This window comes from Sphaerodactylus townsendi, linkage group LG06, assembly GCF_021028975.2.
Source record: "Sphaerodactylus townsendi isolate TG3544 linkage group LG06, MPM_Stown_v2.3, whole genome shotgun sequence".
Lineage (NCBI taxonomy): Eukaryota > Metazoa > Chordata > Lepidosauria > Squamata > Sphaerodactylidae > Sphaerodactylus > Sphaerodactylus townsendi.
Window position 1 is genome coordinate 5,897,325 of NC_059430.1, and position 257,736 is coordinate 6,155,060.

At 52.0% G+C, this 257,736-nt stretch overlaps 4 protein-coding genes across 5 annotated transcripts; 3 read left to right on the forward strand and 1 right to left on the reverse strand.

Annotated features, from left to right (window-relative positions):
* Positions 1-9,168: 9,168 nt before the first annotated feature.
* On the forward strand, positions 9,169-68,700 carry IRF5 (interferon regulatory factor 5). Its single transcript, XM_048500322.1, is given in 10 exon segments — positions 9,169-9,212; positions 45,819-46,022; positions 50,028-50,069; positions 50,071-50,221; positions 52,324-52,373; positions 54,950-54,983; positions 57,324-57,653; positions 59,564-59,953; positions 62,927-63,045; positions 67,548-68,700. Coding segments are annotated over 9 exon segments (1,530 nt in total). The 5' UTR covers positions 9,169-9,212; positions 45,819-45,848; the 3' UTR covers positions 67,788-68,700.
* Positions 68,701-74,253: 5,553 nt separating this feature from the next.
* On the reverse strand, positions 74,254-149,899 carry TNPO3 (transportin 3). Its single transcript, XM_048501465.1, is given in 23 exon segments — positions 74,254-75,394; positions 77,616-77,708; positions 82,264-82,376; positions 94,396-94,600; positions 99,262-99,356; positions 100,095-100,211; positions 102,282-102,422; positions 103,898-103,958; positions 106,511-106,587; positions 107,112-107,203; positions 107,364-107,555; positions 108,904-109,043; positions 110,902-110,993; positions 112,582-112,689; positions 114,873-115,019; positions 115,172-115,310; positions 117,741-117,916; positions 119,529-119,672; positions 120,774-120,793; positions 122,779-122,927; positions 124,629-124,705; positions 127,137-127,337; positions 149,606-149,899. Coding segments are annotated over 22 exon segments (2,709 nt in total). The 5' UTR covers positions 149,768-149,899; the 3' UTR covers positions 74,254-75,394; positions 77,616-77,647.
* A 22,676-nt stretch (positions 149,900-172,575) lies between these two features.
* Positions 172,576-207,394, forward strand: TSPAN33 (tetraspanin 33). Of its 2 annotated transcripts, XM_048499168.1 has the most exons (9): positions 172,576-172,708; positions 188,121-188,178; positions 194,566-194,693; positions 196,096-196,170; positions 198,849-198,944; positions 200,412-200,540; positions 201,838-201,947; positions 205,345-205,389; positions 205,663-207,394. In XM_048499168.1, the coding sequence occupies exons 1-9, from the start codon at positions 172,598-172,600 to the stop codon at positions 205,769-205,771; spliced, it is 861 nt and encodes a 286-aa protein (XP_048355125.1). In that variant the 5' UTR covers positions 172,576-172,597; the 3' UTR covers positions 205,772-207,394. The 2 variants fall into 2 exon arrangements, with proteins under 2 accessions (XP_048355125.1, XP_048355124.1); XM_048499167.1 differs by lacking the exons at positions 201,838-201,947; positions 205,345-205,389 and having other exon boundaries at positions 205,670-207,394.
* Positions 207,395-221,394: 14,000 nt separating this feature from the next.
* SMO (smoothened, frizzled class receptor) lies at positions 221,395-257,442 on the forward strand. Its single transcript, XM_048502392.1, is given in 13 exon segments — positions 221,395-222,078; positions 229,360-229,565; positions 230,860-231,069; positions 232,084-232,256; positions 235,240-235,459; positions 236,663-236,786; positions 242,892-242,984; positions 246,954-247,062; positions 248,120-248,305; positions 249,811-249,959; positions 251,884-251,957; positions 251,960-252,029; positions 256,118-257,442. Coding segments are annotated over 13 exon segments (2,487 nt in total). The 5' UTR covers positions 221,395-221,840; the 3' UTR covers positions 256,753-257,442.
* Positions 257,443-257,736: the final 294 nt, after the last annotated feature.

Here is a 257,736-nt window from a genome sequence, read left to right on the forward strand (position 1 = left end):
TACAAACGGTGAGTCCTGGTCATGCCACTTGGAACAGGGAAGGTAATTCATGCCCCCTCAACGACCACCTTACTTCTGGCACAGATGCAACCAGCGCCAACCAGTCCCTGGTGGTGAAATTGGTCGGCCACAAATGCTCAAAGGCGGCCTGTGAGGTCCCTTTCACCTGTCACCTCTTTCGGTTCCTCTTCGTGTTGCCCTTCAGAGCCGAGGAGCTACTTCCTCTCCGTCTCGCCCACCACTGGAGGAGAGTTCCTCTTCTGGGGTGGGAGAAGATTGGTCTGTTTGACTAGGCAGAGGTTGCCGCAAAGAGGCACATTAGTGTCCAGATGGCAAGGCAGATGGGCAGGGGCAGTGGTGAGATACAACAATTTTAGTAACAGGTTCCCTCGCCAGCCCCACCCCCTCAGCAAAGGGGGCAGAGGCGTACCTAGGCAAACCTGAGCCCCGGGCAAAACCTGAGTTGGACCCCCACCCCCATGGGCAGCCACCCCCCACGACCCCCCCCCCAATTTTTTTTGCACCAGGTCATTTCTAAATCATCATTACATTATAGAAAATGCCCCAACTCACAAATCTGAACCCAGCAATGGTGAAACACGCAGGTTCTTTGATAGAGATGGGTGAGATAAAAGGTACGAAAGGCTGAGAATCCATGAATTGCAGTACCTGAAAGGGATTAACCCAGTTCAGGGAGTGACATTATTGGTCACAGTTGCTATGTGGAACCTTCACGTTCAAAGGCAGGAGGCCTCTCGGGGAGGCGAGGGCGTGGAGGCGGAAAAGCGGACCCAGTTAGTAACCCCCTCTCGGCACACACAAATGATTAGTAACCCACTCTCGGGAACTGGTGAGAACCTGCTGGATCCCACCTCTGGGCATGGGGCACTGGGGCCATACCCAATAGTGGGGGGTGCCCAGCCTCACCTTCCCCTCTCTTCCCCAAGCAAACTCTGCCACCAGCACTGTTTCCCCCCGGCAGCTTCTCAGAGAGGTTCCACTGCCACCTCTACCACTGAACTGGTTGGGGCTGGGTGGAGCAGCAGTGTGGCATAGTGGTTAAAGAGCAGGTGCGTTCTAAGCCGGAGAACCGGGTTCGATTCCCCGCTCTGCCGCTTGAGCTGTGGAGGCTTATCTGGGGAACTAGATTAGCCTGTGCACTCCAACACATGCCAGTGGGTGGCCTTGGGCTAGTCACAGCGTCTCGGAGCTCTCTCAGCCCCACCTACCTCACAGGGTGTTTGTTGTGAGGGGGGAAGGGCAAGGAGATTGTCAGCCCCTTTGAGTCTCATGCAGGAGAGAAAGGGGGGACATAAATCCAAACTCCTCCTCCTCCTCCTCCTCCTCCTCCTCCTCTTCTTCTTCTTCTTCTTCTTCTTCTTCTTCTTCTTCATTTAGTCTTCCATAAAAGGGATGGGAATGAATACAAGGAAAAGAACAGTCCTTAAATAATCAAAAAGACAGGTTCTTTGATAATCGCCCGTTTTGCGGTGGCTTTTCCACACTGACACATTATTCTTGCTTGCCCATTGCTGAGTCCAGCAAGCCACCACGCAGTAGGTTTGCAGGATTTCTGTAGAATGTCTCTGAAGATGACAGCCACAGATGCGGGAAAATATTAGGAACAAAAACTACCAGACCACGGCCACCCAGCCCAGAAAATCCACAACAGCCAGTCAAGGCTGACCTTGATAGTTCAGTGGTCTGATTCCATTTAAGGCCGTTTCAAAGAATCATAGAAGGATAGAGTTGGGAGAGATCCCAAGGGCCATCCAGTCCAACCCCCTGCCATGCAGGAACACACAATCAAAGCACTCCTGACAGATGGCCATCCAAACTCTGTTTACAAACCTCCAAAGAAGGAGACTCCACCACACTGAGGCAGTGAGTTCCACTGTCCAATAGCCCTGACTGTCAGGAAGGTTTTCCTGATGTTTAGGTGGAATCTCTTTTCCTGCACCTTGAATCCATGACTCCTGGCTCTGGTCTTTGGAGCAGCAGGAAACAAGCTAGCTCCCTCGCCAACTTGACATCCTTTCATATATCTAAACATGGCTATCGTGTCACCTCTTAACTTCTCTTCGCCAAACTAAACATCCCCAGCTTCCTCACTCTCTCTTCGAAAGGCATGGACTCCAGATCTTTTACCATTTTGGTTGCCCTCTTCTGAACACGTTCCGGTTTGTCAATATCCTTCTTGAATTGCGGTGCCCAGAACTGTACACAATATTCCAGATTCTGCCTTGGTTAGACCTCCAGAATAGAGAGGTTCAATTACATCCCTCGATCTAGATCAGTGGTGGTGAACCTATGGCACGGGTGCCAGAGGTGGCTCTCAGAGCCCTCTCTGTGGGCACACATGCACAGAGTTTGTCATGGTGGGGGGTGGAAAATCCCCCCCCCAAAACATCTAGGCTGACCTGGGCCACTGGGCATGACGTGTAGGTAACCCTGTTAAGTGCTGTTAAACCCCGTTAAGTGCTGGTAAACCCCACTGATTTTCATGGGAAGAACTAAAGCACAATCCTTTACCTGGGAGTAAGCTCAGTTGCTGACAATGGGGCTTGCTTCTAAACCCTCCTAGGGTCGTGATTCACCTGTTCGAAGCGTTGCACAGTTGCTTCAAAGCAAAGCCACCGACTACCACCAAGCTTACTCCCGAGTAATGCGCACCTTGGAGCCAACTGATTTTTCTAAACCAAAACCTCAGTATTCAGGTTAAATTGTCGTGTTGGCACTTTGCGATAAATAAGTGGATTTTGGGTTGCAGTTTGGGCACTCGGTCTCGAAAAGGTTCACCATCACTGATCTAGACACTATACTCCTATTGATACAGCCCAGAATCGCATTGGCTTTCTTGGCTGCCGCATCACGCTGCTGACTCATGTTCAGTTTGTGGTCTACTAAGACTCCCAGATCCCTTCCACATGTAGCCAGGTGTTGCCTATGCTATATCTGTGCATTTCATTTTTTTTCTCATGCATTTGTTGCCACCGCGAAGGCCTCTGCATTTGCCACCGAATCAGCAATGTGAATCATCTACGTGTGGAAGCCACAGAGTGTGTCCCTTTTCCGTGGCAAGTCCTGTAACTTCTGCTAACAAATTTGTTGCATGTCTTTGACGTGCACACGCATACAACTTGAATTAATTCCGATGCTTTTCACACCAGGCAACAGTGGAAACCAAGATGGGAAACAGCTTGTGCAATTCCTGGACTCTCTCAGATTTTTTTTCCTCCAATCAGTTGTGGGGAGTGACCTTTTTTAGTTGTCAGAGGAATGTCTTTTGGCTGTGTCAGGAAGGGGAAATGCAATCGGTTGCACACGGCGCCGAGCTTCCTTATTTCTCATCTTATCTATTGAGCCAGCTCAGACAGATACTGTCACTGATTGAATCCATTTATCAAAGAGAAAACCCAAAACTTTCCCCAGTTTTATCAGTCTTATCCAACCCGCCCCACCTCAAGATCCTGGAGGGCAAGAAAGGGCCTGCGTTTGAAGATCCCAAGGAAGTGTTGATGAAAAATGTCCTCCCCATCCCCCACCCCACCCAAAAGGACTTAAGGTTTTGGGAACTTGCCTAGCTCCTGCTACTCATTTTTGATACCTTCAGAGCAGTGGATACCTTCAGAGCAGTGGTGGGATCCAAAAATTTTAGTAGCAGGTTCCCATGGTGGTGGGATTCAAACAGTGGCGTAGCACCAATGGGGCTGGGCGGGGCTGAGAGGAGGAGCGTAACTAAGGCAAAAATCACGAGGCAAAATCACCAATTCTTCTTCTTCTTTTTCTTCTTCTTCTTCTTCTTCTTCTTCTTCTTCTTCTTCTTCTTCTTCTTCTTCTTCTTCTTCTTCTTCTTCTTCTTCCTCTTCCTCTTCCTCTTCCTCTTCTTACTCCCAGCTTACTCCCAGGTAAAGGATCGCGCTTTAGTTCTTCACACAAAAATCAGTGGGGTTTAACAGCGCTTAACAGGGTTACCTACACTGCTTCCCCAAAAGTAGGCATTAGGTTTAATGCTAATCGAGCCCAGCGGCCCAGGCCAGCCTAGATGTGTGTGGGGTGGGGGTGAGGAGGGTATAGTCTTCTGGGGTGGGGGGCAACTCTGTTTGCGCGTGCCCACAGAGAGGACTCTGAGTGCCACCTCTGGCACCCGTGCGCCACCACTGCTCTAGGATATTGATCCATGTCACCTGGAGATCAGTTGTAATTCCAGGAGACCTGGAGACAGGCAGTCCTAGTCATGCTTCCAGTTCTCCATTTCTTCCCAAGGGAAGGGAAAATCCCAAGGTGGAGAAAGACTCCCGTGAACTGATGAGCCGCATCCATGATGCACTCACCCTTATGCAAGCTGTGCAGCCTGGCATAGAAACTCTGAGTCAAGGCGACAATCGGGGCAGGTGGAGAGGGAAATCCCCCACCGATCTTAGGTAGCGCTCGGCCAGGTAGCGCTCTGGGGTACGCCAAGGATTCCTGAGCAACTTTTGCCGAATAGAACCCGCCTTGCCGGCGGAAGAACCCCTCCCCGGGGTGGGAGGAACTCACCTGGCTGAACTTGCCCCAGGCCGGGGCAGGGTTCATGGGAATTTGGCAGCAGCGAAATTTCTCTGGCAAGAGGAAAACAAAACAGCTACCCGCAGCCCGGGCTCCTGACAGGCAGGAATTCAACCCAGATGTCGGGTGTTTGTTCAGTTCTGAGCATGCTGAAGGTGAGCTGGTGGTGAGCTGCCTCTAGCCTCACTTCCCCCATCTGAAAAATGGACACAAAACTAGCCTGCTTCACGGGGTTTCGTTGCTCTTCATTCACACACGAGCCAGTTCTCGTTTAAATTATTATTATTATTCATTAGAACATAAGAACATAAGAACTAGCCTGCTGGATCAGACCAGAGTCCATCTAGTCCAGCATTCTGCTACTCGCAGTGGCCCACCAGGTGCCTTTGGGAGCTCACGTGCAGGAGGTGAAAGCAATGGCCTTCTGCTGCTGCTGCTGCCGAAAGACCTGGTCTGCTAAGGCATTTGCGCAATCGTCACAGATCAAGGAGGATCAAGATTGGGAGCCATAGATCGAAGCTTCTCCTCCATAAATCTGTCCAAGCTCCCTTTTAAAACTATCCAGGTGAGTGGCCATCACCACCTCCTGTGGCAGCATATTCCAAACACCAGTCACACGTTGCGTGAAGAAGTGTTTCCTTTGATTAGTCCTAATTCTTCCCCCCAGCATTTTCAATGAATGCCCCCTGGTTCTAGTATTGGGAGAAAGAGAGAAAAATTTCTCTCCGTCAACGTTTTCTACCCCATGCATAATTTTATAGACTTCAATCCTATCTCCCCTCAGACGTCTCCTCTCCAAACTAAAGAGTCCCAAACAGCTGCAGCCTGCGCCTCATATGGAAGGTGCTCCAGTCCTCAATCATCCTTTTGTTGCTCCTTCTCTGCACTTCTTTTTTCTATCTCTTCAATATCGCTTTTTGAGATGTGGCGACCAGGGAATTGAACGATAGTAACTCCAAGTCTTGCGGCTACCGCATCTTCGCACGGGTTTTATATAAGGGGGCATGACAATCCTTGCAGTTTTATTATCAACTCCTTTCTGGCCAACGATCCCCAGCATAGAGTTTGCCTTTTTCACAGCTGCCATGCATTGAGTTGACATTCCCATGGCACTATCAACTAAGAACGCCCAAATCCCTTTCCTGGTCTGTGACTGATAGCACTGACCCCTGTAGCGTGTATGTGAAGTTTGGATTTTTTGCCCCTATGTGCATCACTTTGCATTTTGCTACATTGAACTGCATTTGCCATTTCTTAGCCCACTCACCTAATTTATCAAGGTCCGCTTGGAGCTCTTCGCTCCAAGATTTAATTAGATTGAATAGACCGCCCTATTAGATTTAATAGACTGCCCTACCCCCGAAGGGCTCAAGGCAGTGTACAATAAAATCAACATCAACAGTGATAAAACACAATACAACAAAATAATCAATAAAGAGGGACAAGGAAAGTCGTCATAATTCTGGGCCAACCTAGCAAGAAGGAGAGTTGGATTTATATCCCCCCTTTCTCTCCTGGCTTCCTGCCCCACAAGGAGACTCAAAGGGGCTGACAATCTCCTTTCCCTTCCCCCCTCCTCAACAACCACCCTGTGAGGTGGGTGGGGCTGAGAGAGCTCCAAAGAACTGTGACTAGCCCAAGGTCACCCAGTTGACATATGTTGGAGTGCACAAGCTAATCTAGTTCACCAGATAAGCCTCCACAGCTCAAGTGTCGAGCAGGGAATCAAACCCGGTTCTCCAGATTAGAGTTAAGTTTCCCAGGGCAGCTGGGCACATGAAACTCATTATGACTCTTCCCACAAGAAAGTCAGGGTGGTGTAGCAGTTAAAGCAGCCTGAGTAGACCTGAATTAGGATCCCCTCTCACCATCAAAAGCAAACTTTGAATCCAGTAACACCTTAAAGGCCAACAAGATTTCCAGGGTACTAAGCTTTCAAGAATCAAAGCGCCCTTCGTCACATACCCCAAACTCTTGTTGGTCTTTAAAGTGATGCGGACTTGAATCTCCTACTGAGGACAAATACGGCTGCCCACCGCTGAAAAACTCACCGTGAAACTCCCCAAGTGCCCTTCAGCCAGCCGAACGGGGGTCTCACAGGTAAAGGTGCAAGCCCCAGGTCATTACTGACCCATGGAGTGATGTCACAACATGATGTATTGTCGAAGGCTTTCACGGCCGGAATCACTGGGATGCTGTGTGGTTTCCGGGCCATTGGCCGTGTTCTAGCAGCATTTCCTCCTGACGTTTCGCCTGCATCTGTGGCTGGCATCTTCAGAGGATCTGATGGTAGGAATGGAAAGCAAGTGGAGTATATATACTGTGAGGTCAAAAGGTGAGGCCCCTGAATAGAGTAGCCTGGCATGTGAGTCACAATGAAGTCTGTAGCCTGGGAGTAACAATGAGGATACAGACTTCTTTGTGACTCACATACCAGTGCACCCTACAGTGGTCGAGGGGCTGGGTCTTAAGCTGTTTCGCCTCAAGCAGACCCTCCCCTTGAATTGAGGAATTGAGAATAAAACTGCAAAGATTGTCATGCCCTTATATAAAGCCGTGGTGCGACCGCACTTGGAGTACTGTGTTCAGTTCTGGTCGCCACATCTCAAAAAGGATATCGAAGAGATAGAAAAAGTGCAGAGAAGGGCAACGAGGATGATTGAAGGATTAGGGAAGCACCTTCCTTAAGGAGGAAGAGCTGCAGCGTTTGGGACTCTTCAGTTTGGAGAGGAGACGCCTGAGGGGATATGATTGAAGTCCTATAAAATTATGCAAAATAGGGTAGAAAATGCCTTGACAGAGAGAAATTCTTCTCTCTTTCTCACAACATTACTAGAATTTCCAAGGGGCATTCATTAACTGAAAATGCTGGGGGGAAGAACTCCAGGATCAATAAAGAGAGAAACACTTCTTCACGCAACGTGTGATTGGTGTTTGGAATATGTCTGCCACAGCAGGCGGTGATGGCCAATATGACCCGATAGCTTTAAAAGGGCTTGGACAGATTTATGGAGGAGAAGCCGAATCTATAACTGCTACCAATCTTTGGATCACTCCTTGGATCTAACGAGATAACGGGCACGGAATGCCTTAGCAGACCAGGTGCTTGCTTTGCAGCAGCGCTTTAACAGCAGCAGAAGGCCATTGCTTTCACATCCTGCATGTGAGCTCCCAAAGGCACCTGGTGGGCCACTGCGAGTAGCAGAATGCTGGACTAGATGGACTCTGGTCTGATCCAGCAGGCTAGTTCTTATGTTCTTATGTTCTTAACAGGTGGGCAGCCTCGTAATCCCCCGCGCGGTTTACAGGACTGAACCAGTACTTAAGGCCATTGTTCTTAAGGCCATTGCTTTCACCTCCTGCCCCGTGAGCTCCCAAAGGCACCTGGTGGGCCACTGTGAGTAGCAGAGAGCTGGACTAGATGGGGGCCCGACAGTAGGAGCAGGGCAGCAGCAGGCAAAAGGTTACAGTACGAGGGCTAGAGGACCAAGTAGGGTTGCCAACTCCAGGCTGGCAAATGCCTGGAGGTTTGAGGGGGCAGCCTGGGGAACACAGGGCTTGCGGGGGGGGGGCGGACGATGTAATGTCAGGGAGCCCCCCCTTGCAAAGCAACACTAAAGGGAGCAGCAGTGGCGTAGGAGGTTAAGAGCTCGTGTATCTAATCCGGAGGTACCGGGTTTGATTCCCTGCTTGCCCCTTGAGCTGTGGAGGCTTATCTGGTGAACTAGATTAGCTTGTGCACTCCAACACATGTCAACTGGGCGACCTTGGGCTAGTCGCAGTTCTTCGGAGCTCTCTCAGCCCCACCCACCTCACAGGGTGTTTGTTGTGAGGGGGGAAGGGCAAGGAGATTGTCAGCCCCTTTGAGTCTCCTACAGGAGAGAAAGGGGGGACATAAATCCAAACTCCTCCTCCTCCTCCTCCTCCTCCTCCTTCTTCTTCTTCTTCTTCCCCATCTCAGCAGTGGCGTAGGAGGTTAAGAGCTCGTGTATCTAATCTGGAGGAACCGGGTTGGATTCCCCGCTCTGCCGCCTGAGCTGTGGAGGCTTATCTGGGGAATTCAGATTAGCCTGTGCACCCTTCCACACACGCTGCATAGCTGGGTGACCTTTAAGCTAGTCAACATGAAGTTCTTCTTGAGCTCCTCTCCTTGTCCCCACACCAAATTCACAGGGCAGGTGTTTCTGTTGTGGAGGGGGGAAGGGCAAGGAGATTGTCAGCCCCTTTGAGTCTCCTGCAGGAGAGAAAGGGGGGGATATAAATCCAAACTCTTCTTCTTCTTCCACCAGCGGACATGGACGTTTGGAGCTCCGTCTTGATTCCAGGAAATTCTCCCCGGCCCCACCTGGAGGTCGGCAAGCCCAGGACCAGGGAGATCTCGCCCAGGGCCGGCCCGTGGGCAGGTGGAGGGCTGGCGCAGGTAGGCATCGCCAGGTAAGGAGCTGGCGGCTCGGGACCAGGTCAGGGGCGGTGCGTGCCGCAGGTAAGGGTGGGGCCAGGTGCGAGGAGCCCCCCCCCCCGGCTGGGAGCAGGAGCAGCCCGGAAGGGAGGCACCTGCCCGCCCGCAGCCCGTCGGGGGCGGGCCGGCTCCGCCCCGCGGAAGCCTCAGTCGGACGCCGAGGCCGGAGACAGCGGCGGCAGAGGCTGCGACGGGGAGACGGCAGGTAAGGGCGGCCGGGGGGGAGGGTCGCCAGCCGCAACCTGGGCAGACCGCACCTGCCGCCCGCTGGCACCTGGTCTGGTGGGGGGCACCTGGCAGGGCATTTGTGGGGGGGGGGGGAGGAGAGTTCTGGGGCTTTTGGCCAACTTCACCCCCACCCCCGGCAGCCCTCTGCCAGCCTCTTCCCTTCAACCTCCCCCCCCCCCCCAATTTTGGCAGGGCTTTGCCAGGGTCGCAATGCCGGCGTGGGGGGGGGGGGGTCCACACAGGCAGCCCCCTTTAACAGACGGATAACTTGACGGGCAGAAGGCTCTGGGCAGGTCTGTCCTCTCCCCCGTTGGCACCGTCCTCCCCCCGCCCCCAGCTTTGTAGTTGCTTTTGCTCTGCAAAGGGAAATGGGGTGGCTCAGGTCCGTGTGTGTGTGTGTCAGAGAGATCAGTATCACAGGTTGATATATGGTTTATAGCAGTGATGGCGAACCTTTTCGAGACCGAGTGCCCAAACTGCAACCCCAAACCCACTTATTTATGGCAAAGTGCCAATATGGCAATTTAACCTGAACACTGAGGTTTTAGTTTAGAAAAAACGGTTGGCTCCGAGGCGTGTGTTACTCGGGAGTAAGCTTGGGGGTAGTTGGTGGCTTTGCTTTGAAGCAACCGTGCAACTCTCCCAACGGGTGAATCACAACCCTAGGAGGGTTTACTCAGAAGCAAGCCCCATTGCCAGCAACCGAGCTTACTCCCAGATAAAGGATCGCGCTTTAGTTCTTCACATGAAAATCAGTGGGGTTTAACAGCGCTTAACAGGGTTACCTGCACTGCTTCCCCAAAACTAGGTCTTAGGTTTAATGCTAATAATCGAGCCCAGCAGCCCAGACCAGCCTAGATGTGGGGGGGGGGGGGACACACTCTGTCTGCGCGTGCCCACAGAGAGGGCTCTGAGTGCCACCTCTGGCACCCGTGCCATAGGTTCGCCACCACTGGTTTATAGGTATACGTTTATTTATAGGTATAAATTTATAGGTATAAATGCTGGTGTTTATTTTACGAGCCCCAAACCAGCCAGCATGGGGGGAGGGGAGGGGGGGCAGAACTGAACATAAAATTGTAGAGTTTGTTCCGGGCATGATGGGAGGGGGGAAAAGTAGAGAAGAGGTCCACTCAAATGATGGGGTGGGCGAGGAACTTTCCCATCTAGATAAGAGGCAACTCCGAGGGGACAGCATGCCGGGGTGGCCAACCGATGGCACTCCAGATGGTCGTGGACTACAATTCCCATCAGCCCCTGCCAGCATGGCCAATTGGGGCTGATGGTCATTGTAGTCCGTGAACATCTGGAGCGCCATCGGTTGGCCTCCCCAGGCATAGAGGTTTATAAAATTATTGGCCATGCTGGCAGGGACGGATGGGAATTGTAGTCCATGAACATCTGGAGCGCCATAGGTTGGCCTCCCCGGGCATAGAGGTTTATAAAATTATTGGCCATGCTGGCAGGGACTGATGGGAATTGTTGTTCATGAACATCTGGAGCGCCGTAGGTTGGCCTCGCCTGGCATAGAGGTTTATAAAATTATTGGCCATGCTGGCAGGGACGGATGGGAATTGTAGTCCATGAACATCTGGAGCACCATAGGTTGGCCTCCCCGGGCATAGAGGTTTATAAAATTATTGGTCATGCTGGCAGGGACTGATGGGAATTGTTGGTCATGAACATCTGGAGCGCCGTAGGTTGGCCTCGCCTGGCATAGAGGTTTATAAAATTACTGGCCATGCTGGCAGGGACTGATGGGAATTGTAGTCCACAAACATCTGGAGCGCCATAGGTTGGCCTACCCTGGAATAGAGGTTTATAAAATTATTGGTCATGCTGGCGGGGACGGATGGGAATTGTAGTCCATGAACATCTGGAGCGCCATAGGTTGGCCTCGCCTGGCATAGAGGTTTATAAAATTATACACCAGGTAGAGTGAGATGCCCAAGAACTTTTTATCTCGCTTCCAAAATACCGGAACTCACGAAGATCCAACAGCCCTGATAGGTGGTATATTTAGGACAGACAAAAACAAATCCTTTTTTTTACACAAGCGACTAATGTGGAATTTGCTGCCGGAGAATGTACTGACGGCCGCAAACTCCAAAAGAGATTAGATTCGTGGAGGAGAGATCTGTGAATGGTCACCAGCATCGGCGACTAAATGGAACCTCCCTATTCAGACGCAGTCAACCTCTGAATCCCAGCACCAGCGAGCAACCTCTGCTGTGGGCTTGCTGCCTGCCCTTTTGATACAAAAATGTTCTGCTTGTAACAGTGGAAGCGAAAACGGCTGTGGCCGCTTTGCAACGAGCCGCATCCTCTTCTGTAATCGTGAAGGATGATCGGAGGCGTCCGCTTTCAGTTCGTAGCCGTCTTAAACTTCCGAGAAGTTGCCGTCTCCCAGCTAGGCCCAGAGATCACCTGGACTTACTACTGGATCTCCAGGCGACAGAATCTGGGGGAAAACAGCATCTTCAGAGTGCCTGGCCTGGCATTCCCGCTGGACTCCCCCCACCAGTGGTGGGATCCAACAATTTTAGTAACAGGTTCCCATGGTGGTGGGATTCAAACAGTGGCGTAGCGCCAATGGGGCTGGGCGGGGCACGGCGGGGGCATGGCCGGGCATTCCGGGGGCGGGGCATTAATAATTTCTCTGTTACTGTAAAAAACTCTTACTGTAAACAAAAAAGTTCCTAATTTCCAGCTGGTATCTTTTTGTCCATAATTTAAACTCCAGAGTTGGTGACTCTCGTTGCCAATAGCGACCCTCCTTGGCGACTGTTCACCACCATTCCCATTTTGCATCTGAAGCTGGAAGAGAACATGGTCAGTCCAGACCGCCCCACAAGGGGAATTTGAATCCCCTCTGCAAACCAATCGTTTATCTACTGTGCCTGATAACGGGGTTTCCTCTGGACCTAAGGATCTGGTCAGAGACCCCAACCCCTTCCTTCCTGGCCCCTCCCCCAAGCTCCAACGCCGCCTTTGATCTTGTGCGTCCATGTTAATAATTACGGAATCGGTGATTCAACATATCTGGCTTTCATCTGGAGTCAAAGGCAGGCTCAAGGGAATCTTATCTCTCAAGCGCTAGAAAGGCAAACGTTGGGATCGTTTGTGGTTTCATTATACCGTTTTGATAATGCAGGCTAAGTAAATAGGCTAATGGGAGCGATTTCTTCCTGCCCAAATGCAGCTACGTCTCTTCTGGGATTCGCTGCTCCAAGATGTAGAAGAGAAGAAGTAGAGTTTGGATTTATATCCCCCCCTTTCTCTCCTGCAGGAGACTCAAAGGGGCTGACAATCTCCTTGCCCTTCCCCCCTCACAACAAACACCCTGCGAGGTAGGTGGGGCTGAGAGAGCTCCGAGAAGCTGTGACTAGCCCAAGGTCCCCCAGCTGGTGTGTGTGGGAGTGCCCAGGCTAATCTGAATTCCCCAGAGAAGCCTCCACAGCTCAGGCGGCAGAGCTGGGAATCAAACCCGGTTCCTCCAGATTAGATACACGAGCTCTTAACCTCGTACGCCGCTGCTGTAGTGAGGGTCATTGGCTTAGAAGCCTTTATAAGGGCATTAGGTAACTTTATGCATACATTTGTTGGCGGTTACTTGGACCCTCCATGCTCCAAAGCAGTATACCTCTGAGTAGCACTTGCTGGCCACAAGGGAAGAACTTTCATGCTTTGCTTGTGGGTCCTGGACTGAGATGAATCCTTCTTTGCTTTCTTAGGTCAGCAAGACGTGTGCACGGATGGTTTTTGCAAACGGTCTCTCGAGAATTGCCTAGATTGCAGAGAGAGGAAGGAAGGGGAAGCCAGGATCTTCGTGCGGCGGCTCTCGTGAGATCTAGAAGGGAGGGGCCCTTTGAAATAGCAGAAGAGAAACTTTCTCAGAGTTAGCAGGGAAGCAGACGGAAGCACCCCCCGATGCTTTGGGAGGTGGAGGAAAATCTTTCATTTGCTCCAGGAGCAGCAGTGGCGTAGCGGTTAAGAGCAGGTGCATTCTAATCTGGAGGAACCGGGTTTGATTCCCCGCTCTGCCGCCTGAGCTGTGGAGGCTTATCTGGGGAATTCAGATTAGCCTATGTACACTCCCACACATGCCAGTTGGGTGACCTTGGGCTAGTCACAGATCTTCGGAGCTCTCTCAGCCCCACCCACCTCACAGGGTGTTTGTTGTGGAGGGAGAAGGGAAAGGAACTTGTAAGCAGCCTTGAGTCTCCTTACAGGAGAGAAAGGGGGGATATAAATCCAAACTCTTCCTCTTCATTGCAAAACAGGGATCCCCAACCTTTTTGAGGCGGTGGGAACCTTTGGAATTCTGGCACAGGGTGGTGGGCGGAGCCACAAAATGGCCGCTGCAAAAGGCGGGGCTAACCACGAAATAGCTGTGGCAGCTTCCCCTCAGTTTCACAGGGAAGATTCTTGAGCTGTAGTAGTGCTACTGCTAAAGCAACATTTTAAAGAAATCTGCACAGCCAATCAAAAGCTTTGCTGGGCAGGAGCCCCACCTGGCCCCTCCCACTCTCCAAAAACCCTTAGGGGGTGACAGCAAAGGTGTAGTAGTGCATGCCTTGCTCCCCATGGGTACAATATTGGGGGACTCTGTTGTATAACATGGGGAGGTAATCCCGTTAAAGGTCCAAACCCAGAGGTGGGATCCAACCAGTTCTCACCACTTCTCTAGAAGTGGTTACTAATTTTTTCTGAGTGCCGAGAAGGGGTTACTAAAGCAACCTCCCTGCCCTATAGGGACTGGAGGGGCGTGTGTGCGGCGGCGCCACTGTTTGAATCCCACCACCGTCGGAACCTGTTATTAAAATTTTTGGGTCCCATCACTGTCCGAGCCCCTGAGATGAAGTGCGAATTAAACCGGAGGGCATGTTGTGTTTTGTTTTTAAGGCGGTGGCATGGCACTCTGTATACAGTTCTAAGATTATTCATTTCCACGCACGCGCCCGGAACATTTACTTGCAACCAAAATGGAGTCATGCAATTGGAAGGGGGACTTTATCCCGTTCTTCCCCCAAAACTGCTGACCCGAATACTGCTTTTGCTGTTGCTACAGGAAGAAATGCAGGTACCTGGAGGTTTTCCCAGGAATGATGGAAACAAGTCCTAGAAGTGACAGTTCGGGACAGGAAGTTTGCCGAAGGAGAAGGGGTTAAATATCTCCTCTCTCCATTTACATTTACACTGTAGTGTCCACTGTAGTATCCAAAATCCAAAACTTTTAGTAACCAGTTCCCATAGTGGTGGGATTCAAACTGTGGCATAGCGCCAATGGGGCTGGGCGGGGCACGACGGGGCGTGACCGGGCATTCCGGGGGCGGGGCATTCCGGGGCGGGGCTGTGGCAAGGATGCAGCATGCGCATACGGTCGCTTGGGTGGTGAAACGAATGCCTGCGCATGGCGCGGGCTGCCACGCACGCCAGTGCACCTCCTGCTAGACTGCTTCAAGTTCTGCGCGCTACTGCTGAGAGGAGGGGCGTAACTAAGGCCAAAATCACGGGGCAAAATCACCCATTAGCAACCCCCTCTCGGCACACACAAATAATCAGTAACCTACTCTCGGGAACCTGTGAGAACCTGCTGGATCCCACCTCTGCCTCTGCCCCACCCTGCCAGGCGCCCCTTGGCCCCCGACAGGCTCCCGCCGGCTAAGATAACTGGGGCATGAGATGGGGGGGCGGCCGCAGCCGGTGTTGCCTTGGGGGTCCATTCCCCCCCCCCCCCATGTCTCTGCATTCAGCCGAAAACACTATCTGGTCAACAATAACAACCAGGTCTGCGGGATAAAATGGCTGCTTTGGTTCTGTGGCCCTATAGCCTGCAGAGATCCTTTCCCCAAACCTCACCCTCTCCAGGATGCACTGCCAGATCTCCTGGAATGTCCTCATTCCCGAGTTGGCAACTCTCCCCACCCCTCACTTCCTCCTAAAGAGGTTTAGGAACTGCCGCTGTCAGGGGTGGGGTTCGAGGTTAGAAGATCAACTTGTACTGTCGAAGGCTTTCACAGCCAGGTTCAACTGGTTGTGGTGGGTTTTCCGGGCTGTGTGGCCGTGGTCTGGTGGATCTTGTTCCTAACATTTCGCCCGCATCTGTGGCCGGCATCTTCAGAGGAGTATCACAGAGGGAAGTCTGTTACACACTGTGTCTAGTAGTGTCTAGACACAGTGTGTAACAGACTTCTCCCGGTGATTCCCACAACAACCAATCAACATGTTTGTTGTTCAAATCAAATCATGCTTGTTTTTCAAATCAAACTCAGCAGTTGGATTTCCTGCTGCTCTTGGGGGGGGGGAGGTTTCATTTGAACTTGGAGCAGTCCTGGGATGGAATGGAACCCTGGGACAAGCAGAGCACGGACAGAGTGCCTTTACTACTAACCAAAGTTATTCCTTCATGCACATGCACACTACAAGGGTCAGTGCTATCAGTCACAGTCGCCACATCTCAAAAAGGATATTGAAGAGATAGAAAAAGTGCAGAGAAGGGCAACGAGGATGATTGAGGGACTGGAGCACCTTCCTTATGAGGAGAGGCTGCAGCGTTTGGGACTCTTTAGTTTGGAGAGGAGACGGCTGAGGGGGGATAGGATTGAAGTCTATAAAATTATGCATGGGGTAGAAAATGTGGACAGAGAGAAATTTTTCTCTCTCACAATACTAGAACCAGGGGGCATCCATTGAAAATGCTGGGGGGAAGAATTAGGACTAATCAAAGGAAACACTTCTTCACACAACAGCAACGTGTGATTGGTGTTTGGAATATGCTGCCACAGGAGGTGGTGATGGCCACTAACCTGGATAGCTTTAAAAAGGGCTTGGACAGATTTATGGAGGAGAAGTCGATCTATGGCTCCCAATCTTGATCCTCCTTGATCTGAGATTGCAAACGCCTTAGCAGACCAGGTGCTCAGGAGCAGCAGCAGCAGCAGAAGACCATTGCTTTCACCTCCTGCCTGTGAGCTCCCAAAGGCCCCTGGTGGGCCACTGCGAGTAGCAGAGTGCTGGACTAGATGGACTCTGGTCTGATCCAGCTGGCTTGTTCTTATGTTCTTATGAGACAGAGAGGGCCCCAGACTGGAGGCTGAGACTTCCGGCAAGGTCTGAGCAAACCCCAGCTGTGGCTCAAGGCCCTTGGGGGTCAGGGGTGCAAAACGCAAGCATTTACACCCTCCAGACTGACTTGGGTCAGGACCCATCTGGCAGATCTCCTGCCCTAGCCCCACTGAACTAAATGGGAGCGGTGCCTCGCTTCAACAGGGCTAGCACAGGATAACTCTTTTAATGTATTTTTTCACTTACAATCTGCCTTTTTCCCCCATGGGATACCCCTCACCCCTCCACCCCCACCAACCCCCTGGTGGCGACTGGTTGTTCTTTGGTTCCTAAAATATCCCAAGGGTTTGGTGATGCTCTGATCTCAGCCAATTCTGTGATTCTTTAATCTTACTCAAGCACTTTGACTTTGTCCATCCAAAGCCATTTGAGTTTGTCCATCCAGGATGAGTCTGAAACTGACCATCCAAAGTCGGCCCAGACACTATATGGCCATGGTGGCGAACCTTTGGCACTCCAGATGTTATGGACTACAATTCCCATCGGCCAATTGGCCATGCTGGCAGGGGCTGATGGGAATTGTAGTCCATAACATCTGGAGTGCCAAAGGTTTGCCACCACTGGTATATGGCCACGAGAGCCAGCATGGTGTGGTGGTTAAGAGCAGGTGCACTCTAATCTGGAGAACCGGTTTGATTCCCTGCTCTGCCACTTGAGCTGTGGAGGCTTATCTGGGGAACTAGATTAGCCTGCACACTCCAACACACGCCAGCTGGGTGACCTTGGGCTAGTCACAGTTCTTCGGAGCTCTCTCAGCCCCACCCACCTCACAGGGTGTTTGTTGTGAGGGGGGGAGGGCAAGGAGATTATCAGCCCCTTTGAGTCTCCTTGCAGGAGAGAAAGGAGGTATATAAATCCAAACTCTTCTTCTTATGTGCAATCTTTGATGGGATGTGCATCTGTGTATTTCTCGAGGTCATCTGCGTTTGGAGCAGCCCTCAAAATGAGGCATGAATGTTTACCTAGAGGTGGCATTTCCATACAGGAAAATTTTGCCACCTCCCACTAACTACTGACCTTGTAGCCACAGAGTATTGAAAGCTGCACTCTGTATATGATCACCTCGTCCTTTCTCCAAGGAGCAGGTGAAAGCAGGTGGCCTTCTCCCCTCCCCAGTTTTATCCTCACATCAGCCCTGTGAGGTGGGTCAGTCCACTGGTGGGCTTGGGGGTGGTGATGGTGCCGAACTTGCGTTCGGGTCCCCCAGCCCAATCTTGCTCATGCAGCTGACGGAAAAGCCCATGAATCCAAGGCTGTGCGGCAGCCTTCCAAAAATCAGGACAGTTCAAAAAACCCGCGGGACGCAGGACAAATTGTTTTAAGGCGGGACTGTCCCGCCAAAAGCAGGACGTCTGGTAACTGTAGTATTGGTGGAGGGGGAAGGAGGCACCTCTGCGGAGGATAATACCATAGAGTCTGCCCTCCAAAGTACCCTTTTTCTCCAGGGGACTGATCTCAGTTATAATTCCAAGCAAGGTAAAGATTTGGGGTTAAGGGGGAAAAGGGAGCGGCCCGACGAACAGCACGTAAACTATATTAATGAGGTTGTGCAAAAATTGGAGTGCATTTCAACAGTCAATTATTATTCATCAGAGCTTGTTTGTTCATTTAGTAAAGTTACCAAAGCAAAGAACACGTCTTCGCATTGTTGTCAGAGTCAGCATTAAGTCTGAACATAAATTTAAGTACACTGTGTGTTAGCAGACCAGGTGCTCGGAAGCAGCAGCAGCAGCAGGCCCTTGCTTTCACCTCCTGCCTGTGAGCTCCCAAAGGCACCTGGTGGGCCACTGCAAGTAGCAGAGAGCTGGACTAGATGGACTCTGGTCTGATCCAGCAGGCTAGTTCTTATGTTCTTAAGGCCATTGCTTTCACCTCCTGCCTGTGAGCTCCCAAAGGCACCTGGTGGGCCACTGCGAGTAGCAGAGTGCTGGACTAGATGGACTCTGGTCTGATCCAGCAGGCTCTTTCCTATGTTCTTATGTCTCTTTAAATTCTGTTTCTTCCTGCTTATTTCTCCAGTTTCTCCTTGTTTCGCCCAATGACTTGTTCAAGGGGCTTGTAATCTCTGCTTATTTTTCTCTGACTTATAAATTCCGTGTGAAGATCACAGATGAACTTGTTTGTAAGCAATGCTTGTAATTATCTGATATTGAGATTGGTATTTCCATACATTGATAACATGTAGACTTATCTGGGAACTGGCTGTCTAGAGATACAGTAGTCTTGTGCTCTTGTGTTTGAGGCAGGTGGTGGTTTGCTTTGCATAAAGTCATCCAGTCGAAGGGTTTCACAGCCAGAATCAGCTGATTGTTTTGGGTTTTCTGGGCTGTGGGGTCTTTGGTAGTCTTTGCTCCTAACGTTTTGTGGCATCTTTGGAAACAAGTCACAGTAAGATGTGTCTCTCTCTGCACGGTGTGGAGTGATTGTCCAAAGTTATGGACTCCCAAAAGGGGTGCCCCCATCCTCCATTGTTTCCAATGGGAGCTAATAGAAGATGGGGGCTACACCTTTGAGGGTCCATAACTTTGGACACCCTGAACTAAGGGGTTCTGTTCTCTGTCACGTTAATGGACCTTACTTTACTTTCTATTTCCCACTGGCCCTATGCTTTGTAACATGTAGTGATTTAGGGCATCAAGTGCTGGCTCTTCCTGCTTCCTCTTCATACGGGAACTTGACATTAAGCCAGTTCTCAGAACTGACTTTCTTTTGGCCTTGCCGTTGTCTGTCCATAAAGGCTTCTGATTGAAATAACTGAGTCCGACATTGGTTGCAGATCCAGGCTTGACAGGTATATATTTTGTCCCCTTTACAGTTAGGAAGGGCGTGAGGCCCATTTGCATGTGTCTGGGTGAAGTTCAGTTGTGTTATTGTGAACTGGCTGTGAAGATGCCGGCCGTAGATGCAGGCGAAACGTCAGGACAGAGGTGTCCAACTCTGGCACTTCAGATGTTCATGGGCTACAATTCCCATCAGCCCCTGCTGGCATGGCCAATTGGTGGGCTCATGGGAATTGTAGTCCATGAACACCTGAAGCGCCAGAGTTGGACACACCCGTGTTAGGAGCAAAAACTACCAGACCACGGCTGCACAATCCAGAAAGCCCACAACAGCCAGACATCCTGCCAATGCCATTCTCCTGGGCGGTGCGGATAACCGGCAGAGTATTTCCCAACAGTGGGGTGCTGTCTGGTTTCCGGGCTGCATGGCCGTGTTCTAGCAGCATTCTCTCCTGACGATTCGCCTGCATCTGCGGCTGGCATCTTCAGAGGATCTGATGGTAGGAATGGAAAGCAAGTGGAGTATATATACTGTGAGGTCAAAAGGTGAGGCCCTCTGAATAGAGTAGCCTGGCATGTGAGTCACAATGAAGTCTGTAGCCTGGGAGTAACAATGAAGATAGCCTTTCATTCCTACTATCAGATCCTCTGAAGATGCCAGCCACAGATGCAGGCGAGACGTCAGGAGAGAATGCTGCTAGAACACGGCCATACAGCCCGGAAACCACACAGTTCTGAAGATGCCAGCCACAGATGCAGGCGAAACGTCAGGAGAGAATGCTGCTGGAACACGGCCATACAGCCCGGAAACCACACAGCTCCCCGGTGATTCCGGCCGTGAAAGCCTTCGACAATACATATTTCCCAACAGTTTCCATGGCTCATGTTTATCTAGCTTTTTAGGATGCTCAGAAGGAAACCCAGGGGCCGGAGAGTCGATGTGGGAAGGAAACGTGGTCAGTGGAGAAGAAGACAGCCGCACAAGATCTGATAGCTGTTGGCTTAAGGCTATAGCATAACGATCCCTCCAAGTGATGAATGGGCTTTGCCCGCAGCTTAAAGACTAGCTGTTTGCATCGGAGAATTTGCAGGCCATTAACTAAGAAAGATAGGCAAAGCCACCAGCAGTTCCAAGTATTTTGTCACCCGGGGAACTGGGTTATGACAGTGACTCCTTCAATATGCTAACCTTCACTGAAACTTTTGCCCTCATTAAAGAGAGGCTGTTAGCAATGGACTATCAACAACTGCAGAGCTTGGCAAATAAATCTTGTTCACCAACAAATATGTCAATTCCTTTCACGCAGGGATACCCAGCCTATTATGTTACAGTGCTCACAAATCCCATACACAGGAGAGCCTATATGCTGGCTAGATTTAACATCATGCTATCTCCGCTACATGAAGGAGGAAGACTTAGAGGTCTCCCAAGCGATAAGAGGTTCTGTGCCTGTAGCATAGGACAGCTGGATTCCATCCCACACATTCTCCTGAACTGCGTATTATACCAAGAACTCCGATCCAGCCTGCTCTCCCAAGCTATAGACCCTATGATTGATTATACTGAATCAGATAAAGTAGTTACGCTTTTAAATTGTCAGGATTTTCATTGTTGCCTGATAGTGGCAAAGTTTTTGTCAGAAGTTTGTAAACTGAATGTATGACGAACGCGAAGTTTACTATTCACTTTTTAACTGGAACCGTATTTTTATGCTATCGTGTATATGCCAATAAAGGCTTGTTGAACTTGATTTTGTCACCTGAAACGAGGCGGGCCTTGTCCACTCTCACCATATGCTCCTGCCAGCCAGATCCAAGCAACATCTCAGGTGCTTGGCTTGGCCCAGGCTGGCAGCTGCATATTTCTAGAAGGGGATGCCAATCATCCAGCTTGCCTCCGGTGGCTGGAAACCAGCTGTGCTCTTGAATATTCAACAGCTGGGACAGGAAGGGGGGGAGGAGATAGAAAAGACCAGACTCAGCTTTTTCTCTATTTCCTTCTACTTTTCTTCTTACTTTTATTTCCTTCTTACTCTTTAGTTTGGAGAGGAGACATCTTGAGGGGGGATATGATTGAAGTCTATAAAATTATGCATGGGGTAGAAAATGTGGACAGAGAGAAATTTTTCTCTCTTTGTCACAATACTAGAACCAGGGGGCATCCATTGAAAATGCTGGGGGGAAGAATTAGGACTAATCAAAGGAAACACTTCTTCACACAACGTGTGATTGGTGTTTGGAATATGCTGCCACAGGAGGTGGTGATGGCCACTAACCTGGATAGCTTTAAAAGGGGCTTGGACAGATTGATGGAGGAGAAGTCGATCTCTGGCTCCCAATCTTGATCCTCCTTGATCTGAGATTGCAAATGCCTTAACAGTCCAGGTGCTCGGGAGCAACAGCCATGCAGAAAGGCCCCACTTGCTTTCACCTCATCTGTACGTGAGCTCCCAAAGGCACCTGGTGGGCCACTGCGAGTAGCAGAGTGCTGGACTAGATGGACTCTGGTCTGATCCAGCAGGCTAGTTCTTATGTTCTTACTTTCTCATCTGTTTGTTTTTTAAGAAAGAACTCGATTCCTCACACACAAGAACATAGTTAAGAACATAAGAACACAAGAACAAGCCAGCTGGATCAGACCAGAGTCCATCTAGTCCAGCTCTCTGCTACTTGCAGTGGCCTCAAACTGAGCTCAGGCATGCAGGATGTGAAGAGAATGGCCTTCTGGCGGCTGTTGCCGTCTTGTTACACCTGGACTGTTACTAATTTAAGGCAATCCTTTGCAGATCAGTCCAAGATTGGTAGCCATAAAGTTTCCTGCCACTCCGTTTTGTATCGTCCACCACACAAGGTATATCCAGCTGGTCCTTAGAATTAGCTCTGGCAGATTTGGGTCTATCATGATGGGTAAATGGAACTTCCATGTTCAGGGGCAGTGCACTGCTAAATACCGGTTGCTGGTGTGGGCACCACCCGGAAGAGGCTTTGGCTCCCGTGTCCCTTCTCAAGGACTTTCTGGGAAACAGGATCCCAGACAAGATCTGAGTGATTCACTCGTTTTACGCTCTTATCTGTTCTGGGCAAAAGGGAATTGTTGATAACATCGCAGACGACTTTCGACTGGCAGAACTATTTTTTCTTCCTCCAGAGGTTGATGCTGGAGAGGTATATTTTGGTCGGGTTGCTCCCCAAACAACTCTGTTTTCTAAAAAAAAAATTAACATCGGATTCTGTTGGATTTATATTTCGTAGAATCGTAGCTGCGCTGAGGCCTAGAGAAAGAGGCTGCTGAAATACAGGAGAAAAATGGTAGTGTATTCTATCCTAGCTGGCAGAGATTGGGACTTGGGTTCAAATTCCATGTTTCCTTACATGTAGGGTTAGGCTGAGAATGTGTGTCTGCTCCACAGTCACCTGGCGAGCTTCTGCAATAGATGAAAACAAGCCAAATTGTGTGTAACGTAAATGACAGAGGAACAAAACAGCGCGTCACACACTGAAGACGGAGAATCAATATATTCAATGAATGTGTTTATGTATATTTTATAATTGTCCAGTTACTGAATCCAATATTTGTACACCCAGTTTTTTTCAATTCAATTTCAATTCCATATAGAAAGTACTTCCCAAACGACTCGCGTGTTTATAAGTACGTTTTCACTGTAGTCTTCCTCAGGAGAAGCAATTCTTTCAGGAAAATTATTCATTCATTTGCCATGCACAGGTCTTTTTGTCTCTCAACAGACCTGACACACAAACCCAAATGGCTGAATTGAAAAAACTGGATGTACAAATATTGGATTCAGTAACTGGACAATTATAAAATATACATAAATACATTCATTGAATATATTGATTCTCCGTCTTCAGTGTGTGACGCGCTGTTTTGTTCCCAAGCTTCTGCAATAGACCACAAACAGAATATGAGTCAGCAGTGTGATGCAGCAGCTAAGAAAGCCAATGCAATTCTGGGATGCATCAATAAAAGTATAGTGTCTAGATCGAGGGAAGTAATTGTATTACTCTACTTGGCATTGGTGAGACCTCACCTGGAATATTGTGTACAGTTCTGGGTGCCGCAATTTAAGGATATTGACGAGCTGGAACGAGTCCAGAGGAGGGTAACCAAAATGGTCAAAGGTGTGAAATCCAGGCCCTTACGAAGAGAGGCTTAGGGAGCTGGGGATGTTTAGTCTGGAGAAGCGAAGGTTAAGGGGGGGTGGGCATGATATCTGTATTTAAATATTTGAAGGGATGTCATGTTGGTGAGGGAGCAAGCTTGTTTTCTGCGGCTCCAGAGACTGGGACCAGGAGTCATGGGTTCAAGGTGAAGGAAAAGAGATTCCACCTAAACATCAGGAAAAACTTCCTGATGGTCAGGGTTGTTGGGCAGTGGAATTCACTGCCTCGGAATGGTGGAGTCTCCTTCTTTGGAGGTTTTTAAACAGAGGCTGGATTAACATATTCCTGGAGTGCTTTGATTGTATATTCCTGCATGGCAGGGGGTTGGACTGGATGGCCCTTGGGGTCTCTAACAACTCTACGATTCTATGATGCAGCAGAATGTGCTTGTCCAAATCCTAGTCCAACCTTCTGACTACTACCCTGTTTCCCCGAATATAAGGCATCCCCTGGAAATAAGACATAGTAGAGGTTTTGCTGAAGTGCGAAATATAAGGCATCCCCCGAAAGTAAGACGTAGCAAAGTTTTTGATTGGAAGCATGCCCGATGAACAGAACACAGAAAAATAAGACATCCCCTGAAAATAAGACACAGAAGAGTTTTTTTGGATTTCTATCCCCCCTTTCTCTCCTGCAGGAGACTCAAAGGGGCTTACAATCTCCTTGCCCTTCCCCCCTCACAACAAACACCCTGTGAGGTGGGTGGGGCTGAGAGAGCTCCGAGAAGCTGTGACTAGCCCAAGGTCACCCAGCTGGCGTGTGGGGGAGTGCCCAGGCTAATCCGAATTCCCCAGAGAAGCCTCCACAGCTCAGGCGGCAGAGCGGGGAATCGAACCCGGTTCCTCCAGATTAGATACACGAGCTCTTCACCTCCTACGCCACTGCTGCTCCTAGCGCATCTTTGGGCGCAAAAATTAATATAAGACACTGTCTTATTTTCGGGGAAACACGGTAGATACCATGCTGCCTCTTGTAACAGGGGAGACTGTAACGCACTTTGCAGATTAAAAATATTGCAAAAACAATTTACGGATGATGCAGCAAACAGCCTTTTGGAGGGGATTATTAGGGGATAGAATAGAATAGAATAGAATCTTTATTGGCCAAGTGTGATTGGACACACAAGGAATTTGTCTCCGGTGCATATGCTCTCAGTGTACATAAAAGAAAATACATTTGTCAAGAATCATAAGGTACAGCACTTAATGATTGTCATATAGGTCTAGTAAGCAATCAGGAAACAATCAATAGTAATGAAAACATAAAATGTAAAATCATAAAATAAAATGAAATGTCAGCACAGGCTATAGTCATACAGTCATAATTGGGAGGAGATGGGTAATAGGAATGATGAAAAAAGTAGTGCAGTAATTATATAGTAAATATATAATAAATAGTTTGACATTATCGAGGGAATTATTTGTTTAACAGAGTGATGGCATTCGGAAAACCACCCTTATGTCTAGTTGTCTTGGTGTGCAGTGCTCTGTAGCGACGTTTAGTGGGTAAGTAAGAGCGGTGTTGAAGTAGTTTATGTCCAGGATGCGAGGGGTCAGTAAATACTTTCACAGCCCTTACTTTTGACCTCGTCACCCGGTATACAGGTCCTCAATGGAAAGGCAGGTTAGCAGCAATTGTTTTTTTCTGCAGTTTCGCTCATTATTCTTCTGAAGTCTGTGTTCGATCTTGTTGCCAGGTTGCCAGGAACCAAACCACACACAGTTATAGAGGTGCAGATGACAGACTCAATGATTCCTCTGTAGAACTGTATCAGCAGCTCCTTGGGCAGTTTGAGAACTTCCTGAGTTGGCAGAAAAGAACATTCTTTGTTGTGCTTTTTTGATTATTAATATTTTGATATTAGGTGTCCATTTTAGGTCATGAGATATGAAAGTGGAGCCTAGAAATTTAAAGGTCTCTACTTGCTTGATACTGTGTTGTCTAGTGTATGTGAGAGGAGGTAGGATGGGAGGGTTTCTCCTGAAATCTACCACCATTTCTACGGTTTTAAGTGTGTTCAGTTCTAGATTGTTCCAGTGGCACCACGAGGCTAGTTGTTCAACCTCCCACGTCTTCGTATCTTGCGCGCGTTTCCTCTCATCGTTATTATTCCTAATATCCATTAGACAGACGGTGGAACAAATGGTCTGCTCGTAGCAGGGAATCTCCTTCCTTCACGGTCGAAGGAAAGGGACGTGGCTGTCCACAAAACCACAACGTCCAGGTATTTGGGGGACTCCAAACTTGAAGTCAAGCCAGCCGAACTGGTTTCGGGCGATCGCCCTCGAGGGCTGCTGTAAAGTTAAGCATCCAGAATGCCGTGGATCCGAGAGGCTGCGGTTTGGAGGGATGACAGGAATGCAACGAGGTCATTTTGGGAAGGTCATTCCAGCCCCTGGCTGCATTCGGTGGCAGTTTGAAAGATGGCATATCTGGCAGAAGCCGCTTGGCCTGGCCTGTGAAAGAGCTGGGAATGGTACCAGGCTAGTCTGGGCCACTCGGGTCAAGACAAGGACAGTTCTGGTCGCCACATCTCAAAAAGGATATCGAAGAGATAGAAAAAGTGCAGAGAAGGGCAACGAGGATGATTGAGGGACTGGAGCACCTTCCTTATGAGGAGAGGCTGCAGCGTTTGGGACTCTTTAGTTTGGAGAGGAGACGCGGCTACGAGGGGGGGGATAGGATTGAAGTCTATAAAATTATGCCTGGGGTAGAAAATGTCGACAGAGAGAAATTGTTCTCTCTTTCTCCCAATACTAGAACCAGGGGGCATCCATTGAAAATGCTGGGGTGGTGAAGAATTAGGACTAATAAAAGGAAACAACTTCTTCACTAACGTGTGATTGGTGTTTCTGGAAGATGCTGCCACATAGGAAATACGCCACGAATTTGGTGATGGCCACTAACCTGGATAGCTTTAAAAGCGGGGCTTGGACAGATTTTATGGAGGAGGAGTCGACCCGGCTACCAATCTTGATCCTCCTTGGATCTGGAGATTGTGCAAACGCGCTTAGCAGACCAGGTGCTCCAGGAGCAGCAGCAGCTTAGCCGAGCAGAAAAGCCATTGCTTTCACCTCCTGCACGTGAGCTCCCAAAGGCACCTGGTGGGCCACTGCGAGTAGCAGAGAGCTGGACTAGATGGACTCTGGTCTGATCCAGCTGGCTTGTTCTTATGTTCTTATGTTCTTAAGGAATGAGCAGAGGTAGTTTGCCACCCCCGGCCGCTGTGTAGCTACTGTGGACTGCCTCGCCCTCTCTCCAAGGAGCTTGCGAGAGCACACGTCTTTGGGATACACGTTATATTTAACGAGCGAAGGAGTGGATGTAAACTTGTTAACGTATACAGTTCGTCAAGACAGAAGTCTCATGTTCAAGCGCATGGTGACGTTGTGAAAAAGTGTCTTTAAGTTAGGGTGTTGTGGGTTTTTCCGGGTTGTATGGCCGTGTTCCAGCAGCATTTTTTCCTCCACAGATGCAGGCGAAACGTCAGGAGAAAAGGCTACCGGAACACGGCCACGCAACCCGGACAACCCCACAACACCCTAATGGTTCCAGCTGTGAAAGCCTTCGACAATACATACCTTTAAGCCGTTTGGAAGAAGTTGAAAAATCAACACAGTATTTAAATACTGCGGAACTGTCTAGTGCAAAGTGGTTTATGGTATCAACCATTGTTGCACGACCTTTATTTTAGCATAAGATGGTGGGCCGCCGGGAAGTTGGCCACCCTAATCCTTCCCCAGGATATCCCAATGGAAGAGATTCATGGCTTTAGGAGCAGCAGTGGCGTAGGAGGTTAAGAGCTCGTGTATCTAATCTGGAGGAACCGGGTTTGATTCCCAGCTCTGCCGCCTGAGCTGTGGAGGCTTATCTGGGGAATTCAGATTAGCCTGTGCACTCCCCCACATGCCAGCTGGGTGACCTTGGGCTAGTCACAGCTTCTCGGAGCTCTCTCAGCCCCACCCACCTCACAGGGTGTTTGTTGAGGGGGGAAGGGCAAGGAGATTGTCAGCCCCTTTGAGTCTCCTGCAGGAGAGAAAGGGGGGATATGAATCCAAAAGTCCAAAACTCTTAGCTGCTGGCCCTCCCATGTCGTTCAGGAAAGCGCATTTCCTCTTTGGCAAAACCAAGCCCAAGGATCTGCTTCAGACATAAGAACATAAGAGCAAGCCAGCTGGATCAGACCAGAGTCCATCTAGTCCAGCACTCTGCTACTCGCAGTGGCCCACCAGGTGCCTTTGGGAGCTCACATGCAGGAGGTGAAAGCAAGGGCCTTCTGCTGCTGCTGCTGCTCCTGAGCACCTGGTCTGTTAAGGCATTTGCAATCTGAGATCACGGAGGATCCAGATTGGGAGCCATAGATCAACTTCTCCTCCATAGATCGACATCTCCAGGGATTCACTCGGCCCAGCTCCCACATCTGTAGCAGGAGAAGCGTTGGCCTGGGGGTCACATCTGGATTTCTATCTACTTGAAACTGCTGTCCTGGACACCACATCTGGATTTCTGCATGGATCACTACCCACTTGACCACGCTCCTCAAGAGCCCACGTGGTAAGAACAGGTGGATTCTAATCTGAAGAACCGGGTTTGATTCCCCACTCCTCCACCTGAGTGGCAGAGGCTTATCTGGTGGACCAGATGTGTTTATGCACTCCTACCTTCCTGCTGGGTGACCTTGGGCCAGTCACAGTTCTCTCTGATCTCTCTCAGCCCCACCTGCCTCACAAGGTGTCTGTTGTGGGGAGAGGAAGGGAAAGGAGCTTGTAAGCCCCCTTGAGTCTCCTTACGGGAGAGAAAGGTGGGGTATAAATCCAACTCCTCTTCTTCCTGCTCTCTGGGATTCTAGGCCATGTTTAGGGCTACCTACAGGGTGGACTGCCCTGTCTCTAACCCTACATTCAGAGGTGGGATCCAGCAGGTTCTCACAGGTTCCCGAGAGTCGGTTACTAATTATTGGTGTGTGCTGAGAGGGGGTTACTAATGGGTGATTTTGCCACGTGATTTTTGCCTTAGTTATGCCCCTCCTCTCAGCAGTAGCGCGCAGAACTTGAAGCAGTCTAGCAGGAGGTGCACCGGCATGCGTGGCAGCCTGCGCCTGCGTGCATTCGTTTCCCGCCCAAGGACCGGCGCAGCGGCTGCGTCCTTGCCACAGCCCTGCCCAGGAATGCCCTCGCCACTCCTGAAATGTGTCTTCGACCACTGCCCGTAAATAAATAAAAGGTGCCCCATTGGTGCTACGCCACTGTTTGAATCCCACCACCATGGGAACCTGTTACTAAAATTGTTGGATCCCACCACTGCCTACATTATGTCCAAAAGTTGGGAAAGGAATTCAACCCTCACGTTTACAAAAAAAAGACATTTGGAACTTCGAGCAGTGGATGTAATTTTATGGTGTTCGGTGCTTCGGTTTCAAGTTTAAAAGATGGGCCTGAATTTTGCCCAGAGATAAACCGGTACCCCATGGCAGCCTTCCAGCGTTAGTGCCCCTTGCTCTGGGTGGTAAGGGCTGGGGGGCACCGCTGGTCTGTCCTTCTCTGTTCTAGTTGAGGGTTCTGGGCTGCCTTCCCCACGCAATGCCTTTTTGCACAGCCCCAAGCGGGCAGTGTGATTTCCACGTGCTGCTCCCTCGGTGTTTTTGGAGAGCCGGGTTTCGTTTCTTCACCCGTCGGCCTCTTTGCTCATTTCAAAAATGAGCCGTCAGGTTTCCGGGGGGCGGGGGGGGGACTGAGCCCTGCAAACGTGCAGGCAAACTTTCGGTTCCTGCAGCTTTCAGTTCTCTCTTTCTCACAATACTAGAACCAAGGGTGATACATTGAAAATGCTGGGGGGAAGAATTAGGACTAATCAAAGGAAACACTTCTTCTCGCAACGCAACGTGGGATTGGTGTTTGGAATATGCTGCCACAGGAGGTGGTGATGGTCACTAAGAAGAAGAAGAGTTTGGATTTATATCCCCCTTTATCTCCTGCAGGAGACTCAAAGGGGCTGACAACCTCCTTGCCCTTCCCCCCTTCACAACAAACACCCTGTGAGGTAGGTGGGGCTGAGAGAGCTCCGAGAAGCTGTGACTAGCCCCAGATCACCCAGCTGGTGTGTGTGGGAGTGCTCAGGCTAATCTGTATTCCCCAGAGAAGCCTGCACAACTCAAGCGGCAGAGTTGGGAATCAAACCCGGTTCCTCCGGATTAGATACATCAGAGTGCACCTGCTCTTAGCCACTGTTCTTAGCCACTACACCACTGCTGCTCCTGGATAGCTTTAACCTGGATAGCTTTAAAAGGGGCTTGGACAGATTTGTGGAGGAGAAGTCGATTTATGGCTACCAATCTTGGGCCTCTTTGATCTGAGATTGCAAATGCCTTAGCATACCAGGTGCTCAGGAGCAGCAGCAGCAGCAGCAGGCCCTTGCTTTCACCTCCTGCATGTGAGCTCCCAAAGGCACCTGGTGGGCCACTGCGAGTAGCAGAGAGCTGGACTAGATGGACTCTGGTCTGATCCAGCTGGCTTGTTCTTATGTTCTTATGAGAGGAGAAACGTCAGAGGGTGCATTGGAAGCCTCGGCCTTTTCATTAAGCCTCCAGGCATGGGCTTTTCCCACGGCTGGCTCTACAGGGAGTCGAGTTGCCAACCTCCAGGTGGTGCCTGGAGTTCTCCTGTGGTTACAACCAGTGGTGAGATTCAAATAATTTAACAACTGGTTCCGGTGGTGGGATTCAAATAACTTAACTTAACTACTGGTTAAGTTCAAATAACTTAACCACTGCAAACTCTATGCTGGGGATAATGAGGAAAGGAGTTGAGAATAAAACTGCAAGGATTGTCATGCCCTTATATAAAGCCGTGGTGCGACCGCACTTGGAGTACTGTGTCCAGTTCTGGTTGCCGCATCTCAAAAAGGATATTGAAGAGATAGAAAAAGTGCAGAGAAAGGTAACAAGGACGATTGAGGGACTGGAGCACCTTCCTTATGAGGAGAGACTGCAGCGTTTGGGACTCTTTAGTTTGGAGAGGAGACGTCTGAGTGGGGATATGACTGAAGTCTATAAAATGATGCCTGGGGTAGAAAATGTTGACAGAGAGAAATTTTTCTCTCTTTCTCACAATACTAGAACCAGGGGGCATCCATTGAAAATGCTGGGGGGAAGAATTTGGACTAATCAAAGGAAACACTTCTTCGCGCAACGTGTGATTGGTGTTTGGAATATGCTGCCACAGGAGGTGGTGATGGCCACTCACCTGGATAGCTTTAAAAAGGGCCGGGCAAATTTTATGGAGGAGAAGTCTATCTATGGCTACCAATCTTGATCCTCCTTGATCTGAGGTTGCAAATGCCTTAGCAGACCAGGTGCTCAGGAGCAGCAGCAGCAGAAGGCCCTTGCTTTCACCTCCTGCACGTGAGCTCCCAAAGGCACCTGGTGGGCCACTGCGAGTAGCAGAGAGCTGGACTAGATGGACTCTGGTCTGATCCAGCAGGCTCGCTCTTATGTTCTTATGTTTACAAGCTCTGTTTAAACAACTGGTTCTTCCGAAGTGGTGCGAACCTGCTGACTCCCACCACTGGTTACAACCCATCGCCAGTTGCCAGAAATCATTTCCCCTGGAGAGGGGACTCTGCAGCATTTGTACTCCATTGAAGCCCCTCCCGAAAACCCATACTGTTTGGGCTTCACCCCCCCCCCCCAAATCTCCATGTATTCCCCAATACAGAGCTGGTAACAAGAGACCAAGAGACCCGCGAGCATCGCCAGAGCCGCAGATTGTACAGCTGGGTCTCCCAAATCCTTGATTATACGGGCTTAACTTGCAAGGACGCACCTGGGAGAAAGGTGCGGGTTTGGAGGGAAGATCAGCCGCTGGGGGTCTACCTTGTCAGTATGTCAGGAGGGTGGTCTACCTTGTCAGGATGTCAGGAGGAAAGATTTTTCAGGTCTGGCAGAGAACAGGTTTCTACATCGCTTTCGAAGCACCGATGCTCTTCTTAGAGCCAGCAAGGTGTGGCGATTAAGAGCAGGTGGATTCTAATCTGGAGAACCGGGTTTGATTCCCCACTCCTCTGCCTGAGTGGCAGAGGCTCCTCTGGTGAACCAGATGTGGTTCCGCGGTCCTACATTCCCGCTGGGTGACCTTGGGCTAGTCACAGTTCTTTGTACCTCTCTCAGCCCCACCTACCTCACAAGGGATCCGTTGTGGGGAGTGGGAAGGGAAAGGAGCTTGGAAGCCCCCTTGAGTCTCCTTAAAGGAGAGAAAGGTGGGGCATGAATCCAAACTCCTCCTCTTCTTTGGAATATCAGATGGTGGTGTCTTTCTCGGATAGGGATGCCAACTTCCAGGTGGGACCTGGGGATGCCCTGCAATTACAGAGCAATCTCCAAACTGCAGAGACGAGTTCCGCCAGGAGAAAAAATGGAGGGTAGACTCTGTGTCTTGGCACCCCACCGGGGCCCTTCTCCTCCCCCAGATCTCTAGGAGTTCCCCAGCTCGGATCTGGAAGCCCCCACACCCCCCACCGATGCTGGGGGTGCCTCGCTGCCTTAGTCCCCCCCCCCACTTTGTCCTATACAGCTGGGCTGTGATGCACTCACTGTGATGCACTTTCTTCCCCTGAGTTTGTGTGTTCTTTTTGTTACCGCCAGGGAAATGAACAAAATATTTTCAGGTTGCCTGGCTACACTGGCTCCATGCCCGGACACGGAGACTTGTGTGGTTTAGAAGCCTCCATAAGGTTCACAGAGAACGTATATGTGTGTTTGTGCCAATGCTGTATGGTTTCCCTCTTGTTTATGTCATTCTAGAACAGTGATGGCGAACCTTTTCGAGCCCAAGTGCCCAAATTGCAACCCAAAACCCACTTATTTATCACAAAGTGCCAACACGGCAATTTAACCTGAATACGGAGGTTTTAGTTTAGAAAAAATGGTTGGCTCTGAGGCGTGTGTTACTTGGGAGTAAACTCGGTAGTAGTCAGTGGCTTTGCTTTGAAGCAACTGTGCAGCTCTTCCAACGGGTGAATCACGACCCTAGGAGGGTTTACTCAGAAGCAAGCCTCATAGACAGCAACCAAGCTTACTCCCAGGTAAAGAATTGCACATTAGTACTTTGCATGAAAATCAGTGGGGTTTAACAGCGTTTAACAGGGTTACCTACACTGCTTCCCCAAAACCAGGTCTTAGGTTTAATGCTAATAATCGAGCCCAGCGGCCCAGGCCAGCCTAGATGTGTGTGTGTGGGGCAACTCTGTTTGCGCGTGCCCACAGAGAGGGCTCTGAGTGCCACCTCTGGCACCCGTGCCATAGGTTCGCCACCACTGTTCTAGGATGTAGTAAAAGCTCCAGTGAAAACATACTTAAAACCACGCGAGTCGTTTGGGAAGTACTTTCTATACAGAATATAATCATCCTAAAGATATTGGAAAAAATGAACTATTTTCGTTCAGTCGATATTGAAGATATGGATTATATATCTCAAAACTGAACTTCTGTTGTGGAAAAAAATACTTTACTTGTTTTTCAAAAAAACTGGATGTACAATCATTGGATTCAGTAGCCGGACAATTATAATAATATACATAAATACATTTATTGAATATATCGATCCTCCGTCTTCAGCGTGTGACGCGCTGTCTTGTTCCTCTGTCACATACGTTACACACAGTTTGGCTTTTTTGCATACTTTTTGCCATTCAGCCACGCTCCCGAGCCATTTCTTGGCACCTCCGGTGAGAGCAGGGACCCCCTCTGGCAGCTGTGACTTCTTTCTGGTCCCGTGCTGCTCCCCATTTAATAAGAGGCCGGCCTTCCGCTCCTGCCACCTGTGCCGAGGCGGGAGAGGTGAGTGGAAGGGCCGGGCGTTTGCCACTCCCTGGGAAGCAGCAATGGTGCACTTTGAATAAAGAGGCAGGCCGAATTCCAGCTGAGCTCCAGACTACACAGATTGGTTCCCCTGGGGGGGGGGGGGGGGGCTGCTTTGGGGGGTGGGTTTTGTGTTATATTTTGCTAAGGGGTTTCCGGTCCCAGATCCCAAGCAGAGGTGGGATCCAGCAGGTTCTCACAGGTTCCCGAGAGTAGGTTACTCATTATTTGTGTGTGCCGAGAGGGGATTACTAATTGGTGATTTTGCCACGTGGTTTTTGCCTTAGTTACGCCCCTCCTCTCAGCAGTAGCGCGCAGAACTTGGAGCAGTCTAGCAGGAGGTGCACCGGTGTGCGTGGCAGCCTGCGCCTGCAAGCATCCGTCCTTGCCACAGCCCCGCCCAGGAATGCCCCGCCCCCGGAATGCCTGGCCCCGCCCAGCCCCATTGGCGTTACGCCACAGTTTGAATCCCACCACCATGGGAACCTGTTACTAAAATTTCTGGATCCCACCACTGATCCCAAGAGCCAGCGCAGTGTAGTAAGAGCTGGTGTAGTGTAGAGGCTAAGAGCGGTGGATCCTAATCTGTAGAACCGGGTTTGATTCCCCACTCATCCACACGAGCAGCAGACTCTGATCCCAGATTCGATTCCCCACTCCTCCATGTGAAGCCTGTTGGGTGACCTCGGGCCAGTCACAGTTCTCTCAGGACTCTCTCAGCCCCACCTATCTCGCAAGGGGTCTGTTGTGGGGAGAGGAAGGGAAAGGAGCTTATAAGTGGCCTTGAGACTCCTTGTGGTAGGGAAAGGAGGGGTGAAAATCCAACTCTTCTGCACAACATCCACATATTTCCCGATCTGGAGGTGGCACCTCATAGCTGGGGCTTTATTGGGCGGCACAGGGGCTCCAGAAGTAACACTGCGGGGCTTATGTGAGGTTGGCTGAAAGTTGTGGGGTGGGGGATACGAACAAGGTGACTTCTCCTTGTGGGTCTCTCCCCCCCTCCCCCCATGCATGCCCTTTCCTTCTGGGCAGTGCAAGATCTCCCGTTGTTGTTTTTGTTGTTGTTGTTGTTGTTGTTGTTGTTGTTGTTGTTGTTGTTGTTGTTGTTGTTGTTGATACAAAAACAGTTATACACAGCAAACAAGATCAATATGCTGGATTTTGTATTACATCACACGTCGGACACTTCCCAAGCATCTAGGACTGTGTGATGTATCGACGAATAATGCGTGCAGAGCCGAGTAGGGTGGCCTTCTGCATCTGACATATGGTGATCTTGTCAGCGCCGATTGTTTTTAAGTGCCGTCCAAGGTCTTTAGGCACTGCACCCAGTGTGCCGATCACCACTGGGACCACACTCCTTACTGGTTTTCAGTGCCAGAGCCTTTGTAGTTCAATCCTTAAATCCTCGTTATCGTGAAAGTTTTTCCAGTTGCTTCTCATCAATTCTGCTGTCACCAGGAATTGCAACATCAACTATCCACACTTTCTTTTTTTTCCACAATCGTGAGGTCAGGAGTATTGTTTTCCAAAACTTTGTCAGTCTGAATTCGGAAGTCCCAGAGTAGTTTTACGTGCTCATTTTCAGTGACCTTTTCAGGTTTGTGATTCCACCAGTTCTTTGTCACAGGCAGATGGTAGTTGTGGCACAAGATGATGATGATGATGATGATGATTATCATTATTATTAATTCAATTTAATAGACCGCCCTACCCCTGAAGGGCTCAGGGCCTTTCACAAAACAATCAAACACTTAAATACATCAAATAGTTTCAATTAAAACAATAAATAAATTAAACATTAAAACACTGCCCTCTTTGTGATGGGGAGGGGGAAAGTACTCTGGGTTCAGGGCTCTGGGGCGGGGGAGTCTTCTGTGGAACTGGGGGCTGCCCGGCCACATCTTCCGGGCGGAAAAACTGCAGAGAATTAGTCCTGACGAGACTCAAAACCCAAACTGTGTTTTGACTATATCCGTCCTCCTCTAGTGTTCCCCGATAGGGATGCCGCCCACTGATGTGCACGCCTTTCTGTTGTTGTTTCACTGAACGTCTGCCGGCTCCTGCCACACCTGGTGGCGGTGAGTTCCGCAGCCTAATTACACCTTGTAAGGCAAAGGGAATTTTCTTTGACTCACCGGGAATTCACCCCTTTGACTCATGCCTTGGGAGAAGCAGAAAAGCACGGCCGAGCTGGTCACGGGAAGAGAAGGAAGCAGAGCTGGGAGCTCTTTGTAAGTTGCCCGTTTCTTTCTCCCCCATCTTGGCTAAGGGAGGTCTGCGACCTGCGGCTCTCCAGATGTTCATGGACTACAATTCCCATCAGCTCCTGCCAGCATAAACAATTGGGGCTGATGGGAATCGTAGTCCACGAACATCTGGAGAGCCACAGGTTGCAGGCCCCTGGATTAAACCCAGGGCCCAATCCGCGGGAAAGCTTTTTGTGCACAAACCTTGCTCCAAAAGTTGCTAACCTCTTAGTGCCCCTCAATAGCTCATTCCCTGCTCCTTTGTTAATTCAGTCTATTTTTTTTTTAGTTCTTGGCGTCCTGATTGCAGGAATCAAGTCAACCTGCAGTCCCGCAAAGTTGGTGGTGCCGGAGGGGCACGGACGTGAGAGCCAGCGTGGCGTAGTGGTTAAGAGCAGGTGCACTCTAATCGGGAGAACTGGGTTGGATTCCCCGCTCTGCCACTTGAGCTGGAGAGGCTTATCTGGGAAACTAGATTAGCTTGTGCGCTCCAACACCTGCCAGCTGGGTGACCTTGGGCTAGTCACAGTTCTTCAGACCCCTCTCAGCCCCACCTACCTTACAGGGTGTTTGTTGTGGGGGAGAAGGGAAAGGAGCTTGTAAGCCCCTCTTCCTTACAGGAGAGAAAGGGGGGATACAAATCCAAATTACTCCTCCTCCTCCTCTTCTTCTTCTCCTTCTTCTTCTCCTTCTTTTTCTTCTTTTTCTTTTTCTTCTTTTTCTTCTTCTCCTTTTTCTTTTTCTTTTTCTTTTTCTTTTTCTTCTCCTTTTTCTTTTCTTCTTCTTCTTCTTCTTCTTCTTCTTCTTCTTCTTCTCCTCCTCCTTCTCCTCCTTCTCCTCCCCCTTCCCCTTCCCCTTCTTCTTCTTCTCCTTCTTCTCCTTCTCCTTCTTCTCCTTCTTCTCCTTCTTCTTCTTCTTCTTCTTCTTCTTCTTCTTCTTCTCCTTCTTCTTCTTCTTCTTCTTCTTCTTCTTCTTCTTCTTCTTCCATGAGTCCCTCAAGTGGTTTGTGACTGAGATTTAATCTGGGGACCTGGTGGCCACGCTGTAGCTTTGGTTGCCCGCCTGTCGTTGGGGCCTGATGCTCTCCTGGAATTGCACCAGGTCTCCAGCGATCAGTTGCCGTGGAGTAAATGGATGCTTTGGAGGGGAGACTCTAAGCCATTATGCCCCACTGAAGTCCCCCCCCAAAAAAACCCCATTCCTTCCTCAAACACCACCCCCAAATCTGCAGAAGTTTCCTGAGTCACTCACCTTGGTCACTCCTCACACCAGTGGCGTAGCAAGGGAGTACAGGGGGGCTGCAGCCCCAGGTGTCTCTTCCTTGGGGGCTCATTGCAGGGCCATGCTCCCCCCACACACATAACTTTGTGGAGAGTTGGGGGCAGGGGCAGCTGTGGGGGAGGGAGGGGGCGCAGCTCGCAGGGTGAGCCCCAGGTGCCGTTTTATAAATCTATGAGGGGTTGAACCAGGCCTGGTCGCCTATCTGGGTGCCCTGGACATTCCGTGCCACAGTTGCTAGCCCGCAGGAGAGCCGTTTTGGTGCAGTGGTTAGACTAGAACAGTGATGGCGAACCAATGGCACGGGTGCCAGAGGTGGCACTCAGAGCCCTCTCTGTGGCCACGTGCAAACAGAGTCACCCCCACCAACCCCACACACATCTAGGCTGGCCTGGGCTGCTGAGCTCGATTATTAGCATGAAACCTAAGACCTAGTTTTGGGGAAGCAGTGTAGGTAACCCTGTTAAGCGCTGTTAAACCCCACTGATTTTCATGCAAAGAACTAAAGTGCGATCCTTTACCTAGGAGTAAGCTCGGTTGCTGGTGATGGGGCTTGCTTCTGAGTAAACCCTCCTAGGGTCGTGATTCACTCGTTGGAAGAGTTGCACGGTTGCTTCAAAGCAAAGCCACCAACAACCACCAAGCTTACTCCTGAGTAACGCACGCCTCCATTCCAACCGTTTTTTCTGAACTGAAACCTCAGTATTCAGGTTAAATTGCCGTGTTGACACTTTGCAATAAATAAGTGGGTTTTGGGTTGCAGTTTGGGCACTCGGCCTCGAAAAGGTTCGCCATCACTGGACTAGAATCTGAGAGACCAGGTTCGAATCCCCACTCTGCCATTGAAGCTTGCTGGGGGGGGGGGTCCTTGGGCCCCTCATACTCTCTCAGGCTAGCCCACCTTGCAGGTTTGTTGTGAGGATAAAACAGAGGAGAAGAGAATGATGTAATCCACCGTGGGTCCCCCTCGAGGCAAAAGATGGAGGTGTAAATAAAGGGAATAAAGAAGAGGTGGAAAAGGAGGACCGGATCACCAACTGTCAAATCTGAGGAAGGCATCAGAGATACGTGGGTGGCAACTAAATACGGGGACCCGTGCTAAATTTGCCCTGGCGTGTGTGACGGAGCAGCCGAGTCTCGGGGACTGCCCAGTGCCAGCTCGAAGGGTGCAGTCGCACCTGTGGAACCGGAACCGGGAGGTTTTGAGTCATCCCTGCAGATTAGAGAAGGCAGCCGCTGAAACACACAAAAATGTGAGATACGCGAGAAACCTGCCGGCAGACCCAGGCAGACAGGAAAGGGAACCATTTTTGGCTGTGCAAACCAAAGGTCTGGGCTGGAATCGCAGGGCTCCCCGTGACTTCTCGTATTCTGGGCGCAGGGAGATCTAGAACCCGAGGTTCTCGAACGGCTGAGAACAGACTGCGGCTGCAAATCTAAAGGTGGGTCCCTACAAGACAAGGGGCTGGGCTTCTGCTTGGGATGCCAACTCTGGCTTGGGAAACTCCTGCTTCCTGTCCGTTGCTCGGAGAGCCAGCAGAATCGTGGGAGATTTCCAAGCTCTGCCTGGGGATCGGTCGGTCGAATTTCCGCAACACTTTCGGTGCCGGTTCAATAGATTCCAATCTAGTCCAATTGGTTCCAATCGCAGAATTTTCCGCTTCTTGGCTGCACGGTTCTGAAGTGTTTTTAGGGTTAGGACAGTAAAGGGGCTAAACTAATCTGTGGGAGTCACGCTGGAATCATGGTGCAATCACGAAAAAGGCCTTGTCCCTGGTCGCTGCTCGCTTAACTGTGTGCGGCGTTCTCAGAACGGGAGGGGCCGATTCTGCAAAAGTCTAGAAAAGTTTTGTCTAGAGGTGACGGCTCTCGGGTTCGAGGGGAGATGGAATTAGAGAGCAGAGCAGCCTGCCCAGACGCAGCAGGTCAAACGAGTAGCATTTTGGATTAGAGTCCTCAGTCTCCAGGTAGGGCTTGAAGATCTCGCAGAATTAAAGCTGGTCTCTGGACTGTAGAGCAGTGATGGCGAACCTTTTCGAGACCGAGTGCCCAGATTGCAACCCCAAACCCACATATTCATCGCAAAGCGCCAACACGGCGATTTAACCTGAATATTGAGGTTTTCGTTTAGAAACGCGTTACTCGGGAGTAAGCTTGGTGAAGCAACCGGGCAACGCGTCGAATGGGTGAATCACGACCCTAAGAGGGTTTACTCGGAAGCAAGTCTCATTGCCAGCAACCGAGCTTACTCCCAGGTAAACGATTGTGCCCAGGCCAGCCTAGATGTGTGTGGGGGACTCTGTGCACACGTGCCCACAGAAAGGGCTCTGAGTGCCACCTCTGGCACCCGTGCCATAGGTTCGCCACCACTGCTGTAGAGATTACCTCTCCTGGAGAAAATGGCTGCTTTGAATGAGGGGGCGCTATGGCTGGACTCTGCTGAGCCCCCTCCCCAAGCCCGGCCCTCCCAAGATTCCACTCTAGGGTTGCCGGGGTGCCAACCTCCTGGGGCTGCCTGGGGATCATCTGAAATTAGGTCATAGTTATTGGATTTTTTTTTGGTAAATGATGGTATTATTATTATTATGCTGTCATGCGACATTCAGTGATATTCTTTGCCATGCGCACTGTTATGATTCTTGTTACCTTGTTTATACTGTCACATTTCATGCTATTGTGTTATGTTTATTGACGTTTCCCATTTCGTGATGTTATGCTTATATTTTTTACCATGGGTGATATTACGATTATTGTTATTTACGGCTTATATTGCTTAGGCTTATAGTCCTTGCTATTTCATAATGTTAATCTAATTGCTGTTTTGTTGATTGACTATGACCCATGATGTTTGCTGTTTATATTATTGTTGTTTGCTACCCTGAGCCCTACTGGTGAGGGGGCACGACGGGGGCGTGGCCAGGCATTCTGGGGACGGGGCATTCCTGGGCGGGGCTGTGGCAAGGATGTAGCCGCTGCGCCGGTCCTTGGGCGGGAAACGAATGCACGCAGGCGCAGGCTGCCACGCACGCCGGTGCACCTTCTGCTAGACTGCTTCAAGTTCTGCGCGCTACTGCTGAGAGGAGGGGGGCAACTAAGGCAAAAATCACGGGGCAAAATCACCCATTAGTAACCCCCTCTCGGCACACACAAATAATTAGTAGCCTACTCTCGGGAACCTGTGAGAACCTGCTGGATCCCACCTCTGGTTATAAATCGAATTAATCAATCAATCAATCAACTACTACGGCAGGGGCTGATGGGAATTGTAGTCCACAAACATCTGGAGAGCCGCAGGTTGCAGACCCCTGCTCTAACTCCTTTGATGCTATGCAACACTTTTCAGAGAGCGAGAAAGACCAAGGGTGAAATGTAAAATCCCAGGGACTCCGTCTGGGAAGAAGGCAACGGTGACGTGTCGCGCTCTGACGCCGGCAACAGGATCCAGTCCTTCCTGGGCCCACAGCCAGGCAAGTCGCCTTCTTCTACCTCTCGCCGGCTGGCAGGGCTGGCGTCCCTCCCTCCCACCTTCTCTAAGGCACAAACCTGCCCAGCCGGAGCCTTGCCCAAGATCCCCGAGTGGGCGTGAGCGGCAGGCCAGCCACGAGCCTCTCCCAGCGGAGCGGAAGGAAGCGCCGGCAGCGTGTCCCGGCCCACGCTTGGGTGCCGGACGGAGGCCCCTCCGATGCCAGAGGTCTTGTGTAGGCATGCTATCTTAGAGATGGCGTGGGATGCCGCTTGAGCCAGGAGCCGGCAAAAGGAACTCCTTCAACCTGTAGCACTGTAGCAGATGCCGTCCGTTTTATGTAGAACTAGCGTCCCAGTGGTGCTCGTGGGCACCATGATGCCACCAACACCTTTCCTGGAGTCCAAGTGTTTTTAGAAAGCAAGTGAGGCTTTCGTCCAGCAAAGCTTTGATTAGATGTGCAATTTTTTAAAATAAGCATAAGCATAAGCATTTTATTGTCATTGTGCACGCACAACGAAATTTACAGCAGCATTCCCCGATGCACACAATGTCAGACTCATACCCCATCCTCCCTTTCCCCTTCCTCCACTCATCCCTACACAGCCCCAAACACATCAACACGAAGCCACGGAGTTCAGCATAGCCACAGCTCTAGAGTAGAAGCTGTCTCTAAGCCTCTTGGTCGTAGTTTTGATAGATCTGTATCATCTGCCCGATGGTAACAGTTCAAAAAGAGCGTGTGCTGGATGAGACGGGTCTCTCGGAATATTTTGGGCTTTTTTTAGGCTTCGGGAATTATAGAGTTCTTCCAAGGAGGGGAGAGGGCAGCCGATAATCCTCTGCGCAGGAGTGATCGCCTTTTGGAGCGCCTTCCTATCCGCCACTGTGCAACTGGAGAACCACAGGTTAAGACACTCTCTATAGCACAGTGGTAAAAGGACACCAGGAGTTTTCCATCCAGTTGTTGTTTCCTTAAAAGTCTCAGATAGTACAGTCTTTGCTGGGCCTTCTTATCCACCGCGGCAGTCTGAACGCCCCAGGTCAGGTCCTCTTTAATCATGACGCCCAGAAATTTAAAATGTTGCTTTAGCAGCAGCTGACACCCCGATGTACGAATCGGCGCTGCATGACTGAGGGTGAGCTGTCGCAAACATTGAGTGGCTGGCTCCGCCTCATCTGGCGGCCATTTTGTGGCTTCGCCCACCACACCATGTAAGAAGTCCAAAGACGTCCACAGGCTCCTAAAAGCGGGTTCTGTCAGATATATTTTTTTTTGAGAAGCAAGCCCTTATTGGCATAGACAACAGTACAACAGTAATAAAAAACAGATTAAAAAGCATATACAATGCAGGTCGAAGGAAATCTGCTGGCGTCTAGTAATTTCCAGGAGAAAGTCTGCCACTATCGTACAGAGAGAAGGATCAGGGTTGTCCAACAGGAAGTGTCATCTAATTAAATTGGGGAGATGGGGTAAATGTAAAGGAGTAAGATTCACATACTTGGATCTGATTTCCTTGAATCTGAGACAGTGTAGTAATTGGTGGGCCAGAGATTCAACTGAGCCATCGTTACATGGGCACAATCTTTTAGCCTTTTCTTGCTTATTAAATTGGCCATGTAACAAGGCAGAAGGCATAACATTAAACCTGGCGAGCATTATGGCTCTCCTTTGAGCAGGGTTTATTAAGCAATACAGGTAATGTGCCAAGTGGCCCCGTTCAAATGGGAGAGAAAAATACAGGGGGGAACACGTTTTCTTGGCTGCGGTGATTAGGGTAGAGAACTCTCTATCCAATAGTTGTTCTGTCAGATATTAAAGATCACAGAGAGCAGGGCTAGCAAATGTCTTAGACAGCCATTTCAGCACTCGTTACAAGGCAATTGCATTTCTAATCAGATTTATTTTCGGGACTTATTATTTACTTTTTTTATACCCTGCCTTTTTACCCCCAATGGCGACCCAAAGTGGCTCACAGCCATCTGCTCTCCTCCATTTTATCCTCACACTAACGCTGTGAGGTAGGTGAGGCCCAAGGTCACCATGTGAGCGGCCATGGCAGAAGTGGGGATTCAAACCTTCATCCTCCAGATTGTAGTCCAGTACCTTAACTGTGACACCCCACTGACTCCCTTGGTTTTTAGAATCGGTTGGTGACATCTTCGGAGGTGTGATAACATCCGGCATGAGTTTCGGCTTCTTGGCGTGCAAAGCTTTTTTTTGGCTTTTGAGTAAGGTGACCAGATGGTCACCTTTGTGAACCGGGACAAGTGGGCGGCCGTGCGCGCGCACAGCTGCAGGAGCACGGCCTTCTGGGGCGCTCCCGTTTACTCAGAAGGGCGGGAAACGGCAGTGCCCCAGAAGGCCGTGCTCCTGCGGCCGCGGGAGGCTGCCGCACTGCCTTGCGCCGCAGAAGGCAGTGCGGCAGCCTTCAAAAAAATCGGGAGAATTGAAATAACCCGCGGGACGCGGGACAAATTGTTTGAAGGCGGGACTGTCCCGCCAAAAGCGGGACGTCTGGTCAGCCTACTTTTGAGAATTGTTTTTCCTTTGAGCTTTTGGGAAGGGTGGGATAAAAAAATATTTGGAAGATAAATAAAAGGGTCTGGGGAAAAACTGTGGGCTTGGATCCAAAAACCATTCCTGCGGAACTTCATTCATTTATTTAGGACAGGGTTCGGCAACCTTTACCACCTGAAGAGCCATTTGGACCCATTTTCCATGGCCCCTTGTCTCTACAATGGTGATAACTCTGGTCAGCCATCCTGGATCACAGGCACATGGGGGGAAATGGCGCCTAAGCAGCAGTGGCGTAGGAGGTGAAGAGCTCGTGTATCTAATCTGGAGGAACCGGGTTTGATTCCCAGCTCTGCCGCCTGAGCTGTGGAGGCTTATCTGGAGAATTCAGATTAGCCTGTGCACTCCCACACACGCCAGCTGGGTGACCTTGGGCTAGTCACAGCTTCTCGGAGCTCTCTCAGCCCCACCCACCTCCCAGGGTGTTTGTTGTGAGGGGGGAAGGGCAAGGAGATTGTCAGCCCCTTTGAGTCTCCTGCAGGAGAGAAAGGGGGGATATAAATCCAAACTCCTCCTCCTCCTCCTCCTCCTCCTCCTCTTCTTCTTCTCCTTCTCCTTCTCCTTCTTCTCCTTCTCCTTCTAAGGCAGAGGTCTTCAAACTATGGCCCTCCAGATGTTCAGGAACTACAATTCCCATCAGCCTCTGCCAGCATGGCCAAGTAGCAGGGCTGATGGGAATTGTAGTTCCTGAACATCTGGAGGGCCATAGTTTGAAGACCCCTGTTCTAAGGTAACATCTGCTCTGGACGCCCCCCACCCCACCCCACCCTGCCACCCCCGCCCCCATTCTTACGTTTGGAAGCCAGCCTGCAGGGAAACGGGGGCGGGGGGCGGCAGTGGGGGGGTGGGGGGCGTGGCGGAAGCTGGCCTTCAGCCGTGGCAAACAACTCACACCCCAGCACAGGGGGAGCTGCCAGGCGCCGGCCAGGTCGCCGCACCGCAGGGACTTGGCTGGTGCCCGGTGCCCCCCACGGCATGCGCCCGGGGATGTGGGTTACCCCATATTCCCATTAGTGGTACGCCACTGTCCTATAATTGGCCATCCTGGAATACCTATAATTGAATGTGCACCACATCGCCGTGTGCAAGATACATTTGATGATTGAGGGACTGGAGCCCCTTCCTTATGTGGAGAGGCTGCAGCGTTTGGGACTCTTTAGTTTGGAGAGGAGACGTCTGAGGGGGGATATGATTGAAGTCTATAAAATTATGCATGGGGTAGAAAGTGTTGACAGAGAGAATTTTTTCTCTCTTTCTCACAATACTAGAACCAGGGGGCATCCATTGAAAATGCTGGGGGGGAGAATTAGGACTAATCAAAGGAAACACTTCTGCACGCAAGGTGTGATTGGTGTTTGGAATATGCTGCCACAGGAGGTGGTGATGGCCACTCACCTGGATAGCTTTAAAAGGGGCTTGGACAGATTTATGGAGAAGTCGATCTATGGCTACCAATCTTGATCCTCCTTGATCTGAGATTGCAAATGCCTTAGCAGACCAGGTGCTCGGAAGCAGCAGCAGCAGAAGGCCATTGCTTTCACCTCCTGCACGTGAGCTCCCAAAGGCACCTGGTGGGCCACTGCAAGTAGCAGAGAGCTGGACTAGATGGACTCGGGTCTGATCCAGCTGGCCTGTTCTTATGTTCTTATGACCACCTGTGGCATTATAATGTGAGAATTCCTGTCCACTGGGGCTTTGCAGTCCAAATCTAAAGAGCTGGCCAAGGTTCCCGTCTTTATTTCGGCAGAATGATGACATTTACTAGGCTGAGATCAGATGCCGTGGGATCTGGGCTACTAACGGAGGGCCTCTTTATACCTCAAGGGAAGGACTCTTCCGTCAGCACGAGAGGCAGCGGCGGGCTTTATTTTGGTCAAGGGAAGAAAGATTCTTTGTTAGCGGGACAACAAGAACCATCGTGGGATCTGATCCCGGCAGCTTCTATCCGTTTCGCTCCCGAGTGCAAGAAATGTTTGAATGGTTGTGTTTGGTGGCCGAGAGAGCTTGGAGGAAGAGAGATTCTTGCACTGGAACACATTTTATTTTTTAAAAAAATAAATCTTGTGTGTGAATATAGTTGAGATGCCAAGTGGGCATTGTTACCGCCGCAGGGAAATAAATATTTTCCTGAAGTCAGGTTGCCTGGCTACACTGGCTCCATGCCCGGACACAGAGACTTGTGTGGTTCAGAAGCCTCCATAAGGTTCACAAAGAACGTATATGTATGTTTGTGCCAATGCTATAGGGTTTCCCTTGTATTTGTGCCATTCTAGGATGTAATAAAAGCCCCTCTTAGTTGAGTTTATGCCTGCAGTTTAGGATTTTAGTTTAAGAAGGTTCTTCAGTTAGGTTAAGGTTCTATACACCATTATAGCTCATCTTCAGACAACAGAGAGGCTGCTATAGAAGGTGGGCCCTATGTTGTTACAATTCCCATCCCAATCTATGGCACTCCAGATGTTCATGGACTACAATTCCCATCCCAATCTATGGCACTCCAGATGTTCATGGACTACAATTCCCATCCCAATCTATGGCACTCCAGATGTTCATGGACTACAATTCCCATCCCAATCTATGGCACTCCAGATGTTCATGGACTACAATTCCCATCCCAATCTATGGCACTCCAGATGTTCATGGACTACAATTCCCAATTGGCCATGCTGGCAGGGGCTGATGGGAATTGTAGTCTATGAACATCTGGAGTGCCATAGATTTGCCACCGCTGCCCCAGGCCTAGACAGACACTTTAGCCACGACCAGCTGTCAATCAGTGCCTAACCCTGGCAGATCTTGGCTTTCATCTAGTCAGGCACTCACAGAACAAGCCACACCATAGTATGCAAAAAGGAATGCACTTTGCAAAAGCATAGGTGTCAAACTCGCGCCCCTCCAGGTGTTATGGACTACAGTTCCCATCATCCCCTGGCAGCATGATGGGAACTGTAGTCCATAACATCTGGAAGGCGCGTGTTTGACACCTGTGGCATCGAGGTTGCACAGGACTTCTTATCCTCTTCGGTTTAGGTGTCTGTTCTGACGGTCCCTCCCTCCTTCTCCTTGCAGGTTGGGGTCCCGGCAGCCTGCCACGCCGCCATGAGCTCCCAGCCCCGCCGCATCCGCCTGAAGCCCTGGCTGGTGGCCCAGGTGAACAGCGGCCAGTACCCAGGTCTCTGCTGGGTGGAAACGGAGCGCAAGCAGTTCTGCATCCCCTGGCGCCACGCCACGCGGCACACGCCCAACCAGGAAGACGAGAACACCATTTTCAAGGTCTGTGAGCTCCAGAGGGGGAAGCCTGGGCACCAATGCCCGTCCAACGTCTGCCCCCAAACGCGCACCTTGCGACATTCAAACAGCTGCAGAATGGGGAGGGTTGCCACACAGGGTGGGCGAGCTAGGGCATGAGTCCCGGTCGTTACTTGCTTAGGGGTGCTCAGGATGCCCCTTTGCAAAGCAGGAAGCCGTTGTCTCTCGGAGGGCTGATCTACCTGCCATTAAGCAGTATAGTGTCTAGACCATGGGTGGGCAATTATTTTTTCCATGGGGCTGCGTAAGAAACAGAAAATATTGTGGAGGGCCGGGGCAAAAGGCGGGGGGGGGGGGGCGAGGCACTTTGGAAAGCCCCACAGAAGCCGGCAGCCAAGGCAACCAGCTTCTGCTGGGCTTTCAAAGACGCCGAGCTCCCCAGCACGGCAGGGGGGACAGTCAGGGTCATCCGGCGGGCCGTATAATGCCCAGGTCTGGTCTAGACCATAGGTGTCGAACTCGCAGCCCTCCAGATGTTATGGACTATAGTTCCCATCATCCCCTGCCAGCATCGTGCTGGTAGGGGATGATGGGAACTGTAGTCCATAACATCTGGAGGGCCGCAAGTTCGACACCTATGGTCTAGACTGAGGGATGTAATTGCACCTCTCTACTCTGCATAGGTTTGACCTCACCTGGAATATTGTGTACAGTTGTGGGCACCGCAATTCAAGAAGGATATTGACAAGCTGGAACGGGTCCAGAGGAGGGCAACCAAAATGGTCAAAGGTCTGGAATCCAGGCCCTACGAGGAGAGACTTAGGGAGCTGGGGATGTTTGGAGAAGAGAAGGTTAAGGGATTTCATGATAGCCCTGTTTAGATATTTGAAGGGATGTCATGTTTGTGAGGGAGCAAGCTTGTTTTCTGCTGCTCCAGAGACTAGGACCAGGAGGAATGGGTTCAAGGTGCAGGAAAAGAGATTCCACCTCAACATCAGGAAGAACTTCCTGACGGTCAGGGCTGTTGGACAGTGGAATGCATTACCTCGGAGGGTTGTGGAGTCTCCTTCTTTGGAGGTTTTCAAAGAGAGGCTGGATGGCCATCTATCAGGAGTGCTTTGATTGTGTTTTACTGCATTGCAGGGGGTTGGACTGGATGGCCCTTGAGGCCTCTTCCAACTCTATGGCTGTTTCTGCACGCCCACGCTGCGGGGGTGCGCCGGCGTAAACGATGCCGAAGCACCCCCCGGGGCCGTTCGCACGGACAGTCCCGGTAGGGGTGGAGAAGACAACGCAGCCTGCACAGAGGCTGCACTGTCCCCCAAACGCCTTACCGTCCCTCCAGCCTTCCGGCGCGTTGCACAGGCCAGGGGACACGCCCCCCTGCCCTGCGTGACAGCTCTGGAGTCACGTCCCCGGCTTCCAGCGACGCTACCGGGAAGGCTGGAGGGATGGAAAGGCGCTCGGGAAAGGAGGGGGAGGGAAATGGCGCCTTCCAGCCGTTGCTTCGAAAAAAAACCCCAGAGCAAGGTTCGAAATAGCGCAGCTTCGCGTTGCTCGGAGGCTGCAGGTCCGCTGCTGCAATGCCGGCCATGTGAACGGTCTCCCAGGGACGCTGTTTTTAGCGTCCCTGGGACGCTGTATTTGACCCATGCGGAAAGGGCCTATGATTGTCATGCCCTTATATAAAGCCGTGGTGCGACCGCACTTGGAGTACTGTGTTCAGTTCTGGTCGCCACATCTCAAAAAGGATGTCGAAGAGATAGAAAAAGTGCAGAGAAGGGCAACGAGGATGATTGAAGGATTGGAGCACCTTCCTTATGAGGAGAGGCTGCAGCGTTTGGGACTCTTTATTTTGGAGAGGAGACGTCTGAGGGGGGATAGGATTGAAGTCTACAAAATTATGCATGGGGTAGAAAATGTTGACAGAGAGAAATTTTTCTCTCTTTCTCACAATACGAGAACCAGGGGGCATTCATTGAAAATGCTGGGGGGAAGAATTAGGACTAATCAAAGGAAACACTTCTTTACACAACGTGTGATCGGTGTTTGGAATATGCTGGCTGTGGAGGTGCAGGATGGCCACTCTCACCTGATAGCTTTAAAAGGGCTTGGACAGATTTATGGAGGAGAAGTCGATTTATGGCTACCAATCTTGATCCTCCTTGATCTCAGATTGCAAATGCCTTAGCAGACCAGGTGCTTGGGAGCAGCAGCAGCAACAGAAGGCCATTGCTTTCACCTCCTGCAGGTGAGCTCCCAAAGGCACCTGGTGGACCACTGCGAGTAGCAGAGAGCTGGACTAGATGGACTCGGGTCTGATCCAGCTGGCTTGTTCTTATGTTCTTATGATTCTAGGATTCCAAGCAGCAGTGGGTAGAAAAGGTCCAGTCTACCAATTCTTCTTAATGGTGGCTGGACCAGCCCTCCGGAGAGCTGGTGACCCATGAGTGAAAGTATTGGTAGACCTGGCCACTAGACAGATGGTTCCAAGGGGTGGGGGGAGACAAGTTGGCTCTGTGGAGGGGGGGGGCAATTTCAGTGCTTGCCTTGGACGTCATTTTCTGTAGATATGACCCTTATTGCAAAACTCCAGCTTCCATCTAGCGCTGGAGATCTCCTGAGATCTGAGATTACAACTGATCATTTTTCAGTTTTCAGCTCTCTTTTTTTTTTGCTCGTTGTAGGGGGGTTTTTTGGTCATAGGGCATGGAATCCAGAATTTCCTCTGGACATGCTCCAGCTTGTCAATATTCAGCGTGGGGCGGTGGTTAAGAGCAGGTGCACTCCAATCTGGGGGACTGGGTTTGATTCCCCGCTCTACCAAATGAACTGTGGAGGCTAATCTGGGGAACCAGGTTAGCTTGTGCATTCCTCACATGTCAGCTGGGTGACCTTGGGCTAGTCACGGTTCTTCAGAGCTCCCTCAGCCCCACCCACCTCTCAGGGTGTTTGTTGTAAGGGGGAGAGGGAAAGGAGATTGTAAGCCCCTTTGAGTCTCCTACAGCAAAGGGGGGATATAAATCCAAACTCTTCTTCTTCTCGAATTGCGGTGCTCAGAACTGGACACAGGGGAGGTCTGACCAATGCAGGATAGAGAGATACCATTACATCCCTTGATCTGGACACTATACTCCTATTGATGCAGCCCAGAATTGCATGGACTTTCTTGACTGCCATATCACACTGCTGACCCATGTTCAGTTTGTAGTCTATTGAGACTCCGAGATTTCTTTCATATATACTGTTGTCAAGTCAGGTGTCACCAGTGGTGGGATCCAAAAATTTTAGTAACAGGTTCCCATGGTGGTGGGATTCAAACTGTATGAGCCAGTGGGGCTGGGTAAGTACAACGGGCGTGGCCGGGCATTCCAGAGGCGGGTATTCTGCGGGGTGGCAAGGACGCAGCCGGCCACCGTCCTTAGGCTGGAAACGCACGCACTAAGCAGGCTGCCACGCGACCGGGTGCACCTCCTGCTAGATCAAGGCCAGTTCTTGCACGCCACCGCTTCGAGAGGGGCGTAACTAAGGCAAAGACCACGTGGCAAAATCACCAATTAGTAACCTCCTCTCGGCACACACAAATAATTTGTAACCTATTCTCGGGAACCTGTGAGAACCTGCTGGATCCCACCTCTGGGTGTCACCCATCCTGTATTAGTGCATTTCGTTTCTTCTGCCTAACTGTAGTATCTTGCATTTATCTCTGTTTAGATTCATGTTGTTAGTTTTGGCCCAACTCTCTAATCTGTCCAGGTCCTTTTGAATCCTGACTCTGTCCTCTGGGGTGTGAACTATCCCTCCTAATTTGGTATTATCTGCAAATTTGATTAACCCGCCCTCTATTTCATTATCCAAGTCATTGATAAAAATATTGAATAGCACTGGGCCCAGGACAGAACCCTGTGGCATTTCACTAGTCACTTCTTACAGATGTAATTGTAGGCGATACTATAGTAATTGTAGGGGGTTGGGAGCCTTGATGGGCGGTGAAGGTGGCCCATAAACAGGACTGGCATAAATTTGCAGGCCTGGGCGAAAGAGACGGGCAAGTACAATCCATAAGTGGACGGAAATCGACTCTCCCGCCAAGTGGAAAGCCAACTTGCGCTGCGCCCTCAACAAGAGCCGGGAGTTCAACCTCATTTACGACGGGACCAAAGACACCCCCATGCAGCCGTACAAGATCTACGAGGTCTGCGATGTGCCACAGCCGAACGGAGGTATCAGCCGGCCCGAGTAGCCTCAACTCTCCCCTCTCTCCTTTCTGAAACTCCCTTTCCGGCGGTTTCTCTTCTTTGATGCTGTGTAGGAAGCCAAATACAAAGCCCGTGCCTGGTTTGATAACAGCTTTCCACCTGATCCCATTTCCTCCTTGTGAGAATTGTGATGGCAGTAGGTTTAGATTCCTGGGGTTGCGATCCTATGGATCTGTTCATCTTGCGCTTAAAAGGTTTCCTCACGTCATAAAAGATTGTCAGGAACAAACCCGTTACTTCATATGGTTCACATGCCATTCAGTGTCTTTTCTTTCCACGGACAAACAGGTGCGGCAGGTTTTGAAACACTAGGGAATCCTGCTTTGCCAACAATAACAGCAGGCCAAAAACGGCTGAGCCAGCTGGTGTAGTGAGTAGAGTGTTGACCTGGGAAGACCCAGAATCGGATTCTTCTTAGCTGTAAAACTCATTGGAATAATGGGACAGTTGCATTCTCTAGCCTACCACGCAAGGTGGTTGTTAAGGTGAAATGGAGGCAGGGAGAATGGGGAACTCCTCTGAAGAAAGGTGGAGTAAAAATGTGACAGGCTGTGTCTCCTTCAACTCTTTGGGGGGAAAGTATCTGGATTGTATTTAGGGAATCTCACATTCTCCTTGCTGATCTTTTCTATCTTCTTTCTCTCCATCCCTCTCTCCTCTCCGCCGGGCTGGCCAAGGACCCAAACGCCCCAAGCACTCTCAGTGCCGTCCTCAGTGAAATCAGTGTGGCGCAGTATTTAGAATGTTGGACCAGGCTTGCGGAGTCCTGGGTTCGAATTTTCACTCAGTCACAGTGGTCCTTGGGCTGCGTGTGGGCTCTCTCTCTCTCGTCTCTCTGTCAGCCAAATCCACCTTACAAGGCTGTTGTGAGGTTAGAATAGAGGAAAGGGAGCCAAATGCAAATGAGTTCTGGGAGGCCCGCCCCTGGATTATTTGCCAATCCACAAAGGATTTGAACTCGCATCTCTCACCTCTTCTGTCACATAAACCCACCTGCTGAAATTTCGGGGGCAGCTCACGCTGCTAGTCCGGGGTTCCCCAACTTTCTGAGCCTGCTGGCACCTTTGGGATTCTGACTCATGACGGGGAGTGCAGCCACAAAATGGCTGGCACAGGGGGCGGAATCAGCCACAAAATGGCTGCCGGGGGGGCAGAGCCAGGCACAAAATGGCTGCCACAGGGGGTGGAGCCAGCCACAAAATGGCTGCTGAGGGGCAGAGCCAGCCACAAAATAGCTGCCACAGGGGGTGGAGTCAGCCACAAAATGGCTGCCACAGGGGGTAGAGTCAGCCACAAAATGGCTAGCGGGGAGCAGAGCCAGCCACAAAATGGCTGCCACAGGGGATGGAGTCAGCCACAAAATGGCTGCCACAGATTACCTTCAGCCACACGATGAAGATCCTTATACTGTGGTGGGCCAGTTGTTGTCAAAGCAACCGAATCAGCACTGCCAATCAAATGCCCAGTGGCCTTGCAGGGCAAAACCTTCACCTGACCACACCCAGTGTTTACAAATACTTGGGGGGCACCCTGGTGGAGACCCCCTGCTCTAGTCCCTGGTTTTTAAGCCTTCCATCCAGGATTCAAATAATTTAACAACCGGTTCCGAAAGGACTCAGTGGTGGGATGACAACCATCCTCTGAACTAGGCAAAAAGTTAGCTGCCGGTTCTACCAAATAAGTACGAATAGGCTCAACCACTGCTTCCATCCCTCTACGCCATCGCAGTCGACCATCGCTCTCCGATAGATTATTACAGTCTCATCAGCCCCTGCCAGCATCATGCTGGCAGGGGCTGATGGGAACTGCAGTCCATAACATCTGGAGGGCCGCAAGTTCAGCACCTATGCTTTACGCTCATCCTGGGCCTCCCCAATGCCTGAGTGCCCGTCCGTCATCCTGCAAATGTAAACGTGCGGCTGGTGGTCCCCTGGAAAAGGTGATCCTTTCCCCCCTACCCAGAGCATCCTGCTAATAGTGGGTGGGAAGGGGTTGCGTGGACGCCACCAGCAGCAGCTCCTTTTGTCCGTGCTTTTTCCATACCATAAAAGCTGTCTATCCTACAGAATCCTTTGCTGGAGAGGAGCACGCTGGAGGTGAAGAGGAGGAAGAGGAGGTAAGGATCGGTGGATAATTAGTTGCTAAGGTAGTTTGCCTGCTAGAGCAGTGGTGGCGAACCTATGGCACGGGTGCCAGAGGTGGCACTCAGAGCCCTCTCTGTGGGCACACGCAAACAGAGTGCCCCCCACACACACACATCTAGGCTGGCCTGGGCCGCTGGGCTCGATTATTAGCATGAAACCTAAGACCTGGTTTTGGGGAAGCAGTGTAGGTCACCCTGTCAAGCGCTGTTAAACCCCACTGATTTTCATGCGAAGAACTAAAGAGCGATGCTTTACCTGGGAGTAAGCTCGGTTGCGGGCAATGGGGCTTGCTTCTGAGTCAACCCTCCTAGGGTCGTGATTCACCCGTTGGAAGAGTTGTACGGTTGCTTCAAAGCAAATCCACCGACTACCACCAAGCTTACTCCCGAGTAACGCACGCCTCAGAGCCAACCATTTTTTCTAAACGAAAACCTCAGCATTCGGGTTAAATTGCCGTGTTGGCACTTTGCAATAAATCAGCGGGTTTTGGGTTGCAATTTGGGCACTCGGTCTCGGTCTCGAAAAGGTTCGCCATCACTGTGCTAGAGGCAATCGTGGGGTTCCCAGGGCTGCGGGGTAGCAGTGCAAAACGGCGCCCGGAGCTCACCTGATTCCTGCCTCCCCCTAGCTGCCCCCTGCCCCCAAACTCCACAAGGAGCTCAGGAGTGGGACCAGCCAGGCCCACCCCACCCCCAAACTCCATGTGGTGTTCGGTAGCAGCGCGAGGGCCCGTCTTATGCCTGCCTCACCTTGGCCTGGTCTAGCTTTAAACTGCTTTAAAGCTCAAAACTTTCAGTTCAAAGTTTGCTGATTAGCTCTAGCTTTATACCATTGGCTCCGCCCCCCAGAGTTCCACCTCCAAAGGTTAGGGGCGGGGCGAGCACCACTGGTTGTCATTCAACTGCATCTCTGCCCTAAACTTCACAGGGAGTTTGGGAGTGGGGCACAGTTGCGAGGGGGGTGACCCACAGTGTGCCCCCCCACATGACGGTGGGACGTAGTGCCCGGGGCTCTATCCCCTTGTCCCAACCCTGCTACACCAGTGTCCCTGTGATTGTGCGAATGCAGTGACTCCGACTGGTGTGACGATTCAGCAGAACATTCGAGTCCACGCTTTGCAAAGAGTCCCACGGCTCGCCTTTTGTAAACAGGATCACAGTATCAAATAGTAAAGCCAGTGGCATGTGTCAAGAAGGACAGCCTCCCCACCCAGAACAACCTCAGCTGCACCTATCAAGCAAAATCCACCCCCCGCACCAACAGCACTGGCTGAATCCATTGAGCTGTGGTGGAGTCATGAATGTCTGGAGCAAAAATGAAGCTGTGGCCGGACAGAAGGCAGGGGGTTGGTTGAGGTCCCAGTGAAGACGGGGGCAGCACAAAGAGGAAACTGCGAAGCAGAATGCTGGTGCTTTTGCCCCGATTCTCTGCTTAAAAACAGAAGGAGCAACCGAGGGCAGTTCTGGATGGCCATAGCAAGCCTTTATTGGCATAGACAACAGTACAACAATAATTAAAAAACAGATTAAAAAGCATATACAATACAGGAAATAAATGTTAGGTCGAAGGAAATCTATTGGCGTTTAGTAATTTCCAGGAGAAAGTCTGCCACTATCATACAGAGGGAAGGATCAGGATTGGCCAACAAGTAGTGTAATCGAATTAAATCGGGGAGATGGGGTAAATGTAAAGGAGTAAGATTCACATACTTGGATCTTGATTTCCCTCTTGAATCTGAGACAGTGTAGTAATTGGTGGGCCAGAGATTCAACTGGAGCCATCGTTATTTGGCACAATCTTTTAGCCTTTTCTTGCTTGTTGAATCTGCCATGTAACAAGGCAGAAGGCATAACATTAAACCTGGCAAGCATTATGGCTCTCCTTTGAGCAGGGTTTATTAAGCAATACAGGTAGTGCCATGTGGCCCCGTTCAAATGGGGAGAGAAAAATACAAGGGGGAGCACGCTTTCTTGGCTGCGGGGATTAGGGTAGAGAACTCTGTCCAATAGTTGACCTTTTAATTTCTATAAGCTTCTGAATAGGAAAAAGGGCCAAGTGAATCCACCGACAGTCCAATAGAGCCCATTTTTTTCTTCTTCAATTATGGAAAACCAGGGGTTGGAATGGGTGTCAGAGAGCAGACGGTGGACCAGGGAATTACAGTCCAAGAGAAAATGAATTCGCAGCCCAGTTCTGGATGGAAGGGCTGGTAGAGAAGCACTGAAAGACTTTGGGAGCCAGCGCGATGTAGCAGTTAAGAGCAGGTGGATTCTAATCTGTAGAACCGATTTGATGCCCCACTCCTAAGTGGCAGAGGCTTATCCAGATGTGTTTCCGCACTCCTACATTCCTGCTGGGTGACCTTGGGCCAGTCACAGTTCTCTCTGAACTCTCTCGGCCCCACCCACCTCACAAGGGGTCTTGTTGTGGGGAGAGGAAGGGAAAGGAGCTTATAATATAAGCCACCTTGAGTCTCCTTGCAGGAGAGAAAGGGGAGATATAAATCTTGTCGTCTGTCGATCGCTAATATCAGTTGCTTGATTTGCAGTTGCAGAAGATGATGCCGACGTTGAAGATTGCAGGTGGGTGTTGGGACTGCCGGGGGGGGGGAGTGGAAGAGTGGAAGAGAGGGCAACTCTGGGGGAGGAGATGTCGGGTGGAACGGGGGGCGGGGGTGCTGACTATTTGTGCAGGGAGATTCATAGAAAAGGATTATAGAGCTGGAAGGGGCCATACAGGCTATCTAGTCCAGCCCCCTGCTCAATGCAGAATCAGCCCAGACTGCGACTCTCCAGATGTTGGCAGGGACTGATGGGAATTGTAGTCCATGAACATCTGGAGAGCCGCAGGTTGCAGACCGCTGGCCCAGAGCATCCTGGGCGAGTGTTTGTCTAGCCCAGTGGTGGCGAACCTTCGGCACTCCAGATGTTATGGACTACAATTCCCATCAGCCCCTACTCTCTCCTCCCTTCCAAAAAATTGCCAGCAGAGGCGTATTGACAGAAAATGGCGCCCGGGGCAAGACATTATTGCAAGCCCCTCTCCGCTGCGCTTAATCTCTATTTATGGTCTCCGTGTTTCCACCTCTATCGGAGGACGCACCCAGAGGTGGGATCCAGCAGGTTCTCACCAGTTCTCGAGAGTGGGTTACTAATTATTTGTGTGTGCCGAGAGGGGGTTACTAATTGGGTCTGCTTTTCCGTTAGAAATCCCATTAGGTCCAAAAATCATAAAGTCCTGTTGTTTCCTATGTGGCTGGTTAGCGAAGGTAGAAAACGGGATAATTCTCCCTGTTGGGCTGTTTTAAACACATGTTTTAGAAATATGGTCAAGTTCCTTGTTTCAGGAAAGTCTCCTTCTTTTGATTTCTAGAAACAAAATTAAGTATTTGAAAGTATTAAGTATTTGACAGGCAGTCAATTAGAGGAGAAGTAGTTGTTTCTGTTGGCAGTAGACGATAGGACTTACTAGAATGAGTTTAAATTATGGACAGAAAGATACCAGCTGGAATTTAGGAACTTTTTTGTTTACAGTAAGAGTTTTTTACAGTCACAGAGAAATGATTAATGCCCCGCCCCCAGGAATGCCCGGCCACGCCCCCCGTCGTGCCCCGCCCAGCCCCATTGGCGCTACGCCACTGTTTGAATCCCACCACCATGGGAACCTGTCACTAAAGTTTTTGGATCCCACCACTGGTACAAGGTCTTTCTTTGCCAACTTAGGTTTCATTCTGTATTTGCAAAATAATAGGCAGAGAATGTCTCTGCTTTGCACTTTGTTTGTTTCCATTGCCCGGCAAAAACCAACCTGGCTGTGATTCCTTTTCCTAAGTCTTAAAGAAACCGGAGTCAGCAGACAGCGGGGCGGGGGGGGGGGGGGGGGGGATACCAGTATGTTTGAAAGGTGAACCAAACCTCGACACAAGAGGCGTCCTTCTTAACAAACGGAGCCAATTATGTAAAGGGTTAAGCACGGTGTTTCTCGCACGCCCTGACCTGGATGATCTGGACTAGCCTGATCTTGTTGGGTCTCAGGAGCCAAACCTCTACGAGGCCTACAGCTTAGTGCCTTAAAGCCCGTTCAGGTGTCGATTCCTGCTTAGGGAGACTTCCGGTTTGAGGCTTGTGATCATAGCCAGCCACCCACCCAGCCAGCACCTTTTTAAGCATAAGCATTTTATTGTCATTGTGCACGCACAACGAAATTTGCAGCAGCATTCCTCGATGCACACAATTCCAGACTCATACCCCACCCTCACTTTCCCCTTCCTCCACCCATCCCTACACAGCCCCAAACACATCAACACGAAGTTTAGCATCGCCACAGCTCTAGAGTAGAAGCTGTCTCTAAGCCTCTTTGTCCTAGTTTTGATAGACCTGTATCGTCTGCCGGATGGTCACAGTTCAAAAAGAGAGTGTGCTGGATGAGACGGGTCTCTCAGAATATTTTGGGCTTTCTTTAGGCTTCGAATCATAGAGTTCTTCCCAGGAGGAGAGGGCAGCCGATAATCCTCTGTGCAGGAGCTGATCACCCTTTGAGCTTCTTCCTATCTGCCACTGTGCAACTGGAGAACCATACACAGATGCAGTAGGTTAAAATTTCTATAGTAGTGGTGGCGGTCTTGTTTCTCCAGATGGACTATATGACACCCCCTGCCAGCATTGCCAATTGGCCATGCTGGCAGGGGCTGATGGGAATTGTAGTCCATACCATCTGGAGTGCCAAAGGTTCACCACCATGGCTCTATAGCAATTCCAGCTGCTGCACGGATGTGCGCCAACTGTGTTTGTGTGCGGCAACAACTCGATCAGGCTCCGGTGCCCTCTCCTTTTGCCTGTTGTGGAGGAGGTTGTGTTGTGGGGGGAGAGGGGAGTTTGGCTTTCTGATCTGCAGCTGTGTGTGGCTGGCTCTTCTCTTTGCAGATCCTGGCCGCGGGGTGGAGCCGCTGCCCCCGTACCCGTGGCTGAAGCAAGAGGTCCCGTACCGCAGCTCGTGCGGCAACGGGCATTTCCCGCATTTGGGGCCCCGGGATGTACCCGGCGTATCTCCTTCGCCTCCTCAAGTCGGGCCTCCCTCGGCCTTCGTGGTCGGAGGGGAACACCCGGCGCCGAACTTTGCCGAAAGCCCCAACAGGATGCCGTTGGCTCCTCTTGTCCCCGAGCCCATGGAGCCCTTGCCTCAAGCGGTCTGTCCCATCGTCCCGGTGGAGCAATGCTTCCCCAATCTGCTGATCAGCCCCCACATGCTACCATGTAAGGCTTCTCGGAAGGAGGCTCGGGTGGTGGTCTTGGGGTGGGCAGAAACGTGGAGAAGGAAATGTCACTAACCTGGAGAGCTTTAAAAAGGGCTTGGACAGATTTATGGAGGAGAAGTCAATCTACGGCTACCAATCTTGATCCTCCTTGATCTGAGGTTGCAAATGCCTTAGCAGACCAGGTGCTCGGGAGCAGCAGCAGCAGCAGAAGGCCCTTGCTTTCACCTCCTGCCTGTGAGCTCCCAAAGGCACCTGGTGGGCCACTGCGAGTAGCAGAGTGCTGGACTAGATGGACTCTGGTCTGATCCAGCAGGCTTGTTCTTATGTTCTTATGGAGGAGAAGTCGATCTATGGCTCCCAATCTTGATCCTCCTTGATCTGAGATTGCCAATGCCTTAGCAGACCAGGTGCTCGGGAGCAGCAGCAGCAGAAGGCCATTGCTTTCACCTCCTGCACGTGAGCTCCCAAAGGCACCTGGTGGGCCACTGCAAGTAGCAGAGAGCTGGACTAGATGGACTCTGGTCTGATCCAGCTGGCTCGTTCTTATATTCTTATGGAGGAGAAGTCGATCTATGGCTCCCAATCTTGATCCTCCTTGATCTCAGGTTGCAAATGCCTTAGCAGACCAGGTGATCGGGAGCAACAGCCACAGAAGGCCATTGCTTTCACATCCTGCACGTGAGCTCCCAAAGGCACCTGGTGGGCCAGAAACAAAATGGCTGCCACAAGAGGTGGAGCCAGACCCAAAATTCCCTGATGGTCAGCCGGCCTAACATCTATTTTTTGGCCTCCATGGGGTGGGGGGTGGGGGAGATAGATATATTTCTGTAAGTTGCCATCCGAAGTTCAGGTTTTTTTAGTAATGATTGTTTAAACTGTTTTTAAATATTTATAAGATTTGATTGTGTTGTTTTAAAATGTTGCCACCCTGAGCCCCTCGGGGAAGGGCTGGGTAAAAATAAAAAAATATATAAAAATGGCTGCCATGAGAGGTGGAACCAGAAACAAAATGGCTGCCATGAGAGGCGGAACCAGAAACAAAATGGCTGCCATGAGAGGCAGAGCCAGACACAAAATGGCTGCCACAGGAGGTAGGGACAGCTTTTGCTTTCCCGTTTTTGTCGTCCAACTCTATCATATTGTTCGTTGGATGTCCCACCTTGTTGACCGTATGTGGCTTACACTATATAATTGGCCATGTTTCCTGGCTCTGTCGAGTGTTTTAGAAAGTGGGAGGAGCCAGGTGGCATTATTGCCTGCGAGAGAGATGATTGGCTGAAGATAAACAATGGCGGCCATTTTGTGGCTGCACCCACTATGCCCAAATATAAGGTGACCAGATTGTCGCCTTTTTAAACCGGGACGGGCGGCATGCGTGCAGTCAAGAAGAGCTGCCTTTTGCGCTCCCGCTTTCCACTCTGCCTGTGATGGCAGTGGAACGGAGCTCCAGAAGGCAGTGTGGCAACGCCGAGGTTAGCCAAGACTGCCTTCTGAGGCGCCTTCGTTTCCGCCCCTGTCACAGGGCGGGAAAAGGGGAGCGTCCCAGAAGGCAAACTTGGGACAATTTAAAAAACCCGCTGGATGCGGGACAGACTGGTTTAAGGCGGGACTGTCCCGCCAAAAGTGGGACGTCTGGTCACCTTACCCAAATACCAAAGGGGCACCCAGGCTCAGAAGGGTTGGGGACTCTGGGGCTATCTCCGTCTTGTTGGGAGGCCTTGACAGTAAGGCTTAAAACGAGGGTCTTGCCAAAGGCTGCTGAGAGGCGAGATTCGAACCTGTGACTCCCCCCATGTAGCCACTTTGCCAGCTCTCGAGGTGGCCCCGCAATGGGGGCCTGGAAGGCCAAGGGGCGTGTTGAGGGTCACGGGCCCGACGTAACCCCTTTCTGCTGCTCTCCTCCCCCAGTGACCGACCTGGACATCAAGTTCCACTACCGCGGCCGCTCGGTGGGCAACCTGACCATCAGCAACCCCCAGGGCTGCCGCCTCTTCTACAGCAACCTGGAGCCTACTCAAGAGCAAGTGGAGCTCTTTGGGCCAGTGACACTGGAGCAGGTGCGCTTCCCCAGCGCGGAGGCCGTGCCCAACGAGAAACAGCGCTTCTACACCCACCAGCTGCTGGACGTCTTGGATCGGGGTCTCATCCTGGAGCTGCAGGGCCAGGACATCTACGCCATCCGGCTGTGCCAATGCAAAGTGTTCTGGACGGGGCCCTGCGCGGGGGAGCTGGCCGGCCCCAACCCCATCGAGCGCGAGAAGAAGATCAAGCTCTTCAGCTTGGAGAACTTCCTCAACGGTGAGAGTGGGACGTCGCCCCGCGCGGCCCCCGGGCCCGCTCTCGGAAGCCCCGCTAGCACAGGGAGGTCAAAATGCGGTCAGTTGCAGGCAAGATGGGGGTGCTCTGCACGTACTCAGAGGAACGGCCCTTCGGTGCTCCCACAGGGAATCCCATTGGCTTCCGAAAGCGGCACTGGAGCTGGCCGGAACCGGCAGCCACAACTTTGAGCGGGTCGTGGCGGCAAATTTGGTGGTGTTGTGTGTTTATTGCGTTGCAGCTGGGTTGTGTGTGTGTGTGTGTGTGTGTGTGTGTGTGTGTTTCACTTATGTTTCCTAATCAAAAGCCACCCATTAAGAGGAACAAAGTAATCACATGGGGAGTATTGTTACTGAGAAAATGGTTTATTCAGAAAGAATGGAACAGCTGTGTTCCCCTCTCCAACCAAACTACCATGTTTCCCCGAAAATAAGACAGGGTCTTATATTAATTTTTGCTCCAAAGGATGCATTAGGGCAGTGTTGGCGAACCTTTTTGAGACCGAGTGCCCAAACTGCAACCCAAAACCCACTTATTTATCGCAAAGTGCCAACACGGCAATTTAACCTGAATACTGAGGTTTTAGTGCAGGAAAAACGGTTGGCTCTGAGGCGTGCATTACTCAGGAGTAAGCTTGGTGGTAGTCAGTGGCTTTGCTTTGAAGCAACCGTGCAACTCTTCGAACGGGTGAATCACGACCCTAGGAGGGTTTACTCAGAAGCAAGCCCCACTGCCAGCAACTGAGCTTACACCCAGGTGAAAATCAGTGGGGTTTAACAGCGCTTAACAGGGTTACCTACATTGCTTCCCCAAAACTAGGTCTTAGGTTTAATGCTAATTATTGAGCCCAGCCAGCCAGCCTAGATATAGACCACACGAGTAGGCTCTGAGTACACCTCCTCTACACCTGTACATACAGGTCTCACCACCGCCATTAGGGCTTATTTTCAGGGGATGTCTTATTTTTCTCCATGATTTTGTGCCCCCCAAGTGACCAGGTCAGCTGCGCCGGGGAATCTGTAACTAGGGCTTATATATGGAGCAGGGCTTCTATTTCAAGCATCCTCCAAAAATCCCAAAAAAATCAGGCTTATTTTCAGGGCAGGTCTTATTTTCAGGGAAACAGGGTATTTAATTAAAAACCAAAAAAATTCTAAGGGGCCCTCCACACACCATTCAGTCTGGTCCTAAGTGACCATTACAACCACCCCTATAAGGTAGGACAGTGTTTTCAACCCTGCATTTCCTATGAAGGGGTGAGTGAGAGAGAGAGGTCTGCCAAGTCAGTGCATACTTGAAGTGACGTTTGAACCTGGGACTTTGTGGATTCCAGACAGAACTTTTTAAAATTGCAAAGCATGTCCTTTGGTTCTGCTGTTCCCCTCACCCCGCCTACCCGCTCCGTCCCCCATCAAAACTGATGAGCCCCCCAGTGGTGGGATCCAAAAATTTTAGTAACAGGTTCCCATGGTGGTGGGATTCAAACTATGGCGTGGCGCCAATGGGGCTGGGCGCAGCGACGAGGCGCGGGTCGGCATCTCTGGGGCAGGGCATTGCTGGCGGGCTGTGGCAGACGCGAGCCGCTGCGCCGTCCTTGGGCAGGAAACGAAGGCACGCAGGCGCAGGCTGCCACGCACGCCGGTGCACCTCCTGCTAGACTGCTTCAAGTTCTGTGCGCTACTGCTGAGAGGAGGGGCGTAACTAAGGCCAAAATCAAGTGGCAAAATCACCCATTAGTCACCCCCTCTCGGCACACGCAAATAATTAGTAATCTACTCTCGGGAACCTGTGAGAACCGGCTGGATCCCACCTCTGGAGCCCCCCTGAATAGCCCCTCCCAGCACCAGCAATTTTTCAGCTGGTTGGCCAACAAGACTTTCAATCCCATCCTCCTATAAAGCTCTACGGGACACAGATCTAGATGTCTGCAGGCGCTTCTTGCAAACAGGAGACCCCATATGTTTATTAATGCTTCTCTGTATGCTGTCCTTATAGTGCCAAATTGAGGAGATTCTTTTCCATCCACTTGTGGTCCTGCCCGGGCGTTTATCTCCTGCCCCGCCCACCGTTTCCTTTTTAAAAACGAGGACAAATAATCATATCTTGACCAAGCACAACAAATGAGCCTCAAAATCCTGCCTCCTTCATGTGTCTCTTACATTATTCCATAAACTCCTGGTATTAAATGTTGCAAGCCAGCGTGGTGTAGCGCTTAAGAACAGTGGACTCTGATCTGAAGAATTGGGTTTGATTCCCCATTCCTTCACATGACCAGCTGACTCTTATCCAGTGGACCGGATTTGTTTCCCTGCTCCTCCACATGAAGCCTGCAGGGTGACCTGGGGCCAGTCACAGTCCTCTCAGAACTCTCTCGGCCCCACCAGCCTCACAAAGTGTTTGCTGTGGGGAGAGGAGGGGAAGGAATTTGTAAGCCTTTTTGAGACTCCTTGTGGAGAAAGGAAAACAGGATATAAATCCAAACGCAGTGGCGTAGGAGGTGAAGAGCTCGTGTCTCTAATCTGGAGGGACCGGGTTTGATTCTCTGCTCTGCCGCCTGAGCTGTGGGGCTTCTGGGGAATCTGTGAATCAGCCTGGGCACTCCCACACGCCAGCTGGGTGACCTGGGGCTAGTCACAGCTTCTCGGAGCTCTCTCAGCCCCGCCCACCTCACAGGGTGTTTGTTGTGAGGGGGGAAGGGCAAGGAGATTGTCAGCCCCTTTGAGTCTCCTGCAGGAGAGAAAGGGGGGATATAAACCCAAACTCTCTTCTTCTTCTCAGTTTTAGTGGGTTTCCAGGGTTAAAAGGCCTTACTGCTATTTATAAAAATCGATGACTGATGTATGTGCTTAAGTTCTTCCTTCCTTTTTGTGAATAACTTTAGTCCACCGTCGCCCTTGCCTCATTTCTGTCCTCATTCGCTCCTCCGCCTTTCCCCCACCCACCCGATCCTTTTAGGACTCATCATGTTCCAAAAGGGTCAGAGCACGGTGCCCCCGCCTTACGAGATTTTTTTCTGCTTTGGAGAAGAATGGCCGGACCACAAACCCAAGGAGAAGAAGCTGATCACAGTCCAGGTATGTGGTGGTGGGGGAGCATTGCCCTCTTTCCCTTACAGCAGTGTGGCGTAGGAGCAGCAGTGGCGTAGGAGGTCAAGAGCTCGTGTATCTAATCTGGAGGAACCGGGTTTGATTCCCCGCTCTGCCGCCTGAGCTGTGGAGGCTGATCTGGGGAATTCAGATTAGCCTGCACACTCCCACACATGCCAGCTGGGTGACCTTGGGCTAGTCACAGCTTCTCGGAGCTCTCTCAGCCCCACCTACCTCACAAGCTGTTTGTTGTGAGGGGGAAGGGCAAGGAGATTGTCAGCCCCTTTGAGTCTCCTGCAGGAGAGAAAGGGGGGATATAAGTCCAAACTCCTCCTCCTCCTTCTCCTCTTCTTCTTCTTCTTCCTCTTCTTCCTCTTCTTCCTCTTCTTCTTCTTCTTCTTACTTCAGAGGTCTACCACCTTCTCTCTTTGGAGCAACTGCTGCCACAACAAAGCTGAAAGGCTACTTCCGGTTTAGAGGACCTATATCTCCAGAGGCTAGTGGACTACTGGTTTCTACCAGCCCCTTCCAATTGGCCATGCTGGAAGGGGCTGATGGGAATTGTAGTCCATAACATCTGGAGTGCCAAAGGTTCGCCACCACTAGGCCGGGACAAATTTATACTGTCCATCTGCTTTGACCCACTTATTTATCGCAAAGTGCCAACACGGCAATTTAACCTGAATGCCGAGGTTTTAGTTTAGAAAAAACGGTTGGCTCCGAGGCGCACGTTACTTGGGAGTAAGCTTGGTGAAGCAACCGTGCAACGCTTCGAATGGGTGAATCACGACCCTAGGAGGGTTTACTCAGAAGCAAGCCCCATTGCCAGCAACCGAGCTTGCTCCCAGGTAAAGGATCGTGCCCAGGCTAGCCTAGATGTGTGTGTGTGGGGTGATTTTCTGCCCCCCCCATGATGAACTCTGTGCATGCGTGCCCACAGAAAGGGCTCTGAGTGCCACCTCTGGCACCCGTGCCATAGGTTCGCCACCGCTGTTCCAACTTGTACTCTTCCACGTAAATATCAAAGTAGAATTGTAACTTAGTTTGCCACATGCTGTTCTAGAATGCTCTCCTTGGGTCCTAGTCAGAGGTGGGATCCAACCAGTTCTCACCACTTCTCTAGAAGTGGTTACTAATTTTTTCTGAGTGCCAAGAAGGGGCCCCTTCTATTCTATTCCTCCGGTTTCGGAGTCCCCGTCATCTCGGGGACCCACTTTTTGTTCTGTTCCCCCCTCCTTGGAAGGGTTTAATTGGGGTTATTGCTGACGCCATTTTTATTGAATTTACCGCTGTGTTTTAAAATTTTAAATTTAAATTCTAATTTAATGGGGTTTTTGTTTGTATATATTATATGTAGAATCTGTGTTGTGCACCGCCCAGAGCCCTTCGGGGGTTGGGCGGTATAAAAATCCCATGAATGAATGAATGAATGAATGAATGAATGAATGAATGAATGAATGAATGAATGAATGAATGAATGAATGAATGAATGAAAAAAAATACTAAAGCAGCCTCCCTGCCCAATAGGGACTGGAGGTGCGTGTGTGTGGCGGCGCCACTGTTTGAATCCCACCACCATCGGAACCTGTTATTAAAATGTTTGGATCCCACCACTGGTCCTAGTGCCATGGCCAATGCAATTCTGGAAAGCGATTCCAAGAAAGCCAATGCAATTTTGGGCTGTATCAATAGAAGTATAGTGTCTAGATCGAGGGATGTGATTGTACTTCTCTATTCTGGAGGTCTAACCAATGCAGAATCTGGCATATTGTGTACAGTTCTGGACACTGCAATTCAAGAAGGATATTGACAAGCTGGAACGTGTTCAGAAGAGGGCAACCAAAATGGTGAAAGGTCTGGAATCCATGCCTTCTATTCTTTAAGCCTGACCTTCTAGCAAGGGTGTTAGATGGTAAACCACTTGTCTGTCTTAGGCTAGTACATTTGTATCTGTATATCTTGACGAGTTCTCTTCTTGGGGTTTAAACAGAGATAATTTTTTCTCTCTTTCTCACAATACTAGAACCAGGGGGCATCCATTGAAAATGCTGGGGGGAGGAATTAGGACTAATAAAAGGAAACACTTCTTCACGCAACGTGGGATTGGTGTTTGGAATATGCTGCCACAGGAGGTGGTGATGGCCACTCACCTGGATAGCTTTAAAAGGGGCTTGGACAAATTTATGGAGAAGTCGATCTCTGGCTCCCAATCTGGATCCTCCTTGATCTGAGGTTGCAAATGCCTTAGCAGACCAGGTGCTTGGGAGCAGCAACAGCAGCAGAAGGCCATTGCTTTCACCTCCTGCCTGTGAGCTCCCAAAGGCACCTGGTGGGCCACTGCGAGTAGCAGAGAGCTGGACTAGATGGACTCTGGTCTGATCCAGCTGGCTTGTTCTTATGTTCTTCTTAATCATTCCCTCCTATCTTCCCTTTCTGCCAGCTAGCAGACGGGCTCTAGAACGTAGCCAGAATGCAGCACCAACTTTTGGAATAGTCCTGTGAATTGTACAGCAGAGGGCACTTCTGCACGTTTTGATCTGGTCTAAAGTTTCCGGCCTTCTCTATCAAAGAGAAACTCCAAAAGAGATACAAACAATTTTAGGGTTTGGTAAATTGGGGAGGGGGCTTATCTAGCGAAGGAGAAGGAGAATTTTCTTCCTGGCCCATCACTCTACTCTCTCCTCCCTTCCAAAAAAATTGCCAGCAGAGGCGTACCGACAGAAAATGGCGCCCGGGGCAAGACATTATTTTTGCAAAAAAAAACCCTCTCCGTGCGACCCTATTTACAGTCTCCCATAAGCCGACCCCCACCTCTATCGGAGGCCGCACCCAGAGGTGGGATCCAGCAGGTTCTCACCAGTTCCCGAGAGTGGGTTACTAATTATTTGCGTGAGCCGAGAGGGGGTTACTAATTGGCTCTGCTTTTCCGTTAGAAATCCCATTAGGTCCAAAAATCATAAAGTCCTGTTGTTTCCTATGTGGCTGTTTAGCGAAGGTAGAAAATGGGATCATTCTCCCTGTTGGGCTGTTTTAAAAACACGTTTTAGAAATATGGTCAAGTTCCCTGTTTAAGGAAAGTATCCGTCTTTTGATTTCTAGAAACAAAATTAAGTATTTGAAAGTATTAAGTATTTGACAGGCAGTCAATTAGAGGAGAAGTAGTTGTTTCTGTTGGCAGCAGACGACAGGACTTGGTCTAATGAGTTTAAATGATGGACAGAAAGATACCAGCTGGAAATTAGGAACTTTTTTGTTTACAGTAAGAGTTTTTTACAGTAATAGAGAAATAATTAATGCCCCGCCCCCGGAATGCCCGGCCACGCCCCCGTCGTGCCCCGCCCAGCCCCATTGGCGCTACGCCACTGTTTGAATCCCACCACCATGGGAACCTGTTACTAAAATTTTTGGATCCCACCACTGACTGCACCTGCCTTGAATTGAGGGGGTTGCCCCATCCATACCTGCCAGAGGGATACATGTAGGCTCCCGGCACTTGACCACAGCTTGATGTGGGGTGCAATTTTACCCCATGTGATCAAACGGGTGGCGCCCAGAGACATGTGACCCTACATGTCCCTCTGGCAGGTACGCCCCTGGTTGCGAGCAAATTTTCAGAGACCCAGGAAGGATCACATGAAGGACAGGACAGCAGCGATGTTTATGTAGGACTGTTTTGGCCCCCTGGTCAGCATTGTGTGGTTCCAAATCCACACCCAGATCCACAGTATTCAAACCTTCGGTCGCCTCCTCGCTGTCTTTATGCAGTTCTTTTAAAAATGGACTTGCTGTGGCAATGAGTTGCACAGGTCATGGAAAACACCAAGCAGAGGGAGCTGTTGGTGTTTTTTTTTCAAGCCGGGAGTTGGAGCAGCAATGGCGTAGGAGGTTAAGAGCTCATGTATCTAATCTGGAGGAACCGGGTTTGATTCCCAGCTCTGCCGCCTGAGCTGTGGAGGCTTCTCTGGGGAATTCGGATTAGCCTGTGCACTTCACACACACCACCAGCTGGGTGACCTTGGCTGAAGCCACAGCTGATTGGCTCCCCACCCACCTCACAGGGTGTTTGTTGTGAGGGGGAAGGGCAAGGAGATTGTCAGCCCCTTTGAGTCTCCTACAGGAGAGAAAGGGGGGATATAAATCCAAACTCCTCCTCCTCCTCCTCTTCTTCTTCAGGAGCAGCAGTGGTGTAGGAGGTTAAGAGCTCGTGTATCTAATCTGGAGGGACCGGGTTTGATTCCCAGCTCTGCCGCCTGAGCTGTGGAGGCTTATCTGGGGAATTCAGATTAGCCTGTACACTCCCACACACGCCAGCAGGGTGACCTTGGGCTAGTCACAGCTTCTCGAGGCTCTCTCAACCCCACCCACCTCGCAGGGTGTTTGTTGTGAGTGGGGAAGGGCAAGGAGAATGTCAGCCCCTTTGAGTCTCCTGCAGGAGAGAAAGGGGGGATATAAATCCAAACTCTTCTTCTTCTTCTTTCTCCCGCTCACAGGTGGTACCCGTGGCCGCCCGCCTCCTCTTGGAGATGTTCTCCGGAGAACTGTCCTGGTCCGCCGACAGCGTCCGCCTCCAGATCTCGCACCCGGATCTCAAGGACAAGATGGTGGAGCAATTCAAGGAACTGCACCAGCTCTGGCAAACGCAGCAAGCAGAACGCCCAGCCTGGGTGCTGGCGACGAGGCCGTGGGAACGGGCCGATGCAGACCAACACGGCCTAACGATGCACCAGTGAGGCATCAGTCTCTGTCACCAGCAATCTGGCTCTGAGCTGTGAACTGTTGGCCTGTTTCTCCCGTTCTGGACGCTGCGCAATGAACCCATTTACTAGAAGCTGTTGACTGAGGCCGGAAGTGCCACTCCTGGCTGTTTCAGAGGAAGTGCCAGCTAGAAGGGGAGAAACATCTGGGTGACGAACAGCAGCCAGCCGTGCCTGCTGTCAGAACTGCCAGGTTGGGACAAGGACGCTGCCTCCAAAAGTCTCTGTGAACCTCCCAAGAAGGCCTTGAAGACCAGACCTCATTCAGGCCACACGGAGGCAGAAAGTTAGAGGCGGGGTGTGACTACACTTGGCTTGGGACCGGAGGTCACAGTTCGCCCTAGACTCACATAAAGATGTTAGTCGGTTGTATATTCTTCCACTACAGAACAAGGCATGCCGGACCTTCTATGTTGTAGAATGCTCCACCTGGATACCTAGTGCCTACCTACCCCTGCTCCCTGCACCCCTTTGAAAGTAAAAAATACATTTTGGCATATATATTATGCTCACGTCTCAAAGGACCATGCTCAATAATGCACAGAATAATGGTCTTGACAAAGACAGTGCGTAAAAACGGACGATAATTCTCCTACTCGTTTGGGACTATATTCTAATGCGGAAGCACGCCATTTTCTCGACGGACCGAACCGATATCTTTCTGTGAAACAGGGTATAGCCATGTTACAAGCGGGGGGAGGGGGGGGGGCAAAATTCACACTGCCTTCTGCCATTTTCTCCGCCACCCCTTTGCTTCCTGCCGTCACGCTTCCCAGACGGGAGCGTCTGTAGATGTGTCTCGGGATGGATGAAAATCTCTGAAGAGGCCGAGTCCCTGCGGAACTTAATGACCCTCCGTTGGCTGAGCTTCTGAATGAAAGTTTGCAAACCCAAACCTCCGTGTTTCTAGTCCTTATGAGGGGAAAGCTGGGTTTGCTTTAGGGCACGGGTGTCCGACTCTGGCGGTTCAGATGTTCATGAACTACAATTCCCATCAGCCCCTGTTGGCATGGCCAACTGGGGGTGCTTTAAGTTTAGGGCAGTGATGGCGAACCTTTTTGAGACTGAGTGCCCAAACTGCAACCCAAAACTCACTTATTTATTGCAAAGTGCCAACATGGCAATTTAACCTGAATACTGAGGTTTTAGTATAGAAAAAACGGTTGGTTCTTCGGTGGCACGCTGCTGTTTCTTGGGAGTGGTAGTCGGTGGCTTTGCTTTGAAGCAACTGTGGAACGTTTTGAACGGGCAAATCATGACCCTAGGAGGGTTTACTCAGAAGCAAGCCCCATGGCCAGCAACCTAGCTTACTCCCAGGTAGCGATCGTATTTTCTTTTAATTCTTCCCATGAAAATCAGTGGGTTTAAAGAGCTTAACAGGGTTACCTACACTGCTTCCCAAACTAGGGTCTCGTGGTTTAATGCTAATAATCTCCTGAAAATAATTACACTATTGTCACATGACGAACTCTGTGCACGCGTGCCCACAGAGAGGGCTCTGAGTGCCACCTCTGGCACCCGTGCCATAGGTTCGCCACCACTGGTTTAGGGGATTCATGCTAGAACCAAATGAGTCATAGAAGTGCCTGAAAGGCATTCAAACACAGCCAGGTGCTGGGAATCGGACCACCCTCATTTTGAGCAGGGGGGGATCTGACCAGTGCCGTCTCCCCCACCCTTGCTTCGATTGGTTTTTAATTAGTTCTGCAATGCTACTGGAAGAGAATGAAGATGCTTTGCGGCAGAGCAATTAGTGGTTACGAGCCGGTGGACTCAAATCTGGGTTCAGTTCTCCGCTCCTTTACATGAAGCCTGCTGGGTGACCTTGGGCCATTCACAGTTCTCTCTGAACTCTCTCAAGCCCCACTTACCTCACAAGGTGCCTGTCGTGGAGAAAGGGAAAGGAGTTTGTCAGTGGCTTTGAGACTCCTTGCGGTTGAGAAAAGCGGGGTATAAATCCAAACGCCTCTTCTTCATATTTGTGAGGAGGTTTTAACCCCTTCACCTGTGTAGATTCTCCATTTTGGAGGCTGAGAACAGACACCCTCCGCCCCAATTTCTGTTGTCTTAGCTCTCATAGCTCCGCTGCCCCTTCCGCCTCTCTCCCTGCATAGCACTCTTAGATTATAATTTAAATTATATTACATTTATAATAATTGTGTAATTTTTTTGGTTTACAGCATAGTATGTGACTTATGGCACTCCATAAATTATGGATATTTATCAGTTCGCCAGCATGGCCAATTGCTGGAGCCAATTGGCCATGCTGGCAGGGGCTGATGGGAATTGTAGTCCATGGACATCTGGAGTGCCAAAGGTTCGCCACCACGGGCATAGGGTCTCCAACCTTTTTTGAGTCCGCGGGTACATTTGGTGTTCCAATGCAGGGCGGTGGCTGCCACCACAAAATATTGGGACACACAAACACACACACACACACACAGAACAGCTGCCGCAACAATATTTTTCACCACCCAACGAAGACTTTTGTGCTGCTGCCAATGCAACTTTTAAAAAATCTCCCCAGCCAATCAAATCTCCACAAGCCAGTCAGAAGCCTGGCTGGGCAAAAGCCCCACTACCATTAAAAAAAAACCACTATGAGGCTTTCCCCACTACAGAAGGGAGCTAAGGTTGACTCGGTTCCCTTCAGTGGAGGGCGATTCCAGGCGGTCCCCACAGCAACTGAGTTGGCCCCCTGGAACCGAGCTAAGTGGGCGGGATCATCTTGGTGCCTGTTTCACTCCTCGATCGTGATTGGCGCTTGTGTTACGGCGGGAAACGGGAGTGTTCTTTTTTTTACAGTGTTTACGGTTTACAGTGACATGCGCTTTCTGCCCGCCACGACTCTCCCGTTCTGCGCATGCCACAAAAGCGGCTCGTGATTGGTTGAACGGATGAGGTGTCGTTTCGATGCTTCCCCACTTCTAAGCGGTGTCGACCTTGTTCCGGCAGAAAAGTGTAGTTCATAACTGCGACAAGGATGTCGCAGTTCTGGGGGGGGGGGGGGGCTGAGACAAAACAATGTTGAGCTTGGTGGCAGTGGGGATTCACTGTATGATGCCCACAGGAACCATGTTGGGGAACGCCTGCCCTGCAGAGCGGGCAGCTTTTATGTCGGTGGGCGGAGAGGCAAAGGCCAGGCTGCCTCTCTCCAAGCCTGGGGGTTGGCGCTACGAAACATCTAATGGCTGGTCCTGACATGGGCTTTAAACTGTCAGGCGCAAGATTCGAGTTCTCCCAGTCTTAAGAGAGATAACCCCTGCAAACCCCTGTTAAAATACACTGTTTTAAAAGATGTGGCTTTGAGAAAAGCCCTCCAAAATGAACACCAGAGCTCACTCTGCTCTTACTGGCCCAGTCTTCTTCTCCACTGCTGCTACTCCTTAACCCGCATTGTTTCCATGGGCTCCAGTTGCTGCCTGCACGGATACATGAGAACACGAAAAGAGTTCTCCCAGTCCTAAAAGCAGCCTTGCCCTTCCCTCCCCTCCGGCCTGGCAGACTAGCTCTAATGGACCTGCTCTCTTTGACTTTCCAAGCCAGGACCAGCCAGAACGGGACACCTTCACCCAGGAAGCCACAAAGCCATGAGTGTCGGCCCATCTTCTCCCGGCAGCGACTCTTGGAGTTGCAGCCAACAGCGAAAAAACTGGAGTTTTGCCTTGGCTCGTCCCAGCAACATCCTGGCTTTATGTCCGAGGGGGAAGGAGGGGGAAGTTTTGATTCCCTTTGCCAGTAGCCAAGCTCCTGTTCCTTGGGGTGGACAATCAAGGTGCCCAGGAGAAAGCCAGCGCAAGCATGTTTTTGGGGGGAAGTAACCACATTGTCCACCCATCCTGCATGAGCCGTCAGGGGAGAGCCAGCGTGGTGTAGAAGAAGAGGAGTTTGGATTTATATCCCCCCTTTCTCTCCTGCAGGAGACTCAAAGGGGCTTACAATCTCCTTGCCCTTCCCTCCCCCACAACAAACACCCTGTGAGGTGGGTGGGGCTGAGAGAGCTCCGAGAAGCTGTGACTAGCCCAAGGTCGCCCAGCTGGCGTGTGTGGGAGTGCACAGGCTAATCTGAATTCCCCAGATAAGCCTCCACAGCTCAGGCGGCAGAACGGGGAATCAAACCCGGTTCCTCCGGATGAGATACATGAGCTCTTAACCTCCTACGCCACTGCTGCCCCTGGTTAAGAGCAATGTAGTGGTTAAGAGCAGGTGGAATCTAATCTGGAGAACCCAGTTTGATTCCCCACTCCTCCACCTAAGTGGCTGAGGCTTATCTGGTGAACCAGATGTGTTTCCGCACTCCTACATTCCCACTGGGTGTCCTTGGGCTAGTCACAGTTCTCTCTGAACTCTCTCAGCCCCACCCACCACACAAGGTGTCTGTTGTGGGGAGAGGAAAGGAAAGGAGCTTGTCAGCCACCTTGAGTCTTTTTACAGGACAGAAAGGTGGGATATAAATCCAAATTATTATTATTCTCTTCTCTGATGCAGGACAGAGGTAATAGGTTGCTTTCAATGGAGTCAGACCAAAATTGCCTACTCTGACTGGCAGCCGCTCGCCAGGGTCTCAGATGGGAATCTTTTCCCACTGTCTGAGTCTACCAGGGGACTGAACATGGAGTCTTCTGGACGCATAGAAAGTGCTCTGCTACTGACCCGCAGCCCCTCCCAAAGTGCCCCCCCCCCCGGTAGTTGCTGCGGCAGCAGCAAAGGAGCAGGATTGGGGGTTCAGCCAGCTGCTCCCATAAGAACGAGCCAGCTGGATCAGACCAGAGTCCATCTAGTCCAGCTCTCTGCTACTCGCAGTGGCCCACCAGGTGCCTTTGGGAGCTCACGTGCAGGAGGTGGAAGCAATGGCCTTCTGCTGCTGCTGCTGCTGCTCCTGAGCACCTGGTCTGCTAAGGCATTTGCAATCTCAGATCAAGGAGGATCAAGATTGGTAGCCAGAGATCGACTTCTCCTCCATAAATCTGTCCAAGCCCTTTTTAAAGCTATCCAGGTGACTGGCCATCACCACCTCCTGCGGCACCTCCCCTGCCCTTTGACCTCCCAAAAGTGTCAAGGTGACCTCCACTAAGTTCCATCCTGGCTTAGTGGTTAAGAGCGGTGGACTGTAATCGGGAGGACCGGGTTCGACTTCAGTTGGGGCCCCCAATCTGACTTGCCTTGTGCATCTCGCGTAAAAAGGATCCGGCCTCGCGAAGTGGGACTCGGATCCACAGATCCTAATCTGAGGGCTACCTGTTTTGTGAACCGGCGTGGCATAGCGGTTAAGAGCAGCGGACTCCAATCCGGAGAACTGGGTTTGAATCCGTGCTTCTCCACATGAGTGGCCGACTCTAACCTGGCGAGCTGGGTTCGATTCCCCATTCTTCCACATGAAGCTTGCCGGGTGACCTGGGGCAAATCACACTTCTCTCGGAACTCTTATCGGTCCCACCTACCTCGCAAGGTGTCTCTTTAGCGGGGTGGGGGGGAAGAGATAATTGTATGCTGCTTTGAGACTCCTCACAGTACAGGCTCGCGGTGTGTAAAAACCACTTATTCTGAAAGGATAGATCCCATACTGCCTTCTCAGCAATCTTATTTATGTATTGTCGAAGGTTTTCATGGCCAGATTCAACTGGTGGTTGTGGGTTTTCCGGGCTCTGTGGCCGTGGTCTGGTAGATCTTGTTCCTAACGTTTCGCCTGCATCTGTGGCTAGCAAAGACGCCGGCCACAGATGCAGGTGAAACGTTGGGAACAAGATCTACCAGACCACAGCCACACAGCCCGGAAAACGTACAACAACCAACCTTATTTATGCTTATTATTATTATTTATATTCTGGTTTTCCTTCTCATCCGGGACCCCAGGTGGCCTTTCACATCATTTCCTTGCTAACAAACTTGTGAGGCTAGGCTGAGAGATAGTAACAAGGCCAAGGTTACTTGGCAAATAGTTGTGGTGGGTTTTCCAGGCTGTGTGGCCGTGGTCTGGTAGATCTTGTTCCTAACCTTTCACCTGCATGTTTCACCTCCTAACGTTTCACCTGTGGCTGGCATCTTCAGAGGTGTATCACAGAGGGAAGTCTCTTACACACTGTGTCCAGTGAGACAGACTTCCCTCTGTGATACACCTCTGAAGATGCCGGCCACAGATGCAGGCGAAACGTTAGGAACAAGACCCACCAGACCACGGCCACGCAGCCCGGAAAACCCACCAGAACCAGTTGAATCCGGCCGCGAAAGCCTTTGACAAAACATTACCTGGCAGACAGCTGAGTCAGGAATTCAAACCCGGCCGCCCGGTTCCTAGTCCAGCACTTCAACCACTCTAGGCTGCAAACACAAGGAAAGGAACACGGATTCCGACGGCCATGGAATACTTGGAGGAAAACGCTGGATGTATCCGGGGATAGTGACAATCAACGAGCCGGAGAGAAGAACGAGACGCGCTCAGATGCCGTTTTTAAAACTTTTTATCGTTTTTTATTTCTTTTTTTTGTGTGTGTGGTTTTATTTTTATTTTTTTCTTCCTTGTTCTCGAGATGGTTACAACACCAGACGGAACAGCACCCCCTCCTGTCTTGACATCTGCGCAGGGCCCGTGACTCTCCCCACCCCACCCGAGTCGCAGCCAGATCGGTTCGGCGAAGTAGCCTGCCCATCCTCGTCCTTTCCAGAGTCCCCCTCCCTCTCCCCTGCCCCAGTTTTTTTTTAAAAAAAAATATCCCAAACAAATTGAAACCAAAATTTCAAAAAATCCAAATCAACTAAAAAAGAAAAAAATATATATAATATAATATATATTATAACAGTTTATCGAAGTCAGCTACGCGGCAAGGGGGGGCCCCAGAGAGGAGCGGCACCCCCCTTTGCAGACCCTCCCTTGGGGACAGAGAGCAAGACTGCCTTCCTCCGGCCCACCCCAAAGATTTCGCGCCCCGTGGCAGTTACCAGTTTCAAGCAATCTTTCCTTTTGGATCTGGGGAGGAGGAGAAGCAGAGCTCTGGAAACTGGGAAGGAGTTTGCAACAAAAACAAAAATACGGACACTCCCCTTTCTTTCGTTCCTTCCCCCCCCCCTGCAGGGCAGACTCAGGGTTTGCTAGACAGATAAGATTTTTAATCCCCATGGATCCTTAAGAAATTATTTTCATTTCACAGAAAGTTTTCTACTTTGCTTTTTTTTTTCTCTCTCTCTCCTTGCTTTGCTGCCAGGCAAATTAGTTTTCTATCGTTTCATGGTTTGCTCTTTTTTTTTAAAACACCTTTATTCCTTTTTTTTTCTTTTTCTTTTTTTGTTTGTTTGTTAAGCGAGTCCATCTGGAAAGCAGCTCCCCTCCCCCCGCGATGCCGTCGGTCGGCTGCAGCCATCTCGTAAGTCGCGGATATGTTGCGCCCCCCTTTTTTATTCCTTTCTCTCTCTTTCTCTCTCTCACTCACAAGCAGGAACTTCACCGACTCGATCTCGCGGCGATGCGTCTCTTCCGGTTTGGCGGGACACCCCAGAGCGAGTCAGAGCCCTCGGCCACAATGAAGTTTGCTGGTTGTGGGACAGAGTCTTGGTTGTGTTTTATTTCCTCTTCTGAAAATAAGACAGTCCTTGGAAAGGGGAAAGAAAAAGAGGTCAGGGAGTCTGTTTCCGCGGGCAAAAGGACGATTTCCTGCCCCCGACAACTTTCACAATCAGTGGGGAGAAGAAGAGTTGGGATTTATATCCCCCCTTTCTCTCCTGCAGGAGACTCAAAGGGGCTTCCAATCTCCTTGCCCTTCCCCCCTCACAACAAACACCCTGTGAGGTGGGTGGGGCTGAGAGAGCTCTGAGAAGCTGTGACTAGCCCAAGGTCACCCAGCTGGCGTGTGTGGGAGTGCCCAGGCTAATCTGAATTCCCCAGAGAAGCCTCCACAGCTCTGGCAGCAGAGCTGGGAATCAAACCCGGTTCCTCCAGATTAGATACACGAGCTGGATCTTATGGACCTGTTCTGCTCACAGGGATGCCTTCCAGTGGCTCTTGGGGGAAGGCCGCAGAGCTGGAGGAAAGTCTACCCCATTAGTAGAACAGGTCTGCAGGATTCCATCTATCCCTGGAGAGAGAAGTTTGACGGAACCAGACAGTAGTTCTGACATTTGAGAGTCTGACAAGAGTTTTGTGATCAAGGGCCGTCAAGTCCAACCCCCTGCCATCAAAGCACCCTTGGCCAATGGCCATGCAGCCTCTGCTTAAAGATCTCCAAAGAAGGAGACTCCACCACACTCTGAGGTAGTGCATTCCACTGTCAAACAGCTCTTACTGATTGGAAGTTTTTCCTGATGTTTAGGTGGAATCTCTTTTCCTGCACCTTGAACCCATGACCCTTGGTCCTAGTCTCTGGAGCAGCAGAAAACAAGCTTGCTCCCTTGCTGACATGATATAAGAACATAAGAACTAGCCTGCTGGATCAGACCAGAGTCCATCTAGTCCAGCACTCTGCTACTCGCAGTGGCCCACCAGGTGCCTTTGGGAGCTCACCTGCAGGATGTGAAAGCAAGGGCCTTCTGCTGCTGCTGCTCCCGAGCACCTGGACTGTTAAGGCATTTGCAATCTCAGATCAAAGAGGATCAAGATTGGTAGCCATAAATCAGTGGCGGCGAACCTATGGCACGGGTGCCAGAGGTGGCACACACAGCCCTCTCTGTGGGCACACACAAACAGAGCCCCCCCCCCCCCCCACACACACACACACACATCTAGGCTGGCCTGGGCTGCTAGGCTCGATTATTAGCATTAAGCCTAAGACCTAATTTTGGAAAAGCAGTGTAGGCAACCCTGTGAAGTGCTGTTAAACCCCACTGATTTTCATGCAAAGAACTAAAGTGCGATCCTTTACCTGGGAGTAAGATCGGTTGCTGGCAATGGGGCTTGCTTCTGAGTAAACCCTCCTAGGGTTGTGATTCACCCGTTGGAAGAGTTGCACAGTTGCTTCAAAGCAAAGCCACCCATTACCACCAAGCTTACTCCCGAGTGACGCACACCTGTTTTTTCTAAACTAAAACCTCAGTATTCAGGTTAAATGGCTGTGTTGGCACTTTGTAATAAATAAGTGAGTTTTGGGTTGCAGTTTGGGCACTCGGTCTCGAAAAGGTTCGCCATCACTGCCATAAATCAACTTCTCCTCCATAAATCTATCCAAGCCCCTTTTAAAGCTATCCAATCAATGACACCCAATCAAATATCTAAACATGGCTATCATGTCACCTCTTAACCTTTACCAAACTAAAGATACCCAGCTCTCTAAATCTGTGATATGCAGCAGCAGTAGACTGCTTAGTAAGGGGGAACAGAAGATGCACCACAAGGTTGAAGACTCCTATATTATACTGCACTGGCCAGTTTTTGTTTTCTATTCTGCCCTGGCACCCGAGGTTTACAAATGAAATCAGGGAGTTAATGCAGCAAAAAAGAAATACTGAACACGCAAGAGCTGGGTTCGAGTCCAATTGACACCGAGAGACCACCACGATTTCAAGGCAGAAACTTCTTGAGAGTCGGAGCTCTCTAACCCGTAGCTGATGAAGGGAGCTTTCGATCTCAAAAGCTCACGGCCGCAAAAATCTCATCAGCCTCTAGGATGCTACAGAACTGGGCCCTCCCTCCCCTGATGCAAACCAATGGGGATACCCGTTGAAACCGTTGAACACGGGGTCGGTAAATGAAGTGGCTCCACATAAGAAAGGGACCTCTCCCCATGTGGAAGTCCTAGCCCCCATCCCAACCTCCAGGGCCCGGACCCCGAGATGGGGGAGGGATGTTTCGCTCACCTGGGCGACAGGCATTTCACTCACCTGGGAGACAGGCAGACAGAAGGCGGCACACGCTACCGGAACAGCCTGGTGAAGTCCCGCAGAGCCCAGCAAACCTGTTTGCACTCCTCGGCGCTAGAGAAAGGAGGAGGGTCTCGTTATTTGCGGGGAAGGAAATGGCCAACGCGCCAGCCCTCTCTTGTGGGACTCTGCACCGGCACCTCCTTGGGGAAGCGGGGACCGATCTTTTCAAGGAACCACCCCGCAGACTCAGTTCTGTTCGCGCTTAAGACTTCCCTTGGTCAGCAACCAGGTCGCATTCAGTCGCAAGGAGTTCGGAACGGATAAGCTACAAGTCCTTTTCCGAGCAGAACATAATGAGTTTGTGGAACTCACAAGATATGGGCTTTCACCTCAAATACGTTTTCTGCTAAATTGAGGCTATGGTCGAATCACGGGAAGATAAGAGTTTATGGAAAAGAAGAAGAATGCTAGGAAAAATAGAAGAAGAAGAAGAAGAAGGAGAAGGAGAAGGAGAAGGAGAGGAAGAAGAGGAGGAGGAGGAGGAGGAGGAGGAAAAGAAGAAGAGGAGGGGGAGAAGGAGGAGGAGGAAGAGGAGGAGAAGAAGAAGAAGGAGAAGGAGAAGGAGGAGAAGAAGAAGGAGAAGAAGAAGAAGAAGAAGAGGAACGAGGAGGAGGAGGAGAAGAAGAAGGAGAAGAAGAGGAAGAAGAGGAGGAGGAGGAGGAGGAATTTGGAATTATATCCCCCCTTTCTCTCCTGTAAGGAGACTCAAGGTGGTTTACAATCTCATTTCCCTTCCCCCCTCACAACAAACACCCTGAGAGAGCTCCGAAGAACTGTGACTAGCCCAAGGTCACTCAGCTGACATGTGTTGGAGTGCACAAGCTAGTCTAGTTCCCCAGATAAGCCTCCACAGCTAATCTAGTTCCCCAGATTAGAGTGCACCTGCTCTTTCACCACTACACCACGCTGGCTCAACGTGAGATGGACTGACTCGACCAAGGGAGCTACAGCCCTCAGGTTGCAAGACCCGAGCAAGGCTGTTATGGATGGGATGTTTTGGAGGACGTTTGTTCAGGGGGTCGCCGTGAGACAGAAGCAACTTGATGGCACTTTAAACGCACAGGTGCACACATGTTTTGTGCTGACAGACATTGCTGCCAGAGGAAAGGAGGGAATACCACGCCCCCTCTACCTCGGCCGCCGTCAGCAAGAAGCAGAGAGGCAGGCCAAGGCTTGCCCGATACCCGCCAGGGAAGAGACTTTCACCCGCAAGAAGCTGGCACAGGCACCGGTACGAAGAGGGCCCCGGCCAGGTGCCGACTTGCCCGAGCCAGCCAGGCTACGCGGGCAAAGGCTGCCAAACAGGCCCCAACGTCCCTTGTGGCTTTCCCCTCCCAAAAGGAGCAGAGCCCCACACGCGGAAGACCAGAAAAACCTGATCGGCAACAGAGAGGAAGAGGGGAAGGCCGGACCCCGGCCGAGAGTGGCCGGACCTGGGAGCCTCCTGGGCTCTTCCCACCTGGTGTGTGTGTGTGTTGTGTGTGTGCGCCCGCTCTGGAAACTGCCTTTTGATCCCCAAGGAGCTTCCTGTGTGTTTCCAGCATGCACAACTCAAGCCTGCACCGAAGGGTGGAACCCGCCGGCCGCCGCGCTCCCTCCTGCACACGCAAGGAGAGACGCCCGCTGGGAACTTCTCCCGCAGAAGTCTCGCGGAAAGAAGAGAGAAGAAGAAGAGTTTGGATTTATATCCCCCCTTTCTCTCCTGCAGGAGACTCAAAGGGGCTTACAATCTCCTTGCCCTTCCTCCCTCACAACAAACACCCTGTGAGGTAGGTGGGGCTGAGAGAGCTCCGAGAAGCTGTGACTAGCCCAAGGTCACCCAGCTGGCATGTGTGGGAGTGTACAGGCTAATCTGAATTCCCCAGAGAAGCCTCCACAGCTCAGGCGGCAGAGCTGGGAATCGAACCCGGTTCCTCCAGATTAGATACACGAGCTCTTAACCTCCTATGCCACTGCTGCTCTCCGAGAACGAGAGCTTTGCTCAAGAAGCGGCCGGCCGTTCCAGCGAGCCGTGTCCAGGAGAATTATTTCCCAGCGGGCATCACCCCCTCTGGGTGGATCTGCTGGCTGGACTTCCTCTCCAGGGCCCAAAATGCAGGAATGGGAGAAGGGGGAGCTGTACCAGGGTGCAGTCAGCACCCGCCGAGGAGGTGGGATGGGGGGGGGGTCTGCTGTCATCCCACCCCCAGTCCACTCCCTGGCCTTGCTGGAGAGCTGGGTCAGACCACAAAGGGCACCACGCTGAGAGCCAGCGGGGTATAGCGGTTAAGAGCAGATGCACTCTAATCTGGAGTACCGGGTTTGATTCCCCGCTCTGCCACTTGAGCTGCGGAGGCTTATCTGGTGAACCGGATTAGCCTGTGCACTCCAACACACGCCAGCTGGGTGACCTTGGGCTAGTTGCAGTTCTTCGGAGCTCTCTCAGCCCCACCCACCTCACAGGGTGTTTGTTGTGGGGGCCGGGGAGGGAAAGGAGATTGTAAGGCCCTTTGAACATAAGAACAAGCCAGCTGGATCAGACCAGAGTCCATCTAGTCCAGCACTCTGCTACTCGCAGTGGCCCACCAGGTGCCATTGGGAGCTCACGTGCAGGAGGTGAAAGCAAGGGCCTTCTGCTGCTGCTGCTCCCGATCACCTGGTCTGCTAAGGCATTTGCAATCTGAGATTAAGGAGGATCAAGATTGGTAGCCATAGATCGACTTCTCCTCCATCAATCTGTCCAAGCCCCTTTTAAAGCTATCCAGGTGAGTGGCCATCACCACCTCCTGTGGCAGCATATTCCAAACACCGATCACACATTGCGTGAAGAAGTGTTTGATTAGTCCTATTTCCTCCCCCCAGCATTTTCAATGAATGCCCCCTGGTTCTAGTATTGTGAGAAAGAGAGAATCTTTGAATCTCCTTACAGGCGAGGAAGGGGGGGATATAAATACAAACCTTCTTTTATCCCCTTGACAGAGGCTGTAAAGGTACTATTCCCACCTTTTCACACACACCCTCCCCCAGGCAAGGGCTGCTGCTCCAACTAGTCTTCCCCTCCCCAACAGTACAACCGGGGCCATTTCCCTTGTGGCTCAGGCAAAGAGCAGGCCTTTTTCCAAGGCTGAAGCAACATAAGGGCTGAGTGACGTTTTCATAGCCTGGAATTCAGATGTCCGCAATTTCCAAGCAGAAAGAATCATAGAGTTGGAAGAGACCCCCAAGGGCCATCAGGTCCAGCCCCCAATCATGCAGGAGCACACATAAGAACATAAGAACAAGCCAGCTGGATCAGACCAGAGTCCATCTAGTCCAGCACTCTGCTACTCGCAGTGGCCCACCAGGTGCCTTTGGGAGCTCACAGGCAGGATGTGAGAGCAATGGCCTTCTGCTGCTGCTGCTGCTCCCGAGCACCTGGTCTTGCAATCTGAGATCAAGGAGGATCCTTGCAATCTGAGATCAAGGAGGATCAAGATTGGTAGCCATAGATCGACTTCTCCTCCATCAATCTGTCCAAGCCCCTTTTAAAGCTATCCAGGTTAGTGGCCATCACCACCTCCTGTGGCAGCATATTCCAAACACCGATCACACACAATCAAAGCACTCCCGACATATGTTCACCCAGCCTCTCTTAAAAAACCTCCAAAGAAGGTGACTCCACCACACTCCGAGGCAGTGAATTCCACTGTCGAACAGCCCTGACGGTCAGAAAGTTCTTCCTGATGTTTAGGTGGCTGGAAAGAGCCCTCTGGCTGCTTTAGGGAGCCAACCACTTAGAGCATAGGCGTCAAACTCGCGGCCCTCCAGATGTGTTATGGACTACAGTTCCCATCATCCCCTGCCAGCATCCCTCCGCCCTGAGTCACCCCTGACAGCCTCACAACAAGAGCCGCTTTCTCCGAGTGTTCGTTTGTCCTGTACACTGAACCGTTTCTCCTCTCTCCTCTCTGAAAGGGGTCAAAAACGTGGGAGGCTGCCCGTGTGGAGGGGAGGACTGTGGGGGAGCTACGTGGGCATGGTTGAAGAGAGGGGAGGGGCCGGGAGTGGGGGCCAGAGGGCCCACGAGAGTAACCAAGGGCCAGATCCCAGCCTGCCACCCCACCGGAGCTTTGCATCGATCCTCCGGCTTCTGATCCAACCGTTGGGAGTAGCTGAGGTCACCAACTTGAGGTAGGGGGGTTCTTGGGGTGGGTGGAGCATGGGGAGGGCGGGGCTGGGAAGGCACCTCAGCAGGGTACAATGTCCAACAGTCTGCCCTCCACAGCAGCCATTTTCTTCCAGAAGAACCGATCTTTGTAGCTGGGAGATGAGATCGAATTCTGGAGGAATTTGCAGCCCAGCGGACCTCAGCAGGCTGATTCTTCCAAACAGATCAGGGGTCTTTAAGAGCACCAGAGAAGGCTGAGGGGCAGGGACCATCCCCAGGTATCCCCCCTGCTTTGAAGAAGAATCTGAGGGGGAAGTTGACTTTTCCTGCACCAGTCCCGGAAGAGGCAGAGACCCAAACCTGGCCCTCAAGACAAAGGGAGTGCCCGCACGCCCGTACCTTTAACCTCCCCCTCCGTCCTGAAACTTTGAAAACTAGCTCCCTCCTCTCCCCGCGTCCCCCAGCGTGGTCGCAACTGACCTTGTGACCTGCTTGTGGAAGTCCGTTAGCTGCTTGTGCGTCACTTGCATGGCTCCCCCCGTGGTTTCCTTTGGTAAGCCCTTCAGCGAGTTCTCCAACCAGCGACAAAAGGTCTAAAGGGGGGGGGGGAGGAGAGAGAGAAAGACCCAAAAAGAATATTTTCAACAAGGAAGAAGCCATTCACAAGAAAGGGATTCTCCAGCTGTCTCCTGGGAGCCTCTCAAGAACGCCAACCCTCCTGTATTGTCGCCCCACCCCCCCCCCCCCCCACCCCCCCCCCCCCCCACCCCCCCCCCCCCCCACCCCCCCCCCCCCCCACCCCCCCCCCCCCCCACCCCCCCCCCCCCCCACCCCCCCCCCCCCCCACCCCCCCCCCCCCCCACCCCCCCCCCCCCCCACCCCCCCCCCCCCCCACCCCCCCCCCCCCCCACCCCCCCCCCCCCCCACCCCCCCCCCCCCCCACCCCCCCCCCCCCCCACCCCCCCCCCCCCCCACCCCCCCCCCCCCCCACCCCCCCCCCCCCCCACCCCCCCCCCCCCCCACCCCCCCCCCCCCCCACCCCCCCCCCCCCCCACCCCCCCCCCCCCCCACCCCCCCCCCCCCCCACCCCCCCCCCCCCCCACCCCCCCCCCCCCCCACCCCCCCCCCCCCCCACCCCCCCCCCCCCCCACCCCCCCCCCCCCCCACCCCCCCCCCCCCCCACCCCCCCCCCCCCCCACCCCCCCCCCCCCCCACCCCCCCCCCCCCCCACCCCCCCCCCCCCCCACCCCCCCCCCCCCCCACCCCCCCCCCCCCCCACCCCCCCCCCCCCCCACCCCCCCCCCCCCCCACCCCCCCCCCCCCCCACCCCCCCCCCCCCCCACCCCCCCCCCCCCCCACCCCCCCCCCCCCCCACCCCCCCCCCCCCCCACCCCCCCCCCCCCCCACCCCCCCCCCCCCCCACCCCCCCCCCCCCCCACCCCCCCCCCCCCCCACCCCCCCCCCCCCCCACCCCCCCCCCCCCCCACCCCCCCCCCCCCCCACCCCCCCCCCCCCCCACCCCCCCCCCCCCCCACCCCCCCCCCCCCCCACCCCCCCCCCCCCCCACCCCCCCCCCCCCCCACCCCCCCCCCCCCCCACCCCCCCCCCCCCCCACCCCCCCCCCCCCCCACCCCCCCCCCCCCCCACCCCCCCCCCCCCCCACCCCCCCCCCCCCCCACCCCCCCCCCCCCCCACCCCCCCCCCCCCCCACCCCCCCCCCCCCCCACCCCCCCCCCCCCCCACCCCCCCCCCCCCCCACCCCCCCCCCCCCCCACCCCCCCCCCCCCCCACCCCCCCCCCCCCCCACCCCCCCCCCCCCCCACCCCCCCCCCCCCCCACCCCCCCCCCCCCCCACCCCCCCCCCCCCCCACCCCCCCCCCCCCCCACCCCCCCCCCCCCCCACCCCCCCCCCCCCCCACCCCCCCCCCCCCCCACCCCCCCCCCCCCCCACCCCCCCCCCCCCCCACCCCCCCCCCCCCCCACCCCCCCCCCCCCCCACCCCCCCCCCCCCCCACCCCCCCCCCCCCCCACCCCCCCCCCCCCCCACCCCCCCCCCCCCCCACCCCCCCCCCCCCCCACCCCCCCCCCCCCCCACCCCCCCCCCCCCCCACCCCCCCCCCCCCCCACCCCCCCCCCCCCCCACCCCCCCCCCCCCCCACCCCCCCCCCCCCCCACCCCCCCCCCCCCCCACCCCCCCCCCCCCCCACCCCCCCCCCCCCCCACCCCCCCCCCCCCCCACCCCCCCCCCCCCCCACCCCCCCCCCCCCCCACCCCCCCCCCCCCCCACCCCCCCCCCCCCCCACCCCCCCCCCCCCCCACCCCCCCCCCCCCCCACCCCCCCCCCCCCCCACCCCCCCCCCCCCCCACCCCCCCCCCCCCCCACCCCCCCCCCCCCCCACCCCCCCCCCCCCCCACCCCCCCCCCCCCCCACCCCCCCCCCCCCCCACCCCCCCCCCCCCCCACCCCCCCCCCCCCCCACCCCCCCCCCCCCCCACCCCCCCCCCCCCCCACCCCCCCCCCCCCCCACCCCCCCCCCCCCCCACCCCCCCCCCCCCCCACCCCCCCCCCCCCCCACCCCCCCCCCCCCCCACCCCCCCCCCCCCCCACCCCCCCCCCCCCCCACCCCCCCCCCCCCCCACCCCCCCCCCCCCCCACCCCCCCCCCCCCCCACCCCCCCCCCCCCCCACCCCCCCCCCCCCCCACCCCCCCCCCCCCCCACCCCCCCCCCCCCCCACCCCCCCCCCCCCCCACCCCCCCCCCCCCCCACCCCCCCCCCCCCCCACCCCCCCCCCCCCCCACCCCCCCCCCCCCCCACCCCCCCCCCCCCCCACCCCCCCCCCCCCCCACCCCCCCCCCCCCCCACCCCCCCCCCCCCCCACCCCCCCCCCCCCCCACCCCCCCCCCCCCCCACCCCCCCCCCCCCCCACCCCCCCCCCCCCCCACCCCCCCCCCCCCCCACCCCCCCCCCCCCCCACCCCCCCCCCCCCCCACCCCCCCCCCCCCCCACCCCCCCCCCCCCCCACCCCCCCCCCCCCCCACCCCCCCCCCCCCCCACCCCCCCCCCCCCCCACCCCCCCCCCCCCCCACCCCCCCCCCCCCCCACCCCCCCCCCCCCCCACCCCCCCCCCCCCCCACCCCCCCCCCCCCCCACCCCCCCCCCCCCCCACCCCCCCCCCCCCCCACCCCCCCCCCCCCCCACCCCCCCCCCCCCCCACCCCCCCCCCCCCCCACCCCCCCCCCCCCCCACCCCCCCCCCCCCCCACCCCCCCCCCCCCCCACCCCCCCCCCCCCCCACCCCCCCCCCCCCCCACCCCCCCCCCCCCCCACCCCCCCCCCCCCCCACCCCCCCCCCCCCCCACCCCCCCCCCCCCCCACCCCCCCCCCCCCCCACCCCCCCCCCCCCCCACCCCCCCCCCCCCCCACCCCCCCCCCCCCCCACCCCCCCCCCCCCCCACCCCCCCCCCCCCCCACCCCCCCCCCCCCCCACCCCCCCCCCCCCCCACCCCCCCCCCCCCCCACCCCCCCCCCCCCCCACCCCCCCCCCCCCCCACCCCCCCCCCCCCCCACCCCCCCCCCCCCCCACCCCCCCCCCCCCCCACCCCCCCCCCCCCCCACCCCCCCCCCCCCCCACCCCCCCCCCCCCCCACCCCCCCCCCCCCCCACCCCCCCCCCCCCCCACCCCCCCCCCCCCCCACCCCCCCCCCCCCCCACCCCCCCCCCCCCCCACCCCCCCCCCCCCCCACCCCCCCCCCCCCCCACCCCCCCCCCCCCCCACCCCCCCCCCCCCCCACCCCCCCCCCCCCCCACCCCCCCCCCCCCCCACCCCCCCCCCCCCCCACCCCCCCCCCCCCCCACCCCCCCCCCCCCCCACCCCCCCCCCCCCCCACCCCCCCCCCCCCCCACCCCCCCCCCCCCCCACCCCCCCCCCCCCCCACCCCCCCCCCCCCCCACCCCCCCCCCCCCCCACCCCCCCCCCCCCCCACCCCCCCCCCCCCCCACCCCCCCCCCCCCCCACCCCCCCCCCCCCCCACCCCCCCCCCCCCCCACCCCCCCCCCCCCCCACCCCCCCCCCCCCCCACCCCCCCCCCCCCCCACCCCCCCCCCCCCCCACCCCCCCCCCCCCCCACCCCCCCCCCCCCCCACCCCCCCCCCCCCCCACCCCCCCCCCCCCCCACCCCCCCCCCCCCCCACCCCCCCCCCCCCCCACCCCCCCCCCCCCCCACCCCCCCCCCCCCCCACCCCCCCCCCCCCCCACCCCCCCCCCCCCCCACCCCCCCCCCCCCCCACCCCCCCCCCCCCCCACCCCCCCCCCCCCCCACCCCCCCCCCCCCCCACCCCCCCCCCCCCCCACCCCCCCCCCCCCCCACCCCCCCCCCCCCCCACCCCCCCCCCCCCCCACCCCCCCCCCCCCCCACCCCCCCCCCCCCCCACCCCCCCCCCCCCCCACCCCCCCCCCCCCCCACCCCCCCCCCCCCCCACCCCCCCCCCCCCCCACCCCCCCCCCCCCCCACCCCCCCCCCCCCCCACCCCCCCCCCCCCCCACCCCCCCCCCCCCCCACCCCCCCCCCCCCCCACCCCCCCCCCCCCCCACCCCCCCCCCCCCCCACCCCCCCCCCCCCCCACCCCCCCCCCCCCCCACCCCCCCCCCCCCCCACCCCCCCCCCCCCCCACCCCCCCCCCCCCCCACCCCCCCCCCCCCCCACCCCCCCCCCCCCCCACCCCCCCCCCCCCCCACCCCCCCCCCCCCCCACCCCCCCCCCCCCCCACCCCCCCCCCCCCCCACCCCCCCCCCCCCCCACCCCCCCCCCCCCCCACCCCCCCCCCCCCCCACCCCCCCCCCCCCCCACCCCCCCCCCCCCCCACCCCCCCCCCCCCCCACCCCCCCCCCCCCCCACCCCCCCCCCCCCCCACCCCCCCCCCCCCCCACCCCCCCCCCCCCCCACCCCCCCCCCCCCCCACCCCCCCCCCCCCCCACCCCCCCCCCCCCCCACCCCCCCCCCCCCCCACCCCCCCCCCCCCCCACCCCCCCCCCCCCCCACCCCCCCCCCCCCCCACCCCCCCCCCCCCCCACCCCCCCCCCCCCCCACCCCCCCCCCCCCCCACCCCCCCCCCCCCCCACCCCCCCCCCCCCCCACCCCCCCCCCCCCCCACCCCCCCCCCCCCCCACCCCCCCCCCCCCCCACCCCCCCCCCCCCCCACCCCCCCCCCCCCCCACCCCCCCCCCCCCCCACCCCCCCCCCCCCCCACCCCCCCCCCCCCCCACCCCCCCCCCCCCCCACCCCCCCCCCCCCCCACCCCCCCCCCCCCCCACCCCCCCCCCCCCCCACCCCCCCCCCCCCCCACCCCCCCCCCCCCCCACCCCCCCCCCCCCCCACCCCCCCCCCCCCCCACCCCCCCCCCCCCCCACCCCCCCCCCCCCCCACCCCCCCCCCCCCCCACCCCCCCCCCCCCCCACCCCCCCCCCCCCCCACCCCCCCCCCCCCCCACCCCCCCCCCCCCCCACCCCCCCCCCCCCCCACCCCCCCCCCCCCCCACCCCCCCCCCCCCCCACCCCCCCCCCCCCCCACCCCCCCCCCCCCCCACCCCCCCCCCCCCCCACCCCCCCCCCCCCCCACCCCCCCCCCCCCCCACCCCCCCCCCCCCCCACCCCCCCCCCCCCCCACCCCCCCCCCCCCCCACCCCCCCCCCCCCCCACCCCCCCCCCCCCCCACCCCCCCCCCCCCCCACCCCCCCCCCCCCCCACCCCCCCCCCCCCCCACCCCCCCCCCCCCCCACCCCCCCCCCCCCCCACCCCCCCCCCCCCCCACCCCCCCCCCCCCCCACCCCCCCCCCCCCCCACCCCCCCCCCCCCCCACCCCCCCCCCCCCCCACCCCCCCCCCCCCCCACCCCCCCCCCCCCCCACCCCCCCCCCCCCCCACCCCCCCCCCCCCCCACCCCCCCCCCCCCCCACCCCCCCCCCCCCCCACCCCCCCCCCCCCCCACCCCCCCCCCCCCCCACCCCCCCCCCCCCCCACCCCCCCCCCCCCCCACCCCCCCCCCCCCCCACCCCCCCCCCCCCCCACCCCCCCCCCCCCCCACCCCCCCCCCCCCCCACCCCCCCCCCCCCCCACCCCCCCCCCCCCCCACCCCCCCCCCCCCCCACCCCCCCCCCCCCCCACCCCCCCCCCCCCCCACCCCCCCCCCCCCCCACCCCCCCCCCCCCCCACCCCCCCCCCCCCCCACCCCCCCCCCCCCCCACCCCCCCCCCCCCCCACCCCCCCCCCCCCCCACCCCCCCCCCCCCCCACCCCCCCCCCCCCCCACCCCCCCCCCCCCCCACCCCCCCCCCCCCCCACCCCCCCCCCCCCCCACCCCCCCCCCCCCCCACCCCCCCCCCCCCCCACCCCCCCCCCCCCCCACCCCCCCCCCCCCCCACCCCCCCCCCCCCCCACCCCCCCCCCCCCCCACCCCCCCCCCCCCCCACCCCCCCCCCCCCCCACCCCCCCCCCCCCCCACCCCCCCCCCCCCCCACCCCCCCCCCCCCCCACCCCCCCCCCCCCCCACCCCCCCCCCCCCCCACCCCCCCCCCCCCCCACCCCCCCCCCCCCCCACCCCCCCCCCCCCCCACCCCCCCCCCCCCCCACCCCCCCCCCCCCCCACCCCCCCCCCCCCCCACCCCCCCCCCCCCCCACCCCCCCCCCCCCCCACCCCCCCCCCCCCCCACCCCCCCCCCCCCCCACCCCCCCCCCCCCCCACCCCCCCCCCCCCCCACCCCCCCCCCCCCCCACCCCCCCCCCCCCCCACCCCCCCCCCCCCCCACCCCCCCCCCCCCCCACCCCCCCCCCCCCCCACCCCCCCCCCCCCCCACCCCCCCCCCCCCCCACCCCCCCCCCCCCCCACCCCCCCCCCCCCCCACCCCCCCCCCCCCCCACCCCCCCCCCCCCCCACCCCCCCCCCCCCCCACCCCCCCCCCCCCCCACCCCCCCCCCCCCCCACCCCCCCCCCCCCCCACCCCCCCCCCCCCCCACCCCCCCCCCCCCCCACCCCCCCCCCCCCCCACCCCCCCCCCCCCCCACCCCCCCCCCCCCCCACCCCCCCCCCCCCCCACCCCCCCCCCCCCCCACCCCCCCCCCCCCCCACCCCCCCCCCCCCCCACCCCCCCCCCCCCCCACCCCCCCCCCCCCCCACCCCCCCCCCCCCCCACCCCCCCCCCCCCCCACCCCCCCCCCCCCCCACCCCCCCCCCCCCCCACCCCCCCCCCCCCCCACCCCCCCCCCCCCCCACCCCCCCCCCCCCCCACCCCCCCCCCCCCCCACCCCCCCCCCCCCCCACCCCCCCCCCCCCCCACCCCCCCCCCCCCCCACCCCCCCCCCCCCCCACCCCCCCCCCCCCCCACCCCCCCCCCCCCCCACCCCCCCCCCCCCCCACCCCCCCCCCCCCCCACCCCCCCCCCCCCCCACCCCCCCCCCCCCCCACCCCCCCCCCCCCCCACCCCCCCCCCCCCCCACCCCCCCCCCCCCCCACCCCCCCCCCCCCCCACCCCCCCCCCCCCCCACCCCCCCCCCCCCCCACCCCCCCCCCCCCCCACCCCCCCCCCCCCCCACCCCCCCCCCCCCCCACCCCCCCCCCCCCCCACCCCCCCCCCCCCCCACCCCCCCCCCCCCCCACCCCCCCCCCCCCCCACCCCCCCCCCCCCCCACCCCCCCCCCCCCCCACCCCCCCCCCCCCCCACCCCCCCCCCCCCCCACCCCCCCCCCCCCCCACCCCCCCCCCCCCCCACCCCCCCCCCCCCCCACCCCCCCCCCCCCCCACCCCCCCCCCCCCCCACCCCCCCCCCCCCCCACCCCCCCCCCCCCCCACCCCCCCCCCCCCCCACCCCCCCCCCCCCCCACCCCCCCCCCCCCCCACCCCCCCCCCCCCCCACCCCCCCCCCCCCCCACCCCCCCCCCCCCCCACCCCCCCCCCCCCCCACCCCCCCCCCCCCCCACCCCCCCCCCCCCCCACCCCCCCCCCCCCCCACCCCCCCCCCCCCCCACCCCCCCCCCCCCCCACCCCCCCCCCCCCCCACCCCCCCCCCCCCCCACCCCCCCCCCCCCCCACCCCCCCCCCCCCCCACCCCCCCCCCCCCCCACCCCCCCCCCCCCCCACCCCCCCCCCCCCCCACCCCCCCCCCCCCCCACCCCCCCCCCCCCCCACCCCCCCCCCCCCCCACCCCCCCCCCCCCCCACCCCCCCCCCCCCCCACCCCCCCCCCCCCCCACCCCCCCCCCCCCCCACCCCCCCCCCCCCCCACCCCCCCCCCCCCCCACCCCCCCCCCCCCCCACCCCCCCCCCCCCCCACCCCCCCCCCCCCCCACCCCCCCCCCCCCCCACCCCCCCCCCCCCCCACCCCCCCCCCCCCCCACCCCCCCCCCCCCCCACCCCCCCCCCCCCCCACCCCCCCCCCCCCCCACCCCCCCCCCCCCCCACCCCCCCCCCCCCCCACCCCCCCCCCCCCCCACCCCCCCCCCCCCCCACCCCCCCCCCCCCCCACCCCCCCCCCCCCCCACCCCCCCCCCCCCCCACCCCCCCCCCCCCCCACCCCCCCCCCCCCCCACCCCCCCCCCCCCCCACCCCCCCCCCCCCCCACCCCCCCCCCCCCCCACCCCCCCCCCCCCCCACCCCCCCCCCCCCCCACCCCCCCCCCCCCCCACCCCCCCCCCCCCCCACCCCCCCCCCCCCCCACCCCCCCCCCCCCCCACCCCCCCCCCCCCCCACCCCCCCCCCCCCCCACCCCCCCCCCCCCCCACCCCCCCCCCCCCCCACCCCCCCCCCCCCCCACCCCCCCCCCCCCCCACCCCCCCCCCCCCCCACCCCCCCCCCCCCCCACCCCCCCCCCCCCCCACCCCCCCCCCCCCCCACCCCCCCCCCCCCCCACCCCCCCCCCCCCCCACCCCCCCCCCCCCCCACCCCCCCCCCCCCCCACCCCCCCCCCCCCCCACCCCCCCCCCCCCCCACCCCCCCCCCCCCCCACCCCCCCCCCCCCCCACCCCCCCCCCCCCCCACCCCCCCCCCCCCCCACCCCCCCCCCCCCCCACCCCCCCCCCCCCCCACCCCCCCCCCCCCCCACCCCCCCCCCCCCCCACCCCCCCCCCCCCCCACCCCCCCCCCCCCCCACCCCCCCCCCCCCCCACCCCCCCCCCCCCCCACCCCCCCCCCCCCCCACCCCCCCCCCCCCCCACCCCCCCCCCCCCCCACCCCCCCCCCCCCCCACCCCCCCCCCCCCCCACCCCCCCCCCCCCCCACCCCCCCCCCCCCCCACCCCCCCCCCCCCCCACCCCCCCCCCCCCCCACCCCCCCCCCCCCCCACCCCCCCCCCCCCCCACCCCCCCCCCCCCCCACCCCCCCCCCCCCCCACCCCCCCCCCCCCCCACCCCCCCCCCCCCCCACCCCCCCCCCCCCCCACCCCCCCCCCCCCCCACCCCCCCCCCCCCCCACCCCCCCCCCCCCCCACCCCCCCCCCCCCCCACCCCCCCCCCCCCCCACCCCCCCCCCCCCCCACCCCCCCCCCCCCCCACCCCCCCCCCCCCCCACCCCCCCCCCCCCCCACCCCCCCCCCCCCCCACCCCCCCCCCCCCCCACCCCCCCCCCCCCCCACCCCCCCCCCCCCCCACCCCCCCCCCCCCCCACCCCCCCCCCCCCCCACCCCCCCCCCCCCCCACCCCCCCCCCCCCCCACCCCCCCCCCCCCCCACCCCCCCCCCCCCCCACCCCCCCCCCCCCCCACCCCCCCCCCCCCCCACCCCCCCCCCCCCCCACCCCCCCCCCCCCCCACCCCCCCCCCCCCCCACCCCCCCCCCCCCCCACCCCCCCCCCCCCCCACCCCCCCCCCCCCCCACCCCCCCCCCCCCCCACCCCCCCCCCCCCCCACCCCCCCCCCCCCCCACCCCCCCCCCCCCCCACCCCCCCCCCCCCCCACCCCCCCCCCCCCCCACCCCCCCCCCCCCCCACCCCCCCCCCCCCCCACCCCCCCCCCCCCCCACCCCCCCCCCCCCCCACCCCCCCCCCCCCCCACCCCCCCCCCCCCCCACCCCCCCCCCCCCCCACCCCCCCCCCCCCCCACCCCCCCCCCCCCCCACCCCCCCCCCCCCCCACCCCCCCCCCCCCCCACCCCCCCCCCCCCCCACCCCCCCCCCCCCCCACCCCCCCCCCCCCCCACCCCCCCCCCCCCCCACCCCCCCCCCCCCCCACCCCCCCCCCCCCCCACCCCCCCCCCCCCCCACCCCCCCCCCCCCCCACCCCCCCCCCCCCCCACCCCCCCCCCCCCCCACCCCCCCCCCCCCCCACCCCCCCCCCCCCCCACCCCCCCCCCCCCCCACCCCCCCCCCCCCCCACCCCCCCCCCCCCCCACCCCCCCCCCCCCCCACCCCCCCCCCCCCCCACCCCCCCCCCCCCCCACCCCCCCCCCCCCCCACCCCCCCCCCCCCCCACCCCCCCCCCCCCCCACCCCCCCCCCCCCCCACCCCCCCCCCCCCCCACCCCCCCCCCCCCCCACCCCCCCCCCCCCCCACCCCCCCCCCCCCCCACCCCCCCCCCCCCCCACCCCCCCCCCCCCCCACCCCCCCCCCCCCCCACCCCCCCCCCCCCCCACCCCCCCCCCCCCCCACCCCCCCCCCCCCCCACCCCCCCCCCCCCCCACCCCCCCCCCCCCCCACCCCCCCCCCCCCCCACCCCCCCCCCCCCCCACCCCCCCCCCCCCCCACCCCCCCCAGCCTGCATCTGTGGCTGGCATCTTCAGAGGATCCTCTGAAGATGCCAGCCACAGATGCAGGCAAAACGTCAGGAGAGAATGCTGCTAGAACACGGCCATACAGCCCGGAAACCACACAGCACCCCAAACAATGGTTTCACAACCTGTAAGACCAGGCTCACCAATGTTTCACGGGATCTTACCACGCGGATTTATGCCTGACTATTTCCCCAATCTCTTATCCCCCTCCTTAAGACGTGCCTTTATGTGGGCCTGTCTCAACATATTCCCTTTGGCAGTCACGCGTGGAAGATACTTCAGCGTTCCATTTCAAGAGAGATGCCGCCAGTGCTTCAAATGCCAAACTGAAACGGCGGGTCACGTACTTCTCTATTGTATTCGCCACTGTCAGTTCCAGAGACTGTATACTGAACCACATTTAAACTCGAGTTGTGTACTGTCTGATCAATCTAAGCTCCCAAATGACCTTTGACCTCAACGCGCTAATCATGTAACAACGTTTTTAGCCTTAATTGCACCGAACAATTAGTCATTCTGTATGTACTGTTCAGTGTGCATTTTTATGAACTTTAATTTAACTTGTGCCTAATAAAGGTAGCTGAACTGAACTAGAAAATTATGTTGCTCTGCCATGATCCACACATTCGTTTTTAAAGGGATGTGTTCCTGCTTGTTGTTATCCATATTCTGAATCAATACTGTCTGCTCAGACTGGCAACAGCTCACCGGGGTCTCAGACAGGTAAAGGGCTTTCTTGTCTTCTATTACCTGATCCTGTAAACTGGAGATGCCAGGAATTGAACCAGGGAACTTTCATAGACTCATAGAGTTGGAAGATACCCCCAAGGGTCATTCAGTCCAACCCCCTGCAATGCAGGAACACACAATCAAAGCACTCCTGACAGACAGGTGGCCATCCAACCTTTGTTTAAAAACCTCCAAAGGATGAGACTCCACCACTCTCCGAGGCAGTGAATTCCACTGTCCAACAGCCCTGACGGTCAGGAAGTTCTTCCTAATGTTTAGGTGGAATCTTTTTTCCTTCACCTTGAACCTATTACTCCTGGTCTTACTCTCTGGAGCAGCAGAAAACAAGCTTGCTCCCTCACCAGCATGGCGTCCCTTCAAATATATTCCTATTATGTCACCTCTTCACCTTCTCTTCATCAAACGAAACGTACCCAGCTCCCGGAGTCTCTTCTTATAGGATGACAGGCTTCACTAACTTGGGGACTTCCCACTCATCCCAGGCCAGTCACAGGCCGGGGCGTAATGCCCATTGGGCAAGGTGGACAGCTGCCCAGGGCGCCACCTTGTGGGGGGGCATCAAAATGCAGGGTTCGTTTGGGGGTATTTTTAGTGGTTTTCCATTTCTGGCCTGCAGGGGGCGCAGTTTTTAGGCTAGCGGCACCAAAATTTCAGCGTATCATCGGGAGACTGTCCTTATGCTACTCCCCAAGTTTCGTGAGGTTTGGTTCAAGGAGTCCAAAGTTATGGACTCCCAAAGGGGGTGCCCCCATCCCCCCTTGTTTCCAATGGGAGCTAATAGGAGATGGGGGCTACAGTTTTGAGGGTCCATAACTTTGGCCCCCCTGAACCAAACCTCACCAAACCTGGGGCGTAGCATAAGGATAGTCTCCTGATGATACGCTGAAATTTTGGTGCTGATATGTCTAAAAATGCAACCCCTGCAGGCACCAATGTCCTGGTGCAAAAAAAAATTGGTCGTGATGGAGTGGCCGCCCATGGGGGGGGGGGGGGGGGGCATCCAACGCAGGTTTTGCCCAGGGCTACAGTTTACCTCGTTATGCCCCTGGTCACAGGCCTTGCTAGAACTGGGTTAAATAGCTCCTAGTACTCAGTCCATCTGGAAGACGACGATGACGTGAGACTCAGACACGCCCCGGCCCCCCTCCCCCTGCCCGCCACTCACATCGTTGGCCACTCCCGTGTGGACGAGATCGCGCAAGAACTTCATGACGCTGCAGTTGGCATCGCGGTGGTCCAGGGTGGTGGCGGCGATGGCCCACTGCAAGATGGGGAGGATGACCTGGCTGCGGAGCAACGTGATCGGGCTGCGCTGGATGAACCTGGGCAGAGAGAGAGAGGGCCAGACAGATTCAGTTTCGAACACAACTCCGAGAGCCTGTGCAAGGGTGGGGGGTAGTGAAAGGAGGACCACGAATTTATTTTGCAGCGGCCACCCTGATCAGCTGTTGGTCCCAATTCGAGTGGCCGGCACTGGTCACCTCGACACCGGAAACTTGCTCTGGCAATATCCCCATCAAGGGCCCGTACCCATTCTCCTAGAGCACAGGTGTCAAACTCACAGCCCTCCAGATGTTATGGACTACAGTTCCCATTATCCCCTGCCAGCATGATGCTGGCAGGGGATGGTGGGAACTGTAGTCCATAACATCTGGAGGGCCGCAAGTTTGACACCTATGTCCTAGAGCAGTGATTGCGAACCTTTTTGAGACCGAGTGCCCAAATTGCAACCCAAAACCCACTTATTTATCACAAAGTGCCAACACGGCAATTTAACCTAAATACTGAGGTTTTAGTTTAGAAAAAACAGTTGGCTCCGAGGCGTGCGTTACTCGGGAGTAAGCTTGGTGGTAGTCGGTGGCTTTGCTTTGAAGCAACCATGGAACTCTTCGAATCACAACCCTAGGAGGGTTTACTCAGAAGCAAGCCCCACTGCCAGCAACTGAGCTTACTCCCACGCTTTAGTTCTTTGCATGAAAATCAGTGGGGTTTAACAGGGTTACTGACACTGCTTCCCCAAAACTAGATCTTCGGTTTGATGCTAATAATCGAGCCCAGCGGCCCAGGTTAGCCTAGATGTGTTTGGAGGCACTCTGTTTGCACGTGCCCACAGAGAGGGCTCTGAGTGCCACCTCTGGCACCCGTGCCATAGGTTCGCCACCACTGTCCTAGAGGAAGCATGCTCCTGGTTCCCTCCCATTTCCAGCCCTGGGCCCAGCCTGGTGGAACTGTCATGATCCGTCACATTTTCAGCCCATTTCTGGTTCGATCCCGCCGTGTCTCCTGCTCGGGACATGGGGTCCTTTCTCTTCTCGTTCCCCCTCCCTCTTAATTATGTAATTATGTATTTAATTATGTAATTAATATTTTATGTAATTATGTAATTAATATTTAATTCGTGTAATTCGTGTAATTATGTAATTAGTGTAACATAGTATTGTCGAAGGCTTTCATCGTTAACATTATATATAATATAATAGAAGTTTTAGTTAGCTTGATGTTAAGTTTAGATTTGTATTGGCATCTTCAGAGACTGAAGATGCTGTTACAGATGCAGGCTAAACGGCCAGGGAGAGAATGCTGCTAGAACACGGCCATACAGCCCGGAAACCACACAGCACCCAAGTGTAACATAGTGTAATTATGTAATTGATATTTAAATTAAGTTTTAATGTATGTTTTAACCTTGTTGTAAACTGCCCTGAGCACTCAGGGGGAGGGCGGTATATAAAATTAATAAATAATAATAATAGCAATAATAGCAATAACAGCAATAATAGTGATAATAGTAATAGTAATAATAGTATTATTATTATTATTATTTATTAAATTTATAGGCCGCCTCATCCCCGAGGGATCGAGTAGTAGTAGTAGTAGTAGTAGTAGTAGTAGTAGTAGTAGTAGTAGTAGTAGTAGTAGTAGTAATAATAATAATAATAATAATAATAATAATAATAATAATAATAATAATAATAGTCCTAGATGCTTGGGAAGTGTCCGACGTGTGATACAATACAAAATCCAGCATATTGATCTTGTTTGCTGTGTATAACTGTTTTGTATCAATATAATAATAATAATAATAATAATAATAATAATAATAATAATAATAATAATAATAATAATAATAATAATAATTGCTGTGGTTGTGTTTTCTCACTCTTTGAACGTTTGCTTCCCGAACAATGCCATCAGCTCATTAGACACTTGCTGTTGTTGTTCTGTCAGTAGTGTGAAATGTGCGTTGTGTTGACCCTGGGGGAGGCTGTATCATCTCTGGAGTGTGGGATTGGAGGGGTGCCATCACCGAGAACTGGTAGGCAGGGGTGCTGTTGTGTGACGTGGAGCATGACGTGGGGTATAGCGGAGGGGGCGCTTTGCTCCTTCTGCTTTAGTTCTGGCAGCAGAAGTCTAAATGCTTATTCCTGATGCTGTTTCATAATAAAGGCATCGTCTGAACACAGAGTCTCGTTTTTGAACAGTGCAGGGGCACAACAGGAACACGCTGTCCAATGAGACCTGGGCCCTGCGGGATTTAATGCACTTTTGCAGGGCCTGCAAGACAGAGCTGCTCCATCAGGAGGTAAAGAGCTCGTGTCTCTAATCTGGAGGAACCGGGTTTGATTCCCAGCTCTGCCGCCTGAGCTGTGGAGGCTTCTCTGGGGAATTCAGATTAGCTTGGGCACTCCCACACACGCCAGCTGGGTGACCTTGGGCTACTCACAGCTTCTCGGAGCTCTCTCAGCCCCACCCACCTCACAGGGTGTTTGTTGTGAGGGGGGAAGGGCAAGGAGATTGTCAGCCCCTTTGAGTCTCCTGCAGGAGAGAAAGCGGGGATATAAATCCAAACTCTTTTTCTTCTTCTTCTAAGATTTAGTGGGGCTCAGTAAAAGTGGATCTTTTCTAGTAGACAGATGTATAGTTTTAAAAATTTTAAACTCATAGTGGATAATTATAGATTTGTATTTATTGCGTATATTTCATGTTGGACACAGCCCCGATCCTGAAAGGGTAGGGGTGGCGTAGGCATTCAATAAAACAAAATAGAATAAAACAAATGAAAGGGGCAGAGCGGGGCCTTCATAGGGGTGGCCTCTATGCTATGGAATACATCCCACCGCCCCAAAGGCCCAGGGGCACCCAATAGGATGCCTTATGGTGCCTGCCAACACTTTTCTCGGCAACTACCAAATATTCTGAGGAAGTAGGCGGGGTTTCTGCCCCACAAGGATTCTGACTGGCTGCGCAGATTGTCAAAAAATGTTGCTTTGGCAGCACTGCTGCTGCTACACCTTCTGGATCTTCACTGTGTGACTGACGCTGAACTGCCACAGCCTCGCATAATCAGCTCATTTCTGGTTCGATCCTTCCACGTCTCCCGGCCAGCATGTGGAATCCTTTTCCTCTCTTCTCCCCCCCCCCCCCCCCCCAAATATTACTGTGGTTGTACTTTCTTGCTCTCTGTTCTTTCGCTTCCCAGGCAAGGCCTGATCAGCTCTTGGGACACCTGCTGTTGTAGTTCTTGCAGTAGTGTGGAATGTAGATTGTTTTGACGCCAGGGGAGGCTGCCTTGCCTCTGGGCCGTGGGACTGGTGGGGCGCCGGCACCCCTCGGGAACTGGTAGGCAGGGGTGGTGTTGTACGACACAGGGCAGTGGTGGCGAACCTTTGGCACTCCAGACGTTATGGACTACAATTCCCATCAGCCCCTGCCAGCACAGCCAATTGGCTGATGGGATTTGTAGTTCATGAACATCTGGAAAGCCGCAGGTTGCAGACCCCTGATCTATAACCATCTGCTGTATTTATTGGCGTTAAATATTTTTGTTGCACTGTCGAAGGCTTTCACGGTTGGAATCACTAACTCGATGACTGCAGCAGGTTTTCTTTTGAGGCTAGGTAACAGAACTTTTTCCTGTTTTAAGTAAAACATTCTAGGATGCTTATCTGAACCAAGCAGAGTTGCCAACTCCAGGTGGGGAAATGCCTGGAGATTTGGGAGAGGATTCTGAGGGGGAGGTTAGGGCAGGGGTCTGCAACCTGCGGCTCTCCAGATGTTCATGAGCTACAATTCCCATCAGCCCCTGCCAGCATGGCCAATTGGCAGGGGCTGATGGGATCTGTGGTCCATGAACATCTGGAGAGCCACAGGTTGCAGACCCTGGGCTAGGGGACGAGAAGGAGCTAGGCAGGGTACAGAGCCAGAGAGTCAACCCTCCAAAGCAGCCAACTTCTCCAGGGGAACCGACTGGTGATCAGCTGTAATTCCAGGAGATCTCCAGGCTCTGCCTGAAAGCTGGCAACTCTACCAACAAGCTACAATTAGGGGGGCCTTTGGGATGCAAAAGGGGTCGGGTGGGGAAATCCAGTATGGTATAAACAGCACAGAGGTCTACATCAGGGGTGTCCAACTCTGGCGCGTCAGATGTTCATGGGCTACAATTCCCATGCACTCAGAGTACAGACATCAATTGGCCATGCCAGCAGGGGCTGGTGGGAATTGTAGTCCATGAACATCTGGAGGGCCAAAGGTTCGCCACCACGGACCTAGGGGCATGACGTGGGGTATAACGGAGGGCGCTTGACTGCTTTAGGTCTGGCAATAGAAGTCTAACTGCTTATTCCTGATGCTGCTTCATAATAAAGGCATCGTCTGAACACAGAGCCTTGGTACTGAACAGTCCAGCAGCACAACACAGCCATTTCTATGGTAGCCATTTTGCAGCTGCACCGCCCCCCTGCCCCCTGCCCCCCCTCAGAATTCCAAAGGTGCCCACAGGTTGAAAGAGGCGGGGATCCCACTCTAGAACAGCGTTGGCAGGGCGGTGGACCAGATCAACGGTCTTCCTTCTTGGCACGGCCGGCAGGTTAACAGAGAGGCTCACGGAAGGGAAGGCAAAGCCATTGGGAGGAGGACTGGCTGTCCTCTGTTGTGCACCAGCCTGGCACGTGCCAAGCCAAGAGCTGGCACAGGGTTTGCGTACCTCGTTGCCAGCCGGAAGAGGTCGTCCACAGTGTCAGGGTGGTTCTGGAGGCCATTCGGTTGCTCGATGAGCCGGAATGTGGGGACGCACAAGGCCTAGGATAAGGGGCAGACGCAGCATTTAGCAACTTGGTACAAAATACAGTCACACCTATATACACTAGGACACGGTTGCCCTGCCAGCAGGGGCTGGTGGGAATTGTAGTCCACGAACATCTGAAGCGCCAGAGTTGGACACCCTTATACGAGGATCTGACCACCTCACCCAGAGCAGCAGTGGTGTAGGAGGATAAGAGCTCGTGTATCTAATCTGGAGGAACCGGGTTTGATTCCCAGCTCTGCCGCCTGAGCTGTGGAGGCTTCTCTGGGGAATTCAGATTAGCCCGGGCACTCCCACACACGCCAGCTGGGTGACCTTGGGCTAGTCACCGTTCTTCGGAGCTCTCTCAGCCCCGCCTACCTCACAGGGTGTTTGTGGTGAGGGGGGAAGGGCAAGGAGATTGTCAGCCCCTTTGAGTCTCCTTACAGGAGAGAAAGGGGGGGATATAAATCCAAACTCTTCTTCTTCTACTTTCCAAACTTAAGAACACAAGAGTGCTGCTAGATCAGCCCATCCAGCCAAGCATCCTGTCTGCCACAGTGGTTAGCTAGTCCTTCAGGAAGGCAAACAGCTGGGCCTAGAGGCCGGAGCAGCAAGGGAGGAACCCTTGCAAACGCCGACTAATAAAGAAGCTACCGCTGGCTTCATCATTTCCCTGGAATGCCCCTCTGGCACGCTCGGAGAAGACCCCTGGAGCAGCAGGTGAGGGGCCAATTCCACCTACTCCTGGAAGCATTGCCTCCAGAAAGCAGCCCCTGCCGACAGCCCTCTTCCATCCCGTATTCATCCACCAGGATACTCCCCAGGTAGAGGAAACAGGAATGCTGGTGCTCCTGGTAGACGCCCACCATCTGCCGAGGAAAGCAGGCGTGAGTCGGAGGAGCGATATCGCGGGGAGTTCCCGCCCTCCCCACCCAGCTGTGCTGCTGCTTCCAAAACCAATGAGTTCCGGCAGACTCATAAGCGCTGGAAATATGCCAATCTAAGAGCCACAGGACAGACTAGGGGTTTCCAACATGGTGCCCATTGGCACCCAGGCTCTCACCAGCAGCAGTGGCGTAGGAGGTTGAGAGCTCGTGTATCAGAGCCCTTCGGGGACGGGGCGGGATAGAAATTTAAAGTATAAATAAATAAATAAATCTAATCTGGAGGAACCGGGTTTGATTCCCCGCTCTGCCGCCTGAGCTGTGGAGGCTTCTCTGGGGAATTCAGATTAGCCTGTGCCCTCCCACACATGCCAGATGGGTGACCTTGGGCTAGTCACAGCTTCTCGGAGCTCTCTCAGCCCCACCCGCCTCACAGGGTGTTTGTTGTGAGGGGGGAAGGGCAAGGAGATTGTCAGCCCCTTTGAGTCTCCTGCAGGAGAGAAAGGGGGGATATAAATCCAAACTCTTCTTCTTCTTCTTCTTCAATACCTTCCCCAGTGCCTGCCAAGTGTTTTTAGAAGTATTGGAGTCAGGTGCTTCTGACTGGACACTGGAGCTGTGATTGGCTATGCAATTTTTTTTTACAAATGTTGCTCTGGCAGCAGCTGCCAACCACAGGTGAAGGCTCTTCACTGTTTGACTGAAGGTCAACCATGGCAGCCATTTCCGTGGTGTGACGAATGCCCTTATAACGCATTCAGTTTCCAGGGTGAGAGTCTGCCCTGAAGGGGTTAAGCCCTAGCCAGCCCTGATTGGTTAGAGAGAAAATGGCAAGAATATAAATAGAGTCAGCCAGAGTGCTGAGGGCTCTTTGCCTTTTTGGCTCTTTTGCCTTTTGGCTCTTTTTGGGTTCTTTGGCTTTTTGTCTTTTGGCTTTTGTGCCTTAGGGTACGTTTTGGCAGAGTGAGCAGATCAAGCCGAGATCTGTCACTGCTGTTGGTCTGACAGGAGTCAGACAGTGTACTCTGTAGCTGAGGAAGCTAATCAGAGACATCAGGAAGCCCTGAGTCTGGTGGAGAGTGAACCGCCACTCAGGTGTTTTGAGGGAAAACCTCTGATGAGACGAAAGTCTGTCCTCCACAATACAACCCCAGTCTTGGGAGGCCCAGTCCAGTGGCAGTGTGGCCAGTTTGGATGGTGGGAGAGGGAGGCTTGTGTGCCAGAATCCCACAGGGCAGAGACTGGGGTGTGTTGGTTTAGTGGCTAGGTACAGTGGACTACTGTCTGACAGAGGAGGGAGTGTGAACCTCTAAAGAAAAATCTTTTACTGAAGAAAAATCTTTCCTAAGTGACACTTGCGAGTGTCTGTGACTGTTTTGCAACTGAAGTGCCAACAACATCTGTGAAACCACCAAGCTTTAAAATCCTCTCAAGTTACCTGAGAAGCCTACATCTAAGCCAGTAATAAACGTTCAAGTTTTGGTCAAGTTACATCTGTTCCAGTTTATTTTGTCTGTGTGTGTGTTCCCAGTAAGACTGGTGTCCAGTTAATCAGTGTATGGGCTTTAGTACGGATTGGTGGCAGCGAAAAAAAACAAATTAATTATTAGGAAGGTTGCTAAAACAACTACCGGGAATCCTTTCCTACACCAGAAGCTAGCGGCCTCCCGTTACATGTGGCTGCCCCCACCCCGACGTCTCAAGATTCTGAAGGCGCCCGCTAGCAGGCCCAGCCATGAAATCTAAGCAGGCCGCCCCTTCCAACAGCAAAATCTATTTCTGAGAGCCGGTGTAGTCGTTATTGGTCTAGGACCCGGGTTCAAACCTTCATGCGCTGGGTAGTCCTGGGCCAGCCACATACACTCAGCCTAGCCTACCTCGCAGGGTTATCATGAGGATAACATGGAGGAGACGAGAACAAGGCGAACCACTGTGACTCCCCGCTGAGGAGGAAGGAGCGGTAGAAACGAAGTTTAAAAAGTTTGTAAATTATGACCACCTCGACGGAGCTGCCCCTTTTTGGCCTCCCCCTGCTCACTGCCCTGCGACGTTTACCTGCGTGACCAGCGGCTGCAGGAGAGCTGCCGAGCCTTTCCCGACGCAGCGGACGGCGAAGCGCAGGCAACGGCAGCAGCGCTCCACGATGCGGTTATCGGCACGGTGTTTGTTCAGGGTCTCTGACAGGACTGGCCAGATCTAGGTAGAAGGATTACGGAGACTGAACGACGGGCGAAGACCAAGGGGCTGCGGGGAACCGTCCCCCAAAAGGGCTCCAAGATGTCCCCACCCACCCCCGATCCGACCCCGGCTGCCCCGCACCACGGGAACGGCCTCTCTGCAGTGCGGCAGAGAACAGGAATCTGCCACTAACCAGACTGCAAAGCCTGACATAGTGAGGCACTGAAATCAGAGCTAGCCTCACAGAAACGCTCCGGAACCAGCATCTGGACCACCCTGCCAGCCAACGGGTCTCAAATGGTGAATCAGGATTGGGGAGAAACAGGCAAGCTGGGTGGGGCAGCTGTGGGAGGCACATTTAGGCGCATAAAGTGTGAAATCACCATGCAATATTGCCTGTCCTTTAGCAGTGTTTCCATATATCCCACCATGAGGATCAAGAAATCCACACAATGGGGCCATGTCATGCTCCGGTAGATGTTTCTGCAAATACAAGGTTTGGAAAAACACCCGATTTTTTTTTTAAGAGAGATTAAGTAAAATAGCAAGATCTAGAGCAGGGGTCTGCAACCTGCGGCTCTCCAGATGTTCATGGACTACAAATCCCATCAATTGGCCATGCTGGCAGGGGCTGATAGGATTTGTAGTCCACGAACATCTGGAGAGCCGCAGGTTGCAGACCCCTGATCTAGAGAGACTAACATGAAACTGGCTATTGTGGGTTTTCCACGCTACGTGGCCGTGATGTGGTCGTTTTTGCAAAATTGACCAGAGTGTGGCCACCCAGTTTGGAATACCCACAACAGCTAGACCGTATTTATGGGGTGGTTTGCCACGGCCTTCCCCAGTCATCTAGACTTTACCCCGCAGCAAATTGGGTACTCGTTTTACCGACTTCAGGAGGATGGCAGAGTCAACCTTCAGCCGGCGACCTTAAACCGACTTCTGTCAGGATCGAACTCCGGTCGTGAGCAGAGTTTGGACTGCAGAGCCAGTGTGGTATAGTGGTTAAGAGAAGGTGCGATCTAATCTGCGGGATTGGGTTTGACTACCCGCTCTGCCGCTTGAGCTGTGGAGGCTTATCTGGGGAACCAGATTAGCTTGTGCACTCCTGCACATGTCAGCTGGGTGACCTTGGGCTAATCACAGTTCTTCAGAGCTCTCTCAGCCCCACCCACCTCACAGCATGTGTGTTGAGGGGGGGGGAAGGGAAAGGAGATTATAAGCCTGTTTGAGTCTCCTACAGGAGAGAAAGGGGGGATATAAATCCAAACTCTTCTTCTTCTTCTTCTCAGAGCTCTCTCAGCCCCACCTACCTCACCTACCTCTACTCCATGCATAATTTTATAGACTTCAATCATATCCCCCCTCTCCAGGGGGAAGCTTCCCAGACAGCAGATGCCAGGGAAGGCGTGTCTCTGCCAGACAGAGACGATGAGGAAGACCTCAGAGGACCTGCAGGGCCAAACCTCCCGCTCGAGTTCCCCCCTCACCTCCTGGATGACTTTTTGGCACGGATGTGTCTGTCCATTCTCTACAATAGGGTTGGTATGCCTGAAAAAAAAAGACAGGGCGGGGGTGGGGGGGAGGGGACAAAAACCAGTTTGCATCCAGTCTGGCATGGAAGAAGGGAACAAGATGCGGCAGTGGGCGCCACGCACCCAGCCTTACGGGACCCTTGCATCCGCCTGGCCTTACCGTGTGTCCAACTTCACCCTGCCAAAGGATAAGGGCAGAGGTATTGCTCCTGCTGCGGAAAAGCAGCCCGGAGTCCTGTTTGGCCAGGGGCCCCGGGTACGCACATCTCTTCTTCAGCTGGAAGGGCTCCCGAGGGTCATCTAGCCCAACCCCCCGCACAACACTGGACATTCGCAACTATTCCCCCCCAACCCCGCCCTGTCCTTAATTCCCCCGGTGACCTCTGCTCCATGCCCAGAGAATCCACCATAATAATCAAGGCAGGTGTACAACAGGGACTGTCACAAATATTACACCCGTGCGTACTCCAACTCACTAGGTGAGTATCCTTTTAACATTATCTTACTATCACAAATATACAAAAAATGTTTAGTAAGTACACCGTCAGGTATGGCTATAAAACCTCTAGATTAGGTTTTTATTTCGGCAGTCCTTTGTCAAGCCAATAATTATTGTACAAAGTATTCTTTTTCTTACTCCTCTAGGAGCACAACTGTTTTTTCTTACACTAGATGGTTTCCAAACTGAATTTCAAGTTTCACTTCAATGGCTCTTCTTTAAATAGTCCTTCTCTCTGGATTTCAGGATCTCAGGTGTACAACAGTTTGTACAACAATTATTGACTTGACAAAGGACTGCCGAAATAAAAACCCAATCTAGAGGTTTTATAGCCATACCTGACGGCGTACTTACGAAACATTTTTTGTATATTTGTGATAGTAAGATAATGTTAAAATGATACTCACCTAGTGAGTTGGAGTACGCATGGGTGTAATGTTTGTGACAGTGCCATGCCCAGAGAAGGCAGAAAACCTTCAGGGTCCCTGGCCCAATCTGGCCCAGAAAAAAAAATCCCTTCCTGACCCTAAAGCGGCAAGTGGCATTGCCCGGCCCCGTCGACCTCACAAAGTGCCTGTTGTAGGGAGAGGAAGGGAAAGGAATTGGTAAGCCCCTTTGAGACTTCTTAAAGGTTGAGAAAAGCGGGGTATAAATCCAAACTCCTCCTCCTCCTCGTCTTCTTTCATTCCACCCCTAATCAACTTAGGCATGCAGAACCGAGAGCAAGAAGCTGAGGTGTGCAGGCGGAGGACATGAGCTACCAGCTGTTTGTGGCTGGATTCCCACCTACTGGTTTCAATTGTTCCCTCTGACCACGGAATCTCAGGGATATTGTGGGGCTGTGGGGCCGTGTTCCAGTAGCATTTTCTCCAGACGTTTCGCCTGCATCTGGGTCCGGCATCTTCAGAGGTGTAAGGCTGAAACCGCTCGGACAAAAGTTTACTTAGAAGGAAAACTTTATTGATTTGGCTTGCCCGAGCTACAGGGTGCTGGAACTGAGGATCCCGTCCTCAGTTACATAAGAACATAAGAACAAGCCAGCTGGATCAGACCAGAGTCCATCTAGTCCAGCTCTCTGCTACTCACAGTGGCCCACCAGGTGCCTTTGGGAGCTCACGTGCAGGAGGTGAAAGCAATGGCCTTCTGCTGCTGCTGCTCCCGAGCACCTGGTCTGCTAAGGCATTTGCAATCTCAGATCAAAGAGGATCAAGATTGGTAGCTATAGATCAACTTCTCCATAAATCTGTCCAAGCCCTTTTTAAAGCTATCCAGGTGAGTGGCCATCACCACCGCCTGTGGCAGCATATTCCAAACACCAATCACACGTTGCGTGAAGAAGTGTTTCCTTTTATTAGTCCTAATTCTTCCCCTCAGCATTTTCAATTAATGCTCCCCTGGTTCTCGTATTGTGAGAAAGAGAGAAAAATTTCTCTCTGTCAACATTTTCTACCCCATGCTTAATTGTATAGACCCGTGGTGGCGAACCTTTGGCACTCCAGATGTTATGGACTACAATGCCCATCAACCCTTGCCAGCATGGTCAATTGGCCATGCTGGCAGGGGCTGATGGGAATTGTAGTCCATAACATCTGGAGTGCCAAAGGTTCACCACCACTGGTATAGACTTCAATCCTATCCCCCCTCAGACGTCTCCTCTCCAAACTAAAGAGTCCCAAACGCTGCAGCCTCTCCTCATAAGGAAGGTGCTCCAAGTTCCAGCATTTATTGCAGGTTCGAAACAGCGGTGGTCAAATCACCTCTCCCCCTTTTCCCCGCCCTTGGCTCTCATTGGCTGTCGCGTTCCCGCTTTGGAACCAGGGTGGCGGGAGCTTGTGCATGATGGGATGCATGATCTTCAAATGCCAGCCGCAGATGCTGGCGAAACGTCAGGAGAAAATGCTACTGGAACACGGCCATACAACCCGGAAAACCCACAAACTCCCCTGAGATTCCGGCCGTGAAAGCCTTCGACAATACATGGAATCTCAGCTTCCGGACAACCCCAGTGCCCTTAGGAAGCAATCTGCTAGCCACTGAGGGCTCACCAAACCATGCCCTCAGCTTCTTACCTAAATATAACAGCAAGGCGATCGAGGGGTACGGTGGGGTCTGAGGAGAGGCCGTTGCTCGGCTCCTGAGAGAGCAGCTGGAGAAAGAGAAGGAACACGGTGGGGCAAGCCGCCAGGACACACAACACAATGCACCCAGGAGTCGGGCTTTTCAATATCTGGGCTTGTCCCTCCTGGATGATGGCAAGTTAAGACAGAACGACAGAGAACACACGTCTGCCACTGAAAACGGAATTTCACGCCACAATCCTCGCTCATCCTATGGAACACTGTGCTCAATTCATCCCAAACTCTGACTGCGTATCCACGTGTACTTCTCTGGCCTGTTTCCACCAGAAGTAACGGAGGAGCCGAGCCATGTTGCGCAGCTGCTATGTTCAGTGGCGGCCTGGAGTTCTCGGGAACGTCCGGTTCTGCTTTTAAAAGCCGTTTGTGGCATTCCCAGAAGTCAGAACACGGAGCTGCATCCCAAATACTGGGATTCATACTTGGAGTCTCCTTCTCACATTTTATGTCCTGAACTTTGTTTTCAATTTCTGAGAAATGCTCCCTCCCTGGGCACAGAAAACTCCCAACCCAGTCACGCAAAGCGCCGGCGTACCTTTTTCAGCGCCACCACCTGAACGGCACAAAGTTCACTGAGACACGCTGAGATCTTCTCCAGCGGAAGCCGGGCCAGCACCAACGCAGTCCCTGGACAGCACCAGAAAAAGGGGGAGAGTTTCAAGAGGCCCATGACAGACTCCCCACCTCAACCAGACTGGTCTCAGCCTGGGTCCTGCCGAGCCAGTGTGGCGGAGTGGTTAAGATCGAGAGGCACTGGGAACCAACTCCCTTGTGGAGGGACGTGTACCTTTAAGGAGCCCGACCGCGGCCTCCGGCGAGAGCATGAAGGAGTCCAGGGACCGGGCGATTTCCAGCAGGCCGCTGAAGTGCTGGGCCATGTGGTCCCGGCACACGGCGCAGATGTTGTGAATGGCTTTGGCAGCAACCGAGGCCAGCGATTTCTCGCAGAGACCCTTCATCAAAAAGCCGAGCACCGGATCTTGGGGGGGGGGGGGGGGGGAGAGAAGCCAGGAAACAGGAAGTTAATTAGGAAGGCTTATTTTCTTCTATGAACAGACTGTTAAAAGAAAAGGGGCTATTATTATTATTATCATTATGGTAGATTTCACAGCTGCCAGATCTTTAGCTGGTTGTTGGCCTTCATTACAATTCGAGCCTCACCCAGAGGCCTAGGAAGTTGTAATGTATCGGCGTACATTTGTGCGGATCCCAGCAGGGCTGCCTTCTGAATCTGACAGATGTTAATTTTGTCAATTTGAAGATGTTTCAAGTGCTGCTCTAGTGTTTTTATTATTATTATTATTATTATTATTATTATTATTATTATTATTATTATTATTATTATTATTATTATTATTGCTATCATTCTATTTAATCTCCCATGGGTCCTGCCAGAGCAGGCTCAAAGCCGCTTACGTAGATAAAATACAACATATGTAAAATCATAAAATACAAATGATAAAACTCATATAAGACAAGTCTAAAACAGTTCAGGGGTAGGTAGGCACTAGGAGCCAGGCAGAGCGTTCTGCAACAAAGAAGGTCCGGCGTGCTTAGTTCTGCGGCGGAAGAATGCACAATCTACTAACGTCTTTTATGTGGAACAGAGTATAAACGGTCTAAGGCACAAAGGCTTCATCTCTTATCTACAATCTGAGGCCACCCTGGACTACCTCACAGGGCTATAATAAGCAGTGGTGGGATCCAAAAATTTTAGTAACAGGTTCCCATGGTGGTGGGATTCAAACTGTGGCGTAGCGCCAATGGGGCTGGGCGGGGCACGACGGGGGCGTGGCCGGGCATTCCTGGGCGGGGCTGTGGCAAGGACGCAGCCGCTGCGCCGGTCCTTAGGCGGGAAACGAATGCACGCCGGCGCAGGCTGCCACGCACGCCGGCGCACCTCCTGCTAGACTGCTTCCAGTTCTGCGCGCTACTGCTGAGAGGAGGGGCGTAACTAAGGCAAAAATCACGTGGCAAAATCACCAATTAGTAACCCCCTCTCAGCACACACAAATAATTAGTAACCTACTCTCGGGAACCTGTGAGAACTTACTGGATCCCACCTCTGATAATAAGGTAGGAGGCTTCTGAAACACCCCCCCCCCCCCACAACTGCCATCTAAATGCTAAGGGTTATCTTTGGAATAACAGCATACTATTTAATATTATGACTGAAGCTTCCATCTAGCCTTGCCGCTGAGAAAACCCCGCATTGCCAACAACTCACAACTGCAAGGACCTTGACAGACCCAGAAGACGGCTGCTTGCCAGTCAGGAAATCAGATGCGGGGAGGAAGGGGGGGAGCACGTTCCCCATAACCACTCACCAAGGAAATGGGGGTTCCTGTCTATCACTTCGCTCATCTCGCCGACCAGCTCGATGCTTGTGTAGCGGACAGCCAAGTGCACCGATTCAGGCAGGCGCACCACCCCGTCCAGCACCTCCACCAGCGTCGGGTTGTTCTCCCTGAGAGCAGGAGGCAGCAGATCAATCCCCAAGGCAACAAACTTAGCCCAAGCCGCAACGCTGACTTTCTCGCTTATTTTACTGCTTTTCTACCACAAGTTTATCGTTCCGTTTACGTATGAAACTGCACTCTTTGGCACACTTTTGGAATGTAGAAGTATAAATGCCTTTCCAGGGCTAACCTAACAAGAAGTATGCTCTTCCAAGTCCACTGAAGTCCAGGGATTTAAGGGTGTAACTTTGTCAGGGATCAAGATTTGAGTTTAGCAGCCCCTTATGGACAAATGAGATTTGAAGGATATGTGCTTCGGAGGATCAAAGGTGCTTTGAAAGTTTACACCCTTGAAATCCTGTTGGTCTCTAAATTACTTCCGGACTGGAATCTTGCTCTTCTATTGCAAACTGGCATGAAATGCGCCCCCCACCCATGCCCCCCGCTCAAAACAGCACTGTTGGTTTTGTATAAGAAAAGACTACAAGTATACTTAATGCTAAAGAGACAGACAGAGAGAGAGACAGACAGACAGACAGACACAGTCAGACAGACAGAGACAGACAGACAGACAGACACAGACAGACAGACAGACAGACACACAGACAGACAGACAGACAGACAGACAGACAGACAGACAGACAGGCAGGCAGGCAGGCAGGCAGGCAGGCAGGCAGGCAGGAAGGCAGACAGACAGACAGACACGCAAAGGGCAGCAGCCAAATCTGCTTTCACACAAGCATAATATAGTTTTTTGCTGACAGAGAGGCAGGGAAAAAAACACAAAACAGACCACCCGATTTTTGCAGTACAAAAAGGAGAAAAGAACGTGTGTGATCAAAGCACACAAACTCTCAGAGGTTCACAACTAGGCTAACAGGCTGTTTGGCGTTTTGAGTTCTAACACTGGAAACACCAAGCTTTCCAAAAGGGTGGTATTATTATTATTATTATTATTATTATTATTATTATTATTATTATTATTATTATTATTATTATTATTATTATTATTATTATTATTATTATTATTCACATCTTCACAGCAGTGCATTCTCTGTGGACGCAACCGGTCAGATAGAATACATGTGCGATTTCACAGCAGTGTGTTTAGCAAATTAACACCAAAAAGAGACAGAAAAAACACACTCGGTGGGAGGGAAAGATCCCACAAACTCCTGGCCGATCCCTCCTTTCCCAAGGCACAGGCAAATGCTCCTTCTGAGTCAGCCAGGGTCTGTGCCCACAGCGTGAATGTCTACGTGTCTATATGTCCCTCAATGATGCGGCTGGCCTCCACTCGGGCCAGGGCCTTCTCAGCCCTGGCCCCCGCCTGGTGGAACACTCTCCCTCCAGCTGTCCGGGCCCTGCGGGATCTTGGTGAATTCCGCAGGGCCTGTAAGACTGAGTTGTTCCACCGGGCTTCTGGAGTGTCCAGCCGCTGATTGAAGTGCCCCTTCTACTCCTCCGGCTCGGAGTTCCCTTTGCCATCTACGGGACCCACTTTTTCGTTCTGCCTCCCCCCTTCTTTGGGAGGGTTTTAATTGGGGTTTATTGCGTGACGCCATCTTGTTCATTTTACCACTGTGTTTTAAATTTAATGGGGTTTTGTTTGTATATGCTGTAAGAGGAAATTATGTTGTGCACCGCCCAGAGCCCAGAAATTATGTTGTGCACCGCCCAGAGCCCAGGGGTCGGGCAGTATACAACACACACACACACACACAAATAGATGACAGACAGACAGACAGACAGACAGACAGACAGACAGACAGACAGACAGACAGACAGACAGACAGACAGACAGACAGACAGACAGACAGACAGACAGACAGACAGACAAATACGTCCCAGCTCCCTGGTACTCACTGGTCAACGCTCTTGGCTATCGAGGCCATGATGAAGAGCACAGCTTCCGTCACTTCCCAAGGAGGGTTTCCTTCTTTTAGGGTAGCATAAAGCTGTGGAGAGAAGGGAAAGAAAGAGGCTGAGTGGAGGACAGAGAAGTGCATCCGGCTAGAAGAGTAGAGAAAGCGAGGCAGACTGGGGGGTCCCAAGACTGCTGGCTGAGCCCTTTCATTCCTACGCACAGAATCTGGCGCTGCTGAGTCAGATTTAGCAACTGGGGCTTTTGTGGCCAAAGGTTTGGGAGTCCGGAGGCAGCCAAGCTGAAACTAAACATAGAATCATAGAGTTGGAAGAGACCACGAGGGCCATCAAATCCAGCCCACTGCAATGCAGGAACACATAATCAAAGCACTCCTGACAGATGGCCATCCAGCCTGTGTTTAAAAACCTCCAAAGAAGGAGGCTCCGTCACACTCCCAGGCAGCGGATTCCACTGTCAAACAGCCTTTCAAGCAGCAGTGGCGTAGGAGGCTAAGAGCTCGTGGATCTAACCGGGTTTGATTCCCCGCTCTGTCGCCTGAGCTGTGGAGGCTTATCTGGGGAATTCAGATTAGCCTGGGCACTCCCACACACGCCAGCCGGGTGACCTTGGGCTAGTCACAGCTTCTCGGAGCTCTCTCAGCCCCACCCACCTCACAGGGTGTTTGTTGTGAGGGGGGAAGGGCAAGGAGATTGTCAGCCCCTTTGAGTCTCCTGCAGGAGAGAAAGGGGAGATATAAATCCAAACTCTTGTTCTTCTTCTTTACTGTCAGGAAGTTTTTCCTGATGTTTAGGTGGAATCTCTTTTCCTGCACCTTGAACCCATCACTGTCCTAGTCTGTCCTAGACTCCTAGACTGTCCTAGTCTCAGGAGCAGCAGAAAACAAGCTTGCTCCCTCACCATAAGAACATAAGAACATAAGAACAAGCCAGCTGGATCAGACCAGAGTCCATCTAGTCCAGCTCTCTGCTACTCGCAGTGGCCCACCAGGTGCCCTTGGGAGCTCACATGCAGGAGGTGAAAGCAATGGCCTTCTGCGGTTGTTGCTCCTGATCACCTGGTCTGCTAAGGCATTTGCAATCTCAGATCAAAGAGGATCAAGATTGGTAGCCATAAATTGACTTCTCCTCCATAAATCTGTCCAAGCCCCTTTTAAAGCTATCCAGGTGAGTGGCCATCACCACCTCCTGGGGCAGCATATTCCAAACACCAATCACACGTTGCGTGAAGAAGTGTTTCCTTTGATTAGTCCTAATTCTTCCCCCCAGCATTTTCAATGGATGTCCCCTGGTTCTAGTATTGTGAGAAAGAGAGAAAAATTTCTTTCACCAACATGACATCCCTTCAAATATCTAAACATGGCTAACATGTCAGTCTTAACCTTCTCTTCACCAAACTAAACATTCCCGGCTCCCTAAGTTTGCAAGGTTGGAAAATGGTAAGGTTTTGCAGCCAAACAGCAAGACAGGAAGGGTACCGGCAGATGCATGTAAGCAACGGCAAAACAGAGAGACAGACGGGGTAAATAATGAGGTCCTTTGGAATCTCTGCTCACTCCCAAACCACAACAAGCCACTGGTGCATTTCAGGCAATCTGAAAAATATTCTGACCGTCAGAGATCGCCCCCCCCCCCATCCCTTTTTCTGCACATTCTGCACACCTGAGCAAAACATTCTACAGAGCCAACAAGGAAGATCAGGTCCTTCACGAGATCAGACACCCTCATCCGGAACTCTCCGAAGTCATCCGTCTCCTCGGGAATTCCTTCCTAGGATAAGAAATCAGGGGGGTAAAGGGATTACGAAACGGAAAGAAATCGAATTCGGAACGGACTCACATAGCTAATAAACTAACACGTCTGGGAATTGGGTTTGGGAACTGGATTTTACCCAAAGCTTGCCACAACAGTTCTCTGGATATACAGACCAGATAACGCTCACTTCTTCGGTAGTTTTGTTGTGTCTTTAAAAAAAAAAACCCAACAACCCTTATGAACAGCTTCTTCAGACGTTCAAAGTAGTAAAGTAGGAGCAGCAGTGGCATAGGAGGTTAAGAGCTCATGTATCTAATCTGGAGGAACCGGGTTTGATTCTCCGCTCTGCCGTCTGAGCTGTGGAGGCTTATCTGGGGAATTCAGATTAGCCTGTGCACTCCCACACACGCCAGCTGGGTGACCTTGGGCTAGTCACAGCTTCTCAGGGCTCTCTCAGCCCCACCCACCTCACAGGGTGTTTGTTGTGAGGGGGGAAGGGCAAGGAGATTGTCAGCCCCTTTGAGTCTCCTGCAGGAGAGAAAGGGGAGATATAAATCCAAACTCTTCTTCTTCTTCTAAATCATCCAAATCAGGAAGTGCAGGGCTTTCTCCCTTCTCGCAGAATTGCAGAGGGTACCCTGAGAAAAATATGCACCTTTCCCGAAGAAGCATTTCTGTGGCACAGGTAGACTTTACAGGGCTGATCTGACCCCACAAAGGTGCAAGTTCCCAATTACTACTCAGGGAAGAAAAGAAGCAGAAGGAACGGTTTCGTTGCAACACTCAGGAAGTTAAAAAAAAAATCCAAACCCAAAACAGGAAGCACGAAATGACTGTTTGGAAGGGAGGCCTCAGCTGTGCTGAAGATCTCAACCACACTAACTCAATGACTGCAGCAGGTTTTCTTTTGAGGCTGGGTAACAGAACTTTTTCCTGTTTCAGTAAAACATTCTAGGATGCTTATCTGAACCAAGCAGAGTTGCCAACTCCAGGTGGGGAAATGCCTGGAGATTTGGGAGTGGATTCTGAGGAGGGGGAGGTTAGCGCAGGGGTCTGCAACCTGCGGCTCTCCAGATGTTCATGCTGGCAGGGGCTGATGGGATTTGTAGTCCATGAACATCTGGAGAGCCGCAGGTTGCAGACCCTGGGCTAGGGGATGAGAAGGAGCTAGGCAGGGTACAGAGCCAGAGAGTCAACCCTCCAAAGCAGCCAACTTCTCCAGGGGAACCGACTGGTGATCAGTGATCCAGGAGATCTCTAGGCTCTGCCTGGAAGCTGGCAACTCTACAAACAAGCTACAATTAGGGGGGGCCTTCAGGATGCAAAAGGGGTCGGGTGGGGAAATCCAGTGTGGTATAAACAGCACAGAGGTCTACATCAGGGGTGTCCAACTCTGCGCTTCAGATGTTCATGCACTCAGAAAACAGATGTTCCCAGAATACAGATGTTCCCATGCACTCAGAATACAGACATCAACTGGCCATGCCAGCAGGGGCTGGTGGGAATTGTAGTCCATGAACATCTGAAGCGCCAGAGTTGGACACCCCCGGTCTACATAATCACACCTTGTCTTCCTCATTCTTTGTTTCCTGCCCAAACCAAACCAGACAGCATTCACAATTGGCATTTGGGGATGGGGGAGAGGAACGGGGACCACCCGGGCATCTGTGCCCGTATGCGGGCAAGAGAAATGCACCTTTTGAACTAGGGAAAAAACCAAAGCAGGGCACCTCGAGTGAGAAAATCTGCCTTTCTCGGGAGAGGCAAACGGTTGCAAGGCCTGGGCCCATAACCAAGAAGCCGCACCATTCGAGCTCACTGCCTTTAGGGCCCAGAGGAAAAGATGTGCCTCAGGAGCAGCAGTGGCGTAGGAGGTTAAGAGCAGGTGCATTCTAATCTGGAGGAACCAGGTTTGATTCCCCGCTCTGCCGCCTGAGCTGTGGAGGCTTATCTGGGGAATTCAGATTAGCCTGTACACTCCCACAAACACCAGCCGGGTGACCTTGGGCTAGTCACAGCTTCTCGGAGCTCTCTCAGCCCCACCTACCTCACAGGGTGTTTGTTGTGAGGGGGGAAGGGCAAGGAGATTGTCAGCCCCTTTGAGTCTCCTGCAGGAGAGAAAGGGGGGGGATATAAATCCAAACCCCTCCTCCTCTGTTTCAAGTCCAGGGGCAGGAAGGGAGACCAGCGACGCTTACGTGGTCCGGATCCAGCTGACAGTGCCGCGCCAGGGCATGGAGCAGTCTCTGAATGTAGGCCTTGAAGATGCTGTGGATGACGGCGTCTTCCGTCTTGTAGAGATGCTCCCCCAGCCGGTACCAGAAGTTGAAGGAAATCTCCACCACCTGTGGAGGTCAGAAGAGGGTTTTGAACTTGCGGACAAACACGCACAATGCTCGGCAACTCTGTTCAACGTTCCCGCACACACCCCCGACGGCCCCCCAGTCACTCGCGAGGGGGCCGCGTTGACACTTCCAACGCCCGGGGGCCTCCCCACCTCATACTGTGGGTGACCCGCGCAGATCAACAGCAGCTCGATAGTCCGCAAATCCCCTAGGCCGTGGCCTGGAGTGCAAACGATTTTGTCCAGAAGCGTCTCGCAGAGTTCAGTAAAGATCCGGCAGTAATTCAGAACCCTGGAAGAGAGAATCGAGCAGGGCGGGTCACTGTGAGACAGCCTTTGCCCACGGGAATCCCCTGGTCACATACAGACACGTCTGGCGCTGGGAGGATCGAAGAGCCTCTCTCGAAAATGTGGCTTTTCAGACTCGCTTTAGATTTAAGTTCCCACCCAGTCCCATTCTGGTTTTGCCCCAATTTCTCTTCCTCTGCAGGGACCCCGGATGGATGCTTTGGAAGGGTTTATGACAGTGATGGCGAACCTTTTCGAGACCGAGTGCCCAAATTGCCACTCAAAACCCACTTATTTATCGCAAAGTGCCAACACGGCAACTTAACCTGAATGCTGAGGTTTTAGTTTAGAAAAAACAGTTGGCTCCGAGGCACGCGTTACTCAGGAGTAAGCTCAGTGAAGCAACCGTGCAACATTTCAAATGGGTGAATCACGATCCTAGGAGGGTTTACTCAGAAGCAAGCCCCATTGACAGCAACTGAACTTACTCCCAGGTAAAGGATCATGTCCAGGCCAGCCTAGATGTGTGTGTGTGTGGGGGGGTGATTTTCCAACCCCCTCCCACATGATGAACTCTGAGCGAGTGCCCACAGAGAGGGGGCTCTGAGTGCCACCTCTGGCACCCATGCCATAGGTTCGCCACCACTGGTTTATGAAGACTCTGGTTGTGTGCTGCCCTCGATGGTGTGAAAAGCTTACTGGGAAAAAGTCCAGAAACACAAGAGGAAGAGGAAGGGAAGCACAAGGGAAGGCGGGTAAGCAGGAAATCCCTGCCTCAGAAGGTCTGTAGGTAAGCAGGCAAGGAAAGAAGAAAGAAATCCCTGCACTCAGAATACAGACATCAGGGAAGAAATGTTTTTGGAACACGAATAAATGTGGAAGTGCCTCAAAGCAGAAGCACTTTGGATCATTTGTTTCTGAGCTAATTGCTGCATTACAGAAAGTTTGGATTTATACCCCGCTTTTCTCAACTGTAAGGAATCTCAAAGCGGCTTATAAACTCCTTCTTTTCCTCTCCCTACTTTTCCTCTCCCCACTACAGACACCTTGCGAGGTAGGTGTCCAGAGCAAATTCCCAGAGAACTGGGACTAGCTCAAGGTCACCTTGCAGGCTACACGAGGTAGAGCAGTGGTGGCGAACCTTTGGCACTCCAGATGTTATGGACTACAATTCCCATCAGCCCCTGCCAGCATGGCCAATTCCCATCAGCCCCTGCCAGCATGGGGCTGATGGGAATTGTAGTCCATAACATCTGGAGTGCCAAAGGTTCACCACCACGGAGGTAGAGTGAGAAATCAAACCCGGTTCACCAGATTAGACGCCACCCTTTTTAACCAACACACCAGGCTGGCTCAGCCTTTTACGCTGAAAGGTAGTTTGCGGGTGCACAATTTTATTTTCCTCCCTCCTTTCTTCCCACAGCTCTAAAACAAACATTTTTTAGATTCAAGCGGGCAGTTGTGTTGGTCTGAAGAAGCAGGAAAAAAGTGTGAACCCAACAGCACCTATAAGACCAGCAAAGTTTTATTTTTGGTATAAGCTTTTGGGTTATCTGAAGAAACATGCATGCACAGGAAAGCTTATGCCAAGAATAATTTTTAGGTAGTTGTTAGTCTTAAAAGAGCCACTGGACTCCAGACCCTTCTTTTTAGACAAGCAGGCAATGTTTGAAGATAGGAGGAGGAGGAGGAGGAGGAGGAGGAGGAGGAGGAGGAGGAGGAGGAGGAGGAGGAGGAGGAGGAGGAGGAGGAGGAGGAGGAGAAGAAGAAGAAGGAGAAGGAGGAGGAGAAGGAGGAGAAGGAGAAGGAGGAGGAGAAGGAGGAGGAGGAGAAGGAGAAGGAGAAGGAGAAGGAGGAGGAGGAGGAGGAGAAGGAGAAGGAGAAGGAGGAGGAGGAGGAGGAGGAGGAGGAGGAGGAGGAGGAGGAGGAGAAGGAGGAGAAGGTGAAGGAGAAGGAGAAGGAGAAGGAGAAGGAGAAGGAGAAGGAGAAGGAGGAGGAGGAGGAGGAGGAGGAGGAGGAGGAGGAGGAGGTGGAGGAGGAGGTGGTGGTGGTGGTGGTGGTGGTCGTGATAGTGGTTTGGATTTATTGGATTTGTACCCAACCTTTCCCTCCTGTAAGGAGACTCAAGGTGGCTTACAAGTTCCTTTCCCTTCCTCTCCCCACAACAAACACCCTGTGAGGCAGGTGGGGCTGAGAGAGTTCGGAGAGAACTGTGACTAGCCCAAAGTCACCCAGCAGGCATGCAGGAGTGCGGAAACGCATCTGGTTCACCGGATAAGCCTCCGCCACTCAGGTGGAGGAGTGGGGAATCAAACCCAGTTTCTCCAGATTAGACCCCACCTGCTCTTAACCGCTACACCCCGCTGGCTCTCCGTTGGATGCTGGACAGGCAACACGCCTGTCCTGCTATAGGCTTTCCAATGCGGCCACTCACTTGTCTAGATCCTCTCGCGCCACGGCCATATGGTAGGCCGTCTCGAGGGTCAGCACGCCCTGGAAGAGCTGCAGCGCCAGGGGGAGGTTGGTCTCCACGTTCTCGATGGCATAGAGCGCCGAACAGACGCAGTCCGAAGCGGCTTCGTGCAGATTCGACGACGTCTTGTCCTGTTGCTGAAAGGTGACAGAGCATAAAGTGGCTCAGGCATCATATGGGGGGGGGGAGATGTCCGGAAGCTAGTCTTTGGCCCTCCCTCCATCGCTTCGTATTCTTGATCAGCCACACCTCCCTTCTACTAGGGCAGTGGTGGCGAACCTATGGCACTCCAGATGTTCATGGACTACAATTCCCATCAGCCCCTGAAAGCATGGGCAATTGGCCCTGCTGGCAGGGGCTGATGGGAATTGTAGTCCATGAATATCTGGAGTGCCATAGGTTCGCCACCACTGTACTAGGGCATTAAAGTCAGCATTGGTTGACTTTAGAATAGCTAAATGCCAGGGTAGACACAAAAGAGACCCAGAAGATGCTCCGTCTGTTAGGGGGCAAGGCTGGGGCAGGGCTGGAAAATGGGGAAAGGGTAGGTGAGCTACAAGTAACACTCCAGGAAGAGAGAAGGGGAAACTTCAGCAGATCAGGGAAGGAAGTTCCCCCGCAGTATTTGTATTTAATAGAAGAAGAAGAGTTTGGATTTATATCCCCCCCTTTCTCTCCTGTAGGAGACTCAAAGGGGCTTACAATCTCCTTGCCCTTCCCCCCTCACAACAAACACCCTGTGAGGTGGGTGGGGCTGAGAGAGCTCCTTAGAGTTGTAACTACCCCAAGGTCACCCAGCTGGCGTGTGTGGGAGTGCACAGGCTAATCTGAATTCCCCAGAGAAGCCTCCACAGCTCAGGCGGCAGAGCGGGGAATCAAACCCAGTTCCTCCAGATTAGAACGCACCTGCTCTTAACCACTACGCCACTGCTGCTCCTGTCTACCTTGTGGGACTCAAGTCACCTTAGTCACCTTTCTACCTTGTGGGACTCAAGTCACCTTAGTCACCTTTCTGCCTTGTGGGACTCAAGTCACCTTAGTCACCTTTCTACCTTGTGGGACTCAAGTCACCTTAGTCACCTGTCTACCTTGTGGGACTCCAGTCACCTTAGTCACCTTTCTACCTTGTGGGACTCAAGTCACTTTAGTCACCTTTCTACCTTGTGGGACTCAAGTCACCTTAGTCACCTTTCTACCTTGTGGGACTCAAGAATATAAATATCAATATCAATAAAATAGAATATCAATATTAGAATATCAATAAAAACCACCATGATAAATGCATAAAAGTCTTCAAAAACTCCCAGTTAGGGCTGCCAATGAATAAAAACTTTATTTATTTATTTATTTATTTGGGCGGTGTCCATCCACACTAAAACAATTTAAAACATCAAATACATAATTTACAATAATATAATATATAAAATACTAACTACAGATGGCTGTACTATACTATAAAAATACTAAACAACCCCATCAGTCTTTTAAAAAACATCCAGGTAAAACCCCAAGCCTTCCACGTGTGCTAGAGGGGATCAGAAAGGATCAACAGCGAAAACAGGAGGGACTAACCAGCAAGCCAAGCCGAGATTTGGGAACACCTCACCTGGGCAACAGCGGCCAAGGTTGGTGGATGCAGGAGCCCCTCCCGGAAACGTGCCCCCCACCCTACCAGCCACGAACCGCCGGCCACTTCATCTGGTGGCCGGCTGCAGAGCCCCTGGAGGCTCAGGAGGCCAGAAGACATACCAGAACCTCGAAGAGGAGCGAGAGCAGCTTGCTGTTGGCCATGAAGGTGCTGTCCAGGACCCCCAGGTTGAACCAGCTTCCCAGGCAGCGGAAGATCTTCATGAGCATCTTCTCGTCGCTGCCGGTCTTCCCCACACAGGTCATCTGCGCAGACAGAGAAAAACGAGTCGGGACCAGTGGCCCTCGTCCCAGGGGAGGAGGCGGAGACTGGAATGGTTGCAGTGCAGTCTGGGAACTCAGGCAGGGAGCCGGGGAACCCAGGAGCGACCCGAAGGGGAAACACGCTGGGTCACGAAGGAATGTCAGCTGCCGGTCATCGCGCAAAGCCACAGGAGATGCCAAAGCTGGCAGAGTAAGGAAGAAGGGGCCAATAGGCCATGCTGGCAGGGGCTGATGGGATTTGTAGTCCACGAACATCCGGAGAGCCGCAGGATGCATGGCCAATTGGCCATGCTGGCAGGGGCTGATGGGATTTGTAATCCACAAACATCTGGAGAGCAGCAGGATGCATGGCCAATTGGCCATGCTGGCAGGGGCTGATGGGATTTGTAGTACACAAACATCTGGAGAGCCGCAGGATGCATGGCCAATTGGCCATGCTGGCAGGGGCTGATGGGATTTGTAGTCCACGAACATCTGGAGAGCCGCAGGTTGCAGACCCCAGGCCTAGCTAAACCCTGAGAGGGGACCACGGCCGCAGGGCACCCCAGGGGAGGAATCGTCCGCATCTGAGGCCCCGAGCTCCCATCCAGATCACCGACGAAGTGCACAGTGTCCCAGGAAGGGCTGGGCTCAGTGACAGAGCCTCTGCTTGGGACGCAGAACGTCCCTGGTTCAATCCCCAACATTTCCAGTTCAAAGGACCCAGACGAGGTACCTCTGCCTGAGGTTTGGAGAGCAGCTGCCAGTCTGAGCAGGCAATGCTGCCCTCAATGGCTTGACTCTGCCTAAGGCAGCTCCACGCGGTCATGTGTAATGTGGCACGGCCACATACAAAGTGCCTTAGTTTCTGTTGATCGCTACTCTGTCTGCCGAAACTGGCAACGGCCCTATGAGAGGCAAACGCCAGGGACTGTGGCTTAGGGGCAGAGTCCTGCTGGGCTTTTTCAGGAGGCAAGGTGGATTAACAGCTGGTATTATTGTCCTCCCGTGAGGCGGGGGGGGGGGGAGAATGGCGTTGAAGTCGCCATCTTTTATCTGTTTTAGAAGAGAAGAAGAGTTTGGATTTATATCCCCTTTTCTCACCTGCAGGAGACTCAAAGGGGCTGACAATCTCCTTGCCCTTCCCCCCTCACAACAAACACCCTGTGAGGTGGGTGGGGCTGAGAGAGCTCCAAAGAACTGTGACTAGCCCAGGGGCACCTAGCTGGCATGTGTTGGGAGTGCACAGGCTAATCTGAATTCCCCAGAGAAGCCTCCACAACTCAAGCGGCAGAGCTGGGAATCAAACCTGGTTCCTCCAGATCAGAGTGCACCTGCTCTTAGCCACTACGCCACTGCTGCTCCTTTACTGGGTTTTACTGTATTTTAGAGTACTATTTATTGTTGGTTTAACTTATTTGTCTTTTCTTGTGTTGTGCGCTGCGCTGAACCCTTTGGGGATGGATGAGTTAGAAATACAAAAATAAAAATAAAGGACCCAGGAATAGACCTCTGCCTCAGGCCCTGGGAGCAGCTGCCAGTCCGAGTGGGCAATTCTGGCCTTGGTAGACCAATGGCCTGACTTAGCAGACAGCAGCTCTCCCCAGGACTTCATACATACAAAGCAGGTGCTCAGTTGCAGCAGAACCGTGGTTTCTCCCCAAAGAACCAGACTTACGGGGCTGAAAATCAGCAGCTTTTAACTGACCAGAAAGCCAACAAACCTGTGACAGGCAGGCAGGTGCGTCCCGCCCCTTCCTCCAAAATGTGGTTTTGCCCTCCTCTTTCTGCCCTGTACAACATCCTTGCCAGGTAGGTGAGGTTAACAGAGGGAAACGGGCCCAGGGTCACCCGGTGAACTCAAGAGTTAAGCAGGAAGTGATCTGAAGGGTCTGACTACGCTGGCTCACGAGTAGCGTCTCCTGAGATCTCCCCTTCAGCACTCAGTTTGGTGGATGTCCGGGCTTGGCTGCAGCGCCCGGACTCACCCCACTGAGTCCCGCACCAGCTGGCACTGCGGGAGATGGGAAGGCTGCAGAGGAGTCTCTTGCAGGGAGGGTGAAGGCCGTAGAGGCCTCAGAAGCCTTGTTCAAAGGGGAAGGCAGGGAAGAGAGGAGGCTGAGGCCCAGCAAGCCCACAGCTGAGGCAGCGGTAGAAGATGGGCTGGAGAAGCAGCTGGGACGAGGGAGAGGAATGAGAGGGCAGAAGGGATATAACAGTGATGGCGAACCTTCACTGGCACTCCAGATGTTGTGGACTACAATTCCCATCAGCCCCTGCCGGCATGGCCAATTGGCCATGCCGGCAGGGGCTGATGGGAATTGTAGTCCATAACATCTGGAGTGTCAAAGGTTCGCCACCACTGGTATATAAGGAAGTGGGAAAGGGCGAGTCTGGAGCTGCCGCAGCAGCAGGGAATGTGGGCGGGGGTGTGAAGAGACAAGGGAAAGGGACAGCTTGATGGTGGGATAGTGGGAAGGAGGGAAGAGGACCCTGAAGCCCAGACCCCCTTTGAGAACCTAGACCCCGGTTCAAGCTGGTCCCCACCCCAGCAGTAACAGGGTGGGAGTCGTTCACACAAGCTGTAAACACCTCTCCCTGTGAGGCCACAGGGGAGAGACAAGGCCCTGGCAACTCCTCTCCCTGTGAAGCAACAAGGGAGAGAAAGAAGGAGGGTGTGAACTCTCAAGCCAGACAGGGGAAGGGAGGCAAGGAGGCCTGCTAGGAGGAGGGTGGCGTGGGCGAGGGCTGCCCCGTACACCCAGTGCTTTGTGGGCGCGGTGGTTTCTCGGCCCTTGGGCCAATTGGGAAAGTCATCGTCTGGGGCAGGGGTCTGCAACCTGCGGCTCTCCAGATGCTCGTGGACTACAAATCCCATCAGCCCCTGCCAGTATGGCCAATTGGCTATGCTGGCAGAGGCTGATGGGAATTGTAGTCCATGAACATCTGGAGAGCCGCAGGTTGCAGACCCCTGGTCTGGGGAGACCAACCCCCAGGTTAGGGGGGAGGAAAGGACACGCCGCCCAAAGGGCCCGGGCGAGGGGGGGGGGGGGAACGCCACAGTGGATTCCGGACTTCTTACCAAAAGCGAGTGAGACTCACCCGTGGCTGGAGTGCAGGAAGGCCAGATCCTCGATGATCTCGGTCACGGCGCGGTTGGGTCTGGCAAGCGATTACGCGAGCGGCTGTGATTCCTCTCCTGGCAGCACCGTCAGGATCTCCAGCAAGAAGGGCAGCGACGTCACGTCGTTATTGTACCTGAGGTTCCGGGGGAGGAACAGGAGGCATGAAAAGGCCCAGAAGTCCAACTCGGTAGGGGCAGGCGCAGCGCAGGGCCATCACAAGAACAGAAGGGGCACCACCTTGGATGAGACGAGGGGGCTTCCACCCAGGCCCCCTCATTCCCACCGACAGGATAACCTTCGGTGTTGCTCCCTTCGCTTTTCTGTCGAGAGCTGAACACTTTCCAAGGGAACCCCTTTCCCTCTTGGGCAGCCTGAGGTCCACAGAACCCAACCCGGCCAGTAAGAACATAAGAACATAAGAACGAGCCTGCTGGATCAGACCAGAGTCCATCTAGTCCAGCACTCTGCTACTCGCAGTGGCCCACCAGGTGCCTTTGGGAGCTCACATGCAGGAGGTGAAAGCAATGGCCTTCTGTGGCTGCTGCTTCCGAGCACCTGGTCTGTTAAGGCATTTGCAATCTGAGATCAAGGAGGGTCAAGATTGGTAGCCATAGATCGACTTCTCCTCCATAAGAACATAAGAACAAGCCTGCTGGATCAGACCAGAGTCCATCTAGTCCAGCTCTCTGCTACTCGCAGTGGCCCACCAGGTGCCTTTGGGAGCTCACATGCAGAAGAAAGCAATGGCCTCTCTCTGTGGCTGCCAAGCCTCGGCACCTTGGTCTGCTAAGGCATTTGCAATCTGAGATCAAGGAGGGTCAAGATTGGTAGCCCATAGATCGACTTCTCCTCCCACTTGCCAGCAAACATAAGAACGTAGAACCTGCTGGATCAGACCAGAGTCCATCTAGTCCAGCTCTCTTCGTTACCGCATAGTGGCCCACCAGGTGCCTTTGGGAGCTCACATGCAGGAGGTGAAAGCAACGGTCTTCTGCTGCTGCTGCTGCTCCCGATCACCTGGTCTGCTAAGGCATTTGCAATCTGAGATTAAGGAGGATCAAGATTGGTAGCCATAGATCGACTTCTCCTCCATCAATCTGTCCAAGCCCCTTTTAAAGCTATCCAGGTGAGTGGAGCCATCACACCACACACCTCCTGTGGTAGCATATTCCAAACTTACCGATCACACACATTGCGTGAAGAAGTGTTTTGATTAGTCCTATTTCCTCCCCAGCATTTTTCAATGGATGCCCCTTGGTTCTAGTATTGTGGAGAAAGAGAGAAAAATTTTCCTCTCTGTCCACATTTTCTACCCCATGCATAATTGTATAGACTTCAATCATATCCCCCCTCAGACGTCTCCTCTCCAAAGAAGCCCAAGCAAAGCCCCTGAGTCTCGAACCCCTTTTTGAAGGGGCCAAAAAGCAGCCCTCCCCTCCCCCCACTCCAACAGCAGCACCTTCGTTCGGTAGCGCGGGAGTTTAGTTTCAAGCTTGCCTGCTTAGATGTAACCTCAGGCTGCATGAGGGTTTCTAGGTCCCCCTCCCCCCGTCACTGGCAGGAATGTGGGGGGAGGGGGCTGGTTTGTCACATCCAGGTTGGGAAACTCTGGGAGATTCAAGGTTGGGGCCTGGGGAGGGCAGGGACCCCGCCGGGGCCAACACCGTACAGTCCAGCCCTGCAAGGTAGCCATTTTCTCCAGGGGAAATTGATCTCTATAGTATGGAGAGGGACTGTAATCCTGGTCCCGCCAGGTCCCACCAGGAGGTTGGCATCCCTATGCCGTGCACCGCGGTAATAACGGTGACGCTGACGCCGACGCTGGGCGCTAAGCTTACTTTCAACCAGTGTGTGTACGCAGCCCTTCCACGAGGCCATCTGCAAGGCGAGGTCTGCTATTGCGAGGGCAAGCTGGAGAGGGGAGAAGAAAAGAAGGGGAGGGGGGGTCAGGCAAGCCCTTCCCCCGCAAGAAGGCCATTTCCCTCGCTGCTGCCCACTCCCCCCCCCAACCCATGACGCGTCTCCTCCCCAATCCGACTGACGTGCTTTCAGAATAGAGCTGGCAAGCACAGCGCTGGCCGGTTAATGTGACCGCATCTCCAGGACCTTCACGGTAGGCTGAGAATGGAAGCGACGCCAGGCCAGCGAGGTTTGGCCCGTGTGTAACCGAGAGAGGGCAGGAGGAGCCACCGGACAAGCAACCCCCAGTAGCTGCTAGACCAGGGGTCTTCCACCTTTATTTCTGGCCAGCCACCTTTGCGCCACATTTGCCCGCCAGTTGCGAACCCGGTCTCCCTGCCGATGCCGGCTGGCCAAGAGAAGAGGGCTGCAACCCTCCCTAATTCAGATGTGATTTGCTGCCCATGAGCAGCTGCCTGATGAACCTAGCCCCTGCAGCGCCAGAGAAGAGGATCTGTCTGTCTGCCCGCCCCGACGACTTTGTTGGCGATTGCGGAATAGCCCAGGGATAGCCCTTTATGGCTGTATTTAAAAAAACAGTGAGGAGAGTTCTCTCAAGAAGAAGAAGAAGAAGAAGAAGAAGAAGAAGAAGAAGAAGAGGAGGAAGAAGAGGAGGAGGAGGAGGAGGAGGAGTTTGGATTTATATCCCCCTTTCTCTCTTCACAGGAGACTCAAAGGGCTTATAACTTCCTTGCCCATCCCCCTCCACAACAAACAATTCCCTGTGAGGCAGGTGGGGCTGAGAGAGCTCCGAGAAGCTGTGACTACTCCAAGGTCACCCAGCTGGCGTGTGTGTGGGAGTGCACAGGCTAATCTGAATTCCCCAGATAAGCCTCCCCACAGCTCAGGCTATATTGTGAGCGGAATCAAACAGGGTTCCTCCAGATTAGATACATGAGCTCTTAACCTCCTACGCCACTGCTGGCAGGGGATGATGGGAACTGTAGTCCATAACATCTGGAGGGCCGCGAGTTTGACACCTGTGATCTACAGCTTCTGAACAGTCTTCAAGGTCAGCTCCATGTAGAGAGCACTGCACTAATCTCATACAGATGCTACCAGGGCATGCGGCGCGTTGGCAAGATTTTTCCTGCCCAGAAAGGACCAAAGCTGGCGAAAGCCACTCCAGACCGCCACTGTCAACTGTTTATCCAACAGGAAGCCCAAATCCAGGAACAGTTAGATGCTTCTGGGAAGCCCACATGGACACAACACCCATCTCTACCCCAGGTCCTCACCCCATGTCAGGAGGGCCTCCTGACATCAAAAGAAGTTCTGTTTTCTGTCATGGTAATAGGTTTCACTGTACTTTCGGTTTCCCGCTGTCTTTGTGCTTCATGACCTGTAGTGATTTATATTACACCCAAATGCCTAGATCGCCCCTCGCCATGAAGAAAGAGTTTGGATTGATATATCCCCGCTCTCTCCTGCTTAGGCTCAAATTGAGCTTAACTTCCCTTTGCCCTTCCTCCTCAGAGGCTGCAGGGCGTAGTGGCTAAGAGCAGCAGCTAAGAGCTGGTGCACTCTGATCTGAAGGAACAGGGTTTGATTCCCAGCTCTGTCGCTTGAGTTGTGGAGGCTTATCTGAGGAATTCAGATTAGCCTGTGAACTCCCACATACGCCAGCTGGGTAGACCTTGGGCCAGTCGGCCAGCCGAGACTCTCTCAGCCCCACCTACCTCACAGGGTGTTTGTTGTGAGGGGGGAAGGGCAAGGAGATTGTCAGCCCCTTTGAGTCTCCTACAGGAGAGAAAGGGGGGATATAAATCCAAACTTCTTCTTCTTCTTCTTCTTCTTCTTCTTCACAACAAGCACCCTGCGAGGTGGGTAGGGCTGAGAGAGTTCCAAAGAACTGTGACTAGCCCAAGGTCACCCAGCTGGGAGTGCACAGGCTAATCTGAATTCCCCAGATAAGCCTCCACAACTCAAGCGGCAGAGCTGGGAATCAAACCTGGTTCCTCCAAATCAGAGTGCACCTGCTTTTTTTAGCCATCGTTTCTAGCTAATTACGCCTACCGTTGCCCCCACGCTGCTCTCTCCTCCAAAGCCCTGAGAGCTGCACCAGCCTTTGTATTCCTGTTCTGTATTGCTTTGCTTTGATATCTCCAGAGGGAGGGAAGAAGGGAGGCATGTTGGTGATCATAAAAGGACGCTTGGGAAAGTCAGTTCCCAGAACTGGCTTCTTCTGTGGCCATGCTGTCGTCTGCCAACAAAGGCTTCTGATTGAAATCCCTGAGTCTGATATCGGCCGCAGATCCAGGGCTTGACAGCTCGGTACAAAGAGATCGTCCGCCTCTGAGCTGAGGGAACCCACTGTGGTGCCCTGGCCAAGAGCTACTTGCTAAGCTGTCCCCTCTGGATGCGCACCTGACCGGCTGCTTACCTGGGTGACAATGACAGGGGACATGTCTTTCAAGTTCTGGATGTGGGACAGCAAAGAGTCCCGCAGAGAGGCGTGCGAGTCCGTCGGGAGCTCGTAGAATGAGGTCTGGATTTTCATCTTCATGGTTTGAGCCGCAAAGTAGCACGACTCCACGTCCTGCCGGATCTGCAGCAGCTGGTCGGAAATCTCCCAGGCGTGGACCTGAGGCGGGGCAACAGGGAACGACAGCGTTAGCCAAAGCAGGTGTATCCGCCCCTTTAAGCTATACAGACTGTTTGATAGGCGAGCTGGACGGGGAAAGGGCCACAAAACCCAGCAAGCCCGCTCAGGCCTCCTGAAAAGCTACAAACAACAAGCTTAAGAATTCCTATGGAATGCAAGACTCGGTTTATTTATTTATATTTATTAATTCGATTTGATAAACCGCCCTACCCCCGGAGAGCTCGGGGCGGTGTACAACAACAAACAACACAATAAAACAAATCAAATGGCCCCAGTTAAAATAATACAAAACCTTAAAACTATACAACTAGAGCAGCAGAATCGTCCAGTAGGTGATTAATAATAAAGAGACGTCTCTGGTATCAGACCCCAGTGAGTCCGCAAACCTCTGGGAGGAGGAGGGGCTGGCAGATGGCTCAAATAGGCAGCCAATGCTTTGGGGAGAGGCAACAAGCAAGAGGCGCGGCTCAGCAGCCGCCCCCCAAAAGCCCAGTGGAACAATAACAGTTTTGCAAGGCCCCTGCGGAACTCTCCAAGGTCCCGCAGGGTCCTAACTGCTGGAGGAAGGGCGTTGCACCAGACAGGGGCCAGGGCAGTAAATGCCCTGACCTGCGTGGAGGCCACAGGTTTCTACCACAGATCCCGGTAGCTATCACCGAAATCCAAATGTAGCTGATTTTATTCAAAAGCAAGTTCCTAGCCCTCAAGATCTGGGAAACTTAGATCTGGGAAAGTTCCTAACCCTCAAGATCTGGGATTTCTGACCTTGCTCCTAGAAATGACTCTTTCCGCCTGGGTGTGGGAAGAGGGCTTTTATATCACAAGGAACTCTTGAGGGCTTCTGTTCAGACTACACACACACAAACAAATGCAGTTCAATGTAGCAAAATGCAAAGTGATGCTCATGGGGCAAAAAATCCAAACTTCACAGACACGCTACAGGGGTCAGTGCTATCAGTCACAGACCAGGAAAGAGATTTGGGTGTCTCAGTTGATAGTTCCATGGGAATGTCAACTCAATGCATGGCAGCTGTGAAAAAGGCAAACTCTATGCTGGGGATAGTTAGGAAAGGAGGAGCTGATAAAATCAAAACTGCAAGGATTGTCAGCGCCCTTATATATAAAGCGTGAATGCGTGCCAACGCAAGCACTTTGGAGTCCTGTGGTTCAGTTCTGAGTCGCATACACATCGCTCAAAAAAGCGATCTCGAAGAGATAGGAAAAAGTGCAGAAGAAGGAGCAACTTGAGGATGATTGAATGAGTTGGAGCACAGCTTCCTATGAGGAGAAGAGCTGCAGCGTTTGGGACTCCTTTAGTTTGGAGAGGAAGACGTCTGAGGGGGGATATGATTGGAAGTCTATAAAATTATGCATGGGGTAGAAAATGTTGACAGAGAGACATTTGTCTCTCTTTCTCCTGGCAATACTAGAACCAGGGGCATCCACTGAAAATGCTGGGGGAAGAATTAGGACTAATCAAAGGAAACACTTCTTCACGCAACGTGTGATTGGTGTTTCTGGAACTAATGCTGCCACAGGGGTGGTGATGGCCACTAACCTGGATAGCTTTAAAAGGGGCTTGGACAGAATTATGGAGAGGGAGAAGCTTCCATTTATGGCTACCTTCAATCTTGATCCTCCCTTGATCTCAGACTGCAAATGCCTTTAGCAGACCAGGTGCTTCCGGGATAAGCAGCAGCTAAGCAGCAGGCCACTTGCTTTCACCCTCCTGCACGTGAGCTCCCCAAAGGCACCTGGTGGGAGCCACTCGCGAAAGCAGCAGAGTGCTGGACTAGATGGACTCTGTGGTCTGATCCAGCAGGCTCAGTTTCTATGTTCTTATGTAAACTATGCCACCCCTCGCGGGAATCCCTCCCAGCAGGAGTAGGCAACCGGCAGGGTTGCCAATTTCCATGGGGGAACTGGAGATCTCCTGCTGTTACCGTTCATCTCCAGACAACAGAGAACTATTCCCCTGGAGAAAACGGCGGCTTTGGAGGGCACATTCTAAAGCATTAATAACCTACTGATTTCCCTCCCTCTGGAAACCCCATCCTGTCCAGGCACCCCACAACGTCCTGGAATTTCGCCACTCGGGGCTGGTAATCCTGGCTACCAGGGTTCATCTCAATTCTGCACCCTGGGCCATAATGAAAGACAGCAACAATTCGTTTACACGGGGCAAAGCAGCGGTATGTAAGTCAGCAACATCATAGGGGCTGAGGAGAGGGGCTACATCTTGCCCCAGAGTTCAAGGGCTACCCCTGTGCCTCTGCATAAGCCCACCTGTTTGCATTATGCCACCCAAGCACACTAGACGCCAAGGGAACACTGGCGTAGTCGGAGCGCTGATGGTTACACCAGTCAGAGCAAAATGGTTCCCCCAAATATCCCCCCACTGCCCCGATAAAACACCAGCCCCTCACTTGCTCCTTCCAACTGACCTCCACCCTTGACCCTTTCCCACAATATCTGACGTTCCCCCGGCCTCTTGCTGCACCCACCTATCCACTGGGCATCCAAGCTGGCTGCGTACAGTGCGTACAGAGCAAGCGTTGTGTACAGTGGTCAGAGTGTCAGGCTAAGACAGTGGTGGCGAATCTTTGGCACTCCAGATGTTATGGACTTCAATTCCCATCAGCCCCTGCCAGCATGGCCAATTGGCAATGCTGGCAGGGGCTGATGGGAATTGTAGTCCATAACATCTGGAGTGCCAAAGGTTCGCCACCACAGGGCTAAGATCTGGGAGATGCAGGTCTGAACATCTGTTCTGCCACAGAAACTCGCTAAAGACAAAAATAATTACACTGATGTTCTTATACTCACAAAATGAGTAACATTTAAACCAATAATAAATTGGAATACGATGGCATCTTTGTTTTCCCAGTAACAACCCAAAATATTGTCAATAGAGTTCGACAGGTAAAGCAGGTAGGCTGTTTGGTGCAGACTGCGACTTGACTTTCCACAGGCGGCAAAACCAGTCATGCCTTTCTTTCTTCCTTGCTCTAAGAAGAGGGCCCACAGCCTTTCCCTGGGGCACAGCCGGCTTACCCCACCCACGCTGAGAACCAAGACCAGCCCTCCCCCCAGGCAAGCAACACCTTCTTGTCACTACGAAGGGATCTGAGTCAGTGGTGGGATCCAAAAATTTTAGTAACAGGTTCCCATGGTGGTGGGATTCAAACTGTATGAAGCGTAAGCGCCAATGGGGCTGGGCTGAGCATGACGGGCGTACCGGGCATTCCATGGATCTAAATTCTGGGCTAAGCGGGGCTATGGGGAGGATGCAGCCGCTGCGCCAGTCCTTGGGTGGGAAACGAAGGCACGCAGGCGCAGGCTGCCACGCACGCCGGTGCACCTCCTGCTAGACTGCTTCCAGTTCTGCGCACTACTGCTGAGAGGAGGGGCGTAACTAAGGCAAAAATCACGGGGCAAAATCACCAATGAGTAACCCCCTCTCGGCACACACAAATAATTAGTCACCTACTCTCGGGAACCTGTGAGAACCTGCTGGATCCCACCTCTGATCTGAGTGCAGCAGCAGACGAGGCAGAAAAATCCCCACGTACAGTGAAATCGGCAGAAAGACCAACGACAAACACAATAGCTGCATCTATCAAGTCTGGGGCATTTTTATTATATGGAATTTGGTGGAAAGGTCAGAGGATGCTTTGAAGGTCAAGGAAGAGCCGGATGCAAAGAGCGACGAAGACCAACCCAGGTTGGCCAGGCTTATCTAAAAGGACTTATCTAAAAGGATACAAAACCAACTCAAAGATGAACAAGTGTCAGCAATTGCACCTAGATCAGTGGTGGTGAACCTTTGGCACACCAGATGTTATGGACTACAATTCCCATCAGCCTGCTGGCATTGCTCGCCAGCATGGCCACTGGCTGCTGGCAGGGGCTGGATGGGATAACTTGGTAGCCAGTCCATAACATCTGGAGTGCCAAAGGTTCGTCACCACGGACCTGGATGATTGAGATGCATTCCTGGCTCAATGTATCTGCCACAAAACAGACTCCCAGTGGTTGTATCTAGTTGATTGCAATCTGTTCCTACCTCAATGTAATCACTACAAGATCTATATAACCAGTCTGCCATATGTTACCACTGCTTTAACAGGACATTCTTTCCTGGATCTCTTCTGTATGGCTTCACATGCTATGTAGATAACTAGGCTTACCCCCGACACTCTCACTCCCATGGGAAACGGGATGTTTCTGTTGTGCTGTGGGGGCAGGAGGCCAGGTGGCTTTATCTCAAACTGTCGCCTAGGCTCCAAAATAACTCTTTCTCACACTCTTTGGGAAAACAGGAGGGGGGGGTTATTTCTGAATAAAGGGGATAGCAAAATCCGGGTTCGCCAGAACTGGCTTTTACAACCTGGGTGCTTCGTTGCCTTCCAATAAACGCTGTTGATCAACAATACCGGGTCAGTTCATTGATTCAAGGATCGAGACCGAACGACAAGTCAATCAAACCCGGTTCCCCAGATTAGAGCGCACTTGCTCTTAACCACTCTGGCTCTCGCTGTGCATACACTGACCCAAACTGTCCATTTGGATTGGCAGCGGTCAGCCAAGGGAGGGGCCTCTCTGTCTCTCATTCAGCCCTGCTCTCTCAATTGGACCAGCGATTGGACACAAGCCCTTCGGCATGTCCAACAGCAGCTCCCCCAGTGAGTTACTGCCCGCCCACTGCCCACCACCACCACCACGGGGCGCTTTCCTGGAGTGGAATGAATCTTACAGGCAGGCTGAAGATGCCCCCCCGGACCTCAGCGAGGGCAAGTCAGAGTAGACTTAACTTCACCCCTTCCCCACATGTTAAAAAAAAAAAACCTCGAATGTCAAGGTAAGACTCAGCCGGAATCTTTTTCCCTTACATGCTACCTTTCTGCACGCAAGGATGTTCTGCCTTTGTGGAAGAGCATCCGGGCATTGAAGCCTCCTGCCTGGAATCGTGGCCCAGCTCACACCAACTGTTACTGCCTGACTGAGAACCGAGACCACGTGTTGTGGAACCGGCTCCCCCCGGGGGGGGGGGAGGAGGAGGAAGAAGAAGAAGAAGAGGATGAAGAGGAGGAGGAAGAGGAAGAAGAGGAAGAAGAGGAAGAAGAGGAAGAGGAAGAGGAAGAAGAAGTAGTAGCAGAAGAAGAAGAAGAAGAAGTAGAAGTAGAAGAAGAAGAGGAGGAGGAGGAGGAGGAGGAGGAGGAGTTTGGATTTATATCCCCCCTTTCTCTCCTGCAGGAGACTCAAAGGGGCTGACAATCTCCTTGCCCTTCCCCCCTCACAACAAACACCCTGTGAAGTGGGTGGGGCTGAGAGAGCCCCGAGAAGCTGTGACTAGCCCAAGGTCACCCAGCTGGCGTGTGTGGGAGTGCCCAGGCCAATCTGAATTCCCCAGATAAGCCTCCACAGCTCAGGCGGCAGAGCTGGGAATCAAACCCGGTTCCTCCAGATTAGATACACGAGCTCATAACCTCCTATGCCACTGATGCTCCTACGCCACCAGGCTCAGACTACATTCCTGTTCTGACAGGACTTGCTGCAATTATTTGCCGCTGATCCCCTCGCCCCCGCCAGCCCCAACAAGGTGGCAGCTGCTGCTGCTCCGCTTCGGGTGGAGTTAAATCTCTTCTTAGCGGATCTGCTTTCTGTGTGACGGGACCTGCTCCCAAGGAGGCGCGTTCCAATCTGCTCCGCCAGAAGCGATGGATCGTTCGTTGCTGTTGTACTGTGGGGTGTTTCAGTGATAGACGATCTGCTTGGCACGCAGAAGGCCTCAGGTTCGATCCCCGGGCCCCCCCAGTTAAGAAGGACCAGACAGAAGGTGATGCAAAAGACCTCCATATTCAACCGTGGAGAGCGGCTGCCAGTCTGAGCAGACGATATTGACCTTGATGCATCAATAATGAAATGCAGAGATACAGGATGGGGGGGGGGGGCAACCTGGCTTGACAACACTACATGCGAAAGGGATCTGGAAGTCTTAGTAGACCACAAGCTGAACATGAGTCAGCAGCGTGATGCGGCAGCCAAGAAAGCCAATGTGATTCTGGGCTGTACCAATAGGAGTACAGTGTCTAGATCAGTGATGGCGAACCTTTTTGAGACCGAGTGCCCAAATTGCAACCCAAAAACCACCTATTTATCGCAAAGTGCCAACCCGGCAATTTAACCTGAATGCTGAGGTTTTAGTTTAGAAAAAAACGGTTGGCTCCCTCTGCCCAATCTCTTTGGACCTCTATCCCTCTAACAGGGCCAGCCTGCTCTAGGCCTCCAGCAAGTCCCACACTGCGACCGGGCTTCTGTGCTCTCTCTAGCATTTTCTAAGCCTCCTCTGTGCCCCCTCCCCTCGGGCAGCAGCCACCCGGAGCACAGGCACCAGGCCCGCCAGCCGAGTCCTCCCTGCTCACCGCGGTGCGCGCATGTTGTGCTCAGTGGCCCAGGCCAGCCTAGATGTGTGTGTGTGTGGGGGGGTGATTTTCCACCCCCCACATGATGAACTCTGTGTGCACGTGCCCACAGAGAGGGCTCCAAGTGCCACCTCTGGCACCCGTGCCATAGGTTCGCCATCACTGGTCTAGATTGAGGGATGTAATTGTACCTCTCTATTCTGCATTGGTTAGATGTCATCTGGAATACTGTGTACAGTTCTGGGCACCGCAATTCAAGAAGGATATTGACAAGCTGGAACGGGTCCAGAAGAGGGCAACCACAATGGTAAAAGGTCTGGAATCCTTGCCCGACGAGGAGAGACTTAGGGAGCTGGGGATGTTTAGTCTGGAGAAGTGAAGGTTAAGAGGTGACATGATAGCCATGTTTAGAGATTTGAAGGGATGTCATGCTGGTGAGGGAGCAACCTTGTTTTCTGCTGCTCCAGAGACTGAGACCAGGAGTCATCGGTTGAAGGTGAAGGAAAAGGGATTCCACCTAAACAACAGGAAAAACTTCCTGACTGTCAGGGCTGTTGGACAGTGGAATTCACTACTTTGGTGGCGGAGTCTCCTTCATTGAAGGTTTTTAAAGTCCTTCGGGGGTAGGGCGGTATACTAAATTTAAATAATAATAATAATAACAACAACAACAACAAAAATAAAAAAGAGAGGCTGGATGGCCATCTGTCAGGAGTGATTTGATTGTGATTTCCTGCATGGCAGGGGGTTGGACTGGATGGCCCTTGGGGGTCTCTTCCAACTCTACGATGCCTGGTCTTTTCAATGGGAGATGCTGGGGATGAGCCCAGGATTTTCAAGCACTGAGCCATGATCCCTTCCCAGTGACGCTGCCTTAGATCAGATCGCTGACCTGTCCACGTCAGTATTGCCTACTCTGATTGGGAGCGGCTCTCCAAATTCCCTGGCGGAAAAGGGTCTTCCACGTGGCTTCTTTTACAGTCTCTTTAACTGGAGATACCGGTGATTGAACCCGGTCCCTTCCGCAGGCCGAACAGATGCTTTGCCACTGAGCCGCCGACGCAGCCTTTCACGCGAGCCACTTCGCAGCCGCAGAAAGCCCAGCGGCGCACGGGTCTTAGTTGAATCCTCTTGAACTGGATAGTGGAGTCAGAAGTGATTTTATTCCATTTCTGGTCTTGTTTTACATAAAGATGGAACAATGTTTTATTTCTGTATTAGATAGGTAGGAACAAACCGTATTAGATAGAGAGTAGGACTCATAGCTATCTGTTGTATTTGCATCTGCATGGAACCTCCTTGGCTCAAGGCAGGAATCCACCCCTGCTCCACCTGGGCACGTCCCTTTCATTTGTAAAACCATGAATGGATCGCTGGATAACAGACCCCGAAGAAGCTACCAATCTGCCTTAATCCCACCGGCAGTAGTGCAGATAAGGGTGTCTCGCTGCCATTAAGTTTCATTTCCTGACCTCCAAGCACCCAAAGGACTCTTCTTCTTGTGTTCTTTTCCCGCCAGTGCCTACGCCATCGCCTCGCCCTGCCTTGGTCGCTAAATTCAAGAAGCGGATCTGTAGCCACTGGACTCTAATTGGTTCTCATGTACCTGTAGATGTATGATTGGTTGTCATGTATTCTGTGAATGAATGGTTGTAGGCCCTTTGGCACTCCAGATGTTATGGACTACAATTCCCATCAGTCCCTGCCAACATCTGGCAGGGGCGGATGGGAATTGTAGTCCATAACATCTGGAGTGCCAAAGGTTCTCCACCACTGTTGTAGGCTGTCCTGTATTCCCCTGGACTCCCGGCGGGAGAAAGGGTATTTAAGATGTTGCAAAGCTGCTAGGCAGCTGCAGTTGCCGTGGTGTGGAGGTGCTGACACGTAGGTCGGCATCTCAATAAACTCATCTTTATTTCTTAATATTCTCGCTGTGTTGGGTCCTGTTTCTGTTCCTCTGCGCTGCTGAGAGCTTGCGGTTCTAGGGAAATAAAGTTACCCAGGCAGCGCGGTAACAAACTCTCCCGCCCTGCTACGGCCCAACCCAGACTTTACTTTCTCCGCTGCTTCTAATTTTTAAACACATCCCTCTTCTCTCAATATTCCCTTCCTGTTGAGACATGTTCCTCCTAAAAAAAAGTATTTCCTGGAAGCAGGAAGCCAGTTTGGACCAGGCTGTCCCAGAGAGTAGCTCCACGGACACATCTGATGCGAGGGCCAACTCTGCAGGATGTGAAGACGCAGTGCTTCTAAGCATATGCAGAGTGCCTCCCCACACAAACACTGCATTTACGCAACCAGAATTCACCGGGGGAAGGAGAGCTCTCCAGTAGGTCATAAGGCCCCACTGAGGTCATAAGGCAGTGGTGGCGAACCTATGGCACGGGTGCCAGAGGTGGCACTCAGAGCCCTCTCTGTGGGCACGTGCAAAGGTCCCCCCCACACACACACACACACATCTAGGCTGGCCTGGGCTCGATTATTAGCATTAAACCTAAGACCTAGTTTTGGGGAAGCAGTGTAGGTAACCCTATTAAGCGCTGTTAAACCCCACTGATTTTCATGCGAAGGACTAAAGCGCGATCCTTTACCTGGGAGTAAGCTCGGTTGCTGGCAATGGGGCTTGCTTCTGAGTAAACCTTCCTAGGGTCGTGATTTACCCGTCGGAAGAGTTGCATGGTTGCTTCAAAGCAAAGCCACCGACTACCACCAAGCTTACTCCCGAGTAACGCGCGCCTCGGAGCCAACCGGTTTTTTCTAAACTAAAACCTTTGTATTCAGGTTAAATTGCCGGGTTGGCACGTTGCGATAAATAAGTGGGTTTTGGGTTGCCATTTGGGCACTCGGTCTCGAAAAGGTTCGCCATCACTGTCATAAGGCCCCACTGAGAAAGGAAAAACACCTCCCCCCCCCTGCTCGGGCAGGAATATTCCGTGCCTCTTCTGTTCTCTGAGTGATTCCTACTGTTTTGCACAATGTTTCGCATCCATCCCTTTACCCGCAAGCCACGAAACAAGATCTCCCCCCTGCACCCCTGAAAAAGATTTAAGAGTAATAAAGATATATATATATTTCGAGAGGCAGAGAAACAGAGCTCGCTCCTGGGAACAGAATGGAATTTCATCCTCCGACGGCGGCGCTCATGTTTGCTTCTAAGCAAATCCATGTCTGGCCTTGAAACAAATCAAGGGAAACGCGCTCTCGAACCAGATTGCTCGAGATTGTTCCTATCCGGTTTATTATTTAATGCTAAATTATTTTTATTAACAAGGCTAAGAAGTATACAAGGTTATAAATACAGATCCATTTAATATAATCGCCCCTAAAATGTATTGCTGTTATTACTATAATTGTTACGTTTGCTCACGTTTGCTCGTTATTCGTTTTCTAACTTTCTTTTCCTGTTCTTGTAACTTTTTGTCGACAAAATAAAAATTGTTTGGGGAAAAAGCGGGGGGGGGGGGACGGGACACGTTCCCACCAGATGAGGCCCCGGAGTGTCGCGTTTCCCTATAAAAGGAAACAGGATCCTTCAAGAACGTCGGCCGCCCTCGCCTGCACCTTGTCAAGAAACCGTATCTTGGGCCTCCCCAGACATAATCTCACAGCTCTGGGAAGGAAAGGTGTCAGAAGGGAGGAGCATACTGGAAGATGGATAAACACAAACCCCCGGGGCCGGTCGGAGAGAAAGCCATCTGTTTCTGCATAACTGATCGTCCCCCCTGGATCTGTGACCGTCTCCACAGCCTCAAAGAGGTCCCCGCGGCTCTTTCAACGGCCCTTTTTTTCATTTCTTAAACTGTGATCCAGGCGTCACCCCCCAGAGACTGAAAACTGATCCAGGCACGCTTGGAAACCAAAGTCAAGTTCACACCGGGCGGGGATGAAAATATTAACTGTTCCCCGAGGTCAACGGCTTCCCAGCAAACCGCCTGGGAGAGGCAGACGTTTCTCGACTAGAGAAGTTAAAGGTGGGAGACGGAATGATGACACGGAAGGAGCAGCACGTGGTTGAAGGATAAGGCTCGTATTCAGACAGGAGGCCACGGGGAACTTTCCTTGGTAACAGGAAAACAGCCCTGCGAGAGCACCGCCAGAGCTAAATGCAAATCGGCATTTCCCAGGAAATCCGAGTGCCCGTGTGGCTGAGCGCAGAGATGGTTGGAGCTGGGAAACCGGGCTCGGCCACGATCTTATACCCCTGGAGATCTGAGTCTCTTCATCCCTAGCTATAAAAATATATATTTGGATGGGAGGCCACCAAGGAAGTCCACAGGCACTATGCAGAGGGAGGAAATGGCAAACCACCTCTGCATGTTTCTTGCTTTAAAAACCCTCCACTGTAATTTGATGGCAATCTGGTGGCAAAAATCTAGGCCAGTGGTGGCGAACCTTTGGCACTCCAGATGTTATGGACTACAATTCCCATCAGCCCTTGCCAAGGCCATGCTGGCAGGGGCTGATGGGAGTTGTAGTTCATAACATCTGGAGTGCCAAAGGTTCGCCACCACGGCGCCCAGGGAGTCTCCTTACCAGGGGGAATAAGAGCTGGGTTTCAGCCTCCTCACTCAGCCATTCTGTGGCCAGCCCCTCCCCACCACAGCTGGAATCTGAGGAACCCTCCCTAGGCTGGGAAGAAAACACTGCCACCAGCAGGGGGCGTCGCAATCAGATTGGATCCGAAGGTCCCACAAGATCCTGACCTTCTCATTTTCCGTGACTTTCTCTGGACGTTGTTCCCAGCAGTTTTTCGCCATCCTGAAGTTGCAATTCCTCCTTATAACATCAAGCGGATCCTACCGCCCCTTCCCTTTGGGTTTTTAAGGGAATTGATAGTAGGAGCCATCTTTTATGTTGATCTTAGTAATGCTGCATTTTAATGGGGTAGGGTCTATATTTATTAGAGCCTGTATTAATTGATATTTAATAGATTTTAATCTGATATATGTGCTCTATTTTACATGTTGTTCACCGCCCTGAGCCCTCCGGGGGAGGGCGGTATATAAACCTAATAAATAATAATAATAACAATAACAATAGTAATAGTAATAATAGTAGTAGTAGTAGTAGTAGTAGTAGTAGTAGTAGTAATAATAATAATAATAATAATAATAATAATAATAATAATAATAATAATAATAATAATATATTCCAGTGCATCCTCCTGGCCTCTGAGTTGTGCCTCTGCACTCAGTCTGGGCAATCTTTCTGCAGCATTATTGTTAGAATTTATTTCCCACAGTTCACAACTGTCTCTGGGCAGGTTCTTCCTGACGTGAAGACATCCGTATCTCTCGCCTCTCCGACAGCTTAAGAATAAATTAACTCAAAAAAGATACCTCCGCATCCCCTCACATGAAAGGCGTTGTTCTTGCTCTTTGACACTAACGGAAACAACTAAACCTGTTCTATTGCACTGCGTCCACCATCTTGATTTACGCAAACGACTTATTGAGCCTCGTATCAATTTAAATTGACAGGGCCAAGACTCAGATACTTCTGCGGTGCGACCGCACTTGGAGTACTGTGTTCAGTTCTGGTCGCCACATCTCAAAAAGGATATTGAAGAGATGGAAAAAGTGCAGAGAAGGGCAATGAGGATGATTGAGGGACTGGAGCCCCTTCCTTATGAGGAGAGGCGGCAGCGTTTGGGACTCTTTAGTTTGGAGAGGAGACGTCTGAGGGGGGATAGGATTGAAGTCTATAAAATTATGCAGGGGGAAGAAAATGTGGACCGAGAGACATTTGTCTCTCTTTCTCACAATACTAGAACCAGGGGGCATCCATTGAAAATGCTGGAGGGAAGAATTAGGACTAATCAAAGGAAACACTTCTTCACGCAACGTGTGATTGGTGTCTGGAATATGCTGCCACAGGAGGTGGTGATGGCCACTAACCTGGATAGATTTAAAAGGGGCTTGGACAGATTTATGGAGGAGAAGTCGATCTATGGCTACCAATCTTGATCCTCCTTGATCTGAGATTGCAAATGCCTTAGCAGACCAGGTGCTCGGGAGCAGCAGCAGCAGAAGGCCCTTGCTTTCACTTCCTACATGTGAGCTCCCAAAGGCAACTGGTGGGCCACTGCGAGTAGCAGAGTGCTGGACTAGATGGACTCTGGTCTGATCCAGCAGGCTAGTTCTTATGTTCTTAATTATCGCTGCCCTAAATGGACTTACGATGTAGCAAAGTTCTTAGTTCTGGTTTTGTTAAAACATTAGTCACTTTGGCTTGGATCTTATTTTGGTTATTCCTGTTTTAACAGGTTAACTCATGCCTAATAAAGTTGACTGATTGATTGACTGACTGATATATCCAGGTCTGTACCCACCATCAAACTGAGTCAACATAGGTTTTATCTATGGGCCCCGAGATGTCCATATACGTCCCCCTTTTTAAAAATTTTCTGAGTGCAAGAGGTTTTAGGTTGTGTTTGGGTTTTTAGAGTGGGGTTTTATTGTGATTTTACTGTTGTTGGATTTTTACTGTTGTGATTTTATTGATGCATGGTTTTTATTGTAACCTTTGTCCATTATGGTTATTGTTTTTATTGAAAGGGGAGGGAATAAATGTAAATAAGTAGAAATAAAAACAGAAACGATCTACCCCCTACTGGGTTTTTTTTTCTTTACAGAAAGAGCCTGTTAACACTATTAGGACTTATTGTCAACGCCGTGGGTCCAAAAAGCCCTTCACACGCCTAACGTGCTTACAAAGTGGACCAGACACAGAACAAAGCACTGAACACGGAACAGACACATGTCCATTTACTGTGGTCAGCGTTTCTCTTTCATCTCGGTCGTCACACCCCAGCCACACTCCTATCAATGCAGACAAGCGCACATTTATTTGGACTCTGCTCAGCCACCAGGAGGGAATGCGCATAGGTGGCCTCTGCTGGCACTCTTCCTCTGACCCTGGAAAGGCCTTACATCTAATCCAACCACAAGATCCACGAGAGCATGTTTAGATTTCCTTCCTGCAGAATCAGGAGGGCTTTAGTCAAACTTCACTGTTCCTTTACCTCGCTTCACATCAGCTTGGTACAGCGGGTATAGGCCCAGAAGTAAGCTCTAGCCCAGGGATCTGCAAGCTGTGGCTCTCCAGATGTTCAATTGGCCATGCTGGCAGAGACTGGTGGGAATTGTAGTTCATGAACATCTGGAGAGCCACAGGTTGCAGACCCCTGCTCTAGCCAGTTATGGTCACTAACCCCTGGGGATGGTAGCGAGAGCTACCAAAATTACAAGTGATCTCCAGACTACAGAAGGAGAAGAGTTTGGATTTATATCCCCCCTACAAGGGGGGATATATCCAACAAGGAGACTCAAAGGGACATACAATCACCTTTCCCTTCCCCCCCCCCCACAACAAACACCCTGTGAGGTGGGTGGGGCTGAGAGAGCTCCAAAGAACTGTGACTAGCCCAAGGTCACCCAGCTGGTGTGTGCTGGCCTCCACAAGCTAACCTGGTTCCCCAGATAAGCCTCCACAGCTCAAGTGGCAGAGCAAGGAATCAAACCCCGTTCTCCAGATTAGAGTGCCCCTGCTCTTAACCACTATGCCACGCTGACTACAGAGGTCAGTTCCTCTGGAGAAAACGTCCGTTTTGGAAGGTGGGCTCTGTGGAATTACATGCAGAGAAGGTCTCTCCTCTCCCCAGCCCCTATCCCAAATTTGCTGGGACTTTCCAAAGTCACATTTGGCAACCGAGTCATGCACGCTTGAGCCACACACACTCGCGGAATAGGACTGAATCTGCAGCTACTGATTATGATGAGGTGAAGATAGGTGATCTTATCAGTCATGCAGAGTTCACCTACTCACGTGGTCAAGGTCAGCCACCATCAATGGAGTCATCCCAAACAGACCTGGGAGAGCCAGGGTTGAGATTGGAATGGCACAGCACAAGATTAGAAAGGCACACCAGTCTGATCCAGGTCAAGAATCATAGAACCGTAGAGTTGGAAAGGACCTCCAAGGGCCATCAAGTCTGACCCCCTGCCATGCAGGAACACACAGTCAAAGAACTCCTGACAGATGGCCATTCAGCCTCTCTTTGCAAACCTCAAAAGAAGGAGACTCCACAACCCTCCGAGGTAGTGAATTCCACTGTCGAACAGCCCTGACTGTCAGGAAGTTTATTTATTTATTTTATTAAACTTCTATACCGCCCTTCCCCAAAGGGCTCAGGGCGGTATCCATCAATTATATAAAACAGTTAAAATCCATTACACACCCAATCCCAGTTAAGAACCATATATAAATTATAAAATTCTTCCTGATGTTTAGGTGGAATCTCTTTTCCTTCACCCGGAACCCATGACTCCTGGTCCTAGTCTCTGGAGCAGCAGAAAACAAGCTTGCTCCCTCACCAACATGACATCCCTTCAAATATCTAAATATGGCTATCATTTCACCCCTTAACCTTCTCTTCACTAAACTACAGAGTTTCTCTACACCAGAACTTCTCGGCCGCTGACACTCTCACTCCCGTGGGAAACGGGGTGTTTCCATTGATCGGTGGAGGTAGTAGGCCAGGTGGCTTTATGTCTATCTGTCGCCAATCTTGGGGCACCTAGGCCAGTGATGGTGAACCTTTTCGAGACCGAGTGCCCAAATTGCAACCCAAAACCCACTTAGTTATCGCAAAGTGCCAACACGGCAATTTAACCTGAATACTGAGGTTTTAGTTTAGAAAAAACGGTTGGCTCCGAGACTCATGTGCGTTACTCAGGAGTAAGCTTGGTGGTAGTCGGTGGCTCTGCTTTGAAGCAACCGTGCAACTCTTCCAATTGGTGAATCACGACCCTAGGAGGGTTTACTCAGAAGCAAGCCCCATTGCCAGCAACCGAGCTTACACCCAGGTAAAGAATCGCGCTTTAGTTCTTTGCATGAAAATCAGTGGGGTTTAACAGCGCTTAACAGGGTTACCTACACTGCTTCCCCAAAACTAGGTCTTAGGTTTAATGCTAATAATTGAGCCCAGTGGCCCAGGCCAGCCTGTATATGGCAGGGCACTCTGTTTGCGCGTGCCCACAGAGAGGGCTCTGAGTGCCACCTCTGGCACCCGTGCCATAGGTTCGCCACCACTGACCTAGGCTCTGGAAGAATCACACTCGTTGGGAAAATGGGGGGGGGGATTATTTCCGGATAAAGGGGGTAGCAAAAGCTTTGTACAAGCTGGGTGTTTCGTTGCCTTCCAATAAACGCTGCTGATCGATAACACAGAGTCCATTTATTGATTCAAGGTCTGAGACCTATCAGCCCCCAACCTCAGCCACAAAAGCAGGACAGTACAAACTCTACACTCTAGTCACAAATCCGGAGCTGGAAAAGTACTTTGGACTGCTGAGATGAAGGCTACAGAAAGCCCAACGGACATTATTTAGATGCTCTTCAGGTCAGCGTTGAGTTTCAAGACCCCGGTAGCCCTCCAAAGCAAGAACCATATCACTTCCAACACCCTGACCATCTATTTTATTTTTATTTATTTATTATTTAAATTTATAAACCGCCCAATCCCCAAGGGGCTCTGGGCGGTGCACAACACTAATCTATATACAATATATAACAAGGGTCACAATAGTGACCGTATACACTAAAATCCATTAAAACCATGTAAACAGCGGTCAAAAACAATAACAATAGTAATGGCGTCCCGTAACCCAATTCCTTTAAAACCACCCCAAAAAGAAGGGAGCGGCCGGACTCCTCCCTGAAAATAACAATAAATATGCAAAAAATAAATTATAAAAGATAGGGAGCAAAAGGGCCAAGGAGCAAAGCGAGGAAGGAAAGGGGGGGGGGCACCTCAGCGACTGGGCCCTCCAAAGGCCCGGTGGAACAACTCAGTCTTGCAGGCCCTGCAGAATTCACCAAGGTCCCGCAGGGCCCGGACAGCTGGAGGTAGAGTGTTCCACCAGGCCGGGGCCGTAAAGGTCCTGGCCCATGTGGAGGCCAGCAGCATCATCTAGCCCCAGGGTGTCCAATTGGCCATGCTGGCAGGGACTGATGGGAATCGTAGTCCATGAACATCTGGGGCGCCAGAGTTGGACACCCCAGATCCAGCCTAAACTTCTGCCAAGGGCAAAAAACTCAACTCTTCTGAGCGGTAGCTAGAGCAGGGGTCCCTAGCCTCTTTTGATCCTGTGGGCGCATCTGGGATTCTGCTTCAACCCCTCGCCCCCAAACCATACAATTCTGCAAGAACCTTAAGGCCACATACGTGCCTGGATCCCAGATACCAGCGGCACCACCCAGCGTCAGTTTCTCCAGGCTTACAGAGAATCGCAGGCAGAAAATCAACCGTCACATCCAGTGGTGGGATCCAAAAATTTTAGTAACAGGTTCCCATGGTGGTGGGATTCAAACTGTGGTGTAGCGCCAATGGGGCTGGGCAGGGCACAACCGGGGCATGGCCGGGCATTCCTGGGCGGGGCTGTGGCAAGGACGCAGCCGCTGCGCCGGTCCTTGGGTGGGAAACGAATGCACGCAGGCACAGACTGCCACGCACACCGGCGCACCTCCTGCTAGACTGCTTCAAGTTCTGCGCGCTACTGCTGAGAGAAGGGCGTAACTAAGGCAAAAATCAAGTGGCAAAATCAATGCAATTAGTAACCCCTCTCACAATAACAATTGTAAATAATTAGCAACCTACTCTCGGGAACCTGTGAGAACCTGCTGGATCCCACCTCTGGTCACATCCACAGGCCACGCCTCAAATCCTGCTATCAGTTGCTTACAGCACACATCTAGACATCTAGACAGAACTGCCCCAGCATAAGCCACCGGAATCAGCAGGTTTAGACAGAAGAAACTTTGCTTAACACGGCCCTGAGAGGACAGTAACCACCTCCCACACGTGGCCTGCAAAGGATTCACCCGTGCAGGCCACTCCAAAGAACTGTTAGGTCTCGATCCTTGAATCTGTATTGTTGATCCGCAGCTATCATGGGAAGGCAACAGAAGCACCCAGCTCACCAAAGACAGTTCTGGCTTTTGCGATTCCTTTCATTCAGAAACAATCCCCTCTCCCGTTTTCCCAAAGAATGTGAGAGAAAAGAGTTACTATGCAGCCTAGGCTCCCCAAGGTCAGCGACAGACAGACAAAAACGACCTGGCCTCCTGCCCCTCACAGACCAACAGAAACATCCAGTTTCCCATGGCAGTGAGAGTGTCAGGGGTAAGCCCAGTTATCTACGTAGAGTGTGGAGCCATAAAAAAAGAGATCGAGGACAGAATGTCCCCTTACAGTAGTGGTAACACGTAGCAGGCTGGTTACACCTATCTTGTAGTGATTACATTGAGGTAGGAATGCATCTCAGTCCACTAGATACAATCGCTGGCCATATATTTTGTAGCAATTACTATGAGCTAGAAATGCATCTCAGTCAACTAAGTGCGGTCCCAAAGGTCTATTCAACAGCGGAATTCGTTGCCTCAGAGAATGGTGGAGTCTCCTTCATTGGAGGTTTTTAAAGAGAGGCTGGATGGCCACCACCAGGAGTGCTTTGATTGTGTCTTCCTGCATGGCAGGGGGTCGGACTTGATGGCCCCTGGGGGTCTCTTCCAACTCTAGGATTCTATGATCCTCTGCTTTCTGCATGCATCCCACCCCTACGTCAGCTCACCTAGCATACAGGGCTCCTTTCCCATTCCCAGCCAGACTAAACATGCCATCTTTCTGCCCAATTCATCTAGCCGCCAAAGCAGCCATTCGTCTAGTCCAGCTCAAGCCGCGATGCCAGTTATCTACGTAGAGTGTGGAGCCATAAAAAAGAGATCAAGGACAGAATGTCCCCCTGCAGTAGTGGTAACATATAGCAGGCCCCAGGTATTCGGCCTAGGTCACTGTGGTGGCGAACCTTTGGCACTCCAGATGTTAAGGACTACAATTCCCATCACCCCTGCCAACATGGCCAATTGTAGGGGCTGATGGGAATTGTAGTCCATAACATCTGGAGTGCCAAAGGTTCGCCACCACTGGCCTAGGATGTAAAGGTGTGGGGGGGGGGGGGTCTGACGCGATAATCCTTCTTTTCATTAAAAAAAAGCACGAACGGTCCTAAATCCCTAGGTCTGCAACCTGCGGCTCTCCAGATGTTCATGGACTACAATTCCCATCAGCCCCTGCCACCGTGGCCAATAGTCCATGAACATCTGGAGAGCCGCAGGTTGCAGACCCCTGCTCCAGCTATTCTCAAATTATGTCGAAAGATAGTCCGGCCAGCCCAAGGTCACCCAGGGAGCTTTCACAAGCAGCAGAGATTTGAACACCACCAGCATGCTCTTAGACGCTGGCTCTTATTTCAGTCCTATTTCAATCCAGCCCTGAAGATCTTCCTGAGAAGTCCTTCGTCAGATCCAGGAGGCGTGTGGGAATAGGGCGACTCTCACCTCCTGGAGGAGAGGATTCCATAATTTGGGGATGGGTTGCCCTCTCGGGTCTCAATTCTCTCTCGGCCTCCCCTTTCCCTGGGGGGTTGGTGGAATATTATATAGACAGCCTGGAAGGGGAAGGGCAGCCTATAAATATAATGGAATAGATAAATAAGGAGGAATAACCACAAACTTCAGCCTCTTGAAGAGGCAGAATAAACACAAAACAATGTTTCTCCTCCAGGGCTATTTTTCAGGACAATTCCATGTTTTTAACTAATTTATGTAATCCATTTTTCCTCCAGGCCAACTGCTCAGCCAGACAGGCTCTCTGAATTACTTTGAGAGCTATTCCGTTTTCTTATCTCTTGCATCGAATGAAACAGAACACGCCGCGATGCCCCAAATGGCAGATTTAGGAGTTTGGAGAACCACAGGCGTGTCGGTCAATTTGAAACTATGAGGAGCGTTCAGCCCTCGGGTGTTCAGCATATCGCGATTATAAACAAATGCTGCCTCGAGTTCGCATGAGAAAAGCAGAGAATACATTTTCTGAATAAAGCATGCACGCTTCAAAATATGTCCTGAAACAGAAAAACATGTTACAGGAGTACCATTGCCATTCAAACAACTTAGTGTTTGAGAAGCATTTTAGCTGCTACCACTAGGATCAGCAACCCAGCAAGAAAACTAGAGGCCATTCAGGGCTTTAGCAAATTCAGATTTTACAAACACCCTAGAACAGTGATGGCGAACCTTTTTGAGACCGAGTGCCCAAACTGCAACCCAAAACCCCACTTATTTATCGCAAAGTGCCAACACGGCAAGTTAACCTGAATAGTGAGGTTTTGGTTAAGAAATAATGGTTGGCTCTGAGGCGTGCGTTACTTGGAAGTAAGCTTGGCGGTAGTTGTTGGCTTTGCTTTGAAGCAACCGTGCAACTCTTCGGACGGGTGAATCAGGACCCTAGGAGGGTTTACTCAGAAGCAAGCCCCATTGCCAGCAACCGACCTTACTCCCAGGTAAAGGATCGCGCTTTAGTGCTTTGCATGAAAATCAGTGGGGTTTAACAGCGCTTAACAGGGTTACCTACACCGCTTCCCCAAAACTAGGTCTTAGGTTTAATGCTAAGAATCGAGCCCAGCGGCCCAGGCCAGCCTAGATGTGGGGGGGGGGGGGGACTCTGCACGTGCCCACAGAGAGGGCTCTGAGTGCCACCTCTGGCACCCATGCCATAGGTTCGCCACCACTGCCCTATAAGGTAGGTCACTGTAATTTCTGATGTGGTGAGACTCAGCCAGCATAGTGTAGTAGTGGTTAGAGCATCAAACGATAACATGAGAGATCCAGGTTCAAATCTCCACTGTGCTGTGAAAATTTGTTGGGTAACCTTATGCCGCTGTCACACTCTCAGCCTAACTTACCTCACAGGCCCGTTGTGAGGACAAAATGGAGGAAGGGAGAACAATGTAAGTTGCTTTGAGTCCCCACTGGGCAAGAAATGCAGGGTATGAAGTAAATAAAAATAAAATTAAAAATCACAAGAGGATAATAATTACTATTGGCAACAGATGGCTTGAACCTAAAACCCTGAGATCCAGCTGCTGCCCCATTTCAGTCATCTTGAGAACGAAGAAAGCACCCAAGAAAACATCTCCACCCGCGAGAAAGAGTTGGGGGAAACAAACTTGCCGCTCCGTTACCAGTTCCATGTCCCCCTAGATACGGCGCACAGAAGCAACGTCACCCCACACTGACTCATACAGCTTCCCATTTCTTCGGGAAGGGACAAAAAAGGGAAGAGAGGCCACAAACTGTGAAAGTTTTGAGCTGCGATGGAAACACACGCAGCTCATGCAGGCTCGCAAGCAGTTCACAACTCACGTGCAACTTCTAACTTCAAAACAGCAGCGCAGGCCCAGGAAAGGGCGGTGCGATAAAGGACAGTGCTGTTTTCTGCGCTTACTGAGCACGTGAAATAATGTTTGCAACAAGGCAGCAATGCAGGAGATTATAATTTTTTTTCTAATCTGCATTTTGTTCTCACGCAGCACAAGGCCCGGGCCCCTCCTTGACGGCCTCTGAGTCAGCCACCAGCCCCTGAGTTTGCTGAAGCAACAGGCGAACGGCCAGCCCTGTTTCAGGGCAAAGCAGAGCATGCAAGCGCATGGCCGGGAAGGAGAGCAGAAGGAAGCCGCGTCTCCCCCAGTCGTGACACTGCATGGAAACCGGGCAGATCAAAGTTCCAGGAAGGCAGAGAACCAGGGCAGAAGTCCAAGACAAACGGTGCCACTAAATCGGAGCAAGGACGGGTCGGCCCACAGACCCAAAGCCGACCTAATGGCCCGCAGCATGCTCCTTCAAGCCGCAAGGATTTCCAGCGCCGGGTTCCCGTCGCAATGTGCCTGGCACAGCAGCACGCCTCTCCTGCCAGGCCCCGCGGAGAATCCTGCCAAGTGTTGGAAAATCCCCGCCCCGATGCCAGGGGGTCTGTCGCAACAGTTAGGTCTGAGCAGGGCTCGAAACACGAGACGGGCTAAGGCCGGGCGGGGGGGGGGGGGGGGGGGAAGGCTGCAGTTTCAGGCACCTCTCTGGGACTGGTTTTTGCCCCCTCTGGACGTAGATCCCCAGAGGTGGGAGGAATGAAGCCCCAGCCCACCCGCCTACCTGGGGGTGCCCACCCGCCTACCTGGGGGTGCCCACCCGCCTACCTGGGGGAGCCCACCCGCCTACCTGGGGGTGCCCACTCGCCTACCTGGGGGTGCCCACCCGCCTACCTGGGGGTGCCCACCCGCCTACCTGGGGGTGCCCACCCGCCTACCTGGGGGTGCCCACCCGCCTACCTGGGGGAGCCCACCCGCCTACCTGGGGGAGCCCACCCGCCTACCTGGGGGTGCCCACTCGCCTACCTGGGGGTGCCCACCCGCCTACCTGGGGGTGCCCACCCGCCTACCTGGGGGTGCCCACCCGCCTACCTGGGGGTGCCCACCCGCCTACCTGGGGGTGCCCACCCGCCTACCTGGGGGAGCCCACCCGCCTACCTGGGGGAGCCCACCCGCCTACCTGGGGGAGCCCACCCCCGGTGTGCCTGAGGATGCAGGTGCACAGCCCCAGAGGAAGCCCCTCCCAAGCAGAAGCCATCCTCCCCCCTCCAAAAAAAAAAAACTTGGGGCCTTGCATGGATATGAAAGTGGCCTGCAGGAAGAAGACTTGGGGGGAAGACGCCCAGCCAGGGAGCACCCCTTCCTCACCCCACCCATGCAGTGTAGGGCAACAGGGGAAGCTGGCCACTGAGGACCTCCGCTCTACATAGCTCGCCCCCCCCCCCCGGCCTCCACTTCCCCCTCCTCCCCCCCGGTTGGACTTGGGAGCTGCTCCCCCCTCCCGCGCCCCCCCCCCCACCCCCACGCGTGCCCCTTGGCGCAGGCGCGCTGGGCTCACCGATCGCTGGAGCTCCCCGAGCCACAGGCTGGCGCGCTCCTTGCCGCTGGGGTCCGGGTCGTGGTAGAGCGCCTGCACGGCCTGGTAGACCACCTGCAGGCCCGGCTTCCCCCCGCCGCCGCCGCCGGGCCCGGGGCAGCCGCCGCCCCCGCCAGGATCCATGGCTCCCCCGTCGCCGCCGCCGCCGCCGCCGCCGCCTCAGGCCTGCCAGCCCATCGCCCGCCCGGCCGGCCCGTCCGCTACCGGGCAGGAAGCGAGGGGGCCGGTGTCCCCGGAGGACGCTCCCCACGGAAACCCCGCCCCTCGCGCCGCGCGTTCCGGCCCCGCCCACACGCCCGCCGCCCCGCCGCCGACCGCGCCGTCCCCGCCGACCGCCTGGCTGCAGGCCCCCGCCGCCCTCCGCTCGCTCGCGCCGCTCCCGCCCGGAACCGACGGCCAGCGACGACGCACTTCCGGCCCCCGCGCGGCCGGCGCCGTCCCCAAAGCCGTCCGGGCGGAAACGCGCGCCAACCCGGAAGTGGCCGCCCTGCGGGGCGGGGCCTCCTCCCAGTCCGGGGGGGGGGGGAGAGGCCCCAACGCCGCGACCCCCTCCCTTCAGGAAACCCCCACCCCGGCCCCTTTTTCTCCCGGCTTTAGAGGGGCGCCTGGTGGCTCTGAGCATGGCTGCCAATTTCCAGGGGGTGCCTGGAGCGCTCCCGTAATTACAGCATCATTATGGTTGATTTCACAGCTGCCAGTTCTCTCGCTGGATGTTGGCCTTTCATTACAATTCGAGATTCAGCCAGAGGTCGAGGGAGTTGTCATGTGTCAACATAGAAGGAGGAGGAGGAAGAGGAGGAGGAGGAGGAGGAGTTTGGATTTATATCCCCCCTTTCTCTCCTGCAGGAGACTCAAAGGGGCTTACAATCTCCTTGCCCTTCCCCCCTCACAACAAACACCCTGTGAGGTGGGTGGGGCTGAGAGAGCTCCGAGAAGCTGTGACTAGCCCAAGGTCACCCAGCTGGCGTGTGTGGGAATGCACAGGGTAATCTGAATTCCCCAGATAAGCCTCCACAGCTCAGGCGGCAGAGCTGGGAATCAAACTGAGTTCCTCCAGATTAGATACACGAGCTCTTAACCTCCTACGCCACTGCTGCTCCTTGAAACACAGACATGGTTGAAGAAGAAGAAGAGTTTGGCCACTGCTGCTCCTTCTGCCTTCTGAATCTGACAAATGTTTCAAGTGCTGCCCCAGTGTTTTCGGATGCTGATTATCCTTGTTAAAAAAATTTTTTTTTTTTCATTTCTTGGCCACCCCTCCCTTTGCAAGCTCAGGGCATCCTACAACATCTAAAATCACAATTAAAACCGTTAAATTATTTTAAAAATCAGTTTCCAATTTAGGCCCAAACCAGTAAACCCAAATGGCGGTGATATGTTTTACAATATAATGGCGATTTCAATTTATATCCCGCCTTCCCACCACAAAGTGGAGCTCAGAGTAGCTAACAACAATTAATGAAATCCGTTTTCAGATCCTCTGAAGATGCCAGCCACAGATGCAGGCGAAACGTCAGGAGAGAATGCTGCTAGAACACAGCCACACAGCCCAGAAACCAGACAGCACCCAAGAAATCCCTTTTGCTTTACAATAAAAATACAATAAATACAATAAGAACAATTTTAAAACACTGTAAACAAATATGGTAAAATACAGTATAAATCTCAATAAATTCAGGAACCTGGCAATCAGCCAGCCACCCACTGTCAAGAGAAAGTGGGGGAGGGGGAAGCAAGAGAACGGGGGGCGCAACTCCCGGGGTGGAGCCGCAGCGAAGGCGTGCCCAAGCCGTGGAGGCAGTGGTGGGATTCAGCAGGTTCGCACCACTTCGGTAGAACCGGTTGTTAAAATGGTGCTTGTAAACAACAAATTGTGAGATTATTTGAATCCCACCACAGCGTGGCATTCCGGGTCAGGGCGGGAGTGGGCGGTGCTGTGGCAGGGATGCATGTGCTCCCTGGGTGCAGTTTCCCCTCGTTCCGCCTGAATACAGAGAATATGGCTTCTTTGGAGGGTGGACTTTATGGCATTTGTATCCTACTGAGGCCCCTCCCCTCAAAACCCTGACCTCCCCATGCTCTACCCCTGATAGCAGAGTCAGAATTGAATTATTCCATTTCTGATCTTGCTGTTAATAAAGGTGATATCATGTTTTATCTCATTATAAGTTAGATAGGAACAAATTGTATTAGTTAGAATGTAGGAATTAAAGTTGTATATGTATCTGTATGGAACCTCCTTTGCCCAAGGCAGGAATCCACCCCTGCTCCACCTGGGCACGACCCTTTCATTTGCAAAAACCCTGAATGGACGGTTGACAAAAGGGACCCCGGAAGAAGCGCCTCCATCTGCCTTAATCCCACCAGCAGGCAGATAAGGGTGCTGTCGTCGTTAGGTTTCGTTTCCTGGCCCCAAGCACCCAAGGGACTCTTTTGTGTTTTTCCCGCCAGTGCCTACTTCATCGCCTCGCCCCGTTTCTGCCGCAAAATTCAAGAAGGGGCTGCCTTCTGGACTCTAATTGGTTCCTATGTATTTGCGAATGAATGATTGTAGGTTGTCCTGTACCCTCCCGGATTCCCGGGCGGGAGGCTGTGTATAAAAGTTGTTGTAAAGCTGCTAGGCAGTTGCCGTGGTGTAGTGTGGAGGTGCTGACATGTAGGTCTCGCTGTGTTGGGTCCTGTTTCTGTTCCTCTGCGCTGCTGAGAGCTGGCGGATCTGGGAAAATAAAAGTTACCCAGGCAGCGCGCACACCCCCCAATCACCAGGAATTTTGCAAAGCAGACTAACCCTAACCCTAGTTCCTAACCCCTAACCCTAGTTCCCCTAGCAGCTTTGGAGGGAGGAGGATGAGCTTTAGGGCATTAGACCCCATTGTCCCTGTACTCCCAAATCTCCATTCCCAGATCCTAAGGGCTTTACTAACCCCGTATCGGCAACCTAATTCCACAGGGACAGCTCCCTCAGCCTCTTCATTCTTGTAGTGCAGTGATGGCGAACCTTTTCAAGACCGAGTGCCCAAATTGCAACTCAAAACCCACTTATTTTATCGCAAAGTGCCAACATGGCAATTTAACCTGAATAGTGAGGTTTTAGTTTAGAAAAACGATTGGCTCCGAGGCGTGCGTTACTCAGGAGTAAGCTTGGTGGTAGTTGGTGGCTTTGCTTTGAAGCAACCGTGCAACTCTTCCAACAGGTGAATCACAACCCTAGGAGGGTTTACTCAGAAGCAAGCCCCATTGCCAGCAACCGAGCTTACTCCCAGGTAAAGGATCACGCTTTAGTTCTTCGCATGAAAATCAGTGGAGTTTAACAGCGCTTAACAGGGTTACCTACACTGCTTCCCCAAAACTAGGTCATAGGTTTAAATGCTAATAATCGAGCCCAGCAGCCCAGGCCAGCCTAGTTGTGTGTGGGGGGGGGGGGCACTCTGTTTGTGCGTGCCCACAGAGAGGGCTCTGAGTGCCACCTCTGGCACCCGTGCCATAGGTTCGCCACTACTGTTGTAGTGTATAACCCCACTAAAGACAGGTGCCCTTAAATTCAGTTAGTCATGTTACCTACTTCACAAGAACTAAGAGTGCACTCCCTTCTAAGCTGAGCAATTCCATGTCCTGTTGATGCCAAATTTGCGTAAATCCTCCCCATTGAATTTTAACAGATTTGAGAAGGCTCCAAATCACTTGGCTCATGCCCCATGCGTGCAGTACTGAATTAAAATGTCTTCTTTAAGAAAGAAGAAGAAGAAGAGTTTGGATTTATATCCCCCCTTTCTCTCCTGCAGGAGACTCAAAGGGGCTCACAATCTCCTTGCCCTTCCCCCCTCACAACAAACACCCTGTGAGGTAGGTGGGGCTGAGAGAGCTCCCAGAAGCTGTGACTAGCCCAAGGTCACCCAGCTGGCATGTGTAGGAGTGCACAGGGTAATCTGAATTCCCCAGATAAGCCTCCACAGCTCAGGCGGCAGAGCTGGGAATCAAACCCGGTTCCTCCAGATTAGATACACGAGCTCTTAACCTCCTATGCCACTGCTGCTAAAACCTAGGGCCCAATGCTTCCTGCACTGAAGTCTTGAAGTCAATGTATGGATCCGGGGGGAAGGAGGAGGGGTGTGGGGGCAATTTTCCACTCGCCATGTGACTAAATGGCCACAGCCTAGGGACATTTGGCCCCCTATGTCCCCCTAGGCAGCACAATCCCACTTACCATAAGTTTTTTTTTGAGAGCAGAGTCAGAAATGATTTATTCCATTTCTGATCTTGTTTTTAAACAAAGGTGAAATTATGTTTGATTTCTTTGTAAGTTAGATAGCAATAGGTTGTATTAGGTAGAATGTAGGAATTACTGTTGCATTTTGTATTTGTGTCTGCATGGAACCTCCTTGGCTCAAGGCAGGAATCCACCCCTGCTCCACCTGGGCACAGAGGTGTAGCTAGGGAAAATTGAGCCCGGGGCAAAATCTGGATTTGCGCCCCCCCCCCAGGCAGCCCCCCTCCCCCATGACCAAAGACCACCCTCCCCCACTACAGCCAAAGAATGATTTTTTGCACCAAGTCATCTCAAAGCCACCATCACATTATAGAACATTTCCCAACTCACAAATCTGAACACAGCAATGGGCCATGGCACACAGCAGAGATTAACAAAATTTGACAACATTTTCAAAACGTTTAACAACTGTTATAACACTTAAAAGTATTTTAAGTGCCATACGACTTAAAATGCTTTCAAAATGTTTTGTTTCAATAATGTTTTATTACCCTCCACTCATTCCTTTGCATTTCTCCCAAGCGACTTGCCAAAATAATAATAGCCAATTTGGATTAATAATAAAGCCTGACCAAGTAGGAGACACAAAGTACAAGTCTGAAAGATTCCATCTCTTTCTCTGAATGCCTATTTCAGACTTGTATCTACAAGAATTCCAAACACTGCAGATTTGTCCTTTAATTGCTATAGGGTGCAGCTCCAAAAGTAACCCTGGATGACCAAAAGGTTCTTCCCAGGAGAGAGGGTTATGTATTCTTTTTTGAATTTATATATGGTGAGCATTCATCCCGCCTGGGTAGCCAAGGCCAGAAGCTGCTGTGGGCTGCTTGGGCACAAACTCTAGAAACTACTTTCTTTGACTCTGCTCTTGAAAAATCTGTCTTGAGAGTGCTGAAACTGTGCAAAACTTCCACATTTCAGAGGGCATTAAACCTCCTGAATATCAGTGCCAAGAGGCAACATCAGGACTTTTGGCCTCTATGCGCTTTTGTTGAACCTCAGAGAGAGTTTACTGTGGGAGTTTACTCCAAGCATTCCAACACATCACTCTCATACAATCCCAGATGCATGTAGCTATGTGTTTGTGTCCCCCTGCTCCTTCTTCCTAGGCTCCTTTGTTTTACAATTTAGACATCACAAACACTGAAGGAATATAAAAAGCCTATTATTAAAACATGCAACATTGTAGTGCAGAACTAGGGTTGTCTGCTCCAGATTTGGGAAATACCTGGAGATTTCTCAAAGGGATGAAACCCTGAGGAAGGGGGGGTTCAGAGAGAGGACAGATTTCCCAGTGGAGTTGCAATGCAGAATCTACCATACAAAGTTGCCATTTTCTCCTGGTGAGACTGATCTCTGGTACCTGGGAAATCATTTGTAATTCCAGGAAATCTATAGCTTCACCACCTGGAAGTGGCTGGAACCCTTAGCTAACTATTCATTTCCACTATCTGTAGTGAAAAACCACATTTTGCAGTTACTTTGAGAGAGACACGATATTATAAAAATTATATGCCAAAAACTATACCACCATTAAAACAAAATAGCCACAGGCAACTAAAGAGTAGCAAGGGGGGAAAACTGGAAGGTTTAAAGAGATAGATCTTTTCTCAAGTGGAATCAAGTATGCAGAATTATGCTGCTTGTGTGCTGGGTTTGTATAATGCAGTTTTATAGTGCCTAAACCATTACCTATGAAGGGATTATTTTTCATATTCCAATGCACTAAAGATCTCATACAAAATGCAATTTAAGGCGAGGATATAATACTGTGCTTATGCTGGAAGAAAAACAGGTAAAAGGAAAGCCACAAACTAGCTTTTGTTTTTTATTAGCCCCCTAGTGAAGCCCCTCTGTAGAAACTGAGAAAGAACTAAAAGAGCACCTGTCATTTTCTTTTAAAACTTACCAATGCAAGTTTCAGAAGGTGGGTATGTAATATGATCTAAACTTCTCCCACTCTCACCTGGCTGGAGTCTGGCTCTATCCCAATGGCCTTTTTTTCACTCCCCTCCCTCCCTCCCTCCCTCCCTCCCTCATGAAGCAAAATCAAAACTGAAAGTGGATGAGAGTGAGAGGAGAGCAGCCGAGCGATCAAGACAAGCAGCCAAGGAGGGGGAGGAAGCGACAACAACAGGCAAGGAGAAGGGGAGAACGGCTGGGAGGAAGCGACAACAACAGGCAAGGAGAAGGGGAGAACGGCTGGAGATCAGGCAGAGGAGGGGAGGCGCTGGGATGGTTTTGCGCCCCCCACGTGACTCCCACGGGGTGCGCCCGGGTCAAGTGTCCCCGGATGTCCCCGTGGGAGCTTCGCCACTGCCTGGGCACAACCCTTTCATTTGCTAAAACCCTGAACGGACGTTGACAAAAGGGACCCCGAAGAAGCGCCTCCATCTGCCTTAATCCCACCAGCAGGCAGATAAGGGTGCCATCGTCGTTAGGTTTCGTTTCCTTGTCCCAAGCACCCAAAGGATTCTTTTGTGTTTTTCCTGCCTGTACCTACGTCATCGCCTCGCCCTGCTTCTGCCGCGAAATTCGAGAAGGGGCTGCCCTCTGGACTCTTAACTGGTTCCTATGTCTTTGTAGATGAATGATTGGTTCCCATGTATTTGTGAATGAATGGTTGGAGGTTGTCCTGTACCCTCCCGGATTTCCCGGACGGGAGACTATGTATAAAAGTTGCTGCAAAGCTGCTAGGCAGCGCAGTTGCCGTGGTGTGGAGGTGCTGACACGTCGGTCAGCATCTCAATAAACTCATTTCTATTTTGCTATACTCGCTGTGTTGGGTCCTGTTTCTGTTCCTCTGCGCTGCTGAGAGCTGGTTGATCTGGGAGAGTAAACGTTACCCAGGCAGCGCGGTAACATTTTCTCTATGGCTCATTCCGCACATGCAGAATAATGCACTTTCAAACTGCTTTCAGTGCTCTTTGAAGCTATGCGGAATAGCAAAATCCACTTGCAAACAGTCGTGAAAGTGGTTTGAAAATGCATTATTTTGTGTGTGCGGAAGGGGCCTAATAGCAGGTTCTGAGGAAGCCCATTCAGGATCCAAGAGAGCCACTGACAATCCTTGGCTAGATGGACAAAGGTGGTTTGCAGTTAAAGAATTTCAGTCCACAGATGCTGAGATCTTAGGATGAGAGTTTGGAGAGCCTCTGTTTCTTGATTTCATTGCATTGGGTTTTGTCTTGTTTTTGGCTTCACCCACAAGATCCTAGTGTGTGATTCTTGTAGGCCTATACAGCAGTAAGTCCCAACTCCAAATGCGCTGGATTTTTTTTTCTGGTTTTGCATTAAATTCTTTCCCCCATAAACTGTTTTGGGAGTGATTGCTGAAAAAGCAGGATATAAATATTATTAATAGGAACAGAAACAAAGACCTTTAATGGCATTTAAAAGATGTGCCAGCCCAGATGGACCTCCTTACATTAATCTCAGTATCAAGTTATTGTAGTTATACCAAGCTATAACTGTTCTTATGGCTGCATTAGCTGGGAAACTAATTATTGGGGTGCTGTGTGGTTTCCGGGCTGTATGACCGTGTTCTAGCAGCATTCACTCCTGACGTTTCGCCTGCATCTGTGGATCCTCCGAAGATGCCAGCCACAGATGCAGGCGAAACGTCAGGAGAAAATGCTGCTAGAACACGGCCATACAGCCCGGGAACCGCACAGCACCCCAGTGATTCCGGCCGTGAAAGCCTTCGACAATAAACTAATAATTGTTTTACTAACCATCTGTTAGTTTCCAAATATTCCAGATGAGCTCTTTCAATCATTACAGTGGCCAAAAAAGAGAGTCACCAAAACTGTTGTTTTCTTATTTTAATCTGACAGAAGAATTTGAACAAGCAACCTGTTTGAACTTTTCTTCCTGTTGGTGATTAAAGGTCCAGTTGGAAGGGGCATGAGGTTCTTTGTGGAGTGGGCAATTTAAAATAATATATAATATTTGGTATCTCGATGCCACAGGGGCATAGACTCTCCTGGAATGGGATATGGCGTAGGAGTGTTAAGAGGTCGTGTATCTAATCTGGAGGAACCGGGTTTGATTCCCAGCTCTGCCACCTGAGCTGTGGAGGCTTATCTGGGGAATTCAGATTAGCCTGGGCACTCCCACACACGCCAGCTGGGTGACTTTGGGCTAGTCACAGCTTCTCGGAGCTCTCTCAGCCCCACCCACCTCACAGGGTGTTTGTTGTGAGGGGGGAAGGGCAAGGAGATTGTCAGCCCCTTTGAGTCTCCTACAGGAGAGAAAGGGGGGATATAAATCCAAACTCTTCTTCTTCTTCTTGTCACATAGAATCATAGAGTTGGAAGAGACCCCAAGAACCATCAAGTCCAACCCCCTGCCGTGCAGGAACACATAATCAAAGCACTCCTGACAGATGGAAAAAGAAATTAGAGAGGCCAACAAAAGCAAAAATGTCGTGGTAATGGGCAATTTTAACTATCCCCATATAAACTGGAAAAATGCATGTTCAGGTCATAGTAAGGAGAGAACATTCCTGGATATGCTAAATGACTGTGGCTTAGAGCAGATGGTTGTAGAACCAACCAGGGGAGATGTGATCCTAGATCTAATTCTATGTGGGACCCAGGACCTGGTGCGGAAGTCAAGTGTTGTTAGAGCCGAGTAGGGGAACAGCGACCACAATGCCTCTCAGGATTCAGTATCTCTGCATGCTTGAATCAAGTGACAAATCTACTAATGTAGTTACATTTGCCTTCACAAACGGAAATTCTCTCAAAAAAGATGAGGGGGGGATATGTGCGCAGGGAAGCTGAAAGGGAAAATCAAAGAGAGTCAAAAATGTCCAAGATGCTTGGAGGTTATTTAAAAACACAGTCTTAAAAGCTCAGCTGGAATGTGTCTCCACAGATTTTAGGTTAAAATGGCAGCGCCTGCAGTCCAAAAGAAAGCCACCATGGTTAACAAGGGACGCTTTTGAGGAAATTATTATTAGGAAAAAAAAAGATGTCTTTTTAGGAAAATGGCAGTCCAACTTAACTGATGAAGAATACCAGACAGAACCCAAATGGTGGCAAAAGAGAAGCAAGTTAGCTGTAAGGGGAGGCAAAAAAAGGATTATGAGGAACTTGATGGCTGCGAACATCAAGACTAGCAACAAACAGTCTTCTCTTCAAGTACACTTCAAAAAGCAGGAAGCCAGCAAGGGAAGCCGGTAGGCCCGTTAGATGACAAAAGGGAAACAAAGGGTGTAAGCTAAAGATGACAGGAGATTGCAGAGAAGCTGGAATGAATTCTTTGCATCTGTCTTCACCCAAGAGGAGGGTGTGAGAGGAGGAAAATTCCTGCACCTTGAACCAAGCTTCTTAGGAGGCCGAATCTGCGGAACTAACTTGAAGATAGTGGTAGACAAGGAAGAAGTTCTGGCAGCCATTGATAAAATCTAAATGTTACCAAATCCCCTGGCTCAACGCAGATTTCGTATTCATCCAAGAGTTCTTAAAGAGCTCAAGCAGCTGAAATTGCTGATGTTCCTCACTTTAATATGCAACTTATCTCCTGAAATCAGGCTCCATCCCTGAAGACTGGAAGGCTGATGGCCACAATGTCACACCAATCTTTAAGAAAGGAAACTAGGGGGGACCCGGAAATTCGATACAAGGCCAGTCAGTTTGACATCTGTTCCTGGTAAATTAGGTAGAATCTGTCATTAAAGATAAAATTATAAAACATGTAGAAAAGCAAGACTCCTGCTGGAGAAAGAGTCAGCATGGCTTTTGCAGAGGCAAATCCTGTCTTACAAACTTACTAGAGTTCTTTGAGGATGTAAACAGGCATGTGGATAAGGGGGAACCAGTGGACATTGTCTACTTGGATTTCCAAAAGGCTTTGACAGTAAAAGTTCCTCACCAGAGACTATTGAGAAAAACTCCAGCAAATGAAGGAATAAGAGGGAAGTCCTCCTATGGATTAAAAAAAACTGGTTGAGAAACAGGAAGCAAAGAGTGGGTGTAAATGGGAAATTCTCACAATGGAGAGATACAGTAGGGAGTGGTGTCCCCAAGGATCCGTGATTGGGACCAGTGCGTGCTCTTTAACCTATTCATAAAATGACCTGGAAGTAGGTGGTGGGTAAGCGTGGTAGCCAAGCTTTGCAGATTGTACGATAACCAAATTATGTAGGGTGGTGGAGAACCACAAAGGATTGCGAGGAGCTCCAAAGCCGACCTTGATAAATTAGGTGAGAGTGGGCTAAGAATTGGCAAATTCAGTTCAATGTACCAAAATGCAAAGTGATACACATAGGGGCAAAAATCCCAAACTTCAATATTAATATCAGCTTCACAGAGGGTCAGTGCTATCAGTCACAGACCAGGAAAGGGATTTGGGCTACGTCTTAGTTGATAGTTCCATGGGAATGTCAACTCAATGCATGGCAGCTGTGAAAAAAGGCAAACTCTATGCTGGGGATCATTAGGAAAGGAATTCGAGAATAAAACTGCAAAGATTGTCATGCCCTTATATATAGCTTACGGTGCAGCACCGCGACTTGGAGTACTCGTGTCTCAAGGTTCCCTAATTCGCCACATCTCAAAAAAAGGATATTGAAGAGATAGAAAAAGTGCAGAGAAAGGGCAAATCGGAGGATGATTGAAGGACTGGAGCACCCTTCCTTATGAGGAGAGGCTGCAGCGTTTGGGACTCTTTAGTTTGGAGAGGAGACGGCTGAGGGGGATAGGATTGAAGTCTATAAAATTATGCATGGGGTAGAAAATGTTGACAGGGAGAAATTTTTTTTCTCTTTCTCACAATACTGTCACAGAAACCAGGGGCATCCATTGAAAAATGCTGGGGAAGAAATACCAGGGACCTAATGCAAAGGAAACACTTCTTCACGCAACGTGTGATTGGTGTTTGGAATATGCTGCCACAGGAGGTGGTGATGGCCACTAACCTGGGTAGCTTTAAAAGGGGCTTGGACAGATTTATGGAGGAGAAGTTGATTTATGGCTACCAATCTTGATCCTCTTTGATCTGAGATTGCAAATGCCTTAACAGACCAGGTGATCGGGAGCAACAGCCGCAGAAGGCCATTGCGTTCACATCCTACATGTGAACTCCCAAAGGCACCTGGTGGGCCACTGCGAGTAGCAGAGAGCTGGACTAGATGGACTCTGGTCTGATCCAGCTGGCTTGTTCTTATGTTCTTATGGCCATCCAGCCTCTCTTCAAAAACATCCAAAAAAGGAGACTCCACCACTCTCCTGTTAAACAGTCCTTACTGTCTGGAAGTTTTTCCCTGATGTTTAGGTGGAATCTCTTTTCCTTCACCTCGAACCCATTACTACCTGGAGCAGCAGAAAACAAGCTTGCTCCCTCACCAACATGACATCCCTTCAAATATCTAAACAGGGCTATCATGTCATCTCTTAACCTGGAGCAGCAGTGGCGTAGGAGGTTAAGAGCTGGTGTATCTAATCTGGAGGAACCGGGTTTGATTCCCAGCTCTGCCGCCTGAGCTGTGGAGGCTGATCTGGGGAATTCAGATTAGCCTGGGCACTCCCACACACGCCAGCTGGGTGACCTTGGGCTAGTCACAGCTTCTCGGAGCTCTCTCAGCCCCACCCACCTCACAGGGTGTTTGTTGTGAGGGGGGAAGGGCAAGGAGATTGTAAGCCCCTTTGAGTCTCCTGCAGGAGAGAAAGGGGGGATATAAATCCAAACTCCTCTTCTTCTTCTTCTTTTCACCAAACTAAACACACTCAGCTCCCCAAGTCTCTCCTTGTAGGGCATGGATTCCAGACCTTTTATCCTTTTGGTTGCCCTCCAGCGGAGGGGAAGGCATTTAGCCTCGCTAAAGAGGGTGCTCTTAATTGAAGCTGAGCGGTTAATACATTCCGGTACTTTTATTATTAATAAATAAATAATGAATCCCAGGGGCTGGGTTGTAACACTGAAGCTGGCGTTGGGAGAGAGGTGCCTTCTTCCCCGCCCTGATGCACATTAGGGTCTCCCAGCATTTGGAGTACTGAGCAGAGTCGTCCCCAATACAATTTCTGTTACTGAGAACAGCTTGTTACATTTCCAGTTAGTATTTTACAGTGGATGACACTGTACAGTTCTTGGCCCCACCCAACTGAATCACAGGTTGTATCTTGTTTATTCTGACCTGAGATCAGGAGACGCACCAAAACACTAACGCTAGCTCCCTTGAAGCCCAAGAAGCTATAATCCACTCTTGGGATCAGTTTTCTGGTGGCCGTTCAATATAACTAAATTCCTTCAGATAACAAGCGTGGCTAACTTGAAGCTGTTAGTGTAACCTCTATCTGTGGGTTCTGTGGGGCAGAACTTGGAATGAGTTTGCAACAACAAATTTTAAAAACAAAATGGTTTACTTTCTTAACATATAACATTTAACATCAACATTTAACATCACACTTCAAGGTCCTGTTCAGGTTGCATTTCTACTGATATTGCCAAGTCCCATTCTTCTTTGCCAGTGGGTTGGCTCCTGAAGACTCCAAGGGCTTGATGAACAGGATTCAACACGATGAAGGTTTCCAGGAGAACTCTCACCCATTACAACCACAAAAAAACCTGAAACAATAAACTCCAACATTTACAACATAGCAAAAATGAACAACTACCTTCCCAGTAGTTCCCAACAACATTGCAGTTACTTTAACAAGGTGTTAAGCGCTTATACAAACCAAGGTCCGAGTCTGGTAGCCTTGTCTCCTTCAAACTACATGAGCTCTGCTGCAGTCTCTTGCTGCTTTGAGTCCCCACCCCTTTCTGGGTCAACCCATTCTGAGCATGGGGGTTACATTAGCACTGATCACATCTGTCAGTGATCGGTAAAATCACAACAGGAGGCCTGTCCTAGGGAGCTAGGTTAGTGCTGGCAACTATGGGTTGAAAAATTCTACAAGATCTGGGGCATCCTGTTGAGAACAGAGTTTGGGGACCCCAGCAAGGTAGTGTAACCGCTGCTGCTTGGGTAACAATAAGTGATTTCAGCTCAGCTCAGCAACGTAAAGAGACGCAGGAAGCCGGCGTTCTTCAAAGCAAAGGGTTTTATTTGGAAGTGATGGTCACAGCTCGAGCAGGAGAATTGCAACCCAGTGCAAGAACTTTTATTCCCAAACTTCAAAGGGGCAAAGGGGCAGGAAAAAGGGGAGGTGAGGGGGCAAGTCCCTCACCAAACACCAATAAGAAAACAATAATACAATAATACAAAAGCAAGATACAGTTACAACTTCTGAATGGGATGACAAAATCCCGCTGTCAAACGTCTTCTCGCGGGATCTCGCAATGGTGCTGAAGGGAGAGCAGATAACAGTTCATTCAAGAAATCCAGATGGGCTTGCTACCGCACCCAGCTATCTCCTTTATCAGATGGCTGTTTCCTTTAGTAATACCCCGAGGCTCCCGCCTCACATCGTTGCAACAAAGAAAAGTTCAAACTGTCCAATGGTGGTCCCTGCGCGTCTTCCAACGGCTCGCGTGACCTCTGGAGTCCGCCTAACCCAAACAGATTCGATTTGCAAGTCCAAAGAGGGTCTTTGTCTTTGCTAAGGAGTCGGCTGGGTGTTGGTCTCAGCTGCATTCCAGAGCCAACTTCCTTGTCCCTTAATATCAGCCTTTACAGGCTACTACTTTTGCTATCAGACACAAATTTCAAAAATAACATTTCTAAACTTAAACATTAGGGAAACCTTAAGGGATAAACACATATACTTATAGGCAAGACTTTCCTAAACTAACAATACCAAAACCTTAAACTAACTGAAGAACCTAGTCAAACTAAAATCCTAAACAGCGGGCACATCATACATTCAACTAAAGAGGGGCTTTTTATTACATCTTGAAAGGGCATAAGCAAGAGGAAAACCATATAGCATTGGCACAATCATACAATCATACATACCCAACTTACCTTGAGCGAACTCCACCGTTCAAAATGGCGCACAACGGTTACAGCAAAGATCGGGGAACTGGGTTATGACAGTGACTCCTTCAATATGCTAACCTTTACTGAAACTTTTGCCCTCATCAAAGAGAGGCTGTTAGCAATGGACTATCAACAACTGCAGAGCTTGGCAAATAAATCTTGTTCACCAACGAATATGTCAATACCCAGCCTATTATATTACAGCGCTCACAAATCCCATACACAGGAGAGCCTATATGCTGGCTAGATTTAACATCATGCCATCTCCGCTACATAGAGGAAGACATAAAGGTCTTCCAAGCGATAAGAGGTTCTGTCCCTGTAGCATAGGACAGCTGGATTCCATCCCACATATTCTCCTGAACTGCTTATTATACCAAGAACTCCGATCCAATCTGTTATCCCAAGCTATAGACTCTAAGATTGATTATACTGAATCAGATAAAGTAGTTACGCTTTTAAATTGTCAGGATTTTTATTGTTGCCTTATAGTGGCAAAGTTTTTGTCAGAAGTTTGTAAACTGAATGTATGACAAACGCGAAGTTTTTTACTATTCACTTTTTAACTGGGACTGTATTTTTATACTATCGTGTATATGCCAATAAAGGCTTATTGAATTGAATTGAATTGAATTGCATAAGCATTCTCTGTGAGCTTTATGGAGGCTTCTGAACCACACAAGTCTCTGTGTCTGGGCAGGGAACCAGTGTAGTCAGGCAACCTGACTCAGGAAAATATTTTGTTTATTTTCCTGGGCGGTAACAGTATGATGCCATATAATACTACTTTCCTAAACAGCCGTTTTCTCCCGGTGAACTGATCTCAATTTTCTGGAGGGTGATTGTAATAGTGAGAGATTTGCACACACCCCCTCCCGGAAGCTGGCAGTTCTAGAATTGGCCAAGGTTGGATCTCTATCATGAGCAAGGCTTGATTGGCTGAGAGCTTGACTGTGAAGCTTCTTGGTAGAGAACAAGAACTTTCTGGGCAAAGGACTGGCATGTGTTCGCACTCTTCTGCGCTCTGTTATTCTCAACTGGAAAGCGCCAAGCCACTGGGTGGGGATGTTTGCTTGACGCAGAGGAGGTGCGGCCAACCTTTTTGTCCTGAGCCCGCCTCTGAAGGTATTAGTGTGCCAGCAAACACAAGGTGTGTGCCTTACGAGGGGGAATATTAGGGTCAGTGGTGGGATCCAAACATTTTAGTAACAGGTTCCCATGGTGGTGGGAGTCAAACAGTGGCGTAGCCCCAATGGGACTGGGCGGGGCACAACGGGGCGGGGGTGGGCATTCCGGGGGCGGGACATTAATCATTTCTCTGTTACTGTCAAAAACTCTTACTGTAAACAAAAAAGTTCCTAATTTCCAGCTGGTATCTTTCTGTCCATCATTTCAACTCATTAGAGCAAGTCCTATCGTCTGCTGCCAACAGAAACAACCACTTCTCCTCTAATCATTTTCAAGGTGTGGGTTTTGACCTTTAAGGCCTTACGCGGCCTGGGACCCTCGTATCTCCGGGAACGCATTACCCCATATGCCCCCACTCGTCCTCTGCAGCTAATAATACCAGCTGAGGCGAACCTCCTATTGGTGGTCCCGGCCCCTCCCATGATGCGGCTGGAGCCTTCCCACGGCGGTATTGCCCAGGGCTTTTACGGCCCTGGCCCCGGCCTGAAGATGGAACACTCTCCCTCCAGCTAGTCCGGGCCTCAAGTGGATCTTGATGAGTTCCGCGGGAGGGCCTGTAAGACTGAGGATTGTTCCTCACGGGCGCTTTGGAGTAACCAGTCGCTGAGTATGGCCAGCCCCTGCTTTCGCTTACATATCCCTAGATTATTATCCTCCTATGGAGAGAGTCCGGCTGCTCCCCTAGGGGAGAGTTTTAAGGGTAAGGACTTACCGGGCGCCTTTTAGTATGCCTTTAGTATGACTTTTAGTATGACTACCGCTGTTTTAACACAATTTAATATGTTTTTAGTATGTTTTAATGATGGAGCCTTATGGGTTATTGTTATCTTATTCATTGTTGCTCCCGACTTTGTTATATTAGTTATGTTGTACACCGCCCAGAGCCCCTGGGGATGGGGCGGTATAAAAATTTAAATAATAAAATAAATAAATAAATAAATAATCGACTGCCTGTCAAATACTTTCAAATACTTAATTTTGGTTCTAGAAATCAAAAGAAGGATACTTTCCTTAAACCAGGAACTTTGCCATATTTCTAAAACATGTTTTAAAAACAGCCCAGCAGGGAGAATGATCCCGTTTTCTACCTTCGCTAACCAGCCACATAGGAAACAACAGGACTTGATGATTTTTGGACCTAATGGCATTTCTAACAGAAAAGCGGACCCAATTAGTAACCCCCTCTCGGCACACACAAATAATTAGGAACCCACTCTCGGGAACTGGTGAGAACCTGCTGGATCCCACCTCTGATTAGGGTTCTGCATTACCCTTGGGAGCGGGCTGCCGTCATGTCTCGATGGTTTTGGTATGCTACTTTCCTCATCCTCTTTCTCTTCCTCCTGTTAGGAGATTGGCTACTGATGCGTGTGAGTGCGTACCTGAGTCTGCCTGATTCTCACCAGGCTTTTCACGTTTCCAGGTCTCTTCGGCCCCTTCCGCTCCTGCAGAATTAGGCCCTTTCAATCCACGTCCACAATTGTTCGCAAGGTAATTTTGCTATTCTGCACAGTTGCAAAGGGGATTGAAAGTGCATTACTATGCATGTGCGGAAGGGGGCTTAGTGAGAGCACTGCATTCAGAGGCATAGCTAGGGAAAATGGAGCCCAGTTTTGCGCCCCCGTTCCCCAATGTTTGTTTGTTTTTTTTGTTTTATTTTCAGTTTTCGACCTGCAGGGGGTGCAGTTTTTAGGCTAGCAGCATCAAAATGTCAGGGTATCTTTAGGAGACTATCCTGATGATACCAGCCAGATTTGGTGAAGTTTGGTTCAGGGGACCCAAAGGTGTGACCCCCATCTCCTATTAGCTCCCATTAGAAACAATGGGGGATGGGGCACCCCCTTTGGGAGTCCATAAATTTGGACCCCCTGAACCAAACCTCACCTAACTTGATTGGTATCATCAGGAGCGTCCCCCGAAAACTCCCTGAAATGTTGGTGCTGCTAGCCTAAAAACTGAGCCCCCTGCAGGCCAACAACCGAAAAAACACTAAAAAATACAAAAAACAAACCTGAAAATTTTGCTGCCCCCGCAGGCGTGAGCCCAATGCAACGCACACCCCCTGGACCCCTTGTAGCTATGCCTCTGACTGCATTTCAATCCTTTAGGTTAGAGATAACATCTGCTCTTCTGCTCTGGGAAATGTCATGCCCTTATATAAAGCAGTGGTGCGACCGCACTTGGAGTCCTGTGTTCAGTTCTGGTCGCCACATCTCAAAAAGGACATCGAAGAGATGGAGAAAGTGCAGAGAAGGGCAACGAGGATGACTGAAGGATTGGAGCACCTTCCTTATGAGGAGAGGCTGCAGCGTTTGGGACTCTTTAGTTTGGAGAGGAGACGGCTAAGGGGGGATATGATTGAAGTCTATACAATTATGCATGGGGTAGAAAATGTTGACAGAGAAACATTTCTCTCTCTTTCTCACAATACTAGAACCAGGGGGCATCCACTGAAAATGCTGGGGGGAAAAATTAGGACTAATAAGAGGAAACACTTCTTCACGCAATGTGTGATTGGTGTTTGGAATATGCTGCCACAGGAGGTGGTGACGGCCACTAACCTGGGTAGCTTTAAAAGGGGCTTGGACAGATTGATGGAGGAGAAGTCGATCTATGGCTACCAATCTTGATCCTCCTTGATCTGAGATTGCAAATGCCTTAGCAGACCAGGTGCTCAGGAGCAGCAGCAGCAGAAGGCCATTGATTTCACCTACTGCAGGTGAGCTCCCAAAGGCACCTGGTGGGCCACTGCGAGTAGCAGAGAGCTGGACTAGATGGACTCTGGTCTGATCCAGCAGGCTAGTTCTTATGTTCTTATGAACTGAGATTTGCCGTTATGTAAACAGCCAATTATGTTCTACTGTCGGCATCAACTGATTCCACCTGACTTGGAAGAAGGGGGGCTCCTAAGGGTATATCAGTGCATAAGCTTGCAGTGCCTTTTCAGATCTGTCTATGGATCCCCATGTGCCAGCATCCTGCTATAAAGAAGAAGAGTGGAGAGTTTTGGATTTATATCCCCCCTTTCTCTCCTGCAGGAGACTCAAAGGGGCTGACAATCTCCTTGCCCTTCCCCCCTCACAACAAACACCCTGTGAGGTGGGTGGGGCTGAGAGAGCTCCGAGAAGCTGTGACTAGCCCAAGGTCACCCAGCTGGCGTGTGTGGGAGTGCACACTGCACAGGCTAATCTGAATTCCCCAGATAAGCCTCCACAGCTCAGGTGGCAGAGCTGGGAATCAAACCCGGTTCCTCCAGATTAGATACACAAGCTCTTAACCTCCTATGCCACTGCGTCAATAAAGAATATCATGATGAATCCTGAGTTCTTTAATTGAACCTGTGGATACGGGGCACGACAAGGATTAGCTCATAATCTAATTATTAGAGTTATTAATTATAGTTATTAGAAATAACTATTATTCATATTAATTATAATGACAGCTGAGCCCCAACTCCATCACCTGTGCTCACAGCCTCCCTTTGGTCCTTGACACAAAGTACCAGCCTTGTACGACAGCCAAAATAGTTCAGCATGCCACTATGCTGCTATCCTTGAGATCCAGCGTGGTGTAGTGGTTAAGAGCAGGTGGATTCTAATCTGGAGAACTGGGTTTGATTCCCCACTCCTCCACCTGAGTGGTAGAGACTTATCTGGTGAACCAGACGTGTTTACGCACTCCTAAATTCCGGCTGGGTGACCTTGGGCTAGTCACAGTTCTTCGGAACTTTCTCTGCCTTAGCTGCCACACAAGGTTTCTGTTGTGGGGAGAGGAAGTGTTACCGCCCAAGAAAATAACCAAAATTTCCAGTTCATGGGTCCAGAGTAGCTTGCAGCAGTGGTGGGATTCAAAAATTTTAGTAACAGGTTCCCATGGTGGTGGGATTCAAACAGTGGCGTAGCGCCAATGGGGCTGGGCGGGGCATGGCAGGGGCGTGGCCAGGCATTCCGGGGGCGGGGCATTCATCATTTCTCTGTGACTGTAAAAAACTCTTACTGTTAAAAAAAGTTCCTAATTTCCAGCTGGTCTCTTTCTGTCCATAATTTAAACTCATTAGAGCAAGTCCTATCGTCTGCTGCCAACAGAAACAACTACTTCTCCTCCAATTGACTGCCTGTCAAATACTTAACACTTTCAAATACTTAATTTTGTTTCTAGAAATCAAAAGAAGGAGACTTTATTTAAACAAGGAACTTGACCATATTTCTGAAACATGTTTTTAAAACAGCCCAACGGGGAGAATTATCCCGTTTTCCACCTTCGCTAACCAGCCACATAGGAAACAACAGGACTTTATGATTTTTGGACCTAATGGGATTTCTAACGGAAAAGCAGACCCAATTAGTCACCCCCTCTTGGCACACACAAATAATTAGTAGCCCACTCTCGGGAACTGGTGAGAACCTGCTGGATCCCACCTCTGGCTTGCAGGCACCATTGGAATTCTGACTCAGCATAGTGGGCACGGCCACAAAATGGCTGCCATCGGGGGAGGAGCCAATCACAAAATGGCAGCTGCACCTTGCCTTTGAGAACACAAAGATCCTTGTGCTGTGGTAGCAGCTGCTGCCAAAGCAACCTTTTTAAGAATCAGCACAGCCAATCAAATGTCCAATAGCCAATAAGAAGCCTCGTTGGGCAAAAATCCCACTTGGCTCTACCTACTTCCAAAAGAGACGTGTCAGGTGCCGGGAAAGATGTAGGTGGGCACTACCCCATGATGGCATTGTGTCAGGGACCTATGATAAAGAGCAACAGCGGGACCCAACTATTTGTGGCCAGTGTCCCCTTTGGACAGCAGTGGCATAGGAGGTTAAGAGCTCGTGTATCTAATCTGGAGGAACCGGGTTTGATTCCCAGCTCTGCCGCCTGAGCTGTGGAGGCTTATCTGGGGAATTCAGATTAGCCTGGGCACTCCCACACACGCCAGCTGGGTGACCTTGGGCTAGTCACAGCTTCTCGGAGCTCTCTCAGCCCCACCCACCTCACAGGGTGTTTGTTGTGAGGGGGGAAGGGCAAGGAGATTGTCAGCCCCTTTGAGTCTCCTGCAGGAGAGAAAGGGGGGATATAAATCCAAACTCTTCTTCTTCTTCTTCTTTGAATTAAAAGCATCAGTGATTGCCAATGGGATGGGTAGTGGTTAAGAGCAGGTGGATTCTAATCTGGAGAACCAGGTTTGATTTCCTACTCCTCCACCTGAGTGGCAGAGGCTTATCTGGTGAACCAGATGTGTTTCCACACTCCTGCATTCCTGCTGGGTAGCCTGGGGCCAGTCACAGTTCTCTCAGAACTCTCTCAGCCCCACCTGCCTCCCAAGGTGTCTGTTGTGGGGAGAGGAAGGGAACAGGAGTTCATAAGTCACCTTGAGTCCTTGAGTCCTTGTACCCCACCTTGAGAAAGGTGGGGTACAAATCCAAACTACTACTCCCGCTTCTTCTTCTTCTTCTTCTCCTTCTCCTTCTCCTTCTCCTTCTCCTTCTCCTTCTTCTTCTTCTTCTTCTTCTTTGGAGTACAAGGCCATCGAGCCCTTTTCTCCAGGAGAAGAACTGGAGATGAACTGTAATTATAGGAGATCCCCAGGCCCCATCTGGGGGTTGGCATCCCTACAACCCTAGGATGGAACCTGGGGAGGACAGTATTTGGGGAGGGAGCTCGGAGGTGAAGTATAATGCCATAAAGGCGGCCCCCCCTCCCCTTCCCCCCCCCCCGCCATTTTCTCCAGGGAAACTGATCTCTGCAGTCTGGGGATCAGCTGTAATTCTGGAGGATCCCCGGCTTCCTCCTGGAGGCTGCAATCTCCCGGGATCTGTTCCTTTGGAGCAGGAGTCCCCAAACTTTTTAAACAGGGGGCCAGTTGGAGGGCCGGACTAAAAAAAGCTATGAACAAATTCCTATGCACAAATGATTGTGAAATGTTTGATTTCACCTTTCAGCCTTTCTGTCATGGTCTGCTCTTAGAACAGTGACCCAAAGTACGTCTGGCACAGGGTGGCCTCCAAATATTGTTGGGGAGGCTGTGTAATACCTTCCCTTGTAAAAAAAAAAAAAGCAGAACCCTCCCTAAATGAAGCATTCCATCTAACCCAGGATCAGGTATCTTCCTGGGTTCTTTTTTCCTCCCTAGCAGCCAGCGAAGCTGACATTCACCAGCTCCGGGCTGGGATGCTAATGGGAGTGAGGCGGACCAGAAAGCCTGAGAGCAGCACATGGAGTAGGACCGAGAGGGAAGGGCGGAGCAGGCGTTGCCACATGTAAGGTTTCCAACTCTGGGTCAGAAAATTCATGGAGATTTGGGGGGTGCCACTGGCAGAATAGGAATAGAATAGAATCTTGATACAAGTGTGATTGGACACACAAGGAATTTATCTCCGGTGCATATGCTCTCTGCGTACATAAAAGAAAAAATACATTTGTCAAGAATCATAAGGTACAGCACTTAATGATTGTCATATAGGTCTAGTAAGCAATCGGGAAACAATCAATAGTAATAAAAACATAAAAATGTAAAATCATAAAATAAAATGAAATAAAATGAAATGAAATGTCAGCACAGGCTATAGTCATACAGTCATAATTGGGAGGAGATGGGTAATAGGAATGATGAAAAAAGTAGTGCAGTAATTATATAATAAATATATAATAAATAGTTTGACATTATCGAGGGAATTATTTGTTTAACAGAGTGATGGCATTCGGGAAAAAACTGTTCTTATGTCTAGTTGTTATGTTCTCATGTAACTGCAATCAACAGCCGTTGGGGCCGGTTCCTCCTTTCCCTCAAGCCCCCACTGCACATGAATGGAGCCATCGCCGCCATGCCTGGCGGGCCGGATAAATGCCTTCAGGGGGCCACATTTGGCCCCCGGGCCGTAGTTTGGGGACCCCTGCTTTGGAGTAAATGGGAGCTTCCCTGGGCCATAAATTGCCGGCATTAACTATAGCCTCCAATTGAACAATTTTAGGTTCTTTTTTTATATCCATCGCTCTATTAATTTTTAAAAATCCCTTTTAGTATTTACATTTTCATGTTTTATCCCGTATAGATTTTAAACCGAATGTGTAGCATTTATCATGTCATCAGCTCTTATGTTGCTTGTGAATGGTTGCAAACGCTCCGAGCCCAAAAGGGGAGGGGCGGCATAGAAATTTAATAAAATAAAGATAAATACAACTATGTGGCTGATCATCCCCTGCCAGAATGGTGCTGGCAGGGGATGATGGGAACTGTAGTCCATAACGTCTGGAGGGCCGCATCATCTGCTACCCAAACACCGGCCTCCCCAGACACCCCCCCTCAAATCTCCCGGAATTTCCCGAGCTGGAGTTGGCAACCGGCGGGGGCGTGACGCGGCCCCTTTAAGAGCGGCGGTCTGGCGCGCCGAACAGGTGGCCGTGCCGGGCGAGCGGTCCTCGGCGTTCCGAAGCCGGGGGAAGGTGAGCGAAGGGGAGGCGGGCCAATCGGGAGGGAGGCGCGGGCCGGCTGGGCCAATGAGCGGGAGGAAGGGCGAGAGGGGGGCGGGGCCGGTGCTGGCGCAGTGGACGGGCGAGAGGCGCAGCCGGGCGGCCGGTCATGGCGAAGCGGGCGTCGGGGGGCTCCTCGGGGGCCCCCCAGGGGGAGGATTTCTCCTTCGTCAGCCCGCTGGTCAAGTACCTGCTCTTCTTCTTCAACATGATCTTCTGGGTGAGCCCGGCCGGGGTGGGCGGGGCTGGCGTGTACGTGGGAACGGGGCATTCACGTGTCCCGAGTCCCGTGGGGATTGGGCTATCAGAGGAGAAAGCTATGGCTACTGGGCGGGGGGCGGGGGGACCTTTTGCCCTCGGTGAGGGGCTGAGGGACGGGGGTCCCATTCTGCAGTCGCTCTTGGGCTCAGCCTCGGGTTGGGACTCGCGTCTCGTGTGAACGCTCGCGTGCAGGCGGATCCGAGCCGGGGAGGAAAGCGGTGTTGAGTGGGTGGCAGGCAGCAACTCATGGTGGTCGCGTGGGGTTTCCAAGGCGAGAGTTGTTCAGAGGTGGTTTGCCACTGCTTTCCTCTGCGTAGCAACCCTGGGTTTCCTTGGTAGTCTGTCTCCCATCCCAAAACTAACCAGGGCCAGCCTTGCTTAGCTTCGGAGATCTGACCCAATCAGGCTAGCCTGGGCCGTCAGGGTAAGAGACACCCGGGGGTGGTTTGCCATTTCTTGCCTCTGCGTAGCAACCGTGGACTTCCTTGGTGCTTTCCTGTCCAAGGACTTCCCAGAGTTGATCCTGCTTAGCTTCCAAGCTCAGATGTCCGGACGATTCAGGCGGCTAATAATTAAGTGCTGTCCAGTAATAACCGGCTTACGGTGACCCTGGTGGTTTTTCAAGGCAAGAGGCTGTCAGAGGTGGTTTGCCATCGCCTGCCTCTGCATAGCAACCGTGGACTTCCTTAGTGGTCCCCCATCCAAATACAGGGTGCCCACGCTTAGCTTCTAGGATATGAGGAAACCAGGCTAGGCTGGTATTGGGTTATCAGAGGAGAAAGCTACTGGGGGGAGGGGGGTCTTTTGCCCTTGAGGGGCTGAGGGACCGGGGGGGGGGGTCACATTCTGCAGTTGCTCTTTGGCTCAGCCTCGGGTTGGGAATCGTGTCTCCTGTGAACGCTCGAGCGAAGGCTGATCTGAGCTGGGGAGGAAAGCGGTGTTAAGTGGCAGACATAAGAACACAAGAACAAGCCAGCTGGATCAGACCAGAGTCCATCTAGTCCAGCTCTCTGCTACTCGCAGTGGCCCACCAGGTGCCTTTGGGAGCTCACGTGCAGCAGGTGAAAGCAATGGCTTTCTGCGGCTGCTGCTCCTGAGCACCTGGTCTGCTAAGGCATTTGCAACCTTAGATCAAGAAGGATCAAGATTGGGAGCCATAGATTGACTTCTCCTCCATAAATCTGTCCAAGCCCCTTTTAAAGCTACCCAGGTTAGTGGCCATCACCACCTCCTGTGGCAGCATATTCCAAACACCAATCCCACGTTGCATGAAGAAGTGTTTCCTTTTATTAGTCCTAATTCTTCCCCCCAGCATTTCCAATGGATGCCCCCTGGTTCTAGCATTGTGAGAAAGAGAGGAAAATTTCTCTCTGTCCACATTTTCTACCCCATGCATCATTTTATAGACTTCAATCCTATCCCCCCTCAGACGTCTCCTCTCCAAACTAAAGAGTCCCAAACGCTGCAGCCTCTCCTCATAAGGAAGGTGCTCCAGCAACTCATGGTGGTTGAGTAGGGCAGGGGTGGCCAACCTATGGCACTCCAGATGTTCATGGACTACAATCCCCATCAGCCCCTGCCAGGTGTAGGGTTTCCGAGGCAAGAGTTGTTCAGAGGCGGTTATTGCCACTGCTTTCCTCTGCGTAGCAACCCTGGACCTCTCTGGTGGTCTCCCATCCTACTAACCAGGGCCGACCCTGCGTAGCTTCTGAGATCTGATGAGATCAGGACAGGTTGGGCCATACAGGTGAGACCTCTCTTACCTTTGCAGTGGACACGTAGTGTTTTCAATGCGAGAGGTGTTCAAAAGCGGTTTACCATTGCTTGCCTCTGCATAGCAACCCCGGACTTTCTTGGAGGTCTCCCATCCAACTACTATCTGTGGCCGACCCTGCTGAGCTTTTGAGAGCTACCGAAATCAGACTAGTCTGGGTTGCCCAGGTCGGAGCGGCTTATATTGAGGGTGAGGTTTTTTTTATAGTGTACTTAAGCTCCGGGGCGAAAACCTCTGATTGCCATTAAACACAGAAGGAAACTTCTTCCTCCTTAGCTGGCAGGTTGTTAAAAACAACAACAGCAACATAAGTGGTTGTTAACCTTTGGAACTTCCTGCTGTAGGAAAGGCGACTGTGGGGCTGCCAGGTCTGGGGCTGGGAAATTCCTGCAGACTTTAGGGATGGGGGGAGGCATTGCAGGAGGGTCCGGGACGTAACACGGTAGCATTCATCTTCTGAAGTAACCGTTTGCTCCTCTGACCTCTGTAGTCTGGAGATCTGACCTGTGTAGTCTGGAGATCCGTTGTTATTTTGGGAGATCTCCGTTCCCCCCAAAGTTGGCAATCCTGGGCGAACTGCGGAAATATGTTTCAAGGGCAGAATAATGCGCTTTCAAACTGCTCTCAGTGCTCTTTGAAGCTGTGCGAAATAGCAAAATCCACTTGCAAACAGTTGTGAAAGTGGTTTGAAAACGCATTATTTTGCGTGTGCGGAAGGGGCCAAAGAGATCTTGAGGAGGGAAGTGATTGTACCGCTCTACTCTCATTGGTCAGACCTCACTTGGAATATTGCGTGCAGTTCTGGGCACCGCAATTCAAGAAGGATATTGACAAGCTGGAACAGGTCCGGAGGAGGGCGACCAAAATGGTGAAAGGTCTCGAATCCAGGCCCTATGAGGAGAGACTTAGGAACTGGGGATGTTTAGTCTGGAGAAGCGAAGGTGAAGAGGTGACATGATAGCCACATTTAGATATTTGAAGGGATGTCATGTTGGTGAGGGAGCAAGCTTGTTTTCTGCTTCTCCAGAGACTAGGACCAGGACTGATAGGTTCAAGGTGCAGGAAAAGAGATTCCACCTAAACATCAGGAAGAACTTCCTGACCATCAGGGCTGTTGGACAGTGGGATTCACTGCCTCGGAGAGTGGCGGAGTCTCCTTCTTAGGAGGTTTTTAAAGAGTGGCCGGATGGCCATCTGTTGGGAGTGCTTTGATTGTGTTTTTCTGCATTGCAGGGGGTTGAACTTGATGGCCCTGGTGGTCTCTTCCAACTCTATGATTCTGTGATTCTAGGGAGTGCCAGAGAGAGAAGGTTTTTCAGTGCGGTGCAAGAAGTCTTTGGATCTGAACTAGCTTTAAAAAGGGGCTTGGACAGATTTCTGGAGGAGAAGTCAATCTCTGGCTACCAATCTTGATCCTCCTTGATCTGAGATTGCAAATGCCTTAGCAGACCAGGTGCTCAGGGGGAGCAGCAGCAGAAGGCCATTGCTTTCACATCCTGCATGTGAGATCCCAAAGGCACCTGGTGGGCCACTGCGAGTAGCAGAGTGCTGGGCTAGATGGACTCTGGTCTTATCCAGCAGGCTAGTTCTTATGTTCTTAGGTTCTTAGGGATCCGGGTTCCAGTGATGCTTCTGGAACCAGCTGCTCATACAGTCCTAAGGCTGTTAGGAAGAAAGAGCCAGAATGAATCTGAGCCCTTTGGCGTGCCGAGTGGCGGCTCTGCTGTTGACCTGTGATGGGTGTTGGCCCGCACATTGTGGCAGAACGTACCTTGAGCCGTGGACAGGCAGGCGTGAGGTGTGCTGGAACAAATGGGCGCAATCTGATCCGCGCGGTTTTCAGTTTCCAGATCGAATTGTCGCAGCATTCCCAGCGCGGAGCCGCTCTTTAAAAAAATTCAGGAAGTTGCACTTATTCAAAACACTGCACCTGGGTTGCATTCCACGGCAGGCTCCGGGGAACGAATCCAACTGCTTTGGGGAAAACTGTTTGTTTCTCAACCTAGCTAAAAATTCTTTTAAAACCATTAATCCTCTGGAACCTGGAAACTAAGGACTCGTTTTATCTCAAAAGACCTGCCGAGGGGGTGGACGATGGCGGCAAAGGACGCGAGCTTCTGTTGGTGCCCCCCCCCCTTTGCATGGTCATCTGGTACGTTTTGTTTTATTGTTTTGTTTCGTCTGGTAATCTGTTTTATTTTTATGCTTTCCTGTTGTGAGCCGCCTCGTGTATCTTTCCTTGCTTGTTGATTGGAAAAAAATCAATCAATCAAGATTCCTGTTTCTGGTTGTATCAGCCCTAACTTAGGTCTCTGGATGTTAGGTCTCGAACCTTGAAGCAATAAACCGACCCTGTAGTGTTGATCAGCAGCATTTATTGATAGGCATTGAAGAAGAAGAGGAGGAGGAGGAGGAGGAGTTTGGATGCTCTTAGTCACTGCTCTTAGCCACTACGCCACTGCTGCTCCCAGCTGGACAAAACCAGTTATGGGGGACCTGGGTTTGCCTGCCCGTTTAATCCCGAAGTCAATCCCCCCTCCCTGTTTCCCAAGGAATGTGAGAAAGAGTTAGTTTGGAGCAGAGGCGTCCCAAGGTTGGCGATAGACAAAGATAAAGCCACCTGGCATCTTACCCCCATGGGACAAGGGAAACAACCCTGTTTCCCATGAGACTAAAGTGTCAGGGGAAAGCCTAGTTATCTACAAAGCATGCGAAGCCACAAAGCAAAGATCAAGGAAAGAATGTCCCAGAATAGCAGTGACAACATATAGCAGGCTGGTTACATATATCTTGCAGTGAGGTGGTTACATATTTCTTGTAGCAGTTGCATTGGGTGAGGAAGGCATTTCAATCACTAGAGACAATCCCCCTGATACTGGAGTAACTATCTCTTCTTCTTTTTAAAAAAAATATTTTTATTGATATTTTGGAATTATTACAGATTTATATTGTATAACTTATATTTCATCCTCCATATCCTTTCCCCCCCCTTTCCCCCTCCCCCTTCTTCTTTTCTTCTTTAGATGTGCAGCCGCAGGTCCATTCTTTTCAATCTTCTTGTCCATTTTTCTTCTGTGATTCCAATTTCGTTTAACCCGTCTTTGAATTCCATCCAGATCCACTTCATATCTTTTTGTTTTTCTTGCCGTATTTGATTTCTTGACATTATGTGGAGTAGAGCAGCAGTGGCGTAGGAGGTTAAGAGCTCGTGTATCTAATCTGGAAGAACCGGGTTTGATTCCCAGCTCTGCCGCCTGAGCTGTGGAGGCTTATCTGGGGAATTCAGATTAGCCTGTGCACTCCCACACACGCCAGCTGGGTGACCTTGGGCTAGTCACAGCTTCTCGGAGCTCTCTCAGCCCCACCTACCTCACAGGGTGTTTGTGGTGAGGGGGGAAGGGCAAGGAGATTGTCAGCCCCTTTGAGTCTCCTGCAGGAGAGAAAGGGGAGATATAAATCCAAACAACTCCTCCTCCTCCTCCTCCTCCTCCTTCTTCTTCTTCCTCTTCTATGTCAAAAATTTCTAATTGTTTTTGCTCCCATATATATTCCAACCATTTCTGCATGTAACTATCTCTTCTCACCTGGAGTCCCTGGGGTATCCCTTTATGTCTCACAGGTGGTTAGCTGAGTGGCTGTTATAGGTTCCCATTCTGGTCATCAATTTATTGCCTTCCCTTTTCATCCACGGAGAACACAGCTGTTGTTTCCACGCCTGTAAAACTGTCAGAGCATCCTCAACGGTTCCAATTTTCTGTGTTCGGCTCCTTGGTTTGCCTGTTCCGAGTTGTTGTCTTTAGCTGGCGAGCTGAGAACTGACCGCAGGACCAAAAGCTTTGAAAGGACTCTGTTAAGTGTAAGACGTGCAACGGCAGGGCATTTACTTGACATGCGCAAGGTCCCAGAGATGTTGCCGGCATCTCCTGCTTTAAAATATCCAGGCGGCAGGTGGGCAGCACAATTCAAGAAGGATATCGACAAGCTGCAACAAATCCAGAGGAGGGCAACCAAAATGGTGAAAGGTCTGGAATCCGTGCCCTACGACATAGGTGTCAAACTCGCGGCCCTCCAGATGGTATGGACTACAGTTCCCATCAGCCCCTGCCAGCATGATGCTGGCAGGGGATGATGGGAACTGTAGTCCATAACATCTGGAGGGCCGCGAGTTTGACACCTGTGCCCTACGAGGAGAGATCTATCTATCTATCTATCTATCTATCTATCTATCTATCTATCTATCTATCTATCTATCTATCTATCTATCTATCTATCTATCTATCTATCTATCTATCTATCTATCTATCTATCTATCTATCTATCTATCTATCCATCCTGCCAATCCCCTGGAGGGCTCAAGGCGGCTTACAATCATAATAAAACATATGAACCAGTAGAAAATACAATTACAAAATATAAATACTAAATACCAATATAAATATAAATGCTAGAAACCAGATTTAAAAACAGCATCAGGAATAAGCATTTAGATTTCATCCAGACCAAAGCACACGACACCACCCTGACTACCTGTTCTCAAGGGAATACTGATGCAGTACAGAGACAAGATCCAAAACATGGTGGCCTTCTTTTCGGGTCAAAACAACCTACGTTCCACAGTAGCAGGACTACAACACTAAGGGCGCATACATGGCCTTGAGTAAAGGCAGTGCCCAAAGTCCAAAGCCAAAGAGTCCAAAAGGGGAGTGAGAAAATACACTTGTAGTCACAGTAATGAAGAGGGAATGAGAGAAAGAAGAAAAAATCCCATGTCCCTGGCCAGGAAGAAGAAGAGGGAGGAGGGAGGAGGGGTGAGTTTTGGATTTATGCAATTCCTCCCTTTTCTCTCCTGTAAAGGAAAACTCAAGGTGGCTTACAAGCTCCTTTCCCTCCCCGCCCACAGCCAGCACCCTGTGAGGTGGAATGCTGAAAGGCTATGAAAACTCAGCTGTGACCTCAGCCTGCAAGGTCTCCCAGCTGGAGTGTGTTGGAGTGCATCCACAAAGCTTAATCTAGTTCCCCAGATAAGCCTCCCACGGCTCACTGAGCTGAGAGTTGGAAATCAAACCAGCCTTCTCAGGATTAGAAAACACCTACTCTTCAATCACTATACCACTGAGAGACTATGTGCAGGATCAAATCAGGCATGGAGCTAGATACTGCCCCCCCCCCCCAAGATTACGCACTAGGGACCCCGGATCCAAGGGGCCACACCTGGGTGTGGGAGGCAGGATCACGACCTTCTCAGGGAGGAGCGTTGTGAGGTGACTCCGATGGTCGCCGTGATGGCAACAGAGCCACCCCAGGAGCCAGCCGCCTTCCCCGATTAAGTTGAGGCGCCCATGGAGGGAGGTGACACTTGGCGCTTCTCACTCCATGCCAGTGCACCTGGGGTCATTTCTACCCCCCTTGTCCCTGTTGCCAGATGCAGCCACTGCCCTCCTAGTCCACCTTCCAGAGAAGCCATTTTTTTATCCAGGGGTAATGTTCTGTATAGTCTGGGCAGGTCTGTTCTTATTCCAGGGGTTCCAGGCCCTGCCTGTAGGTTCCAGCTTAGCAGAAGCCCAAGCAAAGAGAGCACTTTCGGCCGGGGTCCGACCGGTGCACAGTAGAGAGAGTGGGCAGTGGGAAGGCGTGAGCCGTCGTGCAGGAAGTTCACAGTGTAAGCCATGCAAATCTAGCCTCGCCGCAGATCAGCCGCGGACCTTTCTTGGCAAGCTTTGGCCCCACCACCTGCCACGGAGGCCGAAGTCGAGGTTGGGGAGAAGCGAAACTTCTCTTTCCCTTCCGAGCGCAGTGGCGAGAATCACCAGCATCCAGTGCTTCGGAATGGCTTTGAAGAGCCTTCAGTACGTGTATCGTTTGTCAGGAGGAGGCGTTAGCACAGAGTTCGCGCTTCACGCTTTAAGCGAGCGGCGTGGCAGTGGCGGGGAGCCCGTTCTCTGCCTCCCCTCCCCTCTTGCTCTGGGGTGGGTGGGACTCCCAGGGAGCCACATGGCTGGCCGGATAAAAGACCATCGCGGGGAACTAATTGCCCCACTTAAGCCTAATTGTCCCATCAACAACTCCTGTCTTTTCCAGTGACAGAAAAAATAAAGCATTACCGAGATATTGATTGCCTCAGAGAGAGGAGAAAATATTTCTAAAGCGTGGGCAAATGGACACCAGTCTTGGTATATTTGGCATGGTACTTCTAAGTGCCTTTTGAGTCGTTAGGAGAAAGCCTGGTCCAGTGGTTTCTGAAGGCCTGGGGTGGGGGGTAGGGATGGAAATGGGGGCTTGTTCTGCCGACCCCCAGCCATGGGGAGAGTCCCACCCAAACCAAACATTAGATTCTGCAAGGCAGGGGTTCCTATCCCGCCTTTTTGCCCCACAAGGAGCTGGATCACGATTGTCAGCACAGAACATAAGAACATAAGAACTAGCCTGCTGGATCAGACCATAGGCCAGGGGTAGGGAACCTCTCAGGCTCTCCAGCATGTTCAGGAACTACAATTCCTCCATCAGCCTCATGTCAGCATGGCCAATTGGCCATGCTGGTAGAAGGCTGATAAGGAAGTGTAGGTTCCTAGGCTATCTGGAAGCCTGAGGTTCCTACCCCTGCATAGACTTCATCTAGTCTCAGCACTCTGCTACTGCGCAGATAGTGGGCCCTGCCAGGTGCCTCTTTGGGGAGCTCTGCGTGCAGGATGTGAAAGCAATGGCCTTCTGCGGCTGTTGCTCCCGATCACCTGGTCTGCTAAGGCATTTGCAACCTCAGATCAAGGAGGATCAAGATTGGGAGCCATAGATCAACTTCTTCATAAATCTGTCCAAGCCCTTTTTAAAGCCATCCAGGTTAGTGGCCATCACCACCTCCCGTGGCAGCATATTCCAAACACCAATCACAGGTTGCGTGAAGAAGTGTTTCCTTTTATTAGTCCTAATTCTTGAAGGATTGAGGAGAACCATGGTCGCCTGGGCCACCATGGTGCTACTAGAATTACGTCGGCTTTCTCTGACCAGACCTTCCTTATGAGCTTCGGGATGACTGGGGTAGGTGGATAGGCATAGAGGAGCTCTCTCGGCCACGGAGCCGTCAGTGCATCTACTGCTAGTGCTTTCGCGAGATGAGAAGTATCTGAGTGAAGAAAAATCGAGGAAGTTATGTGCATTTTGAGAAATGCGGAAGGCAAAGAGAGATGCGGCCGATTAGGATAAACCCGAGGGTTTGAGTGATCAGTTGGAAGATAAAATCGCCGGATGGAGCTTCCACTCTGGCCTAAAATCACCCGATTGGCCGAAGCTTCTAGCCAGTCCGCTGCCTGAAGCGTTGAGATTCCCCTGTATGTGCTCGTGCCGACAGCGCATGAGGAGATGTTTCTCGGCCCATGTCCAGTATCTCTACTGCCTGTATGAGTAGGCGAGGGATCTGGACCAGCCCTGATTATTTAGATGGGCCTTTACGCTGATGTTGATCGGTTAGGACCAAAAGATGACAGCCACAGGATCTGAAGGCTGGAAGGCCTGGGAAAGCCAAGAAGAATAGCTACGCAACTCTAAAGAAGTTCGATGGGCAGGCGATGTTTTGGAGTCATCGTCCAGAGACTGCTTACAATGCTATATTATCCTCCAAGGATGCCCCCCCATCCAGCTGAAGACTTCAGCGTCTGTGAACAAGCAACTGCATTCGATAGAGGGTAGATGAAGACTTTCCCTTTGGAAAGGATTTTTCTGATAGAGAACCACTCAGCGAAGACTGTAGCACCATAACTGATCTGGTGATCTGGAGTGACTCCTGTCTTCCTTCCTCATGATCGGTATTGGAGTGAGGCTGGAGAAACTGTTGTTGAAAGGGGCCAGTATGGAACCTCCCCACTGCAACATATCGATAACAGAGATGAAGAGACCCACATCAGTCTGGCCTTTAGCTGAAGAAGAGGAAGCTCTCCTGGCTGGGAGGAAGGGCGCTACCAACCTCTGGATCTTGAGAATTTTGGACGAAGCGGAATGAAGATAAGAAGCGATTGTGTACTGTGTCTACCTGGTAGGCCGAGATGTTCCATTCGAGATTGTTGGCTGGAATCAAGGGAACTCTTTGCAAGTTGACTATAAACCCACATGGTGTGAAGGCGTAGTCAGGGCTGACATCCAGGTCTCGAAGGGCTTCAGTGTTCCTGGACCCGGACGAATCAGGATGCTCGTCAAAGTATGGAGTGGATATGAAGACCTTGTCTCGAGGAGCCATGATAGGTGCCAGAAGGGCTTTTTGAGAACACTCTGGGGCTGTGGCCAGCCCGAAGGGGAGGGAGCAACCTTGTACTGGTAGTGTTCGACTGTAGCGTGAGGGGAACCTGAGGAAGCGTCTGTAGGAGTGGGTTGATGGGGCGATGAAGATATGCGCCCGGTCAGATTAGAGAGATGTTAAAGTAATCGCCTGCATACAAATAGAAGAGCCTACCACTATGGATCTCAAAGGTTTCCATCTTGGAAATGCATGTAGGGCGCGATGAATCTGTTCCGCGTACACTGCTAAAGTTCAGGATGGCACGCCAGTCGCCGTTCTTTTTGGCAGTACTGTAAAGAAATGTGAGTAAACACCGCCGCAGGAACGGCTCTGGAAGATAGGGTGTTATGCGGGTCTCGGTCGCTACAGAATACTCAGTAGATGGAGAATGGCTTGCTGTGTTCTCTTTTAGGTTTGTCTGGATTGCATTACCAGGGGTAGGTCCGGAATTTGGATCTTGGAAAGGTTGAAAATTCTAGGAGGAGATGTCGCCCGTGTGTGACGACCTCCTTTGTCCAGCGATTTGATATAATTAAGCCCACCCACCGGTGTGTGAAAAAAAATTGCGAAGACGACCACCACCTGCACTGGAGGCATTGAGTGTAGTAAAGACACTGAAGCGTTAAGCATCTAAGGTTAAGAAAAGGTTTGCCACCTCTATTGAAGTTTGTTCTAGAGAAGTTATTGGGAATGAAAAGGAGGCTGCCAGAGAATCCTCTCTTCTACGAAAGGAGTAGTGTTGCTGTTGAGGGGATTTGTTAGAAGAAACCACTTTCTACCACCATCTCTGGGAGTTAAGTGCAAGTGATAAGCTGAAGTGCTTGAAATGAAGTGTAAGGTTTGTAGGTGGAGGGAGCCCTGAGTCTGGCCTTAGCATGCACCTAGAGCATAGATTTCTTGTTTCCCTTAGTCTCCCACCAACACAAGCGTCTAAATCTTTGCCAAAAGAGCCTGGAACCATGATAATTGTAAGTAGACACCACCTGTTTTGAGTGGGAAGTCTCGCTGATCCGGAAGGCTTCCTCAACCAGGCTCTGTCTCCCGAACTTCTACCACTCCCCATGAGGCTAATGCGCGGGAGACTAACAGGGGAGAGAATCAAAGGTGGAGATCTGCCCAGTACCTGAAACTGTCATGCTGTGAAGGTACTTCTCTAAGCTAAACCCTCTCTGAGGCCTTGTTAGCCCGGGGAGGGATCATAAATAGAAAGCCTCCGAAGCCAAAGGGATGGGAGGCTCGGGCCATGTGTGTGAGTGGAAGAAGGGGCTAGAGCCCTAATGGTAAGAAACAAGTCTGTCATGAGATCGCCTTTTCAGGAAAAGCGTCCCAATAGCCCTGGCGCAAGGTCCTGGCGGCATCCCTTACAAAGGGAACCCCTCCCCGTCCTTGGTGACTAGCTAATCCACCAGGATTGGAGAGGCAACCACAGTAGTGCATCAATTAGGGGAGTTTTAATGATGTTATGTATGTGTTACCCGGGCAGTATATATAGAGTCTTGAGAATGTGTGCCAGGCAACTCTTACTAGCCTCCAGATTCACCCATTGCTTTTTTTGCAAAATTCTTCTTCAAAGCAATTACCTGCAGGGATGGGAAAAGCTTCTAGAGGACATCCTCCCGTCTGGGGAGTATTTTGTAGCCCTTACTGGGACACCTTTAGCCTCTGATGTTCTCTTCTTGGAGGATGGGGAGACCCTCCAGGAGTCCTCAGCGGTCCTGCTGAATCCTGGAGTTCCTAAAGTGGGAAATAGTTTTGACATAATCAAGGCTAAATCCTCCTTTCTAAAAAATCTGATAAGTTGTTCTTTGGCTCAGCCCGATGTCCCTCCTCCCCTTTCCATAGAAATGCTCTGAGTGAATAGTCCCACTTCCACCTCACTGAATCTCCTCCTCCCCATATTCATTAAGGGGATCTCTAGAAGTGGAGGTGGAGGGCTGGGGGATGCGGGATGGGTAATGAGAGTGGAAGAAAGAGCTAGATGAGCACGTCTAGATCTACCACTCCCTCTCCTAGAAGCCGGGACTCTAGCACGTCTCCCTCTGCGTCTACTTCTCTTTTTTTTTCTTTGTCATGGAGGGAGATCTCTTCCTCTACATTTGCAGCCCCTGCGAACATACTCATTAGCTCAGGGGAGCAGAGCATGCTAGCCCAGGATGCAGGGTCTGAAAGCGGTTGGAGCACCAGGTTAGCTGGGGATTCTTCCCTCCCCGGGCCCCTCTTGATCTTGCCTGAGTCGCTGAAGATCTATAGAGGGAGACTGCCCGGGGAGGCCGCTTTGATCATCGCTTTCATCCTGGAGTCCCTTGGCGCTCCCGCTAACGGCGCCCACACGCCGCTGGGGCGTGGCTAACATAAAAAATTGGGAGGCGTGGGAAGTGGGGCTACACCTTCATGCGGCCGGACTGGGGCGCTGGTGCTCCTGCTTCTGGCATAGCCAGGGAGGGCTCTAAGCGCCCGATTTCTTGAAAGCTGGCAGGGGCTTTGTTCTCCTTCCGGCCCTGCCATGTCTCCCTACTTGCGAAGAGCGCCCGAAGCCATGCCCGCCCGCCCTTGCCCGCCCGCCTTCGCGCCCGATCACGGCAGAAGAAGAAGTGGAGCTGAGCCTCAGCCCGAGGAGACTCCTGACTCGTTGCTCTTCTCTGATGCCCCCTTCGCCGAGATTGCTTTTTTCGCCCGGAAATTGCCCTCTACGCCGCCAGTCTCTGCCAAAAGACTCAAGCGAGAAATTGAGAAAGGAAGCGAGCGTAGATTCCATAGGCAGCCATTTTAGGCAGCCCGTTAAAGGTGAGAAAAAAACTGACATGTTAAGGAAAAAACTGACAGGCTGATTCTTCAAACTGACAGGCTGATTCACAAGAGGACAGGAGCCGACAGGAAACAGGACACCCAGAACACCTGCGTGAGAATAGAACAGTGTGCAGCGAACCTGTAACGCATGGGGTGCCAGAGGTGGCGCACTCAAAGCTCCCTCTCTGTGGGCTACGCTAAAACAGAGTGCACCTACACACACACACATCTTAGAGCTAGGCCTGGGCGCTGGAAGCGGATTATTAGCGGTAAACCTAAGACCTGGTTTTGAGGAAGCGAAGTGTAGAGTCACCCTGGTAAGCTGTTAAACCCCACTGGGATTTTCATCACGAAGGAATTAAAGAGGCGATCCTTTTACGCAGGAATTAGAAACAGGTTCGCGGGCAATGGGGTTTGCTTCTGAGTAAACCCTCCTAGGGTCGTGATTCACCTGTTGGAAGAGTTGTACGGTTGCTTCAAAGCAAAACCGCCGACGACCACCAAGCTTACTCCCGAGTAACGCACGCCTCAGAGCCAACTATTTTTTCTAAACGAAAACCTCAGCATTGGGTTAAATTCGCGTGTTGGCACTTCGCGATAAATCAATGGGTTTGAGTTTGCAATTTAGGCACTTTCGGTCTCGGGGTAAAAGGTCTAAGCATCACTGGAAATAGAAATGGCTACCTGACCAGGAATAAGCCAGAAAGCCAGGTAGAAATAAGGTAGAGAAATACAAGTAGCTTGGAGCCCTCTCACAAGCACTGCGCTCCCTGCTAGGCAGGAAGTAATACTGGGGATCTAAGATGGATTCCAGCCTCTACAGGAAGTGACATCATTTAGTCCTGCCTCCCTGAGTATAGGTTGGAAATGCCCCCCGGTTCTAGTATTTTGTCTGTGATCGAATGGAAGTAGGGAAAGAGGCTGAAACTTTGAGGCACCGAATATTTGCCTGTCACAAACCCAGATTTTCTCACCCAGTCCCAGGAAATAAAACAGCAAAGCAGACCTGAAACTAGATACTCAGCTGTGATGGTCCTCTATAACAAAAATGCTCCAAGCCTTTAGTTACTATGCCATTAGGTGAAATTATGCTACTTCATAATTATGACTAAAAAATACTACTATTTCAGCTGGGGAATATAATTTATTACTCACAATAGAACAATATAGTACGTATGGAACAACCCTGGCCTCGTAGCTGCCTCAAACATGGTTTGGACGCCGTGGTGGCGAACCTTTGGCACCCCAGACGCCATGGACCACAACTCCCATCAGCTCCCGCCAGCGTGGCCAACAGTCTTCCAATGTATCCTCACAACAACCCTGCGAAGTTGGTTTCTTTTGGTGCACGTGAGCCACGCACGGTCCTTTGGCAAGCATTGCAGCCAAGTGGGGGTTTTGAACCCGAATCTGCAGTGAATTTTTCAGCTAGGCCAGGTTGGCTTGCCTTGTGAGCGAAAGGGGTCCTTGAGGTACATTTACCAGCGCGCTTTTCTCTCTGTGAAGAAATAATTTCCGTAGAAAAGTGTGATGCAAACCGTGCAAGGAGTTCTCTATGCCGTGCAAATGGGTGTTTTTCTTTTGGACTGGTCGATGCCTTGGGTGTCCCGCCCTCCCCGCGATGTCTTCTCTGGATGATCACCGAGACTTTCCCTACTAACAGTAATTTATTTGGAGAGGGACAGTTTATTTGTTTGTATTCTGCCCGAGAGCTCGCGGCGGAATCGCACAGGGTGCTGTGGTTTCGGGCTGCTTATGGCTGGCATTCCAGTAGCATTTTCTCCTGACGTTTCACCTGCATCTGTGGCTGGCATCTTCATGTAGATCATAGGTGTCAAACTCGCGACCCTCCAGATGTTATGGACTACAGTTCCCATCATCCTCTGCCAGTGTAACCTCTATCTGTGGGTTCTGTGGGGCAGAACTTGGAATGAGTTTGCAACAACAAATTTTAAAAACAAAATGGTTTGCTTTCTTAACATATAACATCAACATTTAACATCACATTTCAAGGTCCTGTTCAGGTTGCATTTTCAAGTCCTTCTAGTTACAGTCTACTGATACTGCCAAGTCCAATTCTTCTTTGCAAGTGGGTTGGCTCCTGAAGACTCAAAGAAGGAGCTTGGTAGACAGGATCCAACACAATGCGAAGGTTTCCAGGAGGAACTCTCACCCATTACAAAACACAAAAGAAACCCTGAGAACAATGAAGCTCCAGCATTTTGCAACATAGCAAAAACAAACTATCAGCTACACTAGTTCAACTAGCATTGCAGGTATAACATAAATTATACAAACCTTATACAAACCAAGGTCTGAGTCTGGTAGCCTTGTCTCCTCCAAACTACATGAGCTCTGCAGCCTCTTGCTGCTTTGAGTCTCCACCCCTTACTGGGTCAACCCATTCTGAGCATGGGGGTTACACCAGCATGATGCTGGCAGGGGATGATGGGAACTGTAGTCCATAACATCTGGGGGGCCGCAAGTTTGACACCTATGCTGTAGATTAACGTAGACACCTGATGTTCTTCTCTTCTTGCCTTGCAGATGATCTCCATGGTGATGGTGGCCGTCGGAATCTATGCCCGGCTGATGAAACATGCAGGTAAAAGCCCCCCGCCCCCACCCTGAAATCCTCTCAGGTGTCCACGTGGTTTTTGCCCTGCATCTTGAGAGGTGTGTGAGTTGAGGGATCCCAGGCTCAAACGAATGACGGCGACATATTCCGTTACATTCAGGATCGTCCCAGGAAGCCAGGGGCAGGACAGATGGAGATTTGGCGGCAGAGGAGGAGGGAGTTCCTTCCCAATTTGCGTTGTGTTCTTGCGCTGTGGGAGGTGGTGGTCAAATGGAAGCTGGAAGTGAAGACTGTGGGTGTGGGCAGGTGAATCAGTTGGTGGTATCTTAGTGGAAGCTTCTAACAAGCCTCTTTGTCTTCCTGTAGCGGCAGCAGCGGCAGCAGCAGGGTGAGAGAGAATATAAGCTTCCAATCTGGCGCGTAGTCCCCTTCTTCAGCAACGCCAGAGGGTTGAATGATTGCTGCTTTGCCTCTTTCATTTTAGGGGGGGAATTCATTTTTTGAACAGTAATGCTCGATGTAAGTGCAGCTTGAACACAGTGGCAGTCTTGAGATCTGTAATGAGATCTATGCCTTTAAGGATTAGTTGATCTGAAGAATTAAGGAAACTCTGCCCAGGAGAGTTCTCTGCAGAAAAGCTCCGTGGCAGGAGTGCATGCATTCTCAGACAAAACAAGAAACGCTAGCGAGAGCCTTCGTACAGAGTAGGCACCCTTGGGGCGCAAGCCGCTGCATAATGGCCTTATGTCTGCTGGTGGCGTTGAAGGGAAAAGAATGTGTAAGGTACCTTGAGTCTCCCTACAGGAGAAAGGCCACCATGAATCCATAAAGTCACGCTTTCTCTTGTGGGTAAAGCTTTGGTAGAGTCAAGTTTCATCTGATGCTAAAGTTTTGATTCCTGAAAACTTACATACTTTGTAAATCTTATTCATCTATGAGGTACTACATACTCTAATCCAGAGGTGGGATCCAGCAGGTTCTCACAGGTTCCCGAGAGTAGGTTACTACTAATTGTTTATTGTGTGCCTTTGTAGGGGAAGTTACTAACTGAGTGATTTTGCCACGTGATTTTTGCAGCCCTTAGTTAAGCCCCTCTCCTCTCCAGCACCAGTAAGCGCAGAACTTGAAGCAGCCTAGCAGGAGGTGCACCAGCATGCGTGGCAGCCTGCGCCCTCGATGGCATCTCGTTTCCCGGGCCTGGTAAGGATCGGTATGATGCGGCAAGGCGTCCCATGCCACAGCCCCCCCCCGGCAGGAATGCCCCGCACCCCAGACTGCCCCGCCCGTCTGTCGCCCAGCCCAGCCCCATTGGCGTTACGCCACAGTTTGAATCCCACCACTATGGGAACCTGTTACTAAAATTTTTGGATCCCACCACTGCAGTCTAACCTAGATTTGGCTGAATGGAATCTCTGAACCCTATAAATACTGTATTGTCGCAGGCTTTCACGGCCAGAATCAATTACCTGTTGTGGGTTTTCCAGGCTGTATGGCCGTGGTCTGGCTGTTTTTGCTCCTAACATTTCACCCATATCTATGGCTGGCATCTTCCGAGGCATATCGCGGAGAGAAACGCATCTTACCTTGACACGCCTCTGAAAACGCCAGCCATAGATGTGGGCGAAACTTTAAGAGCAAAAACTACCAGACCACAGCCACGCAGCCCGGAAAACCCATGGCAGCCTCTGAGTCCTGTTGCTGAGGGCGGCACGGAAGTTGACTTTAGCCTCCATGCCCTACATGGGAGCCTTTTGGGGGCTCTGTGTGAAATGGGATGCCGTGGGTCTGATCCAACAGGACTGCTTTTACATTCTCTTTGGAGATGGGAATGTTTAGCTTGGTGAAGAGAAGGTTAAGAGGTGACATGATAGCCATGTTTAGATATTTGAAGGGATGCCATCAGGGATGTAGGTAAGGGGGGGTTCCTCGGGTTTAAACCCCCCCCCCCCATTGCATGTCTGGTGGGGGCGGGTGCTCCTGCGCACCCACACAGGCATAGTCCGCATTGCATGCTTGCAAGCTGCAAGCCAGCCAGAGTCTGGGAAAGAAAGTATCCGCCTCTCGTGAAGCAGGCTGGTCTCAAGGCGAGGCGAGACTTTCTTTCCGGCCCACTCGACACAACTGCAGGCTGGAGGCGGGGCTTGGGGATGTGGGGCCATGCCCCCAGGGGTGGGTGGGGGTGGGGCCCCGACCCCTGAGCCATGCCCCTGAACTCACCCCATAAAAATTCTATACCTAAGTCCCTGGATGCCATGTTGGTGAGGGAGCAAGCTTGTTTTCTGCTGCTCCAGAGACTAGGACCAGGAGTCATGGGTTCAAGGTGCAGGAAAAGAGATTCCACCTAAACATCAGGAAGAACTTCCTGACCGTCAGGGCTGTTCGACAGTGGGAATGCACTACCTGGAAGTGTGATGGAGTCTCCTTCTTTGGAGGTTTTCAAACAGAGGCTGGGTGGTTATCTGTCAGGAGTGCTTTGACTGTGTGTTCCTGCACGGCAGGGGGTTGGACTGGATGGCCCCTGGGGGTCTCTTCCAACTCTACGATTCCACGATTGAAACAATTGTGTAGCTGCCTTGGCATTCACTGAAAGCTATTTGTGCTCTAGTTCAGTGTGGAGGTGTAACCTCAGCTTGTGGGTTCTGTGGGGCAGTACTTGGAAGGAGTTGCAAAGAACCAAATTTAAACAAAACAGTTTACTTCTCTTTACAAATAACATTAAACATCAACATTTAACATTACAATTCAAGGTCCTGTTCAGGTTGCATTTCAAGTCCTTCTAGTTACAGTCTACTGATACTGCCAAGTCCAATTCCTCTTTGCAAGTGGGTGGGCTCCTGAAGACTCCAAGGGCTTGGTGAACAGGATTCAACATGATGAAGGTTTCCAGGAGAACTCTCACCCATTACAACCACAAAAGAAACCCTTAACAAGGTGTCAAGGGCTTATACAACCAAGGAGTACGAGTCTGGTAGCCTTGTCTTCTCCATAAAAGAGCTCTGCAGCCTTTCTGCTGCTCTGAGTCTCCACCCCCTTACTGGTTCAACCCATTCTGGGCATGGGGGTTGCAGAGGCGTGATGGTGAGAAGCAAGACTTGGTGTCTCCCTGTTTGCAGCTAGGAAAGACCCTCCCTGATTCAGCCTATTGCTGGATTTTGTGCTACGGTTACACTCTGCCTGCTTCTTGTTGTTTGATGAAATCTCAACTCCACATAGGAATATCCAGTTGCGCACGATTGCAGCAAGGCAATGACAGTGCGATATGCATTGGAATAAAACACTTTATGAACTCACAAAATTAATATCCCCCATCTCCCTGTACGGCATCTGTAGTGGCTTATTGTGTCCATCGGTCTGACAATTAATTGACATAATAAAAGCAGGAAGAACTCTCCCCCTGAAGAAATGATATCTGCAGTTAGCTGTGAAATGAAATCTTGTGTTTTCAAGATCTGATGAATTCTGCCAACATAAAATGAAACGGCCACTAAAAATCCAGAAGCTGCAAAAAATCCCAATAAGGTCATTTCATACAAGATAGCTAAGTTTGATTCAGATGTTAGAAAAAAAATGAACCATCTAGTCCAGTGGTTCTCAACCTTCCTAATGCCGTGACCCTTTAATACAGCTCCTCATGTTGTGGTGATTTAACCAGTGGTGGGGATCCAAAAGAATTTAGGGTAACAGGTTCCCATGCATGGTTTAGGATGCGGCGTGAGCCAGTGGGGTGGTTTGGGTAATGACAGAAGCATTAGCAGCGAGCATTCCGAAGCGAGGCATTTAATTATTTCTCTGTTACTCTAAAAAAACTCTTACTGTAAACAAAAAAGTTCCTCATTTCCAGCTGGTATCTTTCTGTCCGTAATTTAAACTCATTCTAGCAAGTCCTACAGCCCGTCATGCTTACCCTTGGCAGAAACAGCGACTTCTCCTCCTAATTGACTGCCCATCAAATGCATAATACTTTCAAATACTTGATTTTGTTTCTAGAAATCCAAAGTAGGATACTTTCCTTAAACAAGGAACTTTACCATATTTCTAAAACATGTTTTTTAAAACAGCCCAACGGGGAGAATTATCCCGTTTTCTACCTTCGCTAACCAGCCACATAGGAAACAACAGGAGTTTATGATTTTTGGACCGAATGGGATTTCTAACGGAAAAGCAGACCCAATTAGCAACCCCCTCTCGGCACACACAAATAATTAGTCACCCACTCTCAGGAACTGGTGAGAACCTGCTGGATCCCACCTCTGCCCCCAACCCTAACATTTATCCATTTTACAGATGGAGAACACTGATGCAGAGAGTCTTAGGCGACCCCTGTGAAAGGGCCGTTCGACCCCCAAACGGGTCCCGACCCCCAGGTTGAGAACCACTGATCTAGCCCAGCATCTGGCCTCACAAAGTGGCCACCTCGTTCCTCTGCAGGGCCAACAATGGGGCACAGAGGCCGAGGCCTTCCCCTGATGATGTCGAGAAAACGGAAACAAAAGAAAATGAAAACAAAAGTAATACCTTTAATAAATCCTGCAAGGCAGATTTGCAGAGGCTATAAAACTGGAATGCCTCAAAATGCAGAGGAGAAAGAGGAATGGGCTCTTGACCCCCTCCCCCACACATGTACGCACAAACACATATATACACACACACACGGAGTCAGAGAAGCAAAAGGTGGCCGAGTCTCGGGACCAGCAGGTAGGCAGTGCCAGGAGCCTAACTTCACGCCGATCAGCGAAGCATTTCTGAATTCCAATTAATTGCCTGTTCCTATAGAGAATGCGTAAGCGGCAGGCGTGCGCACCCATTCCAAAGCGCTCCCCATTTCCAAAAATATATGCACGCAGGAGAGGCTGAACAAGTAAAGTCCTCATTGCGTGAGACATGTGACGATAGTTTAGGGCTATCAGGAGGTTCACCCCACTATTTTGCAAGCAAATAAGGAATGCAACAGTGGGACTCTCTCTCCACACACACACACACACCCCCCGCCCCCAACAGCTTTGCAAAAACAGCATGGGAGGGAAGGCAGAAGAAGAAGAAGAAGAGTTTGGATTTATATCCCCCCTTTCTCTCCTGCAGGGGAGACTCCACAGGGAGCTGACAATCTCCTTGCCCTCCCCTCACAGCAAACACCCCTGTGAGGTGGGTGGGAGCTGAGAGCCCAAGAAGCTCCAGGGCAGCTAGCCCAAGGTCACCCAGAGCTGGCATGTGTGGGAGTGCACAGGCTAATCTGAATCCCCTGATAAGCCTCCACAGCTCAGGCGGCAGAGCTGGGAATCAAACCCGGTTCCTCCAGATCAGAGTGCACCTGCTCTTAACCACCATCTAGATCAGGGGTAGGGAACCTGCGGCTCTCCAGATGTTCAGGAACTACAATTCCCATCAGCCTCTGTCAGCATGGCCAATTGGCCATGCTGGTAGGAGCTGATGGGAATTGTAGCCCTGAATTTATCTGAGAGCCGCTGATCCCCCTACCCCGATTTGGATGGATGGATGGATGGAAGATGGATGGATGGATGGAAGATGGATGGATGGATGGATGGATGGATGGAAGATGGATGGATGGATGGATGGAAGATGGATGGATGGATGGAAGGATGGAAGGAGCTGAAAGAAAGAAAGAAAGAAAGAAAGAAAGAAAGAAAAGAAGAAAAGAAAGAAGAAAGAAAGAAAGTAAAGAAAGAGAAAGAAAGAAGAGGAGGAGGAGGAGGTTTGGATTTATATCCCCCTTTCTCTCCTGCAGGAGACTCAAAGGGGCTGACAATCTCCTTGCCCCTTCCCCTCAGCAACAAACACCCTGTAGGGGTGGGTGGGGCTGAGAGCTCCAAAGAACTGTGACTAGTTTCTCCAAAAGGTCCACCCAGCTAGGCGTGTGTGGGAGTGCACAGGCTAATCTGAATTCCCAGATAAGCCTCCACAGCTCAGAAGAGGCGGCAGAGCGGGGAATCAAACCCGGTTCCTCCAAGATTAGATACACGAGCTCTTAACCTCCTACGCCACTGCTGCTCCTCTGTTCACACTGGACCACGCTAGGTAACAGACTCAGAACCCACAACGCTTTATAAGGGGAATCTCCCGTCACATCTGACTTCGAGTCAGGTTGGAGAACCCCAATTCGACTTGTGAAATTAAAAATCCAGCCTCACGAAGAGGGACTCTGATCCACAGATCCTGAACCAAGTGCTACCTTTTTGGTGAGCCAGTGTGGTGTAGCGATTAAGGGCGGGCGGGCGGGCAGGCCATTATGCTATACCATAATATGCAGACAACAAAGGTGACTCTCAATCAACCAATTAACTGCTCAGCCTGCCCTGCATTAACATACAGCAACCAAATGGTGCAACTCTATTGCTCCTGCAATGACTTATACAAGAGATGCCAGATATTCTATCAAATGCTCCTCCTTGTTTTCAGAAGCGGCCCTGGCTTGTCTTGCTGTGGACCCGGCCATCCTGCTCATTGTGGTGGGCGTCCTGATGTTCTTCATCACTTTCTGCGGCTGCATCGGCTCTCTGCGGGAGAATATCTGCCTGCTGCAGACGGTGAGGGTGCCTGGAACTACCCTCCGGGGAGGGTAGGGGCTGCAGGGGACACCTGCACCAGCCCAGGAAGGGAGCCTGGGAGCTGGTGTGGGTGCTTTCACGCAGAGAGTCTCCGCTTCAGTTGCTGTCATCACCAGCTCAACGGGGTGGGCAACAGGTGATTGGGAAGACTTCCGCCTGCCACTCTGGAGAGCAGCTGCCAGTCAGGGTGGGCAATTCTGACCTTGAGAGCCAGCGTGGTGTCGTGGTTAAGAGCAGGTGCGCTCTAATCTGGAGGAACCGGGTTTGATTCCCCGCTCTGCCACTTGAGCTGTGGAGGCTTCTCTGGTGAACCAGATTAGCTTGTGCACTCCCACACACGCCAGCTGGGTGACCTTGTGTTAGTCACAGTTCTTCAGCGCTCTCTCAGTTCCACCCACCTCACAGGGTGTTTGTTGTGGTGGGGCGGGGGAAGGGAAAGGAGATTGTAAGCCCCTCTGAGTCTCGTGAGCTTGGGAGGGGTGGAATATAAATCAAACTTTCTTCTTTCTTTCTTCTTCTTCTTCCTCTTCTTCTTCTTCTTCTTCTTCTTCTTCTTCTCTTTCTCTTCTTCTTCTTCTTCTTCTTCTTCTTCTTCTTCTTCTTCTTCTTCTTCTTCTTCTTCCTCTTCTTCCTCTTCTTCTTCTTCTTCTTCCTCTTCTTCCTCTTCCTCCTCCTCCTCTTCTTCTTCTTCTTCTTCTTCTTCTTCTTCTTCTTCTTCTTCCTCTTCTTCTTCTTCTTCTTCTTTTCCCTCTTCTTCCCTCTTCTTTCTTCTTCTTCTTCTTCTTCTTCTTCTTCTTCTTCTTCTCCTCTTCTTCTTCCTCTTCCCTTCTTCCTCTTCTTCTTATTCCTTCCTCATCCCTCTTCCTCTTCTCCCCTCTCTCTTCACTCTTTTCTTCTTCTTCCTCTTCCTTTTCCTCTTCTTTTTTTCTTTCTCTTTCTCTTCTTCTTCTTCTTCTTCTTGATGGACTCTGGTCTGATTCAGAGTAGAGCAGCTTCATGCATCTGTAGGTTGGCTTTCTTTCCTAATTGCTAGTAGTGGGTCTGTCACACTTGTCGTGTTTAAAGGGGTTCCTCCGAGTGGCGCCGCATTACAGCTCCCAGTGTCTGGCCAGCTGGGGCTGGGGCCAGGGTGTGGAGGGAAGGAAAGAAGGAGGGGCAGGTGACCAAAATGTGCCCCTCATGTGACCCAGGCGAATGGCATCTGGGCCATTGTGTCCCTCTTTAGATATGCCACTGGGAGTGGGCAATCAAACCCAGTTCCCCAGATTAGAGTCCACCTCTCTCAATCACAGCACCACGCCAGCTCTCTTTTGGTCCTGGGGCCCTCTTCGCCACCTCTCTCTGCTCTGCCACTGACTCCCCTCTCCCTGTCCCCCCGTAGTTCTCTGTCTGCCTGGCAGTCATCTTCCTGCTCCAGCTGGTGGCCGGCATCCTCGGCTTCGTCTTCTCGGACAAGGTACGTTGCACAAAGGCATAAGAACGTAAGAATGAGCCAGCTGGATCAGACCAGAGTCCATCTAGACCAGCTCTCTGCTACTCGCAGTGGCCCACCAGGTGCCTTTGGGAGCTCACGTGCAGGATGTGAAAGCAATGGCCTTCTGCTGCTGCTGCTGAGCACCTGGTCTGCTAAGGCATTTGCAATCTGAGATCAAGGAGGATCAAGATTGGTAGCCAGAGATCAACTTCTCCTCCATCAATCTGTCCAAGCCCCTTTTAAAGCTATCTAGGTTAGTGGCCATCACCACCACCTCCCGTGGCAGCATATTCCAAACACCAATCACACGTTGTGTGAAGAAGTGTTTCCTTTGATTAGTCCCAATTCTTTCCCCCAGCATTTTCAATGAATGCCCCCTGGTTCTAGTATTGTGAGAGAGAGAGAAAAATTTCTCTCTGTCAACATTTTCTACCCCATGCATAATGTTATAGATTTCAATCATATCCCCCTCAGACGTCTCCTCTCCAAGCTAAAGAGTCCCAATCAGCTGCAGCCTCTCCTCATAAGGAAGGTAGCTCAAATCCTTTCAATCATCCTCGTTGCCTTTCTCTGCACTTTTTCTATCTCTTCGAGATATTCTTTTTGAGATGTGGCGACCAGAACTGAACACAGTACTCCAAGTGCGGTCGCACCACTGCTTTATATAAAGGCATGAGAATCCTTGCAGTTTTATTATCAATTCCTTTCCTAATTATCCCCAGCATAGAGTTTGCCTTTTTCATAACTGCCATGCATTGAGTTGACATTCCCATGGAACTATCAACTAAGACGCCCAAATCCCTTTCCTGGTCTGTGAGGTAAATCTGGCACTGGGCACAGGTGGGCAGTAAGTTGAATAGTAGCAGCCAGTGTGATACAGCAGCAAAAAAGGCTAATGCAATCTTAGGGTGTATCAACAAAGGCCTAACATCCAAGTTGCAAGATGTCCTAATCCTGCTGTATGCTGCATTGGTCCGGCCGCACCTGGAGTTCTGTGCACAGTTCTGGAGGCCTCCCTTCAAACCAGGTGTGGCCAGAATGGAGTGGGATGAGGCTGATCGGGGGCCTGGAGACCAAACCCTAGGAAGAAAGGCTGAGGGACTCGGGAATGTTTGGTCTGGAGAAAGGCGGTCCAAGGGCAGGAGTGGGATTCAGCAGGTTCTCAAGCAGGTTCCTGAGGAAGTAGGTTACTAATTATTTATTATTGTGCCGAGGGAGTTACTAATGGGTGATTTTGCCGATGATTTTAACCTTAGTTAAGCCTCCTCCTCTCAGCAGTAGTGGCGCCAAGAACTTCTGGAAGCAGTCTAGCAGAGGTGCACCCGGCATGCATGGCGGCTCTAGCGCTCTGGCGTGCATTCGCTTCCAGCCTAAGGACCGGTGCAGCAGCTCGTCCTTGCCACAGTCTCCGCCCAGGAATGCCCTTGCCCAGAGATGCCCAGCCACGCCCCCACCACGCCCAGCCCCATTGGCGCTACGCCACAGTTTGAATCCCACCACCATGGGAACCTGTTACTAAAATTTTTGGATCCCACCACTGGTCAAGGGGGAACGTGATTGTTCTCTTCAAGTCTCTGAAGGGCTGACACTCAGAGGAGGGCAGGGGAACTGTTGCTGTTGGCAGCAGAGGACAGGATTCGCAATAATGGGTATACATTACAGGGAGAAAGGTTCAGACTGGATATTGGGGGGGGAATTGCAATAAGAATAGTGCAACAGTGGGATCGGCTGCCTAGGGAGGGGGTGGGCTCCCCCTCTCTGGCAATCTTTAAGCAGCAGCTGGACAAGCACTTGTCTGGGACGCTCTGGGCTGATCCCGCATTGAGCAGGGGGTCAGACTAGATGGCCCCTGTTTGGCCCTTCCAACTCTATGATTCTACAATTGGTTGCCCCAAGAGCATGCACTAGTAACAAAGAGGGGATAATTGGGTTAGGTCACATTAATGCCCAGAGGCGAGGAGGAGGAGGAGGAGGAGGAGGAGGAGGAGGAGGGTGGGGGGAGGAGGAGGAGGAGGAGGAGGAGGAGTTTGGATTTATATCCCCCCTTTCTCTCCTGCAGGAGACTCAAAGGGGCTGACAATCTCCTTGCCCTCCCCCCCTCACAACAAACACCCTGTGAGGTGGGTGGGGCTGAGAGAGCTCCAAGAAGCTGTGACTAGCCCAAGGTCACCCAGCTGGCATGTGTGGGAGTGCCCAGGCTAATCTGAATTCCCCAGATAAGCCTCCACAGCTCAGGCGGCAGAGCTGGGAATCAAACCCGGCTTCTCCAGATTAGATACACGAGCTCTTAACCTCCTACGCCAACAAAAGGATTACGGAGCCCCCTCTTTAGAGTGGTTCTCACATGCAGCTACCGAGACAGTAAACTGAGGCATAGCACTTCACAAGCTATGCCTTGGCACTCATGGGCACTCATGGGACTGAGTTTTTCTCTGTACACAAAAAATCCCGGACCCCCCCCCCCCCACTTAGAAAGCTAAGGGAGAGGGGGGTGGGTTTCAGCTCAGCCCTTATCCAGCCCTGCTTATTTCTTGGAGATGAAGTGAGGGTGGGGGGTATCTGCCACTCGTCTCTGTTTCAGCCTCTTCTCCCCGGAATGAGCGTCAACCAGATTTTTTTGGCTCAGCTCTTCCCCAACCCCGGCCCGTTCTCTCCTGCAGGCCCGCGGGAAAGTGAGCGAGATCGTCAACAACGCCATAGTGCACTACCGGGACGACCTGGATCTCCAAAACCTGATTGATTTCGGCCAGAAGGAGGTGGGTCGGGCTCCAGTTGCCTCCAGCCAAGGGAGACCTGGGGGCCAGCAGCGCGCGAGGGCCGGTCAGCGTTGCCTGACGGAGAAGGGTCTGCGCTCAACCCATGGGCAGAGGCGATCCGTTGAGTGTTGCCTGGCACAGAGAACAGGGTTGTGGGTTTGAGCCATATTTCAAGTTGGCACAGGGCAGGGGAGAGAATCCCCAAGAATCTGCAGGGCGAGGCTTCAGCGCTACCGGCTGGAGAGCCCAGAGATTCCCACAGGCAAGCAGGGGCGGCCCGCTGATGGATTCTGGTTCAAAAGAGGCATCCCCAAAGGGCACCTCGGTTGTTCTTTCTCCTCCCCCCACCCCCCCCAGTCACACACCTCATATAAATGGCAGACGGCTTCAACTCCCACCCCTCCCCCTTTCTTGTGCCCACAGGAGGGCAGATGTTCACTATATAGCGGGATATCTCCAGCTGTCCGGGCCCTGTGGGACCAGCAGGGATTTTCGCGGGGAGTCTGTAAAGACTGGGATTCCACCGGGCCTTTTGCCAGGAGACGGCCGCTGAAGTGCCCTTCCCCTCCTCTTTACCCCATGGGCCTAATACCATCAAGGACCCATTATTTCCATATTAGGAGGGTTTAGAAGTAAGAGTGAGCTTTTAAGATATGACTGTTGTTTAATTATATGTATGTTTTAGCTGATGTTTTATCTGTACACCGCCCTGAGCCCTTCGGGGATAGGGCGGTATACTAAATTTAATTAACAACAACAACAACAATAATAATAATAATAATAATATCGATGTTACCCTGGCTGGCCAAACGCCTGGCGGAACAGGTCTCTTTTACAGGCCCCGCGGAAACTCTGTACGTTCCGCAGAACTCTGATCTCACCTGGGAGCCTGTTCCACCAAGTAAAGGCCAGGACTGTAAGAGTCCTATAGCCCTTATCGCCAGCGGACAGAGGTGGGATCAGCAGAGTTCTCCGCGGGTTCGAGTGGAACACTCATTGACTGCGTGTGCGAGGGGTTACTAATGGGTGATTTTGCCACGTGATTTCTGCCTGAGTTACACCCCTCCTCTCAGCAGTAGCGCGTAGAACTTGAAGCAGTCTAGCAGGAGGTGCCCCGGCGTGCGTGGCAGCCTGCTTCTCGTGCGTGCGTTCCGCCCGAGGACGAGCAGCCGGCTGCGTCCTTGCCACAACCCGCCCAGAGATGCCGGCCGCCCGTGGAATTGCCCGTAGCCCATTGGCTCACATCACTGCTTGAATCCACCACCGCCGGAACCATTGCTGAAATTTTGGATCCCACCGCGGCCCACAGGGCCGGGATCACCAGCAGGTCCGCCTCCGAGGATCGGTGCTTTTTATCTATTGTTGCTGTGGACAAGCGATGACTTTATCAGCCCTCGATTGTCCTTTGCGATGCTACTTTGCTTCCCGGCTTCAGCTGTCTTGACTCCTTTGTCTTGATACCCTCAGTTCAGCTGCTGCGGAGGGGTCTCCTACAAGGACTGGTCCCAAAACATGTACTTCAACTGCACAGCTCGCAACCCCAGCCGGGAACGCTGTTCTGTGCCTTATTCGTGCTGCCTGCAAGCCGAAGACCAGGTAGGGACAGCAGAAGGGCTCCTGGAGGGGGGAAGCACGGGAAACTGGAATCCCTTAGTGCTGGAATTTCCTCCACGTCCTCTTTTTCTCTCCTGGATGCCAAGATCCTATGAGTGTGGCCAGAGTTTTAGGGAAATTATCGGGACAGTAGGCAGTAAAGCATCGAAGCCCGGAAACTGCACGACACCCCAAAAGGATAAGAGTTTGGATTTATACCCCGCTTTTCTCACCTGTGAGGAGTCTCAAAGCAGTTTACAATTTTCCTTCCTGCATACAGCGGACTGAAAGTTCGAAGAACTGTGACTAGCCTGAAGTCACCCAACTGCAATGTAAAGGGGTAGAAACAGGTTATCCTGAGTTCCCAAAATTAGGTTACTCATTATTTGTATTATTGCCGAGGGTTTTTAAGCCGTTGATTTTGCCGCGTGATTTTTTTTTTTTTTTTTTTTACTGGAGATTCATCCTCCTCTCAGCAGTGCGTAGCGCCAGAACTTGAAACAGTGATCTAGCAGAAGTGCACCGGCGTCGCATTAATAATATCGCGGCGCGTCGTTTCTGCCAAGGACGGTATGGCGGCTCGTCCTTATACAGCCAGCCAGCAATGCCCCACCCCGGAATGCGGTAGCGTGTCCGCCCAGCCCATTGGTGCTGCACCACAGTTTGAATCCCACCGAGACCTGTTACTAAAATTTTTTTTGGATCCCACCGCGAGTAAATAATGCATCATTTAAAAAAAACCACATCCAATAACTATAACCTAATGAATAGTTCTGGTCCCCGTTGGTTCCACACCTGCACAGGAGTCTGGTTGAGGCCCCCAACACACTCCGATACCTAGCCAGAAAGTCCCATCGCTTGGTTGAGGTCTTACAACCTAGCAGGAATTTCAGCAGCAAAGTCCCAGGCCGGTGTGTGTTCCAGGGTTCTGTTGCTGGGTGACTTTGGGGTGATTCTGGTTTAGGTTTCGAGCGTTTAAGCCTGCATCTGTGGCTAGCTACTTCGGGGAATTATCACAGAGAGAAGTCTGTTACACCTCTGCGATACACCTCTGAAGATACCGGCCTGGTGCAGGCGAGCGTTAGGAACAAGATCCACCAGACCGACCACGCAGCCCGGAAAACCCACCAGAACCAGTTGAATCGGGCCGTGAAAGCCTTCGACAATACTTAGAGGTTGGGTCTCTCACTCTCAAGAAGTGTCACGGAGTTCCATATAAACCAATGACTTGCCTGACTCGTAGGAAACTGGGCGTTGTGGAAACTCAGAGCGTCTCAGTTTCTCTCTTGTGTGCCCCCAGCTGGTCATCAACACCATGTGCGGCCAGGGCATGCAAGCCCTGAACTACTTGGAAGCTGGTGAATTCATCTACACCAACGGCTGCATCGACAAGCTGGTGAACTGGATCCTGTAACCTCTTCCTGCACTAGGGTGAGAAACCGGCTTCCCCAGATGAAAATATTAAGCACAAAACATGTACACTCTGCCCCTTTGGATTCTGGGACTCAGGCAGTGGTGGGATCCCAAAATTTTAGTAACAGGTTCCCATGGTGGTGGGATTCAAACTGTGGCGTAGCGCCAATGGGGCTGGGCGGGGCACGACGGGGGCGTGGCTGGACATTTCAGGGGCAGGGCATTCCTGGGCAGGGCTGTGGCAAGGCCAGTCCTTGGGCGGGAAACAAATGCACGCAGGCGCACCGGTGCACCTCCTGCTAGACTGCTTCAAGTTCTGCGCGCTACTGCTGAGAGGAGGGGCGTGACTAAGGCCAAAATCACGTGGCAAAATCACCCATGAGTAACCCCCTCTCGGCACACACAAATAATTAGTAACCTACTCTCGGGAACCTGTGAGAACCTGCTGGATCCCACCTCTGGACTCAGGGCTGTCCACAAGCTAGAATGTCCCAGGGAAAGCCCCTCCTGCTTGCCCCAACAACAGAGGCAAAGCGGGGGCCGGGGGCCGCGTTGCATGCCGCAGTGGAGAAGATCCCCTGCAGGCCCCGCCGCTTTAGTGAAACAGTGCAGACTGGAGAAGCGGTCTGTTCCCTTCAGGCTGAAAATGGCCTGGTGGGAACTAAACTTCCCAGGAGACCTTGCGAGCTCCAAGGTCTCATGGAAAGTATAGTTCCCGCCAGGTTATTTTCCGCCTGAAGGGAACAGGCCACTTTTTTCAGGCTGAACTAAGGAAAAGAGGTATTGTATGGGGGGGGGGGAAGGCTAATGAGGGCAGAAAATACAGAGTCTTGGCGCCGAGCATCGAGTATGAGTCCATCTAAACTCGCCCAACAATCCGAGGACCCTGCTTGGTGGGTGCACGAGACAGGGCCTTTTTGGTAGCCGCCCCATAATTATGGAACAATCTTCCCGGGGAGGTGCGCCTGGCCCCTCACTTTCGACCCTGAGGGGGCAGTTGAAGATGGTTTTATTTAGGACCACATTAGGGCCAGTTTTACCAGCAGTCCTGCGTTGCGATTTTAAGTTTCAACTTTTGTTTCTCGTGTATTTTATTGTGTTTCATTTGTGGTGTGTGGTGCCTTAAGCCTCCTTAATAGACAAAAAAGAGGCCAATCGATGTTTTAAACAAGTAAACAGATTGGAGTTCCCTTTATTAGATGGTGTAGGACCAGGAGCAGAGGTGGGATCCAACCAGTTCTCACCAGTGGTGGGATCCAAAAATTTTAGTGACAGGTTCCCATGGTGGTGGGATTCAAACAGCGGCGTAGCGCCAATGGGGCCTGGTAGGCTTTGATGGAGGCGTGGCGGGCATTCAGTGGGGGCATTAATAATTTCTCTGTTACTGTAAAAAACTCTTACTGTAAACAAAAATGTTCCTAGTTTCCAGCTGGTATCTTTCTGTCCATAATTTAAACTCATTATAGCAAGTCCTATCGTCTGCTGCCAACAGAAACAACTACTTCTCCTCTAATTGACTGCCTCTCAAATACTTAATACTTTCAAATACTTAAGAACATAAGAACATAAGAACAAGCCAGCTGGATCAGATCAGAGTCCATCTAGTCCAGCTCTCTGCTACTCACAGTAGCCCACCAGGTGCCTTTGGGAGCTCACCTGCAGGAGGTGAAAGCAATGGCCTTCTGCGGCTGTTGCTCCCGATCACCTGGTCTGTTAAGGCATTTGCAATCTCAGATCAAGATTGGTAGCCATAAATCGACTTCTCCTCATAAATATGTCCAAGCCCCTTTTAAAGCTATCCAGGTTAGTGGTGGGAAAGTATCCTTCTTTTGATTTCTAGAAACAAAATTAAGTATTTGAAAGTATCAAGTATTTGACAGGCAGTCAATTAGAGGAGAAGTAGTTGTTTCTGTTGGCAGCAGACGATAGGACTTGCTATAATGAGTTTAAATTATGGACAGAAAGAGACCAGCTAGAAATTAGGAACTTTTTTTTTTACAGTAAGAGTTTTTTGCAGTAACAGAGAAATTATTAATGCCCCGCCCCTGTGGCCAGTTTGGATCAGGACCGTGGTTTGCATGGAGAAATCCTTATTGAGAGCCAGCGTGGTGTAGTGGTTACGAGCAGGTGGATTCTAATCTGGAAAACCAGATTAGGGATTGATTCCTCACTCCTTCGTGTGGCAGAGGCTTATCTGGTGAACCAGATGTATTTCCCCACTCCTAGGCCCCTTCCGCACCTGCAAAACAATGTGTTTTCAAACCGCTTTCACAACTGTTTGCAAGTGGACTTTGCTATTCCGCACAGCTTCAAAGAGCACTGAAAGCAGTTTGAAAGTGCATTATTCTGCATGTGCGGAACGAGCCCTACCTTCCTTCTGGGTGACTGGTTCGATTCCCCACTCCTCCACATGAAGTCTGCCGGGTGGCCTTGGGCTAGCCACAGTTCTCTCAGATGTCTGTCAGCCCCACCTATCTCACAAGGGGTCTGTGGTGAGAAAGGGAAGGCCCTTGTAAGCTACTTTGAGACTTCTGAAAGGTTGACAAAACCAGCGTGTAAAAACCAACTTCTCCTTCTTTGGTGGAGGCGACATGAAGACCAGAGTCGCACCAAGCGTGGGCTGCCAGGGAAGGGGTCGGATTCTGTTTGCTTTGCTCTTCCACATGCACAGGTAAAAAGTTGCCTGGAGGTTGGGGCCAGATCTTCTTATCCTGTGGTGGCGAACCTTTTGCACTCCAGATGTTATGGACTACAATTCCCATCAGCCCCTTCCAACATGGCCAATTGGCCATGCTGGCAGGGGCTGATATGAATTGTAGTCAACAACAACAACAACAACCTTTATTTGGCATTTAAAAATAGGTTCTAGAGCATTGCCAGACATTTTTGAAATACAAATCAAGAGTACATTCAAAACGCAGACAGGAAGACTGTGTATAGCAGTATACATTACTTCGAAAATTCTGTCACTCATAAAAGAAATTTTGCTACTTTTTCCAAGAGCATGACATCTGCGTTGTTTAACAGGAGCTCCACAACAGAACAGTCAGAGTCTCTTTCAGATTTGTCTAGAGACCCAGCCCGCAGGAGAGAGATTCCTGAAGTACTTACATATCTACGGACAGTCAAGAATAATGTGAGCAAGAGTCTCCACTTGGTTACAGTGTGGACAAACCCGATCCTGGAGAGGGGTGGATAAATGCTTAGCGGCCCTTTGTCATGGCCGATGGGAAGGTATTGGATCTGGCCCTTGTGATAATCCATCTCTGTTGGGGATTCAGGTGTAATTCGAGATATTTGGCTATATATGCCCCTGTTCCGGTATTATTCCGACAGAGAGGGGTGAGCATGATTTATTTGCTTGCCCCAGCAAGATATGATATTCCTGTTCTAGAAGTCTACTTTTTAAGGTTCGGAAAATCTCTCTGGGTGTCAGCATACAGAGATCTCCAAGCAATAAACCTACTGAGTAAATTTTTGATTTGAGAAGTTGATACCATTCGGAGGCAAATAGGTCTGGGCGCGCAGTGTGTATTAAACTGGGAATTTTAGTCCATAACATCTGGAGTGCCAAAGGTTCGCCACCATAGGCTGGCAACTGCTTGTGGCTCAGAAACCGCCAACTGCTGAATTGGAAGCAGAATGGGCTTTTCTTCCGACTTCATTTGTGGGTTCACCTGGATTTCGTCTCTCTCTCTCCCCCTCCCACCCCCCCACAGCTGATAGGAATCCTGCTCTCCCAGGTTCTGGTCAACCAGATCCGAAACCAGATAAAGCTCCAGTTGTACAACCAGCAGCATCGAGCGGATCCCTGGTACTGACCGGATTTCTTCGCCGAGAACTTCTTCGAACGGTGGGGGACGTCCGCTTCCCAGAGCGCTTGGTCTCGACAGCAGGGGGGGGGGTCTTCTTTATCCCACCAGTGCACCGGAGCCCTTCTGTCCCTCCAAAATTGAGATTGTTTTTTAAAGGGGGGTGGGGTAATGAAAACAAGAGGACGTTCGCCTGCCAATCCACAACACAACACTCATATTTGCCATCTGTCAGTGGCAATTTTCTGGGTTTTTTTGAATGCTGAGATTTGAACTCGGTGCTGCCCAGCCTTTGCAAACTCCAGTTGCTTCCTGGCTACCTTCCGGCATTGGGAAGGGGCAGCTTCCTGGTTGCACCCTTGTCGGCTGCACCCTGTACCGCCGCGCTGGAGGGAAGAGCCGTCGAACTCCGGATCTCTCTTGACAAGTGCCGTTCTGTTAACAATGGCCTCGGGACTCTGCATTTTGATTTTCTCTTTTTTTAAAAAAGGACTCAAGTGACTGGATTAAGGAGTGGGGCAAAAGGAGCATTTCGGGCTGGAAAGGAGCCACGGAGCGCAGGTTTCGGCCCCGCTCGAACTTCACGGCGCCTGTTGTAGTCGGTTGTCCTGGCTGGAACCCGTGCCCGTAATGCTGGAACTCAGGGGTCACCCTGAAACCGGTTGGCCATCAAGGCAGGCAAAAAGCCAGTATTGTTTCACCCAGTGGGTAGCGGACTTGTGGAACTCCCGGCCACCAGATGTCAGGATGGCCAGTGGCTTAGATTTGTGGAAGAGGATTTTGGATGGTGTTAGGGAGAGGGCAGCTGTTGGTGCCATGATAGCTGAATTGGATTTGTGGGTTCACGCTCAAAATGCCTGCGATTATCAAATCCGGGGGGGCACCGATGTGGCATCCGACAGGCCACGATCGGAGAGAGCGCACTGGGCCGATCCAACAGCGCTATTCTTATGTTCTGGCCCAAGCAGCCGGCACCAAAATCTCAGTCTGGGGCCTGGTTTCATCTGGGCTTTGATGGCCCACGAAGTGTAGTGAAGGCCTGGGCGGGGGTGGGGGAGAGGGAGCAATCCCACCGCATTCCCCTGGCACCTTGCCAGTCAGCCACCGGGCCATTTAGTCCGGGCCACAACAGCCCTGCAGGGCCCCCTTGGACAGCGTCAGTTCCCAGATAAAAAAAGAGTACCCTTTCAAGGAGCAAAGAAACGCTGGCGGTCTTGTGGAGGGCGGAACCCAGCAAGGGTGTCCCAGTGTTCTTCCGCAGGAACCTGCCCGGAGGTACCAGCCTTTGGCACCATGCCTCAGTGGAACCTCCATGTTCAGAGGCAGCGTATCTTCGTGTGCCGGTTGCTGGGGCCAGATGGGGAAGAAGAGCCTTCAAGCCTTACCCTGCCTGTGTGTGTGGGGGGGGGAGGTATTGGTGCTGCAAACAGGGAACAGGACTTGACACCCCCCAGGTGGGCCTGTTCCAGCCCAGCTGCTCTTTTGTAACTGGAAGACGACTGGCCAGGTCTGCCAGCAGCGGCGGAGCTACAAGGGGCGGGGTGTGTGCCATGCACCGGGCGCATGCCTGGAGGTGTAAAATCGCCCCAGGCCCCTCCCCTTTCCCCCCACCCCCTTGCGGCACCCCCCTCTTCCCACACTTACCTTAGTTCCTTTCCTTTTCCTAGAACTTTTTCAGGCTGAAAAAAAGGCCTGTTCACAGTACAGGCTAAAAACGGCCTGAGGACATAAGAAACATAAGAACATAAGAACAAGCCAGCTGGATCAGACCAGAGTCCATCTAGTCCAGCTCTCTGCTACTCGCAGTGGCCCACCAGGAACTACAGTTCCGAGGATACCTTGGGGCTCACAAGGTCTCCAGGGAAGTATAGTTCCCATCAGGCCGTTTTTAAGCCTGAACTGTGAACAGGCCTTTTTTTTTCAGCCTGAAAAAGTTCTAGGAAAAGGAAAGGAACTAAGGTAAGTGGGGGAAGGGGGCACCGTGGGGGGGGGGCATGGGGTGCGTGGCAAATATAGACGGCACAGTTTGGCCCAGCTACGCCTCTGTCTGCCAGTCTAAATCATGTTGGACTTAGCAGAGTGTATTGACTACAGGCGGCTCCTCCCTGGATGGATGGCTACCTCCAAGGCTGTTTGGAACTAAGTTAATGGCAACAGATAGAAGCTAAAGAGGACAGGCAGTTCTACAGCAGTGGCGTAGGAGGTTAAGAGCTCGTGTATCTAATCTGGAGGAACCGGGTTTGATTCCCCGCTCTGCCGCCTGAGCTGTGGAGGCTTATCTGGGGAATTCGGATTAGCCTGTGCACTCCCACACACGCCAGCTGGGTGACCTTGGGCTAGTCACAGCTTCTCGGAGCTCTCTCAGCCCCACCCACCTCACAGGGTGTTTGTTGTGAGGGGGGAAGGGCCAGGAGATTGTCAGCCCCTTTGAGTCTCCTGCAGGAGAGAAAGGGGGGATATAAATCCAAACTCTTCTTCTTCTACCCCTTGGTGGCCACCAGCCAATAAATGCCAGGGGACAGACCTGTCTCTGTTTCCCATCTAGGACTTTGCTGAGATGGGGGATTCTACTTCCCAGCGCCCTTCTCCGAAGCCTGGGGGTCTCTGTCGTCTCAGGCCCCACCCAGGCCGCTGAACAAAGCCAGCCCAAACCGAGGAAGAAGGCCGGTGGTGGGCCCAGAGGCAGGAGCGGTGCGTTGCGTTCCTGCAGCAGCAGCAAAACTGAGCCCAGGCCATGGCTGACCGTGGTCGATAGCACCACGTTCACCCAGCCAAGGACGCAAAACATACAGCGAAGCACATGTGACATATCGGCTGCCATTAAAGTACGTTTTCGTTTCAGTATGAGAGATCCAATCATATTTCCAACGTGGGCGGTGAACAGACAGAAATCCACTCGTGTGGAGGCTTGGCACGGGCAGCAGGCCGGATGAGGAAGCACAGTTGCGGTTTCGTATTGGTCATGGGTCTGCAGCTGGGTGCCGGAAGTCATATTAAACAGATCAGCAAATATATACAGTCAAACCAATACTAAAAAATGTTTTAGGCCAGCCAAGCCAAAGAAACATGGACTGTATATATAGTGATACAAGGCAATGAGCTAATTGGTATATGCATATAGTTTGAGTATCAATTCAATAGATAATTCATAAACCGTTCATAAAGATTATTCGTAAAGATATATTGTGCTTATATGATAAGGAATATTCAACTGGATATAAAGGTAATAACAAAACATATATATATTTCTACTAGAATGATTTACCTGAACGCACTGAAGAAATTTATGTTGAAAACGTGGACTAGCGCACAACGCGTTCTGCGAACGTGGCTGCTGTCGCCGTGGTGTCTTCATCTACTTGCTGGAGCTGCTGCTGTCTACTACCACAATTCGTTTTAATATTCTTTACTCATTGAATATTGGTGATACTGACTCTTTCAATTGATTGGAACGCGATAGGAGCGTTGCCGGTTTCGTGCCTTATGGACAATGCTAATGACATCCTATACCAGTGGTGGCGAACCTATGGCACGGGTGCCAGAGGTGGCACTCAGAGCCCTCTCTGTGTGCACAGAGTTCGTCATGTGATAATAGTGCAATTATTTCAGGGAGATTATTAGCATTAAACTCCAGACCCTGGATTTTGGGGAAGCGGTGTGGAGGGTAACCCTGTTAAGCGCTGTTAAACCCCACTGATTTTCATGGGAAGAACGAAAGCGCGATCCTTTACCTGGGAGTAAGCTCGGTTGCTGGCAATGGGGTTTGCTTCTGAGCAAACCCTCCTTAGGAAATCGCGTGGATTCACCCGTCTGAAGCGTTGCACAGTTGCTTCAAAGCAAAGCTACCGACTACCACCAAGCTTACTCCCGAGTAACGCGCACCTTGGAGCCAACCGTTTTTTCTATACTAAAACCTCAGTATTCAGGTTAAATGGCCATGTTGGCACTTTGCGATAAATAAGTGGGTTTGGGGTTGCAGTTTGGGCACTCGGTCTCGAAAAGGTTCGCCATCACTGTCCTATACAATGCCTTTGAGAATTTATTACTAAGTACAGTCCCATTACGTTTCTTAAGTTGCCTATGTGCCCTCATTCTATGTTTTGTTATTACCTTTATATCCAGTTGAATATTACTTATCATATAAGCACAATATATCTTTATGAATAATCTTTATGAACGGTTTATGAATTATCTATTGAACTGATACTCAGACTATTTGCATATACCAATTAGCTCATTGCCTTGTATCACTATATATACAGTCCATGTTTTTTAGGCTTGGCGCGCCGGAAGTCATATCCAGCTGTTGAACGCTGCAGGCCGGTTACAGACAACCTGAAACTGGAGCGCAACAACCATTGATCATTATTTTATTTATTTATTCAATGTATAAGCCGTTCTTCCAAACCAGCTCAGAGCGGCTCATTATATTCGCACTCAGAAACTGGGGGATCTGATCAATGGGAACTCATGAATTTACTCCTGTACCCGGAAAAGTCCGCCATCGTTCCGGTAGTTTCTTGGTAGGGTGGGGAGAATAGAATGGCAAGATTTCACCATATCTCCTGTGCTTTGGAAAAGGGGGCCAGTGATGGGTTTGGACGCACCTGCGTTGCTTGCGAGGGGTAGCCTGCGACACCACAAACTGCCGACAGCACGGCTGTCATTCGCACACCTGCCGACAGCAAGGATTGCCGGTCTCGGTTGGTCATGACATGTCATTGCTGCAAAGACAAGAAGGATGTTTGACGTGGCATAAACGTGGCACGGGCAGAGACACGTTTAAGCAGTGTCTTGTTTAAACTAGGCGCCTTCTTCTCCGAAGCAGTTCAGTACCAGCCGGATGCCAGGAGCGTGGTGAGTTCCGCAGGGCCTGTAAGACAGAGCTATTCCACCGGGCCTTTGTGGGGGGAGGGGCTGGCTGCGGTTCTACCGCCCCCCCCACTGAGGCTGCCTGTTTTCCATCTTGGTTGGGCCCTGATTCCATCTTGGGCAGTGGTGGGATCCACAAATTTTAGTAACAGGTTCCCTCGCCAGCCCCCCCTTAGCAAAAGGGGCAGAGGCGTACCTAGGCAAACCTGAGCCCTGGGCAAAACCTGAGTTGGATGCCCCCCCCCATGGGCAGCCACCCCACCACGACCCCCCCCCATTTTTTTTTGCACCAGGTCATTTCTAAATCATCATCCCATTATAGAAAATGCCCCAACTCACAAATCTGAACACAGCAATGGTGAAACACACAGGTTCTTTGAGAGAGACTGGTGAGATAAAAGGTATGAAAGGCTGAGAATCCATGAATTGCAGTACCTGGAAGGGATTAGCCCAGTTCAGGGAGTTACATTATTAGTCGCAATTGCTATAGGGAACCTTCACGTTCAAAGGCAGGATGCCTCTCGGGGAGGCGAGGGCGTGGAGATGGAAAAGCGGACCCCATTAGTAACTCCCTCTCGGCACACACAAATGATTAGTAACCCACTCTCGGGAACTGGTGAGAACCTGCTGGACCCCACCTCTGATCTTGGGCCCTGCCTACCCCCTCCCCTTTTGGCCTTTAGATTGGGTGCCTGTTTTTAACAACTTCTGTTGTTTTAGTTTGTATTCTGTATTGTTTTAATTTGTATTTAATTTGTATTTGCCACAGGAGGTGGTGATGGCCATTAACCTGGGTAGCTTTAAAAAGGGCTTGGGCAGATTTATGGAGGAGAAGTCGATCTATGGCTACCAATCTTGATTTTCCTTGATCTCAGATTGCAAATGCCTTAGCAGACCAGGTGCTCGGGAGCAGCAGCAGCAGCAGAAGGCCATTGCTTTCACCTCCTGCACGTGAGCTCCCAAAGGCACCTGGTGGGCTACTGCAAGTAACAGAGAGCTGGACTAGATGGACTCTGGTCTGATCCAGCAGGCTAGTTCTTATGTTCTTATGTTCTTATTCATTCCTAGTAATTGCTGCTTAGGTTTTAATGGGTTTAAGTTATATTTTTGTATTGATTTGCTGTCTGGAGAACAGCTATATTGTGAGCCGCCTTGAGCCCTTCGGGGGTGAGGCGACCTATAAATCTAACTAACAAACAAATGAATAAATAAATAAAGACCGGGGGGGGGGGGCTGGCTCCAGGAGCGCAGGCTGGAAGGCGCCGGATCCAGCTCCTCTGCTGGAACCAAGCAGGGCTGTGTTCGGCCCGTGCTTGGATGAGAGGCGGCCGTGCAGGATGCTTTGAGTTTGACTTGAGGAGGAAAGATGAGCTGCAGGTCACGGCTTGCTGAGTGCACAGAAGTTTCAAGTTGCAGCTGGCTAGCCACAGCAGGCAGTGAGAGAGAAGAAGGAGAAGCAGCAGCAGCGGAGGAGGAGGAGGAGTTTGGATTTATATCCCCCCTTTCTCTCCTGCAGGAGACTCAAAGGGGCTGACAATCTCCTTGCCCTTCCCCCCTCACAACAAACACCCTGTGAGGTAGGTGGGGCTGAGAGAGCTCCAAAAAGCTGTGACTGTTGGGAGCTGTTGGGAGTGCACAGGCTAATCCGAATTCCCCAGAGAAGCCTCCACAGCTCAAGCGGCAGAGTGGGGAATCAAACCCGGTTCCTCCAGATCAGAGTGCACCTGCTCTTAGCCACTGCTCTTAGCCACTTAGCCACTGCTCTTAGCAACCTCCCTGCCCAATAGGGACTGGGAAGTAGCGATGTGTGCGGCGGCGGCACCACTGTTTGAATGCCACCACCGTCGGAACCTGTTATTAAAATTTTTGGGTCCCACCACTGCAGTAGTTTCTCACTTGAGGAAGGCTGTCTGGCGGCTGGGGAGCCTACGACGCTGTATCAAATAAGTCCTTGGGGGAAAGGAATCCTACCCATACGGCAGGTGGGTTGATGAGAAGGCAAACAACCCATTCTGGGCTAGTGTGTGCTCAGGCATGAGGCTAGCCCAGGGGTAGGGAACCTTTAACACTCACAAGAGCCATTTGGACCCGTTTTCCACGGGAAAAGAAAGCGGAGCCGCAAATAATTTTTGACATTTAAAATAAAGATAACACTGTATATATTGGGGTTTTTTTTAACCTTTTACTCCGCTCAGTCTGAGAAGCGCATGGATGCGCCCACCCTGCTCCCTGCAGGGCGGGCAAGGATGAAGCCGGGGGCTCGGCTTCCACCCGACGCTAGAGAGCGATCCCGTCCAGCTCTAACGGGGCGGGCGAGTGAGAAGACCGCGTTGCCAGCCGACCGTGAGCAGTTGGTGCGCCCGCCCTGCTGCCTGCAGGGCGGGCAAGGATGGGGCCGGCGGCTCGGCTCGTGGAGCCACAGTGCAAGGGCAGAAGAGCCGCATGCGACTCTCGAGCTGCAGGTTCCCTACAGCTCAGGGTTGGGGAATCCCTGGAGATGTTGGGGTGGTGCCCGGGGTGGGGAGAGTCTTCAGTGTGGGGGGGAGGCCAAGCTGCCATGGAGGCAAAGCAGGGAGGGGGCGCAAGTGAGAGAAGGCAGAATTGAACGAAGCTGGATAGTCCAGGGTTACTATGCAGGGACGCGCGCTGGCAAACCACCTCAGTCCGTGTCTTGTTTTGAAGACCCCGTGCGAGGTTGTCCACTGGTCAGCTGTGACTTGACAGCAAATGTATATATGTTTCCCCAAATATAAGACATCCCCCGAAAATAAGACGTAGTAGAGGTTTTGCTGAAGTGTGAAATATAAGGCATCCCCCGAAAGTAAGTCGTGGCAAAGTTTTTGTTTGGAAGCATGCCCGACGGACAGAACACAGAAAAATAAGACATCCCCTGAAAATAAGACACAGCGCATCTTTGGGAGCAAAAATTAATAGAAGACACTGTCTTATTTTCGGGGAAACACGGTAGCATCTGTCAAATTCAGAAGGCAGCCCTGCTGGGGTCCAAACGAATACTACGCCGATACATTACAACTTCCTAGGCCTCTGGGTGAGGCTCGAATTGTAATGAAGGCAAACAACCAGCTAAAGATCTGGCAGCTGTGAAATCTACAATAATAATAATCCATATCCATATTTGTGTTCAACAATTTCCACCAGAGTCTTTCTCTACATACTGAATCAAAAGCAGAGGCCAAATCAACAAATGCCGTATATAAGGCTTTCGTTGGGCCTCTTATGGCTGAATGAGCTAGTGGATATAATACAAGGCAGTGATCAACTGTAGCTTGTCCCTTCCTAAATCCTGCTTGTTGTGGATGTAATATGTGATTTCAATTTCCCAATCTTCTAATTTTCTAAGGAGATATTTACCATATATTTTAGAGGCCGTGTTCAATAGGCTTATTGGGCGATAGTTCTTTGGGTCATTTTTGTCTCCTTTTTTATGTATAGGGACAATTATGCTGGTTTTCCATCCACTAGGAAAACTGCCAGTATTGTTAATCTGGGTGAAAAGTTTGGCAAGAATTGGTACCCACCAAGATGGAAATGTTTTGAACACATCATTCGGAATCAGATCTTCACCGGGAGCTTTCCCGGTTTTAAATAATAATAATCTTTCCCTTCCCCCCTCCACAACAAACACCCTGTCAGGTGAGTGGGGCTGAGAGAGCCCCGAAGAACCTGGACTAGCCCAAGGTCACCCAGCTGGCATGTGTTGGAGTGCGCAAGCTAATCTGGTTCCCCAGATAAGGCTTCGCGGCTCGCGGACTCAAACCTGGTTCTGTGGAGGAAGAGTCCGGTCCAGACCATTTCAGTGGGATTTGCCAGATATCACAAGCCTTGCCATAGTGGGCTAGAAGAGGCCAGTATCTACAGACCCCTGCTGGATCCGACCAGGGGTCTATCTAGTCCAGGGGTGGGCAATTATTTTTTCCATGGGGCCGCGTAAGAAACAGAAAATATTGTGGAGGGCCGGGCCAAAAGGCAGGGGGGCGAGGCGCTTTTGAAAGCCCCGCAGAAGCCGGCAGCCAAGGCAACCGGCTTCTGCGAGGCTTTCAAAGGCGCCTCGCTCCCCAGCAAGGCAGGGGAACCAGTCAGGTTCATCCGGCGGGCCGGATGTGGCCCGCGGGCCGTATAATGCCCAGGTCTGATCTAGTCTCTTGCCCAGTTTCACGCACCAAGCAGCTGACTACTTGCACAGATGAAGAAAGGTTTTGGATGTATATCCCCTTTTTCTCCTATAAGGAGACTCAAAGGGAATTACAAAATTCTTCCCTTCCTCTCCCCACAACAACCTTGTAAGGTAGGTGGGGGTGAAAAAGTTCTGAACAAACCGTGACTAGCCCAAGGTCACCCAGCAAGAATATAAGGAGCGGGAAAACTAATCTGGTTCACCAGGTAAGAGAGCTAGCGTGGTGTAGTGGTTAAGAGCAGGAGCACTCTAATCCAGAGGACTGGGTTTGATTCCCCGCTTTGCCACTTGAGCTGTGGAGGCTTATCTGGAGAGTCATATTAGCTTGTGTACTCAACACACACCAGCTGGGTGACCGTAGGCTAGTCACAGTTCTTCTGAGCTCTCTCAGCCCCACCCACCTCACAGGGTGTTTGTTGTGGGGGGGGGGTTGTGGGGGGGGGAAGGGAAAGAAGATCATAAGCCCCATTGAGTCTCCTTAAAGGAGAGAAAGGGGGGAATATAAATCCAAATTCTTCTTTTCTAAGAGTCCACCGCTGATGTGGCAGAGCGGGGAATCGAACCCAGTTCTCCAGACCAAAGTCACCTGCCAACTGTGGGAGGGAAGGGTTACCAGCTCTGTGTTTGGAAATATCTGGAAATTTGGTGGGGGGGCGGAGCCTGAAGGAGGGGACTTCAATGAACTTATAATGCATGGAGCGGTGATGGCGAACCTTTTCGAGGCCGAGTGCCCAAACTGCAACCCAAAACCCACTGATTTATCGCAAAGTGTGCTCCTGTGACTTTGCGCGCGCCCCGCTTTAAGAAGGTGAAAATCTGGTCACCTTAACAGAAATGCACATAAATGTGCTACATGAATGCACTAAATGTCCTGGGTTATTATTTATTTGTTTGAGTTAATATCTTGGCCTCCCTAGCCAGAGGCCGGGCTCAGGGCGGCCGACACACATATTTATAAACAATCATAATATTACAAATTGATAAATTAATAGATTAAAATCCTCCGTTGGCTCGGAGGAAGCTCCAGGCCGTCCTTGGGGTTACGGGAAGAGTTAAGTGGCTGGGAATGGGTTGAAGGGAACTTCTGTTGTTTCTGCTGAAATCTGAGGTTTATATAGACCAGTGATGGCGAACCTTTTTGAGATCAAGTGCCCAAACTGCAACCCAAAACCCACTTATGTATCGCAAAGTGCCAACACGGCAATTTGACCTGAACACTGAGGTTTTAGTTTAGAAAAAAACGGTTGGCTCCGAGGTGTGCATTACTCAGGAGTAAGCTCGGTGGTAGTCGGTGGCTTTGCTTTGAAGCAACCGTGCAACTCTTGCAACGGGTGAATCACGATCCTAGGGGGGTTTACTCAGGAGCAAGCCCCATTGCCAGCAACCGAGCTTACTCCCAGGTAAAGGATCACGCTTTAGTTCTTCACATGAAAATCAGTGGGGTTTAACAGCGCTTAACAGGGTGACCTACACTGCTTCCCCCAAACTAGGTCTTAGGTTTAATGCTAATAATCAAGCCCAGCGGCCCAGGCCAGCCTAGATGTGGGGGGGGGGGGGCGTGATTCCCCCCCCCCACATGACGAACTCTACGCATGCCCATAGACAGGGCTCCGAGTGCCACCTCTGGCACCCATGCCATAGGTTCACCACCACTGTTATAATGCATAGAGCCCACACACACACACAACTCACAGCCCTCCAGATGTTATGGACTACAGTTCCCATCATCCCCTGCCAGCATGATGCTTTTGACACCGGAGCTCCAAAGCAACCCTTTTCTCCAAGGGAATCTGATTTTGACCTCCCGGAGACGGATTATAAAAGCAGGCAATTTCCACGTGCAACCTGGAAGTTGGCACTCCTAGCGAGGCGGGCACTGGGGGGGTCGGCCTTTGCGCCTGCGCCTTTTTGCGGTGGCAACCAAGGGTGGCTGCCAACTCGGCCAGGCACCGAATGGCTGCCCTCACTGCAGGCCTGTTTGAGCATCTCAAATCGCCCCTGGAAGCCGCTGAAGCAGGCTTTGTGTGGGATTTTGGGAGCCCGCCTGCCCGCCTGAAGGGCTGGAACGGGCCTCGGTCCCTGTCCCCAGCAAACAGGCCCCCTTCTGTGCCCGGCCAGCCTCTGACGTGGCCGCTCTTGGCCTGGGAGTGGGACGTGAGTGGGTTTTGCTCCCTCCGCTTGCTGGGAGACGCCGTGGCCCTGTGTGTGGTCCTGCTCCTCCTCCCCGCCTCTCTCCTGAGCAGCTCCGCAGTCGTGCTCTGGTTGTACATAAGCCAGGAGCAGCTCTCTGGCTCTGATGTGTCAGCCCTCCTGGGCCCCACAGCAGTGGGAGCAGAGGGGGAAGCACGCCAGGCAAGACGGGGAGGGTTTGCTTTTCCTCTGGGCAGATGAACGAGGAACGAGAATCCCGTTCGACTCCTCTTTCTCCTGATGCAGGAAAGTTCCAGTGTGCTGTCAGTTAACAACAACAACTTTAGCCCACTCCCTCTTCCATTGCGCTAAACATTATTATAATTAATTTTCTTTGGGGGGTGGGAGTTACAGCAAGTTGAAAATCTTTTTACCTGCACGTGAGTTGCAAGACCTAAAAAAATTATCTCTCTCTATCTCTCGCTCTCTCGCTCTCTCTCTCTCTCTCTCTCTCTCTCTCTCTCTCTCTCTCTCTCTCTCTCTCTACCTACCTACCTACCTACCTACCTACCTACCTACCTACCTACCTAACTACCTAACTATCTATCTATCTATCTATCTATCTATCTATCTATCTATCTATCTATCTATCTATCTATCTATCTATCTATCTATCTATCTATCTATCTATCTATCTATCTATCTATCTATCTATCTATCTAGATGGTGGCTAAGAGCAGGTGCACTCGTAGTGGCTAAGAGCAGGTGCACTCTGATCTGGAGGAACCGGGTTTGATTCCCAGCTCTGCCGCCTGAGCTGTGGAGGCTTATCTGGGGAATTCAGATTAGCCTGTACACTCCCACACATGCCAGCTGGGTGACCTTGGGCTAGTCACAGTTCTTCGGAGCTCTCTCAGCCCCACCCACCTCACAGGGTGTTTGTTGTGAGGGGGGAAGGGCAAGGAGATTGTCAGCCCCTTTGAGTCTCCTGCAGGAGAGAAGGGGGGGGATATAAATCCAAACTCTTCTTCTTCTTCTATCTATCCATCTATCTATCTATTGGTCTTATAGATCTCCCTCCCTTGGAGGGCTCAGGGTGGTGAACAACCATATATAAACAACCACCATCAAATAAAAACAGCACAGAATAAAATAAAACAGGAACCATATAAAAGCAGATGGCACCATCCCCCCCAATAGATAGATAGGTAGGTAGGTAGGTAGGTAGGTAGGTAGGTAGGTAGGTAGGTAGGTAGGTAGGTAGGTAGGTAGGTAGGTAGTCATCAAAGTCACCCAGCAGGCTTCGTGTGGAGGAGTGGGGAATCGAACCCGGTTTTCCCGATTAGAGTCCACCTGTCAGGGGGATTGTATCTAGTTGAGATGCATCCCTAACACAATGTAATTGATTGCTATAAGATATATGTAACCAAACTGATATATGTTACCATTGCTGTACTGGGACATTCTTTCTTTGATCTATTATTTCCTCGATCTTTGCTTTATGGCTTCACACACTGGGTAGATAACTAGGCTTACCTCTGACACTTCTGGTCTCATGGGAAACGGGTTGTTTCCATTGTCTTGTGGGGGCAGGAAGCCAGGTGGCTTTATCTCTATCTGTCGCCGACCTTGCTTTGAAATAACTCTTTCTCACGTTCTTTTGGAAAACAGGAGGGGGGGGGGGACTCCTTTCTGAATAAAGGGGATAGCAAAATCCGGGTTCGCCAGAACTGGCTTTTACAACCTGGGTGCTTCGTTGCCTTCCAATAAACGCTGTTGATCAACAATACAGAGTCTGTTTATTGCTTCAAGGTTCGAGACCTAATGCCACCTCTCTTAACCACTACACCACACCGGCTCTCATTCGGCACCTGATGTTCCAGTGCCAGGAGATATTTACCTTCTTTCCACAACACAGCACTATGCTCTCTGCCTGTCCCGTTCCTCAGCTGCCCCTACACTTGGTTATTTTCCATGCGGTGCCCCGGTCAGTCTGTTTTCAGGCCTCCCAATACATCCACCCACAGTGTTCTCAGCTAATGGGAGCATCTTAAAATAATATATTCCTCCGCTGCTACGCTGAGGATCACGCCGAGGACGTTTTAATACCTTTCAAGAAAAACGACACCATGCCGAGATAGAGTTTAGAGTTTTATTTCCGCGTGAATCTTCTCCGCTGACCAAACGCAGAGAGAAATCTCCCCCGCCTTCTCACTCCAGACAAGTCGATGTGTAGGAACCGATTAAAAGTGCGTCTCCAGCGGATTTGTTTTGAGAGATTTTGTACAATATCCAGGCAGCGGGGGTCGGATTGGCAAAATACAGATTCTGTCAACCGCCAGCTCGTCCCCATGATGAAGTCAGTTGATGTAGAAGAAGAAGAGTTTGGATTTATATCCCCCCTTTCTCTCCTGCAGGAGACTCAAAGGGGCTTACAATCTCCTTGCCCTTCCCCCCTCACAACAAACACCCTGTGAGGTAGGTGGGGCTGAGAGAGCTCCGAAGAACTGTGACTAGCCCCTCCCATTTGAACGGGGCCACTTGGCACACTACCTGTATTGCTTAATAAACCCTGTTCAAAGGAGAGCCATAATGCTCGCCAGGTTTAATGTTATGCCTTCTGCCTTGTTACATGGCAGATTTAATAAGCAGGAAAAGGCTAAAAGATTGTGCCCAGGTAACGATGGCTCAGTTGAATCTCTGGCCCACCAATTACTTCACTGTCTCAGATTCAAGGAAATCAGATCCAAGTATGTGAATCTCACTCCTTTACATTTACCCCATCTCCCCGATTTAATTAGATTACACTACTTGTTGGACAGTCCTGATCCTTCTCTCTGTATGATAGTGGCAGACTTTCTCCTGGAAATTACTAAATGCCAGTAGATTTCCTTCGCCCTAACACGTATATCCTGTATTGTATATGCTTTTTAATCTGTTTTTATTATTGTTGTACTGTTTATGCCAATAAAGGCTTGCTTCACTGTGACTAGCCCAAGGTCACCCAGCTGGCGTGTGTGGGAGTGCACAGGCTAATCTGAATTCCCCAGAGAAGCCTCCACAGCTCAGGTGGCAGAGCGGGGAATCAAACCCGGTTCCTCCAGATTAGATACACGAGCTCTTAACCACTACGCCACTGCTGCTCCTATGTACGTGTGAATGGGCTAACATTTTGCAGTGGGTCACTGCACTCCACACGCCTGGAGAATCGGGGCCACCGGAGGTCACATGCAACGTTCTTAGCATCCCGCAAGCGCCAGCGATGTGCGGATACAGCCACAAAACGGTGAACCATCACTTGTACATTCAAAAGGACTGGCCGGCTGGGTGTTGCTCTTGATCTGACTGGACCTGCCCCCTGGACTCCCCCCAATTTAGGGCTTTGGGGTCCCCCCCGAGGCAAAAAGTCTACGCAGAGTGGGAATCGTGGCTTCTGAGGACGTGGCCACCAGCCTAAGGAAATCCCTGCCGGATGAGAAAATCGCCTGTCTTGAAGTTATTACAGGATGGTCTGTTGTGGGTTTTGGGGGCTGTGGTCTGGCAGCTTTTGCACCTAAAGTTTTGTCCGCCTCTACGGCTGGCATCTTGGGAGGCAAGTGATGGCGTTTCTCTCCGTTGGACAGGGGGCCTCTAAAGATGTCAGCCAGGGATGCGGCTGAAATGTAAATCTGCCACAACACGGCCATGCAGTCCAGGAGACCCGCGACAGCCGGTCAATTCCAGCTGTGCAAACTTTCGACAATACATCACCACAGAACGCCTGTTTGCTTTGGCCAGTTCCTTGGGGTGCCAACCTCCAGGTCTGGGCCTGGGAGTTCCCAGGAACTCCCCTCTCCAGACTTCCAGGTCTAGGTTCCCTGCGAAGCGAAGAACAACTCTGCATCTCAACTGAACTTTGCAGCAGTGGCCTAGGAGGTTAAGCGCTCGTGTATCTAATCTGGAGGAACCGGGTTTGATTCCCAGCTCTGCCGCCTGAGCTGTGGAGGCTCATCTGGGGAATTCAGATTAGCCTGTGCACTCCCCCACATGCCAGCTGGGTGACCTTGGGCTAGTCACAGCTTCTGGGAGCTCTCTCAGCCCCACCTACCTCACAGGGTGTTTGTTGTGAGGGGGGAAGGGCAAGGAGATTGTCAGCCCCTTTGAGTCTCCTGCAGGAGAGAAAGGGGGGATATGAATCCAAACTCCTCCTCCTCCTCCTCTTCTTCTTCTTCTTCTTCTTTTCTTCTTCTTCTTCTTCTTCTCCTCCTCCTCCTCCTCCTCCTCCTCCTCCTCTCAGCTGAATCCCCCAGGCTGGAGTTTGGGCCCACGAGGGTCTCCTGCCCGCCCCCAACACAGCTGCAAGGGGGGGGGGGCGCAAACTTTTGTTGCAAACTTTGGGTCAGGCGGAGTAACTATGGGGGGCTGCAAGCTGGGCCAAGGGGAGGAGGCGGTCGGATCGGGCCCGTCGGCTCCCGGGGGCGCCCAGTCCTGCCCCGAGGGAGGGGGCTGCTGTGGGGAGGGGGCGGGCTCATCCGTGCGGGCCCCCCCTTTCTTTGCCTCGAGCGCGCTCCCGGGCCCTGGCCGGCTCCTCCCAGCCCAAACTTCCCAGGCGACTTTCCAAAGGCGCGCGCCCCCGTCGCGCCCGCGCTTCCCCGGCTGGAGGAAGGAGGGAGGGAGGAAGAAGAAAGGAGGAGGAGGAGGAGGAGGAGGAGGCCGCCCCCGCCGGGCCGCCGCTTTTTTGGCCCCTCGGCGGGCCTCGCAACAAAGGCAGCCCCGGCGGCGGCCCCGAGGAGCGCCCGGGCGAGGCGGCCCCAAAGTTGGCGCAAACTTTCCTCCCCGTCGGCCGGGGCATGGGGGGCCCCGCGGCGTGGCCGGGCCCGGGGGCGGCGTAGCGGGCCGGGGATGGCCTCCTCGGGGGTGGGCCTGGCGCTGCTGCTGGGGCTGGGGGCGCTGGGGGGGCTGCGGGCGTCGGGGGCGTCCAACGGGAGCGCGGAGCGGTGCAAGCGCGCCGCGCCCTGCGAAGCCCTCCGCCAGCCCTCCTGCCTGGGCTCGCCGCTGCCCTACGCCGCCACCTCGGTGCTGCTGGCCGGCGACTCCCGCTCCCAGGACGAGGCCCGCGACAAGCTGCTCCTCTGGTCCGGTGAGTGCTTGGATGGGGGGCTCCTGCCTGGCAGGGGGTGGACTGGATGGCCCCTGGGGGTCTCTTCCGACTCGGGAGGGAGGGAGGGAGCCGGGCTGGAGGGCCTCTGAGCACGTGCAGAACGCCGCGTCCCTGGGGAGGCGTGGGGAGAGATCCGGTGAGTGCTCGGGTGGGGGGGCTCCCGCCTGGCAGGGGGGTGGACTGGATGGCCCCTGGGGGTCTCTTCCGACTCTGGGAGTCTAAGCCGCCCAGGGAGGGAGGGAGGGAGCCGGGCCGGAGGGCCTCTGAGCACGTGCAGAATGCCGCGTCCCTGGGGAGGCGTTGGGAGAGATCCGGTGAGTGCTCGGGTGGGGGGCTCCTGCCTGGCAGGGGGGTGGACTGGATGGCCCCTGGGGGTCTCTTCCGACTCTGGGAGTCTAAGCCGCCCAGGGAGGGAGGGAGGGAGCCGGGCCGGAGGGCCTCTGAGCACGTGCAGAATGCCGCGTCCCTGGGGAGGCGTTGGGAGAGATCCGGTGAGTGCTCGGGTGGGGGGCTCCTGCCTGGCAGGGGGGTGGACTGGATGGCCCCTGGGGGTCTCTTCCAACTCTAGGAGTCTAAGCCACCCAGGGAGGGAGGGAGGGAGCCGGGCCGGAGGGCCTCTGAGCACGTGCAGAATGCCGCGTCCCTGGAGAGACGGGGGGGGGGGAGAGAGCAGCAGGGACTCCTGGAAGGCGCAGTCCAGGGGCTGGGGGTGGGGTCCGCCTGCCTCCGTGGTGGTCATCTTCTGGGCAGCAAGAAGCCAGGTGTGGACATCTCAGGTAGGTCACGGCAGGGGACACGCCACTCTGCGCCACGGAGAGGAACACCGCTGGCCAGGCCACGTCTCGGTGCCACCAGGATGTGCCTCTGAAGATGCCAACCGGAGAGGCGGAAGAAAGTTAGGAGGAAAAGCCACGGGGCCACGGCCACGCCTTTTGGAAAACCCACCAGGGCCAACTTCAGGTGGACCATCCCAGCCTCCTTGTTCCTACCTGGATCTTCTGGAGAAAGGGAGCGCCCTCCCTGCACGGTTTCATCAGATCCCTCTTGACCACGGGTCTGCAACCTGTGGATCTCCAGATGTTCATGGACTACAATTCCCATCAGCCCTTGCCAGCATGGCCATGCTGGCAGGGGCTGATGGGAATTGTAGTCCATGAACATCTGGAGAGCCATGCTGGCAGGGGCTGATGGGAATTGTAGTCCATGAACATCTGGAGAGCCACAGGTGGCAGACCCCTGCTCTTGACTTATTGGCTGAATTTACACTTCACCTTTGTCTACAGCGGGGGCTCAAACTGGCTGGCATAATTCCCTGTTTTATTCTCACAACAACCTTGTGAGGTCTGCGAGGCTGAGAGTGTGCAGCCGTCCTGAGATCACCCAGTGAGCTTCTACAGCAGAGTGGGGATTTGAACCCGGCGCTCCTAGGTGCAAACCTTACCGCTCTGCCACACATCTTCCAAAGAACGGGTCCCGACTCCCAAACTTTCCACAAGGTCCCCCACCTTTGGTATGCCCCGGGGAATAACCAATGTGAAAACCACTGTGGTGTAGTGGTTAGAGCAGGAACGGACAGTGCGCTTCAAATTTGCAGATGACAACGAAATAGGAGGGGCAGCTAATACCCCAAGCAGACAGAGTCAGAATTCGAAAGGACCTGGACAGATTAGAGAGCTGGGCCAAAACAAACAAAATGAACCAACAGAGATAAATGTAAGATTCTACATTTAGGCCAGTGATGGCGAACCTATGGCACAGGTGTCAGAGGTGGCACTCAAAGCCCTCTCTGTGGGTACACACAAGCAGAGTTCATCATGTGGGGAGGAATCCCCCCCCCCCCCACACACATCTAGGCATGCCTGGGCCACTGGACTCGATTCTTAGCATTAAAGCTAAGACCTAGTTTTGGGAAAGCAGTATAGGTAACCCTGTTAAGTGCTGTTAAACCCCACTGATTTTCATGCAAAGAACTAAAGTGTGATCCTTTACCTGGGAGTGAGCTCGGTTGCTGGCAATGTGGCTTGCTTCTGAGTAAACCCTCCTAGGGTCGTGATTCACCCGTTCGAAGAGTTGCATGGTTGCTTCAAAGCAAAGCCAACAACTACCACCAAGCTTACTCCCGAGTAACGCACGTCTCAGAGCCAACCATTTTTTCTAAACTAAAACCTCAGTGTTCAGGTTAAATTGCCATGTTGGCACTTTGCGATAAATCAGTGGGTTTTGGGCTGCAGTTTGGGCACTCGGTCTCAAAAAGGTTCGCCATCACTGACTTAGGCAGAAAAAATGAAATGCACAGGTATAGGATGGGCGACACCTGGTTTGACAACACTACATGGGAGTCTTAGTAGACCACAAACTGAACATGAGTCAGCAGTGTGATGCGGCAGCCAAGAAAGCCAATGCGATTCTGGGATGCATCAGTAGGAGTATAGTGTCTAGAATCGAGTGATGTAATTGTACCTCTCTGTTCCACATGGGTCAGACCTCACCTGGAATACTTTGTTCAGTTCTGGGGACTGCAATTCAAGGATATTTGGTGGAGAGAAGGTTGAGAGGTGACATGGTAGCCATGTTGAGATATTTGAAGGGATGTCGTGTCGAAGAGGGAGCAAGCTTGGTTCCTGCTGCTCCAGAGACTGGGACCAGGAGTCACGGATTCTGACTGTCAGGGCTGTTCGACAGTGGAATTCATTGCCTCAGAGAGTGGTGGAGTCTGGAGGTTTTTAAAGAGAGGCTGGGTGGCCATTTGTCAGGAGGGCTTTGATTGTGACATCCAACTCTATGATAGTTGATAGATAGTTGACATTCCATGGGAATGTCAACTCAATGCATGGCAGCTGTGAAAAAGGCAAACTCTATGCTGGGGATCATTAGGAAAGGAATTGATAATAAAACTGCAAGGATTGTCATGCCCTTATATAAAGCAGTGGTGCGACCGCACTTGGAGTACTGTGTCCAGTTCTGGTCGCCGCATCTCAAAAAGGATATTGAAGAGATAGAAAAAGTGCAGAGAAGGGCAACGAGGATGATTGAGGGACTGGAGCACCTTCCTTATGAGGAGAGGCTGCAGCGTTTGGGACTCTTTAGTTTGGAGAGGAGACATCTGAGGGGGGATAGGATTGAAGTCTATAAAATGATGCATGGGGTAGAAAATATGGACAGAGAGAAATTGTTCTCTCTTTCTCACAATACTAGAACCAGGGGGCATCCATTGAAAATGCTGGGGGGAAGAATTAGGACTAATAAAAGGAAACACTTCTTCACGCAACGTGTGATTGGTGTTTGGAATATGCTGCCACAGGAGGTGGTGATGGCCACTAACCTGGATAGCTTTAAAAGGGGCTTGGACAGATTTATGGAGGAGAAGTCGATCTCTGGCTACCAATCTTGATCCTCCTTGATCTGAGATTGCAAATGCCTTAGGAGACCAGGTGCTCGGGGGCAGCAGCAGCAGCAGAAGGCCATTGCTTTCACATCCTGCAGGTGAGCTCCCAAAGGCACTGGTGGGCCACTGCGAGTAGCAGAGTGCTGGACTAGGTGGACTCTGGTTTGATCCAGCTGGCATGTTCTTATGTTCTTATGATTCTGCAATTCCTCACATGCTGTATAATGCACTTTTTGCAGCTGGATTTTGTGGTTTGAAATGGCAAAATTCGCTTGCAAGCGATTGCTAAGGTGGATAAAAAGTGCATTGCTCCGTTTGTGTGGAAGCGTCTTTAGGGGATTCGTAAGTGGGAGGAGCTTTGGAACGGATTGTGAGAGGTTTAGAGAAAGTCGCAAATCCAAGTTGGTCTCCAGGTGGAGAAATGAGTGAAGGAGGCGGCCGTCTCGTGCTTAAACTTGATCTGTCTCAAACCTGGTTTGATAAGATCTCCCTGGCAAGATCGCAGTCAAAGAGCCGTTGCATTCCACGAGCGTGTCGTGCTGCGCATTTTTACAGCCGCGCCTGCATGCTGCCATTGATTCAGCCCCACAAACCTTGTACTTTGGGAGGCATTTTTTAAAAGCAGCTGTAGTTCTACAACATTATAACATTTGGGTGCTGTGTGGTTTCCGGGCTGTCTGGCCGTGTTCTAGCAGCATTCTCTCCTGACGTTTCGCCTGCATCTGTGGCTGGCATCTCCAGAGGATCACCCAAGTGATTCCGGCCGTGAAAGCCTTTGACAAAACATTTTAACAGTTTGTTGCGGCGATGGCCTTGGTCCCTTGGATTCATAGTTTCAATTACAAAAAAATAAAGAGTATGTCTGTAGCCATAGAGCAGTGGTGGCGAACCTATGGCACGGGTCTACCAACGGAAGGTATCACCAAATTCCAAAACAACAAAGACACTGTCGCTGTGGCTCCATTGACTCTCTTACCCATGTCCTCCTAGAGTGTCAAATAGTCAGTCACAAGCCTTTATTGGCATAAAATAAACATACAAAATCAGCATACAAAATTTGCCCATTATTGCTCACAATTATAGACACTGGTACTAAAATACTAAATACTAAAATATATACATGGTCCTTCTGTAACTATAGGACATTCCTTCAGCTAAGTTAACTCACTTAAACGTCATCGGATACTGACAGAAGCTAGCAAAATTACTGCTGGCTATATGTGGTCATAATACATAGACATTGGTTGGTATTCATCTAGACTTACGTCTATTATTGTTAGCAGAAATTTTGCTACATTCTCACACACTGTGGGATCCATGTTGTTCAAAAGCATAGGTATCTTAAGAGCATCAGTTAGATTGTTATACAGAAATGGGATAAGTGCAGATTGTGACATTCTGATTTTTGCAAACCTTACACAATGAAAGAGGGTATGATCGAGTGTCTCCACCTGACCCATATTGCATGGACATAGCCTCCTCTGTTTATCAATTTGTTGATATCTGCCATAGAGCAGCATAGAAGGCATTAGATTGAATCTGGCCAGTGTTAAAGCTCTTCTTAATTTAGGGTTGGTGATCCACTGTAAATAATTGGCCATGTGTCCTTGTTCAATTGGAATAAGCAGGGTCAGGGGGGAACACGTTTTCCTCGCAGCTGTTATCATATCCCGATACTCTTGTTCTAATAGCTTAGTTTTCAAGCAGCTATATGCTTCTAGAGTGTCAAATAAATGCAGATGCGCGTCTCAGATTAATTCACCCTTTATTAGTGGCGAGGAAAATTTCTAACCCTACGGTTGCCATACATTTTCTTCTTGGAGATTACAATGCTCATACAACACGTATGGTAGCTCTATACCTGACAACCATTTTAAAGTGCTAATTTATTCCCATTTTATTACTTTTAACTGTATTTTTTAAAATATATATATATATATAATACCAGTACACTAAACCAAATTGGTTTTTTTATTATTTGGCACAGAATCAAATTTTTAAATATAAAATATGATACATAAAACAAACGTAGAACTTCTTATAAAAGATAGGTATCTTCTCCAATCTGTCTAATCTGCATGGTAGGATACCTATTGCTGTATCATTTTGCTTTTAACTTGCTAAACAGATCTATTTTTATTGCAATTTTATATTAGATTGTATTTTTACATTGATGTGTTGGGGTATTTATTGTCATTTGCTCGGGCTATTTCTTTTTTTTTAAAAAAAATCTGAAGTTATTTGAACCCCTTGAAGTCAACCGTCAAGTTATCCTTGCTATTTCCTTGCTACTGAACTATCCTTGAGACTGAAGAATGTGTCTGTGTAAATCTTGATCTATTTATGCCTATTAAAGGTTAATAAAGATAAAGAAAAGATGTCACGGGTGAAAGAGGTGGCACTCAGAGCCCTCTCTGTGGGCACGCACAAACAGAGTCTCCCCCCCCCCCCCACACACATCTAGGCTGGCCTGGGCCGCTGGGCTCGATTATTAGCATTAAACCTAAGACCTAGTTTTGGGCAAGCAGTGTAGGAAACCCTGTTAAGCGCTGTTAAACCCCACTGATTTTCATGCGAAGAACTAAAGCACTACCCTTTACCTGGGAGGAAGCTCGGTTGCTGGCAATGGGGCTTGCTTCTGAGTAAACCCTCCTAGGGTCGTGATTCACCCGTTGGAAGAGTTACACAGTTGCTTCAAAGCAAAGCCGCCGACTACCACCAAGCTTACTCCCGAGTGACGCACACCTTGGAGCCAACCGTTTTTTTCTAAACTAAAACCTCAATATTCGGGTTAAATTGCTGTGTTGACACTTTGCGATAAATCAGTGGGTTTTGGGTTGCAGTTTGGGCACTCGGTCTTGAAAAGGTTCGCCATCACTGCCATAGAGAAAGATGGATTCTTAATAATGTAAATAAATTTCATTGAGGAGATATAAAGGAAAAGGTGCAGTCCTTGTAGCACTACAATGAAAAGGGCTCCAGACTTACTTTTTCCTGAGTGAAAATTGGGAGGTCCAGCATGCTTTGTTTTTGTTGGCGAGGAACACACAATCTACTAACATCTTTTATGTGAAACAGGGTGTTGCTGCTTTCTCCTGTGGCTGTCCAGACTGGAGCTGCAGCATGGGTGGGCAGGGGTCCCCGATGTGGTGCCCGCTTCCACCTTTCCTAGCACGAGGATGATTGAGGGACTGGAGCACCTTCCTTATGAGGAGAGGCTGCAGCGTTGGGGACTCTTTAGTTTGGAGAGGAGACGTCTGAGGGGGGGATAGGATTGAAGTCTATAAAATGATGCAGGGGGTAGAAAATGTTGACAGAGAGACATTTTTCTCTCTTTCTCACAATACTAGAACCAGGGGGCATTCATTGAAAATGCTGGGGGGAAGAATTAGGACTAATAAAAGGAAACACTTCTTCACGCAACGTGTGATTGGTGTTTGGAATATGCTGCCGCCAGGAGGTGAAAGGTGATGGCCACTAACCTGGATAGCTTTAAAAGGGGCTTGGACAGATTTATGGAGGAGAAGTCGATCTATGGCTACCAATCTTGATCCTCCTTGATCTCAGATTGCAAATGCCTTAGCAGACCAGGTGCTCAGGAGCAGCAGCAGCAGCAGCAGAAGGCCCTTGCTTTCACCTCCTGCAGGTGAGCTCCCAAAGGCACCTGGTGGGCCACTGCGAGTAGCAGAGAGCTGGACTAGATGGACTCTGGTCTGATCCAGCAGGCTAGTTCTTATGTTCTTAATATACCCATTTTCATACATAAATGGTTTAATATTTAGTAGCGGGAATGGGTGGCGTTTCCCTAGACATCGAAAAACGGACCCCCCGGATGCTCCTCCGTCCCCCCCTAATGTTCTTCTCTTCCTCGAAAGGTTTGCGAAATGCCCCCCGTTGCTGGGACGTCATCCAGCCCCTCCTGTGTGCCGTTTACATGCCCAAGTGCGAAGATGGCATGGTGGAGCTGCCCAGCCAGATGCTGTGCCAGGCGACGCGGGGACCCTGCACCATCGTGGAACGGGAACGGGGCTGGCCCGATTTTCTGAAATGCACCACAGACCACTTCCCAGAAGGATGCCCAGTAAGGAAACATTTGGGGGGATGCTTCTGGGTCAGCGGCAGAGAGTCTGCTGGGCATGCCAAAGGGGGTGGGATGATGCCATCGGCTTTTATATGGTTCCTGTTTTATTTTATGCTGTTTTTTATCTGATGGTTGTTGGTTTTATTATATGGATGTTGGTTTATTATATGGTTGTTCACCACCCTGAGCCGTCCAGGGGAAGGCGGTCTATAAGACCAATAAATGAATGAATGAATGAATGAATGAATGAATGAATGAATGAATGAATGAATGAATGAATGAATGATGGTTGTTGGTTTTATTATATGGATGTTGGTTTATTATATGGTTGTTCACCACCCTGAACCGTCCAGGGGAGGGCGGTCTATAAGACCAATGAATGAATGAATGAATGAATGAATGAATGAATGATGGTTGTTGGTTTTATTATATGGATGTTGGTTTATTATATGATTGTTCACCATCCTGGGCCCTCCAGGGGAGGGCGGTCTATAAGACCAATGAATGGATGGATGGACGGACGGACGGTCAGTCGGTTGGTCCCAGGTGTAGGAGGTTAAGAGCTCATGTATCTAATCTGGAGGAACCGGGCTTGATTCCCAGCTCTGCCGTCCGAGCTGTGGAGGCTTATCTGGGGAATTCAGATTAGCCTGGGCACTCCCACACATGCCAGCTGGGTGACCTTGGGCTAGTCACAGCTTCTCGGAGCTCTCTCAGCCCCACCCACCTCACAGGGTGTTTGTTGTGAGGGGGGAAGGGCAAGGAGATAGTCAGCCCCTTTGAGTCTCCTGCAGGAGAGAAGGGGGGATATAAATCCAAACTCTTCTTCTTCTTCATAAGCATAAGCATTTTATTGTCATTGTGCACGCACAACGAAATTTACAGCAGCATTCCTCGATGCACACAGTTCCAGACTCAGGCCCCATCCTCCCTTTCCCCTTCCTCCCCCCATCCCTACACAGCCCCAAACACATCAACACGAAGCCACGGAGTTCAGCATCGCCACAGCTCTAGAGTAGAAGCTGTCTCTCAGCCTCTTGGTCCTAGTTTTGATAGTTTTAATAGATGTTGCATGTAAACATTTTGCTATCTTTTTAATATTTCTGTGTCCATAGCTCTCCGTGTGTGTGTGTAAGTGTGTGTGTGTAAGACACGGAATGCTTAAGACTGTCGTCTATGATACATTTGGAAAAATAGGAAGGGAAGCCCCGTTCTCGAGCAACGCGGCTTCCCTGAAAAATATGTTGGCAACAAGCTCTCTCCTGCATTCCCCCCCCCCCCCACACACACACAGAATGAGGTCCAGAATATCAAGTTCAACAGCTCAGGGCAGTGCGAGGCCCCCTTAGTCCGGACAGACAACCCCAAGAGCTGGTACGAGGACGTCGAGGGGTGCGGGATCCAGTGCCACAACCCCCTTTTTACTGAGAAGGAGCACCATGAGATGCACGTCTACATCGCCGCCTTCAGCTCGGTCACCATTTTCTGCACCTTCTTTACCTTGGTGAGTAGGAGGGGCGGGGAATCGAACAGGGCTCAGAGCAGAAGCGTAGGGCCCGCTCTGCCCGGTATGCAGCGCAGCCTGCACCCAATGGGGGAGCAGAGGGCGGGATTCGAGACCCGCCAGGGTGACTGGAAGAGCCTTAAGAGCAGTGAACGCACTTCGGCTCCTGCTCTGCCTCTTGGGGAAAACTTGATTTCGGGGTGCAGAAGCTTTCGCTGTTCTTGCTCGGTGCTCTTGAGGGGCAGGAAATTTGGGGTGCAGTCAGAGGTGGGATCCAGTAGGTTCTCACAGGTTCCCGAGTGTAGGTTACTCATTATTTGCGTGTGCCGAGAGGGGGTTGCTAATGGGTGATTTTGCCATGTGATTTTGGCCTTCGTTACGCCCCTCCTCTCAGCAGTAGCGCGCAGAACTGGAAGCAGTCTAGCAGGAGGTGCACCGGCGTGCGTGGCAGCCTGCGCCTGCGTGCATTCGTTTCCCGCCCGAGGACCGGCGCAGCGGCTGCGTCCTTGCCGCAGCCCCGCCCAGGAATGCCCGGCCACTCCCCCGTCGTGCCCCGCCCAGCCTCATTGGCGCTACGCCATAGTTTGAATCCCACCACCATGGGTACCTGTTACTAAAATTTTTGGATCCCACCACTGCAGTAGGAGAACATGTTACGGAAAGGAAGCCAGGTGCTCATCAGAGAGCGGAGAGACGGTTGTGGGGTACAGTGGTTGCAAGATTATGCTTTCCTTCGGGGGTTGGACGAGGGGTCTGCAACCTGCGGCTCTCCAGATGTTCGTGGACTACAAATCCCATCAGCCCCTGTCAGCATGGCCAATTGAAGAAGAAGAAGAAGAGTTTGGATTTATATCCCCCCTTTCTCTCCAATTGGCCATCCAATTGGCCATGCTGGCAGGGGCTGATGGGAATTGTAGTCCATGAACATCTAGAGAGCTGCAGGTCCCTTCCAACTCTCTGTTTCTGCGATTCTTATCTGAACAAACCCTGTCTCTCTGGGCCTGCTCCCCCCAGGCCACCTTCGTAGCAGACTGGAAGAACTCGAATCGCTACCCTGCTGTCATCCTCTTCTACGTCAACGCCTGCTTCTTCATGGGCAGCATTGGGTGGCTGGCCCAGTTCATGGACGGGGCCCGCAGCGAGATCGTGTGTCGAGCGGACGGGACCATGCGGCTGGGAGAGCCCACGTGAGTTGGACGAGGGGAGGCCGTTGGTTTTGGCAGCGGAACGTCCCGCTTGACCGTGCCTGGGCGTGCAGGAAGAAGCCGTTCCAGCCTTTGCTCTGTGATCCTGGAGGACCCGAAATAGGGAAGAGAGATGGAGGAATCTGAGCCGGAGGCTGTCTTTGGCTTTTGTTTTCTAATTTACAGGAGCAGCAGTGGCGTAGGAGGTTAAGAGCTCGTGTATCTAATCTGGAGGAACCGGGTTTGATTCCCAGCTCTGCCGCCTGAGCTGTGGAGGCTTATCTGGGGAATTCGGATTAGCCTGGGCACTCCCACACACGCCAGCTGGGTGACCTTGGGCTAGTCACAGCTTCTGGGAGCTCTCTCAGCCCCACCTACCTCCCAGGGTGTTTGTTGTGAGGGGGGAAGGGCAAGGAGATTGTCAGCCCCTTTGAGTCTCCTGCAGGAGAGAAAGGGGGGATATAAATCCAAACTCCTCCTCCTCCTCCTCCTCCTCCTCTTCTTCTTCTTCTTCTTCTTCTTCTTCTTCTTCTTCTTCATTAACACCTTACATTTCTCCTCGAGGGAGACCCAAAACAGCTTTGATGATTCCTCTGTCCTCCACTTTACAGCAATCCTTTTGATATAGTTTAGGCCGGAAGTGTCTGATCCAGAATCATCCAACAAACCTCCACGGTAGAGTGAAGAGCAGAGGAGTTTGCATTTATACCCTGCTTTTCTCTTGTGTAAAGAGTCTCAAAAGTGTTTTGCAAACTCCTTCCCTTCCTCTTCCCCACAACGGACGCCTTGCGAGATAGCTGGAGCTGGCTGAGAGAGTTCTGAGAGAACTGTGACCGGCCCAAGGTCGCCCAGCAGGCTTCACGTGGAGGAACGAGTAAACAAACCCGGCTCTCCAGATTAGAGTCCCCCGTTCATGAGGAGGAGGAGGGGGGGGGGAATCCATTAAATCCCCAGTTCTCTAAGAACTCTCTCAGCTCCACCTAATTTGAAAGGCACCTGTTGTGGGGAGAGGAAGGGAAGGAGTTTGTAAGCTGCTTTAAAACATATCAGGGTCTAGAAAAACGGGTATAGATCCAATCTCAACAACAACCACCTTTATTTGGCATTTAAAAACAGGTTCTAGAGCGTTGCCAGACATTTTTGAAACACAAATCAAGAGTACATTCAAAGCGCAGACAGGAAGACTGTATATAGCAGCATACATTACTTAGAAAGTTCTGTCACTTGTAAAAGAAATTTTGCTCCTTTTTCCAAGAGCATGACGTCTGTGTTGTTTAACAGAAGCTCCACAACAGAGCAGTCAGAGTCACTTTCAGATTTGTCTAGGGCAGGGGTCGGGAACCCGCGGCTCGCGAGCCGCATGCGGCTCTTCCGCCGCTGTTCTGCGGCTCCATCAGCCGAGCCGCGGGGCCCCTCTTCTCCCGCCCTGCGAGAAGCAGGGCTGGGCGTAAGACTCGCTCCCAGCATGGGCCAGCTCCGGCAAGCACCGGGCACCTCTTCTCCCGCCCTGCTAAGGGGAGCAAGGCGGGAGACGATATCCCCGGCGTACACCCGGCCGGTGCACCTCTTCTCCCTGCAAGGAGCAGGGCGGGAACATCGCTACTCCGGCGAGCCGGCCCGGCCGGGTGCCTCTTTCCATACCACCGAAGCAGGAGCGGGGCATCGTCCGGCGACCGCGGCTGACGGCACCTCTTCTCCCACCCTGCAGGAGCAGGGCGGGAGCATCGTTACGGCCGGGCGGCCCGGCCGAGCTTACGCCGAACACCTCTTCACCCGCCCTGTAAGTGAGCAGGAGCGGGCGCATCACTCGCCGACGGCAGCCGGCAAGGCCGAGCAGCGGAGACTATCTAGCACGCCTCTCACCCTGCAGGCGGGTGTGTGATGTGTGATGTGAGCGGAAGCGGGTAGGGGGGGCGCGAGCGAGCAAGTGGGCGGGGGAGCCGGAGGGGGGGCGTGCCAGCGAGTGGGGGGTGGGTGAGCCAAATGGCTCTTTGAGGGGAAAAGGTTCCCGACCCCTGGTCTAGGGCCAGCCTGGGAGAGAAATTCCTGATGCCCACATATCTCGGACAGTCCAGAATAATGTGAGCAAGAGTCTCCGCTTGGTTTTTACAGTGTGGACAAACCCAATCCTGGAGAGGGATGGATAAGTAACGATAGATCCAATCTTTTCTTCTTCAGTTTGGGGACGGGGCCGCTCAGAGGAAGTCAGGCTCAATTCACTCATTGGTAGCCAGTTTATTTATTTATTTATATTTATTTATACTTTGGATTTTTATACCGCCCTGTCCCCGAGGCGCTCTGGGCGGTGCACAACATGTAGCGTGGTACAATCGTAAGAGAACTAAAACCTTTAAAAGCAGCGATAAGAACAATAAGACTATAGTATACTAATATAGTATACTAATATAATAAATACAAATTTAAAGATAAGTTGCATCCAGCAGCTCAATTTTCAAAGTCCCCTCCCCTAGAGGGAAGAGCGGCGAGTCCTATTAGATGACAAACGGCCCGGATGTAAGGGCCTAAAAAGGGGGGGGGGGCACTATCAGCGGCTGGTCACTCCAAAGGCCCGGCGGAACAACTCCGTCTTACAGGCCCTGTGGAACTCACCGAGATCCCACAGGGCCCGGACAGCTGGCGGGAGAGCGTTCCACCAGGCCAGGGCCAGAGCCGTAAAGGCCCTGGCCCGCGTGGAGGCCAGCCGCATCATCGAGGGGCCAGGGACCACCAGTAAATTGGCCTCTACCGATCGAAGAGGCCGTGTAGGGACATATGGGGTGATGCGGTCTCGATGAGAGTTGCCACCTCTCATCACAGAAGGTCTCTGATTGGGAAGTATTTCAGCTCCCCCCGGGTATTGATCCTCTTCAGGTGGTAGTCTGGGATGTGTTCAGCCAGTGATTGGTCGCCAGAGGGTCCCATTTAGGCCCCTTTTCCCGTGAGGCCCCTTGAAGAGAAGCAAGTGACCCCTCTGTCCTCTCTCCAGCTCCGACGAGACCCTCTCTTGCGTGATCATTTTCATCATCGTCTACTACTCCTTGATGTCGGGCGTGATCTGGTTCGTCATGCTGACCTACGCCTGGCACACGTCCTTCAAGGCCCTGGGCACCACCTACCAGCCGCTGGTGGGCAAGACCTCCTACTTCCACCTCGTGACCTGGTCGATCCCTTTCGTCCTCACGGTCGCCATTTTGGCTGTCGCTCAGGTAACGGGATGGGTGTGGTCAGTGGCGGGATCCAAAATTTTTAGTAACAGGTTCCCATGGTGGTGGGATTCAAACTGTGGCGTAGCGCCAATGGGGCTGGGCGGGGCACGATGGGGGCGTGGCCAGGCATTCCGGGGGCGGGGCATTCCGGGGTGGGGCAGTGACAAGGATGCAGCCGCTGCGCCGGTCCTTGGGCGGGAAACGAATGCACACAGGCGCAGGCTGCCACACATGCCAGTGCACCTCCTGCTAAACTGCTTCAAGTTCTGCGCGCTACTGCTGAGAGGTGGGGCGTAACTAAGGCCCCTTCCGCACTTGCAAAATAATGCGTTTTCAAACCACTTTCACAACTGTTTGCAAGTGGATTTTGCCTTTCCACACAGCTTCAAAGAGCACTTTGGAAACTAGTTTAGAAAGATGCATGTATTCTGCCTGTCGCGGAATGACTGAGCCTATAAGGCAAAAATCCCAATTGGCAAAAATCACCAGTGTAAATGGCCCTCTCGGCACACACAAATAATTAGTAACCTACTCTCGGGAACCTGTGAGAACCTGCTGGATCCCACCTCTGGGTGTGGTGCTATTATTCTCCGTGGGAGGGACTGACCTTCTCGCCTGATGGGCAGAGAAGGCAGGCGGTCATCTCTCCACAGTGTTCTGGCCGGCTTCCTTATGTGCAGGACTCTCTAGGCATGAGAGAGCCCTAAAACTGGGCCTCCTTCATCAGGTTCTCCTGTCGTAGCAGCCTAGTCAAGGGATCTGGTATTCATGTCCAGCCCACGGGATTTCTCTCAACCCCTTCTATGATTTCCTTTATCCATCAAACACCCCAGAACACTGTTTATAGGAGAGAAAGCGGGGATATAAATCCAAACTCTTCTTCTTCGTGTTCTCCTCAGATTGGGTTTTTGCACGAAATTCCCCAGGTCCTTAAGGGAAAATAGTTTAAACTTTTGGCCTATTTCCTGGAGGCCAACAAAAACAGACCCTCTGCGCCTCTGCTGCTGCTAAATGACTTTGTATTACCACGCTGAAGTAATACAATAAATAAAACAACAAATGGCCACCACCTGTAATCCAGTGACTCAAGGGCCTAACAACCGTATCAGCAACTGAGATGTATAGAAGAGAAGGGGAGGAAAAGATAAGTGTCTTTAAGAGAGGGACCAGCTTCCTGATTCTCTCTCTTCCTGACGTTTCCAGGTGGACGGGGACTCGGTCAGCGGCATCTGCTTCGTCGGGTACAAGAACTACCACTATCGGGCGGGGTTTGTGCTAGCCCCCATCGGCCTGGTGTTAATCGTGGGGGGCTATTTCTTGATCAGAGGTGGGTGTCTTTCCCCTTGGATTTTCTTGATCCGTCTCTCTCTTGCCACGGCTCTACTTTTCTGTGCTGGATAAAATGTCCTGCATTGCCCGCCTTGGAAAAGACCAAGCGTACATTTTCTGACGAGGTACAGCTCCTTGATTACAGCCTGTCCTTGCGGAAGCACAAATGTGGCACTCGCAGGCAGAGACTTCAGACAGTACGGGGAAAAGCATTCAAGCGAAGCAAGCCTTTATTGGCATAGACAGCAGCACAACAATAATAAGAACAGATTAAGAAGCATATACAATACAGGATATACATGTAATAGATACATTAGAACACATGCTATTTAGATGTCCCACTTTTGAAAAGCCCCGAAAGGAAATCCTCAGCCCAGCCATGACAGGACTAATAGGCCTAAACTATAAAGATGTACTGGTCTACATATTGACAGGTAGGGACCAGAAAATTACACGGGCAACGGCCCGTTTTTGTTCTTCTTTGGAAGGGGGAGGGATTTTTAGATCGGAATATGGGATACTGTTTCCCCCTTTAGGGAAGGGACAGAATAACAATAGCAGATTGCTGCACGCCATCTATTTTACTGTAGTTTATTATATTATTGGAAATATCTTATGGTTTTCGCTGCTTTTAAATGTTTTAATTGCTTATATTGTCTTTTTAATGTTGTACACCGCCCAGAGCCCCTTGGGGATGGGGCAGTATATAAGTTCAAAAAATAAATAAATAAATAAATAAATAAACACAATAAGAGACATCTGCCGGTTGAATAGTTTAGGGAGGGAAAGACTGAAGAAACTGTGATCCTTAGAAGATATGGTCGGAGGCTGGAGTTTTCTAGCAATGTCACTATAGGTTTTAGCAAGACTGCACAGGCACTTTACAAGTGTAGTTATATTAACTTTTTAATCTTTTGACATAATCAAATGTATTTTATCTACTACTTGCTTTTTCGTGAGTTGACCTTTTAGTAAACTGTCACTGACTGTGTATAAGTGCACTTCTCAGTTTGTATTATTATGTGCTGGTCTTTGACTGCAATAAAGAATTTGATTGATTGATATACATGTTAGGACGAAGGAAATCTACTGGCATTTAGTAATTTCCAGGAGAAAGTCTGCCACTATCATACAGAGAGAAGGATCAGGGTTGTCCAACAAGTGGTGTAATCTAATTAAATCGGGGAGATGGGGTAAATGTAAAGGAGTGAGATTCACATACTTGGATCTGATTTCCTTGAATTGGTGGGCCAGAGATTCAACTGAGCCATCGTTACAGGGGCACAATCTTTTAGCCTTTTCTTGCTTATTATATCTGCCATGTAACAAGGCAGAAGGCATAACATTAAACCTGGCGAGCATTATGGCTCTCCTTTGAACAGGGTTTATTAAGCAAGGGAAAAGCAGGGAAAAGCCGATAATGCCCCGCCCCCCCTGCTAGTAGGGTCCCCTAACATCATTGGGACCCCTCCTCATTTTTGGAAGAGGGTGGTATATGGGTCTCGCGGGCCCTATTGTAGAATGTACCTGTTTTAAGATTTTTATGTTTTTTGTATGATTTTATGTTGTTCACCGCCCTGAGCCCTCCGGGGATAGGGCGGTATAGCAAGTTTAATAAATAATAATAATAATAATAATAATAATAATAATAATAATAATAATAATAATAATAATAATAATAATAATAATAATAATAATAAGGTCTTCGGGGGGAGGGGGGAAGACGGCGCACATTTCTCTGCATTTGTGTCACGTGCTTACATGCAAGTCAGCTCGCAGATGACGAATTAAGATGGCAGCAAGGATCTCTTTGAGAACGGTCAGCTCGCAGAATAGCAATCTGCAATTATTCTCGAGGGGTCAGCGTGTGTTTGAACAAGTTGCGTTTAGACCCCAGTATCTCCAAAACACTTTTCTATCAAGACATAGTTTAAAAACCGAGAAGGATCGTTCCAAATTAGTTGTCTTGGCGGCAGCTTCTGTGTTTAGAGACGTTCCCAGGAAACGTCTCGGTTTCTCAACTGATCGCAGCTCCTCGTTTAGCTGGGAGACTCTCTTTGAACAAACAGCGTCCCCCTCCAGAAAGCACATGTTTATTGTAACAGAGACAGAGAGTGTGTGTACTTAACAGAGGCCCTGAGCAGGACAGACCCATAAATTCATAAATGACCTGGAAGTAGGGGTGGGTCGCGTGGTGGCCAAGTTTGCAGATGATACCAAATTATGTAGGGTGGTGAGAACCACAAAGGATTGCGAAGAGCTCCAAGCGGACCTTGATAAATTAGGTGAGTGGGCTCAGAAATGGCAAATGCAGTTCAATGTAGCAAAATGTAAAGTGATGCACATAGGGGCAAAAAATCCAAACTTCACATACACGCGACAGGGGTCAGTGCTATCAGTCACAGACCAGGAAAGGGATTTAGGCGTCTTAGTTGATAGTTCCAGGGGAATGTCAACTCAATGCATGGCAGCTGTAAAAAAGGCAAACTCTATGCTGGGGATCATTAGGAAAGGAATTGAGAATAAAACTGCAAAGATTGTCATGCCCTTATATAAAGCAGTGGTGCGACCGCACTTGGAGTACTGTGTCCAGTTCTGGTTGCCGCATCTCAAAAAGGATATTGAAGAGATAGAAAAAGTGCAGAGAAGGGCAACAAGGATGATTGAGGGACTGGAGCACCTTCCCTATGAGGAGAGGCTGCAGCGTTTGGGACTCTTTAGTTTGGAGAGGAGGCGGCTGAGGGGGGATATGATTGAAGTCTACAAAATTATGCATGGAGTAGAAAATGTTGACAGAGAGAAATTTTTCTCTCTTTCTCACCATACTAGAACCAGGGGGCATTCATTGAAAATCCTGTGGGGAAGAATTAGAACTAATAAAAGGAAACACTTCTTCACGCAACGTGTGATTGGTGTTTGGAATATGCTGCCGCAGGAGGTGGTGATGGCCACTCACCTGGATAGCTTTAAAGGGGGCTTGGACAGATTTATGGAGAAGTCGATCTATGGCTCCCAATCTTGATCCTCCTTGATCTGAGATTGCAAATGCCTTAACAGACCAGGTGATCGGGAGCAACAGCCGCAGAAGGCCCTTGCGTTCACATCCTACATGTGAGCTCCCAAAGGCACCTGGTGGGCCACTGCGAGTAGCAGAGAGCTGGACTAGATGGACTTTGGTCTGATCCAGCTGGCTTGTTCTTAAATTCTGGCTTTGGGATTAAATGAGATTTTCAGTAAAGACTCAGACCCCTTCCGCACATGCAGAAGAATGCACATTCAATCCACTTTCACAATTGTTTGAAACAGTGGCGTAATGTCCATTGGGCAAAGTGGGCAGCTGCCCAGGGCTCAGGAACTATGCAGGGCATGCCCCAGCGTTTTTATTTTTTGGTGTTTTTTCATGTTTCAGCCTGCAGGGGGTGCATTTTTAGAGATATCGGCACCCAAAGTTCAGGGTATGATCAGGGGATACCTGACGGGGGAGCTCCACCTCCTTCCGCTGCCCATGGGGGGCATCAAACTCAGGTTTTGCCCAGGGCTCCAGTTTGCCTCTTTACGCCCCTGGTTTGAAAGTGGATTTTGCTATTCTGCACGGTAAAATCCAGTTTCAAAGTGCACTGAAAGTAGGATTATTCTGCATGTGCGGAAGGGGCCGTTGACCTCTCTGCCTATCACATTTTGATCCTACCTTTTCTCCAAGGTGCTTAGGACAGTTTACGTGGCTGCCCCCTTCTCCACTGGATTCTCTCAACTTCCCTGTGAGGTGGGGCTGAAGGATACTAAGTATTTCTATCGAAGAGATAGAAAAAGTGCAGAGAAGGGCAACGAGGATGATTGAGGGACTGGAGCACCTTCCTTATGAGGAGAGGCTGCAGCGCTTGGGACTCCTTTAGTTTGGAGAGGAGACGCCTGAGGGGGATACCGATTGAAGTCTATCCAAATTCATGCATGGGGTAGAAAATGTTGACAGAGAGAAATTTTTCTCTCTTTCTCACAATACCAGAACCAGGGGGCATCCATTGAAAATGCTGGGGGGAAGAATTAGGACTAATCAAAGGAAACACTTCTTCACGCAACGTGTGATTGGTGTTTGGAATATGCTGCCACAAAGGAGGTGGTGGTGATGGCCACTCTCACCCTGGATAGCTTCTTTAAAAAGGAGCTCTGGACAGATTTCATGGAGGATAGTCCGATCTGATGCCCCAAAATCTTGATCCTCCTTGATCTGAGATTGCAAATGCCTTAGCAGACCAGGTGCTCGGGAGCAGCAGCAGCAGAAGGCCATTGCTTTCACATCCTGCACGTGAGCTCCCAAAGGCTGGACTAGATGGACTCTGGTCTGATCCAGCTGGCTAGTTCTGATGTTCTTATTTATTTACTTATTTATTAGATTCTTTTTTTTTTCATTGCCACTCACCCAAAGGGTCCTGTGGAGACTTGCAACATTAATGGTGTTCAAGATTGCTTAGCCACGCATCTGACGGGACACCTCCATTTTGAATGATGCAACAGCGAACATGAACTGTATCAATGGAGAGGTGATCTTGTAGAAATGTGGGCGAGAGGTCATGATTATACTGAAGAAGTGGACATAAATGTCTCCCGTGAAATTAGCGAAAAAAAGAAACCGGGGGCTTGTCTGGACAGCTTGAGAATTATTTTTTTTGTCACTTTTTGTCTACTCGCACGATGTCAGCGGTTTATGGTTACGGGATCATGGTGAATCGTGGTGACGCATTTATAGAATCACGGTGACGCATTTATAACTTTCAAGGCTGACAACAACAGCAGAACCTTTATTGGGCCTTAAGTAGAGAAATATAAAAGAGGTATATGAAAGGAGTTTAAAATCAGATACGGAATGAACACGAGATAGAGATTGGTATTGTTAAGGTGACGAGTCGCGTCTCTTAAGCACTTGCAATAAAAAGTGTCCTCGTGGCGGCCACAGGCCGGCGATTATACCAGCTTTAAATTATCGAGGTTCTTTGGCTTGGAGTCAGACTCAGGGGTGGGAATGGTACGTCTTAACTTTTAAGTATTGGGGGCAGATAAAAAGGATATGCGCCGGGGCTGAATAACGCAAGTGGAATATCAAAAACCTTCAAAGCCGCAGGAATGTATTGATTGCCTTTACTGTAAAAAAAGCGATATATTGCTGTCATGTTGGTATGTGCCGAGGTAGTTACTGCTAGTCGCTGTGAGGACCATGACAAATTATACCTATAGTAAAATGCCATAGGAATTATTGAAAATATTTGACCTTGCTCCAATTTTTTTTGTGGCCCTTAATTGCGGCCCTAGGACGTGGGCTTCCAACTCTTAGCAAAAATGAGAACTTTAGTTTTAGCATAGTTAATTTCCAGTCTGTTCTCTTCGCAATAATTAGCAAAACTGTACATTAGGCGTCTAAGGCCAATACTGGACAAGGACAATAACACTGCATCGTCTGCATACAACATTAGAGGAACATGGGTAAGATGTAATTTAGGACTATGCCCATTCACAGACACCAAAGCATGAGGTAAATCATTGAGGAATAAATTGAATAAAGTAGGAGCCAGTATGCAACCTTGTTTAACCCCACGAGGAGTACTAATTCTGCTGGTTAACTGACCTTCCCCGGAGCATCTAACTTGACAAACAGTGTTGGTATACAACTGTTTTATCAGGAATAGAAGTCTGGGGTCAACATTCAATGACCTCATCTTGTCCCACAGGAGATTTCTTGTCACGGTATCAAAGGCTCCTTTCAGTTCAATAAAAGCAGCAAATAATTTAGAAGCCTTTGTAGTAGCATACTTATTTACCAGGTGGGAGAGTACTAAACAGTGATCCAAGGTTGACTTATTTCTACAAAATCCTGCTTGCTCAGGTCCAATGATTTTAGTTTGACCCAGCCAAGTTTGCAATCTAATCAATAATAATTTTGAATAGAGCAGGAGTGATGCATATCCCACCTGGCTCGTTTAGCCCCCGCACCTCCCCCCCCTTCCAGGTCTCTGGTCTGCAAGACCAGCGCCACAGCTGCTCCTCTTGAAACCCCCCCCCAAACAGTCAGAACCACGGACCTCACAGGGCGCCTGTGTTTGCCTTTTCCCAGGCGTGATGACCCTCTTCTCCATCAAGAGCAACCACCCCGGCTTGCTGAGTGAGAAAGCGGCTAGCAAGATCAACGAGACGATGCTGCGGCTGGGTGAGTGGGCGAGCTGAAACAGGAGCCGGGGCAGCCTGGATGCTCCGTGTGCTGCTGGCTCATGACGCTCTGCTTGGCTGCATAGCCAGGCCTGGCCCAGGGCTGCCATGAGCCGTCGAGGAAGGGGAGGGGTTGAAGTTCACTGGTGCGGCGCATAAGTTTCCCGTAGAACGTCCCCAGTTTGGTCCCCGCCATTGCCAGTCAAAGTGGGGACCTTCACACCTTGCTCACCCTGTGGGCACCCGTGCCTGTGAACGTGAATGGTTCTGCCAGTCAATGGACCAATGGCGTGACTTGGTAGAAAATGCCTTTTGGTGCCCAGGAAGAGACTGGCTTAACAATGTAGGTTGCAGATAATCTATTATTATTATACACATAACAACACAGCACAAGTGTCTGGAATTCATCTCTGAATATCGAGTCCTTCCCAAGGACCTAGGATATTAGAGGTATTTGCGTAGAATGTGTGCAGTTCCTTTATTATTATTATTATTATTATTATTATTATTATTATTATCATCTATCTATCTATCTATCTATCTATCTATCTATCTATCTATCTATCTATCTATCTATCTATCTATCTATCTATCTATCTATCTATCTATCTATCTATCTATCTATCTATCTATTTTATATATATATAAAAGCTAACAGTGTTTTTGTTGATGACAGTATACCTCAGTAACTGCTGGGCCAATTCCTCTGAAAATTCCCAGCCACTATAGTCAGCCAGGCGAGAGTGTTTTTAGATGTTCACATACCTGAAATTTCACACCTGGCCCAGGTAAAATGCCTTTTTCCTGGCACTCCCTGGTGAAGGACATGCAGCTGCCTGTGTGTAACTGTCACCCTTAGAATGTTCGTGCTGCTAAGAATGTTCACTCAGACAGCCAGATATGAGCAGTGAAAACAGTACATAGGCCGTAACTCAAGTGGAAGTGAAACACATACACACACGTACACACGAGGGAGAGGGAAGGGAGGGGGGGTGGCATGCAAGGGAAAAGAGGGAGGAAGAGGAAAGGGACGGAGTGGGAGGCATGCAAGGGAAGAGAAATGAGAGAGGGGAGACAGTGAGGGGTGGCATGCAAGGGAGGGGAGGCAGGGGGCCCAGCATCTTGATATGACCCACCCACCCTAGCAGAGGGAAAGGGAAGGGAAGGAGGGGGAGGGGTGGCATGCAAGGGAACAGAAGTGAGGGAGGGAAGAGAGTGAGGGGCGACATGCAAGGGATGGGAGGGAGGGGCCAGGCACCCTAGATTCCCTGAATACTGCGGTTACAGTTAGGAAAAACCAGGGCATGCACGCATTACTCAGGAGTAAGCTCGGTACAGCAACCGTGACATACTTTGAATGGCCGTGTCATGCCCCTCAGAGGGTTTCCTCAGAAGCGACACCCATTGCCACCAATCAAACTTACTCCCAGGTAAAGGATCATGACCAGCCAGCCTAGATGTGTGGGAGGGGTGCCTTTCCATTCCCCCCGCCCAAGGAATGCGGGCACACACATCAATGACATCGCACAGTATCAGGCTGAGTGTTTGCATGAGCACGTACTGCTGGCCTCTGCAATTGATTTGCTGCTACTGTTCCTTTCCCATTTTACCACAATAAGCCACAGCAACGCGTGGCCGGGCCCCGCTAGTTATTATTATTATTATTAAGTATTAAGTATTAATCAGTATTAGTATTAATTAGTATTAATTAGTATTATTATATTGATACAAAAACAGTTATACACAGCAAACAAGATCAATATGCTGGATTTTGTATTACATCACACGTCGGACACTTCCCAAGCATCTAGAACTGTGTGATGTATCGACGAATAATGCGTGCAGAGCCGAGTAGGGTGGCCTTTTGCAGCTGACATCTGGTGATTTTGTCAGCGCCGATTGTTTTTAAGTGCCGTCCAAGGTTTTTATCATCATCGTCATAATCACCATCACCATCATCAATATTAATATTGTTAATGTTAATGTTAATATTAATATATTTATTTATTTATTTATTTATTTATTTATTTATTTAAATTTGATAAATCGCCCACCCCCGAAGGGCTCTGGGCGGTGTACAACAAAACCACAACTAAAACAATGTGCACAATAAATAAGTGATAAATAGTTAAAATACCTAACTCAGAATAAGCAGCATTCTAAAACCCAGTAAAACAATATTAATAATACTAATGATGGCTCCCAGTCCCAAGGTCGGGCGGGGACAGACAATACCGAAAGATGTCACACCGGTAGTGCCAATGATGGTACAGCACGCAATCTAAACAGCTCTGTTCAAAGGTTTACAGTGAACGCGCACATATGCTGAATTATTCAGCACGTATGCGTGTTTAACTACTTTCAGTGCACTTCAGAGATTGCTTGCAAGTGGGTTTTGCCATTTTACAAAGTAAAATCCAGTTGCAAAGGGTTTTCATGTTACATTCAACGTGTGCGGCTGAGTATGTGATACAAATCCCACGTTTATCCCGGGACTGGCTCTCAGTTTCAGTTGTAACAGGAATGCACGCTGGTGGTTTCTTGCAGAGGGCATATCTAGGGGAAATGGAGCCCGGTGCAAAATCTGAGTTTTGCTCCCCCCCTCCCCATGTTCGTTTGGGGTTTTTGTATTTTTTAGTGGGGTTTTTTTCAGTTTTCGGCCTGCAGGGGTGCAGTTTTTAGGCTAGCAGCATCAAAAATTCAGGATCTCTTTAGGAGATTCTCCTGATGATACCAGCCGGGTTTGGTGAAGTTTGGTTCAGGGGGTCCAAAGTTATAGACTCTCAAAGGTGTAGCCCCCATCTCCTATTAGCTCCCATTGGAAACAACGGGATGGGGCACCCCCCTTTGGGAGTCCATAACTTTGGACCCCCTGAACCAAACCTCACCTAACGTATTATTTATGTATTATTTAGATTTCTATACCACCCTATCCGCAGGGGGCTCCGGTGGTATCAGGAGAGTCCCCTGAAAACTCTCTGAAATGTTTGTGCTGCTAGCCTAAAAACTGTGCCCCCTGCAGGCCAAAAACTGAACAACACTAAAAATATAAAAAACAAACCTGAAATTTTTGCTGCTGCCCCCCAGGCACGCACCCGGTGCAATGCACACCTCCTGTCTCCCCCTTGTAGCTCCGCTTCTGGTTGCTTGCAAATAAGTGCGTTCACTGTGGCTGCTTTCAGTGTGCTCTCGAGTTCAGAGATTGCTTGCGAGTGGATTTTGCCATTTCGCACCGTAAAATCCGGTTGCCGAGCGCATTCGAGGCACATTTTTCAGCATCGGCAAGAACACTCCTTACAATCAGGGTGTGGGGAAGACTTTATTGTTTTGTACATGCATTGAACTATTCCCGTGGTACGTTTAACACGGTGGTGGCGAACCTATGGCACGGGTGCCAGAGGTGGCACTTAGAGCCCTCTCTATGGGCATGCGCAAACAGAGTCCCCCCCCCCCCCACATCTAGGCTGGCTTGGGCCGCTGGGCTCGATTATTAGCATTAAACCTAAGACCTAGTTTTGGGGAAGCAGTGTAGGTAACCCTGTTAAGCGCTGTTAAACCCCACTGATTTTCATGCGAAGAACTAAAGCACAATCCTTTACCTGGGAGGAAGCTCGGTTGCTGGCAATGGGGCTTGCTTCTGAGTAAACCCTCCTAGGGTCGTGATTCACCCTTTGGAAGAGTTGCACAGTTGCTTCAAAGCAAAGCCACCGACTACCACCAAGCTTACTCCCGAGTAACGCGCGCTTTGGAGCCAACCGTTTTTTCTAAACTAAAACCTCTGTATTCAGGTTAAATTGCCGTGTTGGCACTTTGCGATAAATAAGTGGGCTTTGGGTTGCAATTTGGGCACTCGGTCTCGAAAAGGTTCGCCATCACTGTCATAAACCATCATATTTCTCAGGTATTGCCACGTGGTCTCCCTCTGTTAGGGCACCAGCAATTGACTCGCTTCGTTTCCCGCCCCTCTTAGGGATCTTTGGCTTCTTGGCCTTCGGCTTTGTGTTCATCACCTTCGGCTGCCACTTCTACGATTTCTTCAACCAGGCGGAATGGGAGCGCAGTTTCCGGGAGTACGTCCTGTAAGTACGGGCCAGGAGCTGCCGTCTTGCCTCTCTGTGGCAGTCTCCAAGGGAGCAGCCCTGACTCAGTAGTAGACCAGCCGTTTTGCCAGTGGGAGATTCAGTGGAAAGGATTGGGGTAGGGGATGGCATGAAAGATTTCTCAGCAGAGACTCTATAGTTGGGAAGATTTAAATTTCTGGGCGTCATGATTAAAGAGGACTTGACCTGGGGCGTACAGACTGCCGCGGTGGCTAAGAAGGCCCAGCAAAGACTGTACTATCTGAGACTTTTAAGGAAACAACAACTGAATGGAAAACTCCTGGTGTCCTTTTACCGCTGTGCTATAGAGAGTGTCTTAACCAACTGCCTCTGTGTATGGTTCTCCAGTTGCACAGTGGCAGATAGGAAGGCGCTCCAAAGGGTGAGATCACTCCTGCACAGAGGGGATTATCGGCTGCCTCTCCCTCCTTGGAAGAACTCCTATAATCTCCCGAAGCCTAAAAGAAAGCCCAAAATATTCTGAGGGACCCGGCCTCATCCGGCACACTCTCTTTTGAACTGTTACCATCCGCAGACGATAAGCAGGTCTTATCCAAAACTAGGGACAAAGAGGCTTAGAGACAGCTTCTACTCTAGAGCTGTGGCGATGCTGAACTCTGCGGCTTCGTGTTGATGTGTTTGGGGCTGTGTAGGGATGGGTGGAGGAAGGGGAAAGTGAGGATGGGGTATTGAGTCTGAAATTGGGTGCATCGAGGAATGCTGCTGTAAATTTCGTTGTGCGTGCCCAATGACAATAAATGCTTATGTAATTCTAATAGTCAAGAGGGGCCGTTTCTTCGAATACTTAAACACACACATTGGGGCCATGTTGACCAAAACAAGATTTTGCTCCAAATTTGAGAGATGCACCAAGTTTGCAGAAAAAACTGAAACCTTGAAAAAAAGAATCTTTCCTCTCTCTCTCTCTCTCTCTCTCTCTCTCTCTCTCTCTCTCTCACACACACACACACACACGCACACGCACACGCACACACACACACAAATAGCATATCCATTATCTCCTTTTCCTCTGCAGCTGTGAGGCCAATGTCACAATTGCGACTCAGACCAATAAGCCCATCCCAGACTGCGAGATCAAGAACCGGCCCAGCCTCTTGGTAGAGAAGATTAACCTCTTTGCCATGTTCGGGACTGGTATTTCCATGAGCACCTGGGTATGGACCAAAGCCACCCTCCTCATCTGGAAGCGCACCTGGTGCAGGTAGGCGGCTGGGGGGGGGGGGAGGTTCTGATTGTGTGTGTGTGTGTGTGTGTGTAATTTTAGATCACAGTTGCTGTGACTGCTAAGCCCCCTTAACTAGTCCCACCTCCTGGTTGCCGGCTTGGGCAGCGGGGAGATGTATTTCCAGCCCAGCTGACAGCCTCATTGGGATCTCCTAAGAACATTAGAACATAAGAACAATCCAGCTGGATCAGACCAGAGTCCATCTAGTCCAGCTCTCTGCTACTCGCAGTGGCCCACCAGGTGCCTTTGGGAGCTCACATGCAGGATGGGAAAGCAATGGCCTTCTGCTGCTGCTGCTCCTGAGCACCTGGTCTGCTAAGGCATTTGCAATCTCAGATCAAGGAGGATCAAGATTGGTAGCCATAAATCGACTTCTCCTCCATAAATCTGTCCAAGCCCCTTTTAAAGCTATCCAGGTGAGTGGCCATCACCACCTCCTGTGGCAGCATATTCCAAACACCAATCACACGTTGCGTGAAGAAGTGTTTCCTTTGATTAGTCCTAATTCTTCCCCCCAGCATTTTCAATGAATGCCCCCTGGTTCTAGTATTGTGAGAAAGAGAGAAAAATGTCTCTCTGTCCACATTTTCTGCAACCCCATGCATAATTTTTTATACACTTGACAATCATATCCCCCCCTCAGACGCTCTCCTCTCCAAAATCTAAAGAGTCCCAAATCGCTGCAGCCTTTTCCTTTCATAAGGAAGGTGCCTCCAGTCCCTCAATCATCCTTTTTGTTGACCTCTCTCTGCACTTTTTTTCTATCTCTTTCAATATTTTTTTTGAGATGTGGCGACCAGAACTGAACACAGTACTCCAAGTGCAGTCGCGACTCACTGCTTTATATAAGGGCATGACAATCCTTGCAGTTTTATTATCAACTCCTTTCCTAATGATCCCCAGCATAGAGTTTGCCTTTTTCACAGCTGCCATGCATTGAGTTGACATTCCCCTGGAACTATCAACTAAGACGCCCAAATCCCTTTCCTGGTCTGTGACTGATAGCACTGACCCCTGTAGCATGTATGTGAAGTTTGGATTTTTTGCCCCTATGTGCATCACTTTATATTTTGCTACATTGAACTGCATTTGCCATTTCTGAGCCCACTCACCTAATTTATCAAGGTCCGCTTGGAGCTCTTCGCAATCCTTTGTGGTTCTCACCACCCTACATAATTTGGTATCATCTGCAAACTTGGCCACCACGCGACCCACCCCTACTTCCAGGTCATTTATGAATAGGTTAAAGAGCACTGGTCCCAAAACGGATCCTTGGGGGACACCACTCCCGACATCTCTCCATTGTGAGGATTTCCCATTTACACCCACTCTTTGTTTCCTGTTTCTCAACCAGTTTTTAATCCACAGGAGGACTTCCCCTCTTATTCCTTCATTGCTGAGTTTTCTCAACAGTCTCTGGTGTGGAATCCTTGCAGTTTTATTCTCAACTCCTTTCCTAATGATCCTCCTGCTTGTTATAGGCTGATCGGCCGGAGCAGCAACGAGCCCAAGAGGATCAAGAAGAGCAAGATGATCGCCAAGGCCTTCTCCAGGCGGAAGGAGCTGCAGCAGAACCCCCTTCAGGAGATGTCCTTCAGCATGCGTACCGTCTCGCACGAGGGGCCCGTGGGTGCGTGCATGGGGGGAAATGCGTGAGTGGGGGGGGGGGGGGGGCAGCAGAGAGTATGATCCAAGGGAGACTGGGGTCCCAGTGAGGACCTGCTGGAGAGGCTGTGGACCCTTTCAGGCTGGGGGGGAGTGCCATCCAGCCCAACCCCCTGCAATGCTGGAACACACAATCTAAGCACTCCTGACAGATGGCCATCCAGCCTCTGTTTGAAAACCTCCAAAGAAAGAGACTCCCTCACACTCCAAGGCAGGGCATTCCCCTGTCCAACAGCTCTGACGGTCAGGAAGTTTTTCCTGATGTTTAGGTGGAATCAGAGGCGTAATGCCCATTGGGCAAGGTGGGCAGCTGCCCAGGGCGCCACCTTGTGGGGGGGCATCAAAATGCAGGGTTCGTTTTTGGGTATTTTAGTGGTTTTCTATTTTTGGCCTGCAGGGGGCGCAGTTTTTAGGCTAGCGGCACCAGAATTTCAGCGTATCATCAGGAGACTGTCCTTATGCTACCCCCCAAGTGTGGTGAGGTTTGGTTCAGGGAGTCCAAAGTTGTGGACTCCCAAAGAGGGTGCCCCCATCCCCCATTGTTTCCAATGGGAGCTAATAGGAGATGGGGGCTATAGTTTTGAGGGTCCATAACTTTGCCCCCCCTGAACCAAACTGCACCAAACTTGGGGGGGGGTATCATTAGGGCAGTCTTCTGATGAGACCATGAAAGTTTTGAGACTGTGCCTTCAGAAATGTGCCCCCCACCCCACCCCCCGCCTGCAACCCCCATTGACAGCAATGCAGAAAACTCAATGCAGAACAAAGATTCTGGGGCAAATTTCTGGGATGTTCCTGCAGGGGGTGCATTTTTGGATGTATCGGCACCAAAATGTCAGGGTATCATGTGGAGCAGGGGTCTTCAAACTATGGCCCTCCAGATGTTCATGGACTACAGTTCCCATCAACCCCTGCCAGCATGGCCAAGTGGTAGGGTTCATGGGAATTGTAGTCTATGAACATCTGGAGGGCCATAGTTTGAAGACCCCTGCTCTGGAGACTGTCCCTCATGTCCCATTTTGTCCTCATTTCTGTCCTGCAAGGTAGGCTGGGCAGCGTGGGAGCGGCCCAAGATCAGCCAACAATCTTCCTGGGAAGGAGAGTGAAATGTTGCATCTCCCTTACCTTAGTCCAGCATTAAAACGTTACACCTCCCTGGCTGTGTGTGTGTCAAGATTCAGACTGTTTGGCTGCAATCTTGTCACGGCTCTCCCTCTCGCTGGCTCGCATGCCCACGCGATCGACTTTTATAAGTCTGCCGAAAGGACAGGTCCGAGGTTTTCAAGGGCTGAAGGAAACATTAAAAAATGGAAACATTAAACACCATAATTTTCAGTTCTTTATGTGAATTTGGAGAATGGGAGGTTTTATTCATTTATTTATCTCGAACGTTTCTATCCTGCATTTTTGTCCAAAGGCCTTTCTGCCCAGAGGCAGTAAAACCATTAAAACAGCGTTGAAGAAGAAGAAGAGTTTGGATTTATATCCCCCCTTTCTCTCCTGCAGGAGACTCAAAGGGGCTGACAATCTCCTTGCCCTTCCCCCCTCACAACAAACACCCTGTGAGGTGGGTGGGGCTGAGAGAGCTCTGAATAGCTGTGACTAGCCCAAGGTCACCCAGCTGGCGTGTGTGGGAGTGCCCAGGCTAATCTGAATTCCCCAGATAAGCCTCCACAGCTCAAGTGGCAGAGCGGGGAATCAAACCCGGTTCCTCCAGATTAGATACACGAGCTCTTAACCTCCTACGCCACTGAAAATGTATATAGAGATATGTTGAACAGAACAATAAGAATACGTAGTCATGCATGCCTGCTGCTCCCCCGCCGCCCACTTTTTACATGCGGCGCGGGAAGGTTGCTCGCTTCCCTAACTCTTTCTTGCCCTTCCAGCTGGCCTGGCGTTTGACCTGAATGAGAGCCACGGGGTCCGACGTTTCTCCGGGCTTTGGGCTCCAAGCATCTGCCATTTAAGATGGTGGCTCGCAGGGGAGCCATCTTGCCTCAGGACGTTTCTGTCACTCCCGTGGCCACACCTGGTAAATGTCGAGGGCACGGGTTCGGGGGGGGGGGGGTTCGGGCTGGCAAGAAATAATTAAAACTCAGACAGCTTTGGGGAGGCGGCATGGTATGTTTGAACTGCAGGGCCCTGAGGATTGTGCCATTCCCTCCCCCTTCCCAAGAAGAAGAAGAAGAAGAGTTTGGATTTATACCCCACCTTTCTCTCCTGTAAGGAGACTCAAGGTGGCCGACAAGCTCCCTTCCTCTCCCCACAATGGACACCTTGGGAGGCAGGTGGGGCTGAGAGAGTCCAGAGAGAACTGGGACTAGCCCAACATCACCCAGCTGGAATGTAGGAGTGCGGAAACGCATCTGGTTCACCAGATAAGCCTCTGCCACTCAGGTGGAGGAGTGGGGAATCAAACCCGGTTCTCCGGATTAGACTCCTCCTGCTCTTAACCACGACACGAAGCCTCTCCCCATCCCAAACTTTCCCAACGCGGAGCTGGCGACCCTCCCCATTGGAGCAAATTCCTTGACTTTATTATTTACTTTATCTATACTCCGTGGTTCTCCTCTCTTCCACTGTATCCTCTCAACAAACCTGTGAGGTAGATTAGGCTTAGGCAAGCTACTGGTCCAAACTCACCCAGCGTGCTTGCTTGGCAAAGTGGGATTCAAATCTGGGTATCTATCTATCTATCTATCTATCTATCTATCTATCTATCTATCTATCTATCTATCTATCTATCTATCTATCTATCTATCTATCTATCTATCTATCTACCTACCTACCTATCTACCTATCTACCTACCTACCTACCTACCTACCTACCTACCCATCCATCCATCCATCCATCTATCATCCATCCATCCATCCATTTATCCATCCATTTATCCATCCATTTATCATCTATCCATCCATCTGTCCATCTGTCCATCTATCCATCATCCATCATCTATCCATCATCCATCCATCATCCATCTATCATCTATCCATCCATTCGTCCATCCATCCATCTATCCATCCATCTATTCATCTATCCACCCATCCATCCATCCATCCATCCATCCACCCATCCATCCATCCATGCATCCACCCATCCATCCATCCATCCATGCATCCATCCATCCATCCATCCATCCATCCATCCATCCATCCATCCATCCATCCATCCATCCATCCATCCATCCATCCATCCATTCATTCGACTTGATATACCGCCCCATTCCCAGAGGGCTCTGGGCGGTGAACAACACAAGCAGCATACATAAAATCATTAAAACATAATTATCATAAATATCAATTAAAAACAGCGAATACTTCCTAACCTAGGCATCCCACAAAAGTCAGTGCTTAACTATAAACTAAATCTCCCCCCCCCCCCAAAAAAAAAGAGGAGAGAGGGGAGATGATAAAACCCGATGATATTAGGGCTCACATGGAACAATACCCATATGGAACAGGGGGGGGGGGCGGGGGGCACACTCAGCGGCTGGTCTCTCCCAAATCCTTCGTGGAGGCTCTAACCGCTATGCCAGGAGTGTCCAACTCTGGTGCCCCAGATGTTCATGGACTACGATTGGTCATGCTGGCAGGGACTGATGAGAATCGTAGTCCGTGGACATCTGGGGCACCAGAGTTGGACACCCGTGAGCTAGGCCACGCTGGCTCTTGATTGCCGCTTGGCGTGGCTGTGCGTTGAGGTCACGAACAGTGCAAGGAGAACGGGCAGCCGAGCACGGCCTTCGGCCTCAGATGTTTACCCCTCCCAAAAACATTCCTCGCAAGAGATCCATTCGTGTCTTTACTCGTTTGGCTGGCTGAGTACGGCTGGAATGCGCAGAATGGGGAAAGCTGGTTTTTCTCCCACCCCCTTTCTGCATAACGCTCTGGGCAAACTGGAGATTCCTGTCGGGGTCAGAGGGTGTGGAATTTGGAGCAGAAGCAATTAAGACTTATCCCAGATTTCAGAGTCTTTGTGTCTGTGACTTTCTGCTCTTCCAGGGTGCAGGGGGGCAGAGACTTCTACCATGGGAACGGGAGAAATAGGTAGAGATTCAGAGCGGGTTTGCGGTGCTGATAAAATTTGTAAACTGGGGGGGGCACACACCCAGTCCCAGAGGTGGGACCCAGCAGGTTCTCACCAGTTCCCGAGAGTGGGTCACTAATTATTGGTGTGTGTCGAGAGGGGGTTACTAATTGGGTCTGCTTTTCCGTTAGAAATCCCATTAGGTCCCAAAATCATAAAGCCCTGTTGTTTCCTATGTTAGCGCAGGTAGAAAACGGGATAATTCTCCCTGTTGGGCTGTTTTAAAAACATGTTTTAGAAATGTGATCAAGTTCCTTGTTTAAGGAAAGTCTCCTCCTTTTGATCTCTAGAAACAAAATTAAGTATTTGAAAGTATTAAGTATTTGACAGGCAGTCAATTAGAGGAGAAGTCGTTGTTTCTGTTGGCAGCAGACGATAGGACTTGCTAGAATGAGTTTAAATTGTGGACAGAAAGATACCAGCTGGAAATGAGGAACTTTTTTGTTTACAGTAAGAGTTTCTTACAGTAACAGAGAAATTATTAATGCCCCGCCCCCGGAATGCCCGGCCACGCCCCCGTCATGCCCCGCCCAGCCCCATTGGCGCCACGCCACTGTTTGAATCCCACCACCATGGGAACCTGTTACTAAAATTTTTGGATCCCACCACTGCCCAGTCCCCTCTGTATCTCTGCCCGTTCCCATGACTTCTGGCCTCCAAAGGACACCTGCGCTTCCCAGGTCTTCGCCAGCCCCGGTCTATAGTTCTTCCTTATACTAGACCTGGGCTGGGGAGAGCACAGGGTGGCACTGGGCTGGTCTGCCTCAAAGGGTTGTTGTATGGATACAGTGTCCCACGTAGGATCATAGAGGAAAGGTGCAATAAAAAGTTTATTCAGACTCTCAGCATGGATGAATTTAGATTCCTCATTTGGCCAGTTTGAAAAGACGGAGAAGAAAAGACGGATGCCAGTGACGAGAATAAACTCCCTATGAAGTAAAAAAAACGCCACGTCCAGTACCTCTGCTGCGTGCTCAGAGTCAGCCCTGGCGGGGCTCTGCTGCATCTCAAGAAATTGTCCCAGTTCTGACTTTCTGAGAGTCTGGTACTGTGTTTCCCCGAAAATAAGACAGTGTCTTACATTAATTTTTGCTCCCAAAGATGCGCTATGTCTTATTTTCAGGGGATGTCTTATTTTACTGTGTTCTGCTCGTCGGGCATGCTTCCAAACAAAAACTTTGCTACGTCTTACTTTCGGGGGATGCCTTACATTTTGCACTTCATCAAAACCTCTACTACGTCTTATTTTCCGGGGATGTCTTATATTCGGGGAAATAGGGTATGATCCCCCCCCCCCCATGGTGGCCTCTTTAAAGGGCAGGGAATTTCTTCCCTTCTGCCTCTCTCCTGCCCTCCCATCCTTTCTCCTCTCCTGACCCACATAAGCATAAGCATTGTTATTGTCATTGTGCCCGCACAACGAAATTTACAGCAGCGTTCCTCGATGCACACAATGTCAGACTCATACCCCACCCTCACTTTCCCCTTCCTCCACCCATCCCTACACAGCCCCAAATACATCAACACAAAGCCGCGGAGTTCAGCGTAGCCACAGCTCTAGAGTAGAAGCTGTCTCTAAGCCTCTTGGTCCTAGTTTTGATAGACCTGTATCGTCTGCCGGATGGTAACAGTTCAAAAAGAGAGTGTGCTGGATGAGACGGGTCTCAGAATATGTTGGGCTTTCTTTAGGCTTTGGGAATTATAGAGTTCTTCCAAGGAGGGGAGAGGGCAGCCGATAATCCTCTGTGCGGTAGTGATCCCCCTTTGGAGCGCCTTCCTATCTGCCACTGTGCAACTGGAGAACCATACGCAGATGCAGTAGGTTAAGACACTCTCTGTAGCACAGCGGTAAAAGGACACCAGGAGTTTCCCATTCAGTTGTTGTTTCCTTAGAAGTCCTCTAAATGTGGATCGGAGCCTGACTCCCCAGGACTGGGGGGCGGGGTTGGGGGACAGCCCTGCAAAGTGCCCCAGATTTTGACATACCCCTTCCGACCTCGAGCCTCACCTCTCTCTCTCTCTCCCCTCGCCAGTGCCCCCCGAGGAAAGGGCTAGCCTGTGGGTAGTGGAGGCCGAGATCTCCCCCCGGCTGGAGAGGAAGCTGCGCCGCAAGAAGAAGAAGCGCCGGAGGAAGATGGAGGTGAGCCCCGACCGGCCGGGCGACGCGCGCTACGACGCCCCCGAAGTGGACTCCTTCGCCCCCAGAGACGTCAGCTCCGTTCCTCGCCTTCCTCAGCTCCCCAGGAATAAGTGTTTGGTATCCGGCCCCAAAGAACCCGGGAACGACACGCTGCCGTCGAGAGGTTACCCCAGATCGAGACCCGGCGCTCTGCAGCGGGAAGACCTGTTTTCCAGGGGGATGTGTGAATCCACGGCCGGCTACAGGCAGACCAGCGCCCTCCATTCCATCAGCCACCCCTTTTGCCCCGAAGACGGCCTGCCAGACGAGGCGGGACTCGGGAACGCCGCTCGCCTGTACCCCGTGCCTCACCCGCAGCTTCAACGCAGCAGCTTTTTCCAGCAGCTCAGTACGGGTCCGCCCCCCGCCTCCTTATTCTTCAGGAACAGCCCTTACCCGTCCCAGACTCAAGCGAGGGGGTTGCCCCCCATCCACTCCCGGACCAACCTCATGGACGCCGAACTGCTGGACGCAGATTCTGATTTCTAGGAGTTGGGACGGGACTTCCGTGATTAGGGGTCAGACGTGAGTTTCCTCGGGGAAGGGGTAAAAGGGCCTCCAACCTTGGTGCCCCCAAAACTCTCCCCGGCTGCTGCTTCGCCCTGAGACTTGAGGCTGAGCTTCCAAGAAAGGATTTTGTTTCGAAAAGAGTTCTTTTGCCGCGCACCCCGTCTCGCCGTTTGTTTCCAGACTGGCTCGTTCACGGCTTTGCACGCCGGAGCCTCCGGCTTCCATTTAAGACCTTAGAAGCCCTTCTTCTCCGCCTTCCCTTCGGGCAGCGCCGGATCCTGCTCCGTGGGCCGGCCCCGACGTGTGCTCTAGAAAAACGGGAAGCCCTCTAGCGGCTTGCTCTTGGTCCCTAGCCTTATTGTGGGACTGAATTGTGCCAAAATATTGATAGCTTTGGTATATCGAAGGCAGCCGGGAGAAGGCCAGGTTGCCACCGGCAAAGAACAGACCCAGGAGGGCAAAGCACAGTTTGCCTGCTCTGGGAAGAGACCTGCCTCTTGGGTCTGCTGGTATCCTGATTGCAAAAATGGCCCCACAGGACTCACAGGATCTTAAGAACATAAGAACTAGCCTGCTGGATCAAACCAGAGTCCATCTAGTCCAGCTCTCTGCTACTCGCAGTGGCCCACCAGGTGCCTTTGGGAGCTCACGTGCAGGAGGTGAAAGCAATGGCCTGCTGCTGCTGCTGCTCCTGAGCACCTGGTCTGCTAAGGCATTTATAACCTCAGATCAAGGAGGATCAAGATTGGGAGCCATAGATCGACTTCTCCTCCATAAATCTGTCCAAGCCCCTTTTAAAGCTATCCAGGTTAGTGGCCATCACCACCTCCTGTGGCAGCATATTCCACATTGCTGTCTAGTAGAAGTGTAGCTGTCTAGTTAAAAACACTATTGTATTGCCGAAGGCTTTCACAGCTGGAATCGTTAGGGTGTTGTGGGTTTTCCGGGTTGTATGGCCGTGTT

Excerpts from the sequence above, each read along its gene's own strand:
- TSPAN33 (XM_048499168.1), top strand. The coding sequence starts at position 172,598 with ATGGCGAAGCGGGCGTCGGGGGGCTCCTCGGGGGCCCCCCAGGGGGAG. Across the intron at positions 172,709-188,120 it reads TCTTCAACATGATCTTCTGG|ATGATCTCCATGGTGATGGT; the intron begins GTGAGCCCGGCC and ends CTTGCCTTGCAG. Across the intron at positions 201,948-205,344 it reads AAGCTGGTGAACTGGATCCT|AAGTCTACTTTTTAAGGTTC; the intron begins GTAACCTCTTCC and ends TTCCTGTTCTAG.